Source organism: Drosophila pseudoobscura, chromosome X (assembly GCF_009870125.1).
Source record: "Drosophila pseudoobscura strain MV-25-SWS-2005 chromosome X, UCI_Dpse_MV25, whole genome shotgun sequence".
In the NCBI taxonomy this organism is placed as follows: Eukaryota; Metazoa; Arthropoda; class Insecta; order Diptera; family Drosophilidae; genus Drosophila; species Drosophila pseudoobscura.
In genome coordinates this window covers 8,344,084-8,582,735 of record NC_046683.1, presented here as the reverse complement: position 1 = coordinate 8,582,735, position 238,652 = coordinate 8,344,084, and the positions used below count along the sequence as shown (strand labels likewise).

The following is a 238,652-nucleotide window of genomic DNA, read 5'->3' as shown; positions in this document are numbered from 1 at the left end:
TCTGCTACCCTATAAGGCATAAATAGGCATAATATTTGGACTGAAATTGTGATGATTTTTCGTGATGGCACATGGAGTAAATTTATTTCATTTTAATTTATTTATAATATGTATTTTTCCACCATTTCTGTTGTTTGAAAGTTATTTTTATTTTTAGGTTTTTTCCTTTCACTTCCCATTTTTCCATTGAGTGAGTTTTTGTGTTTTGTTCTTTAACTGTTTTTTTTTTTTTTTTTTGTTGTGGACAAATTTTGCATTTTATGGACATGATTTCCTCTTCACGGCTGGGGCAGCCCGCTTATATAAATAAATAACGAATAACGAGGCACAAAAAGAGAATTGAAATGAAATTTCATATGTCATTATATTGCACAATTATTGCAATTTTTTTTTTGTTCTTTTCTGCTCATTTTCCCACATTTTTTTTGTGTGTGATATTTTTGCATATTAAATATGAAAGCTCTTGCGTTAATTTTATTGCATCCATTTTGATGTGATTTTTTTTGCTCATTCGCATACAGATACTGTTGTTTTTTTAGTTGATGATTTAATAGGGCCAATGGGGGTCCTAGAAGTGGCCTGGACAGTGGGTGTCATCCATGATAGAGGAAAGGAAATTTCCTTTCTCCTCAATGATGGTGACAGAATTTTGCAAATTATTCATAAAGCGCTGACATGAAATTAATGAATTATTTTCATAAATTTCCGAAAGAGTTGTTGCAAATGTGTACTGGAAATTCGAAACGATTCAATGAGTACTCAATGAAAATTCAGACAACTCATGAATATGTAGCTTCCTCTTTTAGAATGCTTTACATTATTTCCCATGAAAAAATCATTAAAATTTGGTGCAAAAATATTTATAATTTAGTTTCGGAGAAACATTAAGAAAAGCTTCCAACTTTTAGTCCTAACTGGTAGAAAAAAGTACAGGAGTATCGCGAAACCCGAAATTAACACAATTAAAATACAAAAAAAATGTTCAAAAAATCACTTAAATCTTAAGTTTTGGCCAAAAATTTCATTTGGGAAATTGGGAAATTTCAAAGAAATACCTGAAATTTTCTTTGGATAATTTAAGGCTGCCGCAACAAATAAATACTATGTGAGAATTTCCCCATCACAAGAGATAAAAGTATTTGTCTAATTAGCTGTAAAAGTCTAGACATATATCAAAAATCTTAAGCCCTCATAACAGGGCAGAGAGAGGGACAGGGAGAGGGAGAGCGCTCCCCACTGCATGGAAATTATTAATAGTACGGGTCTCTAGAGATCTAGAACTGGACCTAGAGAGAGAGATAGAGAGAGAGAGAGATCTATGTGGAACTGTGGCTGTATGGAGGAGATGTATCTAGTGCTGTGGTTCGCTGGGTTTTCAATGAGCGATGCCGAAAGACATGAACAAATCATCAAATCAAAACGAGATTTATTTTGAAGGCAAATGTAATTCTTGGCCGTTTTGGACTGGTTTTGTTTATGTTTTTGTCTGGGCCAAACAGCAGCTGACGTTCGCTGGAGAATTGTTTATAAAATTCTATAATTTATATTGTTTAAAAAGCCTCCAACTTTTTATTTGAAGTCCCAATGGGAGTGGCACCGGCGGCGGCACCGGCGGCTATTCAAAATTTGATGAAATACGATGAGATGAGATAATTTCAGCATATTTATAACCATCAAATTTTGTTGTTGAACAATCCATATAAATTTAGACGAAACTTATTTATATTTCCATTCATTTATATTTATGGATTGTTCACGCACTTGATAGTGGATTGGAATTCCATTATTTGAATACTTTAGTCGTGTTCGAAAATACTTCTCCTCCTCCTCTGTTTTTTTTTTTTTTGTATGGAATATTCTTTGATTTCTCAAAAGCGGAAGTGCCAAAAATCATTTAAACAAAAACATACACACGGGGGGTGCTACGATGGGGGGGATTGGGGGGGATAGACACACACCTTGAGCCAATCCTCAGACTGCCGCTGGGGCGGGGGCAGGGGCAGGTCTCCAGCCGGGAGATTCTTGGGCGGGATTTCTCTTTCCTATGGGGCATTCCATGATCATGATTTGTTCGATTTTGTGTTTATTGTTCGAGCGGGTGGTTTTCACTTGTCCAAAGTACTTTTCCCTGTGACTTTTGTTGTTGCTGTTGTTGTTGTTGTTGTTGCTTTTGGCTTTTGTTTATCATGCACACGCACTGCATTGGTTTCAACATTTTGCTGCTGTCGTAACTATTGTTGCAACTGCATTTTGTATTATCATTTTTGTATGATTTGGTTTTGAATTTGATAATTTGAACATTCGATCTGTGTGGCAAGCCTACAACACCGCACGTTGTTGTTTTAGTTGTTTATTTTTGTATTTTTTTGTTATTTTTTGTTGTTGTTGCTGCTATCGTTGTTGTTGTTATTTGGTTGTTTTTGTTGTAGATTGTAAAAAAGAGACACGTTAAAAAAATGTTGCAAAAAAATTCTCGCCGTATGGAAAATCGCGCGACAAGAATCAAAAAATAATTAAAACAGGAAGATCCATCCATCCATCCATCCTTCTCACTCTCTCTCTCTCTCTCTCTCTCTTTTTGTGTGCGTGTGTGTGTGTGTGTGTGCGCTCTGGCGTGCCAAGTATTAAGTGGGAATACTGTTTCAGCTTCCGTTTCCGCTTTGCACTGCACTTCCGTTCGGCGCTTCGATCTCGACACGACTCGGAATGCGACTCGACTCCGCTTTTACTCCGCGTTTCAGAGGCCGCTCCGTTCCGTCGTGGCAGGTCGGGCGGTCGGCCGGTCTCGGCAAAACTTCGCACGCAACGCCAAAACGATGCGGCCTCGGCTGCGGCTGCGGCAGTGGCAGCGCCAGCGACAAAGACAGACAAAAAAGAAGTTGCACCAAAAAATAAACACTCGACTTCGAAACTTTTCGAATGGCAAAGCCTCTCTTTTTTTTTGGAGCTGCTGTTTTTTCGAGAAAAAAAACCCAGTCGAAAACTTTGAAAAATTTAAGTCCTAAACGAAGTTGGGAACATTCCAGAGGCTTGAAAATTGCTCGAATATTCTGGGAATTCTGAACAATTTTAAGGGTAATTTTTGGAAAATTTTACCAAGTTTTTTTTGGTTAAAATTAGCGCCGAAGCGGCAACAGAGTTTCAGAATTTCAGGATCGCCGAAACGAAACACTCAATCAAACACGCACAAGCCACGAACGGAGTAAGGCGGGTTTTGGGTTTTCGGTTTTTGAAAAACCACAACGGAAAAACATAAAAGAACGAAACGGGTACGGATACGGATACGGATACGGGTACGGGCACGGGTACGGGCATGTGGAAAGCCAGTGGTGATAGTGGATTGTGTGTTGGGGGAAAATGTAAAAGAGCCTCTTCGAACGCAGACAGACCCGTCAACGTGTGCTCGCACGCGGAAAAACAAATGTAAACTGTTTTTGCTGCACGGCCCGTGGCGAGCGTTTGGTTAGCGGAAAAGCCGAACCGAGCCCCCCCGAACAGCAGCAGCAGCAGCAGCAGAGCCGAAGCCTGTCCACGAATGCGGTTCCCAGACAGACAATGAGAGAGCGAGAGAGTGGGTGGGTGGGTGGGTGGTTGTGGGTGTCAGGGAACGAATGACTACGATGACGATGACGACGACGACTACGACGACTACGACGACGACGACGACCGCTTGAATGGCACGATGATGTCGATGGTCGATGGTCGGGACACACGTCGCTTAGCGGTGAAGGGCCGCACACGAATGAGCACGAGATGCGATTGCTGTTGTCCACGAGACACGAATTTGTTAGAGATTCGCTCGCTGCCGGCGTCGCAGCTGGCTTCGATGCGGCTACGGCTGCTGCTGCTGCTTCGGCTTTTGCTCTCTGTTGTATGCTAAGTTTAACATTAGTTGAGAGCAGAGCTGGAGCTTTTTGTGCTTCCGGCAGGACCGGCTTTTTTTCGGCGTTTTTGAACCTCAGAAGGTCATCCGAGCCCGTCTTAGCCTGGACTACTCTAAACCCTAAGCCTGCTGCCTATTGCCCTCAGCGTATGCAACGAAAAGAGATCGCTGTTAAATGGTAAGCCGAAGCTCTGTTAGTTTTAACAGTGACCGCGCTGCCGGCGCCGACCGCAACGACTGTCTCGTGTGCAGAAGGCATTCACACCGAAAGCCGAGCAAAAACAACAAAAGCTGCGACTGCTGCACGTGCTGTCCACGTTTTGTCATCCTCTCTCTCGCTCTCGCCCTCTCTCTCTCTGCCTTGCTATCCCTCTCTCTCGCTCTGATTTAGCCGGCCTCTGTTTGTATTTCGATGTTTTTGGGTGCCCGTCTTTTGCCGCAATCAAAATTTGTGAATTTACCAAAAAACACACACACACACGCACACATGGAGAGAGCGAGAGAGAGAGAGGGCGAGAGAGAGGAGTGGAGAGATGGTGTGGCATGCTGCAAGCGACGACGTCATAGTTTTGACGTCGACGGTTGAAAGGTTAAGGCAGCAGCTCTCAAAAAAGTTGTTGTTTTATTTTTGTTGGAAGGTGATGCAATCGAATGCCGCATTGGATATACCGCTCTCACTCTCACTCACTCACTCACTCTCCCTCTCCCTCTCTCTATCACACACACACACACAATTGTCTGTCTCTGTCTCTGTCTCTCGCTCTGTTATTGTTATTATTATTATTATTATTAGGCGGAGAAAAGTTACGTTTTTAGTGGGTTAAAAGCACGGCTCTGAGTGGAAGAATAACGGCGCGCGTGTTAATGCACCACTTCCTGTTGGGCTACTGTACCGTTAGACGGCGGGCGGCCTAACCATTACCGTTATTATTTGTGCACACACCGCCGAAGAGCCGGCAAAAGAAGCCAGCCAGCCCGCTCTCTCTCTTTTTGGGAGAGAGAGACCCGACTCTCACTCTCTCTCTCTCTCTCTCTCCGTCTCTCTCTCTGCAGCAGGGAAAAACTGCAACTCCGGGCATGCGATTTGAAAATTGTGTCGTCAGCTTGACACAATTTTCCAGAATGCGCCTGGAATGAACACAAAATCCAAAAAAACAACAACAACAACAGAAGTAGAGAGTGGGGGAAGAGGGAGAGGGAGAGAGAGGTGGGGGAAACACACAAAAACAAAAAACCGAAGAAAGAACGGGAACAGGCACAGATTGAGGCAAGCCAAGGAGGAGCAGGAGAAGCAGGTGGAGGGTAGAGGGTATGGGGCCTAAGATATAGGGTATAAAGAGGTGCTGTAGACCCTCCAGTGAGTGGTCTACGATATAGGGTATACGGCAGTGCCCTGGGTAGAGGGTAGAAGAAAGAGAGGGGGTTGAAAGGAGTGCTTATAGGATGAAGAGACCCTCTAGTGAGTGGCATACGATATAGGGTATACGGCAGTGCCCTGGGTAGAGGGTAGCAAGAAGAGAGGGGCCTCAAAGGAGGGTAAAGAGACCCTCTAGTGAGAGGCATACGATACAGGGTATACAGCAGTGCCCTGGGTAGAGGGTAGCAGAAAGAGAGGGGCCTGAGAAGGAGTGCTTAAAGGATGAAGAGACCCTCTAGTGAGAGGCACCCGATACAGGGTACAAAGCAGTGCTCTAGAGCCCGCTCTGACGATAAAAGATATATTCTAGTAAATATATAATATTTATTCATGTATTTTCTTAAGCGAGTACTATTTAGGCCCTGGCTCGAGGGTACCAAGCGGTGCTGGAGCATGTCTTTGGACGCAGTACAGGGTAGTGGGTGCAGGTGCAGCAGATGCGGCTTACAGAGGGACCACGGGATAGAGTGGGACACCGGGACACCGGGAGCAGAAGAGAGCTTTGCAGATGCGCATTAACGATGCCGCGTAAGCTTCGGTTTCTCGGTTTTCGGGTGTTTTGTTGATGTAGGTCTGGGATTTTCAGGACACGTGTCCGGCCGGTGGATTTGCCTTGGTCGTGCCTTTAAAGCCAACTTCCTCGAATGTTTTTGCCTCGACTCTAATTTTATTTTGATTATTTCTTATACTATATTTGCAGAAAATATCATGCCTCCACGTGGGTTTTTCTGGGCGTGAGAGTATTTGTGTATTTCCATGTGTGTGTTGGTGTGTGTGTGTGTGTGTGTGTGCGCGTGTGTAGGTGTGCAAATGCGTGAGAGTTCAATAGCATTTTGGGCTGGCAAATAAAAAATAAATAAAACCAAAGCTTGCAGCAGCTGCAGCTGCAACGAGAGCGAAACAGAGCGAGAGAGCGAGCGAGAGAGGGAGAGTGAGAGAGTGAGAGAGCGGCCCGAGTGAGAGTCAGAGCGTAAGCTTAACAGTCGTCTATTAACAGCCAGCCGAAAGCTTTCGCACTCACCCACTCCCAGCCCATGGAAATCCATTCAATGGCGACGATCTGCGGCGGCAGGGGGTGCCGCGATTAGATACGGACTCCAAGATTCGAGCAATCCATCCACTAGGTCTCTGTCCACAAACTTTGTCTTTGAATTGATATTTGAATAGCCTTTCTTTGCATCCCCTGAGGGAATGGTATCTTAGTTTCATTAAATAGGCATTTATTTGTTTTCGTATATGGCGCTCCAGAGAAGCTTTGATTCGTTTCGAAAGATCAGCCTGATTGCAGCTTATCACTCGATTGGACTATGAACGAAAATATTTAGCTGTTGACGAAACCCAAGAATCATTGTGTCCAATATTTGACAGCGTTTTTCCTTTCTTGGACACTAATTACTAGAAAAGTGCGTAAGGATTAGTAATTTAATGGGTGGAAGAGAATTAGTGGTGGCTATAATACGGTAGAGGGAATTATAATCCTTGCATAAGACCCTAAACGGTTCATGAAAGGAATAATTCGATCTACAAAGTGGAGGGAACAACAGATCAGGGCTGTTTATGTCACCCCCGATCAAGTTGTGCATAAATATCACACCAAGCATTTTTCTACGGTTAAGGATTGTAAGGAAGGGAGGTTACTAGAGTATGATGGGAGTCCCACACCCGCATCCCAGTCAATTCCCCGCAGAGCAAAGACTAACAAGTTTTTCTATACTGATTCTATACGGTTGGATTCTAAGATCGGACAAACAAGCGAGGTATAGAGAGTCTTTGTTATATGGGGGTCTTCAAATTCCTTTCTAAACGCAAGCACGCCCATGGCCTTATTTGCCATGGTAGAAATGTGTGTCGGAAAACTTTAACTTGGGGTCTAACATAACACCCAGATCATCCGCCAGGGTAATTCTCTCAAGAGAACCGCCAAATAGGGTATAGGGAGCCAACAAAGGTATCTATATCTATATTATCTTTGATAATTTAATTTTTAAAGCGTTTCCGACAAAGAAATGGTTCCTTCTCGAGCGACGGATAGGCTGCAAACGGAAGAGGTGGCCAGAAAGTGATGAAGAGTGTGCATTCCTAGCCATGCCATGCCATACTGATCATTCGTGAATGCTATTCAATGGTTCTACAAGATAAGGCCCCTCGAGAGCGCGCCGTGTGGATCGTGAGAGCGAGCTGTTCTCAAACCTGAAAACCGGAGCGGTAACAGACTGTTAAAGTGGCGTGTTAACAGCGCTGTTGCTCACATTCTCTTAAGGAGATCGCAGCAAATGATCAACAGCGGTAGAGCATTGCTTGACGCATGTTCTCAGGTAACCGAAACACATCGGAATTCGTAGTATAGGAGACCTCCTTGCTAGCCTGAAGGCTCGTACGACTACCTCTATAAAGTCACGTACATCTGGCTATCCGCTCACCCTCCAGTTTGGAATTGCATCCCTTATTGCCTACCAGCCAGATAGTGAGATCTGCCAACACTCCATTGGCCGAAGAATCATTCTATAGGACTAACCGAAGCCTTCTATGGAGCTCTAGCTGTTCGCATTGGTCCAAATCTTCCCACTTTGCAGAAGACTCTTTTTGGTTGGGCTGTTGCTGCATCAATTATGGAAGGTAGACTCAATTGTCGATCCAAACGCCACCATTTTCTCCAAATCTTCGTCGCTGTGAGGACCATTTCAGGGACACAACACACAAAGGTGCCACTGGGTCTTCCAAGGAGACCCAAGTTCCAAGCTCGAACTCGATTTTTAGCCATTGAGAGACGGTCATATGAAGCTCTCGGCCATACGTCCCTCGTATCGAAGCCTAAGTTGGAGGAACCGCTCTATTATACATTATATACCTCTCCATTTTGTTCGGAAACCAGGCAGTACCTATATGAAGCTGAGGATTGGCTCAAAAGTCACTTAACGATGTACTCTTAGTCGGCCCTGCCATCCAGGATGATGCTGTAATGCCAACCTATTCAAATGCTGATGCCCCTCTGGCTGATCCAGCTGTCTGGCTCTGCTGGATGCTGCTGACTCTGGAGATCAGCGAGGTCTTCAAGGGCCACAGCGTACTGCTTTAACTTCGATCCCACGACCTTTGTGTTGGTTTGGAAAACCCTTTAAGTCCATTATGGTTCATAGAGGAACCAAGAGCGATGTCTCCGCATGGCCGTTGAGGACCGTCTTCAATCGCCGCCTCGACATCATGGAGCTGGATCATGGATGTCCTCGAGGAACAGCTAAATATGAGACTACTCAGCAATGACTTCACTGAAGAGGAGGTAGAGGTAGACAGTCCAAAAAACAACCAAATCTGATGCTGATTCTCTAACGCAGAGAAAGTAAGACCCATAAAAGTCAGCTCAGGCCGGACCCTGGCGATGGTTCTCATCGTTTATTGGATTAGCGACAAATCGGGTGATCATATATCATTTATGAAGCTGTGCAGATTGCCAAACGGTTCCACGAATTAGTTGCAGTCGTCGTTATCAGAGATTTTACGAGTAGTAAACATGTATTAGAGGGTTTGCCGATTTTCCACCTGGTTGGGGCAGCGCACCTGTGCCGACACCTGAGCTTATATCTTTGGCTTATCGGAGCTGCACACTGGTGCTGGTATTGGGTGCTGGTGCTGGGTGCTGGGCGCTGGGCTGTGGCTCGTGGAAGGCAGCTGGCGGCTATTTTCTGTCTACTGTGGGTGACGGCGTCTGTTGAACACCTGTTCGACATTCGGGGCGATCGACGATAAGTCGCACCTCTCGAGACCCTCCAGCGCCGTAAAATTATACTGCCGCTTCAGCGGCAGCACGGCAACGTCGCCGACTAAGTCCTAATCTCACTCTTGGCCCTGTCCCGTCCACCGTCTTGCTATCTGCCTTCCCCTAGGGCCCAATGCTGTGGATGGCCGGATGAATGATTCATTGAGAAATACCAGAACTGAGCGCGATCAAACTTTGGGCTGTGGCTGATTGGACGGCATCGGGTTTCCATGAAAGAGGGGGGTTTTATTCTTGGAAATTGCTGGAGAACTCGGGGGGATCTGTTATCATAGATCTGTGTTTTACTCTCTTTTGGGGAGGGCTTAGCAGCGCCGATTATAAGTTTCTATATTTTAGTAAAAACATTGGTCATGGGTATCGAAAATAATATACAAATTTGAACAAGTTTCCTTTTCGTTAATCAACAACATTATTATCGGCAATTATTCGTTTAATTCTATATTTCTTAATTTTAACAATTACAAATATTTTTCTTGTAATATAGCTCATCCTTTAGATATTTTTTAATTTCAGGAAAAATCACAAAAAGTCTTTGATGTTCGTCTGTTTTGATTTTAGTTTTTTAGGACTTTAAATTAATTTTATTCGCAAGATTAACTTTATTTTTTTCGTTTTATTAACGAGTTTTTAATATTTATGTCTTGGGTCTGTTGCCTTTTAAATAAATAAGAAAATTTAATAAATTTTCATTTTAAATAATTTTTTTTTTTTAAGAAATTCTATATTTAATTTATTTTTTTACGATTTAAATTGATAAGCCTTCAGGAAAATGATTTTGCAATAAATAAATAATGAAATATAATTAATTTTCAATTTAAATTAGTTTTTTCAAGGAATTCTATATTTATCTAATATGTTATTTAATTTTTTTAACAATTTTAATTGATAAGCCTTCGGTAAAATGCTTTTTAAATACATAAATATTGAAATTTAATAAATTTGCAATTTAAATAAATTTGTTTCAAGAAATTCTTTATTTAATTTAATTACAATTTTAATTGATAAGCCTTAGGTCTCATGGGTTTCAAATAAATAAATAATAAAATATAAATTATTTTCAATTTAAATTAATTTTTTTCAAGAAATGTAAATATTTATAATAGCTAAAAATGTGTAATCTTGAACTATTAAATACATTTTTGTATGGCTGGTAATAAATAAATAAAATAAACAGCAATCTGATTCACGAATGCTTCAGGATCATTGTCGCCATGTGCCCCCGACCTAAGCTCCAGCCGAAAGCTAATCCGCCGCCGATAAGGGCAATTGGAGAGCCATTAGTGCTGTTCGCAGAAACAGAAACAGAAACAGAACCCATCAGAGCCCATCAGAGCCCGTCAGAGCCCGTCAGAATTCAGAAGCTTATCGCAGGAGATAAGCCCACAGCCCACCGGCAATCAGGCAGCCCAACGAAAGGGGAAATCATATCGCCACTGGACTCCATTGATAGCCGGCTGATGGGCCCCAGACAAGGTGTGTGTTCCAGTGCGGTTTAGTAATTGGTGTGCTGCCGGCACGATATGTTCGACGCGCTCAGATCCAAAAGGTGTTTCGGTTTTCCGGTTTTTTTTTCAAACTCCTCTGGGATAATGAAGGGGAATTATTTGTGGCTGGTGGGGGGCCTGATGGCCTTGGCAGTGGCGTGCAGGGCACAGGAGGAGCAGGAGCTGGGCTGCATCTGGTACGGCCAGAGCCATCAGATTGGCAACCACTGGCAGAATCTGGCGGACACGGACCCGGCCAGGGCCCTCAACAGTCCCGCGGCCGAGGCCGTCTTCGCCCGCCGCTGTCCCACCCTCTACAAGGAGTACAAGGGGGAGAGCGGTGAGGAGGAGCTGGTGCTGTGCTGCGATGCGAATCAGATCTTTACGATGGACTCTGGCCTGTCCCAGGCGGACGGTGTGTACTCCAGGTGCCCCACATGCACCAGAAACATGGGCCAGACTGTGTGCGCCATGACCTGTGCCAAGAACCACACACTCTTCCTCACGCCCACCACGAGCTTTCTGGAGAACGGCGTGGAGTATGTGGAGTCCATTGAGTACAGGATATCGGATGAGACCGTCCAAAAGGTGTACAACAGCTGTGCCGGGATCCAGCACACCCAGACGGGTCGGCCGGCCATGGATCTGGGGTGCGGCGCCTACAATGCCAAGACCTGCGACTACCGCAAATGGTACGCGTTCATGGGCGACGTGAGCGGCGACTATGTGCCCTTCCAGATCACGTACATGTGGTCCGATGATGCCGAGGAGGGCTCCGACGAGGAGTACCTGAGGGTGTTTCCCCTGGACTGCAGCGAGAGGTACGACGACAGCTATGCCTGTGCCTGCATCGACTGCCCGGAGTCGTGCCCGCTGACGGATGCCCCCACGGGTCCGGACGAGCTCTGGAAGATAGCCGGCCTGTACGGCGTCACCTTCATTGTGTCCCTGACCCTGGGCCTGATCATCGCCGTGGCCATATGCTGGGGCTCCCTCGGCCGCACTGCCCCGCCAAATATCTGCATGCCCACGCTGTTCGGGGAGTTCTTTTACGTCGGCTTTCGGGCGTGGGGCACCTTCTGTGCCAAGCACCCGGTACTGGTCCTGGCCCTCTGCTCCTGGGCCATTGCTGGCATATCGTACGGCATCCGGTACATGAGCATCACCACGGATCCCGTGGAGCTGTGGGCCGGCGACGAGAGCCAGACGCGCCTCGAGAAGGACTACTTTGACCAGCACTTCGGGCCCTTCTACCGCACCAACCAGATCTTCATCAAGGCCATCAATCAGACCAATGTAAGTCAGCCCCGAAAAGAGCTACGTCCGGCCAGGTCCTAATCCCGATTCCCGATTCCCGTTTCTTGCCAGTTCACCCACGAGGCTGTCAGCGGTCTGCTGAGCTTTGGACCCGCCTTCGAGTACGGCTTTTTGAAGGAGGTCTTCGAGCTGCAGGAGGACATCATGAAGCTGGGTCTGGCCGAGGGCGAGGGCCTCGACAAGATCTGCTATGCACCGGTCCTGCTGGCCGGCCAAACTGCCACCGTCGATGACTGTGTGATTCAGTCGATCTACGGCTACTTCCAGCACGACATGGACGTGTTCAGCAACTCGTATGTGGACAACAGCGGCTATACCATCAACTATCTGAACAAGCTCGAAGACTGTCTGCGGTAGGTACCCCCCCACAACCCCACAACCCCTCATCCTCGCTCATTCCCTCATTCCCATACACCGTGTAGGGTACCCATGCTGGAGGACTGCTTTGGCCCCTATGGCGGCCCCATTGAGCCCGGCATCGCTGTGGGCGGCATGCCCAAGGTGGCCGTGGGCGAGGATCCCGACTACATGATGGCCACCGGGCTGGTGCTGACCTTCCTCGGCAAGAACCAAAACGACGACTCCAAGCTGGAGCCCAACAAGAAGTGGGAGAAGCTGTTCGTGGACTACCTCAAGGAGTACCGAAGCGATCGCCTGGACATTGCCTTCATGGCTGAGCGATCCATTCAGGACGCCATCGTGGAGCTGTCCGAGGGCGAGGTGAGCACTGTGGTCATCAGCTACGTGGTGATGTTCGTTTACGTGGCCATCGCCCTGGGTCGCATACGCAGCTGTCGGGGGTTCCTGCTCGAGTCGCGGATCATGCTGGCCATCGGCGGGATCGTGATTGTCCTGGCCTCGGTCGCCTGCAGTCTGGGCTTCTGGGGCTACTTGGATGTGACCACCACGATGCTGGCCATCGAGGTGATACCCTTCCTGGTGCTGGCCGTCGGCGTCGACAACATCTTCATCATGGTGCACACGTTCCAGCGGCTGGATCACAGCCGCTTCGAGACCACCCACGAGGCCATTGGCGAGGCCCTTGGCCAGGTGGGTCCGTCGATCCTCCAGACGGCCGGCAGCGAGTTCGCCTGCTTTGCCATCGGTGCCCTGTCCGATATGCCGGCCGTGAAGACCTTCGCCATGTACGCGGCGGCGGCCATCCTGTTCGACTTTCTCCTCCAGATCACCGCCTTTGTGGCCCTGATGGCCATCGATCAGAGGCGCGTGCTCGACGGACGCCTGGATATGCTGTGCTGCGTGCAGACCAAGAAGAAGCCCGAGCCCCAGGATGTGGGCCTGCTGGAGAAGATGTTCAAGAACTTCTATTCCCCCTTTCTGCTCTCAAAGTAAGTGCCACAAGGATCAGGGATCAACGATCGTAGGGTCTCTAGTTTCCCTCGTTTTTTCCTAGACCCGTCAAAGTGGCCGTGCTGCTGATCTTCACGGTCATCACCTGCCTGTCGCTGATGGTGGTGCCCTCGATTGAGAAGGGCCTGGACCAGGAGATGTCCATGCCCAAGGACTCGCATGTGGTCAAGTACTTCCGCTACATGGTGGACCTGCTGGCCATGGGCGCCCCCGTCTACTGGGTGCTCAAGCCCGGCGTCAACTTCACCGAACAACAGCAGCAGAATCTCATTTGCGGCGGTGTCGAGTGCAACAACAACTCGCTGTCCGTCCAGCTCTACACGCAGTCCCGCTACCCGGAGATCACCAGCCTGGCCCGGCCCGCCTCCTCCTGGCTGGACGACTATATCGATTGGCTGGCCATCGTCGATTGCTGCAAATACAACACAACCACGCAAGGCTTCTGCTCGAGCAGTGAGTGCCAGCCATCCATTCCATAGAAACCCAATGATATGTGCCCTTTCCAGATTCGAAGAGCGACGACTGCCTGCCCTGCGAGCGGGAGTTCACGGAGGATGGCCTGAGACCCAGTCCGGAGACGTTCAGCAAGTATTTGCCCTACTTCCTGTTCGATCTGCCCGATGCGGAGTGCGCCAAGGCGGGACGAGCCTCCTATGCGGACGTGAGTATACAAAAAAGAAGCCCCCAAAAGAAGCTAAAGACTCACCTTTTGTGGCACTTTGCAGGCCGTGATCTATACGATAGATGACGAGGGCATGTCCACCGTGCAGGACACGTACTTCCTGCAGTACTCGACCACCTCGACGACCTCCGAGGAGTTCTACTCGCAGCTGCGCGAGGTGCGGCGCATAGCGGGCGAGATCAACGCCATGTTCGCCGAGAACCAGGTGGATGCCGAGATCTTTGGCTACTGCGTGTTCTACATCTACTACGAGCAGTATCTGACCATCTGGGAGGACGCCCTCTTCTCGCTGGGCCTGTCGCTGGTGGCCATCTTTGTGGTCACGCTGGTCATCACCGGGCTGGACGTCACGTCCGCGCTGATTGTGCTCTTCATGGTGTTCTGCATCCTCATCAATATGGGCGGCCTGATGTGGGCCTGGAGCATCAATCTGAATGCCATCTCGCTGGTGAATCTGGTCGTGTGCGTGGGCATCGGCGTGGAGTTCGTCTCGCACATTGTGAGGTCGTTCAAGCGGGCCCCGGGCACGGCCCAGGAGCGGGCCCGTCACTCGCTGAACGTCACGGGCAGCAGCGTCCTATCGGGCATTACGCTGACCAAATTCGCCGGCATCGTGATCCTGGGCTTCTCCAACTCCCAGGTCTTTCAGGTCTTCTACTTCCGCATGTATCTGGGCATCGTTCTGATCGGTGCCGCCCACGGACTGATCCTTCTGCCCGTTCTGCTCAGCTGCATGGGCCCGCTCAGCCGTGTGGCCAGGCCCTCCAGTGCCACGCCCACTGTCCCAGCGACCACAGCCACCTGATCTGAGATCCCAGCATTAGCCATCTAGAGTATCCATGTAGTTCGTAGAGTGTCCTAGGCCTTAAGATTCATAATTCCATTTTGTCCATTTGATTTTTTTTTTTTTCCTTCGTTTCTTCGTTTATTAATAAAGATAATTCCTTTTTTAAGCTGTACATTTTTGCATAAAACAATTGCTGGGGACCACCGGCTCTCCTTTATTGTTTATTGTCGTGGCACCTTTGCTTTTTATGGCCCTAAGCGACCAACTGCCGCGCACGCCGTCAAAACAATAAACAAGAAACTCGTGGCGCTTCCTCCCCGCCTCCCAGCCTCCTCTGCCGCTTCACTGGGGGGCCCTTTGCAACCCTTGTTCGTCCCCTGGGCACCCTCTGGACCCGGCAAATACACAAAACGTCTTACGCCTTTTGGACAAAAGTTTAGCACAGATTTTTCACCTACATTTTCGAGGGCTTCGCTGTGCACACGAGGGGATGCTCTTTAATATTCAATAAAATATATAATTTAATATATTAAATATATATAAATATATTAAATGTACTATATATATTTATATATTTTATATATATTTTTTAACATATTTTATATATTTAATTTAATATTTTGTATATATTTAATATATATTTTTTTCTTCTATACACGTTCTTAAATGATTTTTAGTAGATTCAATTCTTAATGGACTTTTTTATTTTTATTAGATTTATTATTTAATTTAATTGATTAATTTTTTGAATTTTTAATTTAATTTATTTATTATTTAAATTTTTTTTAATTTTACTTGAGATTTTTCTTTTTTATTTATTTTTATTTGTTTTATAGATTTGCTTGAAATTATATTATTATTATTTGATCTAATTTATTTATTTATTTTATTTATTTATTTTTAATTGTTCTTAAGATTTTTATGTATTTTTATTTTTTGAGATTTAATTTAAATTAGATTATTATTATTAGATTTAAAAGGTAATTCATCGAAGTTATTTATTTATTTATTTTTAATTGTACTTATGATTTTTCTTTATTTTTATTTTTGGAGACTTACTTGAAATTAGATTATTATTATTCGATTTATTATTTAATTTAGTTTATTTACTTAATTTATTTATTTTTATTTTTTTTTTAGATTTATCTTTATTCTAATTTTTTAGATTTACCTGAAATTAGATTATTATTTAATTTTGTTTTTTTATTTTATTTATTATTTTTTATTTTATTTTTTTTTATTTTAGTTAAGTTTTTTCTTTATTTTATTTTAGAGATTTTCTTGAAATTCGTATCCCTGGATAGAGCATTCTGCGAATCGTGGCGGCCTCGTTTGTGTAAAAAGGAGTAAGTTTTCTTGTTGATGGCTTTCTTGTTTTTAACTGCTCTCACCGCCTGCTGGCCAGTCGAGTGTTCTGTGGCTTATAAAAACCAGCGGCAGCCGAGAGGCGTTCCGAAGAAGAGCCAGAAGGAAGTTCTGGTCGAGAGGGCTGGAGGGCGGTAGGGCGGGAGGGCGGCAGGGCGGTAGAGCGAGACATAGAAGTGGAAGAGCATTTAACCCTCAAAATGAGTCGAGTGTTTTTAATTAAAATTAATAAAGTTTAGAGTGGTTTTTCTGCATGGCATCCGCATTAAAGCAACACACAGACACACAGACACAGACAGACAGACAGTCCCCCAATTGTGAGTCCCCATTCCCGAGCCCATAATCACTTAATGCCGATGCCGGAATGGTGAAATGTTTTTTGGGGGGCATTAAGATTCATGCCTCATCGAGCTGCAAGCACTTCAAATGGCCGACAATTGAAAAGCATAATTATAAATGTATCAACTAATGCATATGGCAAAATCAATTAGCAATTACCAGCAGCACACAGCACACGGCACACACACACACACGCATAGCTACAGATACATCTACAGCTACAGATACAGCTACAGATACAGATACTGAGAGAATAGACAGATGAAGTGCAAATTGAGTTGCCCAAGTGCTGTCTCTCTGCGACCTACACGTACACGCACACCTACACCTACACGTATTTATGATTGTGTGTGCAGAATGTTTTTCATCCTCCACTTAATTGCCATTCAAAACGCTCGCTCCAACAACAATGCCAAGTGCTGATGCCAAAAATGAACCAAATGAGGCGGAAGATCTCCAAAAGAAAATAAACAAGCGAGTGGCAAAACATGGCATGAAATCGCAACGAATTTTGAATGCTCTACGCAAGGTTGGGGCACAATCCCCTCATGTGAAATGCATTTGGAGCTTAATTAATTATATGTATTTTTTAATTTATCATATTATTGTGTTTTATTTATAATTCTTATTATTTTTGTATTATATTATTATTATTATTTTTTTATACTTTTATATTTTATTTATTTATTATTCTATTTTATTTTTTTATTATATTTTTTTTTATTTTAATTTTTTTTATTTGATTTTTTTGTATTATTTTATTATTATAATTATTTATAATTATGAATTTAATTTATTATTATTCTTTTTTTATTATTTTATTTTATTATTTTATTTTATTTTATTATTATTATTATTTATTATTATTATTCTTTTATTATTTTTGTTTTTATTTTTATTCTTTTCATTATTTTATTTTATATATTTATTATTATTACCTATTTTATTTTTCTTATTTTTATGTTATTTGTATAATTTGTAAGTTTTTTATTATTTTGCTTTATTTTTATTATAATTACAATAATTTTTAATATAATATAATATAATATTATATAATTATAACTATATAATTTTTTAATATATTTTGTGTTATTATCTGAATCTATTTATTGATTTATAAACGTGGGTACATTGAAAATATCCCTCATAAAAATATAGTAATTCTTCAGTTAATGAGGGAAAGTCCGTTACTCGTTTTCATTTTAGTTGAAGAATTTTGAACAATTTTGAAGTGTTTAAATTTGTGGCCGAAACACACCTAACCTTTCCGATGAGAACCATCCCACCCAAGACCCAGTTCTGCCCCCAAAAGCAAATACACAGAGAGGAAGGGAGATGGAGAATCCATTAAGAGCATCTTTGCAGAGTCACAAAATCCATGGCATAAATCATTTTGTAGCCAACACATTTGCACACCAAAAATTGAGGCGAATCAACGAATTAATGTGGCACAAGTGTGGCAATAAATATTTAAATTAATTGATTTTTCCGGCCTGTATATTTCGGCAAAAAAAAAACAAAAACAAAAACCAAAAAACCAACACCTAAGGCCAGTCGAGTGTTTGCTATTTTCGCACGATTTGTGGCCAATTTTGCAACTTCCCATGGCCATAAAAGGCCCATGGCCCAAAAACGCGAGAGGCTTCCAGCCAGGTCATAACTCACGTGTGGATTGGCGGTTCGTTCGTTCGCTCTCCCATTAAAATAAAATTTGCGCATATTTATTAATCGGTTATTGGACTGCGGATGCCCTTCAATGCGGTCCTGTTCCTGATCCTGCTTCGGCTTCGGCTTCGGCTCCTGCCACATGCAAAGGCCGTTAATGTATCTGCAACTGAAATAAACGAGACGATAAACGAATGCCACATTCAAAGAGGGAAACCCACACTCATCTCCTCTCCGGGGATGGGGGGTTTTCATTTCAAATTCAATATTTTTGTTGTACAATGCCTTGAATAATGTATTTTTTAATTAGTTTTGGAAAGGATTGGAAAGTGAAACGGAAATTGGAATGCAAAACTGAAAAGCGAAAGTTTTGATTTGAATTGGTCGGAGATTAGGATCCAAGCGATTGCTTTTCATATCACAAAAAGAAACACTTTCATATTTGAATGAAATATTTAGTTGAAAAGCGATTCCATTCGCTACAAATGCGAAATCTTTGAGACATCACATTGGAACTTTCAGCAAGACCATGCCCCAATCCATACTGCCAGAGTGGTAAACAAGTAGATCACCTTACTCCCCAGATCTAAATATTATAGGGAACCTATGGGGAGGGCCCTCGCGTAAAGTGAAACACAATTAGGAACACAATTTGAAGAGAGACAAATCCCTGGCCTATTTGAAGTCCCTCTCTGATTCAATGACAAGTCGAGCTTACGAAGTCATTTCTACACTCATTATTTAACAGAATTTAAACATCTATTTCAAAGATTAATTAATTTAATTTAATATAAAGATTTTGAAAAACTTTGTCATTTATTAATTAATTAATTAATTTGGATTAATTTAAGTCTATTCCATTGATCGATAAAAATGTCGACTTTCTAAGGTTCAAAAACAAAATAAAATAAAAAAAAAACACAATTTTATTTGGTAAAAAATATTAAAATATAAAAAATTTATTACAAAAATATTTTTTTCCAAATTCATTAATTTTTTATAAATTATATTAATTTTAAGCCCTTCAAAAACAAAAAAAAAAATGTAAAAAAAAAATTTGATTTAGAACTTCAATTGTTAATTTTTTAAATTAAAGAATGGTATATTGAAACAAATATTTTTGCAATATTTAAACAAATATTTTTGTATTTTTAAAATGATATTTCCCATCCAAAATTCATTGAGTCTGTGTATTAAAAAGTCTGTTCAGTCTAAAGCACTTTAAAATAAATATAAGATATTAAATTTGTGGGAAATTTAATCGAAATATGAAAAATTAAAAATATATATATAAATATATGAAATATTTCTAAATCAAATATTTCGCTTGCTGTCTGCATGGATATATATTAATATTAATTTGTTATAATCTTAGGAACACAAGGTCTCCTTGTAGGAGGATTAATGAAAAAGACGGAATGCCATAATCCCCATTATTCTAAACCCCTTCCAAAGGACACACCATTTCAATTGTTATCGCATTTTTTAGACGCCTGATTCTGGTTAATGCAATCAACCAAATGGCAAAAGTCAGTTGTAGTATTAGGGTCAGAATGACAGGGCCTAAGCCGGACTAAGCCTTTGCCCGGGGTTTTGGCTATCAACCCATCTTCTGGCCCAGTGTTGGCCTCTCGTTTGCACTGAAAATTGGTTTTTAATACAAATTAATTACAAAAGAGAAAATTCAATTTTTAGGAGTTCACAATCTGCCAAAAGCAAATGCGAAAAAAAAAGTTAATTAAGCCAACGCACACATGGGCACGAATAGTGGGGGGGGAGTGGGTGGGGAGTGGGGGCATTTTCAATGATGGAGATGGAATATTTAATTTATTCATTTGCTGACATAAACCCCGGCTACGGCTCCGGCTACGGCCACGACTACGGCTCCGTGTCCGTGTCCGCGTCCGTGTCTGGCCATGGCTCTGGATAGCAGACTAGTTCATAGACGAATCAGTAATTTATAAACGTGCTTATAAGCCGCAATCCAATTCGCAATTCGCTATTCGCGTTTTGGCTAAAATTACACTTGCAGCCAGGCCAAAAACCCATTTTCGGCATTCAGACCCCCGTCGCCCTGCCCCTCCCCCTCCCCCACCGCTCTGGACACTGGCCTAAAATGTTATCAACACTCTGACAAAAACACCAAAAAAAAAAAACAGACCGTCCGTCTGACTACTGGCCCTGGCCATGGCCATGGAATTGGCCTAGACAGGGGTGCCCTGGGTGGCATGGGGCGGGACGGGGCGGGACTGGGCGGGACGGGGCGGTTGGCTAAAAGAAACTAAAGCTAAAACTGAAAACTGAAAACAGAAACTGAAGCCAAGCGAAAGCGCGTAAGCGAATGAGTTTCGGTTTTTAATTTTCTCATTTGTTTTTTTTTTTTTTTGTTTTTGTTTTTTGGCGCAGAAATTAAATTGGAATTTTATAAAATCTTAACCCCAGAGATGAGGAAACCGCAATTTTAAGCGTAATTTAATTTTAGTAAAAGAAAATTGTTTTTTTAATATTATAAAAAATATAAAATATTCCCGTTTGGGAGCAAAATTATTCTGTGGTAAATATTAGTGCAAAATGTTAAAAAAAAATATATAAAAATTTTAAATAATAAAAAAATGTAAATTAAAAAAAAAATAGTATAATTTATATAATACAATTAAGGGGAAATAAAAGTTGAATTTTATAAAATCTTAAACCCAAAGATGAGGAAACCGCAATTTTAAGCTTAAATTAATTTTAATAAAAAGAACATTTTTTTATTATACGGTCAAATATTATACAAAAATTTATAGAAAATCTATAAAAATATAGAACCAAAATTATAAATTATATCATTATAAATAATTTTTTTTAATTTATTTTTTTTATTATAAAGAATTTTTTGTGTTTAAAAATATGTATAAAAAAATTTGTAAATAAAAAATAAAAAGGAAATATTTTTGTTGATTTAATTCGATTTAGAGGGGACCGACCATGGATTCGACGGTCGTCAGTGGGTTAATTGCGTGCGGGTGTGTGTGCGTGCGTGTGCGCTTGATTGTATGGGTGTGACAGCAATTTTCCAACTAAATTATAACAACAACCTCAACAAATGAACAAAATTTTGAGAAATTTCATGCAAAATGCAAAAGCCAAAGCAGTTTATGCCACAAAAAGTGTGGCAGCAACAGCAGCAGTACGCTGCAGCGGCATCACCAGCTGGTTGCATTAAATGGTGCACGTTGTGTGTGTCCCCCCCCCCCCCAGAACCCGGAACCCGGAGCCCAGAACCCGGACCGAACATAACGAAAATGTCAAACACACATTTGACCAAAGCACACACAGATACACAGGCACAAACACAGATGCAGATGCAGATGAAAAGCGCAGGCACAGCATGCGATGAAAAGCAGCCCCCCCCCCCCCCCCCCCCCCCACCCCCTCAGCCTCCTCTCTGCATTGTCATTCGGTGGGCATGGCAGGGCGGCACTGCCTCATAAATGCCATGCCGCTGACAAGTGGCAGGAGCCACCCGTAATGCAAAATGGCAGCCAAGATGGCAATGCAGATGCGGCATCGCATCGCATCGATTGATTGGCCTTCGTTGGGGGATCCTCCATGGCAGATAATAATTTTTAATTAATTATTTCTGCACTCCTCAGTTTTTTTATCCGCACGTATCAGTGCGCACATATGTTTGTGTGTGTGTGTGTGTGTGTGTGTGTTTATTGTATGCGAATGAAAATAAAAATAAAAATCAAAATAATTATAATTATAATTATTTTGCTGCTGTTGTTGCTGTGCGGTGGCACAATACAGCGCTAGATAATCCAATTAATTGCTGGGTAAACAACCAGCGAGACACGTCCGTCCGATGAAGGCTGTTCCCAGAAGCGATGGCAAAAATTCACTAAATTTGGTCCCCATTTTCCCTCAATTCAAGACTGATTCCTCGCCCAGGATGTGGCCAGGAAAAGTTTTCGCTGGCCATCTCTCTTTTATCTGGTTTTAAGCAATTCCCTGGCGTTTACGGGCAGTGGAATGGGATGTGTAGGGATAATTTTAGCTGGTTTATGGCCAGCCACTGTTCAATTAAAATCATGGCCGAACGATATCAATTAAGAGCACAGCAGAACAAAAAAAAAAACACCACGCTGGGGCTCTCTATCTCGGTTTTTTCCCCCTCAAGATGGTGGAGGCATCCCCCTGTGATTTATCGCAAGGCAGCAGCAGCAGCATCAACGGGGTGGCAAACAAAAAGGAAACCCCAACCGGGGCGAGGCATTTGCTTATCTTTAGAGCTGTGGATTCTTGCCACATTTTCGCTCTGTGGGGACCAGTGCCATTCGTTGTTTATCGTAATTATGAATCTTTGTTATCCTGTGCGCTGCTCAGCTCCTGTGCACTCATGTGTGTGTGCGTTCAATCAAAATAGTTGATTTCTTTTATGCTAGTCTCAGGCTCCTCCCCCGGCCTCCCCCGGCCTCCCCCGGCTCCCACGCTTTTCCCCATTTGTTTGCCTGCACAGGGGGAAGCCACTATTTTTTATATGACTGAAAGGATGCCTTTCCTTTGTGGCTCCCAGCCTTGGTCGCTACCAGCCGCCTCATGGTCGAGCATATCGCATCGAAAGATGAGCCAGATTGTTCCATTATTTTGCCTCCGGGGGTACTTTCAGTGGGACAAGTTCTTAGATGCAGATCATACTTATTTATACATACATAATATATAATCTCTACATTTTTTTGTAATACAAATCGAATACTATTTTTTTAATATTTTTGTCTAATTTTAAATATAATAATTTGTATTTTCATATATGTTTTTTATTATTTTATTTGAAGTTTAATAACTGCATATCATTTGTTTAATATATAATTTCGTAAATCTGTTGTAAATTTTATTTTCATATATTTTTTTTATTTTAAATTTGTTCAAACATTAAAACAAAAAATTATTATAGCAACTAAATACTATTTTTATAATATATTTCTTATTTAATAGTTTTTTGTTTTTGTTTCATACATGTTTTTATTTTAAATTTGTTTTAAAATTAAAACAAAATATTATTATAACAACTAATTATTATTTGTTTTAATTTTGTATGTTCAATTTAATTTACAAATGTTTATTTTTGTAATATATCATTTTTTGTGAATACTTTTTATTTTCATACATATTCTTTTATTTTAAAATTTTTTAAAAATGAAAGAAAACAATTATTATAATAACTTTTTTTTATTTGGTATAACTTTTTTTTTTGAAATTTTGTTATAATACATACATTTTTTATTTATTTTTTTTTATGAGAACAAAAGTATATTATAATAAGTGAATATAATTTTTATAATATAAATAATTTTGAATATAACTTTTTTTTCATATGTATGCATTTAACGAAAAATTATTTTTATTTTAAATTTCTTTAATAATTAAAACAACAAATTATTATAAAGACTTATTTTCATTTGTATTCATTTGTAGTTTATTTTTTTTATAATTAATTAATTAGAGACTAATTTCAATTTGTTCAAAAAATTAAAAATGTTTCCCTGGAAAAATCTTAAAGCTATTAAATTACAGATATATTTTGGGGCCCCCCCTAGAATGCCTGAGGGGGGCATTCCAGCACATAATTGTCCATCAATGTCCATCATTGGCGTGTGAAAAATGCTGTAGTATCTGCGGCAGCAGCTGCCCCTTAAATCATGTGTGTTTTTTTGATCCGTTCCATAATTAATGCACATGCTGCACTCGATTCGTCATAAGTCTATGACTTGGGGCTGGGACCCACCGCCCCCCCCCACACACACACACACACACACACAAATCAGGTGCTGGAATCTGTTGCATGGCAAAAGGGACTCTGGACTCTGGACTCCGGTCTCCGGTCTCTGGTCTTGTCAGGCATCCCATTTAACTATTCCATAAACAAGCCGGGGCAAATTTAATAACTTTGGGCGGCCCCCATTCCCCGCCCTGGATCCTCCAACTCCATCTCCAGCTGCAGCTCCATCTCCGGCGGTTGTTGTTTTTACAGGGCATAGCTGATTCGCCGAGAGCCGGTCCCTGTTGGTCTGGCGCTGTGGTTTTTGCCCTCCTCTGTCCAACGGGTAGGTGGACTGGTTCAAGGACTCCGATTGGAGTCTTCTTCCAGCCATGAGGATAGAACACCCACAGGTCTGTGTGCTCTGCTCTAAAGTTGCCTGCTGGCTGGCTAGGGTGGTAGGGGGGTGGTGGGTGGTTTGGGGAGGGGTTTCTGATTTTTATCGCTTTAATGAAGTTTCATGCCGTTTATGCTGCCAGCTGCCAAACATTGATGCTGCCTGCTGCGGGAATTTTCGTTAAAAACTTTTTCGTCAATCCCATGACACGGTCCCCCCCTCCCCCCCTGCTGACCGAGAAATGTTATGGGGCATTTGAGGCGCTATTGATGCACGTCTTTCCAGTCTATTACTATCAGCACTTTTTTTTCACTTTGTCGCATTTTGTTCGCCATTTTTCCTGCTCCTTGTATCGTATATATAAATAGTGTTCTTTTGGCTGTTTTTTTTTTTTGTACAGTTTCAGTTAACAGTTTATTGACTTCGCTCAACTTGTCGCCGTTATAATGTCAGCAAATTGTTAAAATGCTTTGTTGGGGAATTTCAAACAATTTTTTGTTTTTTTTCTTTTTTTTTTTTGGTCCTTCGGCAGCACACAGCCTTTTCTCGACGCTCCTTTGTTTTGTTTGCCGACGACGACGACGAGACCAAAAATATGCTCAACGAAATAGTTGCCCCCAGGCCCCCTGCCCCATGCCACATCCTTGTGCTCCTGCTGTTGCGGGTAATTTCCCAGCAACAAAAGCTAGACCTGCTGGCAGGACTCGAAGCTGGTGGTACCCTTTCAGGGCACAAGATTTCCACTGGCCCTTGGTGGCCCCCACGAAGGACATACTCAAGCCTGATGATGGTCCTGCCCATCCAGATAGTTGCCTGGGTTGCCTGGACACGGGGTATACGAGGCCCAAAACAATGTTGGCCACATTTAAGCGTTTGAACTGCGAACGTCATAAAATATTTGTTAAGCATTTTGCGCTCAATTTTCGTTCGAGCCAGAACAGCCAAAAGCAAACAGGACAAACAAACAGAGCCGTGTCCTGGCCTCTAATAACCAATTCGTAAGCAGGTCCTGCGACCAGGTGCCAGGCGAAAAACATTTGGCACCTGCTGCTGTCCGAAGAGCATTTCGTGGCCGTCGTCACACTTGGACCAAAAATTAAACCACATTAGTGGTGAGCGCGAGTTTTTCTTTTGGCCAACTGCTGGGGATCCTGCTGGACCTGCTGGACCTCCTGTGGGTGTTGCTGTCAGCGTATTATGGCAAAATGACAAGCAAACAAATTATGTTTTTTGTGTGCTTAGCCTCCTTGGCAGCCTCCTGGGAATAAACATCCTGCCGGTAACATTTCCATCGATGGGCGGCAGATACTCCCTCGATTCCCGGCACAAACTCTTTAAGATCTTGTACCCTGTTTATGCAACAGATTTCCAACTCGGCTGCGCCCCTGCTGATCCCAGCAAACTTTCGAAACATGCCGCATGGAGAGCCAACAACGCCCGAGGCGCCAAAGGGTAGAGGGGGGGAGGAGGGGAGGGGGGGGCTGGGCATCGGGAGTCACTGGAGAGACAGCCGCGCCCATTTACGTGCCCAAAAATGACAGTCATAACAAATTAAGAAGGTTACCTTTATTGCCCAGGCAGAGGGCCCTCTCTGGGAGCTGGCTGGCTGCCCAAGTACTTTTCCTAAATCTTTGCACGTCTCCCCGGAAAACACACACACACACACACAGGGTAGGGGGGCTGCTGGCCTGACACCGATGGGGGGATACCCTTCAACCAGAATCTGCGGTTACCGGGAGGTTTTAGCCCCAAGTCCAGGGTTTAATGCCCAAAAAGATACGAGTTCAAGTCCGATGGAATGGCGATAATTGGACCTTTCCGTGGTCCCATCGAAACTCGATAGAAAAGGCACCTTAGGGCTCTCCATTTGCCCCTCAAAACTGCATAGAAAAAGGCACCTTAGACCTCTCCGTGTTCCTCTCAAAACTCCATAGAAAAAGCCACCTTAGGCCTCTCCATTTTCCCCTCAAAACTCCGTAGAAAAAGGCACCTTAGGCCTCTCCATTTTCCCCTCAAAACTGCATAGAAAAAGGCACCTTAGGCCTCTCCATTTTCCCCTCAAAACTCCATAGAAAGAGGCAGCTTAGGCCTCTCCATTTTCCCCTCAAAACTCCCTACAAAAATCACCTTAGGCCTAACCATTTTCTCCTCAAAACTCCCTACAAAAAGCACCTTAGGCCTCTCCATTTTCCCCTCAAAACTCCCTTCAAAAAGGCACCTTAGGCCTCTCCATTTTCCCCTCAAAACTCCCTACAAAAAGGCACCTTAGGCCTCTCCATTTTCCCCTCAAAACTCCCTACAAAAAGCACCTTAGGCCTCTGCATTTTCCCCTCAAAACTCCATAGAAAAAGGCACCTTAGGCCTATCCATTTTCCCCTCAAAACTCCCTACAAAAATCACCTTAGGCCTCTACGTTTGCCCCTCAAAACTCCATAGAAAAAGGCACCTTAGGACTTTCCGTTTGCCCCTCAAAACTCCCTACAAAAATCACCTCAGGCCTTTCCATTTCCCCCCCAAAACTCCCTAAAAAAAACCACCTTAGGCCTCTCCATTTTCCCCCCAAAACTCCCTACAAAAAGCCCCCAAAAAATCTTCGTCTATGCCTGGAAAAATTCTGCACGTAAGCCTGTTATCCGAGTGGGTATATCCTGGGTAAGTGTATCCACTAGAAACAATCTGGAAAATTATGAGACCCAAAAGTTGCTGCGGTCAAAGTTGCACCTCCGGCCCCGGCCACGACCGACCCCAGCTGCAGCTGCAGCTCCTTTTTGTTGCCACTCATTCCTAGGCGTGGCCAAATATATGTTTGCTCTTCGATGCTGCCTCTGCGGCTTTGGGGAATATGCAACGTGATCGGAGGCTGTCCTGTGTGTCTGTTATTTGTTTGCTGTTGCACCCAGTTTGGGCTTGGGATTATGGCCAATCTTGGACTCATCGTTGGGGGTCCTTTCTGCTATATTCTATCGTATCATTTGCCGTTTTCCACTCATTAGCCGCTCATCAATCGTTTAATTTCAACGATGCTGTGGCCTCCTTTGACCCTGCCCCATGCACCACCTGCTGTTGGCCCGTGCTGCATTCAACGCATTCATTTGTCATACATTTATGCAATTTACCCCCCCACTGTGCCACGCCCACTGCTGCAGCACACCACAAAGAGAAAGAGAAAGAGACAGGGACAGGGACTGGCCACCGAGCATTTATTGAATTTTGTGACTTGAAGCATTTTACATTTAAAACAGAAAAAAGTATCCCAGCCAGGTCCTGGTACGGGTCCTGGTCCGAGTCCTGCCAATGGAATACTCGACAGCTCCAACTGTTTGGAGGAGCGGTTGAGAGGATCCGGTAACAGGCCTCAGGTTCGCTCTCTATTTGGCCTTTTCGGCACATAAATTGTTCAGGACACCGAGGACACCCAGGACACCCAGGACACCCGACCCTGGCAGGGCTGCTGTTCCTGTTGTTGGTTCTGTCTACCATTTAGCCGCATTTTGTTTTTTTCCCCCCCTTTTTTTGTGTGTGTGTGCGCCTCCTGTGTGTGCGTCTGTCTCTCCGTCCGGCTCTCCCTCTGTCCGTGTCCGTGTGCGTGTGTATATATGTTGTTTTTGGGATGAATGTTGTTGCGTGTCCGTATATGTTTTGCATGACTGTTGTTGCGTATACGTACGGCGTACGGTGTACGGCGTACGGTATGCACAACGGAAATGAATTGAAATTTTAAAACCCACAGCTGCGACCGCTTCCTGCGGCAAAAGTAGCACCAACCGACGACACTTCCCCCCACACACAGCTGTACTTACACTTGTCTGTCTCCCCCTCCCTCCCCCTCCCTCCCCCTCCTTCTCCCTCCCTCTCTCTGTCTGTCTCTTTCGCTCTACCCCCCGCCCCTCGCCTTCTCCCCTGGTAGAGGCTTTTTGCCAATGTATTCCAAAAAACAATTTTGTAGTATTTTTTGTTGATTTGTTTATTTTTTAAATAAATCAAAGGTAGATCAAATATTTAATTTTTAAGCCAAATAAAAGTCTACCAAATTTAAGCACCAATTGAATTTCTGAAATTATGGGAAAAAAAAGGACAGGCGTATTTAAATTAAATATTCGGTTTTTAAATATATAAAAAAGCAAAAATATAAGTAGTCAAAAAAATAGTAAAAGTATTTAAACACAATATATTTATTGAAATATATATATAGTTAAAAGGAAAAAAATGAAGAAATGAAAATAATGAAAATATGTTTTAAAATTCCATTTTGTGGGGACTTAATATGCAGAAATACTTTTCGGACATATCAGGGCAGAAAAAAATGTATTTAGATTTAATTTTCTTTTATTTTTTAACCTACATATATATTTTTCAATGAAAATATGTTTTAAAATTCCATTTTTTGGGGATTTGAATTCTTTTTTAAAGCTCCGCCCTGCAGAAATACTTTTCGGGCATATCAAGGCACAGAAAAATTCATTTAAATTTGTTTATCATTTATTTTTTAAATAAATCAAAGCTAGATAAAGTATTTAGTTTTTTAAGCCAGAATAAAAATCTACCAAATTTAAATATTTAATCACTAATTGAATTTTTAAATTATGCCAAAAAAAAGCATGAAAATTAAATATTCGGTTTTTTATATATTTAAATAATAGCAAAAATATAAGTAGTAAAATAAATATAAAAAAATGTGCACGCACCCTTGGCTCATTTGCCCATATAAAAAATAAATTTATGTAATTCAAGAAAAAAAACCTACACATTTTTTAATAAAATTATGTTATAAAATTCCATTTTGTGGGGACTTGATTTTCTTTCGGTTTGCAGAAATACTTTTCGGGAATGTCAAGGCACAGAAAAATTCATTTAAATAAAAACTCATAACAGATATTTATATTTATATTTATTTTATTGTACGTGTGTGTATATAAATAGTCCTATCTGTCGAAGTGTGGGTGCAAGCCGATACACTTGAACGCACGGCGTCTCCCCTTGTCTGTCTCCCTCTCTCTCGCACACACACACACACACACACACACAAGTATTTAAAGTAGTATTCGATGCTCAATTTTATTTAAAAACTCCCATGTAAATATGCAATGCCGGTATCAACAATCTATCGTAGGAGTAGGGGCCCTCCTCTCCCTGCCACAGACAGACATTGATCCCAAAATGACAGTCGAAAAGGAGTGCGAGCAAGATAGAGATAGAGAGAGAGAGAGAGGGAGAGGGAGGGAGGGAAGATTGCCTCATCCGCTGTCCGTCCAGCCATTCTTGTTTATTATTTCCGATTGAAAAAGAATTTGCTAGAATTGTATTATTTTTAAGATATTTTTCCCAAACCCACCAAAAAAAAAAGTCCCCAAGGAAGCCTGCCCAAATACGTTGTATCTTTGTATCTTTTTCGAGAAAGTCTTGGGATTCGTGGATTTTATCGCTGCAGTCATCTTGCGTCAAAAACCGAATAATCCTTTATTTTTATGATTATTTTGTATATTAATTATTTACACAAAAATGATGCTAAAAATGATTGATGGCTGTGACAGTCAGTGGCGTTTCGCCCTCAAAAAGGAGGGGCCATAATTAATGAAGCCCCCTCCTGCCTACGTCCTTTCATATCCTGATGCTGATCCTGTGATGATGACACATCTGTGAGAGTGTGTGTGTGTGTGGGGGGGGAGGGGGGCCTGTATAAATTGCAAATCAATAAAACGAAAAACAAAAAAATACCGAATATCGAACGAGGCTCACGCAAAAATCGTAAATAAATAAAGGGCGCAAAGTGACGCAAAGAACGGCACATAAAATGCACCGAAAATGGGTTTGTGGTTGCTTTGGGGGGGGCACGGTGGGGGCACGGTGGGGGGGTCCTTCGGCCGTGGACGTGGCCCATTGTTTATTGTACGAGAGTATTTTGTGCATTTCGTGCCGAGCGCAGCGATAAAAATGCTGCTAAAGTATAAATTATGCCAATATATTGTAAGTTTTCCAAAAAATTCGCAACAGCAACAACATTAGGCATTATTGAGACACAAAAACAGATACGCAAAGAGATGCACGAGTGGTGGCCGAAATCTTTTTGGTAGGACCTCCGCCAAAAAAACAAGGCACTCCCCAATGGGATTTTTTTTTTATATATATTTATGTAAAAAAGAGACAAGTTTATGAATTTTCCACCTTCAGCCTCTTCCTAAATTAATAATTAATATCTTAAAAACTCTGTAATAATTTTATTTAATTTTATATTATTTTTTAAACGATTTCGCTTTAGTATTTTTATATTATTAAACTTAAAAATTAAATTAAAAGCAAAAATTCAATAATCTTAAAATATTACAAATTTTTCTATTTTTCTATTTTTTTTCTCATTATAAATATGTTCCAAAAATGTATTGTAGCAACCCTCCCTGCCACAATGGGGCCGCGGGACAATGTTGCAAGCCCGATAAAAGGCTCACACACACACACACAGGCCTATATAGATAAAACGGTATCAATATGCGTGTGCATATTCGGGTCACGCTCAAAAAATGCGCATAATTGGCAAATTTAGAGTGAAATTGCTTGACAAATACACACGTACGTGCATACATACATACATACATATGTGCATATGTATAGGTATTCCACCAAAATATAGAAAGTGGAGAGTGTTGTAGTGATGAAAGGCAGCAAAAGTGAAGCCAAGGACACGGGCAGAGCCCAAAGGAGTTCCATCAAGTGAGTGCTAACTTCGTGGATCCACTGTAACCAGACGACAATCAGTTGAGAGGTGTTGGAAATTCATCAGTGCAACAAATAGAGAGACAAGTGAAGAGAAAAACATATCAAAAGAGAGGGTTCAGATCATAGATTCTTAAGAAATGATTGTGGGGGGGGGGACCGATCGAATGTATATCGAACAAAAGAGACTTGAGGGCTTAGTCTTTCCAATATTCTATATCTTCTCCATGTATTTCTTTAGAAAGCTTACGCGCCATGAAACGGTGAGCGCCGTGTGGATCGTAAGAGCGCACAGAAGCGAGAGAGCGAGACAGAGAGCGATGTAAATGGCTGTTAACTTAGCGCGGTCACAGGCTGTTAACAGAGAGCAGCAAGCTAGAGCGGTAGCTAGCTATTAACAGAGAGCAGCAACCAAAAGCGGTAACAGGCTGTTAACAGGCAGAAGAAACAGAACGGTAGCTGGCTGTTAACAGAGCGCGGTCACAGACTGTTAACAGAGAGCAGCAACGTTAAGCGCTAGCTGGCTGATAACAGAGAGCAGCAACGTAAAGCGGTAGCTGGCTGTTAACTGAGCGCGGTCTTCGACTGTTAACAGCGAGCAGCAGCCAAAAGCCGTAGCTGGCTCTTAACAGGCAGCACTAACATACTGTTACCTTGGAATGCTAACAGCGCGGCGGTTGTCCTATTACAGCTGTTACTCACGCCGATTTGAGTCAAATATAGGATGGCGACCCTGAAACGTTTTTTCTCTCTCCTTAGTTCATATAAGGACGGACTCCCCCCCCCCTCCCAAGGTCAGTTCCAAGAAATTTCGCCCAACAAAAGTGTGCCCAGAAGTTGTAAAACAATTAGCCTTGATACAACATCGGCCCGCTGACAGTCGAACAGATTACGGGAGGACAGGCCCATATAAATCTCAGGTGGAAGATAAGATTGTGCTTGTCAGAGAGTGTTTAGGCCGTTAGAAACCAGCACTATTGATAGTTCCAGCTCGAGTGGACAGACCATAAACAATCGAATATGGAGGGGACCAGCGATCCCCTATATAAGGGGGTGCCGCTGTTGGGCCGGGCCCAAGCAACATGCTAGCCCCTGGATTCGCTCTGACCATCGCCGTCGCCGTTGTCGGCTGCTGCCTGCTGCCGGCCGGCCACTCGGCCCCCTCCGGTGGGATCGACGGGCGTATAGTGGGCGGCGAAGATGCCGCCCTGGGCCAGTTTCCGCACCAGGTGTCGCTGCGCAACGCCGGCTCCCACAGCTGCGGGGGCTCCATTCTGTCGCGCAACTACATCCTGACGGCTGCCCACTGCGTGACCAACGATGCGGACGAGAACGGTGTCCATACCCCGATCGCGGCCAGCCGCTTCACGATCCGTGCGGGCACCAACGATCGCTTCAGTGGCGGCGTCCTCCTCCAGGTGGCGGAGGTCATCGTGCACGAGAACTACGGCGACTTCCTCAACGACATAGCCCTGCTGCGCCTGGAGTCGCCGCTCTTCTACTCGAACAACATCAAGGCCATCGCCCTGCCCACGGCCAACACGCCCGCCGGGGCGGACATCATCATCTCCGGCTGGGGTCGGATCAAGCACCAGGGGGATCTGCCCCGTTACCTGCAGTACAACACCGTCAAGTCCATCTCCGTCGAGGAGTGCGGCGAACTGATCGACTTCGGGGTGGAGAGCGAGCTGTGCCTCCTCCATCCGGCCGACAACGGAGCCTGCAATGGCGACTCCGGGGGTCCGGCCGTCTACAACGATCAGGTTGTGGGCATTGCTGGCTTCGTGTACGGCAGCTGCGGCAGCACCTATCCCGACGGCTATGCCAGGGTCCATTACTTCAACGACTGGATCAGGCAGCACTTGGATGTCTAAAGTGTAGACAAAAAATAAAAAGAAATCCCTGAAAACTGTGCAAGACAATAGAGAAAGACCGTAACGGACTGTGAAACGATTCATGATAAATCTATTAGCCTTGGCCGCAACTGCATTGAGAGACAATTGACGTAGCCGGGATGAAGAGACAATTAGTGGACAGGCGACGGTCGTCGGGGGAAGAGAAGAAGAGAGTGGCATTCACTTTGGCTATTTGTTTGTTTGTTTTTGCTGCTGGTCTGCGGTAACTTTTTAATTTCATCAAAACGAAGCGAATGCAAAAGAGAGAGAGAAAAAGGAGGAACGGCATATCAAGATTCGCACTTAATTATTGACAGCGTCAGTGGCTGGATGCTTGAGGAATTCCCGTTCTCTTTTCGCTCTCTCTCTCTTTCGCATTGAACAATGCTGCGGTCAGAGTGCGGTGGCGGTCGGTGGCGGTCGGTGGCGGTCGGCAGCGGCAGACATTTAAATTATGCACAGCCTTTGGTTGGTGAATCGCAGGTGAGGCCCTTTCTCTTAGGCCCCTTCTCTGGCATGCCTCACCTTGTGCGTATAACACACCTTGGATTAGGGCTCTGCCGGGCCAATCAAGCGAAAGAGAGGCGGCGAGGAGAGGAGAGCGCAACAGTGACCGATTCTGGTCAGCCGCCGCTAGCTCTCTTCAAGCTGTGCCTCTCTCTGTGTGTGTGCGAGTGTGTGCTGGCACTCTCTTAAAGCTGCTCTCCGCCATCGGCTGCTGCGCTGCCGCTGCCTCTGCCGCTGCCTTAAAGCCGAAACTTTCGGGAATGGAATATGCAAAAATTATATTCGTCTCCCTTTGGCTCTGCCGCTGCCGCTGTCGATGCCGCTGCCTCTGCCTCTGCCATTTGCCTTTTGGATTTATCTTTCATCTTTGGCAAAGTGTTTCACAACTATTTCACTGCACTTGAGAGAGTGCAATGCGGCTGGCAGCAGGACGGGAAGAGGGAGAGACAGACAGACAGACAGAGAGAGAGAGAGAGTTACGCTGAGTTGGGTAAAAATCCTTCGAACAGAACTCCCGTTACCGTTGCGCTGTTATCGAATTAAATACATATGTATGTATGTACACACGTACATGCGGCAGCGCAGTCGACGGCATGGCCACAGGGCGATCAATGTGCAAATTTATGGAGCGAAAGACGGAGACCAAGAGAGGGGCTAGCGCATAGGTTGGCGGCGACGGCGACGGCAGCCTGGGCAAGGCAACAATTTTGGCAGCAGAGCACGTGAATTGAGTCCAAAATTTTGCGCACTTGTGCAATGATAGCGCACCCCCAACCCCCCTCCACCCCCCTTCCCACCCCCCAGCAAGCAGCAGACTCCAACCCAGGCAGCAGACCCAGACCCCAGACAGAGTCCCAGTCGCAGTCCCTGACTCCGACTCCGACTCCGCCTCCAGACCGAGACCAGCGCCAGGTAACCCATGTACTACACTGAAAGAAAAACCCAGAGACCCCCCTCTGGTATGATTTTGGTATTTTTCCCATAAAATACTTAAAATATATCAACAATTACAGGACTCCCTAAGCGTTGAATATTTGGTAGAGCACCTTTAGGTTTTTTTTTACAGTGCATTTCAATGCCCGCCCTTATATACTATGTACGAATGCACTTGGGGTGGGGAGGGGGTGGGGAGGGTGTTGGCATTTGGCGCTGCTGATAGCCAAAAATATTAGTCATTGCCTTTAAGTTTTTGGCTTTTGATTAATGCCACGAGCATGGCTCAGGGATTTGCTTTAAGAAGTGCCGGGAATACCCTGGAAATTGAAGAATTTCCCCGAAAACTGTCCCATCCCAAATCCACCCCCACCCCCTGCCCCTAACAAACAGATGCAATCGAATCAATTCCCTCAATTTCAAAACATGACAACTCATTAGATCCACAAAAGTTAATTGAAGCATCATCATCGGGTACGGGGGGGGAGGGGAGGGGGGGGGGGTGTACGGCAAACCGAATGGCATACCATAGAGAGAATGGCCAAAAAGTTATTGAACTGTTGCCATTACGCTTCAATTGATTGTGGCGGCTCTCGATGAGATATCATGAGGTGGATTCCCCCCCCCCCCCCCCCCTCGCTCGCTCCTGACTGACTGGCCAATTATGGCCGACAACGTTGGCCGTTCGTTCGGGGAATTGAAGTTTCGCTGCCTTATCGCCAGTGCACATTGCTCATGTCCACTCGCGACATTTGCCAAAAAGGAGCCCCTCGACGGCAGCTCATGTCATGCCCAAAACTGCGATAAAGGAGCATCAACCCCAACCCCAACCCCAGCCGTCTGTGCAGCTGCCACGTGCAGCACTTGATTTAGTTGCGGCATCAGGCAATTGAAATTAACATTCGATGGCTTCGGAGCTCCAGACAGAGCGCGATTCACTTTCTCAGACCCAAAGCCTTGAGGGCTTCAAAAAATACCCAATTTCGCATATCATGTAATGGAGGGGCAGAGGGGGGCACAGGGGGGTGTGGGTAGGGGGGGGCGGTGGGCAAATGAAATTAATTTCCATTTCGTACAGTTAATGGATTTCGCTTGTTGTCTGTCAGCCCTAAAGGATTGGCCCAACGGAAGTCCAACGATCAGAATCCGACCCGGACCCGGAGCCCGACCCCGGCATTGCAGCCACCGAAAAAAAAAACAACGCATTGCATTTATATTGGTTACTCGTTTGATGGATTACCGTCACGGTTTTGCCTGATTGGAATATAATTGACAAGACACAGAGTTACAGGCCAAAGAGATTCCTTTGGCTCCGGAGGCGCACCATCGATCAATTTCGAATTCGAATCCTTTACTAAAAATTTTAAAGCCACATTTTTTTGTCTCACAATTTTATTTGTGAAATTAATTAATTCAATAAAATGGGAAATATGCAATTTATGGAAGCCATAAATCTGTCCAAACACATTCTGGCAGTGGAGGGAGGGGGGGGGGGGAGCACACTCGAACTCGGGCTGGAACCTTGCCTTGCACTTGGCCAATATGTCTGTGCATAATTTATGCTCCATCTTTTAAATGTTCAATGTACAATTGGAGCCGCAAAATAGAACTAATGGAGGGGTACGAGGGGGTGTTCTGGGCTTAAGGGAGCTCTGCCCCACAAAGAAAGTCTTTTCTTCGAATGGATTTTCGTATGTTTTAAGCACACTTTGCACGAAAATACTCTGCGGTGACCCAGCACGAGCCTGAGAACACAAAACAGGCAAAAGCATTTGCATGGCTTGGGCATGATTGACGTTGAGCGTCGCCAAAGACAGCCTCATCGTTTCTGCACCTTTGCATGGTTGCTGGGAATCCAAAGGCTAGAGAGTAGCCCCATATAACTAGCACAGTCCTCTGGTCCTTTGGTCTCTCCAAATTAACCAAATATTCCCCTATAAAGGCTGCAATTTAGGGCCCTCTTATGGTAGATGGCATCTATATCTTTTTTGGGGAGATTTGGCAGATTTCCTTGAACAGTTTTCCACTAAATTGTTGCTACCATTTTGGGGTTACCACATCACCGCCCACTGGCTTCTGTTTGGGAGGGGGGAGCGGGACGGCGCCCCCCAGTGCGTGCCGGCAAAACCAAATGACTGATGGCTGGTTAATTGTCTGGCCATGGCTTTTGTTCTCTGTTTTTTTTTCTCCTCTTGGTGTTTGTTGCACTCCTGTTTCTGACGCTTGAAACATTAGACCTAGACGTGGCACAGATACGAGGCCTGTAACTGCAGCTGAAGATGAAGCCGAATCAACAACAACAACATCAAAGACAATGCGCACACATGCACCACAGGACGATGAAGGGGGCTAAAGGCTGAGGGCTGAAGGCTGGGTAGGGGGTTAGCATCAGGGGCTTACGGCAGGGGGGGGGGGGGGGGGGGGGGGGGGGGGGGCGGTGGAGTGGAGTGGAGCTCAACTTCAGGCTGCCACAAGACACAAAGTACGGTTTTCATGGGTTTTTCCGGCAGCACAGAGACTATGCCAAAAATTCTACAAAATTCTACAATAGATAGAATGAAACAAAGTTACTTCTTGGAGGTTTTCTATGTTTATTTGTGAGCATTCCGAATGATCAAACCTCGGTCTCCATATCGATCTTTTCGTGGCCGTACATGCGGTATTTTTTCCATCGATCTTTCCCTGGCCGTACATGCGGTATTTTTTTTAGAGTGGCCGTATATTCGTGGTCCAGGGATGCCCTACTCACTGATAGGCTAGGAAAACCCCAGAGTTTACAAATATATTAAAAATAATCATAATTATCACACTCCCTCACGCCGTATCGAAGGACAAAGAGCCAATTTTTGATATATACTTGAGAGATACCAATATATCTTTAGGAAATATATACATATATTTTTCTAGGAAAAAAAAGGAATCTCTGGCACCGCTCTAGGACCTCCTTTTACTACATTTTCTGCCCTGATCTAGGGGCACAAGATTTAGTCTCTTCTTGGAAGGGTATAGCCCAGATCGAAATGGAAATGTTAGGACTTGGAACAACTGTTGTTGTTGCTGGTTTTGTGCGTGCTGAAGCGAGAGAGTGGGGGGAGTGGGGGAGTGAGGGAGTGGGGGTAGTGAGGGAGAGAGCAAAAGAGAGGTTTCGGGGAAACAAATGGCAAGAAAACACCGCATGGCGATGATTGTGATGACGACGATGTTTTCATTGTTTTGTTACGCTCGCTTTTCATACAAAACTAGCCACGACCGTCGCCCCCCGCCCCCAACTAACCCGAACTCCAGTCCGTGTACACTCCAGACCATCGAGCAGCTGCCAGCTACAATATTTTACTGACTGTTTGCTGGCTTTTCTTTGCAATTTTGATGCTATTGCAGAACACAAAAAAAAAACGAGAGAGAGAACTGGAGTTGGGCCCCGAATTTGCGAATACTCTGGGGAGTCAGGTCTAAGGAATACAAAGTCTTCTAATAGAGGCAGGGAGGTATGATTAGGGGCCTGTGTCTCTGGGGAGATGCCAGTATTCTTGGTGTGGTTTTGTCTTAAGAAGCAGGACCATTTTAGGGGGCTCTAGAGCAGGGTTGGTCCCCTCAAAGCAATGATATAGTAGACACATATAATCTGAATGGAACCATATAGCCCTCTCTCGAAGAAGTGTATCTAAAACAGAGGGACGAGCGGCGTTCCAGAAGAGAATAGAAAGAGCCGTCGGAGGAGGAGGAGGAGCTTTTGGGAGGCTTTTGCAACAGGAACAGCAGGAAGCAGCGACGTGGCTGGGGCAGGATTGGGCTGGGCATGGGGCTGGGGCAGGGAATAGTCCTGGCAATAACGATGACTGGGAACGATGGCAGTGGCAGTGGCAGCAGCAGCAGCAACAACAATTTTTCAAGCACTTCCGAATGTTGCAATAGAAATCTGCATTTTTAATTTGTATGTGTGTGTGTGTCCGTCCGTGTGTGTGTGTGTGTATTACTGTTGATTCCCTCTCCTCTCTCCTCTCTCCTCTCTCCCTCCTTCTCCTTCATTTTGTTATTGTTTGTATTCTTGGATGCTTGGATTTTGAAACCACGACTTTGTGCCTGTCCTGTCCAGGGTATGTGTCTCTCTCTCTCCCCCTCTCCCCCTCTCTTTCTCCCTCTCTCTCTAAGCGTGTGTCCCAGTTCTTGTTGCGCCATGTTGTTTGCAACTTCCTCATGCTCTGCACATGGACCTCCCTGTGGCCACCCTTCAAGTCCATTTTCGGAAAACTTTTGCTTCGAAAATATATTTTTCGGGAAACCCTTGAGTGTGTGTGTGTGTCTGTGTGTGTGTGCAAAGGATCAGCCTTGCTCTAATGGATCTGCAATGGATCTGGCCGATTCTCCGCCATCTGGGATCCCCCTCGGGCTCTACGCAGTCGGTGGTCGCACAAAAGCGGATTATTCTTGACTCTTTAGCAGCATCATTTATGGCATGCAACAATAACGGTTACACTGGCTGTGGCAGCAACACAAACACCAGCAGCAGGAGCTGTGGGAGCTGTGGGGGAGTCATCATCGGGTCAGAGGGTGGCTTGAAGAAAATGCAATTTCGGTTAGTGGCCACAATTTTTGCCAAGTATTTTGTATTGTCTCGCTTCATGCAGCATGCAGCATGCAGCATGCACGTTGCATTGTAGTTACATTCCTCCTCCTCCTTTTCCTCCTCCTCCTCCCTCCCTTCTCCCCTTCGCTCTGCTGCTTAGGTTATTAGTTATTGCCATCAATAATATATGTTTAGCCATCGGACCATCTATGGTTTTGGGCATTGAATAAATTTTATTTTAATTCGATCATAAATTATTGTATACAAATTCTAATTGAATTCTAATCGCATTTTTGGCCTAACTAATGGCCAATTTCGCTTATCTCATTGATCCGTCCGGGCTTAACCAACACTGGCAGAAAGCTATCCCCGAAAAAGAAGTTTTTTTGAGCAATTTGGAATGTTTTATAGATCTTTTGTGTTGCTTATGAACTGATATTGGTACTTTCCAACACTGGTGCGATATCTTTTACTAGTGTTGATCAGTTTCTTTGGACAATGATTATGACTAATGTGTAAAGCCAGAAAACTGCCATATGTGCCTTTTCTTAGACACTTGTCTTCTGTAAAAGGGTCTTACCAACACTGGTTTCATTGTCTCAGATGTTCTATATATCTTTTGTGTACTTTTGGTACTTTTCCACACTGGTTTCAGGCTCTAAGATGTTTTGTAGATCTTTTGTGTTAATTATAACTCATATTGCTTCTTTCCAACACTGGTGCGATGCTCTTTTTATCTATTGATAGTGGTGGGATGTTTCTCTGGCCGATGATTTATGGGTATAGCCAGAGAACTACCATTTGCCTACTCGAATGGCCCTTACCAACACTGGTTTCATGCTCTAAGATGCTCCTTGGCTGATGATGATTAGACGATAGCTTTTAGATGACTATTTGTGCAAGTTTTAAACAAATCTCTTCTAGGGAACACATCTTGATGGCGAAGGACACTCCGGACCCGTTTGGTCAACTAAATTTAAAGGGACTTTTATCGTTTCGCTTACACAAAAATCGTTAATAGGAAGTCGAAGAATTTCCCCCAGCTCTTTCATCAATTTTTAAGTGCTTTACTTGAAGAGGAAGGCGGAGTCCATAGTCCATGGCAGCAATTCAGGTGCACAGGACAGCGCAAGAGGAATAGCCATGAAGTGTGTGTGTGAGAGAGAGAGGGAGAGAGAGACTGACTGACAGACAGACAGAGCGAGAGAGAGATATATAGAGAAGACGTAGATCCAACAGGCGACGTCGGCACTTTTGGTCCACTTGGCCGGCAATTGGACCATTTTGGTGAGCGCTTCACAGCCTTCAAGTTGCCCCCCCCCCCCCCCCCCACCGGAGTGGCAGGGGGGAGGGGGATAAGCTGCCTCCACAGGATACTGGCAACGACATTTAGCCCACTTTTTACGCAGCAATGGCCAGGCCAGGCCAGGGCAAGCCAAGGCGCACCCCAGGAATCAGAGATTGCGATTGAAGGAATGAATCCGTTCTCTACCTCAACAACCCACCCAATCCTTCCTCCGGTCCGTCCTCATTTGTATCCGGACCCCACTCCTAGCCGCCCTCCTCCCAGCACGTCTATATATCCTCTTACCAGCCATTATCCTGCTGGGATCTGCGCTCAACTGTCAGTCAAAATGGGTTTCGGTTGCGGGTTTTTGGGGTCACCTCGTCAGCCCTGAGCGGTGGACTCCCCACGGTGACTGGATGACTCGGTGACTCGGTAATACCCACTCGCCAGGACCTATCCTCGAGCTGGGCGCCCGCCTTCTGGCCGGGCCCCCGTTTAAGGATGCAGATAATGCTAATTAATTGTATTGATTAGCTCATTATATCATTAGCTGGCAACTTGCCCCCAAGCGCCTTTTGTATGTTGCACGCTGCACGTTGCATGAACTCCTGCAACCGCAGCAACATTGCAGCCAGCCCCGTCTGTGTCTGTGTCTGTGTCTGTGTCTGGGCTACACATTCATATAAATAAACTTGTCTAAATTGCTGCTACCGCCCCAGGGCCATGGGCAAATTGTATGCAACACCAAAACGGTCGAGGGGGGGAGGGAGGGGGGCAAGAGACGGGTGGAGCTTCCTATCTTGGGGGCAGGCTGTCTGCTGCCAGCTCGAGCATTGTTCAGGGCTCGTTCTCAAGTACAGTTGGTCATTTTGGGCTTAAGCGGTGTTGGGCTCGCTGAACTAGTTCATTTCGTTCACCACAACTGTACTAGTTCCGCGTGCTTGCACTGGATCCTCCCACAGGCCGATCCTCGAACTAGTTCCGTTCATCCCATGCGGACACAACTGTACCCTGGTTCATTCATAAGAACTTAACGGAAGACCCGAGTGATTCGTTTTATGTACTTGGTGTTGGACTCGCTGAACTAGTTCATTTCGTACCCCACATCTCTACTAGTTCCAATTGATTGATCTGGATCCTCCCACAGGCCGTGAATCTAAAGCCTTAACTCGAACTAGTTCCGTTCACCCCATGTGGACACAACTGTACCCTGGTTCATTCATTAGAACTTAACGGAAGACCAAAGTGATTCGTTTTATGTACTTCCTCGTTGCTCCTCGTTGGTCATTTTGGGTTTAAGCGGTGTTGGACTCACTGAACTAGTTCATTTCGTTCCCCACAACTGTGCTAGTTCCGCGTGCTTGCACTGGAGCCTCCCACAGGCTGTGAATCTAAAGCTTTAGCTGGAACTAGTTCCGTTCATCTCAGACGGACACAACTGTACCCTTGTTCATTCATTAGAACTTAACGGAGTACCCGAGTGATTCGTTTTATTAACTTGGTGTTGGGCTCGCTGAACTAGTTCATTTCGTTTCCCATAACCGTACTAGTTCCGCGTGCTTGCTCTGGATCCTCCGAAAGGCTTTGAATCTAAAGCCTTAACTGGAACTAGTTCCGTTCACCCCATGCGCACACAACTGTACCCTGGTTCATTCATTAGAACTTAACGGAGTACCCGAGTGATTCGTTTTATTTACTTGGCCGTTGCCTTACTGACTCTGCGCCGTTACGAGTGTCAGGTGTTGGTCTCTCTTTCCCCCTCCGGCCCTGCATGTTGGCCATAAAGTTTTGGCCAAGTTTTGGCTACAAGCTGCAGCGTCGTTAAGGCGTATCCATCATAATATCTATCAAGCAGCGACTGCCAGAGATGGAGGCTGGAGCCTGGAGACTGGGGGCTGGAGAGCGTCATGCGAATAATTCATTTATATTAATACATCCTGCAGAGCAACAGTCAAACTCGACTGCAACAGAGACAGATATAGAGCCAGGCCGAAGACGGAACACGGAGCAGTACAGAAGAAGGCCAGAAGAACTATTTCAATTTGTATTGCCAAGTGTCTGCATCTCTCTCTCTCTCCATCTCCATCTCTATCTCCATCTCTATCTGTGCTCAGGCCATCTCATTCTGTGCCTGTCTCCAGTTTGCAGTGCTCGACATTGCCCCGTCGACAGCTTAAAGTTTGGATTGCTGCACACGGAGTCGAGTCATAAGGCTGCTGGCCGGGTCTGAAGTGTACTATCCCATGCCCGGGTGGCACCTTTTGCAGCTGCTTCCATGTGTTCATGGCGCAAATAATCGCCGTCATCAACAACAACACTGAACGGAGCAGAGCAGGGCAGGACCCAGGACCCAGGACCCAGTAGGATCCAGGCAACCAGAATGATGCTGGGGGATAAAGATGAGTTGAGAGACGTTGACGCTGACGCTGACGCCATTAGCACCGAGTTTTGCAGCATCAACGACAAACTTTAAATTGTTGCGTCATTACAATTCGAGTTGTGGCAGGTCTGGTTCCCCCCTCCCCCCCCCTTGCCGCCTGCCCCATGCCCCTGGCTATGCCGCAGGAGCAACAGGAAGCCCCGCGTGTGAGCACTTGAGCCTAGCCCTCGGCGTCTTGTCCTCGTTGCTACCCCATGATTGATGTTACACTTTAAATTTAAGTTCCGTCAGTCAGACACTAATGACCAGGTGCCACAAATGGTTGCCTCCTTGCCCCCCCCTGCCGCCCCCTGCCACCCCCTGCCGCCTCCTCTTTGTTGTGTTTTGCTTTTTCGCAACTGATTTCAATCTTTCCCAGTCCCCTGAATACACACAGATTTGGGGAATTGCAATTCCGCAAGCTCCTCGGCTAAATAATAATAATAAACGAGGGGGAACGTTGTGAGTTGCTGCGGACACCGCAACTCTAAGGTTATACCCGATACTAAGTCAGTATGGCTCTCCTCCGGCAGATGGCGCTAATATTTAACGACACGACAAAGAGTGCGTGCGAGAGAGACAGAAAATCAGTCTGAGCGTGACGTCGGGCGCTGCGTAGCCACTGCAAATTGATTTGTTCCTTTTGGCTATAAAAATGATCTGATCTGATCCAGATTCAGCAATCTGATAGATATGGTCATTATCTATGACTCTGCGTTTTTTAGTTTTCTCAAATCTACAATATTGTGGATGCAACAGATTTTCGTCCTTTGTGGGGGCGGATGGGGGTGGGGCGAAATTCTGAGATATACGTTTTATAGTGACACTTTAAAGGAGTGTGTGTACCAAATTTGGTTACTCTAGCCTTAATAGTCTCTGAGATTTGTGGTTGCCTCAGATTTTCGTCCTTTGCGGGGGCGGAAGGGGGTGTGGCGAAATTTGGACAGGAAACGGTCAAGGTCCGATATCACAGGAGTGTGGATACCAAATTTGGTTGCTCTGGCTTTTATAGGTTCTGAGATCCTTGAACTCATATTTTGCAATTGGCAAAACCGACCATGAAACCTGTGTGTTAGAGTGAGACAGAGCGAGAAAGAGTGATATTGTTTTCGTGATTCTGGCTGTAATAATTATACGATCTGGTTCAGATTTTGCACTCTAGAAGATATAGTCATCTTCTACGATTCTGCGTTTTTAGTTTTCTCGTATCTTTAAAATTGTGGATGCCACAGATTTTCGCCCTTTGTGGGGGCGGAAGTGGGCGGGGCAAAGTTTTGAAATATTTTTGGAGCAGTGACATATCACAGAAGTCTGGATCCAAAACATCGTTGCTCTAGCTCTTAAAGTCTTTGAGCATTAGGCGCTGAAGGGGACGGACAGACGGACAGACGGACGGACGGACGGACGGACAGACAGACAGGGCTCAATCGACTCGGCTATTGATGCTGATCAAGAATATATATACTTTATAGGGTCGGAAACGATTCCTTCTGGACGTTACACACATCCACTTTTACCACAAATCTAATATACCCCAATACTCATTTTGAGTATCGGGTATAAAAACACCTTGCGCAGAAAAAAAATTCTAAAAAAATTCTAAAAAAATTCTATAAAAAATGGGAGCCCCCAAATCCATCGGAAAAAGTCACTTTGATTCGTGGATTCGTTCGATTCTGATGCCCAAGGAAATTCTTGAATTGAAGACCACAAAATAACGAGTGCCTGCATGCAAAACACCAGCTAGAACAACGAGCCAACAAAACCCACACCCTCAAGCGCATGTTCTCGTTCTCGTTGCCCTCACTCGCCGAAAGTCTGACCATGTACTCGCTAGAGCAACGCCCACCCAACGCACAACAATTCACCCTGCCCTGCCTCTCGTTTTCCTAGACAAAACGATTCTTAATGTAATATTAAAACAATAACGAGTGAGGCCAAAGCTCTCGCCCCTTGTGGTGGCCGCATGCAAAAAGAGTACGAAATTAGCATAGAAATTTCATGTTTAACTAATTTCGGATGTGGGCAAAAAAAAAACGAAACGACAACGACAAAAACTATAGGAAATCCATTCAATTAACGCGTAAACCAGGAGATTGCGTGCGAAGGGGGGGGTTGGGGGGGTGGGAAATGAATTGATGTGGAAATGGGATCGGCATGGGGTACACAGAGAAACAGGGGGGCATATAATCACTTCAATCACGTTTGCATAATTGTTCAATTATGAAGCAATTACCGCAAACGATGCCCTCAACTAAGGAACTAAGGTCTCAGCATGGAACTCTCCCTCTCTCGCTCGCCAAAGGACACTGGCGAGTCGGCAGGAGTCGGCGCGAGTGTTATCAGAAATATGCGAAAAACCGAAAAACGATGCCAATGCGATGCGATACACCCCCCATTGTACGGGCATGTATTGGTGTGTCATATTAATTAAGCGTTTGATTACCAACGAAACGCACACAAAACGGATACGGATACGGAAGCACACACAGGCGGATATTTACAGAGGGACAGGCACGGACACACACGGACACCTTCTCACCCGCGGACACCCACCCACACACTCAGACGAACGGACGGACATCCCCTACGGTTACCGGATTTGGTTCGATTTTGCCCAATTTTTTGCCACTGATTTTTGGGGAATTTTCGGGGGGATAACGAGGAGCCACGAGGCGAAGGCATAATTGCATGCAATTTTTATCGCCGCGAGACAGATGCCGGCTCCGCAAATGAAGCTCAATGACCAGGATGATGGCTGGGGATATGGTGGCCCCCCCGCAATCGGTTGGTAATCGGTTATGCAGCAGTTGAACAACTTAATAATTACCGATTGGTCGGTAAATGGGAACTGGGAAATGGGAAATGGGTGTGTCCACCCTTGGGGATAGGTTGTGGGTCTAGAGATTGGAATATTCCTGCTATTTCTTCCGCCATTCTTCTGTTATACTCTTGCCATTGGAATTGCTAATGTTCATTGATCATACGCCATGTGGTCGCTTCATTAGATACGGCCACACCTGCCCATCGGCATCGCCATCTCGTGTGTTATCAAAATTAGGCATTGGCATAAATTAATTGAAATCCAGTGCCAGATTTCCTGACTCTTCGACTCTCCGACTGACTGACTGACTGACTGACTGATGGATACCAAATGAGTGCTCATCATCAATTAACGTTGACAAATGGAAAAAAGCCAGGCCCCAACGGGCAGCTAATTGGCGCCCGGCTCAGACTCAAACAAAAGCCAAAAGAAATGGCAATAAAACTGGCTATTACGATGGCGACAGACACACGCACACAAGCGCGGGCAGGAGGACAGAAGGACAGAAGGACCACGATATCCTAACGAGGCTAACAGCGGCATTAAGTATCAATCATACAAGCCGAGAGCCAGCCAGCGAGCAAATAAACGCACGAGTCCAAAAAAAAAACCAAAAAAAAAAAGAGGCAAGAAAATTCCATTCGCTTCCCAGGACACACACGTGGCGTTGTCTGTGTGTGTGTGTGTGTGTGTGTGTGTGTGCTTGTTACACGTCTAATCTGTTAAATCCTGTTTACCAAGATTACAAATCAATTGTGGCCAGGAAATAAAAACACATGTGCTTCCAGAGGCAACAGAGTCACCCTCCCCCGTGTTGCTGCTGTGGGTTCCATCACTGATTAGGGTATTATGGGCTTTTTTCGTGGCCGTATAACACATCAGCCCTTAAAGACATCTTCATTGAAGGCGTAAGCTCGGTTATGATTGGATGGGAGGCCACAGAGCCAAGCAACGAGTCCGTTGTCCAGTCTATCCGTTCTCAGAGACTCTAGAGCTCCTAGAACCCTAAAGGAAAACCCCGAACCCAGTCTCATAGAGAATGCTACCCTTTGAAGACCTTTCTTGGGCTGGAGCTTGTACTCCTTTGCTCTACAATCGCTTTCCTACGGTACCAAGGGACTCCAAAGGAGAGTCCTTCCCACTGGGACATCTTTGTCTGGAGGCCAACAAAGAATTGGGGGCTCCAGTTTCATCCATCGATACGAGGGTGGCTCCCGGGGATGCGACTGTGTATTGGTGACTATAATTGATGTTATCAAAATATTGTTTGTGGCGTAATTTATCAATAAACACCAATCGAGTGGAAGTAATTTGATTATGCTTGATTTGCTTTCGGGGCATATTTGTGGTGTAAACAGAGAAAAACCTCCGCATGCGGTGGCAAGGAAAAGGGAGAAAGGGGGAAAAGGATATGCGACTTTAAAGCTTTTTCTCATTAATTAGCCCAAAGCCTACAGCCTACAGCCAGTGGACTGGCTTGTTCCCACATAAAAGTTAAACAATTTCCACTGGTCCCCGATTTGGCCATTTTAAGCGTTAATAATGGGATTACAGGGAGACACGGGGACACAGGGCCATGTGTTTAATTACTAATCCTGTCAAATTAATGAGGAGCAGCGTCAAAGGCTGCCATATAATCAGGCACTCCTACAGTTGATAATCAGTTGCATGGAAATTCAATTAGCATTTGGCCAGTCGTCCTGCTTTTTTTTTTGGTGCTGGCCCACGCACTGATAACCGGCCCCTGGCACTCGCTTCATTTGTTCGCCGTGCCGACAGCTTCCATTACTCAAACGTTCACCTCTGACCGAGCGATGAGGGATGCACCTTGCAGCTTAGAGATTAAAGACAGCCAAGGCGCAGCAGCACCACCACCAGGACCCAGCAGGATCAGGCCTTGGTCCCAGCGGAGGGGAAACAAAAGAGCTCTCTTCCCAATTAGAGCAGAATGGCATAGAACCAAGAGAAAACACCCATATTTCAATTAAATTCAAATTGATTTCGGGAAAAATTTAATTACAATTATTAAAAAAAAGTTTTTTTAATTTTTGCTTACATTTTATTTAAATCTTTTTAACCATTTCAACAAAAATTTGTTTAACTTTGGTTTTTTTTAATGTTTAAATTAATTTTTTTTAATTTTTTGCATTTTTTAATATTAAAAACAAACTTTAATTTTTGTCTCATTTTTTTTAAATATATTTTTTTTAAGGTTATCTGAAATATATTTAATCAAAGTTAGAAAATATTTAATTTAAATATAAGACTTTTTTCGGTCCTCAGTGAGCGTCTTACAAGTTTTTTAAATTTAAAAAAATTATTTATTTTTTTAATTTTTGTTTACATTTTTTTTCTTATAGTTTTTTAAAATTTTGTTTTAATTTAATTTAATTATTATTAATTTATTGTTATTATTATTATTAAAATTGTTTTTTTTTATAGTTTTTTACAATTTTGTTTTAATTTAATATAATTATTATTAATTTATTGTTATTATTATTATTATTTAATTTGTTTTTTTTTACATTTTTTTTAGTTTTTTAAAATTTTGTTTTAATTTAATTTAATTATTATTAATTTAGTGTTATTATTATTATTATTTAATTTGTGCTTTTTTTAATTTTTGAAATATTTTTTTTTATTTTTTGTACTTTATAGAAATTTCTAATTGATATATAATAAATATATGTAGATCCTCAATGGGCTAACTACAAGTGAGTAGGAATCCGCTCCAGAAACGCCATCAACAAATACCCCACACGTCGTTGTATCAGTAATCAGCTACATTATTTATTCTCAGTTCCAAGTAGGTTACAAACTAGTTATTTTCATAGTTTATAACGCCCGTCTTCTCGCCTTCGAAGTGGAACTCTTGCTCTACCATTCACATATCTTACTCTCAGGTGAGGAGTTCCTCTCGAAGCAACACATTTTATTATTTCAGTACACCTCTTTTAGCTCTTTAAATCGAGTTTGAGTCGTTTATTTTAGATACAGGTAGCCATTTAGGATCCATCATTCGGCTATCATGGCGTTTTTCTCTGGGTATAAGATAGCCCGAGATCTTAGGAGACAGACCTAATCTTTAGTGGGTTAACTTTCATTTGAGTCCATCCCAGCACCTAATCATTTAGCAAAGGACCCACGAAGTGCAGGACGCGGTGCAGACGGAGACGGAGACATCCATTGGGTGGAGGTGAAGCGGCATGTCCGTTCGTGCACTCTTACTGTTTATTCGCCGTCAAATATTCTGACGTTCATGTCTTTTTACAGCTCACATACTTCATTTGGAGCTCTTTTCACGTTTTTTACGGTTGCTCACAGATTTTCGGTTCAAGTTCTGGGGAAAGACCGAGACCCTCCCCAGCCAGAAAGTGTCTAACTTCTGTCTGTCTCTGGGGTAGAGAGAGAGAGATAGAGAGAGAGAGAGTGCAAGGGGAGAGACACACGTGACTTACGCTTTATTACCATTTTTCTTCATTAATTTAATTTTTTTCGTCTGCAGTAAACTGCTTTCGTATGCAATTTTATTGTACTACTGTACTCGTGCCTGGTGCGCTTTGTTGTTCCGTTATGCCGCGCACAGTCACAGTTATTCCCGCTTCCGGCATCCCTCCACATCCCACCATCCCTCCATCCCACCATCCCATGGTTGCAGCCTGAAAATCCAGCGAGAAGAGAAGCGAAATTTCATTGCTGTTTTTGCTTTTATTTTTTATTGCCGCGCAAAATACAAGTTTGACTGCCGCGGCAATGGTATGTCCATACCCTATGAAAGGAACCAGCCCCATAGCATATCTGTGATCCAATGAACTCTTAGGGGAAAGAAAAGAGTAGAAGTGCCCATTCGGCGAGGCTTTGGATACCTTCTCGCTGGAATGTAGCGTGTTCTTCCAGCGAGTACTAGTCGCTATCGCTCTCGTGGCACTTAGAAGAGTGTACCAGTGGAAACAAAGGTTTCTTATTGGTTTTTTTTTCCAAAATAGGTGGAAGAGTGTTTCAATATTCGTATGAACTAGAATCGTTGTCTACTTATCGGCGTTTCCTCTTGCCTGTCCGCTGATTTTGCCCGTCTTTCGGGCAGGCTTTTGTTTCGTTTTCTTTGTGGAGGCAGACAAAGTCCTGGCTTTTCTATGCTGGCAAATTGTTTGCATTATTTATGGCATTTTTTCGAAGATTTTTAATGGAGTCGCAGCGGCACCAGCAGCAGCACCAGCACCAGCTCTCCTTTCTTATTTTCTCATCGCTTTGCATTTTCTATTGCTCTTTCTCGCTCCTTTAGATTCAATCATATATTAATGAGCACTCGGCCATGGGTGGGCGTGTACGCAGTATATTGTTTTTGTATTCGATCAAATCAGTTCCACCATGTGCTTTGACATGTTTTTTTTCTCTATTCCACTTCCCCCCTCCTTTTCCCGGGCCATGAACCCCACTCTCGAAGCCTGGCCCAGGGACGAGACTGAACGACTCTCGGACGAAGGCAGGCAGAGGTTCAAGTCCTGCCAGCGACAGAAGCCGCAAGACCAACGAGAATATCTCTCTTTGGGCACTTGAGCGAGTGAAATACAGCGAGTGAAATGCAGTGAGTGAAACACAGCGAGTGAAACACAGCGAGCATTGCTGGACCCAAAACGAGCATCAGGCCTGCTTTTCGAAACCCCTCTCCATCCCTGAAGCCCAAGCCCTAGTTTTTCCGACGTCACCTCGCCGCCGGCTGTGGCATAGGGCTCTAGGCTCTGAGCGCACTTGGTCCGGTGCCGGGTTCGATTCCTGGCGTAGGCTGCGGAGTCGAGGTCACAACTCAAATCTATATCGACTTCTCACTTTCCTTCAGTTCCGATTTACTGAGTGTGAGGGCGATTGGCCAGTGCAGAGTTGAGTTTTGGCTTTGGCTTTTTGCCTCGATTAACCTCGGGTTTTTGCACGTGTATCGGTATTTGGGTCTATATTTTTGGATGGTCTCTGAAGAGACCAGACGAACAGGGTATCAAAGGCGGTTTCCCATGAGCCCTTGGCCATGGGTGGGCCAAATCAGTTCAATAATTTCCACATGGTTTTTTTTTTCTATTCCACTTCTGCCATTCCTCTTCGGGTGCCTCTTCGGGCGCCTCTTCTGGTGCCTCTTTTGATGAAAGTTTGTTGTTTGATGCAAGTGTTTGCCTTGGGGTGGGGGGTTGGGGGGAAGGGAGGGGGCGCTCTGGTGCCTCTTTTGAGAAAATTTTCGTTTGTGCATTTTACGAGCAATTAAGTGAAAAGACGGCAAAAGTAGTACTTGGCAAAGCACAAAAAAGCAGTCAATGCTCTTCTGAAGAGCAAGAACGATGCTATATATTTCTATATTAGGGATAGCCTGCGAGTACGAGTACGAGTACCCTCTCCCCCCTCCTTCACACAATCATAAATATTTTAATATGCACAATGCATGTTCTGCCGGGTCCTGGCAGGTCCTGCCTGTGTGTACGTCACTGGAGCAGGCATCAAAGTTTTAACCACATGCTGGCAACTATTTTTACTCTCCAACCTTGCCCCCCCCCACTCACACCCCCGCCCCTCCTCCACCCCCCGCACTGTAGAATGCAAAAAGTTAATTAATAAAACATCAAAAAGTTCTACGTTTTTGTGTTACAACAAACTTTATATAAACTCCATGCATTTTACGCTCTTAAGCGGACCGTCCACCAGCAACAAGAAAGCACCAAAATCGTTGCCCGAAATAGCAAATACCCTGGAAAATACCCTAGCAAAAAGGGCCTCGAAACAGAACGGGCTGGGTGCTCTGCAAAGCCTCGAAAGTGTCATCTATCCTGCTCGGCAAGGGTATTCCCGTAACAAATTCAAACAGTTTTCGTTGACTTTGACGCTGCCCGGAAAACTGTCTAAAAATCAGAGGAAAAACAGCAGCAGAAGCAGCAGCAGCGAACTGCCAACAAACCATTTAAATAGTTAAGTTTGTCGATTCGATTTCGGTTTTTTGCCCCAAAGTTTGCCCTTGGGGAGGCATCAACGAAACAGCAATGTTATTCTTAATTAAAGAGCAGTGATTTCCGATCAAATTATTTGATTGCAACCGTAAAGGAAAGATGCTTTTGCCCCACTCGTTGCAGGGCCACTCGCTGGATCTGTGCGGCGAGTGGGTGGCTTCTGGGCATTTAATCGATACAGGTGTGAGGACCACAATTTAAAGTTACATTTCAGGCTAAAATTATGCGGGCGAGTGCCTGTTTTGGGGGGTTTCGGGGGGGCTTCATTTGGGGTTTTTCGTAACTCGCTTTGCGGTCGGTCTCTGGTTCGACCGCAGCAACCGCAACCGGTAGCTCCCAGGCCAGAAGGAAGACCATGTGGATGGCTGCGAGGTTTCTGAGGTCTCAGACTTCTACCGTAGGAAATAAATAAATTTACGGACAGATTTTCCTTGATTGCTGTGGCACACTCCCCCTTCCCCCTCTCCCCATTCCTCGGATCAGCTTTCATTCATTCGCACCCTGTGTTTGATTGAGGGACTTTGCGGCAGGAGGCCAGCCCCAGGGGATAGTCGGAGCCGTGCCTTGTGGATGCACAATGAAAAAGGGCGGAAGGGGCGTGCTGGAGAGATTATTTCAATATTTGCCAGTCGTTTATTTAGCGCTAATTTAAAACTAACATTATAAATATTGATGCTGCTCCTCCCGGCCAGAGTCGAAAGCGAAAGCAAAAGTATGGCATGCCCCCTGTGGCCTTTAGACGGGTTCACTGACTGACTGACTGAGGGAGGGGTGCGCTAGATAAAGGGGTAACAGGGGGCAACAGGGGGGAGCTGGGACTGGCGCTGGGACTGGCGCTGGGACTGGGACTGTCGCGGTTTTAATAAGCATGGTTAAACGTCTTCGTGCTGGCAAACATTTGCCCTGCGCTTAGTTAACAGCTTTTTGCCACAGGCAACGGTATGGGTAACGGTAACGGTGGATGGTAACGGTAACCGAACATGGTTGAGTGCCCCCGCGACGTGGAGGCGCGAATTAAGCGCAAACAAACAGCCGCCCAGTCCCCACTCTCCCCCTCTCTGGAGACCCATCGGGCACACGCGTGCCACAGCTCCCACGGCAATTGGTTTCGGTGGATTTAGCCAACATTTTCGACAACTGTTACAAAGAACTTGCCACAGAAGGCAGGCCGAAGGGCTCAGACGCTGCGCGGAGTCGATCTGGTGGATACCCTGCAGGGATAGCCCGTAATCGCATGAGAGGGTCGCCGACTGTCGGCTGTCGGCCATCCGAACAGTAGGCCTTGAATCCCTCTGAAAGCCAGGCCCAGGGACGAGGCTGATCGACTCTCGGACGAAGGCAGGCAGAGGTTCAAGTCCTGCCAGCGACAGAAGCCGCAAGTCCAACGAGAATATCTCTCTTTGGGCACTACAGCGAGTGAAACACAGCGAGTAAGAAACACAGCGAGTGAAACACAGCGAGTAAGAAACACAGCGAGTGAAACACAGCGCTCATTGCTGGACCCAAAACGAGCATCAGGCCTGCTTTTCGAAACCCCTCTCCATCCCTGTAGCTCAAGCCCTAGTTTTTCCGACGCCCCCTCGCCGCCGGCTGTGGCATAGGGCTCTAGGCTCTGAGCGCACTTGGTCCGGTGCCGGGTTCGATTCCTGGCGTAGGCTGCGGAGTCGAGGTCACAACTCAAATCTATATCGACTTCTCACTTTCCTTCAGTTCCGATTTACTGAGTGTGAGGGCGATTGGCCAGTGCAGAGTTGAGTTTTGGCTTTGGCTTTTTGCCTCGATTAACCGCTGGTTTTTGTTCGTTTTTTCGGTATTTGGGTCTATATTTTTTGGTGAATACGTGAAGAGATCTCTGCAATGGATGAAATGCGTTGCCCAGGTCACGTGGTGGTCCCCGCCATTAACCTATTGAAGCCGACTCGTGATTAGCTTGCCATGCATCCTGTTCCAGTTCCCTGTTCCCAGTTCGCTGTTTCCTGTTCGCTGTTCCCTGATGTTGGTGCTGGCTGCGTGGGAGAATCGCGATGATTGATGACAATGCCGGGGAGTCCCTTTTCGTCTCCAAATACCTCCCCCCCCCCTTAAGAGCACACCTGCTAAGTTTTCGTTATGGTTGTTCTTGTTCTTGTTCTGGTTCTTGTTATTCTTGCTATTCCTTTTACTTTTCTGATTTGTATGGATATCCGACTGGTTGCTCCTTCCCTGTCTCTTTCTCTAATGTTTATTTCATTTCGGTTCGCTGTTCCGTCTCAGTTCCAGCCTAAAACATATGTAAAATTCATAAAGCGACGGGTAAAACTTTTCCCTTCTGGTGGGTGGCCGGCCAGCTTCTCCCGGGCAAACATTTTAGCCTTGGCCAAGACAAACGCAAACAGCCAAGGCTCTCCCCCTTTTCTCTATGGCACGCACGCGGCCATTGCCAGAGTGAGAATGTCTGAGATAAGAGGTTGGGAAAGAGAGAGAGAGTCGCTGGCGATTGATGGACTCCACTTATGCCCTGCCAAGGACCAAATGCAGGCCGGCTAAAGGCACCGTCAACGTTTCAAATGAGAAAACTGCACCATCGAGGGGGTTTCCCTAGGACAAAAGGGCTTTAAGTACCCGAAAACGCAAGGTATAAAAAAAGGGTGACCCCTTTTGGTGACCCCGACTCCCCCTTTGTGAGTCCGCGACTTAGCTAATATACCCCTTGGTTAACTGCGGCATTCCCCTTTCCACCCCCCCGCTGAAGCCGTAGGAAACCCTTGTCCTTGTCGCTGTTATGCACAAATGTTTGTCTTTAAATTAAGCTTCATTTCGGCAACTTTATGCGGCACGCCCCCGCAAGAACAAGAGGGCGATCCAGCCCCGAGCTTTACGTGCCTCGCTGCCACTTCATCTTTCGTGGCGGAATGGCGGCTGCTAGGGGGGGCGTTCCTGGTCTCGGACAAAAACGAGAAATTCATTTTTCAAGCTGGTGGACTGCTGCACGTTGAGACTTTTACTTGTTAACGGGGTCATAAATCATGCGTGAAAATATCGAACGGAAAACAGATTTTCCCTCAGCAAACAACAAAGACGGACGGACGGGGGGTTGGGAGTTTTGGGGGGGGGGTTGCGGGGCATGTCCATGTCCCTGTCCGAGTTCCAGGGCTCTTCAAAACGTATCTTAACCCTTTTTTGCCTTTCATGTGTGGGCGTGGGCGGCAATGGGCGGCTAATAATCGATTTGTTTGTTTGCTTTTAATTTCTTGCGACCGATGCTGGTCGAACTTTGACTGCTCACGTAGGGACACAACAGTTCCGAGTCCTCTTAAGCCCTCAAGCCCCCCCCCCCCCCCCCCCAGAACTCTCTCTTTCTCTCTTTCTCTCTTTTTTTTTGGGCTAATGTGCAGCTGCTTCCGATTTTTGGCCCATTCATCGTTTTTCTATTTGTCATCTTTGTTGTTGGTTCGCTTTTTGGGGTTTTACGGTTTTGAGGGGGGGGGTGTGTAGGGGTGGTAGGGGGGAGGCGTAAAGCTGATTTTATAACGATTTTCTTTGGCAATCCCTTCAAATACGAAACCCACTCACATGGTTTTGTGCATTGCGTGGCTTTTGGGCGCCACTCCAGGCCCTTTCCAGACCCCTCTCCAGTCCCCTCTCCTACCCATCTAAAGCCACTCTCCAGTCCCCTCTTCAGCCCCTCTCCAGGCCCCTCTCCACCTTCAGTTTGTTTTGTCACTACCTGTGTTGAGTTTTTAATGAAAATCACATCAAATCGATATGCAGGACCACCCCCTGCACCCCTCTGCACCCTCTCCACCCCCCTCCACCCCCCTCCACCCGTCTACCTTGTCACCGATGCGCTAAACTTGAAACGCTTCCCAAAACGCTGGAAGCCAGAGCCCCCGAACAGAGGCGTCCTCAAGGGGGCGCCATTTGGGCATCAAAAAAGTCCCTCAGAAGTCACTCATAGAACAGATATCACACGAAGACTAACGCATAATACCATCTATATAGCACTCGCCCCCCCCCCCCATCGATGAGGTCACCCCTGATCGTTGGAATGCTTTCAGACCCCTCAATATGCATTCGAGTATTTTCAACAAAGTGGATTAGAATGGTCCTTATGACCATCACCGACCGACACAGGGCAGCCGGACAATCCGACCCCCAGTGGAGGGGTGGAGGGTGGAGGTAGGAGGCAGGAGGTAGGAGGTAGGAGGCAGGAGGCAGGAGGTAGGAGGTAGGAGGCAGGAGGCAGGAGGCAGGCGGAAGAGATGAATGACCATCGATGACTAGATGGAGCTTGGAGCCACAGTAAACTGCGGTTAAGGTGCAAAGAGAGCCCGATAAAAGGAGGATGGAAGGATCGAAAGGGAAAAAACAGAGGGCGATGGTGGGGCACAGATACAAAGAAAGACAGGGATATGCAGATGGAGAGCCAGCGGTGGGGGTGGAGGTGCAGGTGGAGCATTAGGGCAATGCATTTTGTGTTCATATTTTCTGTTGCACACTGGCAAAACCACCGCAAAAAGCTCAATGACCAAACGAATGGACTGGACCCAAAGCAAAGCCAAAGTCCCCCTAACAAGCCCCACCCCGCCCCCCCCTCCGCACCGCCCCTGTTCGGGCCGGATTTTTATGTAGTGCAACCATACTGGAAAAATGCCTTTTAGCCAGACATTCAACTATTTCTCGATACGGTTTTCAATGCCTGATCCAAATGGAATTTACAAAACATTTGCGGGGTCCCTGCACTCGGCGATCCCTTTGGTATTTCCTGCCAGAATCCGCTTGAGAAACCCCCAAAGGATATAGTCAATAAAGTCCACCGTAGGATCTCCGCTGGGCTTTCCAGAAGAGGAAGTAAATGCTGCGCCTTTGGAGGCCCAGAAGTTACCATAAGGACGTTGAATCCATGCAGTGTATCATCGGAGGCCTGGTTGTCTTGCTTCTAGTTTATTTTTGGGGTAAGAGTCACAACAGCCCTGCCTCGATGACAAATTCTAATCGAACTCCATGCAAATTGGGAAAGGAGTGGCCTAGGGGGAGGCTGGAGGATAGCGATCTGGTGGATACCCTGCAGGGATAGCCCGTAATCGCATGAGAGGGTCGCCGACTGTCGGCTGTCGGCCATCCGAACAGTAGGCCTTGAATCCCTCTCAAAGCCTGGCCCAGGGACGAGACTGATCGACTCTCGGACGAAGGCAGGCAGAGGTTCAAGTCCTGCCAGCGACAGAAGCCGCAAGTCCAACGAGAATATCTCTCTTTGGTCACTTCAGCGAGTGAAATACAGCGAGTGAAATGCAGTGAGTAAAACACAGCGAGTGAAACACAGCGAGCATTGTTGGACCCAAAACGAGCATCAGGCCTGCTTTTCGAAACCCCTCCCCATCCCTGTGGCCCAAGCCCTAGTTTTTCCGACGTCACCTCGCCGCCGGCTGTGGCATAGGGCTCTAGGCTCTGAGCGCACTTGGTCCGGTGCCGGGTTCGATTCCTGGCGTAGGCTGCGGAGTCGAGGTCACAACTCAAATCTATATCGACTTCTCACTTTCCTTCAGTTCCGATTTACTGAGTGTGAGGGCGATTGGCCAGTGCAGAGTTGAGTTTTGGCCTTGGCTTTTTGCCTCAATTAACCGCTGGTATTGGGTCTATATTTTTTTTGGTGAATACGTGAAGAGTTCTCTGCAATGGATGAAATGCGTTGCCCAGGTCACGTGGTGGTCCCCCCGGCGGGCCGCCATTAACCTATTGAAGCCGACTCGTGATTAGCCTCCCATGCATCCTGTTCCAGTTCCCTGTTCCCTGTTCCCTGTTCGCTGTTCCCTGATGTTGGTGCTGGCTGCGTGGGAGAATCGCGATGATTGATGACAATGCCGGGGAGTCCCTTTTCCTCTCCAAATACCTCCCCCCCCTTACTACCGCAGTAGCCCTAGCCCTAGTTTGCCGAAAAACGAGCAAAACCCAAACAAAGGAGCATCGTAGAGAGCAGAGAAATACCTGTCCGGGGTAGACAGTATCAGGAACAGTCAGTACCGACACCGGGGCCGTACGTTCAAGACTTGAACACACACATAAAATATATATTTTTTTGTTTTGCAAATACGGAACGTAAACGAAATCGATAGAAATGTACGAGTGCGAGCACTGCGGTTGCAGGAAGACGACCCTGAACGGGGCACCCACGTACGAGCTGCGGCGCACAGCCACCGGCTCTGAGTTGGTGGGCGAACGGCGCTGGATCTTCGACACCTGCAGCATCTGCCGCAACGTGAGGTTCTTCCGCCAGTTGGAGGAGGACGAGGACGAGGACGAGGCCTCGCTGGAGGAGCCACACAAGTCCGATGCGGCCGAGGAGCCAGAGGTAAGCGAGGGGGGAAGCTATGTCTAGGGGCTAATTCACGGCATCACTCCAACAGGGATTGAGCGGCGCCGAGACGGAGGATGAACAGATTGCCAAGGCCGAAACAGAGCCGGAGCCGGAGCCAGGAGATGGGTTTGGCGACGGGCAGGACCAGGTGGTTCCGGTGATGCAGCGCGTCAAGATGTTGGAGGGCAAGGCCAAGGAAGCCAACCCCAAGCCCACAAAGGGTCAGCTGGGGGGCAAGCAGCCGGAGCCGGACCCGGAACCGGAGCCGGAGACCGATGCGGAGTCCTCGGTTGTCTCCTCCAGCGAGACCGTGATAGAGTCCTTCGCCTTCGCCTTCACCCGCGCGACCAGTGGCTGGGCCAGTGGCATGCCCAGTACTCCGAGAACCTCCTTTAAAGTCCCCCTCAAGCGCTACTCGCTGCAGCCCGGACTGAAGTGCAAGCGGAAGGCGATGCGCCGTTTGGCCAGCATTCGCCTGGACGTCGATCATCAGCTGAAGAAGACCGAGCTGGAGCTGCGCGACCTGGAGGTAAAGCGAGTGCAGGTCCTGAGCGAGGGGGACGGCCCATCGCTGGACTGCAGAAAGGGCATCGCCCCGCTGCTGGACTCCGTCGTGGAGTTCCTCCTGGAGCAGTCGCTCTACAAGGACAAGGCCAGCCAGACAGAGCACGAAGCTGGAGCCGGACGTCGCCTCTCGACAGTGGAGCAGCTGCGGCAGCTGGTCGAGACGGTGTCGACGGTGAAGCGGTGCAGCTACCAGGCCATCGGGCATACTGCCCGCCAGGCCTATCGCGGGATGAAGCACACGGACCGCACGACGAAGCCCCGGCAGGCGGAGGATCAGTTTCACACGGTGTCCTTCACGGACAAGGAGCTGCTCGGGGCCCTCGCCAGCAAGGCCCACCTGTTCGAGGACACGGCCCCCAAGCAGCCGCTCTACCCCAAGGAGCCGATGCCGTGCCCCGACCTGCACTGCCCCAAAACGTGCTTCCCCTCGGAGCTCCACGAGCATCTGTTGAGCGACCATCCGGGCCTGAAGGCAAGGCCAGTCGGCCTGCGACAGAGCGAGACCCTCTACATGGACCCCAAGGCGCTGCCGCTCAACGAGGCCACTTGCCTCCAGCTGTACGAGGTGAAGGACAAGATCGCCCACGCCCAGCCCGGCTGGAGGGGCGACCTGCTGCCCGTGCTGGTCATGGCGGCCCGCGCACGCTTCTCCAACGACTCCGACTCCGCCGACGACCCCAACTCCGGCGACGAGGCGGACGCTCTGCTCGTCTGGCTGAGCAGCTTCCGCCAGGCCGACCTTCGGCTGTACGGCACCCTCTCCGTGTGGTCGCCGCGCCCCCACATGGCCGACACCCTCACGGTGCTCACCGGCCAGCCGCACGACATCTGCGCCCCCAAGGACCTGGCGACCATGCTCCGCACTCCCTGCACCGTGGTGGTGCCCCACGCACAGCTCCAGCGCATGACCGCCCGCAACGGCGGCCCAGAGCCCAGCCTAATCGCCGTTCAAGTGCAGTTCCAGTAGCGGCCACAGCCACCGAAAACCCAAATCAAATTCCTAGATATCTAAATTGTTTATTTTCCAGCCGGGCATGGCTGCCCATCAATATATTTTAGTATTGTTTCGAGCACAAAGTAGGCCCTGAAAGGGGGTATTTATTCGTGGGAAGGAGGCCTCCAGCAAGGGGCAGGGGTAGGCCCTGGATCGTCGTGGGTTAGGCCCTTTTCCCAGCTCATCTTAGCGACTTTCGAGCGACTTCTTCCAGGCCCTGGCATCCCAGGGCCTCCCAGGCGGCAGGACACCCAATGGACACTCCTAGGCTGCCTCGAGGACATCCTTCAGCCATCCCAAAGCCTCGGCGTGGTGTGCTGGGACTCTCACCTGCAAATATTTTCCAAAAACACTAATTACCCAATTTTTCATCATTTTTTTTGCATATTTTTTTCATATTTTTTTGCTATTTTAATTTTAATATTTATACTCTCTATTTTTCGATCTGGTCTTTTGTTGAATTTTGCAAACAAATATTTGCTTGGGCCAATCGGGGGGGGAGTGGGGGGGGGCACACAGATATCAAGTACAAAACACACAATATATTTATGGACAAATTGTTTTTTGTAGAATTTTCGTATTTTGTGCAAATGTTCAATGCATAAATATTATAATAAAAATAAAGAGATACAGATAGAGATAGAGAATGGCAAATGGAAAATGGCAAATGGAAAATGGAAAATATTTCCATGCATAGTTTTTGGAATTGATTTCACAAGTGTTGGCCAAACACAAGTTTTTGGGATGCCCCCCCTGGGGGATCGATGGACTGCCAACGGCGGGTACGAGTATATTGAAATCCCGATGAAATGTGTGTCCGAGCAACAAGCATTCGAGTAGACATCCGCCCACGCAACAAGGTAATCAAATGCAATTGAAAAGCCAGTGCAAAAAGTTCCATCCTCCTGGCCCGGCTCCGGCCCGGACCCGGCCCTGCCCCGCCTTGAGGAGCCGGAGTTCTGGCCGATTGCAACGAATTTAATCAAAAGTTACAATTCCAATTGTCCGCAAGCGGGTCACTCGTGTTGCGTATTAAAAAAGTTCGACTGCGGTGAGACAGGGACCGAGATACAGATGCGGATAGACAGAGAAAGAGACAGCGACAGCGACCCGGCATAGATGGCGTGAAAGAGAGAGAACGAGGAGCATCGCTCTCGTTTCATATCCGTGGCTCTATGTAGGCCAAAAACAAAAAAGGACCAGGACCCAGGACCCAGAAAAAGAATGAAACCGAAACGAAGCGAACCAAAAACTTTGCCCGCTTAAAGTGCAGCGATTGCATCGAACCGAACCGAACCGGACGGACAATCAATGCCTACGTACGTATATCCCAGTGTAGGCCGTATCTCTGCATAGACTCGCATCTGAAAGAACGTTTCACCGGCTCGGATGTGGGCAAAAAGATAGTGTCAAAATATTAGAAAAGTACAAGATACACGGAGAGATAATTGGCAGACTGAAGAGAAAGGAATTGCATAGTTTTTACATAGAATTAGCTTTGATTTAGGCATAAAAAGTACTTGAAAGTCTTTTGAATGCGGCCCTTATTTGAAACAGTTGAAAATAGATAACCAATCATCACTTTCGGATGAGCGGAAGTGCAAAATTTAATAGATATCACTTTGATTTAGGCATAAAAAGTACTTGAAAGTCATTTTAATAAGGCCCATTTTTGAAACACTTGGAAATAAATGCCCAATCATCACTTTCGAATGAGCGGAACAACGAAAACGAAACGGATGTAAATGCTCCATGTAATTGTTGGCAGAAATCTACGAAATATGCCAATAAAACTTCATAAAAGGAGGACTGCCATCAGAAACTCTGATCAAATATTTGGTTAAAATTGAGGCAAAAACCCTACCATTTAAGGCCTAAATATTGGCCAGGCCAAGTGTAACTATTGGGTGCTCGGGGCGTGGAGATTTTTGAGACTCCTTTTGGTGACCCCAGCCCCTGTCCAGATCTCGTCGCACATCCATCCAGGCAGTAGGCAAGCGTCCGATAATGACGGGTTGGCCGAACAATCAATTAACGCACTGCCAGACCCGGTCCCGGCCCGGTCCCGGTCCCGGTCCCGGTCCTGGAGCTCCAGGCGAACTTCTCTGTTGACAGTGTCTGAGTGTCTGGTGGTGTCTGGCGGTGTCTGGTGGTGTCTGGCGGTGTCTGGTGGTGTCTCGGTGAGGCCCGAGGATGGTCTGTCAAATCGATTTTGTAGCACCCATCGAGCCGACCATCTCTCCGAGGGGTGGCCTCGACAAACATTCGTTGGGAGCACTGTCAAGTCTCTTAACTGATAATTTCGATACATAGTTTTGGTATTTTTCTTTGGAACAAAATTCTAGGCTACATATGTATACATAGATCTATCTAGGCTAAGATGTCTGTGGCACCCGAAGAGCAGCAAACGCCGAGTCTCCGCCAAGAGCCGCAGGAAGAGTGTGCCTCCGAGGGCATCCCCGAAGAGTTCATAGTGGGCAACATCGACATTGAGGACGAGGACGAGGACGAGGACGACCTGTGCTCGATGCTGGCTGGCCGCAATCACAGCCTGACGACCGTCAGCAGCTCCTCGCCGATCGACGCTCGCATCGAGTGCCCACAAATCATGGAGCCAGTGGCCCGGTCACCGGCCAAACAGGACTAGTCCGTGCCACCGAAAAAGCATGCATTTTGTGCAATCATTTCACAAATAAATTAACTCCAAAGAAGGTCCACACCTGTCGCATAATTGAAGGTAAATAACATTCGATGTTTGACTATCGTTTGCCGAAAAACGGGGGACCGGGGGCCGGGGGGGCCCTGACTGATGGCCGGACTAGATGGATGGCAGGGGCAGGGGCAGGGGCACAGGGTCTGCTGCTGGACGCTTATTGTTAGATGGATGGATGGATGATGTGTTGCTCTCCATCCATCTCCCAGCCTCCCGGGTGGGGGGGGCAGAGCCAGGGACACGATAGAGTTGATGATTTGTGGCGCAAAATGCGAAACTGACAGCGCGCTTCCGCTTAAAGGAAATTGAAATCCTTCTTTGCACAAAATTGTTGACGTATTTACACCCACACACAGATACACCCCCCCCCATGGGAGGGGTGGGGGAGGGGGGCTGTGTTGTTTTAGGGATACCCCTGGAGTCCTGCAATCCTTTCTTCCAGGCAGGACTCCAAGCAGTACAGATCCTGCAGTTCCAACTCGAATGTTCTCTAGTCTTCGGCCACGTGGTAGATCCTTGCTGCAGGTCCCCCCCTTTAGATGGGTGTGTCCTTTGCATGTCCTTTTGCTTGTTATGTCGGTTTTTTTTTTTTGCGTCTCCATCTTTTGCTTGTTTCACTTTGTGCACACTTTTTGCAATTAGGCGAAAAATTCAAATTCAAATTCAAATCAATAGACAAGGAAAACTTTTGCTGCAGCACGTCGTCATGGCTGCCGGAGCAGGTCCTCGACCAAGAGCAGGCCAATTGCCCAATGCCAGCGGCTGAGTACGTGTTCGGCCAAAAATAATACCGCTACCGGTACCGTTTCGACTCCGACTCTGGCTCCATTTCCATTTGCCGGCTCCGGCTCTGGGTTGGGGCCTCCCCAAGGAGCTGCTCCGCTGCAAAGATGTTGAAAGGACAGCCACGGCCCAGACATATCTGGAGTTGATGCCGGAGCTGGGACTGGGGCTGGGGCTGGGACTGGGGCTGACGTTGGGGCTAATGTGATTTCGTTCGTTCAATTTGTGAATTGCCTGGAACACTCGTCCAGGGGGCAGGGGCAGGGGCAGGGGCCACCCGGACAGACGATGTATGCATAACTACGTGGCATGTGCATGCGCCTCCCCGGCTCCCCGACTCCCAGCTTTTGTGCGCGGCGTGTGCTCTTTTTTTGGCGGCGACAGCACCATCTTGCTCATTGTCGTGCAACAATTTAACATGCAACATGAAGACTGGACGGCACGCCCGGCACGATGCGTTGCCTCGAATACCCTAGCCGGAAGCCGAAAAAAGGTACCCTAAAAGGCAACAAAATTTCCCACAACTCCCACAAAAGGCTCCTTCCAAGGCAGGGTCTTCCAGGCAGCAGTTTGAAGCTTGTTAGATGTCCTTGAAGTACGAAAAGTCGCCAGGACTGCCATCTGGGCTTTGGCGATTAGTTGGCCACCGTTTTGGGCACCCCCCGAAATCCTAGGGTAGCGGGATTGTGTGGCAACAATGCTGTCAGCAACATGATTACCTACAGCACACACAGAGACTCAGACAGAGCCGGGATGGGGGGACTCCACCTCTCTCTCTCTCTGTGTGTGTGTGGAAGCTGCAGTTGAATGCAACTCGAAGGGAGACGGAGACGGAGACGGAGACGGAGTCGGAGTCAGAGTCAGAGTCGGATGCATTAAATGTAAGGCACTGTGCCAGAGAGAGAGGCAGAGGCAGAGACAGACTGCGCCAGAAACATTTTGCATTAAAATTAAGGGAAATTTATAATGAGCCAAAATTGTCGTTGCGATGCAATCGCCGCAATATATATAATATATTGTACATATTTTATATGCACACACACACACACACTATGTATATTTGATGTATGGCTATGTGTGTGTGTGTACGTGATTCCTGCACTGACTCCTGGCCATTTTCCTTGTCCTCGTCCTGGTCCTGAGGCCCATTATTGGGGTAATTTATAATTTGTTCATTTAAATGATTACAAAGGCAACGACCTGCCATGTACTCTTAAATATAAGAAATACACATGTGCCCCGCCCCGATCTACAGATACTTCATAAATCCCAAGACCAAGACAGTTTTCCAGCTAGGAAAATTCAACCAGAATATAGGGTAGAGGTAGAGGCCCCTCATGAAAAGTTATCACCTCGACTTGCTCTCCTAAAACGACTCGAATCGTGGCAAAACGTACAAATTTCGGTTTTTTTTCTCACTCACTTTCGCTCCAAAAAAGGCCCAGCAAAGCCCTTTGCCTCTAAAAATATACATATATTTGGTGTATTTACACTGAAAAAAATATGTAGAGAATGTTTGGCGCCAATTAAAAGATACATTTTCGTAATCGTTGAAAGTCTTCACTGGTTTTCGAATTGTATCTTTTGAAAAAATTGGTAAATTGTTGAGTAATATAATAGTTTTTGGGACAGTGCAAATCTTCTTTTTTTTACAATTTCTCAGGTGAAATAATATATAAAATAGAGGGCTGAAGAGCCATGCGGAGTGCTTTCTGTGCATTCCCAAAGTCTGATCTGTTTCAAGGGCTTCTATGCCTATTAAATCCCTCGATGTAGCTTTCGGGACAGGGCTCCAGGACTCTCCAGCCACCGCAGATCTTGAGCATTAGAGGCCACAGGCTTTCCCAGATCAAAGCGCCGCCTCAGCCTTCAGGGAGGAGCTACTGGCACCATGTATCTACTCGCATATTCCACCAAAATGAGATCCACATAGATGGTAGCATTTAAGGATATTCGTAGTCCTGGTCGTAGTCCTTGAGCTCTTGTTTTTCGTGTATTTTGGACCCTTTTTTGTGGCTTCTTTGGCTTGGCTTTTATTGCATAAATTGTTTATGAATTGGAAAATTAAATTCCTCTTAGCCTGCGGGCAGGATACAAGTTTATTTCCCTGCAAAAAGTTCAATTGAAATAGCACGCTCCGCCGCACACGCACACATGGGGCTGCCACGCCCCTGCCTGCCACTCCTCCTAGGGCCAACAATCGGAATACGGCGTACTCTAAGCGGGAAAAAGCTGTCTAAAAGGCAACAACCGATCGTTGCAGGAGATGCCCTGCGCCCGGAAGTTCCTCCACAGATCACAGACGCCTTCCTCTGTCCCTCCCAAAAGATTTCAGATGCGCTCCCTCGTTGTATTGGCTGCCCATTGGATCTCTGGCTTAAAAGGAATAGCATTCCTTTTACATGTACCTTGAAATCCATCCAGATGGACACATAACTAATCCCCGGATACTGATTGACCAACAACCGAGCAGCACGGAGCAGCTCGGACCACCGAGGACCCATCCTTTAGACCCCACAAACAATTGCCAGTCAACAAGCGAAGCAAATGAGTTTTGATTCATTTAGCGTAAAATGAAACCCCAACCAGAAGCAGTGGATGCCAAGTGGATGCCAAGTGGATGCCATGCCATGCCATGCCAGCCAGCCAGCGAGGGGGTGAGGGGGGGAGGGGGGGTGGGGAGTCAAACCATTCAGCTGTCATTTCATTATTTATACTGCTGATTAAATTTCCGCTTATACTCATTAAGTTCCATTGTGAAACCACTTCCGTCGAGGACAGGACACGAGACACGGCCAAGACCAAGCAGACTAGACGGAGAAGAGGGCGGGGGCGGGGGCGGGCACGGAGGGCGGGGACAGGGTATAGGATGTTAGTGGGTGAGGATAACAAACTAATTAAGTCGACGGCAAACTGCAAAGGTGCCCCAGCATTGGGGAGCCACTTGAGAATCGCAATCGGAGCGGCGGCACAATTAACAAGATAGCACCAGCGGCACGGCTAGAGAGTCCGGGGGTGCTCGGTGCTCGGTGCTCGAGTGGTTACAATCAAAACTTTGGCGAATGATTTCGTATCGGTAGCATGGGGCACATGGCATCACGCTCCACAAAGTAATTAAATAAACGCTTGCCGAAAATGCATTTCAAATCTAAAAGATGCCAGCCAGAGATTCGGGGAAGTCGCGAATCGCGGCACCCGTTCCGCGACACTATGATAATCCCCTACTAAACGATTTCGTCTGTCATCTCGTGGTCTACAGAGACCTATGCTCGTGAGGGAGGGATTTGTTTGGAAAAATATGCAAAAAAAAATGCCAAATATTTCCTTAAAAACGAGGAGGAACGTTGGGAGACGGAACGGACTTTATTTATTTATTTAATTAACAATTATCTGGAACTTAGTTACAAAAGAAGAAAAGGAGGACAGAAGACAAGTTAAAAGTCAGTTAAATTTAGGTGTTTTTAAATATTAGCTTAAGGGACTTTCCAGGGGAATAAGGTATCACAGAGGGAGTTATCTTACGAGTTCCCAAACGCCTTCTTCTGTGCCTTACACCACTCTACCAATGCAGCCCCCATATCCCCTCGGATTACTGCCCATAAAAATGTCAACAAGTACCCCAAAATATCTGTAAAAAATGTCTGTTTTCTTTGGTTTTTCCATTTGAGCTGTTCAAAGGATTTTCTTTACCACGTTCTGGCTTTAAAAGTTTTCTTCCTCCACAATTATCGCTGGCCAAAAATGAGTGCACTTTTGAGCTTTTGTCTATATACCGAAGGATCTTATCAGGGTTATCGCATCGCAATGACAACTTCCTTACACACACACACACACACACGCACACGCACACAGACAGAGACACGTTGCGTTTTTCACAGCTGCTATTCCTTAAAAAATAATCAATAATTTTTAAAAATCTGAGAAAATAAAAATAGAGTGATTTTTAGTTGAATCTCGGGGAGAATTTTGGTGGGAAAAGCGATGTTTTTTTCTGATTTCCATTATAAATATTACAATCCTAATTTTTAAAACAAAATTGATTTTTAGTAGTATTTCTGGGAGAATTTTGGTTGGTAAGGATTATAAATATCAGAAAAAAATTAAGCTAAAAATTAAAACAATAAAAATGTATAATAATAATAATATAATATAATAATAAAAATAATAATAAATAAATAACAAATAATTATAATAAAAAAAAAATATGTATAATAAATAAATAAATAATTATAATAATTAAATAAAAGATTTAAAGATATGAAAATAATCAATAATTAATAAAACTGTGAGAATATAAAAATATAGTGATTTTGAGTAGTATTTCAGGAAGAATTTTGGTTGGTAAGGATTATATACATAAAAAAAAACAATATAAAAAATTTAAATAAAAATATTTATAATATTAATATAATAATAAATAAATAAAAAATAATTATAATAATTAAATAAAATAATTAAAGATATAAAGTTTTAAAAAATTAGAAAATTCGATTAAATTAATGAAATTAAAAATCAGTTTTTTGCATGTCTTGTCGGTGGAAAAGTGCTGGTGTGGCCGGCAGCTTTAAGCTTGGCAAGCAACGGTAAATGCGCGCCAAGTGTCATTATCCTTTTTGGCTGGCACTCCATGCACACACACACACATACAGGCCGCCGCAGCCGCCTCCGCCGGCAGGTTGCAAGCGTTAATATGCCATAAACACACACACAGAGACACACACACACGCACGCAGGGAGACGCAGAGGCACACTCATGAAGTGCACGTGGCCATTGCCAAAACGACAGACAGACAGACACATACATAAGCCTCCTCCCAGGGGAGAGAGAGAGAGAGAGAGAGAGGAAAAGCCAAGCCAAGTTTTAACCACCAGCATCGTCGTCGTCATCATCGTCCACCGTCCCTTCTCCTCTGCCACAAACATTAGCCAAAAGGTGCAACGATGTCGTCGTTGTCTTCTCCTAATTTCTGTGTTTGTGCTGCTTCATTGCATTCCCTCTCCTGCTCCGCTCCGCTCCGCTCTGCCCTGCCCTGCTCTGCTCCCTCTCCCCCTCTCTCTCTCTCTCTCTCACTCTCTGTGGCAGGTCTCTCCTTTGGCCTGTCGTCGATTTATTTTTCATTTAGTTTTGTTTTGATTTGCCGCCTTATTCATTGCGACAGCATTGCAGTAGTCATAGTGGCAGAGACCCAGCCCACCGCTCCACCGCTCCACCGCTCCACCGTTCCACCTCTCCTCTGCTGCTCCCTGCGCTGCTGCTTCGGCTGCTGCTTACGTAATTTCCAGGATAAGCTGCAAAGTTACAACATTTTCAGCCTGCAGCAGCAAAAGGCAGCAGCAGGAACAGGCAAGGGGTAAGGGGAAAGGAGGCAGGAGAGGCACCAGGAGCAGCTGCAGCATATGCTGCAACCGGAAGCAAATGTGCAGGAACAGCATCCAGGAGCAGGAACAGGAACAAGAGCAGCAGCAGCAGCAGCAGCAGCAGCGGCGGCGGAGAGCTTTCCACAGAGAGAGAGAGTGGGAGAGCGAGCGAGTGCCGCTCTCTTTTTGCGGTACTCTCTCGGCTGGAGCTTTCGTTGTGACGCGAGTGCCGGCTGCTGCCGCAATGGCTTTGCCGACGCCGGCTGCGCTGCTGCTGTTAAGTTTGCAGTTTGCCGGCTTGCGGCATGTTGCAAGAGGTGTCTCCCCACATCAATCCCAACTGCAATCCCCCCCACCCCACCCCCCAGTCGGCTGTGCTGGGGGGTTGCTCTCTTTGGGGATGCCTTCGAAATTATTTGCCGTACAACTGATCGGCGACTAAAAACTTATTTACTCCACAAGACATATATTATAAATTATACAAAAAAACGAGGGGGAACGTTGAACTCCACATTTATACACGATACTCAGTGCTCTTTTCAGCTCTCTTAGTCTCTCAGATCTAGGCGCTCATCGGAACGGACAGACATACATATGTACCTAGTTTTAACAACTAATTTATTTCGTCTTTTTTCTCACTTACCCATAATTCTGCTCCGATTCTTACGATTCGTCAGGGTTCCACGAGTTGCAAGCGAAACGCACTATTTATTTGTTATTTATTAATTTAGGCATTCGTTTATTAACATGAGGTGAGGCACGAGGGGGCGGAAGAGACAGTCAGATCGGGAGTATTGGGAATGCCTCACCCTACTATGGACTTCCCTTGGAACGAGAACACTCATTCCTTTTTGATGCTCTTCTTCACTGCTTCCCTACAACATGGAGTGGGAAAGAGACAAAGCTAGACGAAGCCACACACACACAGCTGGAACTCAGTCGATCCAACGAAAAAAAGAAGCAGCATAAAGGAACAACGGTGCTTTAGATTTTGGCACATGAAAAAAATTAATTTAAAACACATACATTTGTATATTTGCATATATTTATCACACATTGATTTACTTTTCCTTGGACGAGCTGCATTTTTGCCGCCATTTTGCCTTTTTCTTCGCCCCCGCCTTTGATCAAAAGCTGGTTTTGGCCTTTTCACACATTTTCTTGCACAAAAACACTTTTTTTACCATCAAAACTTCACTACCGCGCGACATTTTAGCCATCGAATTTTTCACCATTTTCCGGATTTTCACGGATTGAAACGCGGAGCCGACTCACGAACGCGCGCTTTGACCGTCGGAAAAATGAAATGGAGAGCGGCGAAAATGCGTTCATTCTATGCTCTCCTGCTCCTCTTCCTATTTGCTCTCTCTCCCACGCTCTCTTCGGCTACTTTTGCGAAAACGAAAAACGGAACGAAAAAAATGGAGAAAACGGAACAGTAACACATTTTTATTTTAACACATAAAGAAAAAGAATTTATGGAAAAATAATTATTTTGTATATACATTTTTGTATATTAAATATATATATTTACATACATATATCACACATTGCTGCCACTTTTCCTTCGTGGATCGGCATTTTTGCCGCCATTTTGCCTCTTTCTGCGCCATTAGACAAAAAAACATTTTCTTGCATTAAAACACATTATTTTGTGAATTTATTTCTGATCACTGCACTGAGCTTCACTTTACACACCCGCGCGACATTTTTCCCGATGGATTTTCACCATTTTCCGCATTTTCTCGAATATTAAACGCGGAGCTGAGTTACAAACGCGCGCTTTGACCGGTGGAAAAAATTTGAATGAGAGCGGGGGAAATGCGTTCATTCTTTGATCTCTCATTCTGCTGCCAAGGGCGTACCCAGTATTTCGCGAAAGGGGGACATGATATTTTCGCGTAAGATGATGATGATACATCTACATACATATTTAGAATGGTTAATAGGGAAAATCATTCTTGTTACATATGCAGGGAAAATTATAAGACAGAAACATGCTGAAGGGGCGGCCAGCTTCACCCCTTCTGACCACTGGGTACGCCCTTGCCTGCTGCTCTTTCTAACTGCCATCACTCCTCCCACGCTCTCTTCAGCAGCTTATGCTCATAACGAAATTACACAAGGTGGTCCACTCTCGCAACGCGCTCTCTTATGGTCGGCCACCAAGCAATCGCTCCCAGTGCCGAGCGTAAAAGAGACCCGAATAGGACTTCCTTGTATAATTTCATCATGCTCCTTGTCTTCTACCGCTGCTACTGCATAGAGCGATCAAAAGAGTGCGGGAGTGGGAATGAGATGGGGACACTGGTAAGAGAGTTTCAGTGTGCGGTGTAGGTGCAGCGCAAATTGCAAGCGAAATTAGTCAATTTAATTAAATTAATTGATCTCCCTTTGCAGTATCAGAGGAAGAAGACAAGGAGTGAAGTTAAGCATAGGTAAAAGTACCCGAGAGAGCGTGGGAGGGGGAGCAAATAGGAAGAGGAGCAGGAGAGCATAGAATGAACGTATTTTCGCCGTTCTCCATTTAATTTTTCCGTCGGTCAAAACGCGCGTTAGTAAGTCGGCTCCGCGTTTCAATCCGTGAAAATCCGGAAAATGGTGAAAAATTCGATGGCTAAAATGTCGCGCGGGAGTGTAGTGAAGTTTTGATGGTTAAAAAAGTGTTTTTGTGCAAGAAAATGTGTGAAAAGGCCAAAACCAGCTTTTGATCAAAGGCGGGGGCGAAGAAAAAGGCAAAATGGCCACAAAAATGCAGCTCGTCGATGGAAAAGTAAATCAATGTGTGATATATCTACATATACAAATGTACATATGTATGTATGTTTTTTAAATTAATTTTGTTCATGTGTCGAAATATAAAATGTGCCGTTGTTCCTTTGTGCCGCTTCTTTTTTTCGTTGGATCGTCTGAGTTCCAGCTATGTTTGTGTGTGTGTGTGTGTGCTTCGTCTAGCTTTGTCTCTTTCCCACTCCATGTTGTGGGGAAGCAGTGAAGAAGAGCATCAAAAAGGAATGAGTGCTCTCGTTCCAAGGGAAGTCCATAGTAGGGTGAGGCATTCCCAATACTCCCGATCTGACTGTCTCTTCCGCCCCCTCGTGCCTCACCTCATGTTAATAAACGAATGCCTAAATTAATAAATAACAAATAAATAGTGCGTTTCGCTTGCAACTCGTGGAACCCTGACGAATCGTAAGAATCGGAGCAGAATTATGGGTAAGTGAGAAAAAAGACATGGACAATTTTGTTGTTCTTTGCCATTTCTGCTTTTATTTTCTTTGTAATTACATTATGGGTGCAGCACACATCCACTTTCACCAGTGGATGAGCAGTAATATGGAATGAAAGCATAAATTGGTTGCTATATGGCTTATATGCACAATACCCTTGACGGGGTAGACTGCAGTGTATTAAAGTCGAAGGATTATATATATTGAGTATTATTTTTATTATTTATTCGCTGGCCATTACAGAACCTACTTTTCTCTTTTCAGGTTTATAATAAATATATCATGTGCTGCACTCATTAAAAGAGTGAAAGCCTGTTGAAAGATGAGTGATTTTCTGCCATAAGAACTGAACAGAGGCCCCCCCCCCTCCGCAGAGGCTGATCACATATACATACACATATACATATGTACTCGCACTCCCACTCGTATTTACGTGCATAGATTCAAATGATGCTTGAGCATCGATTGCGCCACAAATGGATGCATTCTCGAGTCGCATCCTGTGTGATGTTCGGTGGCTGTCATTGCTTGGAGGTTGGGCCATTTACTCCGTCTCTCCATCCAGTCCACCCCACCACCTGCTCCGGCTCCTGCCTTCCCTAGGGCTCTATGCTGTTCCTGTCGCTCTCCTCCCGATGGCTTAATGGGGATTTGATGTTTTCGGTCAAGTGTCAAGGATTCCCAGCGTTGCACTGATGGACAGCCAGCAGCAGGTACAGACCGACTGGAAATGAATCAACCTAACCATCCGTCAATCTACACACACACACACACACACACAAACACACATACATATATGTATCTGCAACTGCGGATGATGCCATGATTCGATGAGTGGCTCGTCTTTAAGGGTTAAATAAAGCCGGCATTGTTTGCCCTTCAATCGGTGGGCATATGCAAATTGTGTCTAGCAATTTGTTCAACTCAATAAATATGGCTATTGCCCCAGCCTCCTCCTCCTCCTCCTCCTTCTCCTCCAAAAAAAAACTACCAAAAGAATATTGAGAAACTCCAGCCCTAAAAACTATAAAAGTGATTTATTTGATGTCACAGAAAAGCAGTCATGCATAAATATTTAGCATAGCCCCCAGTACCCCCCCTCCTCGCCACAATCCCCACAAATCCAACTCCGGTTCCGACTCCCAACTCCTTCGAGAAGATATTTAAATCAGACGGAGAGAGACAGAGAGAAAGGTTGGCCCAAAGATATATGCTTTATAACTGTGTGTAAGCCGTAAGCAGGCGGGAATCTGAATCCAAATCGGAGTCCGCCTGTGTCCGTCCCTTTTTTTCTTTTTTTTTTTATTGGCAGGACGGAAGGCAGGGCGAGGACATTATGGATACACTCGGACACACGCCTACTTCAAGCCGGGAGCACCCCAAACAAGGCACATAAAAAGCCGTAAGCATCCTGCAGCTCAAGTGTCCTGCTGCCGAGGCAACCAAAAACTCTTTCCCCAAAATACCCTGCCTCGCACAGGGCGTACCCCATGTTGGGGATACTCCATCGTATACAGAGGCTTGTCCAAAAATAGTTCTTAAAACATTTTTGAAACTAATTTTCTTAGAAAAAATCACTCAATAAAGGTTTTTTGGGGTATATTCCATCCCTTGATCGGCAGTGTATACGGATGGTCGTCTTTATAGCGGGGGTCCCTGCCATTCCATCCATTCTTGTGCTTTTTTCGTTTGGGCCCAAATCAAATATGCGCAAATAAATAAAAATGAAAATTCTGTATAAAAAAAGAAAGAAAAGAATGAATTTCTTCTTTAACTGTTGATGCCGATAAGCATTAGCGGGGGGGAGGGGGATGGGTAGGGGATTGGGGGCGAAATCTCAAGGTAAGCTTCGGGCCAAAAGAAAACACTTTGCGGCATTTTTATAGTTGTTTGATATATTCATTGAAATTGGTTGCTCCCACCCCCCCCACTCCCAGGGAGTGTTCGATATGTATTGAAATATTTATGAATCAATATACGTAACAAAAAAACATATTCCCCTCGTCTCGATTGGCCAAAGGATCTATCTGCTTAGACCTGGCTCTGTGTCCCGTGTCCTGTGTCCTGTGTCCTTCTGTGTGTCATCTGTGGCATCTGTCCGGAATCCGGAATGGGAGTAAGCAGTAAGCAGTAAGTGAGTGTTTGGCTAAGCAATTGTTTATGTGAAGTTGAAGTTGTCGCATTGGGAGCTGGGTTCCGCATCGAATGGACGGAGGACGAAGCACGAAGGACGGAGGACATCCTTATGTACATAGGTCAAGACTAGTGAGGGGATGAAGGATGCTTCTGTCTCGGTACATAATTGGCTGGGACACGTTTCAAGTGCTTCCAATGGCCTTTGCAGGGATTCATCGGTATTCGATTGAGGAGAATCCCCACTCCTCCATAGTCAGAGGTTCTTTCCATTGGATGTGCAGTAAGTATATATCTTAGCCCTTAAGAGAACTCCTCTTATATGTATATCAGTATTAATTAAGACCACAAATTGTCATCAATTAATGGAACTAATGGCAATAGGGATGGTGCCTTCCTGTTCCTAAACCCAAGTAAGAGGAAAACCAAATCGAAATTAAATAAAATTCTCTGCAGATTAAGATGTAAATTTATTGTAAAACTCTAGAAATATATTATAATAATAAGATATAATAATAAGATATAATAAATAAGATATAATAAATAAGAAATATGTAAAGATATTGCCATAGAAATGGAAATCCTTTTTGGATGTTTTACTTCTCCGAACACGACTTTGTTCTCCTGATGACCGAGCGTCGATTCTACATACTTTTTATGTGGCCGTATCTTCGGTATGTTTCTAGAGTGGCCGTATATTCATGGATTATTGGCTGATAGGGGTAATCTTGTTTTAGATATGATGAAATATTTTAAGTAAATAAAATTTAATTAAGTAAATAACTCTATACACAGATTCGTAAGGTGACTAGCGCCATAAACATAAGTGTAAACTTGTAACGCTAGGATAAAGCATGAAAATAAATAAATAAATTAATAATGCGTGAAGGAAAGGTGACTGAGGACACTTTTTGTATGATTTGGCCTTCCACCACAAATTAAGTCTAAGAAAAGTTGTAGGAAGAGTCCCCCTTTCTCTGTGAAATAAGACTAAAATTGTAATACCCATTAGATAAGAAGATTGTTCGCCGTTTCAGGGAACAGATTGTCATCGTAAATGGTACCCCGGTGCCCCAGCACCGAAGAGAATGACCGACAAGTGCTGATGGACTTTGTTTAGGACGTCTCCGTACCTCAAGGGGCAACACATTCGAGAGTCTCCGCGAATACGTGGCTGATATGTCAATGGAGGGCACATTTATCCAGCCTGTTTGGAGATCTACATCAATGGAGCCCCAGCCATAAGGTGAGACGATGGCTCCGAGAGAGTTACTTCCCCACCGAAGTGCTTCCAAGTGCTTCTATGTGCGATCCGGTATGGCGATACCTTGCGATCTGCAGAGGATATTCAGAGGCCCACAATCGGCGTCTGCCCGAGCTTCTCTCATCTCGAGTATTGCAACTCCACAACGCCATCGACATCCCCGCAGTTCCCCATTTTCTGGAAGAAGTTAACGGCCATATTTGCTGCAGTCTTAAATGATGTTTCAATTAAAGACGCCCCAAGTCCGGCTTGTACCCATCGGTATGCCCTGCCACCCACACATTGCTCCACTTTGAATTAGGCCCAACAATTTCGTTCTTTTCTTCTGCTCCATTTGGATTTTGTTGCTGTGTTTTTTTTTTGGCTGGCAGCACAAATTTGAATCATTTTTTGAAATATGCAGCACACCACGGAAGAAAACTGACGTCAAAGAGTGAAATAATACAACGACAACGACAACAGCCACGAAAGTACCAGGGAGTACATGAGTAAACGACCAGGCAATGCTCTATTCAGGACCTATGCCTATGGATATTTTCGGAGATACTGGTTTTCCAAGGATCCATGTTGCTCCTGAGCTCCAGACTCCGGCTGGATGCCCCTATGGTGCAGCCTGCCTCCGATTTCGAGGAGACTCTGCGACTCTAGGGTATGGCAAGAGGCCACGACACCAAGAGACTGAGACTCTGAGACTGAGGCATGAACAGCGCGCATCGTTAGTCCCCCCCCTCCCCTCTCTCTCTCTCTCTCGCTCGCTCGCTCGCTGTGTGGAGTCCTGGGCGATGGCTGCTTCTTGGCCCCAGCCTGGCCCGGCCCGACTGTGACTGTCATGTGCCACAAACCCACTAAACTAATGAAAAATGTGAAGCGACGGCACAAAAGGAAGCACAATTTTTGTACGCACACACAACTCCAAAGGAGTGAGGGAGAGAAGAGGATGCAGAGACGAGGGGCAACACAAAGAAATGTTAATTCCGTAATACTTTAAATGCGGCAGGCATCGAATGACATTTGCACTTTTGCTGCCACTGTGCACAGTGGGGCCCAGAAGTGTCCTGGCCAGGCCAGGCCAGGCCAGACCAGACCAGACCCCACCCCCCGGCCAGCCCCCGACCAAAGCGACGCTATTCGTATGTTTGCCGTACGTGATGGCCAAGTGAAAGCGTTTCCCACCTCGTCCTCCTCCGCGCCGCCTGTCCAATCTCTGCCAAAGGCACGAGTGTCCCCTCTAATATGTAAGGGTATTTGTGGGCTGCAGGAGAAGCAAAAAAAGAAGCAAATAGTATAACAAAAGGTGCAAAAACGGGCACAAGAATTGCAAAGGGGGCCAGGTGCAGAGGCAGAGGCAGTGGCAGTGCCAGGCGCAGCTGGGTGCGGAGCTGACCGCACTGGCCAAAACAACAAGCAACAGAACAGAGCGGAGCAGAGCGGAGCGGAGCGGGTCGGGTCGAAGGAGTGGAGCAAAAGGACAGAGGACACGAACGAACATCAGCAGCAGGCCCTGCACTGCCCAGAGCGGAACTCGTGACACGATAGGGCTCTATCGGCGCGAGCAAGCGAAGGACGTGGCTAGTGAGCCAGGGGTTGTACAGCAGAAAGCCCACTTCTCTCTGTGCGAGACTGTACTTTCAACTGCCCTGCCCAGAGTGTAGCTCGTGACACGATAGAGCTCTGTTATAGCGAGACTAGTGAGCCTGGGGTTGCACAGTATTCCCAAGGCGGAGGAAGCCCACAGCTTGGATTTCAGAAGCTCTCTTTAGCCCTCTTGTCTCTGGACGAGACTGTACTTTCAAACCTTAGAGCTCTCTGTACGCTTCCGACTTAAGGGGACTCTATAAAACCCGTACAGTAGTGCACTTCGATCACCTTTAAACATGCCAGAGGACATTTCCATCAAGGGTTCCATTTGAAGAGCCTTAAGTCATAGTTTTTTTTTTTTTGGTAAATAACCCACCGAGTCTCTTGGGGCTGGCCGGCTCACTTGACCATCTCTGGGCCAGGAATGGATGATGGAAACGATGATGGTGGTGGGGAGGAAACCACCGGCCTGGGCTTTGGCCTGGTCCTGGTCCTGGGTCAGTTCGCACGTTCATTTGCGCGCTCGTTTGCTCTTTAACAAATGTGCGCTCCTTTTCATTACGTATGACAGCAAATAGTACAATGGAATATGGAATATGACATGCAGGCGATAAAGTTATGCCGGAGACACACCAAAAGAGAGGACTGGGCCAGGCTGAAAGGTGAGCAAATGGGTGTTAGTGTGCCACTTTGCCACAGCCGCACTCACACACACACACACACGAGCACACGAGAAAAGGGGAGCAACACCTCAACAGGAGCTGGAGGAAAAGCAGAGCAGAGAAAGCCGTGATAGTGGGTGCGGACTGGGGCTGGCGAGGGCGAGGGCGAGGGCGGACCCACAAATGCTACTGCGGTAGTTGTGCTAATTTGTTTGTTTGTCGTTATCATTTACATTTTCCCTCTTTGCCCGGCCCAGGCATTCCCTTTTTGGAAGCCACACCAGCCAGCAGCCAACCACCGTACCGATTTCCTTTGTCCAAGACAAGCAGCCGCACAAAGGCACAAAAGCCAGCAACGACAGCAAGAGCAAGAGGTCACCACCGAATCAGAAGGATAGAGAGGGAGAGAAGTGCTCTCTCAAGCGCAATGAAGGCACGCCTGGATGGGACCATCATCACGGGAGCAGCAGAAACTCCAAGTCCCTGTCTGAGAGAGATTTCCGCTTAAGATAATCCTCAGAAAATTGTTAAGAGGAGTATATGCAAATCACAAATCGTTACGGATCATGTGTACAGATGTGTGCGCATATAAGTCGGACTATCACCGTACGGGTAACCTTTAATGTGATTGCCTAGGAATGACCAACGAATAGAGATAACAGTGCTGTTAACAGGGGCTCTAGGGGGTAACAGAGGAGTTAACAGGGGCTCTAGGGGGTAACAGCGCTGATAACAGGGTCTCCCGGGGGTAACAGTGCAGTTAACAGGGGCTCTAGGGGGTAACAGTGCTCTCAATCTCGCTCTCGATCTGCTTGTTATGATCCACAAGGCTTTCCACCCTTGATGAAACTATACAAGCTGCTCCGCACCCGCCACGCGCTCTCTTTTCGGGTCTTATTTTGCCTCAAAGCGCTCTCAGCAGTGCTGAGCGTAAGATAAGACCCGTCAGAGAGTAAGCGTACCACCTTGTACACTTTCAACATGCTCTCACGGTCTCTTAGCAGGTAAGCCACAAATAATATCGCTTGAAGCCTCGTTGTAGCCCCAGACTTTCGTCTTCTTGGGACCTCCAACTCATCTTTGGAGAAACTACTTCTGCGATGAGTTACCATGGTTAACCCTTCAGAGAAGACATCAAATACAGATCTTCGGTGGAAGTCCCTTCCAGCCACTGAATATTAAAGACCTGATGGCCGTGGCAATCGATGACGAGACATATCCTCGACTTGCCGGCACTTTTAATTCACTTTCACTCCTGGCACGCACTCCATTCCGGCTGCCAGTCAGACAGACAGACAGACAGCCAGCCCCCGAGATACGAGTATGCAGCAAAAGCTCCATCATTACCGTTGTGTTTGTGCTGCCGTTGCCGCCAACTGGTCATCAGATCCGCAGTGTGGGCGGAGGAGCAGGAGACAGGACGTCTGTGCCTGTGTCTGGGAATTGTATTTCCTTTCAGCTTCTTCTTTACCCGCCCATCCCCCCCTGTCCGCCTGCTTTCTCGCCTCTTTTTTGCCCCATTCTCTTGACTCCTTTGCATTTATCGTGTATTTTTCTCGTGGGTTTGTCGCGCATATTAATCATAAAGCGGACACGCGTCGCTTTACGCACGTTTGCCGGATGCGGAAGACAACGAGAGACTCGGCCAAAAGTAACCCAATACTACAGGCCCCTCACCTCCCTCCCCCCTCTACCCATCTTGCTTTCCCATTCTCTAACTCGCTTTCCCCCCACCACTGTCCATCTCGCTTTCCCCCCACCACTCTCTATCTCTCGTTCTCATGCAGTGAGAGTACTGTCCGCGTATTAGATTTAAGCGCGTTATAAATGAGCCCCCCAAAAACACATACACACACATAATTGCCATACCCTTGCAGTGTCCAAAGGGTATCATGATTTTAAACAGAAAATTTCCAACCATATAGAAAATCCTTAGACTCATATCGGCACGAGCAGGCGCGTGAGCCAGGGGTTAACCCACGAGGCGAGGCGGAAACCGGAACCGATAAGATGGGATCATTATAGCCTATGGCTAGCCTGTGTAGAAGTCTCAGGGGAAAAGTGCTTCCCCTCTCAAGAACAGTGGATCGGAAGCGGAGTGTATCAAATGGTTCGGGGCAGCGAAACGATGTTTCTGGTTGTGCTTTCTTCAACTTCCACTTCTTATGATTTTCCCTGGCTTCTTCCGTCTTCTAGTAGCCCATAAATCAAAATTTTCGGTTTTGGCACTTTTAAAGGCAAGAACTGGCTGAGGGAGGGGAGGGGCCGGCCAGTGGGTTACGGTGCGGCAGGGACAGCCCTTTAGTACTCCTGCTGCTCTGCTGCTGCTGTCCATGACGGATGATTGGATTTTATGTTGATTACGAAAATGTCTCTGACTCTATGTGTGTCTGCACGAGTCGAATTTTTTGGCTTTGGCTTTGGCTTTCACAGAGCAGAGCTCCCTCCTCCCTGCCAACCAAAAAAAAAACCCGTATTCCAGAGGGTAGTACGAGGGGCGGTTTGTGAGTCAGGGATTCGTACTGTAAAAATATAGTTCTACTCAGGATATTGCAGAGCCCCAAGAGATCTAAAATATTACAAAAATATATATACCCCATTCGACTCCCTCTCCCCGTCTGTTGCCCTGATCATGCCTTCTCGTATTACCCCCCAGCCGGGATCTATCGCTTGGAGACTTCCCTTATTATTGGCCATATTTTAATGCTCTCCGCTGTCCGTATCTGTCGACCGTCCGTCGGCCAACCCGGCTAGAGATTTGTCGTAGTCCATTTTTGATTTATTTATGTGTTTATTTGCCTTGTTTTTGGCTTTGCGTCTGTGATTACTCATGGCCCCGGCCCCAGCTACGGCTACGGCTACGGCTACGGCTCCGGCCATGGATACGGATACTCAATAGAGGGAATGGATATGGGCTCGGGCTCTGGCACCGGAGTAGTGATGAAATTCGATTTGCATATTATTTTATTTGCATTTTACATAATAATTTAATTTTATTAGTTTTGCTGCATCATCATCGGCCTCGTCATCGGCTCAAGTTGCCAATCCTAATGGCTCTAATGGCACCTTGGTGGGGCACCGCATTCCCATCTCCTCCTCCTTCTCCTCCTTCGACTCCCCCATTGATTGTGTATTTTGAGGTCATCGTACTGGCATTCGTCGTCATCTCGAAACGTTCGCTTTTTTGGTCAGGTTCGCTCTTGCCGGGTGGCCTAATGCATTGCATGCCCTATTGGGGACACTTAGTGCTCGCCACGCCCCCTGCAAACGCCCACTATGTGGTACATATATATATGTGGGGGTTTGGGGGCGCTACATAGCATATATTTTGTAGTTAAATTTGTGCGCTTCCTTTTTTTTCTTTCTTTTTGGGCATTTATTTTCATGGTTTACTTGTAGCATATTTCGCTGGCCGCCACATTCATTTAACTTTGTGGTGCATGGGAGTGCTGGAGGGGTGGGCGGAGGGGGGTGTTGCAGGGATTGGCCGACAATTGCCGCAGTCTTTGGAGAGTCTTTCCCAGCGCAACGATGGCCAGTCGTAAATTAGTTGCGAATGGCAGCGCAGTAACACCATCACACCCTGAAAAACACCCGAATAACACCAACAACACTAACAACAACAACAACACCAACACCAAAACTTTACAGAGCGAGAAAAGTTCACAAAGTCGAATCGCGTGGCATGCGGTGGAAGGGGCAAAAATCAAAAGTTTAGTTGGAACTTAAACTAAAATTCTTATCAGATATTGGCCGAGAAATGTATGTGACATTTGTAGATTGATGGCACATCTTTAGCACTTTAAAATAGGGCTAGATTACCATACCCAAGCCAACACCAACAGCTACTCCAACGTAACTTTCTCAATAGGCGCGAAAAATAAAATAATACTCGTATGAACTAATGTGAAAGCCAATTACAACTTCAACAACAGCCACAATTCCACAAGAAAAGCTCAACAACACAACAACAGCCACAATTCCACAAGAAAAGTCTCAACAACAGCTACAACCCCACAAGAAAAGTCTCAACAACACAAAAATTACACAAACAATATTCCATTCCACCCGTGATGAACATTTAAACCACAACAACAACAAAAACTCCAACCAGTGGGGGGGGGATGGGTGTAACAAGCTACTCCAACTTAACATCCTCAATAGTCGCCAAAAATAAAATACTACCCGTATGAACTAATGTTAAAGCCAATTACAACCTCAACAACAGCCACAATTCTACAAGAAAAGTCTCAACAACACAACAATTGCATGAAAGACAATTTGCAGCCACGAAAAATTAAACAAACAATATTCCATTCCACCCGTGACGAACATTTAAACTTCAACAACAACAAAAACTCCAACGAGGGTGGGGGGTGAGATGGGTGTAAGAAAAATGCCAAAAGTTGAATCGAGGGCGGAATCAAAAAGAGGAAAAGTCAAGTAGAAGGAGAAGTACGAGTATTAAATGCACACAAAACAACAACAACAACAACAATTTTTCACACATTCCAACAGCTAACTGTGGTAACTGTGGAACCGCCGCTCCCCCGAGTCAGTCATCTGCCATTCCAATCTGAATGCGAACACCCAACAAAAGCTCTAAGTATTTAAGCTAGTTTGAATTTGAAATGACTTGCAGTTGACCCACCGCCCCGAGCCACCGACCCCACAACCCAGAAAACCAGAGCAAACCCCAGCCCCGAAACCAGAAGCAGAACCAGAACCAGAACAAACACCAGCCCGAGCCCGAGACCAGACCAAAATGGAACCCTAACGTTCAATGCAATTTGGTTTCCTTTTGCTGTTGCTGTTGCCGCTGCTGCCGTTACCAATTATTTGCGCTGTTATCGCGACCTTCTTGTGCTGACCTCAATTTGGCAAATAAGGTGCTCTGCCGGGTGCTGGTGCTCCTTCTGAGGAGCCTCGAGCCTCGAACCTCGAATCTCCGAATAGGAGGGAGCTTGTTGATTGCCTCCAAGTCTGATTGAAGAGCAAGGTGAGGCACGATATGCCAGGGCAGAGGCAGAGGCAGAGGCATAGGCAGCACGGCGGCCTGTCTCTGACAATTTCTCACAGTGTTTGACACAGGGCGGGACAAGGGTGCAGATAGAGGTCCTTGGGCAGGCAGGTTTCTCTTTCACTTTTAATGGCAACTGGCATAATGAGCTGCAAATAGGAGTGAGGGCCCGACGACCCGACCACGGGTAAAAGTATGTGTGCCATGTGCCATGTGCCATGTGCCACAATGGAGCTAGACTCGGGCTCTGCATTTGTTTTGGCCACTTGGGACACGGTGCCCCGCCGCATCCCATCACACCCAATGCCCTGCTCCCCTCATCTACTCTTCTGGGCCAGCATTGACACAATAAAACATTTGTTGTCGTTGCATTTATTGACGCATTTGCTCTTTTGCTTATTTTTAATGTTTTCCAGGCCCTATCTAAGGGTATACCCAACATTCAGTTACTCAAAAAACTCGTGTAACGGTGTTTTTGGTTCTATTTCTCCCAAAACCGCACCACCCATAATTTTTGTAATCGAAATTTTAGTAAATTTTGCATTTAGGAACCAAATTTTTAAAATTGCGCTCATCCGAAAGTGCGGATTGAGGCCTTGGACAAAGAATTTCCACATTGTTATGCGATCAAATTTAAAAACGAGTCAAAAGGTTCTTGTTGAGACACCAACACAAGCATTGAACCCATTGAGGGACATCCAAAGGTGTTTTGGGCGTCTTCTTTTGGTTCCTGAGAAACATATCTTCCTTCTTGAAATCTTCTTTAAAATGTATTCTTTTACCTTGTACCCTAAAGTGTATTTGCAGCTTCGTCCTATTAAATCCATAATTTCCTTTCAGTTTTTGTTGCTGTTTTTTTTTTGGTGGAGCGAAGCCCGCGACAAAATAAAATGTAATTCCTCCTTTAGGCCCAGTCTCCAGTCCCCGCAAACCCACTGCCAGACCCAGTAACAAAACCCCAGTCCGTGGCAAACATGCGACAATTCAATGCTGACAACGAAACCAACAAATTCCCCAACAAAATATGCAAATCGTAGTTTTTAGTTGGGCGAGGTCAGGCCACTGGTGAATGGGGGGCTGGCGGCTGGCGGCTGGGCTGTTGGGGGTTTGGGGCGGCAGGCTATTGGCCAAATTGAAGTCAAGTGCAATTGCATTCCCCGCTCATCGTAAATAATTTAAATGTGTGAAAAAAAAAACCCATTTTTTGTATCGCTTCGTTCCATTTTTCGATGTGGCAACAATAATTACAGTCACAAAAATTGGATTATACTTTTAATTGTATTTCAATGTAACATTCAATTACGCTTTTTATGTGTATTTTCGATTTTGGTATATTTTTCAAATAAATACATATTTATTTTGATTATTTTCCATATCACTGTTTTGGGCCTGTTTTTGGTGTCAAAAGGTATGCTCTGGATTTGGGTTTCGGTAAGACCCTCAGTATGACATCGTTTCAAAGGAACAGGAGTGGAAAGAGACGCTTTTTTATTGTATTTAGGTGCAGTTTCTCTTGAACTTTAATCGAATATGATTGCTATTGAAATTAGTATTCTATTTCTGAGGGTTTAAAAATAACACTTCCTGGAATTTGCCATATATTCAAAAACTGAAGCGCCAATATTCGAACAAAAATGTTGGCTGGCACTGTACATCTAATACATCTTAATAAGGAATACCCCTGATACAAACCTACCTCATACATATATACGAGCCATGAACATCCTAAGTTATAAAGACCTTTACAATAAAATTGATAATCTGTTCTTCTTTAAAATCCTATATCATAAGCCCAACAAAAAATTCCATCACCTTTCACAGAATTTTAGAATCGTGCCTGAAGATACAACCACCAAAAGTTGTGGTTTTCTAGAATTTTGCACTATTTTTTCAGAGAGACAAAATTCCCTTTGGCCTCCTTCTGTGTGGTAAAAGAAGTCTCTCGCTGAACAAAGGACTTTCTTTTCCAAACCTCAAATCGGCCCCTAGATATGCCATAAGACCCTTTCCCTTACAGACCCAATAAAATTCTTTATGGTATGGATATTTTTATTGATACGATTTTGTTACATTTTATGGTGTTTTTTTTAAAACAATTTTGGTTTTTGTTGGCAGAAATATCCAAACCAAAGGCTTAGCCGAGCTGTGGGCTAAAGGGGGGCTCCCAGGCTTGCGTCTCGCTCAGCCGATGCCAGGGGGTCAAATGCCAGTTACTGAAAACAGATCAGAACCTGGCTTTTGAGCCCCTGGATCAACAGAGCTGAGCGTATTCCTATGGGAGTCCCTCGAGTCCTTGTTTTCGTGCTCGGTGGGATGGGACAGCGATAGGTTGGTGGACGAGATCTGTGGCGAGCTGACGACGCTCGAGCGATTGTCCTGCCTGGAGCGTACACGTTTGCTGGCCACCAGCTGCGACATCTTGCGCAGGGTGATGTAGTCCTTGTTGAGCATGCGGCACAGCTCGACGAAGGTGCAGAGCCGCGGGTTCTGCAGCTCGGCGGCCAGCATGTAGGCGTCGTTGAGCACCTCCGTTTGACGCTCGTACTTGTGCAGAACCGCGTGCGACTTGGCCATCAGCATCGTGCTGAGGAACTGCCAGATTTTGCTGTTGCACAGCTTGGACTCCTCGATGGCCTGCTGGGCATACGACAGGCATTGCACGAAATGATTCTGCTGCACATGATAGTCGGCCATCTCGTGCAGCAAATAGGTGCGCTCGATGGGCAGCTTGGCGAAGTACAGACGCTGCTCCAGGTGCTGCAGGTTTCTGCAAGAGGAGTAGCCATTCGGTACAGGCATGATCAAAGGAAAGCGAATCACCGAAAGCGGATACTCACAGGGGCGACTTCGGTTTGTCATGCAGTGGATAGGAGTACGAGGAACGATCCCCGAACACATAGACGGTCCGTTCGAGAGGCTTGATCGCCTGTATGTTCAGCATCAGGCACATGGAGTTCTTGTCATACGGCGTGACCCGTGTGGTGGGCAGGCGATAGCTCTCGCACAGGCTCAGGGCCAAATGGTTGTACACCTCGTTCGTGAACTCCACCTTCCAAGGCATCACGCGGCTCGTTTTGACGGTCACATAGTTAGCCATCACATCCTCCACGAACTTCCGCAGGCGCTGAAAAAGGAACAAGGGTTACGGGCGAAATGAGTGCAGATGCCACGCTTACGTCCGGATCATCGTGCTGCTTTAGAACGCGGATCGTCCGAAGGATGCTGTGCATGTTCCGGTGGGTCTGGTACTGGATGCGGAACAGGTTCTCCTCGCGGAAGCGCTGCGACAAGTTGTGCCCACGACGCATCTCGTTGTACATCGGACTGCGGGAGTGCAGCATCCGGGTGAAGGTCTTTATGCGCTGGAACGAGTTGTCCAGGTACTTTCTCCGCTCCTCCGATGTGCCGAAGTAATGGTCGAGCAGGAGATTGGGGTTCTGGCGAAGCGTCTTGAGAAAGATGAAGTCGGTCCAGGCGCGATTCAAATAGTTCTGGTAAAAGATTTTTGTCTTGCGACTGCGCCGCGCATGCTCCAGGGGCGAGAGGTTCTCCTTCTCCTCCTCCTGAACGCTCTGGACATCGCACTGGTTCGATTCCCTGAGGATCTTCCAGTGCGGCCGCTTGTCCGGCGGCAACAGCTCGCGCCGCTTCCGCTCATAGAAGGACCCCAGGCTGCTCGAATTCTCCATGAAGAAATTGCCCAGGGTGTGGCCCATGCTGTCCTTGAAGTTCTCGTTGACAACTATCAGGCGCTTCTCGAACGGCTCCACGAAGGTGCCCACATGGCGGCGCACGTTGTCGCTGAGCAACATCTTGTTCGACTCAAAGCGATTGAGGTCGTACAGGGCATCCGCCATCTCCCGCTGCGAGTGCACATCGCCCGGCCCCAGCACCTTGGCCGCCCTTGTGCTGTCCTCCAGGGCCGCCTCGGGCCGTGCCACCGACCGACTGAACTTGCTCCTCAGCTGCAGGGTCCTGCAGTCGTGCCCATGGTGGTCCTCGATGCACTTGTCGAAGTACTTCTGTGCCGCCGAGTTCATCCGTGCATTGGCAAAGACACTGCCCCAGCTCCGGTGAATGTTCCGTCGCTGCTCCTCCGGCCAGTCGAACACCTCCCAGGGCTTCACCTGTTCCAAGAGCTTGCCCGCGGGCGCCGCCACCGCTGCCTCCATCTTGATGGTCACCGGATTTTTCATTGCAATGGTCACAAAAGTAAAAACAACAAAAGAACTAAAACTAACTACAAATAAAAAAAGAAAACCTAAAAAGTTTAAAAAGATTTAAACGATTTTGCTTAACGTAATGCTAGAAAGAAAGTGACACGAAAGGCGTGCAGGCGACAGGTCAGCAGTTCCAAAGGCAAGAGTTGATGGGCAACAGATCATGGACACTCCGACTCGCAGCAGTCCACGGACTTAGTCCCGGCTTGGGGTGCCTGGAGGAAAGCATTCCATATGCAGGTGGCCACGATTGGAACGAGAACCTCCATTATCTTTGAAAAAGACCCGAAGCTGACTTGAAATCCATTTCACATTCATGGAATAGCCTATAAAAACGAATCATTAAACTCTAATGCAAATGACAGACATTCCTTTTGGAAGGCAGAGGCCAAAGGTTAGACCAGCCAACATATCGAAGCATTAGTACAATATTTATCCGAAATATATATATATTATTACCCGATTTCCACGATATAAAATTCTAGTTAGGCCATGAAACAAATGTAAAACTTATGTACAACTCCAACACAACTCAGAGAGGCATCACTTCGGCTGGAAGGGAGCCCAGCTGTGCAAATCATGCACATTCCAGAGTGGAACTAGGTCTTCTGGAAGGGATCCTTGGCAATGTACTTGTCCAGTCGCTGCTCGCCATCGGGCTCCACCTGGGAGAGCTGCGAGAATCCCTCCTCGTCGACAAAGCAGATCTCATGACCATCGGGATCGGCCAGGATTAGCACTGACACGGTGGCCTTGCCGGGCGTTTCCAGGGTGATAAGCGACTTCAGGATCGTGCCGCCGGCTGCCTTGACTGCTTCGTACAGCGGCGGTTGCGTCGCCGAGGGAACAGCAAAGGCGATACGTCCGTAGGCCTTGGCCCGGTTAATGGGATCCAGAATCTGGGTGAGCTGCAGCGACGCCTGCTTGCCGCCGTAGCTTAGCCGCACGGACTGCTTGTTCTCCGCCAGCGGTTGCATCCGCAGCAGCTGTTCCCAGTACTGGCGCGAGGCCGCTAGATTGCTCACGTGCAGCTCCACAGACTGCACGGGATCGGCGTCGGCCGTCGGCGCTGCCTGGTCGATCACAAGGAACTTGTAGCCGTCGGGCGAGGTGAGCAGAGAGCCCCCTTCCGTCTTGTCGATGGGGTACGAGTGCTGTGCGGCGCGTGGCAATATTTCGGTAGAGTGGATGGTGACTCCGCCGAAATCGTTACCTGTGGTAAGATTGTCGATTACAGAGTGCTGACACAATGACGGCACAACTTAATTGCTACTGATTGTTACTGCCCCTTACCCATTTCGTAGCTGGTCACGCCGTAGTTGTATGTCAGCTCGATGACAAAATGGGAGCTCTCCGGACCGTAGCCGACCATGGTCTTGCTCCACCGATTGTCATAAGGTCTGCAAGGGATTTGGGGAAGGACAACGTTTTCTCTGATTCTTGTTGCCAGTCGCCAGCGACTTACCCATTGCATTCGGCATCGCAACCTTCTTTAAATTCCTCGTGACGCAAAACCTGTTTGGCCCAGACAGACAGAGACAGCATTAGTTGTCGGGAAAATTTACAGAGTCATTACCGCTATCTGGCATCTGGGCTTTTAATTAGTCAGTCAGCAGCCACTGATTGCCAATTGCGTTGTTCAGATAAAAAAAACCTTGTACCCCGCAGCGATAACGTTGGTTGGTCCGCAGATCCTATTCGCAAATCATAAGAAAAATACCCACCTTCATTCCCAGGATGCTTCGGAAGAAGAAGGCGTTCTTGGCCCGATCTCCGATCTTGAACACATAGTGCAGGGCACGTCCCGGTACTGCTGCCATTATTGCCCTTTGAGTTGTGTTTCGAAATTTAGAAATGAAAATGAAAATTTGTTGTCAGTTTGTTGTTCTGCGGCAGGCAGAAGAATTCGATACAAAATTTTCGATTACAAAATATACTGTTCGACCCTAAGAAATATACGGAATATACTGATAAAAAAAAATTAACTTAACCCACTTGAGCCCCATCTATTTAAACAGGCGAGCAGGTGGAGTTAAGCCACGGAAATTTAAACTGTTTTTTAAATTCCTCTTGTAACTCCACTGTCCTTATAAAACCCCAATAAAGGCTCAACAGATAGCTGCCCCATTTTCCTGGCGTGTATTTTAGCACCCACTGGTCGAAAATGGTCTAATCGTTCGCTGTCCATGATCGGATTTTGGTTTTTAAAAGTTTGCTACCTCAAAAAATATAATTGTATTCACTAAATGAATACATATTCTGCAGGATTGTCTACTTTTAGTACTCCCATTAATTTGGGTTTGCTTTATAAAATATGAAACAAAAAAACGGACAAACATTACATGCAAACAAACATGTTAACCGATACTGTCCGGCATCTTAGCACGGCGTCGCTGTTTTGCCACCTTCGAACGCTTGCCGTCTCCACCACCATCATTACGATCTTGTTCCTGTGTTTGACCGTCCTTTATCATGACAGTGGGCCCAATGTGATGCTCTGATTGTTCTACGGAGTTGCATTGTCCGTCACCGCCTCCATCGTTACGAGCACGACGTTGCTTTTGTCCGGCCTTGACCACGCCTGTCTTCTTCTTAGTTGGCAGATTGATTTGCTCCACGACTTGCTTAGAACCGTCCTGAATCATGGATGTAGGACCAATGTCCTGCTCGTCTCCGGCGTCTTCGTAACGATGAGCTTGTTTGGCGGACACTTTGGCACTGTCGCCAATATCCCGCTCGAAATGTACCATCGAGTTTAGCTTGAACTGGAACAATGAAGAATCAATGTGGCTGTCCAAGAGTGAAGAATGAATCACTTACATGTAGTTCGTTGGCGAACTCGTGGTCAGACTTCGACTCGCGATTCTTTTTGCCTTCATTCACGTTACTCTCAACGTATTTCATCTCGCTGCGCACCTTGCGAACGTCCAAATGGCTGAACTCCATTGGGTCCATTCCCTGGGAACGGCTATCGGTATCCTCAGATTCATCGTACGGACACAGCGTTTTCGCGTCGCTGCGTGGAGTCAACTCCGGGGTAGTCATGGAGCTGCCCACCAGTGTCGCGCAATAAGTCGATGATCTGTGAAATACACCAGTAAAGGATACACCATACACAGAGGGAAACAGCACAACAAAAAACATACCCTGAGAGGTATTCTTCTTCCATCTCCAGATATTCGTTGGTCTGGCGCATCTGACGATATGTCGGCGACCTGTGAATCAGAGCAATGAGGGATTTACTAAGCACAGAAAGGTATAGCAGACAGAAACATACTCTGGCACGTCTTCTTCCATCTCCAGATATTCGTTGGTCTTGCGCATCTGGCGATATTTTGGCGACCTGTGGATCAGACCAAGGAGGATTATACTTTGCACAGAAAGGTACAGCAGGCAAAAACATACTCCGGGACGTCTTCTTCCATCTCCAGATATTCGTTGGTCTTGCGCATCTGGCGATATGTCGGTGACCTGTGGATCAGACCAATGAGAGATTTACTAAGCACAGAAAGGTACAGCAGACAGAAACATACTCTGGCACGTCTTCTTCCATCTCCTGATATTCGTTGGTCTTGCGCATCTGGCGATATTTTGGCGACCTGTGGATCAGACCAAGGAGGATTATACTATGCACAGAAAGGTACAGCAGGCAAAAACATACTCCGGGACGTCTTCTTCCATCTCCAGATATTCGTTGGTCTTGCGCATTTGGCGATATTTCGGCGACCTGTGGATCAGACCAAGGAGGGTTATACTATGCACAGAAAGGTACAGCAGACGGAAACATACTCTCGCACGTCTTCCTTCATTTCCATATATTCCTTGGTCTTGCGCATCTGGCGATATTTTGGTGACCTGCGAATCAGACCAATGAGAGATTTACTAAGCACAGAAAGGTACAGCAGACAGAAACATACTCTGGCACGTCTCCTTCCATCTCCAGATATTCGTTGGTCTTGCGCATCTGGCGATATTGCGGCGACCTGTGGATCAGACCAAGGAGGGTTATACTATGCACAGAAAGGTACAGCAGGCAAAAACATACTCCGGGACGTCTTCTTCCATCTCCAGATATTCGTTGGTCTTGCGCATTTGGCGATATTTCGGCGACCTGTGGATCAGACCAAGGAGGGTTATACTATGCACAGAAAGGTACAGCAGACGGAAACATACTCTCGCACGTCTTCCTTCATTTCCATATATTCCTTGGTCTTGCGCATCTGGCGATATTTTGGTGACCTGCGAATCAGACCAATGAGAGATTTACTAAGCACAGAAAGGTACAGCAGACAGAAACATACTCTGGCACGTCTCCTTCCATCTCCAGATATTCGTTGGTCTTGCGCATCTGGCGATATTGCGGCGACCTGTGGATCAGACCAAGGAGGGTTATACTATGCACAGAAAGGTACAGCAGACGGAAACATACTCTCGCACGTCTTCCTTCATTTCCATATATTCCTTGTTCTTGCGCATCTGGCGATATTTTGGTGACCTGTGGATCAGACCAGTGAGAGATTTTCTAAGCAAAGAAAGGTACAGCAGACAGAAACATACTCTGGCACGTCTTCTTCCATCTCCAGATATTCGTTTGTCTTGCGCATCTGGCGATATTTCGGCGACCTGTGGATCAGACCAAGGAGGGTTATACTATGCACAGAAAGGCACAGCAGACGGAAACATACTCTCGCACGTCTTCCTTCATTTCCATATATTCCTTGTTCTTGCGCATCTGGCGATATTTTGGTGACCTGTGGATCAGACCAGTGAGAGATTTTCTAAGCAAAGAAAAGTACAGCAGACAGAAACATACTCTGGCACGTCTTCTTCCATCTCCAGATATTCGTTGGTCTTGCGCATCTGGCGATATGTTGGCGACCTGTGGATCAGACCAATGAGGGTTACACAATTCACAGAAAAGTACAGCAGACGGAAACATACTCTGGCACGTCTTCCTTCTTTTCCATATATTCCTTGGTCTTGCGCATCTGGCGATATGTTGGCGATCTGTGAATTACACCAATGAGTGTTATACAATTCACAGAAAAGTACAGCAGACAAAAACATACTCTGGCACGTCTTCCTTCATTTCCATATATTCCTTGGTCTTGCGCATCTGGCGATATCTTGGCGACCTGTGGATCAGACCAATGAGGGTTATACAATTCACAGAAAAGTACAGCAGACAAAAACATACTCTGGCACGTCTTCCTTCATTTCCATATATTCCTTGGTCTTGCGCATCTGGCGATATCTTGGCGACCTGTGGATCAGACCAATGAGGGTTATACAATTCACAGAAAAGTACAGCAGACGGAAACATACTCTGGCACGTCTTCCTTCATTTCCATATATTCCTTGGTCTTGCGCATCTGGCGATATGTTGGCGACCTGTGGATCAGACCAATGAGGGTTATACAATTCACAGAAAAGTACAGCAGACGGAAACATACTCTGGGACGTCTTCTTCCATCTCCATATATTCCTTGGTCTTGCGCATCTGGCGATGTGTTGGCGACCTGTGGATCAGACCAATGAGGGTTTTACTATGCACAGAAAGGTACAGCAGGCAAAAACATACTCTTGGAAGTCTTCCTTCATTTCTATATATTCGTTGGTCTTGCGCATCTGGCGGGGTGTCGGCGATCTGTGAATTATACCAATGAATGATATACACGAAGAGACAAAGCAGACAAAAAACATACACTTTGACGTCCTTCTTCATTTGCATATGATCTTTGGGCGTATCGGGGCGTTGCGAGACGTTGTCATCGGCCATCTGGCTGTCCTTGTACATTAGTTGCTTGGTGAGCTTGAAGTTCAGGTCCTCGGCCTTCTGACGTAGAACGCGCTCGAAGGCCAGCTTGTCCTCAACGGCCTTGGCGTGCGAGAGCAATTTGACGATAGTAGCCTTCTTGCCCTGGGGATATTTTCCGTTTTCTGTGTCTCTCAAAAAGTTGGAATCGAACTCGTCTTCCTGCTTATGTTCGATTTCGGGCGGCAGCAGGCGTTCGTGAATGGTACGCTGCAATGCCTGGCTGATCCCCACGTTGTTGCGTACATGGAACTCCTTGATGAAAGTATTCAGATCCAGTAGGCTGAGTATATCATTGGCTCCAACATCTGTCAGGCCACAGCCCTGCATGTCGACGACTGCAGAGACAGACAGACAGAAAGTCTTAGAGCGGCATTGGCAATGCTTCTCCTACTTACCCCTTATCCAGGCATCCTCCTTCAGCACATCGACGATGCATGAGAGGCCTTTGTCCCCAATATTGGGATTGTTCGCGAGAAGAACCGTGCGCAAGCCCAACAACGAATTCATATCGGGAGTCTGGTAGCGCAACGATTTCTCCCACCCCTCCGTGAAACGTGAAATCTTTTGAATCTGTTTGGAAGGATATCAAGGATTCCCATTACCATGTAGCCGATGTACCTCCGATATGCATACCTTGATCATTTCGGCCACGTAAACGGCCCCTTGGCAGGTGATGTTGCACTCGGATAGATCGACTATGGTAATGCGGTTGAGGTACTTGGCTGTATTGCAAACCAGTTGGCAGCCCTTGTCCCCGAGCGTGGACTTGCGGAAGCTCAATGTCTCCAGGCGGTCGTTGCCGGACAGCGACTAGAAGCAGAGAACCAATGATTGCTTGAATGGATGACTGGTCCTCGACTTACCTTGGTAATGCCCTCGATGTATCCTTCATAAAGGGGAAGACCCTCCAGCTTGACCACTGTGAGATTCTTGTTGCTCAAAACACAATTTGAGATGGCCTGGACGAGGGCACGGAAAATAAAGCGCGTAAATATCACGGGACGCTGGGTAAAGCGTCGGGCACGATTCTCCGTGTCGATGGGATCAATTGTATCTGGATGGAAGAGCTTTCGCTTAGTTTCTGCGACCTGCGGTCCAACTCTGGCTACTCACTGTGCTGATAGGTGCGACGCATGCGCAGCACAAAGGTCTTCAAAGTCAGATCATGGTGAATGGCCTCGATGATCAGGAGCCAGTCGCTCACGGTCAGCTTGTCGGCGTATAACTCTAGAAGTGTGGTCTCATTTGACTTTTTGCGTATCTCAGGTAGCGGTGTCAGGTTCTTGTTGCGACATAGTTCCAGATAGCGGAAATGGAACGACCGGCTCTTGCTTGATTTCTTTACGAGCTTCGGCACCGTCACCTTCTTTGCTAGCTCTCTCATCATACCATTCCGTATCCCCGACACACGGCCGAGAGACATGTTCTGTTTGTTTTAAGAGTTCGAGACTATTTTTAAAATATAATTCTAGCACGAGTACAAGTGGTGTAACGAACAATGGACTTAATATGCTAAGGCACCAATGTTTATCATATTTCATGTTTTTGTGCATGATGTTCTAAGCCTCCTAAGTCTTCACGCGTCAGAATCAAACGTCAAACGGTATGTTTTTAACCCACCTAACCCAACATCAAAACGAGGGGGAACGTTGTGAGTTGCTGCGGCGACCGCAAATCTACATTTAAACTTGATACATACATAGCCAGTATGGCTACATTGAGCAACTCGAGTCGGTTATTGATGCTGATCAAGAATATATATACTTTATGAGGTCGGAAACGATTCCTTCTGGACGTTACACACATCCATTTTCACCACAAATCTAATATACCCCTATACTCATTTTGAGTATCGGGTATAAAAACATCTATCTAATCCGGGGAACAGCTGGTTGTGTAAATTCCCCGTGTAGATACCATTCTTCGTATTTACATACAAGAAAAAACCGATACCCCGATATCTTATACCAGATTTCCGTTAAAATTCGGAAAATCATATTCCTCGATTTTCTATTACAAGCAGGCTACGAAGCGCAGGCAACAAACAGTAAAACAGGTTTGCCGGATTAATTAAATGAATAAATTTTCTACAAGGATTACACTATTAGCGATTACTACACATTTGCTACATACCAACTACATATTCAAGTAATTATCAACAGAGACACCTGACGAGGAAATTGGTACTTTTGGTGCATGGTGTGTGGCCTAGAGAGGGGAAGTTCACTAGGTGCACTAGCACAACAAGGTGAGTGTATTATTGCCCATTAAAAACAGATAAAGAAGGTAAAAGGTCGGTGACCAAGAGAGATCTGACGAACCTAATTAATTAATTAATGGACACTAACCGTCCAGCATCATATGACAGACAACCCAAATGTTTATTGCTACATATGTTTGTCCTAATACGGCGGCCAACTATCGGACCGAGAGTATAAACGCGCCTCTGGTGGTGGTGTGCACCTGCGACCAGTGCTAACTAATTTTTTTTGGCCAGAGGGCGGCTGCTCTATTCTTTTCTATGTTAATGCTGTGCCTCTCATATTAATCATATTTTATTTAAAGTCGGTCTCTAATGAAAAACTTCGTGTGGCCCGCCCTTCATCGTCACTGTGATTATATACCAATTATAGACCCCCTTCAGCGTCCGTCAAGTGCGATTTGGGGCCACCCTGAAATATTTAAACCAACTGTGTTTTTAACGATGATTGGCGCTTCTGTTTCAGTGATCCATTTTCTTGTTTACGCTAAAGCCGAAAAGTTATATATAGAACACTCACCCACTTCTGTGGGAACGTAAATGGGATTTTTTGTTTGTAATTTTGAGCAGAGCTTGCCTATAAATACCGTCCGGCATATAGGGCTCCATTCATTTATGAATGCCCAGGCCCGCGATGAGACGGCGTCAATCGTGTGCCCGAGAGATTTCAAGGCTGTTGCCGGCCTTCCTGCTGGCCATCCTGGGGTCCCTGTACCCTTTGGCGGCAAGCCAGAACTATTGTGACCCGGATCTATGCCCCAGCGGCAGACACGTGGCGTGCCAGAACAGCGGTGTAAGTTGTGTGCACATTATGACGGGCCCAGGTCCCATTATCGTCTAAATGTAATAACCCACCTGTGGCGGGATGGGTCCAGCGCTTTGCCAGCGGCTGCCGCGGCGAGTTCGTGCAGATAGATCCCCACATTCAGCTGATCCTGCAGCTGCACAACGAGCGCCGCAACCAGATCGCCGGCGGAGGAGTGAGCGGCTTCCCCAGCGCCGTCCAAATGGCCACCATGAGCTGGGACCCAGCCTTGGCCCAGCTGGCCGCCTACAATGTACTGCAGTGCCGCATGGCACACGACGAGTGCCGCAACACCAACACGTACCGCTACGCGGGCCAGAACCTCAGCATTCTCTTCACCCGCAGCGTGGATGTGGACGATTTCCTGCGCCAGCGCATTGCCTCCTGGTTCGATGAGAACCGATATGCAACCAGCGGCGACATGGAGAACTATCAAATGCGTGGCGGCCCGTGCGTATCCTTGTATCCCTGTATCCCTGTAATTTTCATGTATTCTATTCGTATCCCATTTCCGATTACAGCGCCATCGGGCACTTCACGACGATGGTGAACGAGCGGAACAGCCGCGTGGGATGTGCCGTTGCCCGATTCACGGACGCCAACAATGTGCAGGCCACGCTGCTGGCTTGCGATTATGCCGTTACAAATGTGCTCAACAACCCCGTCTACCGCGCTGGTGCTCCAGCCTCCGAGTGCACCTCGGGGCGGAATCCCACCTATCCCAATCTCTGTGCCGTCAACGAGAACTACAACTACAACCAGTGGTCGGGCTGATGCCACCACCAGATGGAGGCACGTGACAAATTGTAAACCAATACCTATTACAAGCTTCAAAGTTACAGAAACCATTTGTTTTGGGCCGCAGCTTCAAAAGGGAAAAGCTTTTACTGAAGTACCTCTAACTACAAAGAGAGAGAGGGACACAGAGAGTGTGTCTGCAGACCAGCAAGCGGGTCCAACTAGGGCGCTAGGTTACATCCAGGGAGAGCTTTTACCAAAGCTTCCATATAGAATAGCTTTGTAAACAAGCCTTGTCCACATATTGTGCTCTGTGTATAAGAAATCTTTCACTGGACATGGCAAGCGCTTTGTTTCTGAAGAGCCGATGCAAAAAGAAAGCTAATTTCTGTCCTGCAGAAAGAACGAAGGAAGCTACGCCAAGGAAGCACAACCAGTAGCTCTACAAGGACTCCACCCTGGACTACACTACGAGAGGTGCCATTTATTCGGACACATACCAATTTCCGACAAGATTTGATAGGCATTTTTAAGCCAATTTCTGTCCTACATTGCAGGACGAACTCCGTGAAGATTGTCTCACAAAATATCGCAGCTGTGCGATAAATATTTAAGGAAGATCGTCATGTCACCTACCGTGAGCATGAGGCATTAGTATGACGTCCACATTGGATCCCACACAATTTAAAAATTGCCCAAGAGAAGGCTCGCGTCCACTGGTTTGGTATGGTTGGGACTTTAAAAACCTTGTTTAATATCTATTTACACAGGAATCATGGATTTATGAATATGAAACACGGAAAAGGAGGATATGGAGATGGCATGGAGAATATTTGCAAAAACAAGGACATCATTTTCAACAACCAAAGTTCTTTAAGAACGGACTTTTCTTGCCCTTGGGTAAGCTTTTGAGACAGAACTTCAGATAGCTGTTATATTATTTATTGAAACATACAACCAACGCCAGTTCCATTTAAATTCCCAAATCAAATCAATTTAATATAATTGTTTGACAGCACCCAGATTTCCAAATAGTTACTCTTAGTAATTAAATATTTAAGCTATCATATTTCCGCCGAGAGAGGATCTAAATATTCAATACATAAAAATCGCGGGCCAAGGTGTTTGTGGTTCAATACTTTGCTCATCCAAATTGATGATTAGTTGGACTAAACATTGGTTCTATTTAGTTCAAACTCGCGGGCCCTAAAACGTTTTGCAATTGATTGTTTCGTCGATGGAGAATAATATCTCCAGCTTGAAACTGATTACGGACTCTTTGCCTACTTTGCCTGAGATTAAAAAAACAATTCTTTTTGCAATAACCGATGGGTTTTCCCGAAATTCGTAAGACCCTTCACCTGGCAAATACGAACGACCTAAACAAACCCGTCCAGACGTTCTCAATTGATGGAGTCCCGTATGTACGAGTTTATAGAAGATATGCCCATATTTCTCTCAGACTAAGGATGTTAGGAGATAGTTGTTTACATAAAAAAAAAATATTTGTTAATGTCAGAATGCAATTTTATGAAATTTTCCCAAAAATGCCTTCGGAAAGTTTCAGAGGGGTTTGGTAAAGCGTGGATTCGGATAAAAATGAGAGCTTTTCTAGGACCTTTTCGTTTTAGAACTAGCGCGTCCTACAAGCATACGATAAAACGATATTCACTGCATCTGGTTATAGGGGATGTTACTCGAATAATACCCGCCCGACTGAATTTCCCCTCAATCTGGGGGACTTTATTGCTGGAACAGGACATTATTCCGCTATAAAAACGGTCTATGCCGTGCGATAAATGTACATTACCGTAAATCGGGGTATTTCACTTACCGTCTAGTTGTAATATCCTTGATACGTAATTGGTTCTTTACTATAAAAAAAAAACAAAAAAACGCTATACGTACGCGCTGCCATAAACTGGAAGTAAACACTTACCTGAAAATTAGTAATTAGTTGATTACTGAGAGCGATGATATGAATATTTGTTCCATATAATTCGTTTACACCTTCTAGCGCGTTCCTATTCCGATTCCGTTTAATTGCCTTACACTATTCCCGTAATGATATATTGTTAGTTCGAGTGGCGGTAACGATTTTATAAGACACAGATCGAAAACGATCGTTCGGCGGTGTAAAAAAAAATGTTCGTAACACGAGAATGTTTTTGTCCGGTATTATTGCTTAAAAGCAAGTATTCAGTAATAAATATATTTGCTACTGAGCTAGAAATATATTTCAAAGCCTCCTTCCACCTTTACAAAGAATGATTTGAAATACAAATTTGGGAGATGTCCTAGAGTGCCTTGGACGCCATACAGCACCATCTTTTGTCCAAAAAATCCAAGAAGGCTATCATCCTCCAGCCAAAACTCACAAAATGGGAGCATCAAACGAGACACCAAACGAGAAATCCAAAGCCCAAAGTATGCTTTCCTATTTAAGCCATCTGCTGGGATTTTTCGAAAAAAAAAAAAAAAATATCCCACACTTTGACGTACAAAGCAAAGCACCTCTGACCAGTCACATTTTGGATAGCAGTATCCCCTTTTTAACACCCATCGTACGAGTATCCTTAAAATAATAGACTTCTTTTTTGGTTCTGCCTTTAATACCCATACGATACGAGTGCAGCATATTTATAACGATTGATTTGAAAATGTAGGTAATACGTGTAATACGTGTATGGGTATATATCGTATGTAGAAATGAGAGAAAATAATTCAGGAGTACTCCGTTGATTCGACGATGCGACCAACGATGGGGACATCCTCGGGCTTTGTATCGCAGTAGTTGGCCTTTTCGGTCAATACTTTCTGGACATAGTTGTGGCGGAACATTTGCCATTTGCGCGTCTTGAGGAAGTCGTTGAAGAGCTCCTCTCTGGTGGGTAGATTCGATTGGATGTAGAGCAGCTGTCGCTGCCAGATGTTGCCCGGATTCTGGGCGGGCTCGAACAGCCAGAAGCGCGGTATAATCAGGCACTGGACGGTGGTGCGGGCCATTATGTTGCGATGGTGCATCTTCTCCCCCAGACCAAAGATGGCCCCGAACGTCAGCGATCCCACATCTATGAAATGGGTCTCATATTTTTCCCGTTTCTCGGGACTCGGAACAGGCGCTACTTCCGAATGCTTCGACTCCATGGAAGCGGTGAATATCTCCAGGCCCTCGGAGTCGGACTCGCTCTCCGAATCCACAACGGGGGGGCTTGGCGTACGATAGCTCTCATCGGATGACGAGTACTCGCTGTTGGCCGATGGCGACTGCAGTTCCTGGCTTTCCTCAGCGTCCTCATCCATCACATAGTTCTCGTAGTCGTCGACGGGTCCCTTGAACACTGTGTATCGTGTTTTCCGAAAAACTTTCCGCTCAGGCTCTGGCGAAATAGGCACTGGCCTCCTCGCCATCAAGCCGCAAGCCTCCTCTATTTCCTTGAGCCCCATTTTACGCATCTAAAGGAGGCAGAGGTGTAACTTTTCAAAGGTTTCCTTCGATTGTTAGATCCCCCACACTTACAGCCTTCTTTTTGTCCTTCTTTTCCTGCTCCGACGTGGATGTGGACAATAGATACTCGGTGAAATCAAAGTTCTTGGTGTGTTCCATATCCAAATTGCCAGAAGAAGCATTCCTCTGCACACTGTCCAGCTCGAATCTTTTCTCATTGCCCAAGAAGGACACCTAAATTGTAAATTGTATCGAAATGTCCAATCTGAAGGGATCTGTAGTGCACATACCCTCATGTGGAGGCACTGCAGCACCACACACTCGCCGCTGAGCACGAAATAGACAACGCTGAGGGAGCCCAGATCCTCCTCGTAGATGGTGTCCAGCGGATCGAACTGCTGGATGGTCGCAAACTTGCAGGCACTCACAACCTGGGGGCGGAATAGAATGGCTATTATCGCTTGGGAAGGGCATTCCCGGTGGAAGACACCTGCCTGATCTGGAGTGAAGAACTTGAAGTAATCCAGGGCGCGTATTCCTTCTTTTTTCTCCTCCCAAAGTTTTTTCATATACGGCTGCACGAGGGTTGTGTAGTCGCTGTCGTAGAGGGCCAGCAGCTCGCAGTTTGCTGGAAAAAACAAAAAATAAGCCATCGTTATTCCTTCCTGAGGAAGCCAGCTGTTTCGCTTACTTGTGGCCGTGTATGTGTTCGTCCTGGGCGCATCCTCCATCACATCGATGTCTCCAATGCAGTCACCTGGACCAAAAATGGCCTCCGATATTGATTCGTATTGCTTGGTAACCTATTGAATGGATGGCAAAAGGATTACCACTATACGTTCTTCTGCGGTGACTGTACCTTGTTGAAGAACATCTTCGACACCTCCACTTCGCCGGTTATGATGAAATATATGGTTATGGGGAAATCGCCCTCCTTCATGACATGCCGTCCGGGAGTGAGCGCTATAAACTTCAGATACGGCACCAAACGTGCACGTAGTTTCTGCAAAAAACACACAAAAATGAAAGACGATGGTCGGAGGAGGTCCTGCACCACTTACCGGATTGAATCTGGAAAAGCAGGCAAGATTTGCCACAATTGTGCAGAGTTTTTTCCTCTCCTCGACGGTGCGCGTCGAGTGTGGCATGCGCAGCAGGGATTTCTCCTGAGAATCGAACCAAATCATAGGGACACAAGGACACTATCGGGCAGGACACTCACCGCCATAGTCATCATGCCAATCTTGCGCTTCTGTCGCACCAGCATCGCCACATTCTTCTTGACATTCAGCGACAGGCCGGTCTCCTCGGTGGCATCGCTGAGCCACTGCATATTGAGGATGACACTGCGGACGAGCTGCTTGAACCGGGCCTTGGCCGCCTTCCGGACCGAGACATCGGGATTATCGCGCTGACGCTTCGACATTTCTTATTTGCTATTTTTATAGGTTAAACAGTGTGTTTGTCGTTGTTTAATCGTTCAATAAGTGAGCTCCAGCCAATTACCCTTGGCTAGACCGTAATTATTTGGTCTCTGATCTGTTTGGATCTGTTCGTTTTTTTTGGTGATGTTATATTGGCTTTGTATTCGTTTCTTCTACTTATATGTGTAACAGATTTCAGACTCTGATAGATTTAAGAAAGAATATATGATTTACCTCAGATATTCCTCTATTTTTCAAGAATGGCATGGAAGGTATGCTCGGTATCGCTATCTGACGAGTCATCCCTGGGTTAACATCTTGAAACTACTGTAGGATCAAAAGATCAACAACAAAGAGCAACGGAGTCTGTATAGTTACAAAGAGCTACAGAGTAAGCGTCTTCAGAGCTAACAGGGAGAGAAAAAGAGAGACAAGATGCGATTGTGCACAGGTCACGTCGTCCCCTGTGGGGAGGACCATCCAAGCTCTCTCGGCGCTCAGAGAGACAAGTGCTAGAAAGAGATAGCATACCTTTAACGTTATGACAAACGGATGGTCCTCGAAAGAGAGCAGATGTGGTGACGACGTCAGCTTATTCCTTATTCCTCTTGGACCGTCGATTCTAACTAAGAGAGGAGAGAACCAAGCCTCAGCGATCGACGCCTGACATTCGGTGGCGATTCTCTTCCCATTCAAGCTAAAACAGAGACTGTTTTTAAGCAGATCTTATATTAAATGTTAAATAAATACCACAACTGGTCTCAAATCAACGGCAGTGCTGTTTCCCACTCCGAAAGCTCTGGCAAAAGACTCAACGGGGAACAGGGAACAAAATAATTTCCCTGCTTCTGCACAAAGCTCGGCGGGGCTTTGGGACACACGCTGTGGGGAAGTGTGGTGAGCAGCGGCCATGGAGTGAGTGCTCCATTGAGTGAGTCGTTTTGGGGAGTCGAGTGTGCAGAGCGGCATGCTTCCACTCACAGCGATTGGAGCTTGTTCATTTGGATGCTTGGCGAGGACTCTGTAATTTTTGCGAACGCTATAACTGTTTTCAAGGATAGGCGATGCCCACGTGCTGGCTGGGGAGCACGCAAGAATAAAAAACGCACAGCCATCGCACGGCGACGACTTCGTCAATAGTCGCCAATCGTCAATCGTCAATCGTATCGTCCTTTCGTCCCGTCGCGGTTCGTTCTCGTGGTCGCTGTCACCCTTTAAGGCAGTTTCGGAATCAGAGCCATGGCGGAGCCCCCCCCCCCCCCACCCTCCCTCCGTTCGAGGTTCGCTGACGATGTGATTCTCTCTCGCTGGGAAATTCTTGCCTAAAATGCACAAATCAACTAAATGAATCAACAAATGCCGACACCGACACCGACACCGATGATGCCCAAAGCCTGAGAACTAAACAGAGCCCGCACTGTGCTTTTTTTTGGTGTGTTTTTTGTGTAATGACAAACCAAGTGCCAGTGCTGTGAGCCTGGAGCAAGGATAAACCAAAGTACGCGCTTTTCTAATCGCTTTAGCCCTTGGGCCCCCCCAGCCATCCTGTGCCCGGAATGGAATATATTCGAACGAGTGTCTAAGTACTTGTAAAAGTCGCCTTCGCAAGGGGTAAGTGGAGACAGCGGGTGGAGCGGATGTCGTACTCGTAATATTCGTCATACATTTAAGATCCTTCCCCTTTGTACATGTGTGGCACCCCCTGGGACCAAGGAAGACCTAATCCCAGGGCGTGATTCGATTCGAAGTTGGAGTGTTTTTTTTTTTTTTTTGTCCCATGAAATGATTAATTTGTTTGCCATTTCTTTGGCTTTGGAAAAAGGGAAAATCAATCCGATACAAGCACTTTCTGGTCCTATGTATATCCTGTCCCCAAATGATTTGCACAAATGTTTTGGGATTAGGGAAAACTTTTTCCATTTTGCATTTTCCATTTTGCATTTCCTGCTTAGCATAAAGCAGCCATTGAAAAAGTTTATTTGCCAAATAATCTATGTTGACCACACAACGAAAACCGAAAGTGTCACAGACACCTGAGGATATTTGTGCAGGTTTTGGCACCTAATAAATTCAACATTTGCTACGAGCATGTGGCATGGTGTGCCCTGTGTGGCATGAACAGGAACGAACAGCTGCATACGGAATGGACCCTCAAGAGTCTGCTAGCCAAAGAACAGATCTATTGAACTTCAATAAATGCTTAATTGTTTGCTGAATAAATTTCATTGCTTGTGGGCCATAAATTATGAATTAGAGTTCGTACAAAAAGTTCTTTCATGCCACAAAAAATGGGTCAAGGAAAATTGTATATTTTCCGATTTAACAACGCCCCAAAAATGCAGGAAAACTCCAAAGACAAAACAGATTTCTCATTCAAAAATCTGTATAAATTTGCAGAAAATCGGTTGTTCCTGTGGATCTGTTGAAACATCTGTATCTGAAACATACATATCTGTACCATTTTATTTGTACAATTTTATCACGCTGACGATGGAGCCCTGAACGGCATCCACATTTCAAGAGAGACCACAGGTGTGCAAAATAATTGGAAATATCTATCACATGGCAAAAGGAAAAAAAAAAACGTAAATTAAAGGATGATTATTTGCATTTTAATTTTAATTAATATACATTTGCACGTGTGCAAAGAAGAGGATTCGATGCCTGGTATCGAATAGCAAAAAAAAAAAAGAGGAGAAAAAAAATAAACCAATTCCCCCTTTTTGGAGTTAATGGATGTATCTGCATGAAGCCTCAATATAAGTGAAAACGAATCTCCGGCTATAGATAGATAATGCAGTTTTTTGCCACCATCCTTTGAAACATGAAATATCCATCAATGGGAGAAAACGACCAGAGGGACTTTGAACCCTTTCTTTTGGCGTGGTTTGGGGCCTGGGCACAACATACTGTAATTGAATCAATCCCTGGAGGACACGCCACAGCCCATCCATGGGCAGCCTGGTTAAAAGTTCTTCAAGAGATGATACGCATGAGTACGAGATGTTCTGTTTTCTGGAGCATTATTACACCCGAGGCCACATCTTTCTTTATGGAAAGCACACTTGGGCATCTCCGGCGGGCAGCCCAGGAATTTATTAAAAACGTTTCACACTTGCGTGCCCCAAAAACTTTTGGGGGGGGAGGCGGCGGCCATCCTTTAAGAATAACTAAATTTTCCTGCTTTTTGAGGGGAATGTGGCGGCAATTGACAATTCCTGTTGTGCTAAACTTATCCATTAAACTTTTAATATACATACATAGCCTTGTGCCAATACTGTGTGGGTTGTGGGTGTACGTGCCAGCCACCCATCCACCATCCAGCATTCGGGGGAACGTCGCAGATATTCAAATCTGACAAATTAACATATTGCCGGGGAGAACGTTCAGAAATACTTGCGAATACGAATACGAATACGAATGAGAGTGTACGAATGCGAATGCGAATGCGAATACTCGTAAGTGAGTAAGTCAACAGAAAATGCTCGGTAATTGCGAAATGTCAGAGCCGGCTAACGCCCAGGGCCCCGCGGGTCGCACAGGCCCCAGAAGAACTTTCTAATCTGAATATAAGGCGCATGAAGTGGAGTACCAAAAACAAAAAAAAAAAAATGGAACAGGAATTTTGGGTGTAATGAACACAGCGGGATAGCAAAATATGTACAAGAGTTAATGCTCGGAAAACAAAACATAACCCAAAGCACGTTTCGCACTTAGGCAGGACGCCACAGAAGGTGCCAGCCTCTCTCCATCTCTCTCTCTCGCTCTGCCTCGGGATGGTATGCGATGTCCTATGGTATATGGCATGTATATGGTGGGTTAGGGTGGGACCATCATCATCTCCCGCTGGTTTAGTCGGGGACTAAAGCGTTAAGAGCTAGTTAGCAGGGCCAGGTGAGAGGAAGGCAAATGACGACTAGGACAGCCGACTCCAGGGCCTGACGTGGGGCAAACAAAACAACACAGAAACAGTTAAAGAAACTGGCACTGGCACTGGCACTGGCACAACAAATACAGAGGCACCAAGACGTGACAGACATTCCAGTTTCCGTTACTCTTACATCCAGCTACAGCTACACTGGGAGAGAGAGAGAGAGACGACGCAGAGGAATAACGTCTTAAATCAGGCATAGGCATGGGTACCTTTAAGTCTCTAAAAGAACAAACAAATAAATCTTTCCCAAAACGCAAATCGCAAAAGTGCGTGCTCCGGTTTCGGCAAACTTTGCGAATACCGTAGGTCTGGTTTGGGTCTCATTTCAAAACCCGAAAAGTTCCCCACCAATTAAGGTGAAATTCAGTCACTGGATGGTTATAGGTTAAAGCAATTTACCTACATTTTTGTGTGGAATATTTTCATTATATAAAAGTATATAATCTAGAATTTTTGGTTATTTTATCTCCTCGAAGAGATTGGACAGGCAGATTTAACGAAAATGATTACTAAATTCACATTTTTCTTTGAGAACAAAGGGCTTCCATCGCATCTCATCTGAAGATCTCTTTGTAAGAGGCAAAACTTGTGCGTGTTTCCCCCAGTGTATGGAACTTCTGTTGCCAGTTTTTGAAAGGGATTGTGGTTGATGGAAGGCAAGGGGAGGGGGCAAATTTTTGCTCAACAAAACGCCATAGACATAATTCAAGTTTTATTGCCATTGTGAAGGAATCTCGGCCTCTGTTTTTTGATGGCAAACGCTTGACTCACCCACCAGTCAAGCTTTAGGCGCTTACCCCCTGGATTTCGACAGTTTACCCTTTGGCACTCCACGGTGATGGAGTCAGAGACAGAGTCAAAGGACAGGAGAGAGCATTTAATTATTTTAAATGAAATGAACAAAGACAGGATATCAGCAAGGCAAACCGACTAAAAACAAAGACAAACACTCTCTAGAACAGACTGTGAAAAGACCAACTAAAAAGGACCAGCCGGGGATGAGCCCCAGCTCGAATGCCGGCAAAAGGAGACTAATATAATATTTATTACGGTGATTATGTCAGGGCGGCAACGCCCTCCGGCCCGGGGCCCAGCAGCCGGGAGCCAGCAGCCAGCAGCCAGAAGCACGGATCCATGGCGAAGGCAAATGATGAGTTTTTGTGTTGTGGCATCAACCGCAAAGCACATAAACTATGATGACGATGACGATGCCGAATTTAAGATTGTCAGCCGCAAGTTAATCCGCAGACTGCCTTAATTCACATTAATACAGGACGAATTCCCACTAACAGACACCGTCCAGAGCCTCGCACTCGCAAAGGGGCTTATTTCTAAAACATTTCTGCACATTACTTGGAAAACAAATGCATTTGATAATCTGCCCAGAACGTCGTTTCATATTCTGTTGGGAACACTCGGAATTATTAACGAGTGTCTCCATCCTTTAGTCTCGATTGCAATTCAATTCGGGGAATGCAATCCATCCATCTATCAATTTTTAAACGGAGTCTCCATGTAAGTCAGGCAAAATGATGACAGAACAGCGGACAGACCCGTGTCCAAATGGGGGGAAAAATTCGTTGCTTTTTCCGTGACAGATTGGCCACCCATTGGAGCATTTACTGTACCCTAAAACCCTGACGTATGACAAGCCTGGGGCGCCCAAGTACCAAATCGAAGGCGCATCCAACTGTTATTTGTTGAAATTTTTTTTGTTTTTTTTTTTTTGAATAAATAAAATATATCTCATCACTTAGCTTAATTGCTGGAAACAAAGTAGTTTTCTGTGACAAGGTCAGTGAGATGATAAATGTTTGCCTTGTATGAATAATTATATGCCGGAAAGACTTAAAAATTGCATTGTCAACGACTGTGGGACGACTATGAAGGACGATGATGAGGTATGGCATCGAGTTGACCGCAAATAAAGCGACCGTGAAGGAGCCCTGATGGCTGGCATCCACACAGGTGGAGGCGTACAGTAGTCGAGGAGTACACCAGTGAAGAAGTGTGCGAGGAGGAGGAGGAGGAGGAGGAGGACTTAAGGCTTAGCGGGAGAAAGACAGAGGAAGCGCAAAGGAGATGGCAAACAGAATTGGGGCAGTCGTCTAAAAGTGAAAAAACACTGACGAAAAGTCGCACACACACACACAGGAACACAGAAACAGAGAAAATAGTTAAAGAATGTCATCACCTGACCTAGTTATCATCAACGTGGCTCCTCCTGGGTATACATATAAAGGATATAATACCCCACCAAAGACTGCAGCTATGTGTACACCATATGTGCAAGGCAATCAGTATGGGAATGGAATGAAATTAATAAATAAAACTTACATTAGACAGAATGAGTGATTGCCTTCAGAAAAGCCCGAGGAGTAGAAAGCTGTAACAAAGGACTCTTAGTTTAAAGACAAACCCAACAGTTTTCCATTGCATTATTTTCTATAATTTGTTTATCGAAAAAGGGTCAAATATTTCCACATTCAGGTAATTTAAATGAGCCGCAAGTGTAAGTCCTTTAATGTGGATGTTGAAAGGGTCCTTGGTGGCTTAGCGAAGACATTTCACGCTACATAAATCAAAGCTCGAAACTATCCGGTGTCGAGGCCCAAAGGGTAAGACTCACTTAACGTAATCTATTTTGTGGCATTTTATAAATGAGCAAAGTTAAGCGAGCGAGCAACTACAAATCTGTATATTTATTCATGTAATTTGTGTGTGTGTGTGTGTTGGCTCCTTGCAGTAATTTGAATGATACCAGGTCCCTCGAAAGGGGAGCATCCTTGGGGGAGCATCTGCAACATCAACAACATCAAGTGCTGGATAAACTTTTCGCTTTCGCCAGCCAACAACCGAGAACGGAGACCAGAGACCGGAGAACGGCGAACGGAGAACGCCTAGCAGCTGCGTTTTTGTTAGAATAAAATGAAGGTTTCTGATTTCTATCGAGCACATTCTGCAAGTCACGTCAGCCCGTGCAAAGGATGAGGCGTCCAAGAGTACTATATAGGGCATCATCATCAGCATCAAACGCGGCCCAGACCCAGACCCAGACCCAGATACGGACCCGGACCCGGACCCGGACCCGGACCCAGTCGTCGCATCCCCATACTCGTCTCCAGACGACGACGGGCCTAAGTCTCATCCGGCTGCTCGCCGTTGTCTCGGTAATTGGATCGCAGTTTCATTCTGCTCTGGGTAAGTGCTCGAGAAATTGTTTTAAATATTATTATTACAGCGAAAAGCGCAAATAATCCACTGAGAAGAGGGCTTTTATTTACTTAGCCAATGCCAAGCAGAAAGCCTCGCCTCCATTTCAAATTAAAGTCTCATAAAACACAGCCACTCCCTCAATGGAACAGTAACCGAGTATCGTATCATTGTAGCCACAGTCTCTATCCCAGTGCACCAATCTCTACCACCAATTGCATCCATCCTCCATTAGTAGCTTAGTCCTCCATATGCGACCGCGTATCGTATCGTATAGCCACAGGCAGGCGTCCCACACAGATAACGTGATTAATGGGCCTGTTCCCACCGCCCGTCCCGTCCAAATTTGGCAAAGAGGTGCCGAATTAAAGCCCATATCTTATTCAAGAGTTTAGCCTATTTGTAAATTAAATATTAACAATCGATGTAATTAAATTTCGCGCACTTCGATTACATATGCAGGATGCAGTACCCTGGATCCCCTACACTCGGCAGGCGATGATTATTTTAGCTAAATCTAAATGTATACTGGGTATTTGGTGGGGCCATCAGCCAGGTGTCCCGCGTTCTTGACTTGGTCCCCCATTGTGTATTAATGCACATTTTTCTTTTTTACCTGTTTTATTTTTCATCATTTGTATGCCTTGGCTTTGTTAAATGCGTTTCGAAATAATGTTTAATAATTAATCAACTCATCGAAATGTAATTAAGTGCGGCATGTGGTAGTGGTAGTGGCGGTGGCGGTGGCCGTGGCCGTGGCGGTGGCAGTGGCATGATATGTCCACAAGGCTCTTTTCAGTGCCTGGGCAAAAATTCTTTAAAATTGACATGCCAAAAATATTTTGATATTCGCGTAAGAGTACGATTTCATGACAGTGCGGTATCTACGGCTGCTGGCGGGAAAAAACAGCTGTTTCGGATGTTTATTCATAAACAGCTGTTTTTCCAGCTCGGTGCAGATCAAAAGATGCAAAAGTTTTTTTGCTATTCGCCAACAGATTTTCATTTCCAATATATGTGTGATTTTAAAGAGAGTACGAATGCGATTTAGCGACAATTTTAGGAGCAAATCCACGCAAATGTACCCACCCAGTGCTCAGTGTGGAACCCTTTGCTAAATTAGTATTTCCAATCAGTGAAATTTCGCAGGCTTCGCTGCCAATAAGTAGTGTATTGACCAGGCTTTCCCGTCCCATCCCCAAACCACACCCACAGGCACTGGCACTGGGACAGGCACTGGCACAGCGAGCGTCGAGCCGGCGGCCTCCACCACAGCGAGCGCACAGAACAGCAGCAGCAGCGGCGGCGGCGGCGGCAGCAGCGGCAGCCGTCGAGCCGAGAATAATAATTTATTTTTTGATGACCATAATACAACTAAGGCAATATCATCAGCCGCTGTTGGCCCGTCAGCAGCAACCAGCACAACCCTTTACGTATCCCAGACCGGGCCCCAGTCGCAGTCTCAGGGGCAGGGGCAGGGGCAGGCCCAAATGCCATCGAAAACGACGGACACGCCGCACCCAGCAGCACACTTTGCCGTACCCACAGGACTGAAGCAGGCAGCGTACGCCGTGAAAACACCAGACAGCAGCAATGAGATTAGCCATAGCGCACCAATCAAAAATTTAATTACCAGCCTTGAGCGCCCTGGGACAACAGACGTGCTGCCACCGACAACAGTGGCTGTGGCTGTGGCTGTGGCAGAGGCAGAGGCAGCACTGGCAGTAGCAACAACAAAAAGCGCCAGGAGCACCGTTAAGCAACCCATCGACTCCACACGATCCCGGAACCATTGGACAGTGGGAGGTATGTGTGTGTGTAGACGTGGCATAGCCCAGATCCGTACACTTACCTTTCACTCTTTTTTTTTTTGTTTGTTTGTAGGCTCCGCTGGCCATGAGACGGAGAGGCCACGCACCTTTCGCAGCAAGCACCATCATGAGCACCACTGGGGGCCCTTTTTCGAGGAACCAATCAGCTCGGTGGCCGCCGGGGAGAGCCTCATCTCCGCCGTGCACCTGTTCACCGAGGCGGTGCTCAACTGTCGCGTAGGCATGCTCAAGGACAAGACGGTAAGTCGACACTCCACAGGCAGCCGGAAAGAATCGCCCAGTTTATGGCGTGTACTACTTCCAGGTCATGTGGGTCAGACGCACCACCGAAAAGGTGTCGCTGCTCACGGTCGGCAATGTCACGTACAGCGGAGATCCGCGGATTCGCGTCAAGTTCCAGTACCCGAACAACTGGCGATTGCTGATAAATCCCACACAGCGGGAAGATGCCGGTATCTACATGTGTCAGGTATCCACCCATCCGCCGCGGGTGTTTACCACCAACCTAACCGTTTTGGGTAAGAGCATGGCATATGGCTATACATATGTATGTCTTCTTTCGTGAAACGCAATGTATTTATTGTGTGTTTGCAGAGCCCCCTTTAAGGATAATTGATGAGCATGAACGGGATGTGGGCGACCGATACTACAAGTCGGGGAGTACCGTGGATCTGCAATGCCAAATATCGCGCAACTTTTTCCAAAAGGAACGTTACAACATACTCAAGTCAAGCGATCATCCAGCCACACCCAAATTACTCTCGAACGAGACGGCCAATGAACTAAATCTGATCGGTGACACAAACCAAACTCAACTGAAACTAACCAGCCAGGAGCTGGAGAAATACTTTACAAAGTTTATTACATGGGCCAAGGACGAAGAACCACTCCAACCACTGACCAATAAACGCTCAAGGTGCGTCCACCCGTGCGTTATCCCAACATTGTATTCTATCCATGTATATTTGTGTATTTTTAGCGTATCTGAAAAATGGCTAACTAGTCGCATCTCCATTGAAGATGCAAAGATCTCCGATAGTGGAAACTATTCCTGTTCCCTTGGCAGACTATTTACTGTAATTGTCCAGGTACAAGTTCTTACAGGTAAGCACTCTCTATCCCAGTCTCTTTTGGTACAGTCACGGATGAAGTATATATGCGATATGTGTTGTATCTTTTTAGGGGAATTACCCGCTGCTGTCCAACACAACTTGGCGCCCAGATCCGAAGGCTTTTGGTGTCTCCTTCTAATGCCAATTGCTTTCCACTTCGTACTTCGTAGACGACATCTTGACATTAGTATGACGAGTGCTTAAGATGACGAGAATCAGACATTGATTGGATTTCCACACACCGTTTACCTAGTAAATAATGTATGTAATACTTTCGGATAACTTTCGTGTGTGTAAAACAGTAACAGTAACTGGCTACTTGTCCAAACCCATATTCATATAAACAATAGGATTTTATATATCAATTTACATGGCATTACGCTTATGTCAGGATCTCTCTTTCGGCCTTCGCGTTCTTCTCCTTTACAAAACAAGATTAGGAAGAACTTGATGTGAAGTCTGTGTATCAGTTTCCCCTCCCAACACCCAACACCCCTTGCCACACCTTATCATATATTGTACTTCGAATGTATTAGCTTTATTTAAAGTAAAACCAAAAAATGAAGAAAGTACAGCCTTTAGGTATGCAATTTTGTACAAATTCAGTGAGCTTAAGAAGGATTTATTTTGTTTTGTTCTTGTGATGTTTTGTCTTAGTTATGAATCATACAACAAATTTAACGATGTGATTTCGTTCAGTAATTATGTAAATACATATTGTAAAATTGGTAAGGTTAAATGCATGATTTACAAATGTTATCCTTATACGGTTTGATTATTGTTCTCCTTTCACAAATCATGTTGATTATGTATAGTTAAATCCTTGTAATTAATCGGGAGGCATTCTACAGGATCCCCAAAACAAACAAATATTGTTAAACTGAAGTCATTGTGTAATTAATTATTATTGAATGAGTAAATCAAAATACTTTCAAATATACGAACCATTAATATAAATTATCGTACGCCGAACACTGTTGTACTCTTCTTTAATCCTGTGCTGCGGAATGATCATCATTCTGCACGATTATCCAACCGAACCCTATGCTATGTAGATCTTTTGTATTAACCATAATTACCATGGCAACAACCAAGCAGCGCCTCAATTTGTTGCCCCTTTTCTTTATCCATTTTGGTCCCTATTCTAACGTTCAATCTAATAACTCTTATACGATGTCTGCTCACGAAAGCCACCGCGGAGCAGTGTGTGAGGGTGAGGATCGGTTGAGTTCAATTGAAGGTTGTAACGACCCATAACTGGGTCCCACATTTCGAAACCCAGGTCAATGCGGCGAAGTCAGCATTGACAGCGACTTCTAATAGTAATTAAGTGGTGCCGACTGCAGTAGAGGGAGGGGCTGGGGCGTACCGCGTGAGGTTCTCCCACTGGATGGTGCTGTTGAGATTGACCTTCCACCTTCCGTATTTTATCAACTCTTGAGCATTTAATCTGAAAAAAGTGTACTTTTGCATCGCTTACCAAGTAAAACTCATATGTATATAGGGATGGGGTTGTTGGATGGAGAATGTCTTATCGATATATGTATGCACCACATTAAATTACATAGAAGCAGTAAATAGTCGGAAGAATTCAAATAGAAACAGCGACAATTATTATTATTATTATTATTATTATTATTATTATTATTATTATTATTACATTTTATTACAGAGTAGTAGGGGGTTAAAAGAAAAAAAAATAATTAAAATGCACATATCGCATGGACGCAATATATTAATCATATCAAACGATATTTTTGTGCAGCCAACTTCACTTTAAAGCTTGTGACAAGAAATTGCACTTAAAAAATTAGCTGCTGAAGAAAACCAAAAAAAAGTAAGTCTATTGAATATTCGGATTACAAATCCAAAGAAAAACACCTACCATTCCAAACAGATTAGGAAAATTCACGAAAATGGACAGTCAGGGAAACCGCGAAACCTCTTCGTCCTCCGCTTCGTCCGCCGCTAACAGACGCCGCAGCTCCACGGAAACGTCGGAGGACACCTTCGGCGAAGGAGTCTTGAAGGATTTAAGCAGTCTCTGCATGGACGAGCTATTCTCGGATATGTGGTTCATTGTGGAGGATCAGCGCCTGCCGGCGCACCGTATGATACTAGCAAAGCGCAGCCTGTACTTCCGCGCCCTGCTCTACGGTGATATGTCCGAATCAAATGAACCAGAGGTGCCGCAGGAGGAGCCCCAGGAGGAGCCGCTGGAGGAGTTGCAGGAGTCGATGGAGGAGCCGATGGAGTTAGCGATTAAGGTGCCGATGGAGGTGCGTGTGGACGTGCCGCTGAAGACATTCAAGGTAATCCTCGGCTATTTTTATTCGGGCACTCTGGCCATATCCACACTTAACATTGATGAAGTCTTCGAAGTGCTCGAATTGGGCAACTTGTATATATTGCCAGAAGTCGAATTGGCCCTAGCCAAACGTCTGCAGAATAATCTGTCCATCAGCAACACGTGCATGATCCTGGATATAGCTCGCAAATTCAATCTTGCAGAGCTGACCATGAAATGCCTCAAGTTCATGGACAAAAATGCATCCCAAGTTCTGAAACACCAGTCCTTCCAAATGTTGTCCAAGGAATCACTGGAAGAAGTCCTGCGACGGGACACATTGATTGAACACGAAATCGATGTCTTTAAATCGGTACTCAAATGGAGTCGCCACAATCAGGGCGTGGACATCAAATCGGTGGTCTCGCTTGTACGTCTCTCTCTCATTAGTGTCGAAGACCTGGTGTTTGTGGTGCGTCCCCCTGGGATCGTCGAGCCATTAAAAATACTCGACGCCATCAAGGAACAGATAAACACGTCGATATTGCCCTACCGTGCCCACGTCTCTCCAGGAGTGGATGTGACCTTCCACTTCGGCTGCAGTGTTGAGGTCATCGAAGATGGGATCGTTATAAAGCTGAGTTTCTGGTGCATAATCAATATCATCTCTATAGAAGTTATTCAAAATACCAATGACATGTCCAACTGCACCGTGGAGGTCTCTTGCGACATGATCCACTGGGATGACGTGGGAAATATAGATTTATCTACTCCCACACAGCAGGTTGTCCACTTCACCCGCATGCCTGTTCGCTTCATTCGGATCGTCGATCCAGAGAATGGCCGCAAAGATGTTTTAGATTATTTGCTGTTCAAGGCCGTTCTAAATAACACCATTCCCTAGACGATCTGGAAACTTGGAAACTGTTTAACAGTAGCGATGACTGAGTGAGAGTCTGAAGACTTGTTCCTTTTCTTTTTTTTTCCTATTAATGGATTATTTTTATTTGTACTTGCATTCATTAATTTCTTCTATTTGATTACATTCTTATAACCAATAAAATAAATATTAAATTTGTCTTGTTCAATTTCCAAGAAAGAACTTGTTTTTTTTTCAGTGAAAGTGCGAAAAGAAACACTCTTGGCCAAGTCCCAGGGCAACTGGCATTGTAGCATTCGCAAGGAAAAAAACATTTTTTCAGCGCAAATTAATTTTTATTTTATTTTTATCCATAATATAATAAAATACACGATACTACAATATACATATACATATACATATACATATACAATACATTTATACATATATATACACAATGTACAATATATGTATACTGAGAAATCTGACAAAATTTGTACGCTGCATTTCTGAAAATCTGATGGAAAAGCATACATCATATATAATGGAATATTTCATAAATTTAATGACCTATTTACAGCATATTTGGATAATGTATATATATATACATATATATCGGTATATTTTGTATAGGATTTTGAATATACTAATACATTCTAATCTTTTCCAGTATTTTTCCAACAACCGTGCACACTTCCTCGTTAGGTGTCTCTGTTGTAATGAAGAAATATGTAGTTAGCATGTAGAAAATGTGTACTTACCGTGTAGTTACCATGTAAAAACATTAACTTAGTGGACATTTTTGTTGACCTTTTTGCTTAAACTTTATTTTATAATCAATCAAATTGAAGGAAGTACTAAAAATAAGCCAGTCATCTAGGAAATCGACTCATTAATCGGATAAAATTATGTGCTTAGATGTGAAAGTTCCAGCTATCTAATAATATTCAACTGAATATCAAAATCGAGGAATATGGTGGTATATAATTTATCAGTACATTTACGGTATATTTTGAAAATGAGACGGTATGTTTCGGTATATTTTTGAGGGTCAGAAATAATAATTTATAGGCCCACAATTTTTTTTATTTTCTTTTAAAGTTAACGTTTGTTCCTAGAAAGTAGTTTACGATTTACGAAAAATACCGCAACAATACAACAAGTGGGTTTCTAATGTGCAACAGATATCCCCTGCGCTGCCTCCCTTCGACCTTGGGGGACTCGATAAAGCTCAAATTGCAAACACATTAACTATGGAAATAATCCGTCAATACGACACAGAGCACAGATAAATTCCACCGGACACACGGGGACAGGGACAGGAGGATAACTCGCAACTCGACACCCCATCTATATTATCGATGGGAAAAGGCAATTGCTGTCGCACTTGTTAGCTCGGTCTGACTCTGACTTCACCTTGACTAAAGTACACACGACGCGGCAGGGGAGGCAGTGCGCAAAAAAAACACATATTAATGATAACAGCAGCACAAATAATATGCAACTGAATTCCCACAGCTTTCATATCACAATCAACGCTTGCATCGCTGCATAATTCGGCCAAACCAAATCGAAAATGTTGAAGCTACGTAACATTCTGAGTGTCGGCAATAACAATGGCCTGTCCGCTGTCCGGTAAGAAATATGAAATAATATATAGCACGTCCAAACATACGCAGCTGTATATGTATGTACATAAATATGTATGCATGCTCGTACATTCGTCGAAAGGTTCATTGATATTTATTTAAAAGTAGAATATCAAATAGCACTCATTTCTTAGTACTCTAAGGAGTAAAATAGCCAGACATATGTATGCACACAGACGCGTAAAGGAAAAACTCTCGTGGGCGGACACCCTTAATGATGTCCGCCCAAGTGATAAATTTACATACATATGCATACATTCCAAAGTTTTCTTTATAGTATAAAAATAATTAATTTGTATCGGCCTATTTTATATCTAAGCTATAATTCCGAAATGTCTTCCAGAAGAGCGGAAGGAAATATAATATATAATATGTATTACTCACAGATCATATGAATGCCATATCTATTCTACAAAAAAAAATATCTTGTGAATCTAATTAAAATACAATCTTTACTGAAGCCATCCCTATTCTTTCATGAAGTTCGGAATATATGAAAGATAAGATTGGGAATACAAAGACTTTTTCTTTTATAATATCTGCTGGTGAACCCTAGTCATTCATTTCTTACCAATAAAATAATCAAAGTTCTCTTTCTGATTGAGTTTTGGGCTTGCCAATCGGATTAATATTGTCAATTTTGTACTTTTAGATGGATTTCGACCACTGCCAACTGCAGGGAAGCAGATTCATGGTTCTCAAAGTTACTTGTCCGGAAAATCGAACCAACCAAAGAGTCGCACAGCCGCATGCTGAGCGACAAGGAAATCATATATGCATTGCATACACATAATGTACGACCCGACTCGATGAGCGCCTATCTTAATAACTAGTGAGTGGAGTGTCATATTCCAGCTAACAATTTTTAACAATTGACCCACTAGCAAGTAGCAAGTACGTTTCATTGGGCTAATCCAAAGGTTTCCCCGTTCCTCCACAAAAAATACTTATATTCATTATCAAACCTTTTGGTTCTCAAAAACGTTTCTGGTTGGCTGGTGACCTTTATGAATTGTCTCACAAACTGTTTTGAATACTTCCATTTCCTTTTAGCAAAACAACCGTGTCTTTGATGAACGATAAAAAGGCAAATCTGTCTTGCAATTTGGTGGCGTCATGGAGCGTACAGGTGGGCGACATGGATCAGTGCTTGCATTTATGGAAATACACGGGTGGCTTCGAGAAAATCGATCAGGCCAAAGAGGATCTGTGGAACGATCCAGAGTACCTGAGTCTAATGCAGGAGCGTTCCAAATTTCTGCGCTCTCGCCACCTTCAATATCTGTTGGCCTTCAGCTACTGGCCGCAGATTGCCAGCCGTTCCGGCAAGAACATCTACGAAATGCGGTACAAAAACCATTCAAAATCATATATGAAACGATAAATTACCCTATATCCTAAACGTAAATTGCAGATCATATCGACTGACGCCTGGCACCATGATTGAATGGGGAAACAACTGGGCTCGTGCCATCAACTATCGCAAGCACAACAACGAAGCCTTTGCTGGGTTCTTCTCGCAGATCGGCCGACTTTACAATGTCCATCACATCTGGTGTATGTAAAACTATATAGTACATATATGTATTCCTTGGAACAGTTGAAGAACAATTCCCAATTTTATTAATCGCGCAGGCTACAGCTCGCTGCAGGACCGCAAGGAGACCAGAGAGGCCGCATGGCGTTCCCCTGGCTGGGACGAGTGTGTAGCCTACACTGTGCCGTTGATTCGAGATATGCATTGCCGCGTCCTCGCACCCACTGAGTTCTCGCCCACACAATAAGCATGGACCAACTCAATCCGTGTCGTATCTGAGAACGGGGGGCTATACGTTTCCAACATCTGATCTAATCCGAAATGCTGTGAAACAGTGAGAATGTAATGTAATGCCGCTTCCGCTCGTGTTAGTCGTTGTACATAATGCCATCATACATATACATATACACATATGTATGTATATATGCATTAATTTTAGTTTTCTCTAGTATCAAATAAGGTCAAAAAGTGTGCATTTTACTCTAATGAAAGGAACTATCCTGTATGTGTGGTGCCCCCACATACAAAATCTTGAATTTAACCAAAAATGAAAAACAACAAATTTCGTTTTGTAAAATTTTAAAACAATAATAAAAGTGCTATAAGAGTGTATATTGTGAAACAAGCAAAAGCGTAAAATAATTTTGCATTTATTTATAAAATTGTTTGCACCACTTATCCATAAATTAAAATGTATCTGCATCTGAACGAGCATGTTCTCCACTTCGATGATGTGATATGAATATGAATAGATTCTCAGCGCTTGGGAGAAGTGTGGGTTATAGGAATGATAGTCGCGAAAACTTGTTCATTAGACTTCTAAATTCGATAGGCCTACATAAGTTTTGGGCCGTCTACTTTCATCTAGTTTCCTTTAAAGATAAAGCCTTCAGGGGCTGGATATTTTCAGCCAAATCTCATCCTGGGATAAAACACGAACTTTACAGCATAATAACAATTTTTACAAGATTTATTGAGTGTTTTGTCGGTATTGTATCCCTTCCGCTTTGTGGTTTCACCCTAGATGATAAAAAAAAGAAATGTTTTCGCTAAACTAAATGCTGTTTTACATGCTGTAATACTGTGTATAGCAATACACACTGGGAATGCAGTCTAATGCAGACAAAATAAAGGTAACTTTATGGGCAATGAGAGACGGACGAATCTTTTCCATCTAAGTATTCGAAGATGGTATTGCCATACAAAATGTTGCTTAAATAATGAGATCGTTTAATTATTGACTAGACTGTTCAGCATGCTGACGTACTGTCTTCAAGTGCTTCTTGCCACACAGATGCTGTTGCAAGGTGGTCGCATGGTTCATGAGCTTCTTGCAGAGTTCGCAGTAGTAGCCGCCGGTCGGGGTGCGGTACATGGATTGATCCGCAGCCGACAACTCCTCACCTAGACTGGCAGCAATCGATCCTTCGGACGGGACTGAGTCCATCTCTATGTCCGGCTCCATACTCACTTTGCGTAGATTCTTCTGGTGCTTCACTCCCTTGACGTGCATTTCCATTTGCCCCGAAGATGTTACCTTAATTTGGCACAGACTACACTCCACTTTACTGCTAGCCTCAGCGTGCTCTTCGACTGTCGCCGGACGATTTGCGTGATTGAGTGTTAGAGCCTCAGGCTGGGGGCAATCCTCGGGCAGCTCTGAACGCGTTGCGTCGGCCAGGAAGGACAAGTCCTTGAGCTTCGCTTCGGGTGTGTGCACGTGCACCCAATCCCCGGAGGTGTCGCAATAGCTAGCTCCCGATGTCCGCGAGAACTTCGACTCTACCAGTTTGTGCTTGCGGCCCCCGTAGTGCTGACGGGCGTGGGACGCAGAGCTCAAGGACAGGTCGCAGACTTTGCAGTGGTAGGCCGTCGTGCCAATCCGACCGGGTGTCATTTGAAAGCCACGCTCCGGGTAGGTCTTGGTGATCCATGCGGCGACTTGGCGGTCGTGCCCCCTGGAGTAGTAGTGGTCCTCGGCGCTCTTGCACGATGTCATCGTCGCTTTGCACAGCTCGCAGCGCATCGGCTTGATGAGGACGTTCAGCTCGTCGGGGTAGCCCGCATGGCGACCCAGAAAGTAGCTCATTTCGGTTCCATCTACATCCATAGCATTTTCATTGGCAGGCGGCTCGCCGGCAGAATGTTTGCGCTTCCTTGGACGCGCTGTGGCGGCGGCTCCTGGACCAGGGACCAGAACACCTGCAAGGGCCATTTCCTGGTCCCCGGGCGCAACAACTTGATTATTGCTTCCAAACCATGCCATGAGTGAGTGTCGGAGAATTGTCCACGGACTCTACTTGCGATGCGTTTATCGCCACTTGTGGTATTTCTTCATTGAAACTCGAATTATTCAGGACAAATCAAACAAAAATAGACAATTAGAGATGTCAATGATATATCGTCTGCATGTATCGACAACACATGGAAAATCGCGTTGACTTTTTAAACAGAGCAATGAAAAATGCAGAAGATACCTTTTATTGCTTATTTTTATTATGCCATACATATGTATATATTATATATACAGCAAGACTGTGTGACGTCAGAACCATTTGCTAGAACCCATCCGTGTGGTACCCACACCAACACACACACACTCATTGAATTATGCAAGCAGTGCACAGGGGGTGTGGGTGTCCCAGACCAGGGGCACTGCTTCAGAACCTCCCTGCCAAAACACAGAATATTTCTTCTTCAACTCATTACAAGAATTTATTGTATAAAAAAAAGCACAGAATTTCAAGCCATTTTAGTTGTCGGGCAATGAACGGATGATGTCCGAATCTCCAGGATCGGTAATGGACAAGGTGCACACGCGGAAGTATTTACCGCAAGCAGTGCCCAGCTCAATGTTAGTGCCGCTGTAGTGCTGGACCTCAGTCTTGGCCAACATGGCGTAGTACTCAATCTCGGATTTCCTGCAAAGGCACAAACCATAATCTATTAGTAAGCAATACACAACTCTAGCACCCCAATCCGAGAGTCAATACAATCAGAAAGAGTCTCTAGTAATAAAAAGATTCGTCAGGGCAGTCGGAATTACAGAATCATCACAGTGCGTGTGTATGTACACATTTAATAAAATACATGTTCAGTCTTACCCCAAGCAGCCGCAACATGTGCGTGTCGTTAGTGGAAACCACGTGGAGGGGCAGGCAAGGCAGATCCAACAAAAACAGTCGCCCTGCCTCTACCCTGCTGCTTGCGCTGGTTGAGATGATATATACTACTCCATAGTTTCCATCAATTTCTTTTTGATTGGAATCATATTTCTCAGTCAGCATTAAGCAAGACTCCATATGGTTCCAAAAACAGCAACGCGTTGCTGTTCATACATACTTGGGTGCAATGGAAATCTACTTCTCGGTAGAATTCTCACCTCAGGGCGGGCGTGTTGCTGGCAATGAGAACCAGCTTGGCCTTGCCTTGACGCAGAGTCTTCAGCGTCTGCTTGTAGCCCAGGCAGTATTTGCCAGACTTCATCACCAGCGCCAGACGCGCATTGGTGCTCTCCAGCGCCTTTTTCTAGAAATATAAATGCAGCGATCAGCACACATGTACGAGATCATGCTCACTATTTGTCATATTTACCTGTTTCTTTGGGGCAACCATTTTGAATATTTAAATCAAAGTAGCGACTGAGGAAAAATTAATTTTTAGATATTTTCAAACGAGCACGCATTTTAGAGCAAACCTACCTTCGTCGGCTGACAGTGTGAAAAGAAGGAGGCAGACGACGGAAAGAGGCAGAAGCCGGAAACGCGGACTTATCGATAAAATATACCGTGCGACCCTCAGAAATATACCAAAATATACTGTCCAATTTTAAAAATATACCGTAAATATACTGACGAACTCAAGTTCTATTATACATATTCCTCAGTTTTGATATTCCGTCGAATATTATTAGCTAGATAGAACATTTAACCACGCCCCCATCCAATCCAATAAAATAAAACTAATAAAACTAGTTGGCAGAGATGTGTTTGTCTTGTGATCGGTACTTTACACCCATCGCTTGTTCGATCTTTGACAAAGAACCATCGATGACATCGTTGCTACCATCGATATTTGTCCAGCTGTGGAGCACATTGAATTTTTTTTGTAAACAAAAATAATAATCTAAACGACATGCATCGCAGAAAAACCGCAAAGTCAATAAATAAACCACCGCCAATTCAGGGCCCAGCAAAGAAGCCGGTGGCTGCGGCGTCGGCTGCAACGGCGCCAGGATTTGACGGCGAGAGCGCCATTCAATTCGAGCTGGAGCTCTGCTGGTGTGTTCAACAGCTGCAGCTAGCTCTGGACGGCGGCAAACTGAGCCAAAAAGTTGGTAAGTCTGTCTCATAAACACACTACGAAAATATTTATGTATATGGATCTGTGCTAACATTCTCTTGAAATCAACAATCATAGCCGAAGATACTGCCAAGAACCTTAAGATTCTGACAAGCCAAACGGCGCCGCTCATCAAAAAGCGGCAGGTAATGAAGCTCTCCATGGGGGATTACCGATCCAAAATGCAACAGGAGGAAAGAAAAATGATGCTAGGTGAGAAACCCATAGAAATAGATTATTATGACTGAAAACCATCTGAGATTGGTATTCATCCACAACCTGCTGCAATTGTGTGTCTGTCTATGCAGTGGATCAGTCTTACATTGTTTGTCACCAAAAGATGTTAATTTAAGCAACAGTATAGCCCACAATTTAAAATTTTACACATTGTGCACAACAGCACATTTTCGTTCTGTTCCACAATGCACTTGCCTCTCTTTCTGATCTGTGTAGCGCTCATTTCGCTGGAAATACATTTTATTTAACAACTTTACACCGGCATAAGCTATATATAACTCATCTCTCTGTATTACAGCTTCCAGGCAAATAAAATTCACACCCTCCGCTGATACAAACAAAAAGTCCAGCTTTGTGAAGAAGTCGGCGCTTCTGACATCTGGAAAGGACTTTCGCTTTGAATTTGCCCTGCCCACCGCCGCCAATACCAATGAGAATGCACCAGAGCCCGCCCAGGAGACAGCATCGCAGCATCCACAGTCGTCTGATTTGCCATCGCTTCGCAGCAGCCTGCGGCAAGAGAGCACGGGGAGTCAATTTAAGTTCAACTTTACCATCGAGGATGACCATGCGAACGACATTAACTTTAGCGGCCTAAGACTGAACGGCTGATTGATATTTGAATAAACTAATTACCAATATGCCAATATATGAGTACAGATTGACAAGTCTTCGATTCTTGAATAGGTTTCATTTTTGTGCAATGCTGAAAATGTAATCTAATACACTGTATAAACAATACAGGCCCAAATAACCCGCCGAAGCTAGCTCAGAGCCATGAAATTATGCATGGAGGTAGATTTCCGCAGCGCACAGTCTTCTCAGCTCAGTGCGGCAGCAGCAGAAATGAGCGAAGATTGTAGAAAACAAAACAAAACAAAACATCTACATCTCTTTATCTTTCTACGCGTCAAAGCGTCTCAGACAGCTGAGCGTGAAATAAGAACCGAAATAGAGAGAATCCACCATCTTGCAAGACGTTGACAAGTATGTTGAAATCATACAAGTGGTGGTATATTCGCTCAATGCGCTCTCTTTCTGGGTCTTAATGTGTGTTAAATTTTACAGTATGAGTATGAGCCGAAAGAGAGAGAACGAATTTGTTGCTGTGCTGAGCAAAATAATACCAGAAAAGAGAACGCGTTGCGGGAGCGGACCACCTTGTTTGATTCTATCATGTGGTGTCATCTTATATAACTGTATCATGTGTGTGTGTGAGTGATGAACGCGACCGAATATAGGGCGAATTCACCACATTGTACATACATATGATTTCATCACGACAACAAGGTGGTGTGCTTATTCCCACAACGCGCTCTCTTTTCGGGACTTATTTCGTTCAGTTTTCGTTGTGTGTTCCGTGCGAGTGGAGCGCGGACGTCGGAAAAATGCCACAAGTTTGCAAAATTTGCCGCTCGAATTCTGGTCGCCTGATTTGCGTGCCGAAAGACGCAAAAAAAAGACAACTATGGATAAATGCAATGCAAGTTAAATTGGATGAGAGCAATAAAATTTGTGAGAAACATTTCAATGAAAGCGATTTTCATTATGCGTCCGAGAGCAAGGCAAAGCGGAGGCGTTTGCTGCCAAACGCAGTTCCCCATAGAGTGGGATACTTATACACAGAGGAAATACCCTCTGCTGCCGGTCAGAATTTTTGTGATTTTAGCTCGCAAACTGAGTAAGTGCCGCTTAAAAACTATTGTTCCTTCTATGATAATTTCGAAATGTTGTACAAATTACAGAAAAGAAGTAATTGAATGCGGAATAGCGATTGAAAACTTGCGGCTAAAGTTCAGAATAAAGGAGTTGGAAAAGGAAAATGATCGGCTGGTCAAACGAGTGCAGAGCATGGAAAAGTTGGGCGAGTCACTTAAAAGCATATTCTCCGAAAAGCAAATAAGTAAGATGGAAAATGGACTTACACGGGTGCGCTGGAGCTCCGAAGACATTTCGGCTGGAATTTGTCTAAATGCTGCTGGACCTAGGGCCTACAGGCATCTCCTCAAAAGGGGCTTCCCATTCCCCAGTACCTCCACACTGCACGAATGGTCGCAAACGGTGGAAATAAGCCCTGGCCCATTAAATTTCATATTTGAACTTATGGAGGCTGAGGTTGACAGGAAAAATGAAGACAAACAGTGCGTGCTGTGCTTCGATGAGTACAGCTTCGGACAAAATGCCGAACAAGAGACCAAAAAGTATGTACAGGTGGCCATGGTTCAGGGATTGTGGAAGTCTTGGAAGAATCTCATTTACTACGATTTCGACAAACCTATGACCCTCGACACTCTACACATGCTCATCAGAAAGCTTCACTCTGCTGAATACCATGTCGTGGCAATGGTGTCCAACATGGGACCCGAAAATTCGAATTTATGGGCACAGCTGGGAATAACAACAGGTATCTATAAAGAAAGCAAACATTTTTGTAAAAACATACTTATGTCTATATTTTATTTTAGAAAAAACATGGTTTGAACATCCATCTAATGGACAGATGAAAATTTTTGTATTCGCCGATGTGCTACACCTGGTAAAGCTAATAAGGAATCAATTCCTATACTCTGGGCTTGTGATAAAAGGCCATCAAATATGCGCTACGACTATAAGGCAAGCGATGAACCATGCCGCTTCTTCGGATTTGGAAATTCTATGGAAACTAACGGAGGACCACTTAAACGTGAAGTTCGCCGACAGGCAAAAGATCAAATTGGCCACTCAGTTGCTCTCCAAGGCGACAGCAAGTGCCATTCGACGCTGCAGTCACCTGGGACTGAAGGTATATAAGGCCGGTGAAACAGCAGACTTCATCGAGCTGATCCACGATTGGGTCGAAATGTTTAATGTCAGATTGCTAGCCGAAAACTCAACTCCGTCCAAGCAATTTGGAAAATCCCTAAATGTGCAGCGTAAGCTGATGAGTGAAATGACTGCCATCATGTCCGCCTTGATAGTGCCCTACTCCCAGCAGCGACTTCCCTTTCAAAATGGAGTGATTGTCAACAATACCTCGCTGGATCAATTATTTCAATATGTGGGCACAAAATTTGGCAAGGATTACTTGATAACTAGCAGACTATCAGAGGACCCCTTGAAGCACTTTTTCAACGCTCTCAGCTTAAAGGACGCTCACCCAAATCCAAGGGAATTCAAAAATCGACTCCGGAAATACCTATTAAGTAATGGTTTGGGTACACCTGCTTGACTTTTTCCATATGAAAAAACATGAATCAACGTTTTAAGTTTCCTCGTCCATTTCGACGTTTTTCTTTATATTTGAAGTGTTTAAAAAGGTTAGAACCTTTCATATTATTTTTGATTTGCGTCCATAAAATGGAAAAGCCTTATAATTGGATTTAAGTCAGGGGCCGTCAAGGCCCTATCTTATGTGCTGCTGCTGCGCTGCATGAATACAAAAACACTTCTTTATTCCATTTTGCCTGCTGTCCACGCACACAAGCGCACCGACCGCAAAATGTTATACACTTAAGCTATTAAATACAAATACGAAACAATCATCTATTATGCCGTAAGAAGTACTCAAAAGTTTTGATGTAATACAAGCCACAACAACCATGCCATTTCTTTTCATTTCGCACAAAGCAGCGAAGAGTGGAGAAAACAAAACGTCTTCTATATACCCTTCTCTGTCTACCCATGGGGTGCAAAATAAGCCGAAAGAGAGCGAATACACGATGGCAGCATGGCTCTGCGAAATCTCACCTTGGTTCGGCTCGGGAAGAGCTGATTGCTTGAGGTCGACGAAGAGAGCGCGGTCGATGCTCTCTTCGTGTCACGCCTTGCAACGCATGTTCGTTTTAAGAATATTTTTTTTGTCCACTTTAGCGCAGAATCGGCACGCTTACTCTCTCGCACACACACTCTAACTCGCGAATGTGTGTACCTCCAGGCGGAAGGGAGCGAGAAAAACGGCTGGTGTTGGTGTGAGAAAAGGGAGATAGACAGATGTAGCGGATTAAAGAGAGATAGAGAGAGCATGCGGCAATTTCGGTATTAAGCATCGAAAGTAGAGGATGAAAAAAAGCTACGCTTTGATGGATGGGATGCCCTTAAAAGTAGTAGTTTTTGGGTCGTAGTTCCCTAGGTAAAACTGCAGGTGTCATGTATTCGAATAATACGATAATCTTTATTCTATTAAAGGTAATATGAAAAATACTCAATATGGAAGTTATATTTTTTTACTATACATAATACATATATTTTACATTAATTACCTCTATGCTTATGTACACACGTAAGGGGTTCTGTTCTTCTTGAATTGATTGAATACTCGTATCTGTGTACTGGGTATAGGATATACATACATACATACACATTTATAGCACTTTAAATTCAATATATTGTTTGTCTGTCTGTCTGTCTGTACATCGTTATTGTATTGTGTTCACTGATATGCATTTATTTAATTCGAATTCAATTCTCTTTCCTCCTTGCTGTCAAACGAACGATATTGCAATCATACGCGATATGGCAATCAGTACGATACGATAGCACGATAACTTATTCGAGTCAAAGTTTAAAACATAATTATAGTCGTACATACGATACATATGTACATACATATGTGTATATTTAATTTAAATTGTAATTTATTGCACTCTCCTACATACATATGTACTTCTATTCAACGAAAGATGACCAATTGCCAAACTTAAATCACAATATTTTCCATGTCCATTGCTTAGTCATAAAATAGATATAGTTAATATATGTACTCGTATATACATATATAAGAAACTAGACACACATTCAAAAATCTCATATTCGTCAGTATCGTATCTTTCGGAATACCTATACGGTACAGCTACGAGTATTTGGATTTGGAATTGGATTTTTTTTATGCCAAAACACACATATTGAGCTTAATTTGTGGCGATGATTGTTTTCCCGCCAACTTTCCAGGAATACACATATCCATATACAATCCTATCTTAGAGTCTGGGACCCCACATTAGTCAGTGGCTGTGTGTCTGTGTGGTAGGGGTAGTAGGTAATGCACATCTAGATTTTTGGTTTGGAAAAAAGCGTATCAATTGAACAAGTTACCTAAAAATATACAAAAGTTACATCCAACATTCATAAATGAATTCTTTCCTCTAACTACTTATCCAGATAACGATACTTAATCACCGTATAGACGACCAGTGGGTGTAATGTAATTTCATTTAATTTAGTTTGCTTTGCTTGGGTTCGGGTTTTGCATTTGGGCAGGAAGAGAGTGGAGTTCCTTCCTTTCCCATTTGGAATATTATATAGTAAACATACTCATATATAGAAACATATCTGAGGTATAAAAAGCAGTTTGTTATTATAATTATTATTATGTATTTTGTTAGCTGTTGCGGATCTCTCTTACACAAATATTGATAACACCAATGTTGTTGCGGTTTAGTTTAGTTAGTGAGTTGTTTCCTACTACAATCTTGCCAGATCCGAACTCTAGATACTATGAGTGTGTCTGTGTGTGAAAATATAGTGTATGTACTTGTATATTTGTATTATCTACCATGATGATTCCTTTCGTATACCTATACCTATTCCTACTCCTACTCCAGTTGCTGTTGCTGTTAGGTGTCATTCAGATACAATCTCATCTGATCTCGACTTAGCTTAAGGTTCAAGTTGGTGGACAACGACATCTAAATAGGTATGTTCTCTATCGGTATCTGTATCTGTATCGGTATCTGTGCCTTACATTGGTATCACAATCACAATAGAAAAGTGCCTAAGCAAGCAATCAGTATTCTCTTACACATAAGTACTGTACTATGTATTTTATACAACTTTACCGCCCTCCAACCTACCCAGGCGGAGGGGAAAGAGAGAGAGAGTTTAGGGCCATATACCTACTCAAACAGCTTATGGCATGTGGGACATTTGTTAACATTATGTATTTTCACTATTTACGAGTATGTACATCGAGAAACAGACATTGCTTTGTATTGTATAATATTGTACATCAAACACATTGAGAATGGAGACATGCTATCATATACTCGTATTGTATATACCGATACATACACACATATATATCTATCTACATATGTATATATATGTATATATATATATATATATAAAAGTAAAAAATTTGTTTCCTTTTCTGTTTTTTTTTTGATAGTTTTTGAATAGCTCTAATATATCTAAAAAACCGTCCCGTGTCCATGCGCTCATTGTGTTCGGGCATCAAATGGGACGCGATGTATCTCAGTATGAATGTATCTATGTATCTATATGAATGTATGTAGGTACTGTACTTAAGCACTACTATGATCAGAATACAAAAGCAAGAAATCCACAATTCGTTGACCCCTGATGTCCAAGCGGTGGCTCCCAGTGAACTGTTCTGTCCAGTGTCGCTGGTCCGCACGGATTTGAGGTGTGAGCGAATTGCATTCGAAGCTTATCAATTTGATTCTGACTTTGATTCTGGTTTGATTTTGACTCTTGATCGTGATCACAGTAGCTGTAGTCAGAAGCTTCTTTAAGGTACTTAAATGTTTCATTTAATTTCCGTTTTTCAGTGGTAAGTTTTGAGATACACACATCTGTGGGATGTGTAGGTACATATATATTCGAATACATTTTTTCAAAATGTTTAAAATCTTCCTCCTGTCCACCGATTTGTCGCTCTGCATCACTGTCTCCTTCTTCCATCTTTCTTTTCTCTTCTCTTCTCAGTTGTAACAAAATGTAAAAAATATTTGCATAAATTACAAATACTACTTAACAAGATCTTCTTATACGTGCATATATATCTGTAATATATGCACTAACATTATCTCTAGGGTTTCTGCATGTGGGAGAGAGTGTACTTATACACATATTGTATGTTTTTTCTTGGTTGGTTTCTACTTACACATTAGCCTATATATATATATATTTCCATTAAACCATTTTACATACAATATACATTGAGAGGTGTCAGCCATTAAATTCGGGAGAAGGAAAATTATAGACCTATGTATATCTGTTGTACATATATCCGATGAGATATTTACATCAATAATTTGTTTGTGTATCGTGTTTCGTGCTTCGATTGGGGACTTCATTAATATGGAGGTTAAATAAAAATGCTCATTTGGTTTTTTGGTTTGATTTTCTTGGTTTTTTTCTTTTCTTGCAACATTTTTCGTTTCGTTTCGGTTTGTTTTTGTTGTTTGTTTGGTTTGTTTGAAAATTAAAGTAAACATTCATACTATAGCACAAGGTATTTTTCACGTAAGCCCATATAAAAAGTATAAAATTGTTTTTTACTTTAGTTGATTTATAAAAATTACAAATGTTCATATAAAAATAGATATACATACAATATAAAAAAAATATGAAGTCAAATAGTAATACATACAATGTAACACACAAATGAAAGAGTTGTTTATAGTACTTCTATTTTGTTTTCCCCTATGACATGCGCCTACCCTTTCCATTCCTTGCCTTGGTTAAGGCAAACGTTTATGGCTTATATCATCTGGATTGGCTCGAGACAGCAGACAGTTCCGATTGGGGCATTGGGACATTGGGAGAGACTAAAGATGGCTTCGATAACTCGAATGGTTGGGGCCCAATATTCTAGGGATCATTCTTCATTCGCATCGTGTCATTCAGTTCGCTAGAATATCCCAACCACTTGCAGTCGGTAGGTTAGAGTCGAGGTGAGGGGCACAGACGTTTGTTGGGCATCTGGGTTGACTGATCTTCGGGCTCATTCGAAGTTGATCGGCTCCCAGACGCCCAACGCTTGTGTGGCTTTTAGTATAGGGTCATTCCTGTTCGTTTTCACACATCTTCCTGTTGTCGTCGGTCGCATCTTGATATCAAAAATGAGCTTATCTCTTAATCGTTATAACTAATTAAAAACTTAATGTCGAAAGTCATTTATAATATGCATATATATATATATATATATGTATGTATAACAATTAAAAACAATTTTAGTTGAGAAATTCTATTTGAATTCCTTTTATACATATATTGTTGGTTTTTATGTTTTAGAGCAAAGCACGCCTATGGCGGCCCCACCTGTGTCTGTCTCTGTCTCTGTTTCAGTGTTTGTTGTGTGTCCGTGCAGATCCTATACATATATGCAGCTATATATGTATATAGTATATGTATAATCTAGGCATTGTTTGTAGATGAAAGAAACTTCACTTCGAATTTGATAACAAAATATAACCTGTCCGTATGGGCGCTAACTAATGAACTTTCTCATAAAATAGGCCCATGCTCAGGTCTGGTTGTCTATCTATGGGTATGTCTGCGGCGACTGGCTGCATGCGCCTACGAACGTGAGCCATCAAAAATATGAATCTATACACTTTCCTATAAATAGGGGCCATCGTACACAGTCTGATTGAACGGTCTAAAGGTATGTCTATGGTCTATCGTCTATGGGAGTAGGTCTTCATCTAATGTACCATTGCTTTCATAATTATATACAACACAAACGAGGGGTGTACACAATCCAAAATGTATATAGTAGCTAAACGTATCCTGTTTTTACATTGTTCTCGGAATTTATGTGTGGATTTCTTGTGGCTCAAAATGTTGTAACAATTGGATCGGTATGGTGTCTGGCTTTATGGGGCCAGTCAGATTCAACATTATCTCTATTATATAACTATGTGGCGGAGCTTTCGTTTAATTCTATGTTCTATTGTTCTGGCTCTGTTCTACGCTCTCGGCCCTCGAGTTGGTATGTCTGTTGCTGGTTGCTGGTTGCTGTCGGTGTTGTTGGTTATTGTGGCTGGGGCTGAGAGGGGGCCTAGTTGGCCACCAGGAGCTGCTGGTAAGACGATCCAGTGCCGTAGAACGAGTTGATCCCATCAATCAGATTGCTGGCCGATGAGGATTCGGCCGGCTGCTGCTGCTGCTGATTGACGCCAGGGCTGTCGGGACCGGCTGTGTCTGCAACATCAGTAGCAGCAGCAGCAGCTGTTTGGTTGGGCATTGCAGCCACTGGTGGCGTGGCAATGGGACTGTTGTCCGGGGAAGAGTCCCCAGCTCCAACTCCAGCTCCGCCTGTTGCTGCTCCCACAGTTGCTGCCACCTCATCGATGACACACTGCTCTGTCTCCAGGCCATATGAACAGCCCTCGTTGTCCAATTGAACGCCTAGCTGCTGCTGCTGCTGCTGGGACAGATGCTGGCCGTTGGGAAAGTAGCATGCCTCCATGTAAGTACTGTACTTGGCTCCACCCACGGCATTGACATGGGGATGCCCGGCAAACATGGCCATGTTGGCGTCGCCGTTGAAGTGTGGCTCGTAGAGGTTCCGCTGGCCGTTGAACTGCGGATAAAGGCCCATGACCACGCCGGGATAGAAGAAGTGATCGCCGGCTACAGCCCCGGTGGCCATTTGGCCACCCAGAGCCAACGGATTTGGTGAGATCGAGCGTGCCGGTGATACAGGGTCCAGGGCGGCATAGCCCTGGGACGGGACCACCCCATGGCCGTGATGCATCTGCTGCTGTATGGCCCGCTGCTTGATGTAGTTCGAGAACTCTGTGGGCGACATGCGGTACGCGCTGCTGCAATGGACAAATGTGGTGCGGCATTAGTGGGTGCACAGTGGCACAAGGGCAGCGAGAGCTTACCTGTTGGCCCGCTTCGAGCTGGTCTTGAGCTTGGTGCTGCCGAATTTTGTCTGGGCAAAGGTGGCGGTCGTGAAGGTTAACGGCGCCTGTGGTGCACGTTGCAAGTACGCCGAGGCTGTGCCACCGGCCGAAGTGTTGCCGTGAGTCGGTGCCTGAGTCGTGGCCTGAGTCTGACCCTGAGCCGGAGCCGGTGCCGAGCCACTGGACGAACCGGAGGCAGAGGCGGAGCCACAGCTGCCGTTGCTGGCATTGGGATTGGGGCTGCCCTTGTAAGTGGGCGACCCAGAGGCAGCCGAGTGCGGCGAGGAGCCCGCCTGGGGCATAGGCACCGGCAACGACTTGGGGCTTAAGCTCAGGTTGTTCAGGGTCGTGTTGACCACATCGATGGGTCGGAAGCATTGAGCCTCCGGATTGAACGTCTTGGTGACCTCGCGATCTGCCGAGCGGCTATCCTCGTGGTTCTCATTGTTCTCTGTATAAAGAATCTGCAACGTAAAAGGTCGGTTAATGGGCGATTCCTGTACGGGGAAGAGTCCTAGCGGCGCAACAAATACCTTAACGGCTCCCTTCTCGCCAACGCGAAAGGACACCTCGCCGGGATCCATCCACACGGACAGCTCGTGTGGCAAATTCTCTAAAATATCACTGATGGGTACACCGCTCTCCCGGGCAGCACGCTCCAGAACCGAATCGATGGCATCCCCGGTCTTCAGGCAACGATAGGCAGAACCCTGCAATGAATATTCACATATAAGATTCCGTTTCTAAAGATCGTCTCGCACTACAATCATACCTTGAAAGGCTTCTCCGGGTACCAGTGTCCCTGGAATTTGTCGCGCAGTGCCTTCTCCAGCTCCTCGCCGAATATGTTCACACGTCGGCGAGGCAGTTTATTATACAGATAGGAGATGACAAAGTTCAGGGCCACCTGGATTTCAATATGCATCTTGGCAGTCCTTGGTACCGTACCCTGTCCGCCGTACCCAGATCCTTTCGAAGATTATTCACTATTTGTTTGTTTTTTCTTTGTTCGATTCTGTTCGGTGTGCTTTCCGTGTACGTGTACGGGTTACGAGTATATATCTATCTGATTGATCAAACGCACAATTATGAATATCCTAGCTCAATTTTTGACTGTGAAGTTTCAGGCGATGTGTTGTACTAGATTTAGTAGTGTTTCTATTTTGTGAGTCTATGTAGTTGTTTTTGTGTGTGTTTATCTCAGAGAATTGAGTCTAATGTCTGATGTGTGATGTGTGAGGCGTAGACTCCTAGATCCTAAGTGTGTTGTGTTTTATGTATTTACAGAGCATCTCCCATAAAAAGGGTCGATTTTGTGTAGGTGTGTGTGTGTGTGTAAAGTAATTGCTAATGGCTTTGTCTAAGTCGGTTGCTAGTTAGTTACTCTCTCTCTTTTGCTGTCTTTGACTTTTGACAAACGTTGGTCCGTTTCCCGTGTCTCCTTCCTAGAACGCCTCCATGAGTGGTGTCTCCTCAGAGCCGTGCGATTCTATGACAAGTCGTTGGTGTCCGTAGCTGCTAGAACGAAAGGAAGGAAGGAAAACGTTTATAGACAATCAATTTACACCGGATGGGATACCTAATCACAAAAGGTCCCAGAAATCCAATAACAAAATACACAGTATTTGTCGTCTATGCATGTCTGCATGTTCCACGAGGTCGGAGTCTGAGTCAGAACAGATCTGGAACAGCCTTTTCTACTCTATCTACTAGCCAATGAATATATTACCCTGCTAAGATACAAATTTGCATACTATATCTTGCAGAGTGAATGCGCCATCATTGGGACTTTATCCCTGCTCAGTGATGGATCATTATTATAATGATTCATCCATCATGAATTGCAAAAAAATTACCCTTTCTTCATCCACGATATACGATATTCTGTTGGCCTTTATCGATAGTTGACAAGTCGATAAGAATTAGTAGAAGATGTTGTGTGTTCCCCGAGACATCGTAACAACTCAGTTTTCTTGAGTCACATTTGACACACAGACACAAAAAAACTACAGGAATATACTTTAAAACAAAAAACAATAAAACATAAAAACACACACCACAGGGAAACACTGAACACAGAGTTGCATTCCATTTGGGGGTTCAAGGATGAAGCGAGCACGCAATGATGCGGAGTCGAACAACAAGAAGAAGTCGTTGCGCACCCGATTCAGAAAACTGGTGCGGGCGGTGATTATGAACCAGCACTGGCTGATCGATGCCGAGGATCAGGGTCTCTCGATGAACGTCAAGAAGAATGTGGCTCTGCTGGTGCGGCAGAAGAAAAAGCGGGGCATGATCACCGTAGCGGTAAGCTCCACCCACCAACAATCGTAATCGTCACGATTTCCGATAATCGTTTGCAGGACAAGGCGCTGTTGCGCACGCTACCCTGGGCGCGGACAATCGATGATCGGAAAAAGCTCTGTATGGTCATAGCCGGGCTAACGTGTTTCGCCAAGATACCCCCGGTAAGCCGTACAACTGAGTTTCATCTGACCTATTACTTCACCTACGATCTGTGATCTGTGATCTAGAAAATCAGGGCTCGCATGGTGCCGGTAATAAAGCTTTTGTCCATCAATGAGTCCCGAGTGCTGATCAAAGAAGGGGACCTGCCCATCACCGTGTACTTCATACTGAACGGCGAGGTCGAAATGAAAAGATCCGAATACAATAAGGTAGGTCCACGCGGTAGGTCCTTAGGACGGTATAGAATCCCCTTGAATCTTGTCCTGAAGGTCACAAGGGAAATCACTCAAGTATCAATGGCCATATTCGGTCCGGGCGACTGTATCGGAGAAGTGGAAATGGTTGAGGACTGTCCCAGAATGAACACATACACGACGCTGTGTAAGTAAGCACTTACTACATCAAAATATGCGAAACGTACCGTGATCCGATCGTCTATTTGTTGGCTCTTTCGTCTAGCAAATTGTGAAATATTGGCCTTGTTCGATAACGACTACAATCGCATTCTGAGGCCGTTTATGGAGAAGCAGTGGAACGAAAAGAAGGAAGCACTGCGCGCCTTCCCCTACTTTGATTTTTTGAACGAGGATCAGATACGACGCGCCTGCATGTTCGGATCAGTGGTCCAGTACGATCCTCTGGAGACGATCTATGTCGAGGACAAGGGCTCTTTGAACATGGTGCACTTTATTTTGAGCGGCGAATGCGTTGTCCTGCAATGCCTAAACCTCAAGGTGCTATATCCGATATGTGTATCCGTATATCCTCAGTCTTTGATTCTTGCAGATCAATCAGAGTAGGGGAAAGACTATTATCGATCTGTCAGATATAGAAAAGGACAACGAGTCCAAGGCCATGTTTCTGGAGACAAAGAACTCGTCCTATGCTCCAGAACAGTCGTATTTGGATATACAGAATTTGTTGGCCTCAACCTCTTCGGAAGCGGAGGGCGAGTCGAAAGGCCTCAGGAAACAAGTATGCGATCTACGTATAGATAGAGGTGTTTCTCTTCTAATTCGAGCTCTGTAGATGCGCAAAATGGGACTAAAGGAAATCGAGGCATTTTGCGGCTTGGGCCCAGCCAGCTTCCTTGAGAAGCACGGACATCGGAGGAAAACCGTAATGCACGCGAAAAGGATAACCCACAACCAAAGAAGGCACACCATCGAGTCCGAGGATATTGAGGACGCCGAAGAGGAGGAGCAGTTTTTCGACTACGAGGACTATTTCGAATACTACGGCGAGGAGGTATCCGTTGAATCGGAATCCTCCCTTGCCGTGGAATCCTCTAGCTCGGAAACGAAGCGTAAGACCCTCGTCTCCATATCGCCATCGAAGAATGAAACGGTCTCCCAGCTCTCACTGAAGCATGAAACACTTGCCTCCTCTCAATCCTCGAAAGTGTTGAGCACCGTAAAGTCTCAATTGCTTTCGTCTAGTCGTTCAGATGCGGCATTTCTCTCTTCGAGGCGCGTAAGTCCTCAAAACCAATCCCAATCACTATCACTTTTCACTCACTTTCACTTGCCCGTGGGCACAGGACACCACGAGGACCCATTTCATAGACGTCGGTTCGCTCACATTCGGTGCCATCTTTGGCCTGGGCGAAAAGATGGAGCACCGTGTGATAATGGCCCGTACTGTGGTCCAGTGCCTGGTCCTGCCGCGCTTCTGGCTGCTGGAGGAGGAACAGAATCCGGGCAATATCTGGCAGCGTCGTCGCTTCTACTTCGAGTGCAGTGTGCCCTCGCGGCAGGCCCTGTTCGAAGACTACCTGAAGACCCGGCGCTGGGACAAGTTCCGGCGCGCCTACATCCAGAGCACTCTGGACCCCAACTCGAAGGGCAATGTGACCCAGGAGGAGGACATACCCATTATATGTCGCATTGTGGAGACCAGCGATCATACATAAGGGCTCGGCATTCACCCGCTATTCATGGACTCCAGCTAATGGCTGCACTTCCCATTCTCTCCATTCTCCAAATTCATGTACAATAAAGTAATACATATGTATTGACTATATTTGTGCATGTATTCCTGCAACTCCTGCAACAGTTTGGGAGCTACACATATGTATATTCTTCCTACGTCATTCGGAGCAGCAGCACTTCCCCTGCAGTGTCCATGCAACTGCCGATTATATGTAGGTTAACTGAAGAGAGGATTGGACAGAGAGAGAGAGAGAGAGCGAGAGCATATTACAGTAAGCCGAAGTGCATTCGTAGCGACAACTGGAGCAGGTACCGAGACCGCCCAGTGAGCTTCCCACGCAAAGCTTACACCCTTCCATTTTCTCTCTCTATCTCTCTGTCTCTCGCCCAACGGTGACGGTGCGTGCGGACAAAAATAAACCGAAACCAAAGCCGAAGAGAGGGACAGAGCTTGGGCTCTTGCTCTCGCGCCGAGCAACGGGTGCGCAATGACATATAAACGACCCCGAGAGGAGCACATTTCACACCCACACACACACTTGATTTATGCTGCTGCTGCAAGCTGCTGCAGCAGCTGTGTAGCTGCAGCGGGGCAGGCAGAGCTCGTTTATGTGCTGCTTAAGTATATACATATATCCTATACTCGTAGTATATGCTACTGGCTGTGTGTCTTTTTTAAACCATCTGAAGGCCACACACATTGAAATCGCCAAGCCTCAAGCCCCGCCACTGGAAGCTTGAGTTTTCCTTTCACGAGTACATACTCGCATATATGTATGTATGTACATATATAAATGGGAAATTCCAAAAATAGCCACCTAGCCAATGCAATACATCATCCACAAGGGGGAAAAGGCCATTTTCCAAACGGTATTTCAATGCCGCAGATGCCACGGATGCAGTGGAGAGCTTAAGCTCGTCCACAGCTTGGCGCATTGGGTAAAAGGTCAAAGGTGATGCCTGCAACAACATTTCTTGAACCTCCGGTAATGCGTCAGGTGTTTCGTAAGATTCTGAACAGATTTGCTGGCAGGCTGTACTATGGATACTCCTCCACCCTGTAGAATGATGTTTTTTTAAAAGTTTTCCAAATTCTTTTGGAATCAAACAAGTGTTTACTTGATAGCTACTTTTTTGGTCAGAAATGGCTTTGAGACCTAGACTTTAAAATACCTCCATTAATTTGCGTTTAATGGAGGCCTTAGAATCGCAGGATTTCATTGAAGAATTTTCTTGAATTATTAAAAATATTCCAACATATTCTGAAAGCACTTGGCTTCAACTATGGTATGTACATATGTACAATTAATCTTGGTTATAAATCTCTTTGATTAGACCTATCCCCCACCATAAACATCTTGCCCTAACCTGGAGTATCCCTGCATGTGGAGGCTGTAGCTGCCTTGGGGAAAACTTTCGAGTTAATTGAATTTCTTCATGAGCTAACAAGGTTAACTAGTTTGGCATTGCAGACTAACTAGTTGGGGGATTGACGCAAATTAACTGGATTTTCGACGATAACCTTGACATTAGACTAGAGAACGGGGAGTGGGGAGCGGGGAGTGGCCGGGGGGCGGCGGTTAACCCAGTTCGGAGCTAAGATCATTCCATGGCGAAGCAAGACTCTTGATGACGTGAAAGGTGCACAAAAATATTACACATTATGTGTACATACATGCCGCATGTGCTTGTTCTTGTGCTTTTGCTTGTGCATGTGCATGTGCATAAGCATGTGCCTGAGCATGTGCATGCGATTGTGTGCGCGTGTGTGCTTGCGAAGTGAACTTGAAAAAGCTCTAGTTTCACTTTTACGCTTGTACATAGGACACGCGCTGGCTTTAATGGCAGAGTGCGACACCAACAGCCCGAAGGGGAAGCCTCGGAGATAATCCTCAGGTGGGGAGGAGTGCGGACGGACTTCTGGACTCTTGAATGTTTATTTATATTCAAGCACAAACATACACAAGCACCGACACGCGCACAGGGTACACACACACATACACATACACAAACAGATATACGGATATACAGGAGCTGCGACAGCGTCATACCGTTTAAATCAACCTTTAAAACTGTTGGCCCAGATTTTATTGATTTTAGCATTGCAAAGGGCGACCCGGGCCTCCATTTACGAGTGCAACAGCGCACGCGACATACAATAGACAGGGGCAGAGTGGGGCCAGAGACAGAGACAGGGACAGAGACAGCGACAGATAGTGTGAAAGAGAGAGCTTCGAGCACGAACCAGAGCCACAGAGCACCCCCATCAGACAGCTGCTAATGGAGAGAGTGAGAGAGAGAGAGAGAGAGTGCCAAATGACCGTTGTTATTGTTATTCCCGTGTTTACGTTCCACATCGTGTGAAATATAGAAATGTTAAACAGTCATACAGCCGCCTCTGGCACATAAATGGGGATTATTACCCATCTGTGCACAGGACATGCTCCTCACGTCTGTATGTACATTACATATGGAGTAGGACTCTTAAGTTGGGGTCTAATGGAATCGCAGCTCTTAATGGCGGATTGTGTATCAAGTACAGCTGTACTACCCCTACTTAAGCCCCCCCATTGGAGCCTTTTAGGCATACGAGTATAATTATTATTTATCCTAATTAGCTCTGGATGGTAGCTCTCAATTGAATGGAAGGAAAACATTTAGTAAGTGTTTTTATATAATTTCTAATATTTCTATATGTTTCCCACGGAAGTAAAATGCTGAACAGACACCTAGGGCTTATTAACAAAACAAAACCAAAATATACTAGGGGGAAGCAGTGCCACGGTGGAAACTATACGATAAGAAATATGTACCATACGTTCTTATCAAACATCGTTAGTGTAATTTGATTTAAAAAAAAGTAATGAAAGAGTTATGTACACGGTACCGTAGAAGGTCTAGCACTTAATTATAAACAAGCTCTTGAAGCTCCACAGATGTTCCGCCTAAAAAGTCTACCTTCAAAAGGCACATTCGAGTGGAGAGGAAATTCTAGTTAGGTTTCATTTATAGAACTAAATGAAGGCGGTTTTTTTTACATAAATATTTACATATGAATGTAGGTTAAATTAAGTTAATTTTACCGATAATTTAACAAATTATAACAAATGTATACTCTTTGGAAGGAACATACATATATGGCCATCTGTGTTTATAGCATAGTTTTTGGAGTCTCCTAGGGTCTTATCGATTGAAAGATCAGGCCCAAAGCGGCAAAGCACTTATCGCTGCATTTACCGCTCGCCCATGGTTGTTGTTTTGCCATTAGGCAAATTTAATTCAATTACGTTCAGTCGTCGATTCCGAATGCTACGACGATAATCAGCAGTTAAGGGCATTCGCGATACGGCCAGACGGCAGCCTTCAAATTGCTTGTTTGCACATAATTAGACCCCTCTCTAGCGCTCTCTTTCTCTGTCTTGGCTTACATACATACATACGTAATACGTATGCAAAATGAAGGTGTGTGGTGAGGAGAGGAGAGAGGGGGAGTGCACACAGAGCACAGTGTGTCAATTTATTGCGGTTGTTTGTTTGCTTTTCTCATTTGCGTTGCTTCAATTTTGCTGTGCTCTTTGAAGAGGGTATTACGATTCGTAGCAGATGCTTGGCATCGCACAGAAGGAAGAAAAGCAGATGGAATAAACCCATGTGATACCATCTTTTTAGCACCAACAAAATCCATATCCATAAACAATGCAAAAACTTATTTGCAAATCAAATTTGACGAAATCGAACAATTCTATAATGACCCTTCGGGATATGCAAGGGTATCAAAAGCTCCAGCATTCCGTCTCTGGCCTTCCCCTATTGTTTTCACGTACCGCTGTGTAATCCAGTTCACATGTCGCAAAAAAGGAAAAAAAATAACAAAACAAAATTGTTGTTACATCACTGACACTGGGAGGGAGCGAGAGAGAGAGAGATCAAAAGTGCTGACTGCACTTTTAACCGTTTCAAAGCTGGTAATTTTCAACGGAGCAGAGCAGAGCAGAGCCCTGGGCAATGAGGGGTAAAAATGGCAAATCAAACGGGTTGCCTGATTACATAAAATTCTATGTTCTCGCTCTGTGTTTGTGTCTCTTGTTTTACTATAAACTTTTGTTTCCTTCCGTTGTACTTCTACACACAAACGCACACTCTCACACACACACACACTAATAGTAAATGTGTCTCACACACTTGAAAAGAAACAACAAAATACAAACAATGCTTGCATAATGCTTTTAGGTTATCATAATCCGAAACGAATCAAATGAATCGTTTAAACACTGGGGCACACATACATACGTACACGGATGCAGTAATTCATATTACAAGATCACGAAAAGAAAGACACTAAATAATTTGTACTTAATGTCAGCAACATTTTCCACCGACTAGCCCGAGCGCCAAGGCAGCTTAGCTCTCAATTTCCCCTGCCGCCGCTGCTGCTGCTACTATCCAAAGTACGTTGTATGGAAGGTATGGCATGCCCGTATCCCAGTGTTTTGGTCACTCACTTATTATGGCGAAAAGCATCCAAGGCATTGGTGGCAGCGAAGCACCAGAGAAGCAATAAATTCGATATGTACTCTGAAATAAGTATTTCCAATATACGAATCAGCATTGGAGTTTATTGGAATTCGACCATTAAGCTGCTGTCAGGGGCGACCTTACCCTACCATCTTGCGACATACCTTGCGTCTATCAGAGAGCGAGTACAGAGAGAGCGCTCGTCCGAGAGCAACACCCACGCATACCAAAGACAGAGTGGCACACACACACGCGACTACCACCAAATATTCATACATTCGACATGGCAAAACTTTTGGCTCAAGAAATTGTTTGCTTATAGCAAAACAACACAAAACAGCTGATCGAATGTGTTTGTGTGTGTGGTTGTGGTTAGGTTGAGCGACTTATTGACATTATTTTTTTCCTTCCTTCTTTCTCTACCTTTAACCCGTTTTTCAGGAATTTGGGGGAAAATTTCAATTCGACATTGAGACATTCTAAAATTTGTTCATTTGCAAGCACATTTTCAGACACCAGAAAAAAAAAACACAATCAGCTGTTCATACGGTATGAACGCAACTCTTTACGTCACAAAAAAAAGCACACAAAAATAATGAAAGCACATGATTTTTTCGTACATACGTTTATCTATGCCCGAAAACACAAACACACACTGGCACACTCGTAAGTGGAAACGACAAATAGATTCCCAAACGGAATGTCTATTAGATATATGTATGTACATGCATGTACATATGTACATACATATACATGTGTAAATATTTATATCTATTTTGTTGTATGCTGAAATGTCAAATGACGCTGCTGCTTTTGCTTGCTGGGTTTCTGGGCCTCACTCTGCTCTACATAGAAATACAAAAACAGCTGCAGTCAATGGTGTTTTTTTTTTGCTGGTTTCTAGCCACTAAATTCCCCTCAAAAACGAATTGTAGATTCTATGTACATGATGTATGCAACGGCAAATGCTTTCCTCTACCCACTCTTCGTTTTTCTTCTTTTTTTTGAATCTATCAGCTGTCAGCCCAGAGAGTGGGAGGGAGAGAGCATGATGCTGGTGCTCCTGTAGCCCAAAAGCCCAATTGCGTGTGAGAGAGAAACAGCTGTGGTGTCCCCTTTGTGTCTCGCTCTTGGGAGCACAAACTGGAGCAGCACAACACTGCCCTACTGAGCGGCGATAACGAAAACGAAATGAAAACTCACAACACCGAACGATGTGTACTTTCCCCGCACTGAACATATATTTATGTGTTGATACATACGCATGTACATATGTATATCCATGTACCCCTACTTTTGGCATTTCCATCTCAATTATTGTTATTGCCTTTGTGTGTGTGCGTGTGTGATAGTTCTCCAGCCGTCGCACGTATGTATGTATATACTTACATAGTACATATGTATGCACATATCTGTGCATCTTTTTGATGGTTCAAACGTCTTATCTAAACATTGCAGTTATATGTTCCGAATTCTATTTGGTTGATTGATTGATTGGCTGATTGGGATGCTGCTGCTGCTTGATGACGATGCTGTTGATGGCGATGATGATGAAGCGTAGCACGGGTTGTATAATCCTCGATTTATTCCAATTGCAGCCGCAATTGTTCTTCTGTTCCGTTCTGCTGTTTTTTTCGATTTTGAATGCGGATGTGCTTGTGAGTGGGGTGTCTATTTATTTGTTGGTTATTTGAAATTTTTGTGTGGTATTTTTTTTTTCTTTTTGTCAAACGCCTCATCTGCCCGTTACTTAATGGGTATCGCGCGCGCCAACAGCAAAACGCCGTGTGAACGTCCGTGGTTCTTGAAAATCCCGTTGTAGTAAGGTTTGAGGCTCGAGAATGAGAATTGACGCGCGAACGAACCGAACGCCCCAGTCAGCAGCAGCACACACACGAACACTCATCTACATAGGTACGTACAAATATACACACATACATACATACGCCAGCGCCGGGCATAATTGCATTCGACACACGACGCACCACGAAGTAGGGTACATCTGCGCAAGGTAGGGCAAGGCCAGAAAGTGCTCTTATGATAGTGGTTGATATTAGAATTGCCTCAAAAACTTGTATTAAATAAAAACGTTTTTCATACAGCTTAGAGCTAAAAGTAGCGATTAAATAAATTTATTACCCCTTGCAGAGCGCCGCAAAGCCTCACCTTATATTAATATACGTTGGCACGAAGCGTGATTCACGAAGCGCTTGGCGGTCGAGCTTTCATCGTTGATTTGTTGTTTTCGAATCTACCCACCCACTTTGGACCGCCGCGCTCTCTGTCACTCACTCGTACACTTGCACTCTCCTTTTCGGAGAGTGGGTGGATGGGGGTGCAAAGCTTTCTCTGCAATGTGCGCACTGTGTGTATTCGTAGTAAAAATAAAAGAGCTAGGACAACGCGAAAGCCCGGCAAGAGGTTTGTGCGGGTCCTCGGTCTTCGGTCCGCGGGCACACAGACACAGGCACAGACAATTTCTAAAAGCCCACAAAACCGCCCCCACTTGGCCGCATGCCCTAGAATAACGAAAAGTCGAACGAGAAACGAAAGTGCATGCACAGTAGCATAAATATTACATACATGCTCCATGTACACACACGCATATGTACATACGTATGTCGTTCTATATGCCTATTTCCATATGTATTATAGAGAAAATATGCAACACAATTACCTAAGGATCCATCCACATATGTATGTATGTACACATGTACGTTTGTATTTACGTCATAGACTGCTTTACCGCAATAGTAGTAGAGGCTTCCAAAAATATGCAGTTAGCCTTCTATCATTTACCCTCAAGCGTTTGACTGTTAACATTTAGCATTTCGTCCTTCGCAACGGGTCAAAATAATGGATTGTACATACACACATATGTACATATGTATGTAGGCATGTCCTGAGCACAAAGTTAAGTCAGTTCCTCCATGCTTAAATTCTTTAAGACCTTAGCCTTTCCCAGTGTGGAACTAATCCCTCCAGAAGGCTACCCCATCTCCTCCTTGATTTCTTCGTAAGTCGAGGGCTTCCAATAGGAATGAAGGATCTGCTGGAGAGTAAGAGAATGGGCTGCCAGGAGACTGGAACCAGAGACTCGAATTCAAGAATTCAGGAAACAAAAAATCATCTGCTTTTAGATATAGGAGTGGAAGAGAAGTGTGGAGCTGCAATGGAGAGAACTGGCCTGTTGAAGATTACAAGTTCTTGGATGAGCAACAGATGATATTGAAAGGAAGAGAAATGAGCCAACGTTGACAAGAACCTCTGAATGAAGAGATCACACGTCCCACCTAGAATTCGTCAAGTGGAAAATCGCCCCCAAGATCGGCTTGAAGATCGAATCCCTCAATAAATCCCTAGGTATGGCTTACAGCCGACTTTCGGGAGAGCCAGAAGATCAGTGGTTCAGGTCTGGTATCAGTTTATCAGGGACAACCAACTCAAGATAAACCCCAGATATAAAAAAAAGACGTCGATTGTGTATGGGTTTTTGGGATAGTTTATTTATTTCTGCAATATATATATTTGGGGGTACAGTACACCGACATGCACATAAATAGATCCATACATACATACATAGACGTATACACATGTACATCAATAAATTCTCAAATTTCGAAACGAACGAACATGCATACAAAAATATTTCGTTTTTTCTTTTCGAACTAGCTTTCAAGGATTTTGTCGTTTTATTATGGTACAATAATTTATAAATTATTCCTCTAGTCTAAACACAAAAAAAAAAAACATGTAAGTATATGTATCACAAATATATATATATATGGTAATATATAACTTTAGGCGAAAGCTTTTGATAATTTAAAAACAAAACAAAAAGAAAAGGATTCGTTATACTCGTTGAAAGGAAATTGATTTTGCTTTTGATGACAGACCCACAGCTGGGGGGCCAGGTCTATCTCTTAGGTTGAGCTGGAACTTAGGCAAGGAACCACACCCACAAGCGGATGGAACCGATTTATACATATAGGATATTCGTAGTCATATTATGATATACATCAATACGTTACATTAAGATTATTCAACATGGTCGACTTCAACTGTACACATACAAAGCGATTGGGTTTTAAGTATGGGTTTTGTAGTTTTTTGTTTTGTTTTTGGTTTGTTGGGGTTTGCTGGGAGTAGTATGCCTGCCTCTAGCTTCGTCAAAACCGAAGACCCGACTAACATATATAAATATTATTTTTTAAGCACGTGCATTGCTCGACCAGAGTCAAGCTTTCCAGTTGTACAGTGCGTTTCCTTGCCAAAAAGACAGCACATCAAGATTTGGCAAATTGCAAATATTTCCTTTGATTTAAATACAAGAAAACATATTTTACAAATATAAAATCAAATGCCTTTGTTTGATTTTCTTTTTCAAATACAAAATAACAATGAAATATGAAATCATAATGGAAAAGCCATGAAGTTTCATTTAAAAGGACAACATATAATAAAATACTTGTCAAATCATCCAATAAACATCCATTATAGAACCATGAGAAACTATAATAAAACTTATATATAGTCTAGTATATAGGAAATAGTTTTGAAAAACATTTCTTCATTTCCTTTGAGATACTTTCTGTCTTTGTCTTATTGCCTCGAAACGCACTGTACTGGTAGCAATTGTCGAAAGGATATACATAAACTAGGTTCGAAACCAACACACAAATCCATATACGCATCGGTGCGTAGGTTGTCCTTAAGCTAACATTTGGGATTAAAATACATGCGTGCCAACATCCAACATCCAACATTCAACATCCAACGTCTTCTCTTCCACCAAGTCCATTTTCCACTGGCCATTCAGCGTCCTGCTTCGGTGGAGCGCGCCTGCTCGCGGCCATCGCCGCGCTCAATGTACCAGTTTTTGTTGTCCTTGCGCTTCTGGTCGTGTCTGTGGCGACTCTGCTCGCGATGCTGCATCAATTTCCCGTGCCATTCGCCACTGCCGCTGCCATCGCCATCGCCATCGCTCTCGTCCCGCTCGCCGCTAGTATGGCGCTGCTTCTTGCCGTTCTTGTTGAAGCGCTCCTCCCGTTCCCGCTCCCGCTCGCGCCTGGATGGATCGTCGTTGTGACGCCTCTTGTTGTTGTACTCCTTCGAATGGTCCTCCTTGCTCCTGCCGCGACCATTATCCCGCTTGCCTTCGTGCGAGTGATTCGGATTGTACTTATCGTTGTACCGATCCTTGGAGGCATTCGGCGAGTACTTGTCATTGTATCGATCCACCTTCGGCTTGGGTTGTTTATGGGGATTGCCGTTGCCATTGCCTGTTGCCTGTTGTCTACCATCTGGATGGAAAGCCTTTGCTTCGTTTGTGCCAGTGGCGTCGCCCTCGTCCTCGGCGCCGTCAGTGCCTAGTGTGCCTAGTTTCTCGGTGACCTTTTCAAAGTTGCGAAAGGCTTGAGACTGTTGCAGCACATCGTGGACAGCATCACCGATCTCATCTACCAGAGATTCGGGAGCCGGTAGCGGACTTTCCAAGCACATGGCGGCAAACTTCACGTACTGGCCATCGCGGCATTTGTGGGGCTTCTTGAGGTCCTCCTTTGTTATGTCCAACGGTTCCAGTGAGTCGCCGAGTCCGGGCCAGGCCTTGAACTTCTTGTACTTTTTGCCTTGGCGATTTTCCATTCCCCCTTGCTCCTGGGCATAGGCATTGTAGTATCCATCTGGGGCATAGGCTGGACCCTGTCCGGAGCTTAGGTACTGCAGTTGCTTGGACATTATGTCGATCTCGGCCCGCATCAGGTTGTTCGACATCTCCAGCTCCCCCAATCGGCGCTCCAGCTCGGCTATGGGCTTGTCGCTGCCAAAACCCGGCCACTCGGGATGCTGTAGCTTCCCGATGAAGCCCAGTATGGCCAGAGTGGCGCCCACATAGAAGACGGCCGTAAGGCTGTTCTGCATAACCGGATACATACGATATAGGGTCTCAAGCTTCGTTTCTTGCTGCAATAAATTCAACTCTGGCTGCACATACGGCTCCGTTTCGGTATGCTTGTGGCGTCGCTGCCTGAGCGGGGGCGGTGGCGGCGGCGTCAGCGGCAATCCTTCTATATTTCTGGGACTAAGCCGCAGGGGGGTGTTGGGTAGCTCGTTGAAGTTCAGGTCGGCCAGGGTGTCGCGCAGAAAGGGATGGGGTGAAATGCGATCGGTGCTCTCGCAGTCGCTGATGATGGAAATGCCATCGGAAATGTCATCCGCCTGGGAGTCCTCCACCACGGCCAGGTTGCATCTGTTTCGAAACGAAGGAATTGGGTTATTTCAGGGTGCACTGGGTAATATAGGGTATCTTTGTGTACCTGTCGTTTTCATGCTTTTCGTCGGAGTCGCCGCACTGGGACTCCCCTGGGACTTTGGCCTCTTCGTTGCGGTTGGGATTGTCCAACACCATCTCGATCCTGTCCGATGGTAGAATGGTCCATGTGGATGATGTTGTGCTGACGCCGAGCGAGTCCTCGGTGGATGTTGACTTCGAGTGGGTTTTGGGTTTGTCGCTCCCGCTGCTGCTGCTGCTGTCCTCGTCCATGCTGTTCTTTTTGCCTGGGAAATGGGCGAAAAATGGGAACCGGTTAGGAAACATTCAATGATTTAGGTATACAGAAGTCCTTGCTATCACTCTTACTATTTTTAATTAATTTTTTACTCTATTTTGTGTATTTCTGCGCTGCAAACACCAGTTGAAAGACACTCAAAACCCCATCTGAAATGCGTTTTCCGCTGCTGGATGGATGGATGGAGAAGGACAGAGCTTCCTGCAGGAAAACGAAGGAGATAACGAGAGTGTTGTCTGCCGCCCCTCAAGCAGGATAAAGCAGGATGGGGAAGAGAGTGCGTTTTCTGCAGCTCGTGACCTTCGAGCGAGGCCTAAATTGTACCCACACGCACGAACAGAACAGCTGGCTATCTCGCTCGCGCATGAACTGTTGCATTTCTTTTGTGTTGTTGTCTGGGGCTCTCAGGGTTGTCGGTATACATGCATGCGCTCACACGGCACCCACACGCACCTGCATACACCCACACAGATGCACACAATTTGCAGATTTTTCATATGTTTTATATTTCACATTTCTTATTGGCATTAAAAAGCAAGTCAAATCAAAAACAATGCATACATGTATGTGTATGTATGAGTGCCTGAACAACTGTTTGTTTGCCTGTATGTGTGTGTTGTTTTGTTTTTCATTTGGTTTCTGGTTAAATGCAAATTATTCACTGGACACTTTGTTCACAGTTTTACCTTGAATCACTATCAGTTCTCTGCGGCTAGTGACACTTTTAGTTGTCGCAATTTGAGATAAAAACTGTCAGCTTCGCTCAAAACCATAAATAAATGTCGCAGTATTATGGCGAATACGTCACAAATCTTAAAATATACCGCACAAATACTGATGCATTTTTTCTATTCGGGTTCCATCATATTCCTCATTTTTGATATTCGGTTTAATATTATTAGCTATCAAGGATCCTTCGCTCTCAACTTATAGTTTTATCCGATTATTAAACCGGTTTCCTACAAGACTGGCTAAATTTAAGTTTTCATATTAATTGCATTGCTTATAAAATAAGGTCTAAGCAAAACCGGTCAAGAACAATTTCCACTAAATTAATTTCCTTACATGGTAACTACACTCATACTACACATTTGCCACATATTAACTACATTTTTCCCGTTTTTTCTCATATAAGCCCCATGGAAGCGCCAGTGTGAAAAACCTCCGTTATCCACTTATTGACATGCAGTTCTTTCGGACATTTTAAAAAAAGTTCAGATTTTGATGGAAAACTGTCAGGAATTTGATGCTGATCACGAATTAATATTCGATGTTGTCTGGGACATGACTCCAAGTGGAATTTCTACACGGTTTCTACATTGCTACAAGAGGGTGAGTCCATAACGCGTCTTAAAATATACTGGAAAGTACAAGAAAATACCATGAAAAGTATACAATTTGCAAGGTGTGTGAGCTAGACATGGTGGCAAGAAAATCAGTGTGCCCCCTTTATTTAAACTATCCAGTCTAAGGACTCCCTTAATTGAATTGTTTATAATATAAGATTTAAACAAAAAAGCTCAACAACAATTTCCACTAAATTAATTAATTGTTGTATATGGTAACTAAACATTTGCTACATGTTAACTACATTAGTAGGTAATGATCAAAAGCGACACCTGAAGGGGAAATGTGTACGGCTGGAAGCGCCAGTGTGAAAAGCCGTTATCCAAGTTTTTATAAGACTATTTCCGAAATTTTTGAGAAAATTAAGATTTTAAGGGCAGGTTGTTGGTCTTAATGCTCCCATGGGCTAAAATTATGTTTCGCGAGATATTCAGCTTTTACATAAATTAACAACTCACCTTATAAGTTCTTTTCCATGATGCGCCGCACTTCGCCCGCCTCCGAGCTCAGCTCCCAGTCGGATGAGGCGTTTCGCCCCTGTGGACTGGACCTGGACTGTACCCGGTGCAGTGTGAGACTCCTCGGAGCGGGCACAATGCCCTTTGCACCCATGGGCATGCTCACGCGTGGCGCTGGCACAGGATATCCGCGCGGACTCAGGGGCATCGTCAGGAGCCGCTGTTGCTGCAGGTGCTGTTGCTGGAGGTGCTGTTGGATCATATGTTGCTGCTGCTGCTGTTGCTGTTGTTGCTGTTGTTGCAGCTGCAGCTGCTGGTGGTGCTGTGGCGTCCAATAGATCTGGCTCTGGTGTCCGTTGGGGGCACGATCCAGTATTAACGGCGTGGCACGACCATCCTGCAGCACATAAGAGCCCTGGCCCTGGCCGTGGCCGTGGCCGGCAGCCGGACGCGCCACAAACTGCGGCTGCATGTAGAGGCTGTTGTGGTGGTAGTCCACCAGCTTGGCGGCCTGCAGGCCCTCGCCCGTCTCCACCAGCACGTACTCGGTGGGGGTAAGCCTCATCAGCTGCGGCAGCTGCTGCAGCTGCTGGCTGGAGAGATACTGCTCCGAGTCGTTGGACAGCAGGCTGCTGCGTTTGTTCACGTGCGCGTAAATGGGCGAGGCGGTGGCCCCCCCGGCGCCGGCTGCAACGGGCACAAAGGCGCGCGACTGGGGCAGGCTCTGCACTCGGAGTGGCACCTGCGGCCGGGCGGCGCCACTCAGCTGTGAGGCGGGACGCTTGTGGCTGGTCTCCACAGAGGCGTACGACACGGGAGACGTGTCCGCAGCGGCGCCAGAAGCGGGGCTTCTCTGACTCCGGGTCTCGTAGATGGGCTGCATCTTGGCCGCGGGCAGCGGGGTGCGGCTGATGGATTTGCGGCAAAACTCCTTGACCTTTTCGAGTATCTCCTCGCGGGTGAGCAGTCCCCCGATCCTGCGGCTCGAGGCACTGCTCGAGCGACGCATCACCACCGCCGCACCATCGCTGGGTGCCGCCTCGCTTTCGCTCTCGTAGCCACGTCGTGCGTGGATCTGGCCGGGACTCGGCTGAAGGATCATATTGTCCAGGACACTCTGGCAGCGTGCCGGTGGCGCCTGCTGTTGTGGCTGTTGTTGCTGCTGCTGTATCTGCTGGACAGGGATTATTGGTGTCCCATCGAGGATCATTACCTGCCGATTGCGGCCGCTGATCCCCGAGAAGGTGTTCCGCTGCAACGAGCCCCTCACAAACTGCTGCTGGACGGGATGCAGCTGATTCGGTTGCAGGTGCTCGTAGATGTTCTCTTGGCTCGGCCGCTGTCCCTGCCGCTGTCCCTGCTGCTGTCCCTGCGGCTGTCCCTGCTGTTGTCCCTGCTGTTGTCCCTGCGGCTGTCCCTGCTGCTGCTGCTGCTGTAGCACCTTGTGGTAGAGCTGACGATCGGTCACCTCCTTGATGGCCTTCAGCTTCTCCCAGTCGTTCTGATTGCCGCTGGTCTGCTGCGGCTGCTGCTGGTTGCTGCTCTCTTGGGTCTTTCGCTGGGGCGTAGAGGTGGCCACTGGCTTGAGATGCTCTTCGGTTGGTGACGACACATAGGCGGAGGCCAGCGATCGACGCTGGCCCACTGCCTCCAGTCGGCTGGGCTGCCTCTGGCTCTGGGCCCGGATCTGGTTCCTGTCCATCGATGCAGAGCGATTGAAACGGCTGGGATTGTGGCTCTCCGGCGAGACGCGTCTGGGTATCAGGCTCTGGCGCTCGATAGTGCGCTGGAAGGGAGCACTGGCCCCTCCGTTCTGGACCGCATGGCCATTTGTGTACTCGGTGGAGCGTCGCAGGGCGGTGGCCTGTCCGTTCTGGAGACGACCGTTCTGGTTCTGATTCGGGTTCTGGTTCTGATTCTGGTGGCTTTGCCGCTCCAGCAGAATGCGCCGCATCTCCGTGGGCACATCTCCGGCACTGGCCTTCCGGTACTCCTCCTGCCCGTAGACGGACCTCGGCATGGGCATGACCGGCTTGGGCGTTGTCTTGCGCTTGGGCGCAAACAAACTGTTGGAGAGACGCTGCAAAACGGATAGCTTTTTGGTGTTGCTTTGGCGCAGGGCGGCCAGGGACTCGGCCACCTGCTTGCGTCGCTCCTCCGGTGTCCTCGGCAGCGTCGATGGCGAGGGCGAGGCCGAGGCCATGGGCGTCGACAAGGGCGAGGGCGTGGCCAGCTCTCGTTTGGGCATCAGCGCCAGGCCCTTGCGCTCCAGATAGGCCTGGAACTCCTCAGAGCTGATGGTGTTCGTGAAGGTCGAGGGTGGCTCGTGATCCTTCGGGATCGTAGGCGGCTGGCTGCTGGTCATGTCCTCAGGGGCAGGCTTCTCCTGATTGCTGTTCGTATTCGGATGGGAGAGATCGTCGCTGGATTCGCTCTTGGTCAGGGGCCCATCGATCTCGTCCAGATCGTCGTCGGAGCTAATCTGCAGCTTCTTCACGCGCTCGTCGAACTTCTTGGCGTTCTTCGTGACCTCCGCGGGATTGAAGAAGTCGCCCTCAGAGTCGGCAGTGCCCGTCCGTATCTTGATGTTGGCCAATTCCGGGTAATTGGGCTTCGAGCACTTTTTGAATGTTTTCGGATTCAACTTTGGCTGTTTGACCGCCTTCGGCTCCTTGGAGCGATTCAGGCCCGTCTGCTTTCGCTTGGGGATCTCCTTTTCCTTCTCCCTTTCCCTCTCCCTTTCTCTCTGCTGCTCCTCTTCGCACTTGAGGCGGGCCAGCACCGTCGGATCGTAGACAAAGTAGGCGTCCGGGTTCTTAATGTACGTCTTTACATATTTCGATTGCTTAAGTACTTCCTCGGTGGTTATGTATTCCTCAGCACCTGCGGGATTCCCTTTGATGCTTCCGTTCTTCTTTCGCGCATTCGTCTCGTTCTTGAGCTGCTCTCGCTCTCGCTCTCGCTCCCGCTCTCGTTCTCGTTCCTTTTCGCGTTCTCGTTCCCGTTCGCGCAGCTGTTGGGTAACCGTCTTCCGTACGCTCAATGTCGATCGCTTTGTGGGCACTGGCGGTGGGGTCTTCTTCTCCCTGCCTCCTCCTCCTCCTCCACCCGCTATATGGCCATTCCGGAAGGGATTCTTTTGGTCAACGATGGGCTCTCCAGTGGTGAATTTCCGTATCTTCTCGTCGTTCGGATTGAAGCTAACCGATTTCTTTTTTGCCTTGCCGTCCTTGACGTTGACGTTGCTCTTTTCCAGTGTGGCATAGGACACGTCACTCTCGAAGGCCTCCACTATTTTCAGGGTTGCATCGATATAGTCGATCGTATCGCTATCTATCTCTGATTCTCGCTGATTGGTACCGTTTGCAACTTTCTCTTGCACTGTCTGTGGTTGTGGTTCTGGCTCTGGTGCGACCTCAACAACGGCTTCGTTGATTACATTGCCATTTGGTTTGCAATTTCCCTCCTCGATAATCGCCTCAGACATGTTTCGTAATAGCTCTCCAATGGCTGCTGACAGGGGGTTGGTGGTGGTGGTAATGAGGGGGAGAGTTTGGAGGGGGCTTGGAGTGGAAGAGTTGGAAGAGTGGAAGAGTTGGAGTTGGCTTTCGTATATCCGCCCACCATTGATAATGCCTGGCCTGAATGTCCGTTAGGGGAAATCTAAATAGATCAAAAAGTAATTCATTCACTCACTCACTCACAGATTCGTTCATTGATTCCTTCATTCATTCATTCATACGTACGTCTAAATATCTCTTCCTTTTTTGCGGGGGCTCCGCGATTAGCCCAAGAAGAGTTCCCACGCAGTCTCCATTCAACAGATCGTTAATAAAATAGCCGCCAGAACCTGGAAAAATGCCAAAAAATTAGCGTAAACATCAGGCAGGGGGGATTCTTATACGTGTACTCGCAATCCCTCAATTTGCCATCGCCCTCTCTTTCAGTCTCTTTCCATAAATTTCATGGGCCATTAATCAACAAATGGCCAAAAACGAAACAAAAAACCAACTAAAAACGGAGAAACTGGTTTTGTTTTTTGGCAACTTTCCGATCGATTCTGGTTATACGGAGCCCAGAGCAAGGTGGTCCATAAATAGTTGATAAATAAACCCCAACAGCACTCTACGGGACACCTAATAGACTTCCAGCGAAAGAGTTAAGAATGCTAGGGTCCCTTCCATTGATGATTAAGTGGCGCCAAAGTAATCCAACAAATTCTCTCCCTTATGTTTCCATCTCTGGGAAAAATTAAGGGAGATCGCGGAGAGAAGGCCCCCTCCCCGCATAAACCAACAAATCACTTTGTCCCTTTTACGAACAGTGATAAAATATATTTTCTAGGCCCACTGAGTACCGGGTTTAAGAGAAGAGCCGCGGCCCTTGACGCGGATCACGACGCTCTCGCTCGATTCTTTAGAGGCGTTTTGGCGCTACCTTACGAAGTTCAGGGTCAAATATGCATTATGGAATAGCTTTTATCAGGAATCATCTTAAAGGCTATCAAAAGAAGAGGATATCAAAAACGAGTACTAGCAATTCTATAAGAAAGGGTTTTCTTTTAGTAGTTTTTTCTTTGCTCGCTTTAAGGTGATTTCAACCTATTGAAATATTGAATATTATGGATCTTCTTGCAACAGTCTCGAAGTGGATACAATCCCCCTTTTGTGATTTGCTTTTGAAGTAATCTAAGAAGTAATCCCCTGAGTCTGGCCCCAATTGTGGTGGCTTTATAATGGGTCAGGCATCGCCTTACCTTTTACCGCCAATCAGGGGCATGCCACAATGCTGCCTGCCAGAGCAGAGAATGGAGGAATTGCCAGAAAGAAGGAAGAACAGATGAAATCAATATTTTTCAATAATTTCTCGGAGGCCTCCAAAGGTGACACTCTACATAGAATGTGGGTCAGAGAGCAGCCCCCGACGGCGGGGGGATGGGACAGCGGCCGGGAGACGACTTAAACCGGTTTGCTGCATTTCTAAGTGCACAAACATCCAATTTGCATAACCGGGGGGCCCCGTTTTGCGCGTTTTTTTTTTTTAAATCTGGACAGGGGCGTCCCCGAGGGGGATTACTCGCAAGGCATCTTGGCTGTAGCTCTCCAGAACAAGCCTGGGGCTTTGGCTAACCCCTAGATTGATTAATAAATTATGCATTAAAACAAAAAAGAAATCTAAATATATTTCGTGCCTAGATTAAATATATTTCGTATTTCAAATAAATGTTTTTCCACAAATTAAAAATAAGTGTTGTATATCTATGTTTAAATCAAAGTGAGTTCGGCTTAATTTTTGGCTGTTTCTATTCTTTTTGGGGCTGCCCCCCTCGCTTATGGCCTACGCCCCTGTGTCCAGTATCTAGTGCACCTTGGATCCACGGACAGTGGCGCATTTAGTGCTCGCCTCATGAAATCGACGCTAAATTGCAAATTGCTCAAAGACCCGACCCGACCCGCCCTGCCACCCACTACCACCCCCACCCCCACCCCCACTGCCCCGCCCATTATGGTTGTGCCACATTTGTGCCCGTGTGCTAATCCATCGCTAATCTGCTCTCTCGCTTGCATGCGATTATTATTATAATAATTTTTGCATAGATTCGAGAATCTCGAGAAAAACAAACAATGCTTTTGGGCCGTTGCGAGGGCAGGTGTTGCAGAACCAGTCCGACCGTGAACCGTCGGCAGAAACTAAATGGCACCACCCTTCTGTTTTCTTTTTTTTTTCCCCTGGGTTCTCTGGGGGTAGCCATAGCCTGGCGGGGGTCACCGTCACCGTCGGCCACCCTTAGAACTAGCAACCACCCCCCAAACAGCTGGAAGGCCAAACCATCCCCCGGAACCCCGGACAAAACGACTCTACGGAGAAAGTTCTTGGATTATTGGAAAAATTTTCATTGCGTTTCGCTTTCGCTGCAGGCCAAATCCATTCGATATGCCATGTGCCACACGGCACACAAGGCACACAAGGCACAATTCCAATCAAAAACAAAAGGCATTCAAAATGGTACTTTATTTTATTGCCCAGGGAAATCCGGTACCCACCATATCCTTTACCAATATCTTATAGAGATCAATCTGTAGAGATCTTACTCTTACTCTTCTCCTCTTTTATAATTCTCTTGATCCAAATCTAAAGGATCCTCTTTGCCTTTTGTGCTCTCTCTAAATTTTTGGTAATTTCTTTGTTCTCAAAACCAAATGTTTATGGAAAGTTCTTCCACTCCACTTTCGCTCTCGTTTAGAGTCTTAGTTTGTATATATTTTGGGCTTGTTTGGGTTTCACTAATTTGTGGGAAAATCACAAGTTCTCTTCTTGAGATCTGTTTGGCTCTTCCCTTCAGTGGGTGGCATACCAAAAGATCTACAATTATTGAGTATTCTTTGTGTTGCGGGGCTCATCGATTAAGTGCTTGATTTATATTTCCGAGGCATTTTGTTAATCTTTTTGAAACCGTTCCAAATCGATGTGAATCATTCTTTTTGGCCAGACTTTTATCAGATACGTTGGGTCCTTTGTCTGGGGCTATGTGGTGTTTGTGTGTGAATATTTTGGCGCATGACTCGGACGTCATAGAGTCAATGACCAGACCAGACCAGACCAGACGGATGGTTGTTTATGGGCGCATCTTGCAGATGAGCTGCGACAAATGTCTAGAGGACCCAGCAGGCCATGACTCATGCAGATGGCGGATGGAGGATGCCACAGGCTGGGAGTTTGGGCAATCGATAGACTCCCAGCTGGTTGGGATTTGGTTTGGAATTGGGAAACTCCAGGGCCGGCCAGGCTATGGCTGCGTCTTGTAATTGAACGCCTTAAACGCGTAAACAAAACGCAAGGGAATGTGTAAAAACAACAAAACACACGCGGCAGCACACAGCACGCAGCACGCAGCCCAACTGATGACTGACATTGACGATAAATGAACAATCGACCTCAATAAAGGCAGACAACAGCAACAACACAGGCAGTACCGATGCCCGTACTATTGCGCTCTATTCGTATCTTACCCCAGTACCGTACATATGCCCGCCAGATATGTATCTACGACTCGGGAATTTTCACTCGGGAATTGAGTTGATCAATTCTATTAAGGTGCTCTCTCTCTCTCCCCACGAGCAGCGGCGGCACTTGGATAAGTCAAGAGCCGAAACAAAAGGCGGCAACAATGGGCCATTAAATGGTTATGGGAAGTACTGTACATATGATATGTAAAACCCATTGGGTCTATTGTAAGATCTGATTAGATCCGAAAGCAACTAATATGTAATCCCAATGAATGTAAAGGAGCTTTAGTTTTCCACAATTCTGGCCTTGTTCTTTCTGGAAACCCCATAAATATCGTCGTACTCCTATCGGAAATCATCTGAGATCCCCCAGGCATCAGCTTTATTTAATTTACAATTTAGTCATGCCAGTGGATGTATTTGATTAGTATTCAGTGGACAGCACAGCTTAGCAGCTTAATGCCTAGGCGTACACACATTAAAGGCAATTCCTCTATTTAGGCTAAGTGGCAGTAAAATATTGTCCAAATAAGACGCAAATAAAACACCTGATGATGGCATATTCTGACATCTAAAGGTCCTTCAAAGCAGCACTTCAAACGATATCCATCTATTGCTAGGGAACGGCCACACCGCACCATCGAAAACTCTTTCAAAGTCTGGCCTTTCTTTCTTTGAGGATAGAGGGAGGCTAGACCAAGACCATTTTATTTTGGTCAATTCAATTCAGTTTTAGTGCTCCGACTTGAACTTTAGAACCTGGCAAACAGGTTGGGTCAAGAGTGTGGTGTGGTGTGTTGTGCTCGAGTCGCGACTTGCCACAAAACGTAGAACGTAGAACGAAGAACGAAGAACGGACGTGGAGTACAAAGCGTGTACTTGTGTGTACGAGTATGCGGATGCTTCAAACGATCCCCAGACCAGACCAGACCAGACCAGACATACTCGTACTCGTACTCGTACTCGTAAAGTGCTGGCGCAATTTTCGGTGCTTCGTGACGCCACTCTTGACCAGTGGCTCTGGCTCTGGCATTGGGTTTTGAGTTTTGGTCATTTTTCTTTGGGCTTTTTATGTGGCTCTGACTCTGGTTTCAGATCGGACTGCTGGAGAAGTTGTACGCACGGAGGCACGCACAACGTAGTTTGTAGTACCCGCTCCGCCCTGCGCCGCTCCTCGCATAATTAATTGCGCAACACTTACGGAACAGAGATCTCTCCCTACAGATACTATAGTATACAAATCTATGGTAAATATGTATCTGTGTGTTGTGTGTACTCAAATATCAGCTTGAATGAAGAGCCTCAGGGCTCCGTCTTTGACTTCTTTAGCTCGGGCCTTACGACTGGAGTACGAGTATCTTCCGTGGTGGCTTTCATACCCTTCTGTTATTTGTGCAGAGTGTGAGGGTATATTAGACAGGGATCTCGCTCTTACAGAGTGTAATCTACACACTATGTTTCCTTTCATTTCCTAATACATTTTCCTTAGAGTAATTTCCCGACTTTTTTTTGGGTTTGTCGTTTCTGAGTATCCCAAAGCCGAGGCAACACTCGTTTGTGGGTATCGCCCTGTGTTTGCCTTTGCATTTGCCCGTTTTATTTGATCTCGATGAGGAGGAAGGGGGGGGGTGGGGAGAAGTTTTGTGGTAGAGCGAGGAGATGAGATCAGGCGGATGGATGGGATGGAGTCCGTCCGTCCGTCTGTCCGTCCGTCGGTCCAGCCGGCTCAAGTGTTTGTTTTTATTTACGAGAAATGTGCGTACGAGAAATGCCAGAGATGATATTTACGAGTATAGTCTCGTATTTATATTTATATAATGATATGCATGTGCCCTGGGCATGGCGCTCCGGGGCCTGGGCCTCCTCCGGGGCAATCTGTGCAATCTAATGAATCTTTAATTGTTCACTTAATACGTCAAATGTGCGCGTGGCAGTGGCAAAGAATGGTTTTGGTTTGGTTTTGGTTTCGGACCAATTGAGGAGTGGCCGCTCCTCCTCCTCCTCCTGCCTCTCATCCACGCCTGGGACTGACCTTTGGCTAATCTGGGGGCCCCCATTCCGATCATCAATTTGAAAATTTAAACATTCAGTTTTTCAGCGTTTTTTTTTTCAGTTCTGTAGTTTACGGTTTTCCATTCCACACAATTAATTGATGGAAGATGACGTCGCAACAATAGTTGCCCCCATTGACCCATAAAATTCCTATCGATGCCCAGGCTTGTTCACAGCGGTGTAATACAGTGGACACTGGCTGCGATTGCCACATCGCTGAGAACATTTGTTCTGTTTCATATTATTTCATAAATATTGGGAGTTCTTCCTGTTCGATAGGGCAAAAATATCTTTGAAGTACCTGCCATTAAAGATTGTTCCTGCCATAATGATCTTGAGAAATCATTGGCCATAACTAATGAGCCTTATCGAGCGTTCACTGTTTATGTCTGCTGTCAAAGCCCATCACGGCTATGTCAAACAGTTTTTTTTGCACTATCTGGGTTTAGTTTTACTAGACTATAAATCTGAGCAGCGGCTGTGCGACTGAGCGACTGGGGAGGTTGACTTCATCAAATGCTTAGTGCGCCAGTCCCAGCCCCAGTCCCAGTCCGAGTCCGAGTCCCCGGGTGCCATACGATGCGGCGATATTGATTGATTTTAACAATCGCACCATAAATGGCCGCCCGGGTCCGGGTCCGGTCCCGCGGCGGCACTGCCACTGATTGTAACCTGTGCGCTGCGATGTGATGTGAGTGGTACACGTCATCGCGCGTCCACTGTATCCACCGTTCGCTCAATCGTGCATCATATAGCGCATACACCGCATGACGTCACTCGCTTGCCTCAGATGGAAAAGCGTTTGTTGTACGCCGCGTCGTTCCATGGAGGCCCCAAAAAGAAGTTGCAGAAGAAGTCGGGGGCTTGGAGTCGGGGAGTCTTTCTTGTGTTTCATTTCATGGATAACTCACGAGTCGTACGGGTACGAGTGCGAGTATCTGTGCTGTTTTGTGGAGATTGTGCAATGCCTGGAAGCACCAGAAGTGTGCACACACACACACACATAGCTACAGATACAGATACGAGGGTATCTACAATGTTGCAAAAGCACCGTTATAACTCCAGCGGATATACCCATATACATACGTATGTATGTAAGTGTTTGTGGCACAATGGAGGTAGAAATAATAGTGGTGCCTGCCATCAGGGAATACCTGATCTCATTTGGATATATTTTACTCTCTCTTTATCTTTTTAGAGTTTATTTTTTCCACTCACAACGATACTGGATGTACAGGGACATCTCGCGGTAGATTGATCCCCGAGAATAGCAGCAAACAACATAGATGGCGTGTGCATGAGTCCGTTACAAAAGCATGCCCACCGCTGCTATAAAACAGGCACTCTTATAGCTACAATATCTACCTTATATCTACAGTTAGATGGATTTGCAGGCCGCTCTTAAAGATCGATCGTGCTTATTTATTGTTTTTTGAATTGTATGACTACCTATTATTACAAGCAATTATTCAGATTCTTAAAACTCTTATACATACATATTTCTAAAGGTCTTATTCATATTTAAACTTGAAAACTTTTACACCATTATTAATGTCACGCACATTGAAATTGAATAGATACAAAAGGGGAATTTACAAACAGTTAATGGTAGTCTGTGGAGAGTGGACAAATTTACATATTTTCTGTGCGATCTATTGTTTTGCTCATGGTCGTACATCGTACATCGTACATTAATTTGCCACAAATTTATCGCTCAAATGCTGATGATAAGTACATTTGTGGGTAGGTACGGGTACAGTTACGGGTTTATGTGTATCGAATTACCAGAGACGAGGCCCGAGCTGCGGTCTGGAATCAACAGGTGAACTACTAACCTACCGAACAGCCAGCCAACCAACCACTCGACCGTCCGAACTCGACCCTACTCCCTGGAGGGGCCGCCCTCCCCACTCTCGTGTCGAGTGTGTGGTGTGATTCGGTGCTGCTGCTGTTCAGTGGAGCAACTACTCGTACTCGTACTCGTACTCGTACTTGCTTGCTGGGGGGAAATTCAGTTGCAATTATTACACAGATGCTTGCACAAACAGTTTTATGACATCGGAGTCGGAGACGGAGACGGAGACGAAGACCGGTGGCTGTCTCCCTGTCTCCCTGTCTGGCCTCTGCGGTGGGGCTGCCGTTGCCGTTGGCCGCTGACGATTGACATTTGATTTGATTGCGTTTACAGCAGCCGGCTGCCGGTTGTCGGCTAAGCGACCTGCACCCCTCTCTCTCTCTCTCAGTCTGCATCGCTGCTGGGCGGGGCCCTGGGGTTGATGTACCGCTTCGCCATAAAATGTTGCGCAAGTTTTCCGAAGTAACACGAAACTGGGCAAAGGAAGAGAGACCTTCCCCCACCCCACTGCACAGTCCACCCAAAAAATTAAATGTAATCGTATTCGCACAAATGAAAGCAACAAAAACGCTGTGTGTGACTTTTCCGGCAGTTAGACTTTGTTCACATTTCCATAATTACAACAACAACAAAAGAGCAATATTTGGGTACAGTGAAGGCTCGCTGGGCTCTACAGGGCTCTCTGTGGAGATCGATCGCCATCGGCCCCCCCCCCAAAGAGAGCTTTTACTGTAGCATTTAGTGGGGCAGAGCTGCACACGTCAGTGTGTTGTACTCGAGTACATAGCGACATTCAATTGGGGAATGGAATAGTATGGAATGGAGATTACACTGGCATGTGAGGGTCTTTTTCACGTGTTTGTAAGCACAAGTATGTGTGTGTGTGTGTGTGTGTGTGATTGGAGGTTGCTGCTGCTTGGCGGGGGCTTTCGGTTCCATACAGTCATACATATATCATGATACATATTTCGTTATGACATTTCGACTGTGCTGCGTGTATTAGCACATTACAAAAAGCCATCACACCTACACAGCAGATTCACCTTGACAATGTGTGATAACCGATCACGATCACGGTGGATGTGTGTGTGTGTGAACAGCTGTGTACGAAAACCAAAAACATTTGTATGTGTCAGTACAAACTTCTGGGAAGATACTCGCATATTCACAGCTGCGGTGAAGATGTTAAGTGTCTCTGACATCTGAGTAAATATTTACTAAAACAAATATACCACTCATTAGTCATGCAATCTTAAGGTTTAACCTCTAAAACAGACACTAAGGAACATATAAATATCTTCCCCTAACAAGTTTTAAGACATTTTCCAATCCCAAGCGAACATTTGAACGTATTGCAAATTCTTAGCTTGTTAGGGAAGTGAGAACTGTTATTCCCTTCCCATACACACATACCATACCAACCCTGGGTAGGACCACTATTATGTTGCCCTCATCTGTATGTATGTATGTATGTATGCCTGTGTGTATGTCTTGTCTTTCCAGACATAAGACGCTTTAAGACGACTCACGGCAAACAAATACATGGGAAGTGCACAAGCTTTTTTTTCGGCACACCCTTTGGCAGTGGCTGTATGTGTGTATGTTTTTATGTGGAAGAATCCTTAAACCGGTATGGGTTATGGGTTAAGGGGGTATCGGGTGTCAGGCCGGGCAACGTCATCGTTATGCCACGCCGAAAAACGCGCCTTGAAGACAGCTAATATACGAGTACATGGCCCCCGTCTGACTAAGCACCATTTCGCACATGCACATACACCTAGTACATACATACAGGTATCTATAGTATATTTTATCCATATTTGTTGAATATATTTAGAAAAGGCAGTTAGTTAGTTGGCCAAATAGGCAGCTGTTGGGGCCTGCCAGCAGCAACAGCAGCAGCAGCAGATTGCAAAAAGATTAAACCTCTCTCTGATAAGATAGCAACAATTATCTTGGCGAGCGCACACAAACGCAAACACAAACACAGTGGATCCGCTCCAATTCTAATTTGAATTCCAAGCAGTGACACACTATAGTGTGAGAGAGAGAGGCTGGAAAAACCCAAGCACAGCAAACACTCTCAAACACACACACACACACACTCATATGCACAGTCGTACATGTATGCACTTGGAAAGCAGCGGAAGATGCATTGGGAGAATAACAACAAGAACTAGAGAGAGAACACTATAACTCAACTGAGAGTCTAGACGAAACGATATCCGTTACTCACTGGACGCCTACGGACCAATGGACCTTAACCCTTGGAAACTACAGATGGCATAGGTATTGTATTCCTAATTCTGAAATTATTATTCGTTCGGAAATAATATTAGGTGCATCGGTAGAAAAACACAGAGCAAAAATCGCTTCCCGCTGCCTGCAGCATATACCCCTGTATTTTACGAGTGCCAGGGTGTCGAAAGCAACTGTGAAAGACATTAAATTGCAGCCGGCGTTGCTGCTGCAGAGCTGGTACAGCGCTGCTCTGCTCTACTCTCTTCCGCTCTTCTCCCTATATGGCTTTGATTTTGCTGTTGCAGCGCTGCCTAATCTCTTCCGCTCCACTCCAGGCATGGCTTTGCTGCTGCTGCTGCTGCATCGCTGCTCTGCTCTGTACCGCTTTGCTTTGGCTGCTGCTGTCTATTCTCCTCGGTTCTCCCTTCTACCCCCTGAAAGTCATTGCTTTTTCCGCTCTGCCTCTACTCTGTGCACCGCTTTGCTCGGGCTGCTGTAGCGCTGCTGCCCACACTCTTCCGCTCTGCGCCCTGCTCCCTGCACCTCTTTCCTTCTGCTCTGCTTTTGGTTTGGCTTTCTTCGTTTGCCTTTGTTACCGTTATTGTTATTGCAGCGGCTTTAGTATGCCGTTGCGCACAGTTGGTTTAATAATTCGAAAATGTTTTTGAGTGTTTCCCTCTCCCACAAACCACCATTTTGAGGCCGCCGCAGAACAGCTCTGTTTTGTTAATGCCGTTCTCCGGCAGTGGGTGAGGGGTTCGGGGTACGGGTTATGGCTACACGGGGCAGGGTAAGCACTGGTACTGGGGTTCATTCACCGGCAAACCCAACCAGAGACAAATGCCAATAAGAACATCCCGAGTTGGTTGGTCTCGTAGAAAAACTCCAATTCTTGGTTAAGCCGACACACAGATACTATCACCACACACACACACACACAGATACTCTCTTACTCGCATTCAACAGAGGCTCGTTTTTTGGTGGTTGTTGTAGTGTTATTAATTTCGCCGTAAACGACCATTAACTTAAACCGTAGGCACGTTAAAAAAAACCTATTGTACCTCTCTCTCTCTCGTACGCTCTCCTTGACTGCTAGATTGCAAAAAGCAGTCAACCGCTCCGCTTCTCCGGTAATTATAAAAAACAATAGTAAAGACAATTTACTACGCGCGCACTATACGATGAAAAACGGCGGGTAAAAAAAATACAACAAAAGCACGTCCGCTCGCCACGAAAATGTCTGCATGTATTTCAAACACTTGTAAACACACAATAACTAAATGCAAACAAACAAACGAAACACGCAAAAACTGAAAACAAGACACTTAGAAATTTAAACGCAGCGCTCGCACGTTACACGACCACCCCAGAACCGCGCAGTTCAAAAGTTGGAAAACATTTGAGTATTCGGCAGTGTGACCGGGGAGCTGTCGATAGAATATACCGTCTGACCCTCAAAAATATATCGAAATATACCTTCTCATTTCAAAAATATACTGTAAATATACCGATAGAAAAAGCGAACGTAACCCACTTAATCCCACTCTATTTAAACAGGTAAGCAAAATAAGTTAAACAGCGGAAAATAATACTGGTTGTATATTCTTCTTGTAAGTCCATCCTATCCATCCTCCTACAAATGTCCACCTTATTTTTCACCAGAATTGCGCTGAAAATATCAAGATTTATAATATTCGTGTATGTACTTAGATACCCACGTGTCGATAATGGGTTAATCGTTCTCTGTCCATGGTCGGAATCATATTTCTTGATTTTGATATTCGGTTGAATGTTACTAGCTAGCTGGGACTGTCAGCACTGAATACATACTTTTATACGATTGATGAATTATTTTTCTACAAGATTGGTTAATTTTAAGTGCTTCTTTTTATTGCATTATTTATAAAAAAAGGATTAAAAAAAATTTTAGTTTTTTACATGGTAACTACGCCTAAATACACATTTGCTACGGAATGAAATTGTGTTCGTAATGCTACGTCATACTTGCGTGTTGATGTTCGATGGCGATGAAAATTTGCATACCCTTTTAAAATTTTGTTTTCCAAGTCGAACACCGGCTTTCCGTCTGTAAAATGCATTTTCGCAGTTCTGCCTCTGCAAAAGTCGCATATTTGTCGGCCCGAGGATTGCAAACCTCAGTAAATAAATGGTTGAAATGCAATGACTGCATCTTGGAAGAGGTAATGCAATTACTGCACCGTCAAGTGGCCCGTGTGACACCACCAGAAATCTGTTACGCGCGGATCCCAGGCAAAAATTATCCAATATTCTCTAAATTCAGCAATTTGACTGCACTATTTTCATACAAAACAAGAATAAAGAATACAAGCTTTTAGCAAAAAACTAAACCTCATAGAGCTTAAAGTTTTCGCTGGTTTGTGTCACCGCTTTTAAGCATGATCATTTCCCATTCCATAGAGGACGCTAGCGTAAGTTTCGCGGTTCTTGTCTTGGCTAGGGCAGGGATTCGGGGTGATTCGAATCTGACTGAAGGCAGGATTCGTATTGATCAAAATATAGCTGTGATTTTTTGAATACTGTTGATTCTTGCGTGTTAGTTAAGGTTTTAGACTATCATTACTAAACAAATTTATAAATATTCGAATGAAAACAAATTTTTTTAAAACAATATTAGGTTAATGACTATTCAAATCGATGTGCATCAGTTTTGTAATGAGTTCATCTTTTATTCCACATAAATTATGTATAGAATAGGCACTTTGATGTAATCCGAATCCTACGAAGATATTTGATATTCTTAATAATATTCCTAAAACAGATCAATCTTGAATGAAATACCTTCCTCTATTCCAATATTCCCCAGTTAATTTTTTGATTGCGAACAACATTCCTGCGCTCGACGAAAAGATTTTCAGACAAAGGATATGAAGACATGAACTAATTTCCTGTAGATACTGAAGGGACTTGGAAATTGTCGCATGCCTCCCGGTAGGGAGATGATTTAATTGATTAGCAATGGTTTTTGGTGTTGGGGTTGACCACCCATCACTCGCACTGCGACTGCGACTGCGACTGTGAGTGGGGATCAGTGTGAGAACTGTTTCAGCGAGTATAAGTACACACGGATCGCCGATTAATTTGCTTGGGGCATACAATTTGCGTTAACACAGAGCTCCGAGCATGCAGTCCACCATGCATGAGGATGGGGATGGGGTTGGGATGGGATGTGTCCATCCCCCAGAGAGAGAAAGAGAGAGGATCTCGGCGATGGCCCTCTGATCGTCTAACTGGCAATCTCTGTGGCAAGTGGTCGATCGATCCGTCGATCGATTGAGCTGAAAAATGTACGTACTCTGGGCTTTGTGGCTTTGGCTTTGGCGTTGGCTTTGACTGCGACTTAATTCAGGGGCTTAAGTTACGGTACTCGAATTGGGATTTCGATGGGGAGATGGCTCGGGACCAGCCCATTTCATGCTAGTAGACCGTTTAAGTGCCGGCGCATCCCATCAAGGCTCTCTCTGGTTCAGGTTCGGGCCTGGGCCTGAGCCTGGGCCTGGACCTGGGTCTGGGCTCATATGCATACGCCTGATCATTTCAGAAGTCAGGAGTTTGGTCTCGACTTTTGGCTTCGGCTTTGGCTTTGGCTTTGGGTTTTGGCTTTGAGTTTTCAGTTTTCAGTTTTGGGTTTGGGTTTGGCATTGGCTTTGGCTTTCGCCACATAATTGGTCTTGGTCTTGGTCTGGCGTGGCATCATCGTCTGGGGGGATCTGTGGGGATGTATGCATACATATCGCATCGTATCGTATGCCGGCCGACCAATTGAGAGGGGCCCCCAATTTGAGTGATAATGATTATGCGTTGCCTCGACTCTTCCCATATTCTCAGTTAGGTCGAGGCCCAGGCTCAGGCTCAGGCTCAGACTCGGGCTCAGGTTGAGGTCCAAGCCCATGCTGTGGTATGATGTGATGTGGTGTGGTGTTATTGTGATTTGTGGTTAGTTGCAGAGCTTCTGTGCTACGTTTAAGCCATTGGTAGCTGTCAGGTCTACGTTTGACTTTAAGGCTCATTACGTCCATAAGATGCGAGAGAAAAAGTATCGTTAAAACCTTTGGCAATCTGTGGGAAAATTCTCTTCACCATAATTTGCATTGAGTTCAATTAAATTTTTGCCTTTGCCGTTGCTGTTGTTGTTGTTGTTGTTGCCCTGTACCCCCGTGTATCGAGAGGCACAATATGGACATTAACAGGAAATTGATGTTATTGCCGTTCTGCGGCCCAATGCCAAGGTCTCATCCCAGCATCATCTCCCATCCCACAGGAATACGTGCCCAGGGACAGAAAAACAGAAGCTACCAGCTACTGTGTGTAGTATCCATTACATTCCAGCCTTTCCATATATATTCCTACATATTTCCATATATTTCTATCTAGCCATATTCGACCTGCCTCCTGTCATACATTTCTTCCTGCATATTTGGTTTTCGCGTCTATCGAATCCCTTCAAATCTCTTAGAGCTCTTTTTTTCGATCTCTCTTTCGATCATTTAATTGAAATATTCTTCAGCGTTTTCCATTTTTTAAATATCCTTACAAATACCTTGGTAAGTTTTGTAAGTATTCGATTAGTAGGGAGGGAGTTCAGTTCTTGGAGGGGCTTATCTTTAATGATATTGAGATATTACTATCATATACTATATCACTATCATATACCATCATATTACTATTACTATCATTACTATCTTGATATCTTAAAAATGTAGTTTAAAATAAAACAAATTTGAGAACATTCTGAAAAAATCAACTAATTCCCATTTAATCGCTGGCACTCAAGGATATGATTGAATTTCTTCGCCACAGGATTACGTGGAATTACTAAGGATATTCGATTCCTTAGGACACAAACATTGGAAGAGAACTGGGGGACAATGAATCTCCGGTATTGCAAATATCATTATTATAATTAATAATATATTAGAGAAAATACTAATCAATAGCGGTGTTTTATTTTGTACATTATTTCTGGAGTATTTTTTAGGTGTCTTTAAAAGGAAATTTAAAGAATATAGATTTCTCTTACAGAAAAAGCCATAACGAATCTTTAATATAATAAAACTAAAACATTAAGTGTTCAACAAATATCCAAACACGATTCAATTGGCAAATTGCCCATTATAAGTTGTGTTCTTATCAGCAGTATAATTTCTATGTTCCAAAATGTCTTTTTTTGTGATCTATGAGGAGATACATATGTATAGTATATAGAATACCATACTACAATAGTACTTTACTGGTATTATTCCCAGCAGATTCGGAAGTTTTTTAAGCCATAGATGATCCAAAATTTTCTTTTAATTTTAGCATATTAGAAAATATATAATATAATGCCACGACCATTAACTCTTTGGGGTTTAATATCACTTTCTTATATTTGTTTATTATAGATATTACTTTGGGTTTCTCTCGTCTGTTTTAGGGTCTGTTCTAGGCTGAAACTGCTGGAACGGCTCAATGGTTCCCACAAAAATGTTTATGTTATATAATAGGCAATATCTTAAGCCGAAAAGTGGTCATGTATAGCTTTCCAAAGCTGTTTGTTGAGTGCTTTGACAACTTGTCTTTGAACTCTAATCCGATCTGATTCGATTCAAACCGAGATCTGATTCCTTTCGATTTGAGCTATTAACGGGTGCAATCATTCATTAATTTGGCTGTATTATGGCTGGAAGGCGTTTAGCCCCAACTACCACTGCAGGCAACTGCAGGCAGTCGCACCTTGGCCAACACCTCCAGAGCCAAGACCCCAGACCCAAGACCCCAGACCCCTGGCAAACGGCGCACCACTGTTCCAGTGCTCCTGTGCCAACTCCAGCTCCAACTCCAGCTCCAGCTGCAGCTCCTCCTCCAACGCCATTCCCAAGCAAATCCAAACTAATTAGCATAAAATTGAAAATGCGCTCATTGCCAGCCTAGGCAGAGATGGCAGATGGAAGCGGAGTTTAGAGTCAAGTGCAGCCATAAGCAGCAGCAGCAGCAGCATGGAGGCTGAATGACTGAAAGGTTGGTAGGATGGTAGGATGGTAGGCTGGTGGGCTGTGGTAGGCGGGGCAGTCGGCCAATTTAAAAGGCATGTTGCTTCTGGAACGATGAAGCGCACAGCCATAGCCATGACATGAGCCGCAGTTTCAGTCAGCGTTTGATATTGCACTGGTACTCGTACTCTGGTAATATTTGTTTGGAGTCGTTGTTGCTTTTTTCCCGAAACCATCTCCATCTCCATAACATAACCATCCGCACAGGCAGAGCCAAAACCTCAGCTTCAGCTTCAGACCGAGTCCCAGACCCAGACCAAGACCCACTCGGAGTCCCAGTCCACAGAGACGGGGCCTCAAAAAACAGTTTGCGTAGCGAAGCGAGCGAACATAAAACAATTACGCCTACACTTGCTCACTCTGCCTGGTGGATCGGTGGTTCGGTGGATCGGTGGATCGTTGGATCGGTGTGGTTCTGTCTATCTGCGGCTGAGGATGCACACGGAGGGTATGCTATGGTATGGTATGGTATGGCATGGACGGCGCTACAGCGGCGTAAGTGTGTCGTGGTGATCTGTTGATGGCGTGCACGACCTTCCCTGGCGACGCAGACGCAGACGATCCATTTGCTGGCAAACCCAAACCGTTGCCAAAGCTTCAGCTTCAGCTTCAAGCTTCAAGCTTCCATCTTTTGAAGCGGCGAAAAAGTTGGGACTCTATCGGTTTATTTTCAGTGGGCAAAACGGATTCCAGTCGGAAGCTGTAAAAGACGACTTTCAGCCTTCTGCGGCAGGCTATGAAACACAATATTCATTAACTTGGAGAGCATTAATGTTGGAGGGGCCTCCTCATCCCCAGCCACAGCCACATCCCCAGCCACATCCACAGCCTCTTTATGCTCGGCTCCTGATGGAGCTGCTGGCTGCTTGCTGCTGGCGGGGCGCAGGCGCACTTACTATGGGCATAACTGGAACTTGAACGGTGCCTGGATATTGCTGGATATCGCTGGATATTGTGTGGCTTTCTGTGTTTTGCTGGGGATCTTTGCTTTGGTAGCTTTCTTGCCGTGCCTGCTTGTGGGTTTGGTGTGTGTGTGTGTGTGTTTTTTTTTTCGAGGAGTTTCAGTTTTTATGGTTTTTGCATGGCTCTGTTTGGCTGTAATAATGCGGCTATTAAACTCTGCAATCACTAACTTGAACCAATCCATTGGTTACCTGAGAACTTACTCTTTTTTCTTTCTGTGCCTTTCCATCCTTTTTACTTTAACGATCCTCTCTCTCTCTCTCCCTCTCTCTCTTTCTCTCTGTTGTGTCATTCGGTGGTGCCTCTGATTGTCTCTGATGGCCACCTCTACTTTGGCTACCTGCTATTACGCAAGGTCATTCCATTGAGGGATCCCTCCCCTCCGACAGCGAAAGATATGAGTACTCGTATCGCTCTTCTTGCCATCATGGTGACAGATCGGTTAGGATCGGTTTCCACCACCAAACATCGATAGACTTTACTTCTATATGTATTCTCTCGATATATGATTACGATATATAGATAGGCAATATATTGAAGCACTTCTAGAAAGACGCGATTGAGGACCCTTTTAAAAGTAGAACATCTCAAAGATCGTTTCGTATATTTTATTATTGAAAAATGAGTAGGATTCTTTACGGTTTCAAATAGGAATAAACTTTTCTGGAAACCCTTTGGTTGACATATTTGCCTCTCACATAAGCCTTGCGATTGTATGGCTGATAAGTAGAGATGCAGAGCGTCAAGATCGATGGACAATAATGTTGAATGCCTGGCACGATCCACGCCTCAGAGACCGAAACCCTGCACTCAGCCAGATTGTGGGAATGGGAATTGCTGTCGGTCCTGGATCCAGCTTGTTATTAAAGCCCACTGATTGCCGGTTTGGCAGAGGCCTGGTCTGGTCTGGGCTTTATCTGCATCTGGGATAACCAGGTAGACGGATGAAGCCTGAGCCAGGGCCTAACCCACTGCAGTACTGCCAGCGAGTGCGAGTACCCACCGAATCCAGGGCGATTTCGGCAATGACTCTGTTATGACTCGGGACAACAACTCTTCCATAACGCGTCGGTCCGCCGGTCCGCCGGTCCGCCGGTCCCCACGGTTTGTCAACGCATCCCCACGGGGCGCATTCGGACGAGTATCTGGTGTCTGCGTGTGGTGTCTTAATTCGAGTTTGAATATGGGGCTCTGTCTCTGGCTCTGTCTCTGACTCTGACTCTGTCTGTGTGTCTGGCTTTGGCTCTGGCTCTGGACTGTGGCTTTTGTGACCTCTGCGATGGCTTCGATTCGGTTTGCCACTTCTCCAGCGTTTTTGTCACAATATGCACTACTGCCCTGCCCTAAGTCACATCTAATTTTGATTGATTACATGTCCAGGCCTGGGGGCCCATTGTCCGTCTGTACCCAATTGCGTGTCTCGGGGTATCTGATTCTTTGGCTACTGAGACGCGTCTCTAAGCCGATTTCTTTTCACACTTCGGCACTGAAGCAGACGAAGATTACTGCTGGATGCTGGGTAATTACCACATAGCCCTCCTTTGACACTTTTTAACAAGACATTTCGACGCAGGTCCGACTGGTCTTCGACTTTGGGGATTATTCCACATTATGTTGCTTGCATCTTGGTTTATTGGCATTTAAAATGCTATATAGTTGACAGTTTTGTTAAAGTCTTAAGGGCCTTGATCTTTGGAGATGTACACGCGTAATTCAAATGATTCTGTAAAAATACTAAAGACTGATAATAGCTTCAAGATGAAATTCTCCGATGCATGGGTTGTAAATGGTTAGTCGTATGTTAATACATATGTATCATAGGAATTGGCTTATATTAAATCTATCTTAAAGGAGCAAATCATTTTCTTATTCTTGAAAGACTATTTTTCTGTGGATTCATGCAGGAATTAAATGCAGTTCCTTTCTTTAGTATTTTAGAAACATTTTAGCACATACATAGTTGAAAACAGTTGAGACCTTTTATTGTAACAAACCTTTATGATAGGTTTTCATATTAAAATCTGAAAAATATACCAAAAAGTATAAGAAAATGCAAGAAAAATACCGAAAAAGTAAATTTTTGCTTATTTTAATAGGTTTTCAGATCAGTTAATGAAATTATTTGCCAATTGAGAATCAATATTTTTAGAAAATAATTTCTAATAATTTATTTTCCCAATCCATATATTTTTATAAATAAAGCTAAAAGTATTTCTAAGATTAGTAAATATCAAATATTTCTCTGATTTAAGTTGAACCGAATACGAGTATTTAATAATATCTCCTGAAATTCTTGGGGGCTAGTGCCCTAAAAATACTCATAAGATTAAGCGGCAGGAAAAGTACCTTCCCTTCAGGTATATCCCTCCCACATTTTTCTCGTTGCATTTCAATCGTAATCGAATTATCGTGCGATACATCCCTGTTGTGTTTTTCACCGATTAGCCGCGAGAATGGCGATATGTAAATCGCATTTGGACCGCACTCGTGGGTCACATTCCTGGGCCCTGGCCCTGAGCAAGCGCCTTAATTATTTTCATCATGTTACATTTCCAATGACATTGTTCAACAACCATGGCCGGGGAGACGTCTCTGGCTCGTCTTCGCCTCAATCTCAATCTCAGGCAGGGTCTCACAGTCTGTGTCCCCCCCAATCCCTCAATCCCCCAATCCCGCCATCCCCATCCAACACACACGCAGTCGAGAGATGAATTTGACATGCGTCTCTGATGATGATTTATTTTCATTTTTGTATTTTTAATTCACTCTGCGCCATTGTCGCTCACATGGACACCACAGACAGGGCACAGGGCACGACTGGGGACTGGGGACTGCGGACTGGGCATAATCTTCGATGGCAAAAAGTTAATGATAAAGATGATGACCATCAGAATTGGAATAATGTATGTATATGTGGCTCTGACTTGGACTGCGACTGCGACTGCGACTCTGACACTGGCTGTGGCTGTGGCTCTTGGCTGTTGGCTCTACCTCTTGCTGGTTGCTGGTTGCTGTATGTGTCTCTTGGTCGCCTGCTCCCTCGATGGATAGATGGATGGACAGGCCAACAGTCCAGTCCAGTCCAGTCCAGCCCAAACAGGCAGGCGGCAGGCGGCACTCGGACATTCTCTGGACGGACCTGGAGACCGAGTTAAGATGAGTTGAGATGAGCTGTCCGAGGCTGGGGCCATTTTTATCGAATGGATTAGAGACCAACCATTGTTCAGTCTAGTTTGGTTAGCCTCTTCTCTTCCCTCTTTTCGCCTGGCCGTTCTTTTTTTTTGTTTTTTTTTTGTTTTTTCGTTCGTTTTTCGCCATCGTTTTGGACGGTACTGGGACCGGGGCTGTCGCCTTTAGCTTGTTTCGGTTTTGGGTTCCCTCCTTTTGCCATTAACCTGGTAAATTACGAATGAGGCAAAGTGGATTTAAGTTTGCCTCTCCACACACCACTCCACACTCCACACCACACACCACACACCACTGCACTCCACTTCACTCTACACAACACTACTCGAGAGTCCACAGTCCACAGTCCACTCTTCGCTCTGAGCCCTGATCCTGGCAATGATTGCAGTGGACTACAAAATTGTTTCTCCACCGTTGTCGCACAGAGAGCCACACATATATAGATCCCATTTATATATATGGTATATCCATGTAGTAGGTAGTATCCAAGTATCCGAGTATCCGCCTGCCCTTTGTGTCCAACACAGGGCAACAAAATCTGAACAGATAATGACCACTGTTCTCGCACTCAACTACAAGATGAGCGGCTGATATGACGATGACGAATGCGACGATTTTGAGACCCCAGCGTTAACGTTGACTGCCTCATGCCTCATGCCTCATGCCTTATGCCCTGCATGGAGGTGGGTGAGTCCAGCAGACAGACAGACAGACGGACAGACAGATGGACAGATGGACTGACAGACAGATGGAGGGACAGACATGATGATGGTTATGTTGATGCTGTGTTACCATTGCCCTGGCCAACAGGAGGGGAGAAAATTCCATAAAGAAACTGCCAACTGGCAACTGGCTGGCCCTTTCCTGGGCCCTCCGTCTCCGTCTTTTCTGGCTAAGATCTGCTGCTGCGTCCTGTTATTGTAATAATGAGTTTTTAGTGATGCGCATCGATTTGTCAATTGATGATTTGTTGTTTTCAGGCTTCAACTCCGTTCGGTTTCATTTTCCTTTTTGCCTTTTTGCCTTCTTCTTCCCTTGTTACTTTTTTTTTTTTGGTAGGATTTTTCGGAATCGGTTTTCAAGTATATCATTAATTCCATTTTTGTCATATTGAGAGCTTTTACAATATAATATTTGATTAATCGCATAGTTCCATGGGGTTCCATGGGGGCATCTCATGGGGAGTGAGAAATTGTCACAATTATTGATGCCTCCTCACGCGGCAATATATCTCTCTTGTCCGTTAAAGTATTCGCTGTCAGTGTACCCAGACAGTGTTGTAACAACTGCATTTAATCATGAAAGGTTATTCATTTCCCCAAACCCGAGAGCCGATTTTGGCCATTTGTTTCAGAGTCGTTCAAGTGTCAAAAGAGCATACAACACTCGGAGATAAATGACTAAGAAACACAACAATGTTTTAATTAAATATTCGGTTTTTTATAGGAGAACATAGTTAAATTAAATAGCATTTATACGGCTCATATTTAATCGAAATATAAAACGCATTAAAATCAATATATTTCATTTAATTTTTGGAAAATATTTACTAATCCAAGTATAAATTAATTTGAATATAAAATATGTTTAGATCAAATACGATTTCTTCTTATAATATGTATTTCCTTGGATTCGTGGTGCTCTTTCCTGGTGCTCTTTCGTGGTGCTCTTTCGTGGGGCTCCCTTCGGCTATCCTTCGTCGCTGAGTTGGTCCCAGAATCCAACAACAAAATACACAGACTTTGTGGAACGAGTATTTAAATGGAATTTGTTCCTAATGCAATATCTGGAACTATTTTATAGTCTTTAATACAAATATATTCGAAAAGCTGCAGCTTTAGTGCGCTAGTGGCTAGTGGAAGGATATTTGTTTGGCTGCTAATTGGAATATCAGTCTCTCGGTTTAGAGGACATTTGGCCCCATAATGCTGCCAGTAATTGGAATCACAAGCTTGTAGTATTTTTGGAACAACGATACTCGTAGTTCCACCCATCGCTTGTGCACCCATCAGTGGCAGGCAGGTCGATGCCAGCAAAGACCCATCCATGTACACAATGGGGTGCCGATGTGGCAGGTTCTTCCACATGGATGGATGGACGGATGGATGCATGTAAATGGCTCTCGTACATAGAGTCAGGAGGGAGTCCACGGCCTGGGCTTACGGCGCAGGTAAATGTCGGTCGGTCGGTGGCACACACGTACACGTACACGTACGTTACGGATAGATGGATGGATAGATATGGAGCGTGGTGTATCTATGTGCATATCGGGAGGCATGTACGGGAGGCTACACACACAAACACACACATGTGGTGATGGGTGGGGCGGAGGATCCCAGGGCAAATGCAGTCGCAACAAAACTGAATCCTATGGGGTGGGCGTGACTGTGTCTGGTGCTGGGGCTGGGGCAGGGGCATGGTACGGGTATGGCTGCCGTGGCATGGTGTGGCAATGTTGGCAGTCAAAAACTGATAATGTACTTCTGCCAACTGCAACTAATTTGTTAGTTAGAGCGGGGTCTACTCGTAGTACGTCTACCACCGCCACCGTTGAATCGCATCGTAAATATTGCTGCGACCACGGAGACTTTCGTATCTACCCGAAAAACCCCAGTCCCCAGACGACTCAAGCCCCAGCCCCGGCCCCAGCCCCGGCCTCAGGCCTTGATAAACATTCTCGATATTCAGCGTTAGTTTAGATTGTTATGGGCACAAGCCTCTCAGACCCACCCACACACCGCCCAGCAGACATGCAAAATAATCATTTTGGGAATATCCCCCGAGCTGAAAACGTAAGTCCCTACCATGTAAATGGGAATTTGTCAATCACAGATGCGATTTCTATATGTATTCGATGGTAGTTACAATTAAGGAATCTATGGGTGATTGTAATACGATATTCCTCGGAAAGACTCATCTATAACCTGCCAAAGAATAGAATCATATCAAAGTACAGGAACCCAACGTGGTAGCTAGTGAAAAATCATAAAATCTCACTAAATATCATTCCAATGAAATGTTATTTGTAATTCCAATCCAAAAACTGTGACGTACATTCCTCAAAGTGTCTTAAACAAATCCCTTTCAAGATATTTTATATAGAAATTCCATTCCGAATTGAAAATATGCCATAATCTTTATAATTGTAAATTCTTAGCTTATGATTGACTTAGGATCCTAGGAGCTCTCTTATTTCAACACGGATCGTTGTATGTTTCTCCGAGTAATTGGGTTGTATAAGCGCGAACAATTTACAAATATTTGCGAGGGTTGATTAACGAAACTGGATTGAGAGCCAGCGCAAATCTGGGCAGGCACAAAAGAGGATGGGAGTTCGGGTGGGAGTAGGATGGGATTGGGATTGGGATGAGGATGCCGATGAGGAGCAGGTAGAATTAATCCAATTTAGAAAGCGCTAGGCCAGAATGTTAATCCACGAAACGAAGGAGATTGTGGATCAATGAATGAATCCCATGGCTTTCATTGATCTGCGCCCTGCATGGCGATTAAAGGGGAGATCTGTGCAGATCTGTGCCACACAGGATATACCCGTAATCCCCCCAGCTTTTCCTCGACCCGAACTATGGCGATTCGGGCCGGCATATATAGATATATATAGGCTACAGTCGAGCCGAATCTCTCACAGTTCAACGACGATCCTGACAAGTGACACATCGAAATGGATACGACCACAAGCCCACAAGTGTTCCAGTCCAGCTTCTCCATCCGCTCGCTGCTCTCGGAGAAGGGCGAGGAATACTGCCACCAGCCGTCCAGCCCCAGCCATTCGTGCAACAGCTCCGAGGAGGCCTCCTCCGATGAGAGCCACACCCACTCGAACTCGCACTCGTCCAGCGGCAGTGTCACCACCAGCCCCACAATAGGCGGTGACAAGGAGGCCAGCAAGCCGGCCTTCACCTACAGCGCCCTCATCGTGATGGCCATCCGCAGCAGCCCAGAGAAGCGACTGACCCTCAGTGGGATCTGCAAGTGGATAGCCGACAGCTTTGCCTACTACCAGAACCACAAGAGCGTCTGGCAGAACTCCATCCGGCACAACCTCAGCCTGAATCCGTGCTTTGTGCGGGTGCCGCGTGCCCTGGACGATCCCGGACGGGGCCACTACTGGGCACTGGATCCCTATGCCGAGGATCTGACTATTGGCGAGACTACGGGTCGCCTGCGACGCAGCCACACAGCCTCAGCCGGCCAGCATCTACTAGGACGCTCCAAGGCGGCCCATCCCTACCAGCAGCAGATGCAGCTCTATGCCCACTCCATGTTCAAGCCGCATGCCGCCTACTTTCCCATTGCAGACACGGCACGGCAGCAGCACCAGCAGCAGCAGCATCATACGATCATGATGCAGAACTACCATCAGGCAACGGCAACTGCAGCAGCGGCACTGGCCCAGGCCCAGGCACAGGCACAGGCACAGCAGGCGCATCGACAGCAGACGACGCTATCATCGCACTTCCATCAGCAGCAGCAGCAGCAGCATCATCATCATCATCGACCTGGTAACAGCAATTACTACCAGCGACATCACCAGCAGCAACAGCAACAACAGCGGCAACACAATTATTACTTGCAACAGCAACAGCAACATCATCAGTTGCAGCAGGAGCAATATCCAAGTACTTATGCCGACAAGTGGATGCGACAACCCATTGAATGCTTGTGGCGTTAGACCCAGGGAGAATATCCTACAACATATTCCCAATTAATGCCTTCGATTGACACCAACTCTCAAGCTTTCCCCCTGGCGTAGAACGCAACAGCAGCAGAAGAAACATCAATGACTAAACAACAACTTCCCTGTATAGTAGATCCCACTTACAATATACGGGAACAATTAGGAACTACAGTCCAACAGTATTGCCTTTTTAAAGAGTCACAATTTGGAGCCACAGTGAAACAGTATTTAATGCTTCTTTTTTTTACAACTATTAAATATATAGATCCTAAGTTTGACCTAATAATACATACATATACATTTATCTTTAAATATATTTGAAAAAACGTTTAGAATAAAGTATGTTCAAAGGACAAGAAAGTAAAGTGATTTTTGTTTTTGATTAGGAAATACAGTATGGACATCTATGCAAGTCCCAAATCTGTTAAAAAAGTGTGAAATATTTAATATTTTCATGGAGTTACCTTCCACATACTGTACTCTCAATTCTTATCAATTAGAAAACATTTGCAGCCAGTGTGCAAGAACCCATGACCCTCCACTCTTTCGACAAGCCCATTTTCGATGATTTTTGGTGGACAGAGAGCTTCTTTATGGCTCCAGCTTCGACTACAATTTGCCCCACTGATTTGTACAGCCGATAGTTGACCTTATGACGGAAATATCTCCGTACATCACGAGAGTCTGTTCTTTTATGGGATAACCTTTTTCAGGCATCGATTTGTTTTCTTATTTGCTTTTATGTTTCTCTTTTTTTTTTTGGTTTTTTTTTGTTTGGGTTTCTTTAAGTGCACCTGTCGTATGGTACGAAGTGAACGTTAACCCAGCTCTGTTGAACAGCCCCCAATGTGTTCTGGACAGCAGCCGGAGAGCAGTGTCATCATCGTAGAGCATCTTTGGCCATGTCTATGCCTATGCCTAGGCCAGCTCTCGATCGTAACTTAATGCTAGCGGTCAATAGCATTACTGAGGCAGGAGTAAAAAGCAAGCTGGAGCTTCAACTGCAACTTCAACACAGCAACAACAAATAGCTTATGAAAAGAGCTAATCTGATAATACAGAATTGAAAGGGGCGGTCACGGCACGAATTTTGCTACACGCTCTTGATACGATGGCAGCGGCAGCCTCCTTCTCCAACTCCAACGATTGACGATGGCAGCAGGCAGCAGCAGGCACAGGCAGCAGTAACGACGACGTCAACTAAAACTTCCATATTGGTATAGTGCACCTCATGCGGCTTTGGACAGAAGGGATCGATGGTCAGACAGTGAAATTGCATTTGGCTGGGGCTAAAGTTGGGGCTGAACTTGTCTGCACTTGCATTATGGGTAGATACTTACACAGATACACAGATACACTCGTACATTCCTTTGCCGTGTACTCGTCGTAATAGAAGGTTGCCTCAACAGCAGCAGCAGCAGCAGCAGCCGCGGCAACAACACCCAAAGTGCTCATAATCTGTCGGGAGATTGGTGGCATGGGACCAGATGTCAATAATTCAGAGCAATACCGGTAGTTTACTGTACCCAAAAGCAAATGGTTGGCGGCCGGACCTTACCGTACCCACTACAACCGATTACACTGCAAAAACTTTGAAAATACTCCCAGTACTTGTACTTGCTCATGATATAGTGCTGCCATCCATCATCTATTGCTTCTCAAGGCTGTGTGGCATATACAGAGGTACATATAGCACATACAGGGACCATAAAAGAGTACTACAAGTACCTATTGATAGAGTTATCCGAAGGAATTAAAAATATAAGAATACTTCACATAATCTCAGCGTTGTTTCTTATGGGATAGTCTAGGTACTCCAATGATTCCAAAATTAAAACCTTACCAATCCACATTTACTTATCTGCTTCCGTACTTCCTTCCTATCTGCGTACAGCGCTCCATCTCCATAGCCTCCTTGGGGATCGTACCAGGAGAACAAAAGAAGAGATTAAAAATTCTGCTCAACTCAATTATAAAAATTCAACCCAATCTCAATTCCCGAGAATCGCCGTTTGCCATTTGCCATTTCCAGACTATCGTTTCGTACTCGCATCGTATTATTGCCATTCTGGCCGTTCACATCTTCTGATCCCGATTCACTCTGCTGCTCTCTTGTCTTGTGGTCATTCGTCATTTTAAGTTCAGGCCAGAGCCTGGCCCAGTGTCCGGTCCTCAGTTTGCAGGCCAGTCCCTCAATCTCCATTCCAATTCCGGGACCCCATACCCATCCTCCATCCTCCATCCTCCGTCCACCGTCCTCATTCACATCGCCAGGTCCCCGCCAGTCATTGACACTGATATGTGTGGCAAGGTATGTCTTTTGAAATGACAATCTGCAATTTGCTATTCGAAAACGTTTAAAGTAATTTATTTTTCCCTGCCGAGGACGCGATCCGCGATGCCATGCCCATGCGCATGCCCATGCCCCAAAACGAGCGTCGGGTCGGTAGGGTCGGGTCGGGGGTAGCGTGTAGCATAAATGTGCGAGTGGAGTCGCCTCGTATTGGGGCTTAGTCTCTGGGCCGGATGTCTGCCGGTCAGCGTTTTGGCCTTCGAGCACCGTCCTGGAACATATTAGCCATAGCATAGATGCGAACTCTCTGGGCACCCGTGACAAACGATTCTGATGTTCCATCTCCCAGGAAACTTACATTTAATTAATGGTCTCTCACTACTCTGGCTGACTCGCAAATCAATCCGTGGAGCATACTGCAAATAAACCCAAGAAGGAGCTGCAAGGAAACATTCCGTTATGGTAAATTGACTTCCTGAATATTTCATGGCTGAAGCGATGCGAATCCAAACCCATGCCCGTGCTTGACCACTCGTACCACCGTGATTTGGCACAACCATATGTCAACCCTTTTCTTGGGGTGTCCACGGTGTAGTCCTGTCCCTGGGACAGTCCTGAGTCCTGCTGCTGATCCCATGTCCTCTGGCGCATCTCATAAATAATTCAGTCAATTAAGCCAACTGAATGTGTCACAGGGCACACACACTCGATAAACAGGTATCCTTTTCGGACCAGTGTTGGGATGTGATATATGCAATCCCAACTAAATAGTTAAGAAAGAAACTTTGAAGCTTATCCTCTGTTGATTGGGAACGAGTTAAGGGAAAGCCAGTCAGCCAGAGTTCCGGCCTTGCGGAAAAATGGAAATGGATAGAATCTTCTAAAATTCTAATCGGTCCATGCTTTTTCCATCTTCCATGACAAGTGCTAGAAAAGTTGAGAGAGATTGCGCTCTGCTTTATATGGGTACATATAATCTGACTGAATATGGGGTATAATTATGTTCTGTCTAAATACTTTATATGATTGAATAATGGGAAACCCAATCGGAACGTATTCCTAACTACAGCGGAAAGAGCGCAGCGGCTTGTCTTCAAGTCTGAATCACTTTCACATTCTCAATAATTACACTCGCGGCATTTCCTGGGGTACTCGTATTGCCATTGATTGAGCCAACTTGTTAGCCCCATGGTGGAGCATCTGCATCTATTAAGGCATCTGCTCGTATACAACTACATGCATACACACACACACACACACACACACAGAGACACAGAGACACTCACCTGGCGGCAAGCTCCTCTTCTCGGGGGCAACAGCCATTAATCCTGACCTGTCCGTTCTTCCATTTTTCCCCAACCAACGAGTCCAACGAGCGTACTTGATTGCCTCTGCTCTCTTCGCTATTGTTATGCCTACCCTGGCTCCACAGTGGACTTCACTTCGCTCACTCTCTTGTTAGGGTTACGATCGGTGGCGCCGCCTCCGCTTGACATGGGCCATGGGCCTCCTGTATGCTCGTATGATGTGCATCTGTATGAGGATGAGTACGAGTACGAGATGGGGCAGAGGTGGAAAAGCTACCATTTCAACACGTCTTCCCACATGCAGTACAGTGTTTTGACTACTTGAAGTAGGTATATGATTTGTTTCCTGCCATCCATCGTTCAGTCCGTTATTTTAGCATCAATTCACATCCTTGGCAGGGAATGAGAGAGTTCCTTGAGAGATCATCTAATCAAAAATTGTATTAAACAAGTGAATGAAACACTGGAACATCCATTGTTTGAAACAGCAGCCATTCCTCCTTAAAGGATCCTTATAGTGGGAGCCCAGAAAGCGTGATTTCATTATATATTAAGTATCTATAGGATGTGTATCTGTACTCCATTCATGTATTTCTTATGCGGCATCACATCAAATACCTTGGTGACCTTTATTGCAGACAGCAAATTAAATACTTTTTTATTGCCAGAACAACCAATTAGCCATAAAAAGAAGTACGAGTACATGGAGTGCATGGACGGTGAATGAGAAAAATAGCATGTGACAAGAGACAGATGGACGGATGGACCGACGGACGGAGGGATCGTTCAGTGCATAGACCAGACCAGTTCAGATCTTGTTTTTGGACTGGAGTGGAGTGGAGTGGCGGTGGCAGTGGCTTTATCAGGCTTGTCTTATGCTCATTGTAATTACGATATTTACCTGTCGATTTGTTGTGCAACGTGTCGTGGCCTGTAAACGCGAATGTTCCCTGTCCGGAGCTGTAAAAAGTGCAGGTAATTAACAATAATTAATAATGCAAAACCTTAACTACACAGTCACCCGTTCACCCATTCACCCGTTCTCCCGTTCCCGCCGTTCCCCCGTTCACCCGTTTCGTGTACGGATGTACCGATGGTTCGATGTGACCAGTGGTCATGCTATCTCATTGTTTTGCCGTTTCTGTCGTTGTCCTTGTCCCGGGGACAGGGACTATCCGCTTTGCTCTTCTTGAATTGCGTGTAAGAGGCACATTTTGCCAGCATGCGTGAATAAATAAAAGTTTCTAAAGGGATTGTCACCCATGCCACTAAAACAAAAATCCGCCTGTCATATATATCACTCGACTTGGGGCTGCCACAGGAACAGGAACCGGGAGCAGGGTACAGGGCGCACTGAACTGGGGCCAGGACTGGGGTCGCTGCCAGACGTAACCGGCCCATAAAATATGACAAACTTAACAACGGCACGGACTGGATAACAACAGAGACAACGGCAGAGGGACAGACTATTGGAATAGTATTGGAGAACCAGGAACCATCAGAGCCAGACCCAGAGCCAGAGCCGGGGTCGGTGCAGTGCCTGACCGGACCGGACCGGCCCGGAGTGGAGTGGAGCTGTCGGCATTCGTACAAGCAAAAGGTAACGTGGACACCCACTTCGCAGCTGTCAATCGTCTAAATCGTTATGGGCACTTGACGGTTAAGGAAAAATGCAGCCATAAAATGCCACAAAGTCAGTCTTTAAATTATTAACGACAACAAATGTTGTGACCGGGCAAACGACTCGCCAAGCGACTCGATACACGATGTGGTATGTGGCATGTGGTATGCCCCCGCCCGATCCAATCGGTAGGGTAGGCTTTAATGAATGAATCCCCACTGAATGTCCCAAAGTTCGGTGCGAACGCGATCCTTTTTGCCAATGTAATGTCACATTCGGATGCCATTAACATTGTGATCACTGTCATCATAATTTATAATTGACTTCCCCCAGAATAAATGGCATCGACTACGGGCGTCCTGTCGTCACATTCATTTGGACGCTGCAATATGCACCCACAGCATATGTGAGTCGGTTGACCCTGCCTCCCGTTCCTGCTGCAGGATGAGGCAGGATGGGGTGTAGGTGATGCTGCTCCGCTCTGCGCAGATCAGATCAGATCAGATATTTTCTTGATTCCGGCTTATAAGACATTCAATGAGCTGCATTTTTTGTTCAATAAAATAAGCTTTGGAGAATTGAATGCCGATCATTCTGATAGTCTTTTGTCGGTACTTTATCAATATATTATAAAAAAAAACATCTTGGAACTCTGTGCGATCCATATCGGGGTTTATCCCACTACTCTTCAAGTTAAGGCCGCGAAACCCATTGGCAAAGGCAAGCAGTGCGAGCGAGAGGTATATTAGCTCTAAATTGGAATTGGAATTCTAAATCATCTGTGAGTGTTGGTAAACATGATTTCTTCGACTGATGGCACTGTAGAAACGGTTGCCAACACTAATATGTCGTTCTATCTCATGCTATCTCTGTCTTTAAGACTAATAATGTCTTGAAGCATAGTGGACTACCAGCATTATTATTCTGGCTTTCGAAAATACTTTCAAATCCTACTTTTTTGGCCCAAAAATATACATATATGTACGTACAAGTGTACTCTGTCGTGTGCAGTAGGGTAGGGGATTGCATTTACACGTTGGCAGGATGAGATCCAGTGCTGACGGTGCTGGTGCCCACTGTCGGCGGTGGATAAGCCGGGGCAAAAGGCGCCAATGTTTGCACCGCGGGGCGCACTCGGATGCAGTGAAGCGAATTTTTGCGCACAAACGAAACCACTTACCTTCGGTCGAGGCATATTTAGGCGATTTTATTGCATTGCCTGTGAAATGAGAAATAAAACAATGTTGTCGCTGGATCCCATCTCCTGTGAAGGGGAACCGGGAATGGGGACTCGAACTGGGGCCGGGAAAGGGAATGCTCGAGGTGGTTTCGTGGTGCGTATGTATGCTTTCTATTTGCCGAAGAGGACGAGCAGGAAGGAAGTTGTGAATCTTATGGAGAACGTATGACAGCTTTACTGGGCCGCCAGATTGTTTTCGGCCCCGACCCCGACCCCGGTACGACCCTCTCCCTGCAGTTCTTCTTCTGTTTTTTGGTGCTGGTCTCTTGGCCTGTAGCTTTCCCTTTGTTCCTGCAGGGTTTTTGGCTGGCTTTTGCCAACAACATTTGAAAAGTAATCGTTCAACGAACCGATTGACAAGGTAATCTTCCCGAAAACATGTGTTGGCAATATCAAGGCCGTGCAAGGGCCCATGCCCGCCCGCCCACACACACACACACACACACACCTATCCACACATCCGCTCGACCGGGTCCAAAGTGGAAGTGAACAAAGGTTTTTGTGGCTGCCAAAGTTTGGCCAAGAAGCCCACCCCCCCTCAACCGGGGGCTAAGCTCAAATGCCGAACAGGGAATGAAAATGATGAAGAAAAAAAACAAAAAAAAAAGATGCCGGAAAACGGGGAAAAGTCGAATATGGGAGAAAAAGGGCACACATGATAGAGGAGGGATGGGTGGCGAAACTTGAAGCCTCTGATAAGATTTTGGGCGAGCATTGAAAAGGGTTTTGCGTCCACTCCATCGGGGTTGGGGCAGGGGCAGGGGCTTGGGTTCGGGCAACGTTTTTCTCGCTTCATCACTTATTCATGCTTTGGTCTATTAGATTTCCGTTTCCGGTTCAACTGTAACGCATAAAAGTTACACAACGTGTTTGAGGTTTTACGCTCTTTTGGCACACACGTCAATGCGATTTGAACCGCTAAGGCTCACACACCTGCTGGAGGTCCTTCCATCCTTCCATTCTTCCTTCCTTCCGATTTTCGTATTTCGTATGCCCAAAGTGTGCACCAAAGTCCTGGGCACGCTCGGAACCGAAGCCCTGATGCTTGATGTATTATATATTTCTGTTGATTATTATTATTTTTGTTGCTGAATACACTTTGCGCTGGATGTGGAGTATGCGGATTTTATGCACAGAACTGTTCAAGTATTCCTCATAGTTTTGGATGGTTATTGCGTACATTGGGATTAGTTTAAAGAGTTACTTAAACGGCTCTCCTTTGGTTGCTTCATTACATCTTGGAATAAGTTCATTTCCAAATCATGCTATGAGTGTTGGTCCTCGAATATCCCTGTAAAAACCCCTCAAGAACACATGTGTGCCAGTTCCTAATGTTGGAAAAACAATCTTCTATCCACAATCCTCCTCCTCATTTGGATAATCCAGATCCTGGTAGGACTAAAGAATGGACTACAGGTGGCCTCTTGTGTCATCTGCTGGTGTTTTCCTACAGGGTATTCAAACATCGGTCCTTGAGCTGCTCGACCTGCCAAATACTTTCGAAACTCTTTGACATTGAAGCCAAAAGCTCTGTCAGGTCTTTTTTTTGTTGTTCATATAAGCATTTAATTCGTTCTGTGCCGTTGGAATCACACCGATAAGGATGGATGGATGGAGGGACGGTACGGTACGGTCAGGTCAGGTCAGGTCAGGTCGTGCATGGATGGATGGATGGACTGATGGGTGGAGGAGAGTTTTTCCACCAGTCACCAGGAGAGACAAAAGGGTTCCCGAAGTGGGCAAGGGGTGGCTCTCGCTGAAGCTCGGGCTTATCCCCATGGAGAGTTATTGTTGCTGATTTCTTAAGTGGCCCTCACACCACATCACAGAGGCTCTGAGAGCAGCCCGTGTCTGCTCGTGTGGTTGTTGTTCTTTCCCGTTTTCCCTTTAATAAATAAAGGAACACTCTGCTCTCCCATTGCCGTTCCATGATGGATCGACCAGCCAACTTTTCATGCATATTAATGTAGAACTTAGCCAAATGGTGTCTCATTTCACCTTTCCTTCAACATTTCGATGGACTCTCAACATTCTTAGCTCTGCCTCCAAAAAGTGGAGCATGTTTGCAAGCTTCAAGGAAACCAAATCACCCGATCGTGAATACAAGATGTTGAACCTTGGGCTTTGCCCGATTCAAGATCGTTCTTGGGAGTATTCTATAGCCCGAATATAGTATAAAATAATTACAGTGTGTGGAAACTCAATTATTTGGTATATATGTAGGACCATAGTACCATGGGATCTTCCCTTATTTATGGGTACGGGCTGGAATACTCGCGTCTTATAGCTCGCATTTCAGATGATGTTCCACCAAAAATACATTGTTCCGGCTTGGCGCCACTAAATGGCATATATTTAAGCGGTTCGTATTAAGGTCGCGAATGTAAGAAACATGCTCATAGATACGAGGACGACACACACACACACACAAGTGCTTTTACGAGTGTGCTCGGTACACCATATGGCAGCATACAATCGTATGTAATGGAGGAGTAAGTGCACGAGTATGGGTGTGTATGTACATGTGTGGTATATAGGGAGGTGGATGTGAATGTGGATGTGGATGCGGATACCCCGTTCCTTATGGCTGTTAACTGTTTGTTGTTGCCGTTGTTTTCTGCGTGTCCGCTGCAGGCTTAACGATAACATTGTGGCAATTTTATTTACCCACAATCTGTTGTTTTTCCACCTCGGTCTCGTCTCGGGTTCAGGTTCGAGCTGGGGCCTCGATACGATACGATACGATAGGATAGGACAGCACAGGACAGGACAGGACAGGATAGAGAGACAGAGCACGAGTACGAGTACGAGTACGAGTCCTGCCAACAGGAAGGAAGAGAACGAATTTCAGCGGAAGGAAACACTAAAATGTTACTTTAAATAAATTGCACCACACCGAGGCTCTGGCTGTGGCTCTGGCCCTGGCTCCGGGCTCTGTTATTTTCTGTACGTGTGGTGTGCTATTGCTCCGGGCTCTGCTCTGGCTCCTGCCCGTCCTAGGGGAGGGCCATTGCCATTGCAATGGTGATGGCGTCGGTGTGGCCCAGGCCCAGGCCCAGGGGTGACATGGACAACCACACACACACGTACACACACCAACCATTTATCCATAAGATACACCCTACAGACACTGCCCTGCCAGCAAGCATGTGCAGATACGATACGAGTACTTGCGGTACCCATACGAGGACGACGTCGCTGCATTTATTTATTTGGACACTGACGCCCTCGCATTGCCAGTGCCAGTACCAGTGCCAGTGCCAGTCCCAGTCCCAAAGCCAGTGCCGGGACAGGGCCCAAAGGCAGCTAAATTTACGAGCTCCCTTAATCGATCTAAAATTAAATGGCTCGCTAGAATCAACCCTTTTCGAGGCGAACCGAACACAACCATTCCCAACTTCCATTTTGCATTTTAAGCTAGCACTATCTGCAATCCCAATTATTATCAGTTTTGCAATTTGCAATTGCTTTTCCCCTACATGTGACTACAATTTCCAAACTATTCTTTAAAATTGGCCAAAACAAAAAAAGAGAGTCCCCTTCACCCCCTGCCAAAAAACCAATGAGACTCTCAAATAGTTTCAAATGTTAAGCCATATTACACCATCTTTAATAATAGTAGTTTTGATTTTGTTGGGTTTATTGCACTCCTTACGAGATGACTATTCTGTGGCCATTTACGAGCATATTAAGAGCTGTTTCTACATTTCGATATCCACTGTAATTATGCCTAAAACAGTAACTATAAAATAAGCCTATTAAAATTTAACAACGAGTATTGCTTAAGGTGCTCTGCAACTCCATATTTTGCCATGGAATCGAAGCAAATCGACGCATAGCGATTCAATCAGTACTCAAAACCTGGCACCGGATGGTATTTACTTACTCACTCATTTACTCACTCTTCAGGCAAAAAGCTCTCAGTGGAAAAAGTCACAGAAGAAAGTCTGAGTGCTAGAAAAGACTGTTCCATACCAAGAAGTTGGCGAGATGGACCAGACAGCTGTCTACACAGCTTCGCTTGATCGTCAGCTGAGTCATTCCCCAGAATCCAGCAACAATATACACAGTCCTTGGCTTTCTATTCAGCCCATATTGTGACCATTTATAACCGTCTTTAGACAGCAGATCTGTTAATCCCAGAATCGGGGCTCCCCGAAACACCCCCCACAAGAACAAATAGCCGTATAATTTATGATTTTTCATTGATATTTTATTGCAAACATATATAGCTTAAATATGAGTTGAAGGTATTTGCCTGGTTACTGTTTTCAGAACTAACTAACTCACTATATAATTACTTTAGGATTGGTTTTGTGATAAAAAGAAAACAACACAACTTCGGTTCGGTTCGGTTTTGGATCATCGCGATGTATCAGATAGTATCAGATCAGTGATCATAGATCGGTAGTCACTAATCAGTAATCAGTAATCAGTTTTTTTTTGTTGGTTTCTTCCTAGCAAGCGTTTCGTCGTTGACTCATCATCGTTTCTATATCATATACAAATACACTTAGGGATTCAGTTACGATAGCGAAAAAAAAAAAAAAAATTATTAGGCGCTGGCTTAGTGGCTAAACGGTACTTACATAATCGAGTATCACTAACAATATATAATCGTTAATTATTTATTTAGTACTTCTTGTTAATATAAGTATCCCACATTCTCTCGATATTTTACCATCTCCCATTTCCCGTGTCCGTCCTTCCATTCATTTATCAATTCTCTACAACGTCGACGCTTGTGTACATAAAACAACAAACATTTTATCCATTTTATAAATACAAGTTTAAAAAAAAGGGACTCTCGCATACATATACATACATATACGTGTGTGTGTGTGTGTGTGTGTATATACTCATATGTATAGAAAAAAAATGCTAGTTGATCCATCTAATATTTTATATTAGCATTAGCCTAGTAAAATTGTATATTGTATATTTTGTTGTATTATGAGCGGCCAGGCAGGGCAGGACAGGGCAGGGCAGGGCACCCCAACCTCCCTCCTTTAATCGATGTGAATTATGAGCAATGCTGTAGTCCTACGTTTTAGCCTGATATTGCATGAACGAATATACTATATATATACTGTATATATATATATATTCTGTGTGTGTTTTGGGTGTGTGAGTGCGCATGACGTGGGATTTTGGCCAAGGCGGCGGCGGTGGCGTCGGCGGCGGCGGCTCGTTGATCGTCGATCGTTGATTTTAGTGATAAAATGCCAATGCCTTGGCATAGTACGAGGTACATGGTCATGATATGCGATCGGGACTCTGCCTCTGGCCCGCCTCCTGCTCCTCCGCTGCTGCTGCTGCTGCTGCCGCAGGCTGCTGCTGCTGTTGCATCTCATAGTCCGGCGAACCAGAACGGGATCGTGGCCGCAGATACTGGGACTGCGACTGGGACTGGGGCTGGGGCGAGCCCTTCGATACCGGCGGCGTGATCGAGTGCTGCGAATTCGAGTCGGAGGAGGTGCGTCTGCAGAAGGGTCCCAGCCCGCCGGCAGCAGCACCCGCGGCCAGCATGTGCGGCGCCAGCTGTGGGAAGCGTGGCAGTCGCGGCAATCCCGCAAAGAGCAACGGATTCCCGCCATGATTGAGCAACAGCCTCGGATCGCCGCTCCCCATGAAGGCGTTCGCGTTCGGACCGCCGTCCCCGAATGCTGTGGGCGACTGCCCGTGCCCGTGACCATGGCCGTGACCCACAGCGAAGCGATGCTGCAGTGCCTCGAAACAGAGCGGCACACTCAGCCCGTGGGCATGGGCCCCGGCACAGATGCGGGCCAGTATCTCCGCCTGAATGTTGCCGGGCACTCCCACGGGCGGGCACCCGCCGAAGCCGCCACCCTTGTTGTTGTTGAGGTTCACATTGAGGCTCATGAGATCCAGCAGCGAGTCCCCGGTGCCACTGCCGGGGCCAGGGCAGGGGCCGGGCGGCAGGTGGCCGTGGTCATCGCTGGTCGAGAGCAGCTTCCGGTGCAGGTTGAGATTGGAGCTGTGGCGATCGCGGCTGCGCTTCGAGGGGAATGCCGCATTGCAGCCGTCGATGTTGCACTTGTGGTGGAGCTTCAGGTGCACGCTCTGGTAGTGCGTCTTCAGGTGGAAGTGATTCTGAAAGATCTCCCCGCAGGCGGTGCACTTCAGTGGGTTCTCCTTGTCAATGGGCACCTCCGGCTCCGGCTCTGGCTCCGGTTCGGGTTCCGGTTCTGGCTCTGGCTCTGTCTCGCGTTCTGTCTCCCCCTCGTGCAGGTATGCCGCCTCCTCATCGTCCTCGCCATTGATCGCCGCCGCCTTGAGCAAATCCCCGCCAGGTGTGTCCGTCAGCACGTTGTTGTTGTTGTTGTTGTTTATCCTGCTGCTGCAGTCCTGGACCTCGTCGGTGCCGAGAAGCTCCTGCTTGATGCGCAGATAGCGATTCTCATCGTTATCATAGCCAAGGGCCAGATCCTCCAGCGGCTCCTGCTTGATGGCCCCGCCGCCAGCCGAGGCCAGCGAGAGGTCGAGCGTGGTTCCCGCATCCTTTTCCGCCTCCGCCTCGGCTTCTGCCTCGGTGTCGGCATCGGCCTCCGTTTCATCCGGCAGCTCCGTCTTGATGCTGACGGGTGGCCTCCCATCGCCGGGCGTCGTATAGGGCGTGAGTGGGGGCGAGGGGATGGCCTTGGTGGACTCGCTGCTGGAGCTGGAGCTCGTGAGCCCCATTTCCGTTTCTTTGGCTGATGAAGCGTGCTCCTCCCTCGCTCCTTTTGCTGTGGCGCCTGCTCCTGCTGCTCCTGCCACCACTCCTCCATCCGTCGCGCCGCCCAATCGAATCTTCTTGATGGAGAGATCGGCGGCCACATCGTAGTCGAGGGAGTTCTCGCAGGAGTTCTCGTCCGACTGGACCGTGCAGCGCACTGGGTTCTGGCTCTTGCGCTTTCGCTTGCTGGCCGAGATCTGGCCATGGCCATGGCTGGGCGAGTCGTCGTGCTGCTCGTCCATGGCCTCCAGACCGTCTGCCGTCCCCTTGCCCGGGCTGGGCTGCTCTTTGGTTTGACTGTGGCTGTGGCTGTGACTGTGGCTGGAGACGCTCTCGTCCTGGTCCTGGTCCAGCATGAAGTCCTGGTCGTGGCCATGGCCGGGCCTGTCCGGTATGCTGTCCAGCTCGTCGCCCACCACCACAATGCCATCGCCATCGGGATCGTCGTCATCGTCCTCGCCATCCCCATCCCCGTCTCCATCGTCGTCGTCATCATCGTCGTCGGGCATGTGGATGCCGACCTCGAGTATCTCGTCGTCATCCTCGTCGTCGTCCGCCTCCACCTCCAGCGCCTTGCGCCTCTGCCCCTGACCCTCGAAGCGTCCGCCCACGAGCATGCCCCCGTTCTCCATGTACGAACGCTGCAGATACTCCTGTCCGTGCTTCAGATCCATGGCCGATCCCCCGCCCATTGCCGGATGGTGGCGCAGATCGGGGGGCGGAGTCAGCAGGGGGAAGCTGCCGAAGGGCGCCAGCCCCGCCATAATACCGTTGGGGGCCTGCAGCAGCAACGGATGCGGCTGGGCACTCCGGCCATCGTGCGGCGAGATCTTCCGTCGCAGATGCGGCGAATGGAGCTTCGGATTGGGATTGGCGCTGTGCCGGTTCCGGGACCTGCGCGAGCTGAACATCATGCTGCAGCCGTCGACGGTGCACTTGTGCATCTCCCGCAGGTGCACCGCCGAGAAGTGGATCTTGAGGGCGCCCTTGTCGCAGAAGGTCTTCAGGCAGACGTTGCACTGGACCCGCTTCTTGCCGGTCACGGGATTGATGAACTGCGTCCCCAAATTCGCCGGCATTGAGCCCCACTGGCGCTTGCTGCCGCCGCCACCGCCACCACCACCGCCGGGCGAGTGCGTCTTGCGGCCAGAGCGGAGGTTGGAGGACAGGGCCAGGCGAGTCATGCGCTGGGAGCTCGAGCCGGAGCCCCCAGATCCGCCCGAGCCTGATCCGGAGCCGGAACCAGAGCCCGATCCTGAGGCGGTGGAGGAGGAACAGCTATTGCTGCCTTTATCCAAATGACGCGAGGACTTGCCCGAGGATTCCTCTGCCCCTCCTCCACCTCCACCTCCTCCTCCGGTGGTTGATTTTTGGTGGTGCGAGTGCGAGTGCTGCTGATGCGAATGCTGGTGCGGATGTGGATGCTGGTGAGGATGTGGGTGCTGGTGCGGATGCGGATACTGGTGACTGTGATTTTGACTGGGCGAATGGTTGCCGTGACCGTGACCGTGGCCGTGACTGTGTCCGTGACCATGGCCGTGACTATGGCCATGGCCATGACCCATCTCCGAGCGGTCGCCCGCCGTCTGATTGCTCTGCGACTGCGAGGACGACGAGGACTGCGACGAGGACTGCTGCGGTGGGGGCGGCGGTGGCGGCGGCGGCGGCAGGTGGTACGGCAACGGATGCCCCGCCATGGCCATGGCGCTAAAGAACTGATTGCTCTGGGCAGCCGCTGCTGCAGCCGCGGCAGCGGCAGCTGCCACGGCGGCGCTCTTCTCCCCCGGAGTGCTGGCCTCGCTGATCCGTCGCCGGGCCTGGGCCAGAACGGCGGCCTGCTGCACCGCCTGCTGCTGCAGATGCTGCTGGTGGTGGTGCACGAACTCGGTGGGGCTGGGCGGCAGCGGCAGCGGCGTGGAGAAGGCCCCCAGGCTGGCCGAGCTGATTTTTCGAAAGTCGAAGGGCTGCATGTTCTGCAGATCGCTCAGCGGATTCATTTGGGCGGTGCTCATGCTCATGCTCGTGGCGGGCGGGGACACGGCCGTCGAGGCTGGGGCCGTGGAGCAGGCGGCGTGGTTCCGACTGTTGCTGCCGGTGGTGTTCGTGTTGTTGTCCGTCGGCGAGGGCGAGGGATTGCGGAAGTAGCTGGCCGCCGAGAGCTTCTGGTGCAGCTGGCTCTGCAGATGCAGCTGGGCGTGGGCCAGCGACGAGAAGTGGGCGCTCATAGACTGATGGCTCCCGCCCACACTCGCATTGGTATGGGTATTGTGGTTGTGGTTGTGGCTGTGGCTGTGGTTGTGGTTGTGGCTGTGGTTCAGGTTCAGGGGATGGCGCAGCGGCAACGTCAGTGGTAGCGGCAGAGGCGGCGAACTGCGGCGACTGGGTGTCATCACCATCGGAACGGGCAGGGGCACGGGGGAGCTGGAGCGCCTAAGATTGCCAATCGATGGATGCTGATGCTGGTGGTGGGGGTGGTGATGGTGGTGGTGACTCTGGTGGTGCGCTGGATGTCTCTCATGGCCGTGGTTCAGCGGCAGGCGGTAGCCGAGCAGATAGGGATAGTCGATAGGGATGGCCCCCGACGATGGACTACCAGGAGCCGGCGGACTGGAAAGATCTGTGAGACGACTGATACTGTTGTTGACCTGGGGATGTGACTGCTGCTGCTGCTGCTGTTTTGTCTGCGGATGTGGATGCGAATGCTGCTGCTGCTGTTGCTGCTGCGGATGCGGATGCAAGTGCGGATGCTTCTCCTGACCAATATTCATCAAGCGGCTTACAAACTACAGTTAATCGGTATATTTCTGACAATATCGTAGACTAGATATAGGATGTGTATAGCAGTTGCATATAGATTCGTTGTGGTACGATGCTCCTCCTCTATTCCTCCTCCTCCGTCTTTCAACTCCTTCCAATTCCATGCAATGGCTGGAAATAAATAATACAAAGAGAAAAGGTTTTTATAACAAATGGATTTGAAAGCATAAACTATATACTAGAAATACTTAAAATACCAAATATACTAGATATAAGGATGAAAAGTTTCCCAGAAGAAACTGGCTACAAAAATATACTCCCTATCGATTCCTGTTCCGCGATTATTACCCCGATTATTTCCGAACTTAAAGTTACAAACCCTAGGTATAAGCTCTACTACACCTCAGAGCTCTTCGAGCTGTGTGGCATTGTGGCCGTGGTCGCGACGAGTTTCTGGGCCGCCCCCAGTGGCCCTTGGGCCATATCTTCTCTTCATCTGAAACATTGTCCCACAACGAGTATAAGCACAAAGAGTGCTCAAGGAGTTTTCCACCGAAAACGAAGCCTAACGAAGTGGCCGGAGCCGGAGACCTCCCAGGCACACATCAGCACATCACGGGCGATCGGGCCAACGGGCCATCGGGCCATCGGGCGATGTGTGTGCTCTCGTGTGTACATATGATTATTGAAAAGAAAAATAAGAATAATGATGTGACAAATTCTGAGTGGACACTTCAGGGGGCTCTGGAGAGCCGGCGAACGCGAGGACAGACACTTAGGTGCACACAGCCATACCTACAGACACATACAGTCACAGTGATCGCACTGTATAGTGTGCGCCGAGTGGATGGATGGGATGGGATGGACACTGGGCCAGTGTTGGAGAGTCCGGCAGTGGAGTGGAGAGCCCGCCGTGACATGACAATGTGCGAGTGCGAGCAGAAGAGCGTCTCTTCGTGCTGTCCATGACTGGGGCCACTTCAAGATGCCATGTCACATTCTTGGGCACCGCCACAAGAGTCGAGATCTCCCGACCCCAGCCATTGGCCAAAACTGGCTCTGATCGTGATCTTCAAACGCGATCAAAATCGAGATCGAGATCGCGATCGCGATCACTGCGCAAGATCTCTTGACGAACTGCTAGTTGACGACTGCGTCTTGGGGACGAATTTTTTAACACAAGATGCTAATAAATTGTGAGATAATGAATACAAAGTACCCATATATGTATATGTATAACTACTGGTACTATTATAGCTCTTAGGAATATTGATCATATTTTATAGATTCTAAGGCTGATTCAAGAATATTCTCTTCTTTTGAAAGATATTAAAGAATATAATTAAGATCTTTCCATGATTTTGGGGTTGGAAACAATCATTATTATAATGACTTATTTTATGGCTAAGCTACAAAAAATGTTCCAATAAAGATACCTTTGCCTAAAGGTCTATCGCTGCTATAGAGATTTTTCCAAGCGATACGGAAATAATCCTGTTTATTTGACGGTGGATAAAATGTGTAGATCCCATCAATGAATCCCGATTAAAACAATAAAAAGCAGACCATACTTTTTCATGCTTTTTGCCATTGTTAAGCTGACAGTTTTCTACGAGTACTTTATACCCGTGCCCGATATGGGAGTTTTCTCTGATCTGACACTATTATTATATTGCTGGCTGGCTGGCCGGCCGGCCGACTGTCTTTGGACTGTGCCTTTGCATGACACATGTCATCTTGGCCAGAGTCATTTAAATGGTATACAAATTGTATTTTAATTGCCACCTGTTCGGCGTGGAGTGGTGTGGTGTGGTGTCTGTGGTCTGTTGTAGTTTTTGCTGTGCTGTGCTGTGTAATGACATTTATTTCGATTACGTTTCAGTTCTCTACAGAATCTGGCACCCAGAGATGAACAGGGGCGACAGTCTCGGCCGCTTTTAATTGCTTTTGCTCTCCCTCTCCACCCCACTCTTTCGAGTATCTCTGTTTATTTTTGCTCTTTTCTGTTTTGGCTCGCTCCGAATTCGAGTTCTAACCAAACCAGTTCTGTCCAAGCCGATCTCCGATCACCGATCTCGTGTGTATGTGCCACCGTAGGTTGTAAGTATATGGCCGGGTATACAGCCAGACGACAATTGTATCAATCTGATCTGTTATTGCATCAAAGTGACAGTTATTTAATGCCCCCCCGTTGTTTGTCAGGCCTGTAATTTGTGTACTATATTTACGGACAGTTCAGGCGGACATTGTAACCCTAGCTGTTCCCCGGAAAGCTGCCACACGACAGCTGGCTTTGGCTTACTAAGGGTTTCATTTAAGATATTCATTAAGTACCAGGATTCATTTATTAAGTATCATATCGGACTTTGGCTTTCGATCATGTTTTATGATGTTTTTAAGACACCGATTACACGTGCCTTAAATACTGAACAACCCACCGATAAAGTATCTGGCGGATACATAGTATTCTATTCCCTTCTTTATGGTTTATAGTTTTCCAAACAAATCATCAGTATACATTATCCCAAGGACCATCTGAAAACCCATTAACTAACGTTTGAGATCACTGTATCTTAGCTCTCTGGTTATGGAAATCCCTACTATCCTCTTTATTGATTCTGATGGCCAATTTTCGAGCCGTATCCATCCTGCCATATCCATCAAACTGTTGATGGGGCACAGGCGGCAGTCTGGACCTCCTTTCAATTTTGAATTTCACATGAAACTCATTTTCGTCTCACAACAAAATTGCCGCTAAGCTGTGAGACGTGTACGAGTGTATGTATGTATGTGTGTATCCTAAAGAAGAAAAAAAAAAGAAAGAAAAGATAAAAATGGCATTCCAGACACCAATCATCTTTATTATTGGGCTTTATCGCATGGAATCAGCAGCAGCCGAGCAGTCATAAGGAACATTTTTTTAACGCATTCCGAAGGCCATAAAGCAGAAGCCATAAATGCGTGTTAAAGTCGACCAACAGAAAATTTCAAATGTCAACCATTAAACGCGGCAAGAGTCGAGGCGATCCGTTCCGTTCCGTTCGGATACGATACGATACGATACGATACCAATCCAATGCGAAGTGAGTGTCCCACAGATCTCCAACACACAAGCCCGACTCGACGGAGGGCCCCAGCCCCATCCCCAGTCCCAGTCCCAGACCCAGTCCAGCTCTATTTTGTAAAACTTAATTTATGAAACACATAAAAAGTGTCAACACGGCTTGCTGCATATGAGATATGTTGGGCAGTGATCGCCGTCAAAGCCCGGCCCGATGTTAATGCCCAATGCCCAATGTCCCCGACCCGATCCGATCCGATCCCAACCGATCCGAGCGGAGAGTCGACAGCGCCGTGACCACGGCATCACTTCAGTTCTGATTATGAACGCCTCTGATCGCCCCCGACTGCTGCCGAACAACAAAGCTTAACAAAGTGATTTCAACAAAAAACTCACATCTTTTTTTCTCCTTTTTTTTCTCTTTTTTTTTCTTCTTTTTTTTTGTGTTGTTGTTCGATATGCAAATGGGATCTTATGGGATCGTTGACGGAAGCCGCTGGTTGCACCACACCACGGCACGGCACGGCACGGCACAGCCAAGAGAGCGCCAACAGACGAGGCTCAATGGAAAGGACACGGCACGAACACGAACACGAACATGGTTTTGGGGTCTCTGGAGCCTGGATCTGGGTTCTCTGGGTGCTTTGCTTGCTCTGGGTGCTCTGGGGGTACAGTGGCGCTACCCAGCCGAGTGTCTCAGCCGATCAGATGTGATGTTTTGGGTCTGACTGCACAGCAGGAGCTCCTCCGATCTGTAAGCTGCTGCTGCTGGTGCTGGTGCTGCCCTGTCTGAGCGGCTGACTACCCGTAATCCGGGACTTAGACTGTGTAATAAGTGGAATGGTTGGGTTAGGCCCTCAAGCGCACACGACGCGGACAGCCGCACCGCCGCATCAATATGATCTGCCGCTGCTGCCAGGGAGGTGCGCTGTTTAGGAGGAAAGTGTGATGTTGGGGCTACTGGGATATCTATGGGATATCTGGACTGAATCTCGGAACACCACACTGGGGCACACTTTCACGAAATCAAGTTCTCTTAATGAGTTGTCCGATACAGCACACAACTCTGCAATGGAGCTGGGGATCGGATGGTAATGAAAGCAAGAATGGAATGCATCTACGATTTAGAAGAATACGAGTAAATATGATAGCTATTATATGAAAACAATCCCCATTCAAGATGATCTTCTAAGCCCCAGTTCCCCTTTGGATGGTAAGGAATTGCCATAATAGTTCAACGGGAAACTACTGCACTCTTTACAATTTATTTGTTACAGTGCTTTTGTGTAGTTCCTTTTTTTTTGTATCTTTTTTCGGGGCGTCACCAAAGTGATGACCGAACTCTGAGTCCGACTTTGGGGTAAGCTCTAATCTGGCGGAGAGCGAGGAGCACTCAGGCTCTGATCTCTGGGCCTGGCCATGGCATTTTGGAGTGGAGTGGAGACCGAGACCGAACTAAAGCGATCTTCAGTCTCCATTCCGATCCATTCCGGAGCGGAGACGAGACCAGGGCGAGAGCACAGCACAAGAGCCATTCTTGTTTGTAGCCGGGAGCGAAACAAACGATTGATTGAAGGCAAGGCAACAGGCAACAGGCAACTGGCAAGAGGCCGAGGCGGCCAAGGCGGCGGCTTTGTTCATCTGCTACAAGCATCGCATTTAATGAGATTTATATCAGTTTTTAATAGCTTTGTGACTCTATTGTGTTGTGCCGTATCTGAAGCGAATCTGGGGCCATCTCGGCTCTCGGGCTCTATAGAGATATAAAAATTAGTTTGTTTGGGACATTGTCAAAATGGCTTATGAGTGACCGACCGACCGACCGACCAACCGACCGGAGAGGGCAATGAGGAAGTCAAGCTAACTTTTATTCTGTGGCAGACACTACTTACATGTGAAGAGAGAACCGCAGCCGTAACCGTAACCGTAACCGTAACCGTGATCCGACTTTTACTTCCCAACTGCTGGACAGTGCTGGGATCTGAAAATGGAGAGCAGAGCAGAGTAGATGGTTAGTCGATGTGTTCGGGTATCCAAGAAATGTCAAGTGCTTGGACGCAAACACTCACAGACACAAAAGTATAAACCACATTGAAATATTTCACACATCCATGCAAGAAATATCATATCGCATCGAGTCTATGGCCCGCACGGTAGCGGTTAAATATCGATTTGGTTTTGGTTTTGGTTTTTGGAACTGCCGCAAATCGCATACCCCTTGGGTGCCCCAACGAAATGGTGTTAATTTAAATCAAATGACAAAATATAATAAACGATCATAATATTTAATCCGAGTCGTCTCTAAAACGATACGACAAATGTGCCAAGTGCCTGGGCACACACCCGAAAAAAAGGTATCTAACAGAAGGCAGGGGGGGTTCTAGGCGACTAAGAGATGCGCTTTTTTAATGGCGAAATATAGGAATACATATATGAAATTAGGCATAAAAATTGCCATTAAGAACATGTTGAGAGTATACATAATAAGATAATTAAGAGCCAATATTTGAACAGAGAATAGAGATCAATAAACTAAAACAAGTAAATGTCTAGTATTCAAAATCAATGTAATCTTTATGCAAAAAATTCAAATAAAAGTGCCTCAAAAGGATAGAAGAATAAATAAATACATATATGCACAAATAGAGGAAAATATATCAACAAAGAATAGTCATAAGTCATAGTTACTTATGTTCCATCTTCCGCCCCATCCATCATCTCCGAGCCTATGGACCTTGTAGGCCGTCTCGAAGCGCGTATCGACGGACATGTGAAACCAAACGTTGACAGCGCGTATGACACAAAAGTGTAAAAAGAAAACCAATTAAACGAGCTAATCAAATAATATTGTCATTAGCACACACCAGTCAGCACACAGCACACAGCAACAAAAGAGTATAAACCAAATTTAAACGGCTTATTAGCAGTACCATTTAGGTATTTTTTTGGTCAAACACAATGAGAATCAGAAGCAAGTCGGCTGTACCCTACACTCTGCACCCCTACGCCACAAGGAAGGGTTAGTAGAGAGAGAGAGAACATCCCATAACCAGTGCAAGGCCTGTCTAGGGTTCAATGATCTCTGGTGATGGGTTCCATTCTAATACCCCTTTTTCCTGGTAACTTATTAAATTAATTGCAAGACCTATGTATAGTATTCTATTTTGTCCCTTTTGGTGGGGAAAAGTGTAGGGCATGCTGTAGGGCATACCAGTGCTCGATAGGCCCTGTTTTGTGTTTTGGGTTTCGCTTACTTTGTTGGTTTTGATGGGGGGCTTTGGGCTTTGAGCTTAGGAGACTTCGACAGTTAACAGTTTTAACTACGCAAACATTGGCGCAATTCATTAGCGGAATTATCGGCTGGCTGTGTGTGCATTATTTACGACTCTTTGTGTGGCATGGGGCACATGTCAACAAATCAACATCTATCAAATCTATAACAGATCCCCCGGGCTTGATTATTCTGCTGAAAAGCCGTGAATGTCGCCGCATGGCATTTGGATCGATGGTTTATTGATTCATTAAGGAAATCGTCCTTCGGTCTAACTGCACTTTGCAACTGAATATTTTATAGGCTTTGTACATATGTATCCGGTTGGGGTTGAGAATAAACTATTTCTCTGCCCTGATCCCTGACCCTTTCCGGCGCCTGGGACTGTCTTTCTGCAAAAGTACGAGTAGTATTTTCCCCTTGACGTTGTAATTGAATCAATAATAAAATCAAAATGTACGACGACGACGACAATGACACTTGGGGGGCCATAGCGTCTGGGGTTCGTCGTATCCGTATCCGTGGCCCGGGCTCTCGGGCTCCCGGGCTCCCGGGCTTCCGTCTCCCATGTGTCCGTGTCATCGTTACGGAATGGCAACGGCACTTCAGAGCACCCACCCGGCACCCTCTCCTTTGGATCCCAGGTGGCGTCGCTTACGGGTCCGAGGTGTATGTTCAATCAATGACTGACTGACTGTCTGTCTGTCTGCCTCTCTGTCTTTCCCTCTCTTTTGCGTTTTAGAATTTTTTATAATTTATATGTACGTACATACATATGTATGTACATATATGTATGTATATATTTCATTTTTGAACTGTCTCCCTGACAGCCTACGAACGTTTTTGAGTGACGTACAAAATGATGTCGTGTTGTCGTGCCACGGACGCGATGCGATGTCGACTTCGACTTCGACTTTGACTTCGAACCAGGTTGACTTTTTTTTTTTGCTGTCGTTCCCCGTTCAGTTTTCAATGGTAGTACAGGGGTTATCCGGGTGGATGGGGGGGGAGGTGACTGTGTGTGACTTTGACTGGAACTGAGGCAAGAGCGATTTTTCGAGTGCGACGTCAAATCGACTAAACTTTTCATTAAAGTCTTTTGAAATTCGGCATTAACCCTTTGGTGAGCCGTCTCCCGTCCCGTCCATTGGTCGTTCGTTTCTCTCTGTCTCTGTCTCTATCTCTTTCGTTGTCATTGTCTCCTCTCTGGCTGTCTCTCTCGCCTGTCTGTCTCTTGTTGTCTCTGTCGCCGCTCAAGTGATCCCCCGGCAAGCCATTAGCAGTTGATCCATTGGGGGGAACGGGTACGGCAACTGGAACTGAAGAGGCACCACAGCCACAGCAACAGCAACAGCCACAGCCACACACGACTTGACTTTGTCAGCGGCGTGACAATTCCGCATAAATCATAATCCTTGCCCGCACGGCACACGGCACGGCACACAAGGGTTAACAACAACGACGACGTTTGGCGTCGTCAACTGGCGAGGGAACAACATTCTCAAGTTGTGTTTGACGTTACAGTGGACCCTGCATAGAGGTGAACAATCTTCCAAGACGGCAATCTCTGACATTTCAAAACAAAATTGGGAAATTACAATATTATTCAATATTACTATCGAATCTGTATCTGCAATCTATCTTTTGTCTATCCATCTCCTGTATCTTTGAGTTCTGCAAATATTAGACTCTTTCCATTAATATTTATATATTTATGGAGCCATAGCCCAACCATTTACTAAAAATCATCCAAAGCTAATTTATTTAAGAAGAAAACGAAAAAATTTAGTGTCTATCATGTGGAACTTTTTTGAAATCTTCTAATTTTGAGACCATATTTTCTATATACTTTAAAACTTTATGATTTCAAATGTTTTGATTTGTATTTTAGTTTTTAATTGCAATAAAAAACCCTTGATCGCTGCAGTATTTTCAAAGGTTAACTCTTATTTGTCAAAGGAGTAAACATTCTTAACCCCAATTAGTCCATTCTTGGGAGCATCTACTGTATAATCTTTGCTCACGCGCTCTGACTCTTCGGCTGTGACTCTCTCCGGAGCTGACACTGCAACTGACACTGGGACAGGGACTCCGATTGGGACTGGGACTGCGACTTCGTCTGGGTCTGGGTTTGGGTTCGGGTTTGGGTTTGGGGACCTGGAACTGCGACTGCGACTGCGAATGGGGACTTGGCATTCGGCGGTTCGCGTTTGCGTTTCGTTTGAAAGGCACCCGTCATGGCAGTGTCAGTGTTTATATGCCGGCCGAGCCAGCGACCGTCCAGGGCCTCCTCATACAAGGTAGACAGGCGCTCAGTCAGCCCAGTCAAGCCATCCAGCCAGTCAGCCAGTCAGTCAGTCAGTCACAAAGGAAGCACTTGAGAAGTGAACATGTTAACGGGGAAAAATAGTTGGTCGCCTCCTCCGAAACCAAAACCTTAAACCAAACCAATCCAAACCCCGGTTCTCGGCCCAAAAAGGAACCGGAGCGGAGCGTGTGTCTGTGTGTGTTTGGAAGGTGCATTGTGTCGCCCGAAAACACTTGCGAAAGGCTCTCTCGAGAGCCTGTCAATCCCGAAAAGCCAGCGAATAAGGCAAACAAATGGGGGGAGACCAAAAAAGAAAAAAAAAACAGAAAAGAGCATTTCGAGTGGTAGGACGTCGGAGTCCAAGAGTTGGATATATACTCGTATTCGTATTCGTATTCGTACTCGTAGTCGCACTCGTACTCGTGTGGTTTTGGCTGGGAGGGTTATGTTATTAGCTCTCGTCGCGGTACCAGTTTTTTATCCAGGGGCGTTCCCTGTTCGGACGGCATTAAATGATTATCTGGGCTCTGGCTCTCTGGCTCTGTCATGCCACTGAAGATCTTGGTCTGGGGATCGGTATTGGGTCTCTTAAATTATGCGAATTTCATACTCGAGGGGCCATGTCCTTTATTATGTTTATGTTGAAGTTATTTCTCGTATTTCGTTGCCGTTTCGTTCGCTTTCATCTGATATCGGTTATTACACACACAATTCGAAATGTAAGTTCGGTTTTTGGGTTAGAAGCAGGTGGAAAAAGTCTCCAACTTTGTATCTTTATCTGTCCAAGAAACTTTTAGCTAAAGATCTTTAAGATCTGCTTTTAAATAAGAGTTCTCCTACGTTCATCCTCGTACTCCTAGGCTTATGTTCTGGTGGTGGAGAAGAGAAAAGTTTATTGATTTGCACACCAGGATATGAATCTTGTGCTGGCAGATGAAAGATGGAAGCGGAAGTATCCGGGCGATGAGTGATTAGTTATTGGCTTCAGCAGCTGGCTGGCTGGCTGGCTGGCTGGATGCAAATGATCTTGCGGGAGAGGAGGGCGCACTTTTTTTATCGGCAATGGCCATCGCAATGGGCATTCCGCCAAATGGCGGCAGTATCAAAACGAAGAGTCCTGCAGTGCCCGTCGATAGGATGGGAAAATAAGATGGCAACAAATTGCACAGGGCCAGGGCTATGGGTGTCTGTAATCGTCAGATTGGGTAACATTCGCTCGTAAATGTATCACCGTGGCCTCCTGCTCTCCTCCCCTCTCAGCTCCTCTCCTCGCCTCTTGAACACGAACACCGCCACCGCCACCGCCAACACCAACCGCCAACAACTTCGCATTCGCGAGTGTGTGATCTTATGGCTAAAAGCGATGCCGCCGCCGCCGCCGCCAACAAGAAGAACTGGACCAGCGGACAGAGAGGAACAGGAACAGGGGAGAGAGACTTTGAGCCGCGTCCCGAGAACCGCAGGGCCAGACCCAGACGGACACAGAGCCATGGCCTATTTCGATTCGATTTCAGTGCGTTGGGTGCTGGGTGCTGGGTGCAAATCGAAAAACGAGTACGCGACTCAATGGGAATATCTCTGGGACTCCTCGAGTCTCTTGCTACATACACACTTCAGATATTCCCGGGCTCCAGATCCCCCTCGGAGTAGTGACCGAGGCGTCGGGTAGGGGGCCAGGCAGCCAGGGAGCCAGGGAGTGGACCACATACGGTGCGAAGACCCACCTGCCCCAGAGCCCCCTTCCTCAACTCTCAGCTCTCAGTCCAACTCCGATCCTCGTCCATTCAGCGGCAGCCTGATCGACTTTGTCGTCTGGGCCCCCGACTCACTCACAGCCCCCGACACCAGAAACAACACCAAATAGATACCGATTCGAATCGGCAGCGACTCACGGGTTGTCCAGATCTGCGCCTGACTGGGACCGAGATCTGGATCTGGATATGAGATGGGGGAATGAAAGCGACACAGTCTCCATAATCGATTTTGTCAGTTCTAACGCTCAAGATTGAACTCTGATTATGAATAAACTCCAATTCCAAACCCATTCTGTTGGCTATCATCTAGTAAAGTTCTTTATAATTCGTTTACTACATGGGCTATCCATATCTGTAAATCCTTTGAATATAAGTTACTCCCTCAAATGATTTCGTTTAAAAACTCCCAATGATGTACATAGTCCGTTGGTTAAGTGATTAATTTAAGATCATTCCTAAGTTTCATCTTTTGACTTCTGAATCGATATTCATAATAGATCGATCCTTCTGTGATCCTTTAATAAAATCTCTAGCTATTCATCTTATTTCATTACTTTTTTCTCTTCTTCAAATACAGATCCTTCTATTACGAAAGAAAGAAGTAATTCCGGTTAAGCTTCCAGTTACGTTTCCCTTCTTTGACCGGAAAGAACCCTGGGCTAGAAGTAACACTTTGGGAAGACTATTTAAAAAAGGATCGTGGCCGTGTTCGTGGGGAGTGTGTTGCACACTCATCTACTCTAAATGATTTTCGGCTGCGTCTGAAAGGTTTTATTTATTTATTTTTATGCGGCATTACATTTATTTTGCTTTTTATTCTCTCATGGTTCATGGGCTGCTGTTGCTGCCAGGTGAGATGAGAGCAAGATGCCGGTGCCCATCCGTTCCCATTGCCATTCCTGTGCTTGGGCCTGTGCCTGTGCCCGTTCCCACTCCCATTCCCTTTCCCGCTGGCACGTTTGCTTATTGAGCCTGAGACGAGATAAGTGGCTTTTGGTCCTCACTCTCTCTCTCTCTCAGTCTCCCTGGCTGATCTACGACACTGTACGTGGACGGGCACCACGGACATGGACATGGACACGGACACGGACGTGGCGTGGATGGTGGATGCGGCAAATGGCGGCGGACTGCGGGGCTTTCCTTCGCACATTTTATGATGGCTCGAGATTGCCATACTTTTTAGCTGCTCCTTGAGAGCCCGTTCTCCACGCCAATACCTGTGCCTGTCTCTGTGTGTGTGCCGTTGAGTGATTGGATTGGCTTGACTTGGCTCAAACCCCGAAAAAAAAAGACAAAGAAAAAGCCAAAGCCAAAAAAAGAGTCTCTTTCTATGGCAGGTGTCTCGCCTAACTGTTTGGCTTCGGCCTCGGCTTTGGCTTTGGCTTTGCCGATTTTCGTTTGCCATTGTCTTTCATACCACACTCGTACATTTTGTTTTTTTTTTTTTTTCTTTTCGAGGAGATTCAACCGTCGACCTGGAGCTGGAGCTGGAGCTGGACAGTGGACATTGGACATCCTCCCCCCCATTCCCATTCGCACATTCCCATGGCATCGCCATTGTGCATCGGCGGTAACTGGTTTTCCCGTCCATACCATCCATCCATCCATCCATCCATCGGGGACCGTCCAAAAGCCAGGCACAGGCAAAGGCAGAGGCACAGGAGGCACAGGAGGCACAGGCACAGCAGCCATTGCCTGCCTTCCCCTGCGTTTTGTCTTTTAGCCAGAATTGCCAATCATTCGCAGCCGCAATAAAATTACATGAGTAAAATGTGTCCGCGAGCATTCGTGGTACTTGATCGTTTTTTTTTTCTTTTTTCGTTCCTTCTTTTTTCTTTTTTCTGTTTTTTTTTCCTTTTTCAAGAGTGCGGTAATCGGTTTCAATTTCATCTTTATAGTGTTATGAAACTCGGGGTTCACGAAAATACCTTTTCGCTTGCCACCTCCAACATCGGACAGACGGACGCCGGGACCGACTGGCTGGCTGGCTGGGGCACTGGTTGGGTCGGATGCACGAGCGTCGCCGTGCGGGGGTCGACGGTCAGGACTCCGGCTCTACCCATCTGCCGCGCATCGGAAATTGATTGATCTGGATTCAATCTTTGGTTGGGGCAAATGGCGGCAACTGACTAAAATTTCATCTGTTTTGGAATTAGTCTTGTGGCAGTTTTGGAGCAATTTCCGATGGAAAAACTACACAAACTAAAATAACCCTAAACTTTTCTAAACTTTTCGAAAATATATAAATATAAGTATACCCAAACGAATGAGAATTTGATACGAATTTTCCAATCAAACTAAATTAAATATATCTAATTAATAGTATTTAAATACTAGTTGGTTCTGGCTCTTCCGTATTAGTACTTGTTTTTCGAATTTTTGTGCTTGTAGTATTTTCACGCTCTTCTGCCCAATGATCGGTCACAGTGCGGATCGACGACGACGCCCCTGGGTCGCCCATGCAGCTGCATCCGCTGTGGTGCTGTGTCCATGCCGCTGGGCTCTGCTCTATTGCTGCTGCTGCTGCTCGATCGGCTCCTGCTCCTGCTCCTACTCCACCATTTATTTTGGCTTGCCCTGGACTCGGACTCGGACTCAGACTTGGACTCGGACTCGGGCCTGTAGAAAGCAATTCACTGTAATTGCTTTGTGACTTATGGCCCGGCCCAACTTGCGCGTCCATCGTTCGTGGCCACAGTCGTGGGGCAGGTAGCCGGCCAGCCAGTCAGAGACAAAGCTGATGCTGAAGCTGCCTCTTGTCGTGGTCGTGGCTCAAGTCTGATGATGCCTGACGCTGCCGCTGAGGCTGCGGCTGCGTAGTCCATGGAAATGGTAGTGGCGTCTTGACCTTGTCATGCCATTAAATAAATTCAAACAGAAACTGAACTTGGTCTTGATGTGTGTGCATGGAGCTGTGTACTGTGTGCTGTGCTCTCCAGAGCTGAGGCTGAACCGAGCTTTGCCCATAGCCAGGGCCTAGTCGTGCGACATGACAAGTGTCCGCCTCCCTCTGGAGCCCCTCCCTGTACAAAGAGCCCGAACCGAACTCAACCCGCAACGATCTCTGCTGAACCTTGGGGTTCCACCCCCTTTGCTGCTGCCTGCTGCTGCTGCTGCCTGCTGCTGCTGCTGATGCCTTCAACAGTTCCCAACACTCCCATCGCGCAATCCTTTTGGCCATATAACGAGTTGCCATATTTTGATGGATTCGTCTCTGCGAGGTGTAAATATTAACCAAAGGGCAGTGCGAAAACGTGCAAAATCCCAAAGCAAAAGCAAAAAGCCTTGTCTTGCCTCTTGCCTCTTGCTCTTGCCGCTTCAAGCAGTGCTGCTTTTACAGCAGTAACTGGTTACTGCTTACTGGTTACTGCTTACTGCCTGTTGGTTGGTTACTCCATACTCCAGCATACGCCATACGGCAGTTGTTTAACTTGATGACTGATGCTCATTGAATCTAATACGGAATGAATACTCGTATGAGTGCCACGCCGCTTCAGTCGCCGCTGCCCCCGCCCCTGCTCCTGCTCCTTCTCGGTTTTCTGTAGGGGATCCTGCCTGCAGCAGAGGGTTCCCAAAATTGTCATCAAGGGCTGGCTACTGACAGCTGGATATGGATAATCTGCCCATCGATTGGGAACTTCAATTATCACGAAAATTAGTATCATGCAAGGGCAACTGTTCGGTGGAGAACCCTTAATGAACAACCAAATATTGAGAGTGCCTCAGCTATGGCTTTATGGTAGTAAAGAGAAAAGAACACACACTCATACCTACAGTAAATAATCAGTTTTAGAGGGAAACTAAATAGAATTCACTTTGATTTAATCTGAATATAAAACACTTACAAATAATGGGAATATATCATATTTTGGCTATCGGAGCCCATCGTGTGGAAATATGAATTATCGCTAGAACGCTTCTCAGGACTCCAGGTTCCTGAAACTCCCACGAATGAAATGGATTACGGGGGGGAAAGCTGAAATGCTTTGTCATTCGGTTTGGTTTGGTTTGGTTAATGCTGTCTTCGGGCTGTGGCGGCAGGGAATGGGAAATGGAAATGGGGAATATTGACTAATCAACATATCAGCACGATGGTGGATTCTTTGGGCCAGAAGGAGCTGGAGCTGGAGCTGGGGCGCTGCGACTTGCGTGTCTGGTGCCCCGTCCCATGCGGTGTGGCAATTGCAGCAGATAATGGCGCAAAGTGCCCCGCAACGGGATGGGTTGGGACTCTGGAACTGGAACTGGAACTGCAACGGCGATTGGGAATGGGAATGGAAATGGAAATGGTTTGGCTTGGGTTGGGTTAGCTTTGGGATCACGGGCCAAAGTTGGTCGACACAGCTGATGCGTGTGCCTGTGGTGTCCGAGGCACTCTCCGCTTTTGCTTGGACTCGGCTTGTCATTAGCTCACAGCTGCCAGCGTGAGCTCAATTACAGGCGCTGGCCCTACCCGACGCTCTCCTCTTCGACTGGCAGAATGGTTGAAAGCTGGCAGGAAATCGCATGCCATTACAAATTGTCCACATCAATAAATGCTGCGGCCAACGAAGTATTGTCCGGTGTAATTGTGCGCCTGATGCGACAACGATGTCACCCGTGTGTTCTCATTAAACCAATCCGTTCGAGAGGAGAGGCACAAGTGGCAGGGGGCTGTGGGATGGGGGCTGGGGGTACAACGACCTTGACTGGGTTTCACCCAGTCAGTCAGTCAATCCATGCACGGCATCAGATCGAGCTTCCCTTAGGGACTGGCGCCTGGCCATGATTATTCGTTATTATCCAAATTGTTCAAGAGTTGTGACATAAATAATCCTTAGCTTTCGATTCGGAAATGGAGATGCAAGGAGTCGCAGATAAAGACAAACATGTTTCTGTAGACACAGCTTGGACACTGTCCAGCAATCGATCGGTTCATCTTTCTACCTTTACTTTTCTGACATAACTATTTTGTCAAAAAGGAAAAAGGGTGTTGTATAGCTCAGAATAGAACCAAATCGTAGAACAAAAATAGTGCTACAAATATTTAGAAATATGTACAAACATAAGTAAATATATGTAGTATGTTGATATTCTTTATGTAGTAGTATAATCGCCGTTCTTTATTATCGGAAGGTCGGAAATTGGCTTCGTCTTTCCATTCGTCCATTCCCTGTGAAGCTTTAATATTCCAATTATTTCTTTATTGGTTTGTCAAACATATTCACATCGCTGTCGTATCATAAACTACCCATTGGGATCGTCGTCTCCCTCTCCCTGTCGCTGTCCCTGCCCAGTCCGTCTCCATCGTGGTCCGATGCTGCTCTCTCACCCATTTCCTCGAGTGCACCGCAGTCCCCAAATGCGAACTAATTGCAGACCTTGCCTCCAAAAGCGGGGGACCTAACCACGAGACACGGGACAGCGGGACAGTGGGACAGACAGTGGACATCAGTGGACGGTGGGCAATCGAAAATCTTTGACCCAAACATAAACATGAATGCCGGGCCGACAGAGTCAGAGTCAGAGCCAAAGCCACAGCCAGAGCCAGAGCCAGAGCCTCTGGCCATCATCAGTGGGGCTCGTTAAAAGCGAGTCGTCGGGTCTTGGTCTTGGTCTTTGGGCTTTCGCTTGGGCTTGGGTTTGGGCTTGGGCTTTTGGCGTCGTCTCCGCGCTCTGTGCCCCAAAGTGGTGTTTGACTTTGGCTTTGACTCCGTCTCCGTCACCGATTCCGATTCCGACTCTGTCTGGGAGTGCTCTGCTCCGCGTCTGCTCTGCTCTGGTTGGGGCTTTCTTTGGCAGCAACAAAAGCCCCGTTTGTGCCCCATGGAAACTGTTTGGCATGCGTGATAATTTGAATATAAAAGCATATTAAAAGGGTTGGAGGCTGACGACTACATCAGCGCTTCCCCCCAAAAAAAAAGCATTAATTTCTCAAGCCTTAAATGCATAATTAATTTTCCAGCGAGAGAGATAGAGAGCGATTTTCCCAGAGAATTGTCAACCTGCGGGGGGAATGGAAATGGGAGAGGCAGAGGGCTTTGCTTTGAGTTTTATTTTGGTTTTGGTTAGAGAGCAATTAAACGCCGGACCAGGGACCAGGGAAGGGGGAGCGGGGAGTTTACGATGTGAAAAGAAGCCATTAGGGTCGCGCATGTCACAAATTAGCCAAAATTAAAAACATTTAATCTTTTCCGTGCTCGGGCCCAAGTGTAGCCCGAACGAACGATCCAAGTGTATCCAAAGAAGCCACCGACTTCAAGTCTTCCCCGGCGATGAAAAGCTCACAAAAACAAAGAGCCACAACAACAAAACCGCCACTGGATAGAGAGGCAAAGTGCAGGAGAGTCGTAGAAAAATAAAAAAAAGAAAAGCACACACCGCCCGTCACATGAATAGCCCCATCATTCATTTTCGCACTCGAACTCGAATCTCGACAAAAAGAACGAAGACAACGAAGCTCGAAACTGGAGCAAGAACCGACAACTGCCACAGAATGACAGAAATATATGGTACATACATGCATAAACTATATATACGAATGAGTGCAGTTTCGTAGAGGAAAATGATGCAATCCAAACATTGAAGAAACCAATTTTTAAAAATAAAGACAGACTTATTTTGAAAGATACTTTCTTTGGAAAGAATTAAACAATTTGTTGATACATCTTTAAGGATTAAATGTGCAAAATATTATAGCTATAAAACCCTATATATTATATGAATATTATTAAGAATATGTGGGTTGCCTCTATCCTAGCAAATGATCGAGGTAAATGGGAATTACTCGATTATAGCCAGAGCCAATGAGATAATAAAAATCCACTTTCAATGACTTCCAGTTCTTCCAGTTTGAAGGAATCTATTGCACATATAACTATCTTCAAATTGTTCTATTCTATTCGCATTTCCCGCAGTGTGACACCACTCACGACACTCAAATGCCGCAAAAAGAAAGTTGACGATTGGAGTTTTTCTAAGAGAGCACAGCTGGTGGAAAGGGGGGTTCTACTAGAAGATGATTCCGATAAGTGTTTTGTTCGTAACACGGATACGAAAGACACAAGTCTGGTCAGGTGCAGTTTTCTGGTAATAGAATTGCGAATCGCAATGAATGCCAGCTAGATCTAGCCATAATGCTGTCTTAAGAGAACTGAGAACTGAGAGATTTGTATGTCAGTTCTCTGTCTGGAAGCAGATCTATAGGGATACAAGAAGTCTCTGCTCATAGAGATGGTATAGTGATATAAGAAACCCGTTCGTGCAATAAGAATTTACTTGGAAGCTACAGCGGATCTGGGATGATAAAGGAATGAAAGAGATATACAGAAAAATCATCCGAGAACTAGCTGATAGCTGAATACTTCCAAGACCCATTAAGTTCCAGAGAGAATAAACCACCCTCCGATCTGGATCGTACGATTCACGCACATCTCTAACATCGATACCGATGGCAGCGTGCAGTGTGCTAATCGATTTTGGACCATCGAGAGGCCGACTGCTGGACTGCTGGACTGCTGATTCATCATCATCTTTGTCGAGTGGCCGCCAGAGTCTTGGCCGCTGCTTTGATTTAGCCATCGCATCGTATCAGTAAATGTGTATTAATAATTGAGGCATGGTAATTATTTTGGGTTGCCAGCGACCTTGTCGACTGAATGACTGGCTGGCTGGCTGGCTGGCTGGCCATAGAGAGAGATGAACCTCTGTCAGAGATAGAGCCTCTCGCTGGCTTTTGCCAATCTCTCACGGCCTCGTGACTATGACTCTGACTGTGAATTGATTTTTGTATGAATTATGAAAACCAACAACAGCAAAAATACGCGCTTGTAGTACATGAATTATGGACGAGTATCTGTGGCTGTAGTTTGTATCTGTATCTGTATCTGTATCTATAGCTGTGCACACGTATCCATGAAGTGCGAGCTGTACGCATGTTTTCGGCTGCTGTTTTTCAGTTTCGGTTTCTGTATTGGCAACATCCCAAGCAAAACCCAAAAGCAAACAAAAAAAAAAAAAAAACACCAGACCAATCCAATCCAATCCGATCCTATACCCATCCATCCCCGATCCCCCCCTCCCCGCTCCGCCCCTCCTCGCCAGACCGCCGCAGACAATGGAACAATTTGATTTTGCTTGTTATTTCGCCGGGCGCATAATAATAATAAAGAAACAGCAACAGAAAGATTGCCTCTGAGTGGGTCTCTGTCTCTGTCTCTGCAGTACGTACATATATTTTCGCTTGTGTGTACCTTGAACCGCGACTCCCTGTCGATGGGGGGTGGGGGGATGGGGGGTCCCGGAATGGGGCGGTACAACGATTGACGATTGCGAGGCGTTGATTGACGCGACGAGATGTCAGAATGCAGGTCCGGGAATATATGTACTATGTATGTATGGGGCATACATTCGTTTGTCAATTGTCAAGCGCAATCTGAGCCGGGGAATGCATGAATGAATGCTGATCAGGGGGGACATAAGGTCTCCTAAACAAGTTCCCTTGAATTAAATCAGCGAAAATAATGCCATATACATATTACTCAGGCAGTGGGATTTTCCTTTGCGATTCCATCTTTTATTTGGTAATACATAGATTAGTCTTTCAGTTCTGATGATCCTTGACTGAGGCATTAAATTGTAATCAATTTGTTATCGATTTTAGATCACACTTGTGCCTATCGATCGAGCCAGAGCCAATAAAACGCCTGGTATTTTGTCACTTGTTTGCGGGTCTTTCGATTGGGCACCGCAACGAAAATTCGTAGATAGAAGATCTCCTATCTGCTATCTTCGATATCCGATCTGCGATCTGCTGTATTCGGGCCATTTGGCGCATTCGTTATGGTTATGGTTATGGCTCTGTTGGACAATGAGTGGCCAAATGGTCGAAACGAAACGAAACCGACTCCAACTCCGAGACTCTTTCATGCTCGCCCGAGTCGGGTTGCAACAGCAACAGCGCTGATGGAGGAAAATTCAATTTAGTGCCACAGCCACAAAAAAAAAAAAAAAAAAACAGAAATAAAAAATAAAATAAAACAGAAGAAAAAGGCAGGCCAGCAGCGGCAGCAAAAACACAACAAAACAAGAAAAACACCGCAAAAGCGAGTGGCGAGTGCAATAAATTGTTTCATTCGCGGCACGACGCGCACCTGACACATAAGCTCCGAATTGTCGTCTTCATCTGCCTCTGCCGATGCCTCTACAAGTCGGAGAGCTCGAACCCGATACCGATCCCGATCTGGCCACAGCCCCCATCCTTCCCCCCTCCGACCAGAGCCAGAGAAAGAGCCTGGCCAAATCGGCCAATCGACCGACCGACGCGTCGGATGGAGCGGCCTGGCCTGGAGTGGCCTGGCCTGGCCTGGTCTGGTCTGGTATGGCCTGGCCTCTACATGGTTTGAACATCTGGTGACTCTTGCTGTGAGGAGTGGTGCACAGTGGCGCACATCCAAAAAAAAAAGGTAATTATTCGTAGGGTAATGTTCGGCTCGGGAACTTGTGCATCTTGAAAAAACACGCCGCACAAACGTGATTTTTTACTATATTTAGGCCTTAATTTAATTTGAACATACTCAATCAATTAGGAAGTCAGCTCGAAGTGCTCCGATTGGAATAGTAGATGAGTCTTCATTTCATTTTGAAGGTAGTTCTTTAAGATACATACAGGTTGAGCATAAAACCATAACGAACCTGTAGAGAAATATTATATAAATATATCTGTATCCATAGAGCCAAAAGCCTTTTTGTGCAGAGCACAATTACCTGAAGAAGATCAGATGGCACCACTGTGCCACACTGGAGGATGAGGAGGAGAAGCAGGAGAAGCGGGAGGAGTGGGGCAGCAGCAAGCAGTGGCGGTGGCGGTTGGCGGTTGGCGGTTAGCGGTGGCGGCACTGCAATTATACGCCATGGCTGGCGGGGGCGATGGCGATTCAGGCAGCAGCGGATTGAGCGGATTATGCGAGAGCCGGCGCTGGGCAGCAACGATTACGATGACGAGGTCGGATATGGGATGTGGATGTGGATGTGGCAGAGGACGAGGACGAGAACGATGTCGTATTGCATCTGCACATTTGCTGTTGTGCTGTTGCCGTTGCTGTTGTTGCAATTTTCATTTTATGCCACCGCGGGCAAAGGGGTCTCTGGAGTTGAGCTTCGGTTCCACACAGAGAACCGTGCAAAATGATTACAGCTTCAGCTTCAGAGCAGAAGAGAGACAGCGAGACAGCGAGAGAGGTAGAGGAGCGAGAGAGAGAGAGATCGATTGATCTATCCCTGCCCCTGCGTTCGGGGGGCCAGTTGTCTGGTCTGGTCGGCCCCGCGGCCTGCTGGCTTTCCACCTCATTATAACTTGACTTTACTTTGCTAATTCATGACGAAATATGCTAATTAATAGCCGGCAAAAGGGCACCTCAGACATCGGAAGACAGCAGACAGCAGACAGAAGACGGCAGAGGGACAGAGAACGAGATATACACTCAGGGATAGAGAGAGAGGGAGAGATGGGTAGAGTCATGGATCCCACACGGATTCGGAAAGAAGTCATCAAAAGCTAATGAAGAGTGATGATTCCATTAGGAAGGTAACTTATCAGGCCGCTTACGATACGAAGATGTTACATGTCATACAGGTAGGTCTCCGCAGTGTTATATGGTAGGACTTGTTTTGGTTTATAATTAGATACAAAGCGATTACCGAAAAGAGGTTTAGCAGTCTTATGAGAAGGGTATTCCAAACTATTTAAGATATATATATTATCTATAACATATCTATTCCCAATTAGAACTAGGACTCTATAGCTCCTTGAGAATTTTTCATAGTAATGATTTGGGCCTAATGTTTCGTGGCTTAGCTTTATGCCTATAAGAAGTGTTCAATGTATTTTAAAGGCCTAGTTAGCAAGCCCCACCCCTCCCCCCATTATTTTTCTTTAGCCATCTGTGAAAGCCCTTTTGTTTCTGTCTCGAAGCAGTGGCAGTGTGCTGTTGCTGTTGGGACAATCAACAAATTCATTTGCACTTCCATTTAGCACGTCTGCCCAACACTGGCACTGGCCATTGCACAATCCGGAGGAGACAAATTCATTTGCCATTTCTTAACTTTGTTTGCTTTGCGGTTGGCTTGAGGTTCGGGTTCGGGAGAGGTCCGCCGCAGGTGCAGTGATGCATTGGGCCCCTGGTTGGCGCCCATTGGGATCGCCTGAGCGACAATTTTTGCTGGCACTGAAGCATGATCAGAGGGAGAGAGAGAAAGAGGTGTCTAAAGAGCTTTTAGTCTGTCATTATGCCAGGTACTACCTGTAGAGCCCACATGGGTATGTTGGATTCTGGGAGATGCAGGCTACAATTGATTTGATTTTTTGTTCCCCTTTAAAGTCGGAAATTTAATACGGTTTAAACTAGAGTCCTGCATGAATCACAGCTACATTTCAGGATCCAACACAGTCAAAACTATACCTGTTTCGTTCTGAGATTCTGAATCCCACCGAATCGACTTCAGGACTCCAAAACGAACCCATTCTTCCGAAGGAAACTGATCAATGGGTATCCCCTTGTCCATAGTAGTCTGTTCTTTGGGTCTCTGTCGCTTTGCTCTGTCACCTTCCTCCCGTTGGAGATCAGTTTATCTGGTAAACGGTTACGGTTATACCCGGTTGCGGTTGCAGGTTGCAGGTTGCAGCGAAACGAACGAAACGAAACGGAAAGGCGTTGAGAGAGGGCATGGCATGAAGCATGGTATGGCATGGCATGAAGCATGGAATAACAACTGGAAAAGTCAACTGCCGTTCTATTGCTAATTATAAGCATGGTGTAAATTTACAATGCCTGTGTTTACAGCTCACGAACAAGCGATTATATGGCTATATAGTTATGGCCTCCGCTGTGTGACACGGCACCCGCACCCGCACCAGCGCACCCGTGCACCCGTCTACCCGTGTGTATACAAAGATACTCGAATATGTATCTTTATCTGTATCTGTATCTGTATATAGTAGAGACATGTGCGATTTGACAAAGGCAGACAGAGAGGAGAGAGACAGAGACAGAGATAAACAAGAAGACAAAAGGCAAATGTCGGAAGAATTCTCATTCACTTTGCTACCGTTCCGTTCCGCGAGTGAATTTTCTGTTGTCTTCATTTGTCATTTGTCGGAGCCAAGAGATGAGACGGAGAACGAAACCCCGAAAAAAACATAACCCCGAAACAAAGCACAGATATTTCCACATTTAATTTAATTTATTGTTCATCAGCATCGTCACTTCTGCGTATAGGAAATCAATGTTTAGGCAATACTCGCACCTCCCCACCTCCCCCTCATCCATCCCCCACTCGCGAGACCTTGAAGCCAAAGAAGAGGAGGAAAAAATTACAATGAAATGTGGCCTCTTTAATCCATGGGAACCACACACATGTATGGAAAGACGCAGCCATGGGTGGGTTGTCAGAAGGGGGACGTCTAAGGCATAATATGTATATTATTTATTCTAATTTAAGTCAAAGTTTGAAAAGAACGGAACGGAAAGTGAATTAACAGCTTTAATCAATGATATAATCAAAATTAATTTGTATAGAATGGAGTGAAAAAGCTTCAACTTTTGTGGCATTCATAAAAATGCAATGAATTATCCCAAAGATCTTTAAATGAGGAACAAATTGTACAAAATCTCCATAAAAGTGCACAAGGTTTTTTCCAAACCAAATTCTCTTGATAATAAGCATTTTGCAATATTGATCAAATCCGTTTCAATATTTTCAAATAAAATGCGAAAATTCTCCATGCAATTGCCATTAAAGTGGTTATAATCTCAAATATATTCATATGTACATAGGTATTTATGAGGTTGTGAAATGCAATAAAAGTGTAAAGGCTTTTCATTTGATTACCTAATTAAATTCGGTTGATTTTACCCTAAGAATTTGGTTAAATTTTCGGTCTATTTGGTTCGTTTTCAGGCAAATCGTTTGCGATTTAGAATTTCCCATTTTGATTTTACTTTTAATTTCTCTCTCGATGAAAACCACAAACATTTGTCTCCCTTGACAGCTTTTTATGGAATTGACAATGGAATGTGAATAAAACGAAGGAAAATTCCAAAAAGATTTTGGATTCTATTTATAAAAAAATCACATATAAAAGTCTCTTTTTTAAAGAATTTGTATAAATTATTTTGAGAAGAGAGAAAATCGCAAAACTGTTAAAATGCTAAGTTGGAAAATGTTTAGAACATTTCATACAAACACACATATATATTTCTAATATGTTATATTTAGAATCTAATTGAATGTGGAAATAGATAAAAATAGTTTAGTTTTTTGTTAGGGTTTTCCATTGGTAATTCCTGGTTTAGCTTTAGAGTTAATTGAGAGTTTTTTTCTTTAAAATTTAAAGAAGCTTAACTTTAAATTTGTAAAATTAAAAATATAACACTTCTAGGCTAATACTGGAAAAAACCTCTGGCTTCTGAACCCATTATTGTGGTTGGATCGATCCCTTATCAGGTTTCCAAGTTTAAATCGTTTTGCTCACCTGTCTGTGTGTTTCGCCCGTGTGTGTGTGTGTGTAGGATGCTTCTTTTGTTGGTTCTGCGACAGTGATTTCTTTTGATTTCCTTTGTTGTTGCAAATGCAGTGGATTTTTCTCTTCTCTGTTTCTCTTGTTGTAATTATTGCAATGTTGCTCTCACAGACACATACACGTACACATGCATGCATATGACATATGTATATTGTAAATGCACCTGCACATATATGTACAAAAAATATGTATTTGAAATTGATTTGTTTTGTTGTTAATTTTTAATCGCTCGCTCTGTCTGTTCTGCTTTCTCTATTGCCTCTCCTCTCTCTCCGCGGCTGCTGCCCACGCTGCTTCTGGGCATTCTTTGTTGTTATTTTCGCTCATTTTTGTTCATTTTGATCACATTTTCATTTAACACTTTTTGTGTGTGTGTGTAGTTATTGTTTTTTTAGTTTTAGTTTTTAGCTGAAAAAAACATATTGGTATTATTTATTTATTTTTGATTCTCAAGCGTTCATGTGGTGCCTGGAATTTCTTGTAAATGCTTTTCATTTCTTGTTTTCTTGTTTCTTTTATGGTTTTATGGTTGCGCTGCCTTGCGCCTCTCTTCTTGTTTCACATTCAATTGGACACGCACGTGCACTATTTTTTCGCGTTCGAATTTGTTGCAACAATTTTTGAGTGTCCGTCCGTCCGTCCGTCCGTTTTGGTTTCTGCGACGACAGGCAGAGGCAGGCAACGCCGCCGCTTTTAAAAACGGTTATAAAATCCGCACGACACAAAATATTTTTTGCGCGCTGTCCGTCGCCTGGTGGTGGTGCTGCCGCTGCTGCCAGTGCTGCTGCCACCAGTCGCTGCTGTCGTCGTTGTCGTTGTCGCCATTTTTATGCACTTTGCACTCGCTCGCACACAAACACACACACACACTCATGCATGTGCAGCCAAAGCAGCGCTCTCTCTCTCTCTCTCTCTCTCTATCACACACACACACCCGCACCCGCACCCGACGACACGACAACGACAAACGACGACTACGACGACGACGACGACGACATACAATCAAAAACTCATTCGGCTACTTGGGCGCACACGCCCCCTCAAAAGCCCCTACAGGACAGGACACACACACCCACAACAGAAGGACAGTACAGAAGGGGGTACATGGAGCCGGAGGGTGGGAGGGAGGAGTGCTCGTTCTAATAAAAAGAAGCAGAGGGGGAAAAACGTGCGACAGCAACAGTGCGACCGAAGGTTTTTTTTTTGTGCGCTGCTTGTGACTGCTTGGTTGGCCGTCCGACCAATGACACTCGACGACAATATTAAAGAACGCACACCGACACGCCAGCAGAGTCACTCTCACACAAACACACACATACACACGCACAGAACACAGAAAACGAATCACAAAAAACGAAATGTCGTCGTCGTCGTCGTCGTTTGCTTGATCACGGCCGAGAGGGTGGGAGGGGGGATGGATGAATGTCGCTGTCGCTTGGGCGCGCTACCACAGATGCTGGGGGACACAACGATGAAAAAAGAAAGAAGAACGACCCGAACCTCGAGGAACGGAATGGAACGTTGGTTGTTGGTGGAGTGGGAGTGGGATGGGCTGGGGAAGGGGGTCCAGTGTAATCCAATCGAAACGAGAACAAATACGCACACGCACGCACACGCATACACACATTGCTGGAGTGGCGGTGTGGGTGGGGATTTTGATGAGGGGGGGGAGGGAGTATAAAAAACGAACGTAACGCATTTGAAGCGGTCGAAACCAATCCAAGAGAAGAAGCAGTACAAGAGCAGAGGACACGGACGCACGGCCGCAAAAGAATAAGCAGTGCAAGGGAGAGAGGACACAAAAAGCAGTACAATCAGAAGTAGTAGAAGTAAAAGCAGTGTCAGCAGAGCAAGGGAGAGACCGATACTAGGAGAAGTGAGGGAGGGGAGGGCTAGCATCGGACCAGAGCGACAAGCGACAAACGACGACACTTTTGTGGCAGAGCGAGTGGGACAGAGACACACACACACACCCATACGCAAGGGGAATGTAGGGGTGGGGTAGGATACACTCCATGCGTGGCCCTACCATTCCCCACCGACATCTGTACATCGTATCCTTTGGCCGAGGGGCGGAGCGCGCACTCTGTATATGTGTGTGTATTTAACCCCCGAAACAAACCGTTAGCAATTTACCCAATACCCTGGAACGACCCCTACACAAAGTCGGGACTGGACCTGCCTACCGTACCGCACCACCACCACCCACCCTCCATCGACCATCGCTCGGGCTGGGCGACACTTCCCTGGGTAGACATTTTTTATGCGCCAGCAATGCTTTTGTGTGTGTGTGTTTGCAGAGTGGAGGGAGTCCCCGACTTATATTTGTATGTACATATATACCACATAGATCCTGTTATTGTGTGGGTGCAGAGCCCTCTCCCCAACCCACTGCACGGATTGCTGTTTTGGGGTGAACGTGAAATCCTCAACTGCTTTTTGCTTCTTGCTTCTGGCAGCGAGGGTGCACTGCACTGCACTGCACTGCTGACCGCCTCGGCTTTCGTGGAGGGTGCAGTGTCCTGTTCAACTGCTTTCTATGTGGGTGCAATCCTTTTCCACTGCTTTCTGTAAGGCTGCAGTTTTCCCAAACTGCACTTCTACACTGCTTTCCTCTTACACTGCTTTCTGGATGTGTGCACTCCTCAAACTGCTTTTGTGCTGGGATGCACTATTCCTCAACTGCTTCTTCCTAGAAGGTGTGCTGCACGACAATGCTCCTTCCGGCTTCTGGGGCGTTCACCCTGCCTTAACAGTTATTTCTTGAACATTTTGTTGTCTCATATTTTTCATTTTCACAGCAAAAACAACAAAAAACAAAAAAAAAACGAATACAACTTAAAAAATTCGCACCATAGCGGATGGAAGGTTGAAGAGTGTTGTTGTGATTCTCAGGGCTCAGGTGATTTGGTGTTCGGTTCGGTTTGGGGCTCTCCGGGGGCTCTTGCTGGCGTTTTGTCGTTTTAGCGACGGCAAAACCACACGCGCGGCCAGCAAAAACAGCAAAAACAGAATAGAATGGGCCGCAGAGCAGTGCGGATGGAGAGGCAGAGGAGAACATGCGAGAGGCAGAAACAACAACGACAACGACAACGGCAACAACGAAGGCGGCGGCGGCGGTGGGCGGACGGACGGGCGATGGATGGCGACAAGCAGTCCAAAAACAAAAAACAAAAAAAGAGCGACCGATTCCCGAGGGTTTACCGTTCTTGCGATGCGGTGCGATGCGGCAGCGGCAAGTCGACGTCGACGTTTGAAATCACGTCGCTGCCGTCGCGGTGGTTGCTGCGGCTGCGGCGGCTGGCGCTGCCGAGCTGCTGCCTTTTTGGCGCTCGTGTGAGCCGACGACACGCATACAGAAAGGGGAGAGTGCTGTGTGCATGTGTATATATTGAAGCAGCAGCGGCCACTGGTGGCCAGCACACTCACACACATGCACCGCGCGAGAGAGAGAGAGAGAGACGCTCGCCACCACTGTCCATGCTGTATTGCCGGCTCGCTCTCTCTTGCGCGCTCACGCCCAAGCACAACAAAGAGGTACAAGCAGAGCAAGCAGCCATGGAGAGACAAAAGCAAGCAGTCTGCTATAGAGTGACAAACGCAAGCACGCAGAGCAAGCAGTGCATTGCTGGTTTTAAGAGAGTATGAGTGGACTCGGCGGCTCTCTTCAATACACAAGCAGCAGCCCCACTCTCTCTGCTATCACTTCTTTGCACCCTACATTGCTGCTGCTGATGCTCTTCGTTTACAGTTGCACTTATGGAGCAGCAATCTGTCAAGCAGTTCTTGCGGTGCAGGAGATTCCTCCAAGCAGTATGGCCGAAGAGTCGTCCGAATCGAGTGGTGCTCTAATGAAATAATTAATTACGAGTACAAGCAGCAAATCCCCAGCCACATCGATGGGTGTACCACCCATTCGGGAGCTTACCTTCCCCTCCCCTCAACACACACTGCACGCTGTATCTGCCGATGGAAGTGTATCTGAAAGATGGGTCTCGGGGCGAGCAATCGGGCAATTGTAGTGTGTGTGTCACTTGTGGTACGGACGGACGGACGGACGGACGGACGGACAGGCTGCCTCTGCGACCACTTCAGAGGAGGGTATGCAGTGAGAGAAGCTGGCTAGCAAGAAAGTGCAATAGAGTTTAATTAAATCACATTTCGGGATTACTTTTGAAAGGTTGTCTGTGAGAATTTTCATTCAAAATGGAAACCCGTATGCGGGTATTAAATTTTTAAGAAATACATAGATTTATACCCCGCTCCCAGTACGGAATACGAATGAAGATGATTCCCTTAAGCGAACAGATAAGGAATTTCGAAGAATAAACCAAAATAGTTGTGCGTTTCTATATCTCTTTATTTTGAAAATTTCTAGAAAATTGGCATTTATTGTATATATCCAAGAATTTTCATATTTGGGATTGCCTATGCATTTTTTAAACTACGCAAAAAAGGTTAAAACCCGTTTATTATCTTCTTCTGTGGATATTTGGTTTGGCATTCCCTATAATCATATTTGCATCCCTATTATCATCTTTATCAGAACGGTCTAATAATTCTCAGATTCATATAGTTTTCTTTCTTTCTTTACATGTTATAAATATGTATTATTAGGTACCAATATTTGTATCTTCAATTGCTATTACATTGCATCTTTATTTCAGTTTCGATGTCATATGAATCTGATACGAATTTTTAAACTTGTATCTGAATTACAATTAAAGTTCGTTTCGTAATAGATATACTATTATCTATCCATATATTTATTAGCTGTAGATACATATACATACATATGCATCTTATCTTGTATGTATATTTCACCATCCATTCTGTACACAAATTTGCTTAAACTAAACCTTTTCTAAATCAGAATTGTACACATGGTTGTACATATGTATGTATATAAATAAATATATGTATCTTTGGTACATTTGCTACTATCCTATCCTGCACCCTCCTAAGCTCTGGCAATCAATTTGTTAAAGCTGCATGCCCCACATCCCTCCCCTTTTTTTACCCTATTTCAACCTCAAAGATACGAAACTTGAATGGAAAATTGCATTGCAGCCAAAGCAAATGTCAATTGCATACAAATAAACGCATATACTAGATAATCACATACATATGTACATATGTATCTGTATCTGTATCTGCATTTGTACTTGTGTGTATCTCCATCTGTGCGTGTGTGCTGGTTGTATTCTTGGATTTGTAGACAAACTTTGTTTATTGGACACACAAGTAAATGGTCATGTATCTGCCAGATACTCTTATGTGCCACACAAATGCATACTATATCTATCTATTCTCTATGTATATACATATGTATGTATGTATATAGTATGTTTGTATGTATCTGAATCTGTGATTCTATCTGCATCTGAGTGCGTGTGTGTGTGTGTGTGCCGAACGAAGTTCTCTGTGCATCCGTAAACTGTTCTACGGATGTACGGTACGGGTGCGGGTCAAATCGTAATCTAGGCACCTGCCCCACAGCCCTGTCCACATCCCTCTGCACATTCCCTCTCCCGCAATCAACACTCGTGCCACATAGAGCTCTCCCTTTCCCCCACACACGCCCGCAAGGCAAGACCCGACAGAGTGCGCGGTAACCCTCGTGGTCGCTGTGGAAGGAAGAGGCAAGTGGGAGGGAGATGGTGGCTGGGTGCTGGGGGCGGACGGCGGACCCCATGTGACACATGAAAATGTGTCGCCTGCTCCCATCCACCCACACACTCGGCACAGGCGGCAGGCCCCCCATCCCAGGTGCACCTACTCCCAGCACATTGGTCGAACGGCGAACGGATGGCTGCGCATGGCCCGAAGAGAGAGCCGCCACTCTATTGCTCTCCCACTCGCACCTCGTCTTTCTGTCTCTCTCACTCTCTCTCATTCGGTGGCCAACGTTCGGTGGGATACTAGAGTCGGCTAAGCAGTGCAGGCAAGGCGGTCCAGTTCTTTTGGATGCATGGGTCAGAGGATACCTACAGAGATTCCGAATTTTATTGCAGCACTCCACTCCACTTTACTCCACTCCACTCCAACCAGAGCAACCGAAAACAATTTGACAGGGAATTATGATTGCGTTTATAATCAGTATATATGCTAATCGCACATCTAAACACAGACACACACACACACACACATACACATACACACACAAACAAATATGTATGCGCGTCAAGGTCGCGGCTCAAATTGCAGCTGAAGAAATCCCCAAGAGATTATGTTTGTGTGTGTTTTTGGCTGGTGGGGTGGAGGGGGGGCTGCGATGAGTGCAAAAGATTCTTTGCGTGTGTGTGTGTGTGTGTGTGTGTGTGTGGAACCAGTTTTCGAGATGCTTCCCAACACTCACACCATCCATACATTGTGGGGGCCCTGGGCGTGCGACTCCACGCCGAATCACGCCCCCTTTCGCATATAGAGTTTTGGCTTTGGTTCTGCCTTAACTATGAGAAATTGCCGGGCATCATCTAGATATGATTGGAGATGGGTAAACTACACATCCATTATCCAAAGAGGACCACGCAGGCGGGGAATCGAGGGGAATGCAAAGGGGTCTTGAGGATTTGAGACCTCTAAACTATGCTCTAAAGTAAATATACATATTTCCGATAAGAATACCAAAAACTCTTTGAGATAATTCTATTTGGAGTAGACATACAATACTCAAACTGCTTACGATTTGAGGTATGATTATTAGACAGTTTCAAATTATTATTGATAGATGGTTCATATTTATAGTTAAAGGTAATACAAGTTTGGAATTTGAATCATGTTTTACGAACTTTTGAATTCTGACCACGGATTTGGATTCGATTGACTTCTAACAACTCCGGACAGACTTCATAATTTGTTGTTTTGTATGCTGTTGCTATATTTATAGGATCTATATCTTATATATCTGTACAGAAAGTAGTACGTTTCCAATTGGATTTATAAGGAATTTTTACAAGGGTTCTGTGACAATCTGTGGAAGGATTTTAATTCCTGAAGAAATGCGTGAAGTGTTTTTTTTTCTTATTATTCTTATGAAATATAATCATCAAAGGGGAACCGTAAATGGTACCCATTGAAACGACAACCTCTGTTTTCCAGTCAGACTATCAGTAGATTGTAAATTCGTCATTTCCAGCTTGTCAAAAGATGTTTGAAAATTCATATAATTCTTTCTTTTTATCCATAGTACATACACAAATCGGTTGTACTTTATTTTTCATTTAGAGTATAGTTTTGTTTGTAAAGCCTCTTTTTTTCGAATGGTATTTCCATTGCTCTGAAATATTTCGTGTTTGAGAACTGTGGGGTTTTCCCAATCCTTTGAAAGCGGTTTAAGAGAACTGGCTCCTGCACAACATTAAACTCATTGCTGGCCCTGCTTTCATTCACGTTGATGCTTCTTTCTAGTTCTGCCTCCCAGATCTTAGCGGGGACGGAACTCTCTCTTTTTCTTGTTGACCAAAGTGTCCAGCCCCGATCCGCCCCACCATGGAAATACACCTTTGGGGGCTGAGCAGAATGGGATATGGGAAAATGGAAATAGAAATGCGAATACCAGAAGAAGAGAATGAGAACTAGAAGGTGCTTGGGCTTGGGCATAGGCATGGGCATTAGAGAAACGTAACGAAACGAAACGAAATAGAAAGGCATATTGTTCGATTTGTACATTTTCAAGAGCGTTAATTTGTGACAAGAAGATAAATGTTTCTCCTCTGCGCTCTCTCTCTCTCTCTCTACGCCTTTCCGCCCCTTCGTTGGTCAACGCCCTGCTGCCCCTTCACCTTCACCTTGCCGCGTTCTAATGTGGGGAAACGTCCCATGTCCGCTGTCCACTGGAGAGGAGAGGCTATCGAGAGGCTAGTGAATGTATTGTAGCCATGGCAAATGATCAAAAGCCAAAGCCGAAACCGAAGCCACAGCCACAGCAGAGGAGGGCACGGGCACGGGTACGGGGAGAAGTATTGAAATCATGCCAAGTCGGGGCCAGCCATACACTGAGAAAAAGATTTCCTATAATTTAAGAAATCTTTGGGTAGTTTTATTACAAATTTTGTACCTTTCGGAACAATTTTTTGTATACAACAGATACATAGGTCGAGCCTTTGGAAGCTAAATGTTTACACTCGAATCTCTTAAAAGAAAAAGTAGTGTTTGCTTTATTTAAATAAATAGGTTCTTTATTTTCTTGGAACTGGTGAATGTAAGTAACACTATGAAGAGTCTTCGTGAAGACTTGTTATATAGATTTAAATTGAAGACTGATACCAATGTTTTCTTAAATATATTAAATTATTCCTACTCTACACAGCTGGTCTCTCGATCTCTTTTTACCATTCTGTTTATGACAGTAAAATGTTTTTATAGTTTCTGATTTTCGCAATTTCCCGCAAATGCCATTCGAAATACATGCAAGAATTTCTCTCAGTGTAGTGTAGACATGGCCGGGAGAGAATTGACCGCAATTATGCGATAAAGATAAAACAATGTGGTGTCATTTTTATGGTTCTTTTTCGATGGTCAGAAGGTCCGACGCACACACACACACATACGATACAAGGCTGCGGCTCTGCACCCAAGGTGCGGGAGAGAGAAGGTGATAATCTATAATTGCCCTTGCTACAACAATTGTTCCTTTAATTCCACCGCCACCGCCGACGACGACGACGACGACGACGACAACGACACAGACAAAGAAAATGTGTCCTACTGTCGCGGGGGCTGGCAGGACGGGACATGGCATTAAGGTAGAGGAAAGGTAAAGGTATAGGTAATAGGACTGGGATCGGGATCGGCATACTACGACACAGACATTTGGTAACACGTGAAACGAATGCGTTGACAGCTTGTGGAGTGTCTCTCCGTGTTCCGGGTGAGTGTGTGTGTGTCTCTCTGTGGAAAAGTGATTAGGGATCAAAATATCGTTTATAACTCATAATGACCATGACAAATATTACATTCAATGGGCATCGTGGTCTTTGGCTTCGGCTTCGGCTTCTGCTCTGTGGTCGGTCCCAGGTCGGTCTCTGCGGTCAACAGTTGTTGAGTTGACCCTCAAGGCAGGACCCGGACCCAGGCCCGGACCCTGTCCCTGTCCCTGGCCGAAAACTTCTTGCCCACATGGCACACGGACCACGGATCGTGGTCGAGAGCTGTCAGCGTCATCTGACGCTCCTAAAAACAAAAAAAACAAAACGCTAATGAACACGAACGTGAGAGCCCACCCTGATGGAGGGGAGAGACCAGGCTGGACCCAGCCTATTCGCGGTTATCGGTTAATCGTTGAATCGCCTATCAGAATTGCGCCCATTGTCTCTCGGTACGACTCTCTATCGGTTCCACATTAAGCACAATTAGAGCGGCCGTGCCGGCAATTAATTTATCTTCTGTTAATTTTAATTGACGTTCCAGGCCCTGGCTCCCGCTACCCAATCCCAATCCCAATATCAATACCGACCACCGTTAATGCACAGTGGGTCAAGTCGATTGTACATAAACTTTGAATTTAGGTTAAAGCAGCTTCTTTTCAAAATTGTATATAAAATGAAACCGATTGGAAAATTCGATTTACTTTGGTACTAGAGATCTTTATGAGAGTACTATAAGTAAAATCCATGATATCTATAGATCCACATCCACATCATTGATCGATAAAACAGACTATACGAAAAAATAACCATTTGATCCAGACCGTTCATTTCGTAGGTTGTTTTTTTACAAAGAATACAATCCTGAATAATGAAAAATTACATATTTAAAATACATAGTTAACGATGTAATTTTCTATAGAAAATCCATGAGTCCATTCCATTAATCGGTGTTCTAATTTCTGCTGTGAAAGCTTTCAAGTTTTATTTAATAGCCATTATGGGTGGGCTCTATGCCACCTTAATCTGGCATCATTCCACTGTGGAGTGTCGGGTCGGAAGTGCGTTTCGGTTCTCCTCAATCATTATGCTCGTAAATTTGCCAATTGCTGACAAAGCTTATCGCATTCGAGTTGCCAGTGGAGTGCATCCCAAATTCCGTGGAGAGAGAGGGATCTTAAATGACACTCAGAGTAAGGGACAAGGGCACTCCATCTAGTCAGCATTTTTTTTGTTTTTTTTTTGTTTGTGTTATTTATTTATTTTGTCCGATTCTTTTGCTCGTTTTTAGCGATGTCACCTTGCAGGATTGCGCACTTGACTCGCAGACCTGAACCTGAACCATTTGCCAGCCCAAGGGCAGGGCAGGGCAGGGCAGGACCAAAGGCAAAAAGGATGCGCCAACGAGGCTGGCAAAACAATGAAATTGTGGAATTTGTGCCCTGTCCTTGTCCTTGTGTTGTCCTCTGTCCTCTGTTTTCTGTTCTTTCTGTTGTGTTGAGAGAATTGCCGTCATGAGCGTTTTATGTTTTAATCCCTCTTTGTGTGAAGCCAAACATTTGCAGGATCAGGACGGACTGCAGGACTCCCGGGCCTGCGTGTGAGATCAGGGCTCTTGAAGTGTACACACCCCCGAGATCCCAATCAAAACGGTGACAGCTACAATGTGCGGGATTTGTCATTTGTCGTGGGTCCCAATCCCAGTCCTAGCCGCAGTCCGACTCTCGAGTCAATCCTCAGCCACTTGACTGCGCCGAGACGACACCTACGATACACCTGACAAGAGGCGATTAGTGACCCGCACAGAGCACACTGCTCACTGCTCTCAGTGCACTCTGTAGTCTTTTGTGGACTCTCCTCTGAGGACTCAGAGGCCAGGACCAGTACCAGTGCCAGTACCAGTACCACTGCCAGTACCAGTACCAGTTAATGTGATTTGGTTTACACGTCAAAAACTCAGGCAGGGAGCGAACGAACAGCGAAACAGCAAAGTCAGTGCGGCGGATCCCTGCAGATGCTATCGATGGACCGGGTCCAGACGGAAATTCAAACTGCCGCGGGTCATCAAATCCAGCTGCATGGAAACACTTAGGGGCCAGGTCCTAGTCTACTCCGCCTCCGCCAAATCCTCCTCCTTTACTTCGATGACTTCCACTGATAATGGCATTCGACTGGGGCCTTAGGAAGCTTTGCACCTGGCCTGGCTCCCAATCGAATCGAATGGCATCGCATTGAGCCGCCACCCACTTTAGGCATTCGGTGGGGAATATCCACAATCCACAATCCTCAAGTGAATACTACGAGGATAAATATACTTCTCCAACATTACAAATAGTGCTGTAACAGTAGCTGGTCGGAGGTAGTATTACAGACTGAACCCATAAGGGTTCCAAAATTACTTGCCAGAGATGTTCCGTTTCTGGCTAGCACATATAGTATTACCGGGTGACTTCTTTTAAAAGTATACTGTATGAGACAACCCATTCTAAAATGCGTGAGATTCATTCAAATCTCAGCCTTTGGCTGCCTCGTGACTCATACGAGAGAGAATACCAGCTGAGAGTGTCTTTTGAACGCCTTCTTGTGGCTTTTCAAGCTGGCTTCAAAGAAATATTTGTCCGTTACTCACAGCCACAGTATATTCAATCAGCTAGTGTCCAGTGTCAGCATCGAAAATTGTACTTTAGCATTACTGGGATATAGCATATCGTAAATCCCTATCATACGATAAAAGTATTCTCCACAAACGACGGCGTATATCTGTGGAAACATCTGCCTTGCCTACAACTCCAACTCCAACTCTGACTCCAGTCACTTGTCGATCGTGAGAACCTCGCTTAATTGATTTCCACATGCCTTGGCCATTGGCCATCGCTGAATCGGAGAATCACAGAATCACAGAATCACAGAACCGAGTGCCACATGTGGGGCAGGCAGCGGCTTGGCTTGGGGACGGCAAAAAGTTCAAATGCCACGCATGACCGTCACAAATCCGATGTAATCTCCGGCTCTGACGATCGTTCTGAATGCAAATTGGAATTGGAATTTTCAAGCCTTGATCGTTGATCGATCGCCAAAGATTGTGATGGAAAATGTGGATTATTGAGTGTTAAAATATAGCGAAGCTGTGATTTGTATTTTTAAGATGACTTTTTCGAACTTCTGACGAGTATCGAAAGTATCAAAGGGCATAAGGGGTTCACTGAACTGTTGCTTAACATATCCCTATACGGATTTGCCTCCTACAACAGCACTCATATCTTTTTCAGATATGTATCCCCACCAGCACAAAGACAGACGGGTCTATACCTTAACCGTTTAACCGTTTAACCGTTTAACCGTTTAACCGATAACCAATGCTATGATACTCTTTAATTCGAAACCCTTTGCCGCCAGCGAACCCTCGACTTGTCTTCCCATATAAACACTTTTCAGAGCCCCACTAAATCCTGTAGTGTGTGTGAGTATCTGTGTTATCTACAAACAACAAAAAAAGAGAGGAGAAGGGAGAAAAAGAGAACCCACAACCAAGTTGTGGGCCCGCGGCATGTTCCTGCAATTTTTTATTATTCGTACTCTTTAAGTGATCGATCGAAATTAAATAAGAAAAGTAAGGAAAGAAGGAAAATGCCCTGCCCTGTCCCAGTCCCTGTCCCTGTCCTTGGTCCCACAAAAGGGTATCCATTGCCGAGCCCCTGGACCTGAACCTGGGCCTGGGCCTGGACCTGGGATTCTCTGGACACGCTCTGGGGAAGCTCTGGCGACTCTTCTGGCGAACGCGATGGTTAATGTGCGTTTAGATACGAAGACATGTAATTTCCCAGCTTCAGCTTCAGATTCAGCTTCAGAGTTCGCAGTCGTCGCTGGACTGTGGGGCTGCTACAGAGGAGCATTCGCAGACAGTTGTCAATGGCAGCAGGCAGCAGGCAGAAGGCGGCGAGGAGTGCGATCCCACAATGCGGGAGACATTTTGCCCAGGGAACTGGCTCGGACCAGACCAGACCAGCAATCGTGCCCTGGCCTGGCCAAGTTGTCTATGATGACGGCATTGATTATGATGGCCCTCGCCATCCCATGGAGGCTATATGCTATATGGTATATGAGAGCCAGAGCCTGGCTTTCTTGGCGCGTTCTTATTGCAGGCTACTGGTGCATCGGACCTGGCTGGGGCATGGCTGGGGAATCACGCAAGCTGCATTTGGCATCATCGTTATCGTACGGCATCATCATCAACGTCGTTATGAGAGGCAGCAGAGGTGCAAGAAGTGCACGAAGTGACTCCACTGGAGCGGAGGCCTGCACCTGTGTGTGTCAGGTATGACCCCAAAAAAACTAAACCCCAAAACACTTTTCCACATTCAGTGTGACCAAAATAGTGCAAAATTAAAGCAATTTGATTTTATGGTAATGCATACATATTTAAGACTCTTCAATTAATGGAGTACTTCCTGGAAGTCGAAGTCAAAAACACTTATATTTCGAGCCGACATATGAGAATATTTGTATAAAAACAGGCATTGATTTAATAAGTCTCAGTTCGCAAAATTTGACCAAAGAAGTGGCCGTTCTTTGAGCCTTGGAAGGCCCTAGTTATACCCCAGAAGAACGTTCGTTCACTCGGAGGCGTGTCCCCATTTGAGAGCGCGTTGAGCGTTGGGGCTGAGCGTCTCAAATCGCTGGTCATTTGGCCTGACAGTTTTTGCCGTTTGGCACAAATCCAGTTAATTAACGAATCAGCAGAGATCTGTGAGTGGACTGAGTGCATGCTGAGGAGTCAAATTCACACTCGCCACCAACTTTCCCATTGCCTCCGCGGCCACAGCTTGAGTCCGGGATGATACCTGGACTGCGACTGGGACTGGGCCTGGGACTTGGACTGAGACTCAGACTCAGACTGGGACTAGACTTTCAGACACACCATCGCAAATTGTTTACAATTCGAAAATTGTTTGCCGACTCTTATCGGTGGGGGCATCTTAACGAACACGCAGCACCTGAGTGGAGCGGAGCGGTGTGTGGTGTGTGGTGTGTGCTGTGTGGTGTGTGGTGGGGCAGCCTCGGCAATGTGGCATCCATTTGGCATCATTCATCGTGCCCAAATGTCATGCAATGGGCAATGGGCAATGGCCCAGACCCTGATCGCTAATTACAGCCTCTTGTCTGTGGTCACGTGACATAAGCAGGAAGATCGAATGCAATAGATCACCGATCGGTGACCGTCTGTTGCATTGCTCCTTCTTCTGCTTCTCCTTCTCCTTCTACTCTCAGCAGGCCTCAGTTCTTGCCACACAGAAATCAGTCATGCCGTGGAACAGATTAAGGGGAGCCCACATGGGGGATGGAATGGGATGCTGAACGATTAGGAGTGGAATGAAGATGGGGATGTGAAGGTGAATGTGAATGTGAATGTGGCATGGGTCCCCCATGCATGACGCGGCTTCATTAAATGCCCAGGCAACGCACAAACACACACACACACACACACATATTTATGCCACGAACAAATCTACTCCCATTCGCAGTTCGACAAACTTTCCAGCTAATTGGTGCGTGTGCGATGCACATTAAGCCTAGGCCCCAGTTCCGATCACAGATGATGGGGTTCCGCGTCTTTGGGAGCGAACGGGCACACAGCCGTAGGCCTCACAAAAGATAACTGCAATTGTATTCGGCTCCATTTGACAATCCCCCCATTGAAGGTAGATGATCAATAAAATAATGAAATTAATTCTGAAAACAATTACGATTCAATCATTAAAAGTAGGTTATAGAAATGTTTGGACGTTCTAAAGATGGGGTTAGGATGGGTACAAAGTAAAGTTACCGAAAAGAAGAGTAGGTACATATATTAATATCCTTTAACGTAAATCATTTTAAAGAAGCCTTTCGAAAGCATTTCAGCTGAACGATTTATTTCCACTTGTTAAGCCAACAATTAATCCATCATAGACCAATAACAAAACACAAAACTCTTCCCCAAAGCAGGGATGCATGACGCGTTTGAGAGGAGTTTTAAATACGTATGAATTTATGGACCCCAGCAGATACGAGTATGCCAGAAGTATCCCAGAGAACGGCGGGATGGGTCTGGCTCTCCGTCTGGAGGCAATGAGCTGCTGTCATGCGAAAGCATTTCTGCTGTGCGTTGACATTTGTCTGGGAGAGGAGAGGAGAGGTCTGAGCTTGCCCAGTGGAACGTTTGTGGCCCTGTCGCATAATATGCAATCGCAATCGCCGGAGGTAGCACCAGCACCAGCAACAACAAAGAGATCTGTCCGCGACAACACGGTGACGGTGACGGTGGCGACGTCGTCGTCGTCGTCGTCGGCGGTAGCACTGGCGTGGCGTTTGCGTGTCAAGCGACATCATTTGCATAACAATGCTGGGGACGATTCAAATTTTTCGGTCTCCCAGAGCAATTTTCACGACGACAAACACCACACACCACACCACACACACACACAAACAGAAAGAGAGACGACACCCTGCGGCACCTGCCCATGCCTCTACATGTCTCCATAGTAGCTTCTTACACATGAGGAGTAAATGAATGATTTTCAGTTTCAGTTGAGGCTAAAGCTGGAGCTAAAGCCGGCAAATACCTGCCTGCACACACGCGTATGCATATGACATTATCCAAGACACGACCCACGCCCCTAACCAGAACAGAAAGTACCCCAGAGCGCACCAGAGACCACCAGACACCGACACAGACACAGACGTAGGGCCCGTCCCGGCCCGGGCCGAGAGCTTGATCTCAAGATCTGCGTTGCGTTGCGTCGCCAATGCGGAACGGAACGAGGGCCGAACACCGAACACCGAGGCCAGACCCAGACCCAGACCCAGACCTATACCTATACCTATACCCAGAGCCAGCCCAGATCGGTCGGCGGCCCAGCCAACCAGCTGTTGAATAATTTATGCGCCACCGCCAACCGTCACCGCCAAAGTCACCTCCTCCGAGTCGAGCTTTTCACGTAACTCCGCGCGCGGTCTCTATCGGGGGGAGAATTATTTGCGTTCGCCTCCTTGCCGTCTTCTAATTAAGCGAGAGAAATATTCAAAACCTTTGCCATTGTCTCAGCGATTTTCAAGTTCAATTTACATAACATTCCTAACCGCCTAACCACCGCCCAACCGCCCTGCCCGTCACCCTGTCACCCGTAACCCGCCATACCCCCCATACCCCATACCTTATACCCCATTCAGCGTTTTTCATTTCACATTATGATCGCGACTGCAGCTGTGACTGTGACTATATATAAGTATATAGTTTTTTTAGCTTCAGCTTTTTGCCAGATAATAACGTCGCAGGCCATGAATTGATAATCGGTTGGCAATGCAAAAGGCTCAAGGGCAGCCCAGCGAGACGGCGAAAGGTCGCACTGCATGGGGCATGCGTCAGGGTGGGTCCATCCACAGTCGGTTATCAGCCTCCTCTTGGATGATCGTTGTCATACTCTAACACGAAATGGGGGATCTATAAATAACGTGTGTACATATATTAAGAAGGAGATTGCGAGGGGTGGATTTTGCAATTTATAAGTTTCTTGGAAGATTTTCATTGTCAAATCGGGATAGTAGACTCTTCAAAGCAACAAACATGCTAAATAGAAAAGCAGGTAACAAGATATCAAAAATGTGCGTGTGAGCAAGTCGCAATTGCGTTCATTTCAATCACTGAAGATCCACAGCAGAACGAGGAATTTTCTGGACAAAGATTAATGTAGCATAATATCTTGCCATAACCACAGATCAAAACTAACTGTCGGCACAGCCATCTGTTTCGAAGACAGTGTAATATCCATTACATTCGAGTTATCCCAATATTCCTAAACGTTTGCAGAACTCCTTTCGCCCCTATATGTTACAGATGCTGAATTTGACTCGTGAATAATACAGAGATGATAGGTAGAGAGAGAGGGAGATGGTATTTTCATTTGGGGGATTCAGGTTTCGCTGTCAATCAGAGATACCAGAGAAAGATATCATATCAGGGCTGAGGCTGTGGCAGCTAACTTTACAATTAAGATTAGTGCAATTTTACTCAGAGACTCTTAAATGTGATTATGAGAAAACTCATTGAGATTCGATGTTGTGAGCTGTTTTACTCCGTTCTTCTGTATCCTGTTTGGGCAAACAATTGGCAGACAGACAGGCTGCGACTCAATCAAGGAAGCAACTGTCTCGATTCCCAAAAAAAAGTAAAAAGAGAAGAAGCGTTCAACGATGGAACCCCCTCCCTGAATGGAACCGATGAACCGATGAGAGACCAGGCCAGGGCAGGCCAGACAATGCCTCGCCAGACGGCCTGGCCTTCTCTCATAAATGATAATAATTTCTGTAAATAAATATTGTGTAATCATCGCTGAGGCCATCATCAGGAACGACCCCTGCCCTGCCCCGGCATTATTATGCTGTCATAATTTCCAATAGAAATCCCAATCCTCGCCCGCGATCCGTTACTCAAGCAGAAGGAGCAGCAGCCGTCATCGCATCGTGGCCCTAATGACGAGCATAATGTGGAAGACACAGCCACGTCTAAGTATTACCAGGGTCAGCGCCATCTGCCGTCACTCTGGTCTTTCCTTAGGCCCTGGCTGAGGCTCAGTATCAGACTCGGTGAGGGCTCAGGACTCAGAACTCAGAACTCAGGACTCGCATCCAGACAGGCAGAATGGCAGCCCATGCTGTATGGAGTACGAGTACTTGGCATATTGTTTGTATTGTACCTAAGCGTTTTCTCATTGTGTGCATTGCCATTGGCCTCCTCCATTGTTTAGACACTTACGCAACTCGGGGCAGGGCAGGGCAGGAGCAAGGATATTCTATGCTTTGGGACATGGACTGGCTGGCTGGCTGGCTGGCTGGCTGGCTGGCTGGCTGGCAGTCCCCTGGCGGTGGTTGTTTCTTCTCTATTTCTGCTCTCTTTCCTTTTCGTACTTAGTATTTGATATCCTGACAAGTCCCATATAGTATGTGCCCATGGATGTCTGTGTATGGTAATTGTCAGGTAGTGCGTGCATGTCCCCAATCCCATCCTTCGATGGGGAGCTCTTTGCAATGGTTCCCACCGTTGAGAGCCATTCAGGGAACGATGTACATAGATTCCGGAGATGGAGATAAAAAGAAGCCATCGATTGGATCGAACAGGTTCTTTCTAAAACAACAACTAAACACATTAAAGAATGTCTACTACTACTAAGATTCCGTTTAAATTGTATATTTCATTGAAATTTTACTTTGTTTAGGCTGTGTTCAAGTGTATTTAAATTGATATAAGCTCTCCATTGTGATACATACATTGTGGCATTTGAAAGTTGATTTCCTGCCAGTATCCCTATTGTTATGCGATGCTTTTATTCGAAAATAATGGGCAAAGTGGTCGTTTAGGCGACTCAAAAGAGATCTGAAATTTGCAAATCCCATTTTATGGCTCGCTAAGATCTTTCCCTCATACACGAGTAGCCCTTTTTCTGACTAATCATATTTGAATTTAGATACATTGTATTCCTTAGGTAGTCCGTGAAGTTTTGATTAAAAATGTGAAACATGGATCTTAAATTAATTGCTCCAAAGACATATAGCAGGGAATCCTTTAGTTTATGAACAGTTAAAATCAGTGTTGATCCTTTTGGGTATATAAAAGCTACAGCGAAGAATCCATTTATGCACGATTTGGTGAAATAACTCCAGAGCTATGATCAGAGCTATGATTTATATTCCTATAAAAGTTGGAATACCAAGAGTATACCTTAATCTGAACGTCTCTGAATGGGAATGCTTAGCTCTCTGAAGATGGATGAAATCACGCCAGATACGACTGCGAATCTATATATCCAAATACCCATGTGTGTGTGTGACAGAAACAGTGCTGGGCAGCAGCAGCGGATTGGTCGAGCTGCCACCGACATGCCAATGATAGGGTAGGTAATGTAATGTGTACAGCGTTTCTTTCGCCTCCCCATACCAACCCATGCCCAACCCCAACCCCAACCCCAACCATCCCATCCCATAGCATACCATCCCATTCCGTACCGTCCCATTCCTTTGCAACGTATCTAATTAAGTAAAAATTTATGCGCGTGTTCACTGAGGACGATGAAACAAACGGCAACTGCAGAGCCAGAGACGTTAGGCTTTTCTTTCTCTTCTGTTTTTTTTTTTTAGTTTAGTTTTTTGTGTTCATTTTTGCTGGTGCTGTTGAGGCTTTAATTGCGACTAGGCAGAGTAATAACTGCGACTACGAAATCATAGTGGCCGCTGACTGACTGACGGCGGCAGCAGGGCCACTGCCCAGTGGATGGCGCAGTGGCAGTGGCAGGGGCAGGGGCAGTGGCAGGGGCCGGGGCCTGGCCTCCTACAGATGAGTGACGCAGCCGCAGCCCCAGCTGACAACGACAACCATCTTCGCGGCGATAGTCGTCGGCCGTAGTCATTGGCCACTGCGCGCTCTATGGGTACACGACCATTGGAGCGTACCACTTGACACACTGAGAGAAAATTCGGCTCACGTTAGAATAATATTTGATACTCCTATGGGGAAAATTCATTCAATCTATAAAAACATTTGGAGGACAAGTTTCAGCAGAGATTTCGATTATTTTTAAAATATTTTTTTAAATAAAATATGTTGTGGCCCGTACAGATATTTTATAATCACTATTTATGTGAATATTTTTACAAATAATGGTTATCGTTATATATACTGAAAATCATATTTGAGTGATGATTATGCAGATGACTTTTTTCTCTGAGTGTAACTGGTCGAAAGACAACGGCCGCGGCGCAATCTCTCGGCATAATAAATCCATTTAATATATTGTATTTAAACCGTTCGTTATGATCTTCGCGCTCGCTTCTGCAACGCCCTGATTGCTTCGCTATTAATGCAACGAACGGCCGTCGAGTGGAGCAGGTGGAGCCAAGCCAAAGCCAAGCCAAAGCCAAAGCCTAGAAGAGAGAGACAGAGAGAGAGAGAGAGAGAGCAGAGGGTGACTGCAAGCCACAATTCCAGCTCGCAGCTCCCAGCTCCAGGTACTGTTCGTACTGTTTGTCGGAGTCCGAATCGGAGTCGTACTTAGTCACGCTCAAGCGCACCGCACACCGAACCGTACCGAACCGAACCTAACCTAACCGCTCGCTGCTTTTCTGATTAGAGGACGAATGTGTTTTCTTTGGTTTTTCTTTTAGGCTTTTCCGACTCCGACTGCCGTTGTTGGATCCGCCTCTGCATTGATCCATATGCATAGAGTCACTCCCTATCTCCCTCCCTCTGATCCGGTAACTGGCGATGGATTGTTGCAGTTGCTGTCGCTGGCGATGGCGATTGGCGATAGCAACATCGATACCAATGTCGATGTCAGTTGCCCCCCAAACCCCCAACGATCTGGCAGCAGGACTCTATTTGGGTTAGCCACAGAGCCATCTGTCAGCAATGTATCTTCATGGATGGGGTTGGGGAATAAATATTTATTTATGGCCTGTTAGGCGGTAAAAGGATCTGAAAGCTATGCCTCCGAATGGACTTAGCATTCTTGTATCTTTGTCCTAGGAATGGAGTGGAAATTTCTAGACATAATTACAATTCATTTGATATTGAAACACCTTTAATTTGATGACTAATCTCAATTAAATCGAACGATCGCTTAGATCGCTTCCCATAATCCTAATGTGAAGTATCTTACAACCGAACCGGTTTGTCTGGGTTCAGCGTATCTCTGGATCTCAGATCTGATCAGATGTTAGATTCTATTTCAGTTTTGTGTCTTGTTCGACATGGAGTTCCTTGTTCTCTCTGTCTGGCTGTCCCGCTGTCCGTTGCTCGTTTGGCAGCCAACCACAAATAGGAAATGCTAGTGGGTACAGCCATACAGCCATCTGAGCTTTACGAGTGTTTGTCTTGGCCATGCCAGAGGACACTGGATGAACTGTGGGAGCAGAGAGTAGGACCAGGGTCATCGGGGGGGTGCCCGACGACCATGACACTGACTTTTACCGCGGGACACAGACCACAGAATTCTGCGGGCTGCCGTCTGCCGGCTGCTGGCTGCTGGCGAGAGCAGTTGCCGATGCAGTTTATGCAGATACGTTTCAATTAGCTCAATTCGAACGTGAAAGTGTGAATATAGTATGTGTATATTTATAAACCCAACCCAGCCCAGCCCAGCCCGGCCCAACGAGCCAACGGGCCCTGTTGGCTACTTAGCACAGAGGCCACCAGATGCCTGCCAAGCCTCGAACCGAACAGAACTGAAGACGATATGCCTGCTTTTCGGTGTAGTAGTTTGAGTAGCTGTGTGCTGTGGTGTGGTGCGGTGTGGTGTGTGCTATGTGGTGCGGAGTCAGTCGCGTTGGCAGTGTGTGAATTGTGTGTAATGTGCAATGCAAATAGTCATAATTGCAGGCGGCCAGAAGCTGGAAGAAAAGTTTTGTTCCCGTTCCTGGGTGCCGATCATTAAGCGCAGTTGTTCACTTAACGCTTGAAGGGATAAACAAATGCACGCGCGAGAAATTCTCAAAATCAATTTACCCTCCATATGCGCATAGAACACTCCACGTAGAACGATACATGTCTTCATACGCGAATGGAGCACTGAAGCCAATGATTCGCTAATGTCATAGCATCGAATGGGGAGATTTGGATTTGGTTTTAGCTCATTTTACCAGAAAACCCATAAAATATCATCGGCAGGAAAACGAAAAGGAAAAGGAAAAGAGGAGGCACTTGAACCATGAGCTAGACGGAATTTAAATCTATTTATAATATATTGCACACATATATTCATATAATTTTATGAAAATTCTTGTAGATCAACTCTCATGGCTCATATCGGAGGGAGAACGATAAAAATGAGCAGCTACTAAAATGGCACGAATCTGAGACAATCCTCAAGATTGAGAATATAATTTTTGAGATACACATTCACACGATTTAGTTATTATATTTTGATTAATTATCGATAATATATTGGTTTTTTGGGACCTACAATCTAGTTGTGCAAAAAAAAAGAAACTCCTCGCGCAAGAATCTTTGTATATCGATACAAAAATATCGATTGTTTATTGAGTGTATGGATTCTGATACTAGTAATACCTTTTTGAATATTGTATAGTGCATCTAGTGTCCCTTAACTAACTTTATTCCTTATTGCTAATCACAGAGTGAGAGTGAAAGAGCAGCG

General features: G+C 45.7%; 20 protein-coding genes and 3 long non-coding RNA genes across 72 annotated transcripts; 12 read left to right on the top strand and 11 right to left on the bottom strand.

Moving 5' to 3' along the window:
* The first annotated feature begins 10,561 nt into the window (after nucleotides 1–10,561).
* Npc1b (Niemann-Pick type C-1b) lies at nucleotides 10,562–14,888 on the top strand. Its single transcript, XM_001355012.3, has 6 exons — nucleotides 10,562–11,855; nucleotides 11,928–12,229; nucleotides 12,299–13,225; nucleotides 13,291–13,700; nucleotides 13,754–13,908; nucleotides 13,973–14,888. The coding sequence occupies exons 1-6, from the start codon at nucleotides 10,596–10,598 to the stop codon at nucleotides 14,732–14,734; spliced, it is 3,816 nt and encodes a 1,271-aa protein (XP_001355048.3). The 5' UTR covers nucleotides 10,562–10,595; the 3' UTR covers nucleotides 14,735–14,888.
* Nucleotides 14,889–31,996: 17,108 nt separating this feature from the next.
* Nucleotides 31,997–32,855, top strand: LOC4814555 (serine protease SP24D-like). Its single transcript, XM_001355013.4, has one exon. It carries the CDS (start codon nucleotides 32,016–32,018, stop codon nucleotides 32,805–32,807), a length of 792 nt encoding a protein of 263 aa, XP_001355049.4. The 5' UTR covers nucleotides 31,997–32,015; the 3' UTR covers nucleotides 32,808–32,855.
* A 24,491-nt stretch (nucleotides 32,856–57,346) lies between these two features.
* LOC6901665 (uncharacterized) lies at nucleotides 57,347–59,325 on the top strand. Its single transcript, XM_033383936.1, has 2 exons — nucleotides 57,347–57,675; nucleotides 57,731–59,325. The coding sequence occupies exons 1-2, from the start codon at nucleotides 57,442–57,444 to the stop codon at nucleotides 59,213–59,215; spliced, it is 1,719 nt and encodes a 572-aa protein (XP_033239827.1). The 5' UTR covers nucleotides 57,347–57,441; the 3' UTR covers nucleotides 59,216–59,325.
* A 24,748-nt stretch (nucleotides 59,326–84,073) lies between these two features.
* r-cup (ryder cup) lies at nucleotides 84,074–86,788 on the bottom strand. The gene is made up of 4 exons (XM_001355014.4): nucleotides 86,663–86,788; nucleotides 85,160–86,529; nucleotides 84,821–85,107; nucleotides 84,074–84,750 (listed from the first exon to the last, which is right to left on the bottom strand). Exons 2-4 carry the CDS (start codon nucleotides 86,177–86,179, stop codon nucleotides 84,183–84,185), a joined length of 1,875 nt encoding a protein of 624 aa, XP_001355050.3. The 5' UTR covers nucleotides 86,180–86,529; nucleotides 86,663–86,788; the 3' UTR covers nucleotides 84,074–84,182.
* On the bottom strand, nucleotides 86,628–88,066 carry LOC6901666 (glyoxalase domain-containing protein 4). The gene is made up of 4 exons (XM_002134299.3): nucleotides 87,928–88,066; nucleotides 87,669–87,718; nucleotides 87,497–87,603; nucleotides 86,628–87,416 (listed from the first exon to the last, which is right to left on the bottom strand). Exons 1-4 carry the CDS (start codon nucleotides 88,021–88,023, stop codon nucleotides 86,803–86,805), a joined length of 867 nt encoding a protein of 288 aa, XP_002134335.1. The 5' UTR covers nucleotides 88,024–88,066; the 3' UTR covers nucleotides 86,628–86,802.
* Nucleotides 87,280–88,064, top strand: LOC117184448 (uncharacterized). 3 transcript variants are annotated; one of them, XR_004469810.1, is made up of 3 exons: nucleotides 87,280–87,421; nucleotides 87,508–87,807; nucleotides 87,872–88,064. It is a non-coding gene; the product is annotated as an uncharacterized lncRNA (long non-coding RNA). The 3 variants fall into 3 exon arrangements; XR_004469811.1 differs by having other exon boundaries at nucleotides 87,508–87,811; XR_004469809.1 differs by having other exon boundaries at nucleotides 87,508–88,064.
* A 407-nt stretch (nucleotides 88,067–88,473) lies between the features above and the next one.
* On the bottom strand, nucleotides 88,474–98,057 carry LOC6901667 (protein Cep78 homolog). 37 transcript variants are annotated; one of them, XM_033381968.1, is made up of 29 exons: nucleotides 97,764–98,053; nucleotides 97,659–97,698; nucleotides 93,135–93,447; nucleotides 92,885–93,075; nucleotides 92,655–92,831; nucleotides 92,417–92,591; nucleotides 91,909–92,356; nucleotides 91,785–91,850; nucleotides 91,657–91,722; nucleotides 91,529–91,594; nucleotides 91,401–91,466; nucleotides 91,273–91,338; nucleotides 91,145–91,210; nucleotides 91,017–91,082; nucleotides 90,889–90,954; nucleotides 90,761–90,826; nucleotides 90,633–90,698; nucleotides 90,505–90,570; nucleotides 90,377–90,442; nucleotides 90,249–90,314; nucleotides 90,121–90,186; nucleotides 89,993–90,058; nucleotides 89,865–89,930; nucleotides 89,737–89,802; nucleotides 89,609–89,674; nucleotides 89,481–89,546; nucleotides 89,350–89,418; nucleotides 89,024–89,285; nucleotides 88,474–88,968 (listed from the first exon to the last, which is right to left on the bottom strand). In XM_033381968.1, the coding sequence occupies exons 3-29, from the start codon at nucleotides 93,442–93,444 to the stop codon at nucleotides 88,561–88,563; spliced, it is 3,294 nt and encodes a 1,097-aa protein (XP_033237859.1). In that variant the 5' UTR covers nucleotides 93,445–93,447; nucleotides 97,659–97,698; nucleotides 97,764–98,053; the 3' UTR covers nucleotides 88,474–88,560. The 37 variants fall into 37 exon arrangements, with proteins under 37 accessions (XP_033237859.1, XP_033237866.1, XP_033237865.1 ...); XM_033381975.1 differs by lacking the exon at nucleotides 90,121–90,186 and having other exon boundaries at nucleotides 97,764–98,056; XM_033381974.1 differs by lacking the exon at nucleotides 90,889–90,954 and having other exon boundaries at nucleotides 97,764–98,055.
* On the top strand, nucleotides 94,756–95,927 carry LOC6901668 (antigen 5 like allergen Cul n 1). Its single transcript, XM_002134301.3, has 3 exons — nucleotides 94,756–95,074; nucleotides 95,157–95,536; nucleotides 95,608–95,927. Exons 1-3 carry the CDS (start codon nucleotides 94,901–94,903, stop codon nucleotides 95,858–95,860), a joined length of 807 nt encoding a protein of 268 aa, XP_002134337.3. The 5' UTR covers nucleotides 94,756–94,900; the 3' UTR covers nucleotides 95,861–95,927.
* dpr18 (defective proboscis extension response 18) lies at nucleotides 95,944–111,752 on the top strand. Of its 3 annotated transcripts, XM_033382006.1 has the most exons (10): nucleotides 95,944–96,301; nucleotides 96,382–96,543; nucleotides 96,595–96,724; nucleotides 107,377–107,831; nucleotides 109,059–109,649; nucleotides 109,728–109,915; nucleotides 109,980–110,193; nucleotides 110,270–110,591; nucleotides 110,655–110,779; nucleotides 110,858–111,752. In XM_033382006.1, exons 4-10 carry the CDS (start codon nucleotides 107,618–107,620, stop codon nucleotides 110,989–110,991), a joined length of 1,788 nt encoding a protein of 595 aa, XP_033237897.1. In that variant the 5' UTR covers nucleotides 95,944–96,301; nucleotides 96,382–96,543; nucleotides 96,595–96,724; nucleotides 107,377–107,617; the 3' UTR covers nucleotides 110,992–111,752. The 3 variants fall into 3 exon arrangements, with proteins under 3 accessions (XP_033237897.1, XP_033237896.1, XP_001355052.4); XM_033382005.1 differs by having other exon boundaries at nucleotides 96,382–96,724; XM_001355016.4 differs by lacking the exons at nucleotides 95,944–96,301; nucleotides 96,382–96,543; nucleotides 96,595–96,724 and adding an exon at nucleotides 101,259–102,307.
* LOC4814826 (uncharacterized) lies at nucleotides 98,424–100,905 on the bottom strand. Of its 2 annotated transcripts, XM_015186491.2 has the most exons (9): nucleotides 100,779–100,905; nucleotides 100,495–100,708; nucleotides 100,334–100,438; nucleotides 100,132–100,275; nucleotides 99,964–100,075; nucleotides 99,767–99,900; nucleotides 99,563–99,703; nucleotides 99,345–99,506; nucleotides 98,424–99,280 (listed from the first exon to the last, which is right to left on the bottom strand). In XM_015186491.2, the coding sequence occupies exons 2-9, from the start codon at nucleotides 100,696–100,698 to the stop codon at nucleotides 98,549–98,551; spliced, it is 1,734 nt and encodes a 577-aa protein (XP_015041977.2). In that variant the 5' UTR covers nucleotides 100,699–100,708; nucleotides 100,779–100,905; the 3' UTR covers nucleotides 98,424–98,548. The 2 variants fall into 2 exon arrangements, with proteins under 2 accessions (XP_015041977.2, XP_001355051.3); XM_001355015.4 differs by having other exon boundaries at nucleotides 100,495–100,890.
* On the bottom strand, nucleotides 111,528–112,328 carry LOC26532202 (uncharacterized). The gene is made up of 3 exons (XR_001452906.2): nucleotides 112,268–112,328; nucleotides 111,733–112,204; nucleotides 111,528–111,667 (listed from the first exon to the last, which is right to left on the bottom strand). It is a non-coding gene; the product is annotated as an uncharacterized lncRNA (long non-coding RNA).
* Nucleotides 112,329–112,526: 198 nt separating this feature from the next.
* Nucleotides 112,527–114,173, top strand: LOC6901669 (BTB/POZ domain-containing protein 9-like). The gene is made up of 2 exons (XM_002134302.3): nucleotides 112,527–112,624; nucleotides 112,685–114,173. The coding sequence occupies exon 2, from the start codon at nucleotides 112,704–112,706 to the stop codon at nucleotides 113,976–113,978; it is 1,275 nt and encodes a 424-aa protein (XP_002134338.2). The 5' UTR covers nucleotides 112,527–112,624; nucleotides 112,685–112,703; the 3' UTR covers nucleotides 113,979–114,173.
* A 779-nt stretch (nucleotides 114,174–114,952) lies between these two features.
* Nucleotides 114,953–117,750, top strand: Nipsnap (protein nipsnap). The gene is made up of 6 exons (XM_015186492.2): nucleotides 114,953–115,095; nucleotides 115,452–115,568; nucleotides 116,235–116,414; nucleotides 116,636–116,929; nucleotides 116,997–117,139; nucleotides 117,218–117,750. Exons 2-6 carry the CDS (start codon nucleotides 115,510–115,512, stop codon nucleotides 117,364–117,366), a joined length of 825 nt encoding a protein of 274 aa, XP_015041978.1. The 5' UTR covers nucleotides 114,953–115,095; nucleotides 115,452–115,509; the 3' UTR covers nucleotides 117,367–117,750.
* Nucleotides 117,751–117,753: 3 nt separating this feature from the next.
* LOC6901670 (zinc finger matrin-type protein 3) lies at nucleotides 117,754–119,536 on the bottom strand. The gene has a single exon (XM_002134303.3). The coding sequence runs from the start codon at nucleotides 119,383–119,385 to the stop codon at nucleotides 118,354–118,356; it is 1,032 nt and encodes a 343-aa protein (XP_002134339.1). The 5' UTR covers nucleotides 119,386–119,536; the 3' UTR covers nucleotides 117,754–118,353.
* Nucleotides 119,537–119,808: 272 nt separating this feature from the next.
* On the bottom strand, nucleotides 119,809–120,909 carry LOC6901671 (60S ribosomal protein L30-like). Its single transcript, XM_002134304.3, has 4 exons — nucleotides 120,821–120,909; nucleotides 120,714–120,760; nucleotides 120,502–120,647; nucleotides 119,809–120,040 (listed from the first exon to the last, which is right to left on the bottom strand). The coding sequence occupies exons 2-4, from the start codon at nucleotides 120,732–120,734 to the stop codon at nucleotides 119,872–119,874; spliced, it is 336 nt and encodes a 111-aa protein (XP_002134340.1). The 5' UTR covers nucleotides 120,735–120,760; nucleotides 120,821–120,909; the 3' UTR covers nucleotides 119,809–119,871.
* A 235-nt stretch (nucleotides 120,910–121,144) lies between these two features.
* LOC6901672 (UPF0488 protein CG14286) lies at nucleotides 121,145–122,356 on the top strand. The gene is made up of 3 exons (XM_033384405.1): nucleotides 121,145–121,455; nucleotides 121,539–121,673; nucleotides 121,996–122,356. Exons 1-3 carry the CDS (start codon nucleotides 121,254–121,256, stop codon nucleotides 122,307–122,309), a joined length of 651 nt encoding a protein of 216 aa, XP_033240296.1. The 5' UTR covers nucleotides 121,145–121,253; the 3' UTR covers nucleotides 122,310–122,356.
* A 6,508-nt stretch (nucleotides 122,357–128,864) lies between these two features.
* On the bottom strand, nucleotides 128,865–142,155 carry Tob (Transducer of ERBB2). 5 transcript variants are annotated; one of them, XM_001355018.4, is made up of 6 exons: nucleotides 141,637–142,153; nucleotides 132,717–132,847; nucleotides 132,105–132,398; nucleotides 131,866–132,042; nucleotides 131,312–131,796; nucleotides 128,865–131,245 (listed from the first exon to the last, which is right to left on the bottom strand). In XM_001355018.4, the coding sequence occupies exons 3-6, from the start codon at nucleotides 132,255–132,257 to the stop codon at nucleotides 130,480–130,482; spliced, it is 1,581 nt and encodes a 526-aa protein (XP_001355054.2). In that variant the 5' UTR covers nucleotides 132,258–132,398; nucleotides 132,717–132,847; nucleotides 141,637–142,153; the 3' UTR covers nucleotides 128,865–130,479. The 5 variants fall into 5 exon arrangements, with proteins under 5 accessions (XP_001355054.2, XP_015041979.2, XP_033240295.1 ...); XM_015186493.2 differs by having other exon boundaries at nucleotides 128,865–131,242; nucleotides 132,105–132,847; nucleotides 141,637–142,155; XM_033384404.1 differs by having other exon boundaries at nucleotides 132,105–132,850.
* LOC4814758 (uncharacterized) lies at nucleotides 133,344–135,823 on the top strand. Its single transcript, XM_001355019.3, has 8 exons — nucleotides 133,344–133,639; nucleotides 133,696–133,800; nucleotides 133,867–134,010; nucleotides 134,071–134,182; nucleotides 134,261–134,535; nucleotides 134,588–134,776; nucleotides 134,831–135,274; nucleotides 135,342–135,823. The coding sequence occupies exons 1-8, from the start codon at nucleotides 133,439–133,441 to the stop codon at nucleotides 135,711–135,713; spliced, it is 1,842 nt and encodes a 613-aa protein (XP_001355055.1). The 5' UTR covers nucleotides 133,344–133,438; the 3' UTR covers nucleotides 135,714–135,823.
* A 1,576-nt stretch (nucleotides 142,156–143,731) lies between the features above and the next one.
* LOC6901674 (uncharacterized) lies at nucleotides 143,732–148,757 on the bottom strand. 4 transcript variants are annotated; one of them, XM_002134307.3, is made up of 3 exons: nucleotides 148,622–148,757; nucleotides 146,565–146,805; nucleotides 143,732–146,497 (listed from the first exon to the last, which is right to left on the bottom strand). In XM_002134307.3, the coding sequence occupies exons 2-3, from the start codon at nucleotides 146,789–146,791 to the stop codon at nucleotides 145,063–145,065; spliced, it is 1,662 nt and encodes a 553-aa protein (XP_002134343.2). In that variant the 5' UTR covers nucleotides 146,792–146,805; nucleotides 148,622–148,757; the 3' UTR covers nucleotides 143,732–145,062. The 4 variants fall into 4 exon arrangements, with proteins under 4 accessions (XP_002134343.2, XP_033240292.1, XP_015041981.2 ...); XM_033384401.1 differs by lacking the exon at nucleotides 148,622–148,757 and adding an exon at nucleotides 147,882–147,955; XM_015186495.2 differs by lacking the exon at nucleotides 148,622–148,757 and adding an exon at nucleotides 147,503–147,875.
* Nucleotides 148,621–163,206, bottom strand: LOC6901675 (chromatin modification-related protein eaf-1). Its single transcript, XM_002134308.3, has 3 exons — nucleotides 162,838–163,206; nucleotides 152,368–152,471; nucleotides 148,621–152,284 (listed from the first exon to the last, which is right to left on the bottom strand). Exon 3 carries the CDS (start codon nucleotides 152,106–152,108, stop codon nucleotides 148,623–148,625), a length of 3,486 nt encoding a protein of 1,161 aa, XP_002134344.2. The 5' UTR covers nucleotides 152,109–152,284; nucleotides 152,368–152,471; nucleotides 162,838–163,206; the 3' UTR covers nucleotides 148,621–148,622.
* Nucleotides 158,209–159,281, top strand: LOC117185008 (uncharacterized). The gene is made up of 2 exons (XR_004470497.1): nucleotides 158,209–158,798; nucleotides 158,879–159,281. It is a non-coding gene; the product is annotated as an uncharacterized lncRNA (long non-coding RNA).
* A 12,401-nt stretch (nucleotides 163,207–175,607) lies between the features above and the next one.
* Nucleotides 175,608–176,996, top strand: fd19B (forkhead domain 19B). The gene has a single exon (XM_033383131.1). The coding sequence runs from the start codon at nucleotides 175,676–175,678 to the stop codon at nucleotides 176,684–176,686; it is 1,011 nt and encodes a 336-aa protein (XP_033239022.1). The 5' UTR covers nucleotides 175,608–175,675; the 3' UTR covers nucleotides 176,687–176,996.
* Nucleotides 176,997–187,344: 10,348 nt separating this feature from the next.
* On the bottom strand, nucleotides 187,345–219,948 carry disco-r (disco-related basonuclin zinc finger protein). Of its 2 annotated transcripts, XM_033382876.1 has the most exons (4): nucleotides 219,806–219,948; nucleotides 216,554–216,764; nucleotides 197,603–197,691; nucleotides 187,345–192,820 (listed from the first exon to the last, which is right to left on the bottom strand). In XM_033382876.1, the coding sequence occupies exon 4, from the start codon at nucleotides 192,658–192,660 to the stop codon at nucleotides 188,410–188,412; it is 4,251 nt and encodes a 1,416-aa protein (XP_033238767.1). In that variant the 5' UTR covers nucleotides 192,661–192,820; nucleotides 197,603–197,691; nucleotides 216,554–216,764; nucleotides 219,806–219,948; the 3' UTR covers nucleotides 187,345–188,409. The 2 variants fall into 2 exon arrangements, with proteins under 2 accessions (XP_033238767.1, XP_015041982.2); XM_015186496.2 differs by having other exon boundaries at nucleotides 216,554–219,948.
* Nucleotides 219,949–238,652: the final 18,704 nt, after the last annotated feature.

Bases quoted from the DNA above. Each gene is read 5' to 3' on its own strand.
- LOC6901665 (XM_033383936.1), top strand. From the start codon at position 57,442: ATGTACGAGTGCGAGCACTGCGGTTGCAGGAAGACGACCCTGAACGGG. The intron at 57,676-57,730 runs GTAAGCGAGGGG...TCACTCCAACAG, and splicing joins ATGCGGCCGAGGAGCCAGAG to GGATTGAGCGGCGCCGAGAC.
- disco-r (XM_015186496.2), bottom strand. From the start codon at position 192,660: ATGAATATTGGTCAGGAGAAGCATCCGCACTTGCATCCGCATCCGCAG.
- LOC6901666 (XM_002134299.3), bottom strand. From the start codon at position 88,023: ATGGCAGCAGTACCGGGACGTGCCCTGCACTATGTGTTCAAGATCGGA. The intron at 87,604-87,668 runs GTAAGTCGCTGG...AATCCCTTGCAG, and splicing joins TGCGATGCCGAATGCAATGG to ACCTTATGACAATCGGTGGA. The intron at 87,417-87,496 runs GTAAGGGGCAGT...ATCTTACCACAG, and splicing joins CGTGACCAGCTACGAAATGG to GTAACGATTTCGGCGGAGTC.
- LOC6901672 (XM_033384405.1), top strand. From the start codon at position 121,254: ATGCATCGCAGAAAAACCGCAAAGTCAATAAATAAACCACCGCCAATT. The intron at 121,456-121,538 runs GTAAGTCTGTCT...CAACAATCATAG, and splicing joins CAAACTGAGCCAAAAAGTTG to CCGAAGATACTGCCAAGAAC. The intron at 121,674-121,995 runs GTGAGAAACCCA...TCTGTATTACAG, and splicing joins GGAAAGAAAAATGATGCTAG to CTTCCAGGCAAATAAAATTC.
- LOC6901671 (XM_002134304.3), bottom strand. From the start codon at position 120,734: ATGGTTGCCCCAAAGAAACAG. The intron at 120,648-120,713 runs GTAAATATGACA...TTATATTTCTAG, and splicing joins TGGTTGCCCCAAAGAAACAG to AAAAAGGCGCTGGAGAGCAC. The intron at 120,041-120,501 runs GTGAGAATTCTA...GTGCCTTTGCAG, and splicing joins AGCAACACGCCCGCCCTGAG to GAAATCCGAGATTGAGTACT.
- LOC6901674 (XM_002134307.3), bottom strand. From the start codon at position 146,791: ATGGACGAGGACAGCAGCAGCAGCAGCGGGAGCGACAAACCCAAAACC. The intron at 146,498-146,564 runs GTACACAAAGAT...GTTTCGAAACAG, and splicing joins GAAAAGCATGAAAACGACAG to ATGCAACCTGGCCGTGGTGG.
- LOC4814555 (XM_001355013.4), top strand. From the start codon at position 32,016: ATGCTAGCCCCTGGATTCGCTCTGACCATCGCCGTCGCCGTTGTCGGC.
- Npc1b (XM_001355012.3), top strand. From the start codon at position 10,596: ATGTTCGACGCGCTCAGATCCAAAAGGTGTTTCGGTTTTCCGGTTTTT. The intron at 12,230-12,298 runs GTAGGTACCCCC...TACACCGTGTAG, and splicing joins AAGCTCGAAGACTGTCTGCG to GGTACCCATGCTGGAGGACT. The intron at 13,701-13,753 runs GTGAGTGCCAGC...TGCCCTTTCCAG, and splicing joins GCAAGGCTTCTGCTCGAGCA to ATTCGAAGAGCGACGACTGC.
- r-cup (XM_001355014.4), bottom strand. From the start codon at position 86,179: ATGAAAAATCCGGTGACCATCAAGATGGAGGCAGCGGTGGCGGCGCCC. The intron at 85,108-85,159 runs GTAAGCGTGGCA...TTCCTTTTTCAG, and splicing joins AGCAGCACGATGATCCGGAC to CGCCTGCGGAAGTTCGTGGA. The intron at 84,751-84,820 runs GTGAGTATCCGC...CTCCTCTTGCAG, and splicing joins GACAAACCGAAGTCGCCCCT to AAACCTGCAGCACCTGGAGC.
- LOC4814758 (XM_001355019.3), top strand. From the start codon at position 133,439: ATGAAGCGAGCACGCAATGATGCGGAGTCGAACAACAAGAAGAAGTCG. The intron at 134,536-134,587 runs GTGCTATATCCG...TGATTCTTGCAG, and splicing joins TGCAATGCCTAAACCTCAAG to ATCAATCAGAGTAGGGGAAA. The intron at 134,777-134,830 runs GTATGCGATCTA...CGAGCTCTGTAG, and splicing joins CGAAAGGCCTCAGGAAACAA to ATGCGCAAAATGGGACTAAA.
- LOC6901670 (XM_002134303.3), bottom strand. From the start codon at position 119,385: ATGGCATGGTTTGGAAGCAATAATCAAGTTGTTGCGCCCGGGGACCAG.
- dpr18 (XM_033382006.1), top strand. From the start codon at position 107,618: ATGAGGCGTCCAAGAGTACTATATAGGGCATCATCATCAGCATCAAAC. The intron at 109,650-109,727 runs GTATGTGTGTGT...GTTTGTTTGTAG, and splicing joins GAACCATTGGACAGTGGGAG to GCTCCGCTGGCCATGAGACG. The intron at 110,592-110,654 runs GTGCGTCCACCC...GTGTATTTTTAG, and splicing joins CTGACCAATAAACGCTCAAG to CGTATCTGAAAAATGGCTAA.
- LOC6901667 (XM_033381968.1), bottom strand. From the start codon at position 93,444: ATGTCTCTCGGCCGTGTGTCGGGGATACGGAATGGTATGATGAGAGAG. The intron at 91,723-91,784 runs GTATGTTTTTGC...TCTGATCCACAG, and splicing joins ATGAAGGAAGACTTCCAAGA to GTCGCCAACACATCGCCAGA. The intron at 90,315-90,376 runs GTATGTTTCCGT...TCTGATCCACAG, and splicing joins ATGAAGGAAGACGTGCGAGA to GTCGCCGAAATATCGCCAAA.
- fd19B (XM_033383131.1), top strand. From the start codon at position 175,676: ATGGATACGACCACAAGCCCACAAGTGTTCCAGTCCAGCTTCTCCATC.
- LOC6901675 (XM_002134308.3), bottom strand. From the start codon at position 152,108: ATGTCTGAGGCGATTATCGAGGAGGGAAATTGCAAACCAAATGGCAAT.
- Nipsnap (XM_015186492.2), top strand. From the start codon at position 115,510: ATGTTGAAGCTACGTAACATTCTGAGTGTCGGCAATAACAATGGCCTG. The intron at 116,415-116,635 runs GTGAGTGGAGTG...ATTTCCTTTTAG, and splicing joins AGCGCCTATCTTAATAACTA to CAAAACAACCGTGTCTTTGA. The intron at 117,140-117,217 runs GTATGTAAAACT...TTAATCGCGCAG, and splicing joins CAATGTCCATCACATCTGGT to GCTACAGCTCGCTGCAGGAC.
- LOC6901669 (XM_002134302.3), top strand. From the start codon at position 112,704: ATGGACAGTCAGGGAAACCGCGAAACCTCTTCGTCCTCCGCTTCGTCC.
- Tob (XM_033384404.1), bottom strand. From the start codon at position 132,257: ATGCATATTGAAATCCAGGTGGCCCTGAACTTTGTCATCTCCTATCTG. The intron at 131,797-131,865 runs GTATTTGTTGCG...TTTACGTTGCAG, and splicing joins GCGAGAAGGGAGCCGTTAAG to ATTCTTTATACAGAGAACAA. The intron at 131,246-131,311 runs GTAAGCTCTCGC...TGTCCATTGCAG, and splicing joins AGCTCGAAGCGGGCCAACAG to CAGCGCGTACCGCATGTCGC.
- LOC4814826 (XM_015186491.2), bottom strand. From the start codon at position 100,698: ATGTCGAAGCGTCAGCGCGATAATCCCGATGTCTCGGTCCGGAAGGCG. The intron at 100,076-100,131 runs GTACAGTCACCG...TCCATTCAATAG, and splicing joins CGAAGATGTTCTTCAACAAG to GTTACCAAGCAATACGAATC. The intron at 99,704-99,766 runs GCAGGTGTCTTC...TTCCGCCCCCAG, and splicing joins AGTTCTTCACTCCAGATCAG to GTTGTGAGTGCCTGCAAGTT.
- LOC6901668 (XM_002134301.3), top strand. From the start codon at position 94,901: ATGCCCAGGCCCGCGATGAGACGGCGTCAATCGTGTGCCCGAGAGATT. The intron at 95,075-95,156 runs GTAAGTTGTGTG...GGATGGGTCCAG, and splicing joins TGGCGTGCCAGAACAGCGGT to CGCTTTGCCAGCGGCTGCCG. The intron at 95,537-95,607 runs GTGCGTATCCTT...TTCCGATTACAG, and splicing joins TATCAAATGCGTGGCGGCCC to CGCCATCGGGCACTTCACGA.